Source organism: Mus caroli, unplaced genomic scaffold (assembly GCF_978045245.1).
Source record: "Mus caroli unplaced genomic scaffold, Mus_caroli_1 scaffold_2, whole genome shotgun sequence".
NCBI classification, from domain to species: domain Eukaryota; kingdom Metazoa; phylum Chordata; class Mammalia; order Rodentia; family Muridae; genus Mus; species Mus caroli.
The window spans coordinates 12,278,300-12,546,085 of NW_028227257.1; the positions used below are offsets into that span (position 1 = coordinate 12,278,300).

Genomic DNA, 267,786 nt, shown 5'->3' on the forward strand with positions numbered 1-267,786 from the left:
AATCAGCTCTCTCCCTCCATCATGTGGGTCCCAACATGGAACGCAGGCCAGCCTGCTGGCCCCACACACATAGCTCGGCCTTCATGTATGTGGGCTCTTCAATATACCACAGTAGCATGTATCACCACGACTGGACATTTCTCCTCCAGGTTCCTGAGGATATGACTAGACACAGGCTCCAGAAGCAGGGCGGGCCACTGTAGCCAGCCTGTGTCAGTCTGAGTCAGGTGCCTGGGGCATCCCCCTTAAAAGCTGGTCAGCACTTTGGCTTTAGGTCAGCCTTGGCTTAGGTCCACAGCTGCATCCCTGGCAGGCACTGAGGTCTAATCACCCTGCTGAGAAGTTCCAGCCCAGTAAGAGCCTTAGCCACTCAGGCTTCACCAATCCTCCTCACATACCTTATCTCTACCCAGCCTCCAGCTGGGAAGTGTTATGACTCACTTCTGTAGTGATGCTCTGAGCCGGCACCGCACCCTCACCAGGCCCTCCCCCTTCCAGAAAGAGGAGGGAAGGTCCCCATCAGCATCTCTTCCTGGAGGAGACAGAAACAGGCCCAAAGAGGAATAGAACTTACTCTAGAGGCTCTGAGTTCCTATTGTGTGCAGGTCCCACAGCAGGAAGTTCCCAGTGTGTGCAAGTCCCACAGCAGGAAGTTCCCAGTGTGTACAGGTCCCACAGCAGGAAGTTCCCAGTGTGTGCAGGTCCCACAGCAGGAAGTTCCCAGTGTGTGCAGGTCCCACAGCAGGAAGTTCCCAGTGTGTGCAGGTCCCACAGCAGGAAGTTCCTACTGTGCGCAGGTCCCACAGCAGTGGGCAAGGGAACAGACAGGACCCAAGAAAGATTTATCCCCAAGAGGTTTCAATCCTCTGGACTCACATCTTGTCAAAGGCAGGGGAGATGACTCTGAGTGAAACACCTACAGGAGCTGGGCAGTGGTGGCGCATGCCTTTAATCCCAGCACTTGGGAGGCAAAGACAGGCAGATTTCTGAGTTTGAGGCCAGCCTGGCCTACAGAGTGAGTTCTGGGTCAGCCAGGACTACATTAAAACAAACAAACAAACAAACAAACAAAAAAACAAAAAAACAAAAAACCCTGTCTCAAAAAAACAAAAACAAAAAACAAAAACAAAACACCCACAAGAAAAGCATGAAGACTGAAGTCCAACTCCAAGCCGAGCGTGATGGTTTTGAGGGTGCCTGAGGCTTGCCAGCCAGCCTTGCCCATTGGCTGAGCTCCAGGCTGAGGAGACACCCTCTTTAAAAATAAGCAAGTAAGTATTTAAATAAATCAATGGTGGACTGCACCGGAGGACCAGTGCCAGAGGTTGCCCTCTGCCCTCTGTCCTCCACACGCATGTGCACATCTGTGCATGTACACTCTTGTATGCACCCCAATAGGTGGCTACTGACAGTGCTGTCACCGATGCTGTCCCCATTCCCCAAGGCCCTTAAGTGATTCTTCATTTGATAGTCACTGTAGCTCTCCAGTGGACAAAGACAAGGCATTTCATGGAGGCCCAGGCTAGGAGCGGTAACAAACGCTCACCTCCGTTCCATCCACTAAAGCCATTTTATGGCCTACCTCAGTGGCAGCACACGTGAAAATAAACTGAAAATGAGGTCACAGACGTAGGGAAAACCGCGCCGAGGCCGGCCATCTCGGGACGAGTCAGTCTGCAGGGAGCAACGGAGGTGAAAGTAGACAATGTCTTTGGAGCCTTGGAGCCCAGTGTTCCTGAAACCAAGATTCGGCCCACAAGCTTTCTGGCATGAGCTGACAATGAGCTGCCATTTTGTTGGCCAGTGAGGTCATTTCCGAGTGACATGTGTCAGGGGAGAGGAGTGTAGACACCTCTGTGTCTTGTGTCACCACCAGCAATGGAAGCACAGGGAAAGAGAGCTTTGTAGTCAGTCCCCTGAGCTACGGCTGCCTTAGGCATGGCTGTCAGCTTCCGGGGCTCCCTGAGGCTGGCTCAGTGGCCCCTCCTCACCTTCATCTTCCTCCAGAGGGCTCCATTTCCCTGTCACTAAGGTGGCGCCAGGCAGACACCATCTGGGAGTCTGGGAGAGGAAGGAGACCCACCCACAGTGGTTTGACTCCCAGCACCCCAAGAAGCTGATCGTGGCTGAGCAAGCATAGCCAGTCTCTGATTCTTTGCAGCTGAGGGTTCATGGCCATGGGCCAGCTAGATAGAGCTCCAACAATGCCTTTTGAGAAATTTCCTCTGGACTAAGCTGCTGTCTGACTATCTGTACCTCACTACCTCCAGGCCCAGAGAGGTTAGGTCACTGACCCGGGGCCTCACAGTTAGTGTCAGAGCTGAGATTTGAATTCAGATCCTTGGGCTCCAACCAATTCCTGTGTTAGTTTCTGCGGGGATCTTTGGGGGCAGAACTGAACTTGGGGACTCTGCTACCCAAGCCCCCCCCCCTCCAGCAAAACTGTGTAAATAGGGCCTTCATTTCTGTGCTCAGAAGGGAACATTCCAGGGCTTATGAAGCTTGGGAAGCCTCCAGCTCCAGGCAGATTTAGTTTGGTTAGCGCTGTGTGTGTGTGTTGAAAAAAAAAATGCAATTTGGAAAACAGGCATCGCCCCTGGCCACAGTTTCTTTTTAAAACTACAGGGCTGAGCTGAGGGTTTGAAGGGAGCCAGTTCACCGCTGGTCATGGTAACAGGAGAGGCCCCAGCCTGGGTGAGGCCAGTCTGAGGCAGTTTCCTGTGCCCTGTCCTGAGGCCTCTTCTGGGCAGACCCAGCCACTGGATCCTACAGGGAGGATGAGGTGTTCCGCCAGCCATTGTCTAGAAAGGGAAGGGTGACCGGGCTCCTGCTAACACCACAGACCCCATATGACAGCTCTGTAGCCACCTCACCTGGGCCTCCCTGGGCTCCACTTTCCTCATCTATGAAATGGGCAAGCACTCTCCAGACCCTCTTCCTTGTTTGCTGTCCATTCAAGTTAATGGGCAGGGTGTGTGTGTGTGTGTGTGTGTGTGAGAGAGAGAGGGGGGGGGGGGAGAGGAAGAGGGAGAGAGAGAGAGAGAGAGAGAGAGAGAGAGAGAGAGAAAGGATCGACCAAACTCTCTCCAGATGAGCCTATAACAAGTGTTTGTGGGGGCAGGCGTGGTAGTTGGGGGTTGGGGTGTCTTGCTCTGTTCCTCCCTGGGCTGGAGTGACTGGTCCTGTCTCTTCTAAGTCCTCTGTCAGCTTTTCCTTCCAAGGAGACAATGCTAGTTTTTGCCCAAGTGTTTTCCTGACACCAGGGTGACCTCCACTTTAAAGCTGGTGTCAGTCCAATAGCCTGGGTGGTGTAGACCGTGCTGAGGTCAGGGTCACCCAGCACTGGGCAGAGATGGCAAAACTTAGACCAGAAGCAGAGCTGCCTTACCGTGAGAACTTGATTCCTGTTTCTGGGCCTCAGTTTACCCCAGCTAGAAGGTGGAGTGACTACCGGGATCAGGACTAGTAAGGAGGCTGTGGGGCTCTTTCCAAGATTATGAAGAAGTCCCACCCCATCCCCCACTCCCCCAGTCCACCCCTTCCCAGCCCACCACCCTTCTGTCAGGATTGCAGCTGTTGTGTTATTGTTTTGGTTTTTGTGAAACATGGTCTGGCATTGTCCTGCCTGGCCTCAAACTTGCTATTTGGCTGAAGCTGACCTTGAACTCCAGAGCCTCCTGCCTCTGCCTCCTGAGTCTGGGGTAACAGGGGTAACTACACATGTGTTGCAGTAACTCTCCAACCCAAATAAGCCCAGGCAATGAAAACACAATTCAGTTAATATGCTGTGCACCTAGATTGGGCAGATCTACTACTACACTACCATCTTCCCCATATAAGAGACCCCTTAGAACTTGCGGTTTCTCTGTCACCCCCTCTCTTTCTCTCCTAGAACCTTCAACTCCACCTTCCCCTCCTTCTCTGCCCAATCACCAGCTCTAGCCTTTATTTATAAATGAAGGTGGGAAGCAGGTTTACAGGAAATCACCTGCGTGCTGACTCAGTCCTTGTTGGCAACCCCTCTCACGAGAACAGAATTAACATCAAATATAATTAGCCCCAGGGCTATCCACAACATTTCCCCCTTTCTGTCCAATTAAAAGACTATTTCAGATATAATTGAACACAACTATTACTATTTTACAATTTATAAAGTACAAGAGCCCTAATACCGAATCTATCATCTTTGTTAATTACATAAAACCTCTCATCTACCCTATTTTTTTTTTTTTTTTGAGACAGGTTTCTCTGTGTAGCCCTGGCTGTCCTGAAACTCACTCTGTAGACCAGGCTGGCCTCGAACTCAGAAATCTGCCTGCCTCTGCCTCCCGAGTGCTGGGATTAAAGGCGTGCGCCACCACGCCCAGCTAAATATTTATCTATTTATTTATTATATGTAAGTACACTGTAGCTGTCTTCAGACACTCCAGAAGAGGGCGCCAGATCTCATTACAGATGGGTGTGAGCCACCATGTGGTTGCTGGGATTTGAACTCAGGACCTTCAGAAGAACGGTCAGTGCTCTTAACCTCTGAGCTGTCTCTCCAGCCCATCTATCCTATCTTTAAAGACTTATAATTGGGGCTGGTGAGATGGCTCAGTGGGTAAGAGCACCCAACTGCTCTTCTGAAGGTCCAGAGTTCAAATCCCAGCAACCACATGGTGGCTCACAACCACCCGAAATGAGATCTGACACCCTCTTCTGGTGTGTCTGAAGACAGCTACAGTGTACTTACATATAATAAATAAATAAATCTTAAAAAAAAAAAAAGACTTATAATTATACACCTTACTCACATCCTGACTTCAGATTATAAATCATCCGAAAACCATCCTTTCAGATCTTTATTTTCTTTCTCAATGCTAAGCAGCTTGGTTAGCTATGAGACTACCAGTCTTCAACCCCATCAGGAATCCAAAAATGACTAATATTATCTAAAAATATGAGAAGCACAAAGTATAGCTTCCAAAACTTAGTCAGTTTATAGAGACTACTGACATCCGCCTGGACAGTCCCTTACACTTAGAAAGGTTGGAGCATCCGCCTGGACAGTCCCTTACACTTAGAAAGGTTGGAGCATCCGCCTGGACAGTCCCTTACACTTAGAAAAGTTGGAGCATCCGCCTGGACAGTCCCTTACACTTAGAAAGGTTGGAGCATCCGCCTGGACAGTCCCTTACACTTAGAAAGGTTGGAGCATCCGCCTGGACGGTCCCTTACACTTAGAAAGGTTGGAGCATCCGCCTGGACAGTCCCTTACACTTAGAAAGGTTGGAGCATCCGCCTGGACAGTCCCTTACACTTAGAAAAGTTGGAGCATCCGCCTGGACAGTCCCTTACACTTAGAAAGGTTGGAGCATCCGCCTGGACAGTCCCTTGTACTTAGAAAGGTTGGAGCATCCGCCTGGACGGTCCCTTACACTTAGAAAGGTTGGAGCATCCGCCTGGACAGTCCCTTACACTTAGAAAGGTTGGAGCATCCGCCTGGACAGTCCCTTACACTTAGAAAAGTTGGAGCATCCGCCTGGACAGTCCCTTACACTTAGAAAGGTTGGAGCATCCACCTGGACGGTCCCTTGTACTTAGAAAGGTTGGAGCATCCACCTGGACAGTCCCTTACACTTAGAAAGGTTGGAGCATCCACCTGGACAGTCCCTTACACTTAGAAAAGTTGGAGCATCCGCCTGGACAGTCCCTTACACTTAGAAAGGTTGGAGCATCCGCCTGGACAGTCCCTTACACTTAGAAAGGTTGGAGCATCCGCCTGGACAGTCCCTTACACTTAGAAAGGTTGGAGCATCCGCCTGGACAGTCCCTTACACTTAGAAAGGTTGGAGCATCCGCCTGGACAGTCCCTTGTACTTAGAAAGGTTGGAGCATCCACCTGGACAGTCCCTTACACTTAGAAAGGTTGGAGCATCCGCCTGGACAGTCCCTTACACTTAGAAAGGTTGGAGCATCCGCCTGGACAGTCCCTTACACTTAGAAAGGTTGGAGCATCCGCCTGGACAGTCCCTTACACTTAGAAAGGTTGGAGCATCCGCCTGGACAGTCCCTTACACTTAGAAAGGTTGGAGCATCCACCTGGACGGTCCCTTACACTTAGAAAGGTTGGAGCATCAGTCTTCAGCCCTCCGGCCGGAGCTCATCTGGCAGAAGTTTGTAATGCAGAATTTTGAAGGGCTGATTACCCTGTCTTGGCAGAGATTATCAGCCAATCAGAGATTTTGCACACATGGCTACAGGAAGGATCTTATTATTATTTGTTGTTGTTGTTGTTTATTGTTTTGTTTCTTTGAGACAGATTCTCACTGTGTAGCCCTGGCTGTCCTAGAACTCTATGTAGACCAGGCTGGCCTCCAACTCAAAGATCCATCCACCTGACTCTACCTCTTGAGTGCTGGGATTAAAGGTCCACCATGTCCAATTCTTTTCTTTTTATCCTGGCATTAATCTATTCTAATATAATTGTCTTGGGGTTTCTGTTGCTGCGATGAAACACCATGGCCCATGGCAAGCTGGGGAGGAAAGGGTTTCTTCTGCTTACACCTCCACAGCACTGTTTCTCAGTAAAGGAAGACAGGACAGGAACTTAAAACAGGGCAGGAACCCGGAGGACACAGGAGCTGATGCAGAGGCCATGGAGGGGTGCTGCTTACTGGCTTGCTTCCCATGGCTTGCTCAACCTGCTTCTTTATAGAACCCAGGACCACCAGCCCAGGGATGGCCCCACCCACAGTGGGCTGGACCCTCTCCTATCAATTATTAGCTGAGAAAAGCCCTTACAGCTGGCTCTCCTGGAGGTATTCCCTCAACTGAGGCTCCTTCCTCTCTGATTACTCTAGCTTTGTCAAATTGACATGTAAAACCAGCCATCACAATAATCTAATTTAATCCAATTTAATTTATTTATTGAGATAAGGTCTTGCTATGTAGCCCACTCTGGCCTGAAGTAAGCAGTAACCTACCTGCCTCAGCCTCATAAATGCTGTGATCACAGGCATGGCCGCCAGCTCTGGCTGCTCTATTTTCCATCCAGCTAGTCCCCCACACCAAGGGTCAATTGTAGCTAAGTCTCCCCACCTTGTAAGAAGTTTGCTTACATAGAGGCCCTGCTGTGTTCCCAGATCAGCCAACATTCCCCCTTTGCCGCTTTTTCCTTTGTTTAGATTATATTATACCAACTCTAAAGGAATGTGAGGTCCAACCCCAGCCAACAGGAAAAGGCATAGTTGCCACCCATGTTAAAATAAAAACCAAGTGAACGTCCTGCTCCAGCCTGCCTGCTAGCCTGGTTTGGCTCATGGAACAGTATCCTTTCTGAAAAAAAAAGAAAGAAAGAAAGAAAGAAAGAAAGAGAGAGAGAGAGAGAGAGAGAGAGAGAGAGAGAGAGAGAGAGAGAGAGAGAGAGAGAGAGAGAGAGAGAAAGAAAGAAAGAAAGAAAGAAAGAAAGAAAGAAAGAAAGAAAGAAAGAAAAAGAAATTGCCTTGCCAGGTATCTTAGTTAGGATTTTATTGCTGTGAAGAGATACCGTGACCACAACTCTTATGAAGAAGAACATTTAAGTGGCACTGGCTTATGCTTTAATGGTTTAGTACATTATCTTCATGGCAGGAAGCATGGCGGCAGGCAGGCAGATATGGTTCTGGAGAAGCTGAGAGTTCTACATCTGGATGGGCAGGCAGAAGAAGACAGGGGCAGCCAGGTGGTGGTGGCCCATGCCTTTAATCCCAGCACTTGGGAGGCAGAGGCAGGTGGATTTCTGAGTTCGAGGCCAGCCTGGTCTACAAAAGTGAGTTCCAGGACAGCCAGGGCTATACAGAGAAACCCTGTCTCGAAAAGCCAAAAGAAGAAGAAGAAGAAGGAGGAGGAGGAGGAGGAGGAGGAGGAGGAGGAGGAGGAGGAGAAGAAGACAGGGGCAACATCTGAGACCTCAAAGCCCACCCCTGGTGACACAGTGATACACTTCCTTCAACAAGGCCACACCCACTCCAAGGCCACAGCTCCTCATAGTGCCACTTCCCGTGAGCCTAGGGGTGCTATATCAATTCAAATGACTGACTACTCAGTTTTGGTCCTGCATTGTTGTGCCCACCTTGGCCAGCAAGGAAGACACAACACAGTCGGATTCTTCTCAACAGCCTTTGTTGCAGGAACGCCTCGATGCTGCTACGAGGACACGGGCACCCAGGGAGGTCTGCTTATATGCACCCCAGCACAGGGAAAGGCTTCGTGTCCTCCTGGGATAGGTTGAACCGCCCGTCACCTAATTAGCATGTACCTGCTCGAGAGAGGTTGGCGCCAGACTCGGGCTTACGCCTGTGCAGTGGTGTTGTTTATGACGACAGCACACCGGAAACCGGCGCCATCTTAGAGTTGGCTTCCTACACTGCATATCTTTGTGGATCTCAGAGACAGTGTTTCTAACAGAAGTGTGAAGCATGCATCTTGAATTAATTACTTTAGAGAATTTCTCAGCTTGCCCCAGTACCACTCACAGAGTAACACATCTTCTCCCCAGTGGTTTCCAGCTGAGCTCACCTGCACCTACCTGCCCCACCCTCCATATGCATGTCATTAAAAATAAACTTTTAATAAGAGCAAATACAATCGGCCACACTTTTACTGTATATTAATTTCTGAATGGATTTGCATTTATTCACAGGTTATTTTCCTCCATTAATCTATTGATACATCAGTGCAAAAAAGAAAAAAAAAAAAAGCTGAAATGATCAACAGTAATACCTGAGGGAGCCGGGCGTGGTGGCGCACGCCTTTAATCCCAGCACTTGGGAGGCAGAGGCAGGCGGATTTCTGAGTTCGAGGCCAGCCTGGTCTACAGAGTGAGTTCCAGGACAGCCAGGGCTACACAGAGAAACCCTGTCACGAAAAACCAAAAAAAAAAAAAAAAAAAAAAAAAGTAATACCTGAGGGACCCCTAACATCCTAGAGAATTTTTTGGGTGTTTTTGCTCATGTAGTTTTTCATTATTACTTTTAAAATGAGAGTTAAAGGCTGTTGGTACTTTGTGAGCATTGACCTTCTGGGTGATTCTGGGGGTGAGAGGTGGGAGGGAATGGGGGTGGGACAGACATTTTGTACCCATAAGCCTTCCTGTCCTTGAAGCTCAAACAGCTCTACAGAGAGAATCTCTTCCAGGGCTTGGTCCTCAGCTTGGGGGTGGGGCTGAAGAGAATCAGGTAAGTCTCAGAGGCAGCAAGCTTTAAGGAGCCTCCCTCCATGACAGAAAATTTCAGTTCATCTCAGCTACACACCTCCCTGCCTTGTGGAGAGTTGATGTCCACGTCAGACACCTTTCAATTTATTCTTTCTTTCCTTCCTTCCTCTCTCCCTTCCTCCCTGTCTCACTCTCCTTCCCTCCCTCTCTCTCTCTATCCCTCCTTTCCCTCTCTTCCTCCCACCTCTTTCTTTTTAAGACAGGGTCTCACTTGTAGCCCAGCTGGCCTCAAATTCACTGCCCCTGCCTCCTGAGTGCTGGGATTAAAGGCGTGTGCCACCACACCTGCCTTCTTAATTTCCCTCCACTTATAGAAACTGAATCTTTCACCGAGTTAGGCTGCTCACTGAGCCCCTGGGATCCATCTGTTTCTGCCTCTGGTAGGGAAGTTACTGGGATATACCACCTGCCACAGCTGGCTTTTTTCAGGGGAGCCAGGAATTGAACTCAGATCCTCCTGTTTGTACAGCACACCCTTTATGCATTAGTTCAATATGCTGCAGCTGGACACATTTGTTCCTTGTATCTTCTCCTGTTTATTTAAATATACAAGGCTAAGCACATTAGCTTTCTACCAGGCCACTTCCCTCAGCTGTGCAGTGCAGAGCATCTATGTACATCGTTATGTGCACTGTTATGTGCACCTTGCTGCTCAGGCTACCTTCTCCTGCTCAGCTTTTATGCCTCTATTTAAAAAAAAAATGTTTCATTTACGTTCATGCGTGTGTGTGTGTGTGTGTGTGTGTGTGTGTGCATATGTGCATGCAGGCGCACTTACAATGTACATTCATGGTATGCATGTATGTGTATGTGCGCTTGAATATGTGGAGTATGTGCACATGTGTGTATAGTATGTGTATATGTGTGGGTGTAGTGTGTACTTGCATGTGTGTATGTCTCTGTGTGCATACATGCCTGTGTGGTGTGCATTTGTATATGGTGTGTGTGTGAGTGTGGAGGCCTGGAGTTCGCTTTATCAAGTTTTCTACCTATTTTCACTGAGGCAGGGTCTCTCAATCAAACCCAGAGCTGAGGTGCTGATCCTGTTGGCGTAGGATAACCGCCCACCAGCACTTCCTTTAGCTCTAATTACTTCACGAAGGCCTTGTAACCAAATTCAGTCACACTGGAGTTTACAGTTCCACTGTGACTCTGGACCCAGAGAAGTCCATAACAATAGTATGGCTTTGTTTTCTGGTTTCTTTTATTATTATTATTTTTTTTTTTTATGTATGTAAGTAAGTACACTGTAGCTGTCTTCAGAAACACTAGAAGAAGACATCAGATGCCTTTACAGATGGTTGTGAGCCACCATGTGGTTGCTGGGAGTTGAATTTGGGAACTGAGCCTGGGTCCTCTGCAAATGCTCTTAGCCACCGAGTCATCTCTCCAGCCCAGAGGCATCTTTGTGCATTTACTTATTTAGAGCGTGGCGGGTGCTGATGTTCCTGTGTCAGCCCTGTTTGTCTCCCGGAGCCCAAGCTGGCCTCCACCTCCCACGTGCTATGATATGGGGATGGGGTTTGTCTCCATGCCTGATTCTCTTCTCATTTGCTTTTTTTAGAGACGGAGTCTCACTGTGTAGCTCAGGCTAGCCTTTCGGGTGCAGCCCCCTGAGTGTTGGGTCTGCAGCTGTGCTCACTGTATGTCTCTGCATATTCACTCTTTTCCGTGGTTGCAAGTGTCTTTGAGGACTCCAGCTAAGTCTCATTACCTCATCTCCCAGGCTCTTACTTACCGTTTTTTTCCAGGCTTGCTCTCTCACTTCTCAGTTCTTCTCCCCCTGCCCTCCCCCCCTCCCCACCTCTCCCCCTCCCCTAACCCCCTGCTCCTGGGACTATTTCCATCACTGTATTTTCTGCAAGGCCAATTTACTCTTCTTCCAAGTATGCTTTTTGTTTGTTTGTCTGAGCCAAGGTCTCGCTCTGTAGCCCAGGCTACCCTAGAACATACTATGTATCTCAGGCTATCCTCAAGCTCACAGCAATCCTCCTGCATCAACCTCCTCAGCTCTGGCTTTGGAGCATGAGCCACCACACAAGGCTCCAGTCTGCTGCTTTAGCTCCTCTCCTGTCCTCCCACCCCGCTCTTTCCTGTGTGTGATTGTAACCAGGGCCCTCACTGTGTGTCACTGCAGTGGCCGAGGAGCAAGGCAGGAACTGAGTCCTTGAGCTGGGCTTTATCCAAAGAGCCTGAAGTCTGAGAAGGCAGCAGGTTACCGCCCTAAAGGCCGCCTGTCTCATCTCCAGCCAGCTGGCTTTATGAGGGAAGGAAGGAAGGACAGAGGCGGTCAGTCATTCTGGCGCTCAGGCTTGCCTCTCTGGTCACGTGGCCAGCCACGTGGCTGAGACTTGTGACATCTGTGCCCCTCTCCTGATCATCCCTTGCACTCTGCCCCCCTCTCTGGGTGTCTGGGCTCAAACACTTTTTTTTTCTCTTAAAGATATAATTAATTAATTACAGGCAGTAGTAGTGAGCCACCCTATGTGGATGCTGGGAAGGGAAACTGCGTCTTCTGCAGGAGCAGCTCTTAACCTCTGAGCCATCTCCCCAGCGAGTCAGGCACTTTGTTGTTGGTTTTTTGAGACAGGGTTTCTCTGTGTAGCCCTGGTTGTCCTAGAACTCACTCTGTAGACTAGGCTGACCTCAAACTCATAGAGATCCACCTGCCTCTGCCTCCCAAGTGCTGGGATTTAAGATGTGCGCCATTACTGCCTGGCTCCCTAGGCACTTCCTAAACCCTGAGTCTAGTCATTTCCTGCCACATCAGCCCCTCCAGGGAAATCAGGACACTGAGCACATGCTGAGCATCTGATGGCACACATGCTCTGCCTCCTTTTCTCAGTATCTCTAAGAAGCAGAATACACACACACCCTACCTACCCCTCGGGACCCGACAGCCTCCTGCTCTTTTGACCTTTTGATTATCACGTTCCTCCTGAGTTCCTAAACTTCTGCTTTGTTGAGTTCCTTCAAGGACACGATTGTCATTTGTTTTTAAAGGTTTACAGCTGGGCATGATGGTCCCAGCACTGGGGAGGCTGAGGCAGGAGGATTCTCCCCACTTCTCTAAGTTTGAGGCCAACTTAGAATACATATCCTGTCTCAAAACAACAACAACAACACACATTTCACCCCAATGTCATTTGGAATCCGATCTGGTTTGTTTGTTTGAGACAGGGTCTTGCTGTGTAACACAGGCTGGCCTTAAACTCACAATCCTCCTGCCTCAGCCTCCCCAGGTCTGGGACGATAGGCACCGACCACCATTCCCACCCACCCCCACTACAACCCCCCTCCCTTTGAAGTAGTGGGAAATGCAACTTCCTGGCAAGCGTTTTGTTTTGAGGCAGGTCTTATTATATATACAGACCAGGCTGGCCTAAGATTCACAGAGGATCAAGCTGCCTCTGCCTCCCAAGTGCAGGGATTTAAGGTGTGTTGTCTGCCCCTCCCCCCTCTCCCCCCCAAACATTTTGCTGAAGCTTCCCTGGATATCACCATTGATGCTCCCCCACCCTTCACTCCCCACCCCATGCCCCCGCTCCCCACCCCGACGCCCCGCCCCCAACCCATGTGACTTCCCCTGTCTCACTCAGCTGCTTTGGGGGACCATCACCCACACTCTAAAGTCCATGAAGTCCCCTCTGCCTGCTTTGCTTACATCCCCAATCTTTGTGCTGCTTTGGTAAAAAGGAAGGGAGAGGGTTGCTAGGCAACCCTATTCCTATCCCCCCACCCCCACCCCTCAACCATCTTATTGGGTCCCTCCAGCAACACTGGACACAGGCAGAATGCCATGATGGTACTCATACTCATTCCCACAGAGGAAGGCAGGTTCCCAGGCTGGGAAGCCGGAGGCTTGCACAGAGGCAGGAGAACAAGCCAGGCCTGGGATGTGTGGGACAAAGTGATGGGGTTGTGGGGCCTCTTTTCTCTGTCCACCCAGCCAGGCTCGCTCTTGGGCAGGAACACAGGACTTAAGGAGGTTGAGGGCTACATCAATTTTTCCACTGTGGACAGCCAAAGTGACGGCCCAGGAGCCATGTGGATGCCCGTGCCCCAGTCCAGTCCTGGGGCACTCAGAGGTGGAAGAGAGAGAGAGAGAGAGAGAGAGAGAGAGAGAGAGAGAGAGAGAGAGAGAGAGAGAGAGAGAGAGAGAGATTGGTGAATGCTGTCTCCCAGCCTCAGCTGAGGCCAAGGTGGGCTTAGACTAGCAGGCTGTGTTTGTCTGGACTGCCCTCTCCTTTGCCCCGTCCGCCCCGCAATCTGTTCTGAGTACATTCTTTACCTAATCCTGGCTCTCTCTGGGGAGACTGCAGCAGCTGAGAACTTTCAGACCTAGGTTTGGGGGGAAAGTCATTTCTTGCTTCCTTTGGCTTTTAGACCTAGACCCACTTCATCTGCTGCACAAACTTAAGGGGAGGAGACACTTCCTTCCTCCTCTGAAATTCCCAACTGAGAGGCTGGAGGGTGCTGGAGACTAAGTCCCTGGTCCCAACAGAGAGGCTGGAGGGTGCTGGAGACTAAGTCCCTGGTCCCAACAGAGAGGCTGGCAGGTGCTGAAGACAAAGTCCCTGGTGAGGATATTTATGAATGATTATATTTTGGCCTTTCTATTTTATTTGTTGTTGTTGTTGTGCGTGTGTGTGTTGTACGAGTGCCCCACATGACCATATAGAGGACAGAAGACAAAGTTGTCAGGTGTGTGCAACACCTGCTTTGACCCACGGAGCCAGCTCCCAGGCAAACACCAGCTTGACTAAATTGTGGGTGTCAATGTCACCCGAGTCCTGACCTCTGTGCCTGACCTGGATGCTTCTTACAATTGTAAGGAAAAGCCCGAGAGGTTGGGGCTCTCGAAATACCAGGAATACACCCACCCCACCATCTCAGTGTCAGACAAACCATCACTGTGCAGTAAGGATGGAGTCATCTTTGTCCCCACCGTTTCTGTGCAAGCCACTTGGTCTTGCTGTCACTAAGTATCCATAACTGAGGTCCTGTGGGTCACACTCGGCCACTGTGGATCTATCTGCCACTCTCTTTGGTCTCGCAGTACCTTGAGGTCGGTTCTTTTACAGACAACTACAGATTGTTCCAGAACACAAGCCCTTACTTGGCACAGCAAGACTCTGCAGATCAAACGAAGAGACAGATATATGTTGTTGGCTGTCCTGTGTTTTGAAATAATGTGAGCCGCTATTTCTGGCTTCTCTGAAGTCAGGAGACCTGGGCGTAAAGGCCTGTCTCTCTACTCAGCTGTAGGCTAGAACCGAGGGGCTGGGTTGTTTGGGATGGGACACCACCATCCAGTTTTCCCTGGTCCCCACCCTGCCACTACTTCCCCTGGCATGCAGACTTTCACCAGTCACTAGCAGAGACTCTGCAGTGGATGGGGATGGGGGGGTGGGGCATGCCCCTATTGTCACCTCATTCTTTAGCACCTGAGAGTGGAGGCTGTCTCCTTTACACTGAGGAGATGAGAAGGACATCTGTGCAGCTCTCAAGGGCTTCTTGGGGCTCCCTCGTTGGGGCCTAAAGTGCAGACCATGGCTCCCCTGTGCACTGGGTGTTAGTCCTGGTGTCCTGGTGCTCTGCGGGGGAGGCAGAGTCCTCTGGCTTCTTAGAACTTCTTGCAGCTGGCCCCCCTCCTCCTTCTCCCTTTCTGCCTCCCCCTCCCCCACAGCTTCCCTCTCTCCCTCTCTCCACTTTCCCTTTCTCCCAGCCTCCTTTGGCTTCCTCTCAAGTGCATTCTGTTCTAGTTTGGAGGTGAAATGTACCCTGTCTTATGCATTGAAGGTGTGGTCCCCATGTGGTATTAAGAGGTGGGCTTTGGGAAGATGGCTGAATCAAGGCACGGGGTGGGGGGTGCGGGGGGGGGGCGGCTGTTGTCTGATCTCGGCAATAGATTCATCACCCTTGGGTAAGTAAGTCAGTGGATGGACCTCTCAGAAGTGATGGGAACTAGAAGGTGGGGGTGGGGCACCGTGACCCCTAGCCTCCCACCCCTCTGCTTCTTGGGTGCTATGAGCAGACCCCCCTTCAGTCACCAGCTCCCACCACATCACAGACCCATTGTTACCAGAGCTGATGCCTCTGCAGCCATAAGCCCGCAAGCATCCTCCGTCTCTGGGTTAGCATCTCAGGAGTTTCCACTGCAGTAACAGAAAACTACAAGTCTTAGTGCATGGCACACCTCTTCCCATTCTGACCGAGTGGGGAGCTGATCAAGCACCTGTTGCCATAGCTGACGTTTTTACCCACAGAGAGTGGAAGAGGAGGCATCCAGGCTGCAGACAGCACAAGCCAAGGACGGAGCCCCAAGGCCTGTGTTCAAAGCAGAGCCAAGTGAGCAAGGACAGGGAGGACATCACAATCCCATCTGCCAGCCTCCAGGACAGGCTGTGGCCTTGGGCAAGTTACTGGCCTTCTCTGAGTTTTGAGTTCGCCATAGGAAAACTGGGGATAATAACAGCACCCACTCTCCAGGGTTAAAGGTGAAAGGTTAAATGGACTTTGAGAAAGGTCCAGATGTCCGAAGCTACCAGTTGAAGCCAGGGTAACTCCGATGGGCCAGTTTTCGGCTTTGAAGAGAGCAATGTGTGCTGTGTTCCCTTCTGGACAGTCTTTAGGCCACAGACATGAAGCAGACAGAATCCTGGGAGGAGAAAGCAAGACACGATGGGGAGCAAGGGGCTGTGTGTTCCCAGGCAGAGCCCCGTTGGTTGAGGGGTTGTGTCCTGACACTTCCTTGTGACCGAGCAGCCCCAGGAAGAAGAGACTCACCCAGCTGTTGGCCTGCTGTGGACAGGGAACATCTGGACGCACAGACTTTTCCAGGGAAGTGCTGGGGCTTGTTACCAACTGAGAGCCTGCAGGACATAGGGCTTCAGACACCACAAGGAGGCTTCCACGCTGGAGTTGGCAGGTTTATTTGTGAAATTATTATATTTTAATTATTTATCGTGTGCATGTATTTTTGTGTGTGTGCGCATGCCCTGGTACAAGGTGGAGTCCCACCAGGGAACATGGGATCTGGTCTCTCCTTCCATGAGTTCTATCCACTGAACTTGAGGCTTCAGACTTGGTAGCAAGTGCCTCTTACCACTGAGAAGCCCTACCTGCCCTGCCCCATGCCAAGGTTAGAACTTCACTGGCATCTCCCTCTGCCCCCAGTCCCAGCTATGCACCGTTAGGCATTTGAGGCTCAGGGAAGGTGAGGGACTAGCCTGGGGTCATTGATCTTTTATTCCACCCTGGCCACTTTGACCAACCTGGTTGCCCTGGTCACCCTGGACACCCTGGTTACCCTGGATGCCCTAACCACCCTGACCATCCTGGTCACCCTTGTCACCCTGGTCATCCTTGTCACTCTGGTCACCCTGGCACCATAGGCCTGAGGTCATCTTCTGAAGAGGCCTCACCTTCCTGTTTGAAGCAACAGCAGCCATCATCCCCTCAGCAGATTCCTTAAAACCCTCAGGGGGCGGGGTAAGAGGTGTCAGGGTGAGGGATATGAAGAGTGTGGAGAGTGGAGGGTGGAGAGGAAGCGGGAGGGGTGTGCGGGAGGGGTGGGGATTTTGAGAGGCAGAGAGAGTTTGGTTTTTGTTTTTTTTTCGAGACAGGGTTTCTCTGTATAGCCCTGGCTGTCCTGGAACTCACTTTGTAGACCAGGCTGGCCTTGAACTCAGAAATCCGCCTGCCTCTGCCTCCGGAGTGCTGGGACTAAAGGCGTGCGCCACCACTGCCCAGCTTTTCTGAGTGTTTTAAGACTTTATTTTATTTTACTATGTGTGTGAGAGTGTTTTACCTGCATACATGTATGCGCACCAAGTGCGTACGTGGTGCCCATGGAGGCTAAAAGAGGGTCTTGGGTCCCTGGAACTAGAGTTACAGATCTTTAGTTATGGATGGTGGCAGCCATGGGTGTCAGGAATGGAACCCAAGTCAGCTGCAAAATCAACAAAGGCTTTTGTTTGTTTGTTTTTTGGTTTTTCGAGACAGGGTTTCTCTGTGTAGCCCTGGCTGTCCTGGAACTCACTCTGTAGACAAGGCTGGCCTCAAACTCAGAAATCTGCCTGCCTCTGCCTCCAGAGTGCTGGAATTAAAGGTGTGCACCACCACACCCAGCCACAACAAAGGCTTTTAATTAGTCATGTCTCAGCTCTGAAACAGAATCTTAAGTAGTCCAGGCTAGCTCCAAACCCACCATGTAGCTGAGGATGACCCCAGAATCCTGTCCTCTGAAGTGCTGGCCTTACAGGCATGTGCCACCATGCACACCTACCTGTAAGCTCTTCCAAGCTCCCTCAACTGGAGCCTGGTATCCCTTAGCCTGTGATGGATCACTGTCCTGCTGTGGTTAAATAATAATAATAAATAATAATAATAAAAACTGAGGCAACAGGCAGCCAGTCTGTGACCCTGAGCTTTCGGGAGTGAGCATTCTGGGAGGAGCACCCCCAAAGCCCATTCACAGCCTCGTGGGGACTGTTGGCTTCAGCAGCCGACAAACAGCATGCATAAACAGGGGCGTCTGGAAGCATCTTTGTCTCTTGCTGCTCTGAGTCTTTTGCGTTCACTCGAGATCCATGTAGCTGTCTTGAAGGACAACGTGAGGTGGGCAAGCAGGCAAGCGAGTCCCTCAAGTTTAAGTGACAGCAGGGTTTGGAAAACGGAGAGATGGGGGGAAGGGGAGGTGTAGGGGAGAGGGGGCCCCAAAGAAGCAGCCACAGGGAAAGGCACAAGGAAGTATTCAGTGATAGTGTCAGACTGACATCAGGCTGATGGTGGCTTTCATATGTCAGTTGGATGCAATCAAGACGCAATCTAGAATCATCAGGAAAGAGTCTCAATGAGAGGAAGTCTAGACCAGATTAGCCTGTGGGCACACCTTGGGCACTTACCTTGATGGCCTTTACTGGTGGGACAAGAGCCACCTTGAAATTCGGAGGAGCCATTGCCTGAGGATGGGGTGGGGCTTGCACTGTAAGAGTAGCAGAAGCTGAAAGGTGAGCAGGCCTGTGTTCATCTCCCTCTGCTCTTTTCTGTGTGGGTCTAGTGTGAAGAGCAGCTTCTAGCTCCTGCCTTGGCTTCCCTGCTGTGAAGGAGCTGAGAGCTGACAGAGACCATCCTACCCCCACCCATCTACTGACTTGGTCAGGGTGATTTTTTTTTTCCTTTTGTTTTGTTTTGAGACAGGGTCTCCCTGTGTAGACCAGTTGTCCTGGAACTTACTATAGATACCAGGCTAGACTCAAACTCACAGAGATCTGTGTGAGCCACCACTCCTGGCTTCCCATGTTGTTTGTCTCTTTTTTGATCACAGCAACAGGAATAAGCTAGGACAGTCAGGTGCTTCTCTGAGGAGGGAACAGCCGTGCAGAGACTTGGAGATACAACATAGGAGTGAGCTGTGCAAAGCTCTCAAGGGAGAAGGTTCTGAAGCCAGGGAGTGGCAAGCAAAGGCCCTGGGGTCAGTGTGAGATTACCACAGTGCAACTTGCCTCCATGACAAGACACAGCAGGTTCTCCATGCTGCCATTGGACTCAACACAGAAAAGCCAGCTGAAGTTCCACACCCACCAAGGACCAACCTGAGAGTCTCATGGCTAAATCTACTCATCTTCTGGCTCTTGTCTTGTGGGTTTCTTTAGATAATAAGGTTGCCATGGGTACATGGAGAGGAATTGAGTTCTTAAATCATTCATGGTTCCTGATTTCTTCAGAAACACAGAGAAACTGAGGCAGCAGGTTGTGGACCTCAGTGTCTGGTAATGTTTAGCTTCATTTTCACTGGAAGAAAGTGACTGAGTGCTAGAGTCTAGCTGTAAGGGGCTAAGCTGTTAGCTCACATCTGAGGGTGTCTCTCTGAGGCCATGGGGGTACTGCATAGGTAATGAGACCTTAGACTCCATCCGGTCTTATTTTGGAAGCGTGCTAGCCCGTGTTATGGTCTGGAATGTCCCTGGTGAATGCCGGGGTCAGGACCTGGTTTTGTTTTGTCTTGGCATGGGTTTATAAAGATGTTTTGAAAGAAGCCAGGGGCCTTGGAGACGCCTGTCACTAAGGCCTGGGCTGAGGAGTTGCTTGGCTATGTGACAAGGGAGCTCAGGACAGGTTTTGCTTGCAAGAGGTCTCGCTTGGCCTGCGGGAACATCTGTGAGCTGGCACTGCTGAGCCTGCCTTGGGCCTTGTTGAGCTGGACCCTGGGTCCATCTGAGTTTGCTCTTCCACACCGCCCTATGTGGCATCTGTCCAGATTGTGAGTTATTTAGTTAGTTTAATTTTTTTTTTTTTAAAGTTTTTTGAGACAGGGTTTCTCTGTTATAGCCCTGGCTGTCCTGGAACTCACTTTGTAGACCAGGCTGGCCTCGAATTCAGAAATCCACCTGCCTCTGCCTCCCAAGTGCTGGGATTAAAGGCATGCGCCACCACTGCCTGGCTAGTTAGTTTAATTTTAATTTTTGTTTTGCTTCATTTGTTTTTCAAGACAGAATTTCTGTTTGTTTGTTTTTTATTTTATTTATTTATTTATTTATTTATTATTTATTTGGCAGGGGGAGACAGAGTCTCACTATGTATGTAATCTTGGCTGTCCTAGAGTTCTCTATGTGGACCAGGCTGGCCTGAAACTCAGAGATTTCTCTGCCTTTTTCTCTAGAGTGGTGGGATTAAAGGTGTGCACTGTCACACCCGTTGGATTCTGTCTGAATCTTTATTTCCACATTTGAGGAGAAGAAATGGTTTAGATGTTTAGACCCTTACCACCTTAACTACATCAGATGTCTGAGGCATGGGTGGTGGTGATATTGCTTAGATCTGGGGTACCGCTGTTGTTGGATAAAGAGCCAGAAAGCCAAAATTCCCAGCAAAGCTATTTATCTATTTGCATTTAAATTTGAACACCATTTAAAAACCATTTACTCGAATTGGGGGGGGGGGAGCACTCAGATGCCGCTGTGCACATGAAAAGATCAGGGAACAACCTGTGGGAGTCTGTTCTCTGCTCCCACCATGTGGGTTCCAGGGATTGAACCATGGATGCTAGACTTGGCAGCAAGCACCTTTACCAACTGAGCCATGCCACCACACCACAGGAGAAAAGTTTTAAGAATGTTTGTATTAGTATAAGGATATTGATAACAAAATTTTTCTAAACTAGATTCTAAAAAAGAAATTAAATTTACATTTACTTTCTTACTGAGTAGACAAAGGACACACATGCACAAAAGAGTCTATAAAAGTATTTTATGCTAATTAAAATACATTATTTGAAATACAGAAGGGGGATCCGAATGTAACTAACTGCCTTATGACATGTTCTTGATATATGGAGGCTGCTACACATGAGCTTCCTCAGATGTATAAATAGCTTGATGCATAATTGTGGAGCTGAGATCAAATCCATCTAAATGATGTTCATCAACATTGTTATTATGTTATTACTGCAGGCTTATTTTTCAGGCTTGTAATTGTTAAATAGATTTTAAGAAGGAAGGACAACATATAAGCTCACTGATGCTCAGGCTGGCAAAATGGCTCAAAAGATTAAGGCACTGGTCCTCAAACATGAGGACCTGAGTTCAATTCCAGGGACCCACATGGTTGAATGAGAGAACCAACTTTTACAAGTTGTCCTCTGAACTCCAAATGCATGCTGTATTTTAAAATAAAAGAACACTGGGCAGAAGATATAGTTGCTTTTGCAGATGGCCCACGTAGGGCTCCTAATACCCACATGGGACCCCTCACAAATGCCCTGTAACTCTAGCTGTAGAGTATCTGGCGCCCTCTTCTGGCCTCTGTGGGCACTGCACTCACATGCACAGACACAAATTCATGAATTAAATGTCGATGCTTGTTAAAGATTCTTTTTATTAAATATTTTCAGTGTATATGTGTGTATATACACTTGTGTGTAAGTGTAAGCCAAGAGAGAGCTTAGTGTTTGAGAGTGTGTGCTGCTTTTGCCGAGAGGTTGGGTTCCAGAACCTACCTCAGGTGGCTTACACCTCCCCCCAGGAGATCTAGCACTCCCCTCTAGCCATCTTGGGTACTGAACTTGGGAAAATCCACACACTTTCTCACACATATATACTCATATGACATGTGGAGGCCAGCTTCAACTTTAGCCTCTAATGTGTGTCTAAACACATACGCAGACACACAGAAATACACATACATACAGACACACACATGCACACATACTCACACACAAAAAAAGATTCAGAGACAAAATAGAAAACCAAAACCAAATAAACCCGTAGACTTTTCCTGAGTCAGATTGTCTGGAGTAAGACATGATTTCACACACGTGTTAATTAGACAAGTAACATCTTTGAAGCTGCCAAGAGCCACTTACAAGTTTAGCTATGAAGTGAAATTTAAAAGAGTTTTGTAATTGTTGTTGATACATAACACTAGAAGTCACTTTTAAAAAAAAAATGTATTTTATTGCTTGTCAGCGTATGTGGGAGGTGTGCCTGCTGTTGCACATGATCCACAGCTGTCATGTGGAGCTCAGAGAACAACTGTAGCTGTTGCTTCTGTCCTTCACAACAAGAAGGTTCTGGGGATTGCATTCAAGTCATCAGACTCAGCCACAAGTGCCTTTAACAGCTGAGCCAACTTAACCGCTCCAAATAACAGAAAAGCCCTAATTCTGCTGGGCGTGGTGGCACATGCTTTTAATCCCAGCACTCAGGAGGCAGAGGCTGGTGAATCATGGAGTTCAAGGCCAGTCTGGTCTACAGAGTGAGTTCCAGGACAGCCAGGGCTACATGGAGAAACCTTGTCTCCAAACAATAAGTTTTCTTATTCCAGCCAAATTTTTGAAAGAGAGAAAAAAAAAGTGGTTTAAAGAGAAATATTTCACAAATATGGTGAAATGGTTAAGGCTGACTGCCAACCAGAGTGTAGAATCACCTGGGAGATGAGTCTAAGGCAGTTGTCTTAATAGCATTAGCTGAGAAGACACGTCCACTGTGGGTGGCACCACTCCCTAGGTGGGATCCTGACTCTACATGGATATGAATGGTGAGGAGAACTGAGTGGCTCATGTGCTCATCACTTTTAATCTCTGGATTGAAGATGAGACATGGTGAGCTTCAAGCTCTGTCTTAATCACCATGATAGGCTGCACTCTTGATCTATAAGTCAGAACGAACCCTCCCACCCTCAACCTGCCTTTGTTGGGACATTTTCATCATAGCAACAGAAAAAAAAAAAAAAAAACCTACAACATCCAGGCCTTCAGATTTTCAGGATAACATCCTCTTCTAGCAATGTAAAGATTATGTTGTCCAGCTTTCAGAGACTTTTTTTTTTTTTTTTTTTTTTTTTTTTGAGACAGGGTTTCTCTGTATAGCCCTGGCTGTCCTGGAACTCACTTTGTAGACCAGGCTAGCCTCGAACTCAGAAATTCACCTGCCTCTGCCTCCCAAGTGCTGGGATTAAAGGCATGTGCCACCACCGCCCGGCTTTCAGAGACTTTTTAAAGGTTTATATCAGTGGTCCTCAACCTTCCTAACGCTGAAGCCCTTTAGTGCAGCTCCTCATTTGCGGTGACACCCCCCCCACACACACATAAAATTATTTTCATTGCTACTACATAACTGTAGTTTTGCTACTGTTATACATCGTAATGTTAGTATGTAATCTGCAAGATATCTGATATGCACTCTGTGAAAGGGTCCTTTGACACCCAAAGGAGTCGCAACCCCCAAGTTGAGAACCACTGGTTTACATGGCTGCAAAAACTTAAATGTGTGATGGTACACATGTGCCATGCTCTCCTCGCCTCCCCCCTCCCCCCCCCTTCCCCTCCTCTCTCTCTCTCTCTCTCTCTCTCTCTCTCTCTCTCCTTCTCTTGTGTGAAAGTCAGAGAACAACTTGCTGGGTGGCCTCTATACACCCTTGGGTGGCCTCTATACACCCTTGGGTGGCCTCTATACACCCTTGGGTGGCCTCTATACACCCTTGGGTGGCCTGGAACTTGCTCTGTAGAGCAGGCTGGCTTCCAGCTCGCTCGGAGGGATCCACTTGCTTCTGCCTCTCTACTGCTGAGATTAGGGCGTGCATCACCATGCACAGTCATCATCATTTTTGAGCACTGAAAAATTAGATGTGCCTAAGCCCTTGTGTTACTAGCACATTCTAATAGTTTAGAGGGTTAGGCACTGGTTCCCCAAAGGGCTGCAGATGCAGCTCTAAACTCTTCAGGCTTCTTTGGTTGTCTTGGAACGCGTTTTTGAAACGTTGTATCTGCTTTGGTTACAATCCTAAAACACTAATCTCGGTGGACTACTGTGTGTGATGGTTATTGTGCCAACTTGATACAACCTGGGAAGAAAGCATGAGGGGGCTTCTATATTGGTATAATCTGTGGCTGTGTCCATGAGAGACTGCCTAAATTACCTGATATGGAAAGACCAGGCAACATTCCCAGGCAGGGAAATTCTGAGCTTGGATCCTGGTTTGGATGAAAACGGCCCCCATAGGCTTACACGGAGTTACATTATTAGCTTCCCATATGCTTCATTTTGGTCAAGAAAGTAGACGTCAGGCACTGCTCCGTGTCTGTTGCTCTCTCCTCGTAGTATCAGATCAGACCAAGTGACAAGGCCATGTAACGAGGGACCACTAAGCAGCAATGTGCTCTAAGTAGAAAGGGCACTGAGACACGGGAGGAAAGTAAAAATCAAAAGATGCAGGGCAGCCGGGCGTGGTGGTGCACGCCTTTGATCCCAGCGCTTGGAAGGCAGAGACAGGCGGATTTCTGAGTTCGAGGCCAGCCTGGTCTACAAAGTGAGTTCCAGGACAGCCAGGACTGCACAGACATACCAGCACAGAGCAGGCTGGTTTGTACCAGCTCCTCCCAGCATCGCTGCGGCTGGGAGCTCAGGCAGAAGCAAGTGTTCTTCCCACTCAGGCTTTCCTCTCAGCTCCTGACAGGGGTACAGCTCAGAAATGTCCATGTGGGTCCAATAGGTGGCATGACATCTCATATTCATCCAGACGGAGGAATAGACAAAGTGTTGGTGGTGTCTGTCAGCTTAACTTGTGAACATACAACAGCCCCTCATGCTGACAGCCCAGGTAACCGGTCAACCTGGGGCGCCAGTCACCTTCCTGGAAAATAGAGAAGGACTGGCAAAACTCCCTCAGCTGAATCTACCCATCTGCTTACCCTCTGGCCTTTGTCTCATGGGTGTCTATAAATGTTAAGACCTGCCACAGACATGGAGAGAGAGAATAGGTCTTAGCCTGCTTTGGCCGATAAACAAGTCCACTCTCCTTTGTCAGCCTTCCCCCCTGATTTCTTCAGAAATACAGAGAAACCAACGTAGTGGGCTTTCGACCTGAGTATCAGTTAATTGGCTTGCTCTTTCGGGTAGTGTGACCAGAGCAGAGGACAAGGCTTACTGGTAAGGGTGGCCTCAGCAAATGTATTTGTTCTGGAGGGACCATGTAGGAATGTAGCTGTGTTCTGAGTGGCAAGGAGCTGTGGTAGGATGGTAGGCTCTGGGCAGGTATAGGGAAGGTTCTGGTAGGGCATGTGTGTGTGTGTGTATGTGTGTGTATGTGTGTGTATGTGTGTGTGTGTGAGTGTGTGTGAGAGAGAGAAAGAGAGAGAGAGAGAGAGAGAGAGAGAGAGAGAGAGAGAGAGAGAGAGAGAGAGAAGACTGGGTATATGGAGCTCAGATTGGTTTCCAACTCACTGTGTAGTCAAAGCTGGCCTTGAACGCTTGAACGCTCCCTCATCCTCCTGCCTCCACCTTCCAAGGTACTGGGGATTACAGGCTCAGCTCTGGTACTGTGTGGAAGTGTGACTGCAGAAAATGAACCCAGAAGCCAGAGGGTCAACTGGGGTAACAACTTGGGGGATGGGAGGAGCAGATGGGGACATACAAGAGGAATACTGTCAGGACTAGGGTGGGGGATCCAGCTTCACCTTTCCCTAACACCTGGGAGAAAGTCCACAATCGCCTTTTCTTGGCAGACACATTGGCTGCTCTCAGATAAGTATAGCCCTGACCTTCTTCGAAAGAAACACTCCTCTAGGCTAAGTTCATCCAGAATGTTAAGTGGTGTGTGTGTGTGTGTGTGTGTGTGTGTAAAGCAGGGATGGGGTTTGACTCCCTAATGTAATATGACCACAGCTTGCGATCAATCGCCACCACAGTCAGGTCTGTGGGCTTGGGGCAGTCTTGAGTAGCTTTAGTTTCTGGTGAGGGGGACAGGGCTGGAGTGGGGGATGGGTTGGGAACCGTGGTTGCAAGAATGTGGCCAGAAGGCTCCCAGGTCCGCTCTGGTCCAGTCTCCTCCTCTCTGCCCCCTTCCACCACCACCAGGGGCCCGCCTCCCCAACCCCCTCTCCTCCCCTCGGCGGCGGCAGCCCGGCCATCCCTCCCTTCCCGCTCCTTCCTCTCCATCCACGTTTTCCAGTCGGACCCCTAGAGTCGGGGCCTTTGGGGCTGGCTGGGCTGAGAATCCTGTGGTCCGGTGTTGGTGGCGGTGACCTGTTACCACCCTGCAGCCGCACACCCTTGAGCCATGTCCTGGGCTGCTCTGCTCGGCCTCCTGGCCGTGCTATTGCTGTTGTTGCTGCTGCTGAGCCGCCGGCGCGCGCGGTGAGTATTTCCCCGTGACCCGCCAGGGTGCGGAAAGGACGCCAGGTGAAACTCAGGGTCGCGGCGTGGGACCCGGACAGTGTTGGTATTACCCACTCTGTAGCCTGCACAGTGTTCCACGCCCTGGACTCCTAGACTTTCTGTGGCTCCATCCCGGGTGGGAACGCTGAGGCTGGGGACTGGCCGTGATGCCTGGCCAGGGTCACACTGATCGAGGAATTCCCACTCATGAATGAGGGTCTAATATGGGATCCAGGACATACCTGCCAGTGGAAAAACTTGGGTGGAGTCGAAACAGATCCTTGGTCCTTTAAAAGTGTAGTGCTTTGTGGCAACTCTGCCATTTAGGAGAAAAACCAAAAACTTCTCTTCATCCCGGGGAGTCCGTCTGGCAGTAGTTCTTTGTGTAAGGCATTTTAAAATGAGTTTGACTAGCACAGATTCAGAGTACATTTGATTTAAACCAAGCAAGTACCTTCCCACCCTGTCTCTCCTTCTCCCTTCCCCGGGCCTTTCCTGTTGCTCTATTTGGGTGGAACTTTACAGATTTAACAAACAAACGAACAAACAAACAAAACAAACAAAACTAGTCTTCCCCCTACCTCCAGACACACACACTACTGCAGACTAGTTTGAGAGTTTCAGAGAAGTGGCAAATGTTATCACCTTCCCTCCTGCTGCCCCTCCCTCCGGAGGCTTGCATCCTATATTCTTGTAGGATGTTTGTCCCATTTAGAAGCCAGCCCTGGTCCCTGCCTAGTAGCTGAATTTCAGACTCTGGAATGTCCATCAGTCTCCGCAGTCAGCTTCCAGGGCCTGGGCTTGTCCAACCCCACATCCCCAGATGTTTCAAGAGTCGTTCTCCTCCTCGGACTCCAGCTCGGGTGATGGGGGCAGCTCTGCTGCGTGTTTACATTAGAGCGCCTGAAAAGTCCAGAAACCCCCGAAACTTGAGTTTTTAAACAATGTGTGAGCTGAGCTCACCCCAGGCTCGCTTCCAGGTGAAAGTTAAAACCGTATATTCGCTTATCGGCCCCAAAAGGAGGGAACGAAAATTCAAGAGCCGTTCCTGTTAGGAATAGCTGGGTGTCGTCTTTAGCTGTGGGCTCTCTCCACACCAGATCTGTGTTTTCGAAATCCAGAATTTCCTTTTTCACGCCAGATGTTAGAGGTGACATCTGTTTCCGCTTCTGGGCAGGTGCTCATGGGCTTTATCTTTATCCTTTCTGCCCGTGTTTTCGCCCGTGGGCTTTCTGGTTGTTGTGAGAGCATTCTTTTTAAAATGCATTCTATGTATTTGTTTTTGTGTGTGTATGGATGTGTGTGCACCGTGGTACCCATGTGCAGGTCAGAGGATGACTTACAGGTGTCAGTTCTCACCATGTAGGTCCTGAGGATCCAATTCAGGCCATCAGGTTGGTGGCAGACACCTTTACCGGCGGAGCCATCTTGCCGGCCCTACTTGAACAGTTTTTTGTGTTCCACACATGGTGCTTTTTGTTGTCTGCTGGGGTCTGTGGCCTGTGCACCCTGGGGCAGGTACAGCAGCAAGCAAGAGGATGGACCCTGTGAGGCAGGACATCTGACCTCTGGCTGTTCTCTCAGCAGGGAAGGTCCCTGCCTGTGGGGCAAGTTAGTGTCCTCTGTCCCAGTTCTCAGTGTCTAAAGAGATGAGATGATGGTGATGACACTGGTGATGATGGTGGTGGTGGTGAAGGGTGAACACCTCCCAGCATAGAGGTTTGGGCTGATTCTTGTTGGCTGACAATCTGAGAGTTCTTTTATCTTGGGATGAAACTGTTTTTTATACCTCTGGGTGTTAGAAAAGAAGAGCCTAATGTTGCACAAAGAAACACAGAGACAAAGCAGGAAAAAAAAACCAAAAACCAAAAACCTAGCCGGGTAATTTCTTTTCGGAAAAGGCTGCACGGTAACCTGAGCCTGGCTGGCAGTAGCTTGATTAGCACCTGACCATCCGTCTTGTCTCTAATCTTCTGTACTTTTTCAAGACACAGCCCTGGCCTGCTGTAAATTCACATGAACCTCTCAGGTCTGGCCACGTCAATCATTCCCCAGTGATGTTTGGCTAATTCTCGGAGCATGGCTGGGAAATCTCTAAGTCCCCTCTAAAAACCAGTAAAAACATCATATAAAACAATATGTCAGACTTTCAAAAACTCCTCCGAGGCGGACTATGGTTATTCCTTAGTTTGATATGAAAGTGCGTTGACTTCCCTGGCAACAGAGTCCGTGTGTTGGCATCTCCTCTGGAACTCCCATTTCCATGACCGAATTAGGTGAAGAACCAAAACCAGTCAGGGGTTTGGACCTGGGACTGAATGCCTGTGGTGTAGAACTTCTAGGGGTGCAGTGATCCTCTGAGGTCTCCGTGGTACCAGGAAGTTTTAGGGGCACTGCCGTCTTAGTTATGCCATGTGGTTGGTCCATAGCCCTCATCATCTTGATGATGCCACTCGTCAAGATGGTGACCAAGTCACACTCTTGCCTCCATCCTGATAGGTCACTGGGCAAGATGGCAACAAACCTCCTGGTTACGTTTTAACTGCTCTGAGCTCAGTTCTGTGATGAAATGGGCCCATCCCCATCAGGACAGACATCGAGGGATCCATGCTTTCCACTGTCAGGCTCAGGGCGGACTGGACTGCCAGGCTCAGGGTGGACTGTCAGGCTCAGGGTGGACTGTCAGTCAGGCTCAGGGTGGACTGTCAGTCAGGCTCAGGGTGGACTGTCAGTCAGGCTCAGGGTGGACTGTCAGTCAGGCTCAGGGTGGACTATCAGGCTCAGGGTGGACTGTCAAGCTCAGGTCTAGACTACCAAACTGAAGAAACAAGAAATTCCTTGGTCCCAACCCAAGGCAGGGAGTCCCTGTGTCTTACCATAGACTCTAAGTGAGAGTCAAACAATGCCACCGGGATGTCGTTTTGAAGTCCCCCTGGGCTCCTATACACAGTCTGTTTCTGGGCTGGGGGGTCCAGTGAAGGAAATGGAAATAACTGGGAGGTGCGCCCAGTGCCTTTAGGGGGCGCTATTTCTCTGGAAGCACACGGAGAAACTGGGTGGGGAAGTGTGAGCTTGGTGTTACCTGGGCGTGGCGTGGCCTGAGACTGCTCTGTGACCCTCTTCCGACCGGCGGGGATTGTTTCCCCCCTTCATGAACATTTGTATACCGTATGTGTGCCTGCCACCTTAGACAACAGAAGAAAGCATCAGCATTACAGGTGGTTATCATATGGCTGTTAGGAACTGAACCTGAGTCCTTTTAACCACCAAGCCATTTCTCTAGCAGGTACTGGCAGGAATTTAAGCCCCTGAGAAACCAGCTTGTTAAAATAGTTAATCCTGATTTAAAACATTAGTAGCTTCTACGGTGGTAGTTTTTCTCAGTCACAGAAGCAGCTGCTTGGGACCATGTGGTTTAAGACGATATTGGGCCTAACCAAGTCTCTTCTTCCTTCCTCCAAGCCAGATCCAAAGGTTCTCTGAGCGAACGGGTTGGAAAGGGCCAGCAGGAAGAATCCCACACCCAGAGAAGGGTGATTGGACGTTAGATTTTGGAGGTCTCTCGAATTGTTCAGGAGGGGCATTTTGAACAGGACGGAAAATCTGGGGGAAAAAAAATCTATGTCCCTTTTCTCTTTTTTTGGCCTGATTATTTTACATTCCAAACCTTAAAGCTCACGGCCCCATTCTAAGGAGGGTTCTGTGTCTAAATACAGAGTCCACTCACTGTAATGTTTTCCTGGGCCCTTCACTGAATTGCTGAGAAAATTTCCATTCTGGGATCCTTACAGATTTGAGAGAGTCTCGTCTGCCCAAGACCCCGTGGGCCGCAGCAATAGGCCATGGGAGATGTCTCCACTAAGGGAAAGGCTCCAAACACTCTCCCAGGTAGCTTTGAAATGTGGGATAAACCTCAAAGTTGTCAGATGAAAATCATCTTGATGTCGCACAAACACACCAACAACATGAAAGTAAGTAGGCAAGGGTTTGGTTTGCGTAAAAAGTATGCACCCGGACCCAAACCAGGCTGGCAAGTGCAAAGGATATGAAGGACATGTGCAATGCCGTCAGCTGTGGGTCGGATGGGGGTCAGCCATGGGTGTCAGCTGTGGGTCATCAAGTCCTGGGAATGATGCAGCCTCACCAGTGGGGGATGAAAGATTTTCATAAAAGTTTTACAGGGTGGGGGGGATTTATGAAATATTGGGCCTTGGTGGGCTAGCCACCTTTTTTTTTTCTCCCTTCCTAAGACAAGGTTTCTCTGTGTAGCCCTAGCTGTCCTTTAGACAAGATTGCCCTCGAACTTACAGAGATCCGCCCGCCTCTGCCTCCCCAAGTGCTGGGATTAAAGGCGTGTGCCTCCACCGCCACCGCCTGTGCACTAGCTAACGTTTTTTTTTTTTTTTTTTTTTTTTTTTTGGTTTTTTTCGAGACAGGGTTTCTCTGTGTAGCTCTGGCTGTCCTGGAACTCACTTTGTAGACCAGGCTGGCCTCGAACTCAGAAATCCGCCTGCCTCTGCCTTCCGAGTGCTGGGATTAAAGGCGTGCGCCACCACGCCCGGCGTTGAGACAGGGTTTCTTTGTATAGTCCTGGCTGTCCTGGAACTTACTTTGTAGACCTGGCTGGCCTCGAACTCAGAAATCCACCTGCCTCTGCCTCCCGAGTGTTGGGATTAAAGGCGTGCGCCACCACGCCCAGCCTAGCTAACGTTTTTATAGAAACCAAAACCAAAAACGTTTCTCAAACGGGCACCTGGGAAGGTGGATGAGAAGGCTGGGGCACTCTGGTTATTCCCATTTAATTAAAAAAAAAATGTATGTATGCGGTTTTTGCCTAAATGTATGTCTGTAAACCATATGTGTTCAGGGCCCGGGAAATGACCTCTGGAGTTGCAGATGACCGTGAGCCAATCAGTGTGTGTGGGTAATGCAACTTGGCTTCTCTGGAAGAGCAGCGGTGCTCTTCCCTGCTGAGCTCTTCCTGGCCTTGCTTGCCCTTTTGCACAGAGGATGGAGGCTCAGGGAGGCCATGTAACTTGTTCAAGTTTCAGCCCTGGTTAAAACTCTGGGCTCCAGGCAGTTCCCTGTCCCTGGAGTGACCAGTTCTTCCTTTGCCGTATGTTGCTTCACTGATCTGACCACTCAAAAATCCCAGACGATAAGAGCCACAGCTCTGAACCAAACAGTTCCAAGGAAGGAAAAGATAGGCGAGCGTTGGAAGACATGTGTGTAGGCGGGACCCAAAGTTTGGGTGGAAATACGTAAGGCTGTAGTTCCTCCCGGCCCCATTCCTTTCTCCTGACCAAACCTGGGGGTGACTTCTACACCCCCCCCATCAGACAGCGGAGGCTTGAAGGGCTACACAGAAAGCATAATCCATAGCCGTCCTTTAATTCCCCAGGTTCTGCTTGTCCTAGCAAAGACTAGAGCCAGTGAGCTAGTCACTCGCCAGTGGGTTGGCGGTGTGTGTGTCTTCCCTCCAGAGTTAAAAAAAAAAGGAAAAAAGAAAACAGAAAAAAAAAACTTTTAATTTTTTCATTTTAGTAAGAACTTTGTTTTAAAAAAGAAAGAAAAGAGGCTCACCACCCAGCATTAAGGAGCAGGCCATCATTACAGTCATTTAGCAGGGTGTGCTTGTCCTGTAACACTGCCCTCAATCTGGGAGTCTGCGTTAGTGAGGAAGACAAAGACTATGAAAACCACCTCTCCCCTGTGACTCTTATGTCCTCACCCACTTTAGTATAAACAAGCAAAGCTCCATCATAGGAAATACTGCAAAAATGCCCTGGGGTTCTCTATTGCTCCACGTGCGTCTCCTCATCTCCACGCCGAGCTAAACACTGCAAACTCTGTGCAAACAGAGGATTCAAATATGCCTATGGGGTAATCTAAGAACCCCTTACTCCCCGTATTTTGTTTAAAATATTGCAGATGTTATGGTGTTTTTACTCCTAAATGTTCCAGAACATTATCAAAAACAGAGAGTCTCAACTCCCTGATCCTGTCCAAGTAGAAAAACAATTCTCACCAACGCACACCCCCATCCAGACTCGGATTTCTGTAACGCTGACAAGAATTTTAAAGCCTGATTTAACATCTGTGCCTTTTCTCTGGGGATGCCGTGGAGTTAGGTGGAGTTAGGGATCTCCGGTGTGGGCCCACTTGCAAGTGGTTACCAGCAGCATTCTTTTTTTGTTTCTCGGGCCTCAGTTTCCCCATTGGTACTTTGAGATAGCTTGCAGAGGTGTGTGTTCAGTCTCTAGCCACTTAGCTGAGTGTGTCTTTTCTTTGAACTGGGCTGGCTGTTGCAGAGAACGTTGAGAGAAGTTTCATGGGTGGAATCTGTGGCTGAGGGATTAGGGGGTATCCTTGGTGCCTCTGAGGAAGGCATGGCCTGGGCTAGGCAGGAGGTGTGGCCTGGGCTGGGCAGGAGGCAGGATTTCTAGGTAGAAATGGGTGTCTGTTGTTTTTTTTTTTTTTTTTTTTTTTTTTTTTTTTTTTTTTTTTTTGGTTTTTCGAGACAGGGTTTCTCTGTATAGCCCTGGCTGTCCTGGAACTCACTTTGTAGACCAGGCTGGCCTCGAACTCAGAAATCCACCTGCCTCTGCCTCCCGAGTGCTGGGATTAAAGGGGGTGTCTGTTGTTTTAACAAGCATAAGACAGAGGTTGGGCCGGAGAGAGTGGGGCAGAAGGTAGCGGGGCTTGAGGGGGAAGGAAAAGAAAAAAGACAGGTCACCAAATGGTCCAGCATCAGTGTTAGCATCCGTGTTAGCATTCCCTGTACCTAGGGAGGAGACATGGATGGGAGTGGGATGGGGTGGCTGGAGGGCTTCATATATACAAAATCCAGTCTTCAGTTTCTCGTGAAAATGAGAAACCACAGCATACTTGGTGGTCTGTCCCTCTCTAAAGCTCACCACAGCCCCTTCCTCCTCCAGTGGCCACTCGAGCGTGCAGCTGGTCTGTCCACGACAGGTTCCTCTGCAGTGCTGGCTCAGGCCAATAAGTAATTTGACTCCCTGTCTACTTCAAAAGCAAAATCCAAACTAAGAACGTGCAGCGGGAAGGCTGGGCACCACTCCGGCTGCTTTTCTCTAAGGATTTGTTTACATTTATTTATTTACGTTTGTGTGCACACACGCGCATGTGTGGGTGTGTGTGCTGCGGCACATCTGCGGCGGTCAGAGGGCAACGACGTGTGTGCTCCTGTGTCATGGAGGAGGCCAGAGGTAGATACAGGGTTTCGTTCGTCCTCAATTGCTTCTTTTTTGAGACAGTCTTTCAGTGAGTCTGGAGCTCAAAAAGCAGATATGTCTGGGTTTTTTTTTTTTTTTTTTTTTTGGTGGATGTTGATGATATTAACACCCCCTTTTTCTTTTTCTTTTGTTCTCGTTTCTTCCTTTTTTGAGACAGAGTCTCAAGTATCCCAGGCTAGCCTCGAGTATGACCTGCCTCACCTCCTGTGTGATGGGGTACCGAGGGGGTTTATCAGCCACACCCAGTTTGTTCATTCTGAGGATGAACCTAGGGCTTTTTTTTTTTTTTTTAAAGATTTATTTATTATATGTAAGTACACTGTAGCTGTCTTCAGACAGCACCAGAAGAGGGCATCAGATCTCATTATGGATGGTTGTGAGCCACCATGTGGTTGCCGGGATTTGAACTCAGGACCTTCAGAAGAGCAGTCGGTGCTCTTAACCGCTGAGCCATCTCTCCAGCCCGAACCTAGGGCTTTATGAATGCTTGGCAAGCCTTCTCACACTGAGCCAGGCCCACTCAGCTGCCTGCCATATGCTTTTTCTAATAGGCAGTGAAGGGGGTGGAGCGGGGCAGGGCGGGGCGGAGCAACACCGTGGAATAGCTTTAGAAGAGCCTGTGTTAGTGGCAGAGAGGAATCCCCAGAGGCCTGTGGGTGCACGCTGGAGGAAGACTGGGCTAAGTAAGTTTAAAAGGGAGATTCAGCTCTCTAACCAGCCGAGAAGAACAGAGCCCTGTTCCATCTCCCAGCAAATTCTCCCAGGGCCCTTTCTTGCTGTGCTCTGAATTGAACTTTGCACAGAAAGGTTGGGCAGCCTACCAATGTTGCACAGCCGATCAAGCCAGCCTCTGAGTCGGTCATTCCAGAACTCTGGACTGCTGGGTCTTCACTCTTGACTCAGCAACTCTGGGAGGCAGGCTTTTTCACAGAGTCTGACTACGTGCACAGTTTATTCCTGCGATGTGTATTCTTTAAGCACCTACTACGCTCCAGACACAGTTTTCAGTCTGAGTGAACACTAGGTCTCCTGCTCTCTTGGAATAGAGCCACTCAATGAGGACACCACTGTCAAGCCAGGGTTGCCTTAGAGGGTTTAACAGCCCTTACCGACTCCCTCCCCTGGTTCACAAAGGCTGTGGCAGAGCTGGCCCTGGGGTCTGTGAGTGAGAACCCCTGCCTGGTGGGAGACACTAGGAGAGAGAGCAGAGGGACATTTTGGTCTGTGAAAAACAGGATGAAGGCCTAAGTCTCAGTGCCTTCCTCCCCCAACTCCTGGTCTGGCAGGGCCTCAAAAAAGTGAGAGTGTCAATTAGCCTTGGGAGACCGCAGGCTCTGAAATAGAGCCTCCCTAGGCCCTGCTGTCCGCAGGCTGAATCATCCTGGAATGTGGCCTGCACCGCCCGCCCGCTGGGATTGGCTTGTGGTCCAGTGCAGGCAGGGGAGCTGCCTGCCAGCCAGCAAGGCAGTCCCCCCCCCCTCAGCGCCCCGGCTCCAGCTTCCTGTCTTTGTCTGCACCTCCTTGGGCTTCTCTGTAGGAGAGGGGCATGGCCAGAAATAACACCTGATTCATGCCTCCATCACCGCTGTAGGATCAAGCCTGAAGGAGGAAGCGCCTGTGTTCCCAAAGATGGCCCAGGGACAGATCCTGCACATTGGCAGGCTGCTGTCATCTCTCTGTGACTCTATTTCCACATCTGTAAAGTTGGGGGGACAGATGCTCAGGAGGGGTGATCATATGGGCTCTGGATGGAAACTTAGCATGCCCGCAGGGAACCTCTGGGCAAGGGCTTCAGTCTCTCCATGCCTCAGTTTTCTCCTCTATAAAATGGATCTTGTGGGAAGAGCTGTTCCTTGAGGGGAGGAGCCACTGAGCTCTGACCTCTGTACATCAGCTGCTACCACCCAGCAAGGCAACAATGGCCTATGGTGGTAATTCAAGTGCAGCCGCGGCTCAGGAAATGGCACTTAGGAGACTTCTGGGTCCTTCTCCCAGGTGCTCCTGTCCTGGCTGCTAGGTGCTCTCAGGTCTCCTGTTCACCCTCCTTAGAATGACAGAGTTCCTCGTGAGCTCTTCCCATTTCACAGACCAGCACACTGAAGCAGACAACAGTTAAGTCACAAGCTAGCAAGAAGTACAACTGGAATTTGAAGCCAGGAAGTGTGGCATCCAAGTTTGGGTGGCAACCCCTGGCCTTCCGGCCTCCCTTGCACAACCCATTGCTCTGGGCTGGTAAGGTCAGATGCACACCAGCTACTGGGCTGTTCCTTTGGATGTCAGAAGAGCCTTCCAGCCCAGGGCTTCAAAGGAAGGAAGCCGCTTCTGCCAATTCTCAGAAGCCACCAGCACTGGAGCTATGCTGGCTTTGTGTATCCTCTCTGGGCCTGGGGAGGCTAGGCTCGGCTCCAGAAGCAGTCTGGTCAGGGAGTGTTAGGGGTCTGGAGGTCGAGGCACTTCCTGTGCCCCCCACATCATCTTCATCAGCCTTGGTCATCATGTCCCATACACCCCTGGCACAGTCTCTAGTGAAGCTACGGACAGCCAGACGGAGGAGCAGAGGGGAAAGGGTGGGGGCATCCTGAGCTCCCCTGAATTTCTAGATGTGACCAAAGCCCCTCATTCTGGAAGTGGGGGAGCTGATGGCAAGCCTTTCCCCTTGGACAGTCACTGTTCCTGAACCCAGACATCTTGCCTCTCTGTATTGCTCTCCTATGTAAAAAACAGTCCGGGCACTGAGAGACTCCTGCTTCAACCCTTCCACGGGGTCTTCACTGTATCTGTCGGAGAAGCCAGACTCTCCTGGACCTTCAGGCTCTCACAGTCTTCAAGGTCATCTCTGCCATCCTCACTTAAGTGTCATCTATGCATTCTCCGCCTGGGCCACACCAGTTGCGGTATTCTTGGGGACCCCATCAGCACGCTGCCACCTGGGACACTTGCACTTGTAGCTCCCTCTTGCCTGCAGGTTCCTTTCCCTCCCTCCAGAGTCTTCTCGCCCTTCAGACCCCGCCCCTTCCGGCCCCGCCCCCGGACGGCTCCTTTATCCTGTGTGCTTCTGTCCTACTCCCTGGTCTGTTCTTTGTCTTTAGTGAGACTCACTCCACGTCACCCTTTAAAGCTGCAACTCAGGGGTTTTAGTCCAGTCTCGAGGTTGAGCAGCCGTCACCCCTAATTCCAGAACGTTTTCTCCTGAACAGAAATCTGTTGGCAGCTACTCTCTCCTTGTTCCCCAGGCAACCACTAAGCTCAGCCTAGCTCTGTGTATCTCCTGGCTCTCTGGTCTGGGTTCTCCTTAGCACCGTGTCTTAAGGTCCAACACTACTTCTTTCTTCAAGGCTGAGTACTAGTGTGCAGCATAGCTATACCACAGTTAGTCTGTCTCACCGTCAGTCAGTGGACGGACGCAGGGCTGTTTCTGTTCCATGTAACAGTGTGAGAAACAGTGTGTCTGCTTATGCAGGAACGTGATTCTATTTCTAGGGGTCAACCACGTCCTCCTGCAGTATGTGTCACCATTAGGGAACTGCCAGGCTGGCGTCTAAGGCAGCTGCATCTGTGTGTATCTGTGTGGTCCAGTTCCTTCACATCCTTGCAAACTCTTTATTTTTCCTTTAACTTAAAGCAAAACAAAAACAAAACAAGATAGTACTGCAGCTATTAGAATGGCTACAAAATAGTAGCCATTGTTTTCCCTGAGTGTGTTTCCCTGGTAACCAGGAAAATGCCCACTGGTCATTATGGCATCCTCTTTGGGGAACATCCCGTTCAAATCCTCTGACCATTTAATAATTAATTGCCTGTTATTTTTTTTTTTTTTTGAAACAGTCTTCATCAAAGCTGGTCTCAAACTCATGGTTCTCCTGCCTCAGCCTCCCAAGTACTGAGATTCTAGGCCTGGCCAGCATATATGTGTATATAAATGTATCTTCAGGGTTGGGGATCAAGTCTACAGCTTCATGAATGGTAGGCAGGCACTGTACCACTGAGCACATCCCAGCTCTTGTTCATTTGAGACTGTTTTATTCGGTAGCACAGGCTAGCTTCAGACCCATGCTCAGTCCTCCTCAGCCTCCCAGGGCGGGGCTCACAGGTGTGCAGGGCCACACCCACCTCATGCATTTTTAAATTGGGAATGTTTGTTCTCTGTGGCCAACTTGTGTCTCTTTCATTCACTTCCTGATGGATTTGGGAGTCACTTTCTGGTGGATTTGGGGGCCATCTGTCCAGTTCTCTCCTCTGTCTCCAGTATCCAAGGCCCCAGTGTCTGCCTTGTAGTAATGTGTGGTGAGTGAGTGAATGAACTACAGTGAGAGGAAAGATATGACCATTCATTCATTCACTCCCTCACTAAATCACTGTCAGTTATTCATTCATACATTGATCATTCACTCCTCATTCATTCATTCCTTCACTGTCATTTTCAGTTATTCATTCATACATTGGTCACCCATTCACTTACTCATAAATGCATGCATTCACTCATTCTTTACGTAGTAGACAGGTGTCTGGGGCTTTCTGCATTCCTGTGGTTCTGATGACTCTCAGACTGAGACAGGGTCTCTTAGGGGCTTAGGGACCTCCCAGGGGCTTCCTTAGCTCACAGTCCCTCCTGAGGAGGAGGCAGATGAGATGTAACTTCCCACAGAATCCAAGCACAAGGCTCTATGGGTCTGTGTGGTAGTTAGTGCAGTAGTTTAAGCCATTAGCTGGTCCTGAGCCCACAGAGGTTGGGGTCAGGGTAGGCAGAGTCCACGTGGAAGACAAAGTGTCCCTGTCTGCAGTGGCTGTCCCTTCTATTGTCATAGCCAGCCACAGAGACTGGCCCTTATATCCCTTTCCTGATTGACTCTCGCCCAGAGAAGCCCCATCTCCCGTAAGGACTAGCTCACTGAGCAGAAAGTTTATTTTAAAGGCTGCCCTCCGGGGCTGGAGAGGTGGCTCACCTGTTACGGTGCTTGTTGCTCTTATGGAGAATCTGGTTTGGTTCCTAGAACCCGTATTGGGCTGCTCACAACTGTCTGTAACTCCAGTTCCAGGGACTCAGATACACGCTTCAGACTCTCCAGGCCTTGCACATGTACACACACACACACACACACACACACAAGGAAGGATCAAACCTACCATGGGCTGTGGTTGGACGTGCCTTTCTTAGGGACCTGCATGTACCTTAGAGTATTGCTTCCTCGAGGACAGTACAGACACTAACCTTCATTGCAAGCTGAGGCAGCCTGCTTTCCTGCCCTAGGGCATGGCCTGGCTCTGGCCTCAGAGGGCTCCCAGGTTTGGCTCCATGGAGCAGAGAGACTGTGATGAAGCCTATGTCCTGCCACCCCATCCCTGACACTGCTCTCTTCCTGTGGGCAGGAGGGGGAGCATGAGATGAGCCAAGCTCAGACTGGCTCAGAGAATTCTGGGCTCTTCTGTTGGGTGCTGTGCTGGAAGCTCCCTCCCACAGGGAGTCATCTATGCAGTAGACCCTGCCTGGCCCCCAGCCTCTGCCTCCACCCTCACCCTGGATCCATACAGAGGCTAACAAATCTGTACACCTTCCCCAACACCAGTCATTCTCCTCACAGACTTCCCAGGACCCCCACCTCACTCAGAGATAAAGCCACTGTCCTCCTGCCTCCACAACCATAGTGTCTCACCCACAACCTGGCTCTGGCTACACACACTTGTCCTTATTCTGTTGGCCCACGCCCACTCACTTCTATACTGTCCTTTGAGCCCATAACACCAACCCCAGGGCCTTTGCTCTTGCTGTTCCCTCTTGCTGGAAAGCTCTTCCTTCAGAAGCCATCCATCCCCTTCCACCTCCAGCTGTCAGCCTCCTCTGACTTCCCCATGGCTTCTGCTCTCCGTTCCCTCCCTTGCTTTATCACATGATGCTAAGTGCTGTGGCTTCTGCAGGCGACCCGGTGAGCCTCCGTTGGACCTGGGCAGCATCCCTTGGCTGGGCCATGCCTTGGAGTTTGGGAGAGATGCCGCCAGCTTCCTTACCAGGATGAAGGAGAAGCACGGTGACATATTTACTGTGAGTATCTCTAGGAGGGACAGGGCTGACTGCTCATCACTGGGGCCAGCCACTCCTCCAACATCTACCCACATCCTGACCCATCCACCTATACCTATCCAGGGATGGCTGACTGTCCCTTTGTCTGTCCAACTATGCATACCATGGACCAGTGATCAGCAGAGCTCTGTGCTCTAAGGGTGTGCCCTGGCAAGCACACCCAGGGATGGACGTCAGTATTTAAGATGTAATCAGCTTGTCAATTAAGATTAAGTATGCTTTCACTCACCCATTTATCCATCTGTCTTTCTGTATATTCACCCAATATGTCTGTCTTTCTATCATCTATCTAGTCTCTTTAAAAAAGATTTTTTTATCTATCTTTTTTGTTTGTTTGTTTGTTTTGGTTTTTCGAGACAGGGTTTCTCTGTATAGCCCTAGCTGTCCTGGAACTCACTTTGTAGACCAGGCTGGCCTCGAACTCAGAAATTCGCCTGCCTCTGCCTCCCGAGTGCTGGGATCAAAGGCGTGCGCCACTACGCCCGGTTTTATCTTTTTTAAGATTAAATTTTATTCATGTATACATGTGTGTATCTGAGTGCACGTGTGTGTTTATGACATCTGTGCAGGTACTCACAGAGGCTGGATGAAAGTGACAGACCCCTTTAAGCTGGCGTTATTGATGGTTGTGAGACACCATGGAGTGCTGGAAGCTGAACTCAGTTCCTTTGAAAGAGTAGCCAGTGTTCTTTTGAACTGCACTCCAGCCTCTATCTACCTATCAAAGCTCACCCAGCATTCTCCACTCATTTGCCCAGCGCCCTCCAGCTTCCATCTCTAGATTCCAATTCCTCTGACATCCCTCCATTCATCTTCCACATTTATCTCCATCTACCACAGCCCAGAAGATGCTCACCTTCTCTCCACTCAGTACTGGTCTGCTCTCTGCACATCTACTTCTGTATTTATCCACCTACCCACCCAGTCATCCACTCATCTACCCACCCATTCACCCACCTCCCAACCAACCAATCATCTACCCTCTCACCCACCCATCCACCCACTTACCCAACCAATCATGTACCCACCCAATCATCCACTCACTACTAACCCATCACCCATCCATCTATTTATCCACTCACCCACCTACCTACCCATCCACCCACCCATCTACCTTCCTACCCACCCACCCATCTACCCATTCACCCACCTACCCACCCATCCACCTACCTATCCATCCATCCATTCACCTACCCACCCATACATGCACCCACCCACCAACCCATAGACACACCTACCCATGCAGCCACCCATACATCTCCCTACTCACCTGCCCTCTCATCCATCACCCATCTATGTCTTCAGGACTGTTCAATCACACCTTGTTCTTGAGTGCTTCCAGCTCCTGGGCCTCTAGTGTTCATGCTTCAGGCTGTTGTTTGGTCTACTTAGCATCTTGTCACTCATGTCCCCAACGTTTTAACTTGCAGCCACGCATCTAACAGATCTGTCAATATGTCCTTCTGTTCCCCACCTGACACTCTCCACCTAACACCTCCCTTCCCTTCCTTCCTTCCTTCCTTCCTTCCTTCCTTCCTTCCTTCCTTCCTTCCTTCCTTCCTCTTGCCTTCCTATTTTCCACCCAGCTACCCAGCCATCTTTCCTTCAGTTAATGTCTTCTTCCTCCATCTTTATCCATGCATCCAACTCATTTACGGTCAGCGCTGGCATTTACCTGTCCACCTACTCACCCATCCTTCATCTACTCCAGCTGCACTCTCACCTACAGTCTACTGGCATTTACCCAGCAATGTCTGTCCATCTGCTCATCCTTTTCCTTGTTGTGGTACCGGGGATCGAACTCAGGATATCATGCATGCTAGGCAAGGACCACATCATTTTTCACTTTCGTACCCCAGCCCCCTTCTCCCTTCTTATCTGGAGACAGGATCTTACTATTATTACCTGGCTTGGCCTTGAACTCTCTGTAATTCAGTCACCCCTCAAACCCGGCATCCTTCTGCCTCAGTCTCTCTGTGATTATAGGCCTGGCTACAACCTTTACTTTTTTTTTTTTTTAAAGATTTATTTATTATTATAACTAGTTACACTGTTGCTGTCTTCAGATGCACCAGAAGAGGGCATCAGATCTCATTCCGGGTGGTTGTGAGCCACCATGTGGTTGCTGGGATTTGAACTCAGGACCTTCGGAAGAACATTCAGTGCTTTTATCCGCTGAGCCATCTCACCAACCCCAACCTTTACTTTTAGAAGGTTTTGACCAGTCTTAGCTCTGATATGTTTCAGCATGGAGTTTTGGGGCATGTTGTCCGTGTCCCAGCCTAAATTTTGCAGTGGTAGATGGGTGAGTGGCAGATCCTAGCTCAAAGGATGGGAGGGGTGAGCCAGTCTGCAGCTGGCCAGTGCCGGTTGTACCCTTGCTTCCTGACAGAATCCTGAATGCAGAGGGCTGCCATTCACCCACTCCTCCAACAGGTGCTGGTGGGGGGCAGGTATGTCACTGTTCTCCTGGACCCACACTCTTATGACACAGTGGTGTGGGAGCTGCGTACACGGCTGGACTTCCATCCCTACGCCATCTTCCTCATGGAGAGGATTTTTGATCTGCAGCTTCCAAATTTCAACCCCAGTGAGGAGAAGGCCAGGATGAAGCCGTGAGTGCTGAGATGGGCCTGTGGGTGGGCCTGGGTAGGGGCTTCAACCCCACATCCTGTTGTCCTTGGCCCCTGTCGTAGTCATGGTTACTATTGCCATGATAAAATACCATGACCAAAAGCACGTTGCGAAGGGAAGTGTTTGTTTGGCCATATACTTCCATATTGCTCTTCGTCACTGAAGGAAGTCAGGACATGACCTCAAACAGGGCAGAACCCTGGAGGCAGGAGCTGATGCAGAGGCCGTGGAGGGATGCTGCTTTCTGGCTTGCTTCCCCTGGCTTGCTCAGCCTCCTTTTTCATAGAACCCAGAACCATCAGCCCAGGGTAGCACCACCCACAATGCGCTGTGTCCTCCCCAATCAATCACTAATTAAGAAAAATGCCCTACAGGCTTACTTACAGCTGGATCTTACGGAGACATTTTCTTAGTCACGGTTCCCTCCTCTCCGATGACTTAGCCTGGGTCAAGTTGCTGTATAACTCTCCAGCCCAGCCCTGAGGCCACTGTCTAGGAGAGACAATTAAGAAACCTTTGCAACTAGACTCACTGCCTGGCTCACACCTGCCGATTTGTGTTGCCACACTAGGTTCCACGGGCACTTAGACACTCCAGTAACTCACTGTTGTTGGTAGCTTCGATGGAGCCTTACATGTCGACAGACTACCTCTGACCCTTGGCCTCTGAGCAGCTCGCCAGGCTTAGGTCAGCCCGACGGCGGTCCAGGACCCCCCTCACCTTGGCCCCATGCATCTCAGGTCCACATGGGGAGACTGGGTCAGCAGCCCAGTCTTTGTCCTATGCCCGTCCATCTGGAATTGTATTACCAGCCCTCTGCTGGATTTCACAGAGGAGGCGCTGACTTCATAGTTGTCTAGAAGCCTGTGGGTCCCCTGTCCAAGTCTGAGCACCAGGCAAGGACAGACTGTCCTGGCCAGGAGCTCATGATGTAGGGTGAGGCCATCCGGTATTGGAGCCTAATCTGTGTCCTTCCCTGCCTATGTTGCCTTGTCCTGATACTGTGCTCTTTGTGCGCGAGTTTCTCCACTATAAAACTGTCCCCATGGTAACTGTTATTCGTTCGGCATGCATGCAATCTTTTTTGAGTCTATTAAGTGGCAAATACATATCTTCTGTGGCTGGTCGCAGGACGCTCATGCACAGAGACCTGCAGGCGCTCACGGAAGCCATGTATACCAACCTTCGCACGGTCCTGCTGGGTGACTCCACAGAAGCAGGCAGTGGCTGGCAGGAGACAGGTCTCCTTGAGTTCTCCTACAACGCCCTGCTCAGGTGAGCCCACAATCTTGTCATGGCTGAGGGAACTGGGGGATACCCTGTGGGTGGGGACACCGTGGGAGATGCTCAAAGGAGGGAGGTGGTCCAGGTGGGACTCCAAATTTACTTAATTCCACTTGAGCTGTAAACCAGATGTTAACTGTCAAAGGGTGTCGAGCGTCTGAGTGTCCTCCAAAGCACAAGTCCTTGTCTTAGTCAGGGTTTCTTTTCCTGCACAAAGCATCATGACCAAGAAGCAAGTTGGGGAGGAAAACGTTTATTCAGCTTACACTTCCACATTGCTGTTCATCACCAGAGAAAGTCGGGACTGGAACTCAAGCAGGTCAGGAAGCAGGAGCTGATGCAGAGGCCACGGAGGGATGTTACTTACTGGCTTGCTTCCCCTGGCTTGCTCAGCCTCCTTTCTTATAGAACCCAAGACTACCAGCTCATGGATGGCACCACCCACAATGGGCCGGGCCCTCCCACCCTTGATCACTAATTGAGAAAATGCCTTACAGCTGGATCTCATGGAGGCATTTCATCAAGGGAGGCTCCTTTCTCTGTGATAACTCCAGCTGTGTCAAGTTGACACACAGAACCAGCCAGCACAGTCCTCTAGCTGAGCATCACAGCATCTGTGCTGTGGCTTAGACTCTGGCCCTCATAGGCTAGCAGTGCTGCTTGGGAGACTCACCAGGGAGCTCGACCTGAGGTTGGACCTCATAACTCTAGTAAAAACAGTGCAGCAAAGTGCAGCTTCTTCAGCTGCGCAGCGTCCTCAATGGTTCCACAGGAAACAGCAGGGGCCACAGCAGGTGCGTTCCTGATGCCTGAGAAGGCAGAGACCCAGAGATAGGGCATCTGGGGGCTTTCAGCCACAGGGCTGCAGGGCGCCGGCTGTGCCAAGACTTTAGTGAGGAAACATCACGGGCAAGGCCCTGGTGTGGGAAGAAGCCAGGGTGGCGAGAGCAAAGCTGGGAAGTGGCAGAGGAGAGAGCAGGTAGAGATATTTGCAGAAGCCGCCCTCACAGCCCAGAGGAAGGCTTTGGAATGTAGGCTCAGCTGGATGGTGACTTTAGGGACTTACAAAGGGGCCCCAATGCAATCTAGTTTATGTTTCTATGTAGAGGACGTCTGTAGGTGAGAACCAGGCAGGGACACCCACTATCTGTGAGTCGTAGTGATAGCCTGGACCCTAAGAGGGCAAGAATACATGGTTGGCAGGACCTACTGAAGGCTTTTATCAGGTGAGGATGTATAGGGTCTCCAGAAGGGAGGTAGGGGGCCTTAGGAAAGGGCTGGTTGTCACCAGCATAGGCGTCCCATGGGGCCTGGGCCTGGCCTGAGTTCCTGCCTCCACCTTAGTGCTGGGACACTGCAGTTACCTGAACTAGGAAAGCATGTAACATTCAGAAAGGCAGATTCGAGGTGACAGTCCATATGGCCCACCCAACATATCCTGTGGTGGCTTTCCCTCAAAGTGGCATCCTAATCTCCACTCTGGCCTCCTTGGCTCCCTGGCAACTCACTTCACCCTGAACAGAGGGTTCCTTTCCAGGGCCCAGGTGGTTGGGTTTCCTCCCGGGAAAGTTTGCTACATAGTCTCTAGGCCACTAACTCCACCTCCTGGGAGCTGTGGGTTTTCTGTCAGCTCCATTTTGGTTTATGGCACAGAGCGCCACCTACTGGCCGCCTGGATCCATGTATGCTGGCAGGGGAGGTGACTACTCTAAGTGCGTCCCCCATGTCTGCCCAGAGTTAGGAGAGGGGAAGAAAGGAACCTTTCAGGCTGAGGATGAGGTACGGGGAAGGAAGGCTGAGCTTGGCCTCTGAGCCCTAACTGTTCCTAGGGGAAGCCGGTTTCTTGTTAGCCCAGAGGAGAGAGCAGGGGTGAGTCTCCTACCTTGAGGGTTCGTTTCCAGGGGCACAGACACTGGGCTGGGCTGGAGAGGGAAGTGGGGTGCAGGTGGGTTGTGATGGTGGCCTGGATGGCTCTTGGTAGACAGGCTTGTGATGGCCTGTCACCAGAGTCCTCAGGAGTGTGTTCTATTTGTATATCCACCTTTCCAGTCACCCTACCACCCACACACCCCACCCACACCCACCCACTCTCGTCCATTCATCTACCTATCCATCTACCCATCGATCTAACCCCACCCCCTCCCTTCACATCTCTGCATCCACCCATGTATCCACCCACTCAGCCACTTACTACTGCTCCACTGACTTACCTACCCACCACCAGTGACCTAACATTCATTGCGGGCCTACTGTTGCGTGCACTGCGTGGGTGTGGCGCCAGGTAGGGACTGTGCATGCTTCTCTCAGTCTCTCCCCCCTCCATCCTGTTTCTCCCTCTCCCTGCTTAGAAAACCCCGGGAGACCTGTGACTGGGGGAGCTTAGGAAGGTAGAGTGTTCTGCTCCATTCTGTTGCTATGATAAAACACTCTGACTAAAGACAACTTGGGAAACAAAGGGTTAATTCATCTTACATTTTCAGGTCAGAGTCCATCCCCGAAGTAAATAGGCAGGGTAAGAACAAAAGAGGCAGGGTAGGAACTGAAGAAGAGAACGTGAGGCGGGTAGGAACAAAAGAAAGATAGGACCTGACCTGTTGCTGTCCCCCCCCAGCGCCGGCTACCTGACCCTGTATGGAGTGGAGGCCTCACCACGCACCCACGAGAGTCAGGCCCAAGACCGTGTCCACTCAGCGGATGTTTTCCACACCTTCCGCCAGCTGGATCTGCTGCTCCCCAAACTGGCTCGAGGCTCCTTGTCAGCGGGTAAGCACCATGACGTTACTGCAGAAATGGGTGCTTGTTAGTGGCATTTTAATAACTGTGTTCCAGTTTTCCTCTTACCTGGCTAGCTCCCAAATAATTGAGATTGGACCGTTATATTTATTTAACACGCTTTAAAGGCACAACAACTGAGCAGTTACCACTCTGTTTTAGTCTTTTATGCTAATCTGGCTACCTCCCTACCCAAGTCCCCAAGATACTGGCCTGTTACGGCTTTCTATCTCTTTCCTGGGCTGCATCCCCCTCCCCTGGTTGGCAGGAAGTCCCGCCCTATTCTCTCCCCTGCTCAGTCATTGGCTATTAAGCTGTCTTTATTGACATATCAGGGTACAATTGGGGAGCTGGTGTTGACATAAGATTGAGACAGGAGATTCTCTGAATAAGGATTGCAACCAGATACAAGGGAGACAGAAATGAGCGTTTGAATCTTCATACAGTGCACAAGAATATTTTGCCTAAAGGTGTTGGGTCCTGTGCACAGAAGACTGGATGGTCTTTCCTGTAAGAAGCAACAACAGCCAGGCGTGGTAGTGCATGCCTTTAGTGCCATCACTTGGAAGGCAGAGGCAGGTAGATCTCTGTGAATTTGAGTCCAGCTTGATCTACATAACCAACTCCAGGGCAGCTAAGACTACATAGTGAGACTCTATGTCAAACAACTAAAAATTAACTAATTAATTAGCTAATAGAAAAGAAGGAGTGAAAACTGTGATAAACCATCCAAGGAAAACACTCAAGATGGAAGGATGTGTTTTGGCTCCTGGTTTCAGAGGTTTTCATCCACAGCCCCCTGGTTCCATTGCTGTGGGCCCGTGCTGTGCCTGAACACAGTGGGGGTGGGAGCACTCAGTAGGAGCACTCAGTAGGAGCACTCAGCAGAGGAGGCTGCCTACCTACCTCACAGCAGCCGAGAAGTGGAGAAAGCTGGAAGAAGGGTCTCCCAATCCCCGCCCCGCCCCCACCCCCACCCCAGCCCTTTCCAGCTGTACACCCATCTGGCCATTAGCCTATCTATGAGGCTAGTTTCCTCACAACCCAGCTGTCTCCCCATAATGCCACCAGCTGGGAACCAAGCCTTCAGTATGTGAGCCCATTGGGGACGCATTTCACAACCAGACCATCACAGTCCATTTGGATTCAGAGCTCTTGAGGAGACTGAACCCTAGGGCTGTGACCCGTCGTCCTATTGGTTTGCCAGCCTGCTGGGCAGAGGCTGTAGCTTCCTTCCTCTTGTCACATCATCGTCAGAGGCAGGCATCAACCCGGAGGGCAGGAATGGACATTAGGCATCCCGCTCACCTCTCCACCTAGCATGCTGAGTTCTCCTTTGGCTTCTCCAGCCTCCGTAGGCCCTCTCTGGGCTGTTACTCTCTAATGCAGTGACAGGGATCCCACGGGTGAAATCACTTGTCACAGGAGCAGCAGGCAGCTGGTAGAATAGTCTGTGTGCACACTTTGTCTGATTGGGAAACCCAGTGTGCTAAAAAAAAAAAAAAAAAAAAAAAAAAAAAAAAAAAAAAGTATGTCCCATCCCAGCACCAGTTGCTTCTCCAGAAAATGTTTCCTCACTCTCCTTCCTTCCATGGGATGCACAGGATGGATCCATGAAAGGCTGTTTCCCAGTGTGAGCAGCAGGTGGCAGTGTTGGACAGTTGCTCTCAGGCAGACTCAAGCAGTTCCCAGACCTGGTGGGTGCGGTATGCCCGGGAGACCAACTGGCGAAACCCTACCAAGATATCAAATGTACATCGTTTTCTCCCATGGTTCCTCTTCCAGGAAGTGATCCCACAGACACACTCATATACAGTGATAGATAAAGATACTCATGGCCACACTGTGATCACAGAGCTAAAACTGACCCGTGCCAGAATAGGGGCTGATTAAATAGCTGACGTACTGTGTGAGAGCATTGTATGAGAAGAGCCCCCCCCCCCAAACCTGTGGAAGAGAAGGGGATGAAATCCATGATGATCAAGGTGGGGAGCATTGGCCAGAGCCTTCACCTCAATCCAGATGTGGTAGCGATGTGCTTGGATTTTTGCCTTTAAGAATTGAGATGAAGCAAAGAGAAACTGAATTCTTACAGCGCACCAAGTGTGAAGGCTTTGGTTACTGCTTCTGCCTCTTCCTCCTCTTCTTCCTCATCCTCGTCCTCGTCCTTCTCCTCCTGTTCTCTTCCTCCCTTTCATTGTCTGTCTGTATGTATGTATGTATGTGGTTTACTCATATGTGTTATATGCACTTTCTTTTTTAAAAAAAAATTATTTATTATTATATCTAAGTACACTGTAGCCGTCTTCAGACACACCACAAGAGGGCGTCAGATCCCATTACAGATGGTTGTGAGCCACCATGTGGTTGCTGGGATTTGAACTCAGTATCTTTGGAAGAGCAGTCGGTGCTCTTAACCACTGAGCCATCTCTCCAGCCCTTATATGCACTTTCAGTCCTCCTGCCTCCACTATTGCTAAGATCACAGTTGTACAGCCACACTCGGCTTTCTTTCTCTTAGTGTTTCCTGTGTACATGTGAAATTCTCCATCTTTTCAAGTATATTTCAAATATAAAAATGTATCCGTGTTGCCCAAAACATACACTTGAAAAGAAAGTTGGCCCTCTAAGGCCTGGAGAGTTCTGAGAATTTGTATGTTTTATTTGAATACTTTGGGGGGGGGTTAAGAGATAATCTTGCGGGGGCTGGTGAGATGGCTCAGTGGGTAAGAGCACCCGACTGTTCTTCCGAAGGTCCAGAGTTCAAATCCCAGCAACCACGTGGTAGCTCACAACCACCTGAAATGAGATCTGACGCCCTTGTCTGAAGACAGCTACAGTGTACTTACATATAATAAATAAATAAATCTTAAAAAAAAAAAAAAGAATTTAAGAGATAATCTTGCTGTGTAGGCCAGGATAGCTGGGAACTCACTATATAGCCCAGGCTGGCCTCAAACTGGCGATTCTCTTATCTCTGCCTGCTGAGCACTGGGATTACAGTTGTGTGCTTCAGTTTACCCACCCAACAGGACACATTTGCAGGAAGAGTCACAGTGTGACCAAGATTCTAATGGCCCCAAGGTAACACACAGGACATTCACAGGTCGTCTGTACCAGGCTACCTCTGAGCTCAGAGGGGCATTCAGGACGAGATTTGAGTGTACAGGGGTGAAGGCCCCGCTCCGTGGATAAGGAAGTGACTTCGAGTCAGACCCACGCAGCATGGGCTTCTGCGACCTCTGTGTCTGGGTCACTCCCTCTGTCTTCTGGACACAGGGTTGGGTCAGACCGCCCTGCGGTGCTTTTTAGTTGTTAGGAAAAATCGTGAGCTGGAAAAGGGCTCATGAGTAAAGTGCAGGATGTCGGGCACGAGGGACTGTCATGAGGGACTGTTTGGACCCTAGCCCCTAGGGGAGAGTTGAGTATGGTGCCTGTAACCCCAGCGCTGGGGAGTGGGGTGGGTCCTTTGAGGTTCACTGTGGGTCAGTGTGGCTAAAAAGGCAAGTTGTAGGTTCAGTGAGAGACCCTGGCTCGAAAAACAAGGTGGGAAGCAATAGAGCAGCGGTTCTTACCCTGTGAGCGCGAGTCACATGACCCTTTCACAGGGGTCACCTAAGAATCAGAAAACACAGATACTTACATTACGAGTCATAACAGTAGCAAATTTACAGCTATGAAGTAGCAACGAAATGCTTTTATGATTGGGGGTCACAACATGAGGAACTGTACTATAGGGTACTGAAGCGTCGCAGCGTTAGGGAGGGTGAGAACCTCTGCAATAGAGAATACATGCATACATGCGCACAGGCACACAGGCACACATGCACATATGCACACATGCGCACAGGTACAAATGTGCACATGCACATATGCACACATGCACACAGGTGCACATGCACAGAGGCACACATGCATACAGGTGCACATGCACAGAGGCACACATGCACACAGGCACACATACACACATGCACATAGGTACACAGGCACACAAGCACACAGGCACACATGCACACAGGTACACAGGCACACAAGCACACATGCACACTGGCACACAGGCACACATGTGCACAGGCACACAGGTACAAATGCACACATGCACATATGCACACATGGACACATGCACACAGGCACACATGCACACAGGCACACATGTACACATGCACAAATGCACACATGCTTATATGCATACATGTGCACAGGCACACAGGCACACATTGATGAATGCACCAACATACACATGTGCCCACATACACACGGTACACAACACACAACATACTCATGCAGTCACAATGACTGCATGATGAGAGATTGCAATTGTAAGGTTGGGCTTCAGGGACAGCCAGATATTTCTGTGGCTGTGTTGAGACCTTTGCCTCTGGTCAGGGGACACTGGGGACATCTGAACCATTGCTGGGATGATGTTGTCACCTCCTCCCTGTGTCCCTTTTTTTTTTTTTTTTTTTTTAACTCCAGATGTTGATCTCGAATGGGGACTCTCATAGCCTGGGTGGGACCTGGACTCTCAGGACTCAGGGAGCTCTCAAGAACCTGACACAGCCAGGCGGTGGTGGCGCACGCCTTAAATCCCAGCTCTTAGGAGGCAGAGGCAGGTGTATTTCTGAGTTCAAGGCCAGCCTGGTTTACAAAGTGAATTCCAGGACATCCAGGGCTATACAGAAAAACCCTGTCTGGAAAAACAAACAAACAAACAAATGACACAGTGGGAGTCCTGGGAAAGTTTTGTCTCAGATGAGCCCATGAGCTCAATACTTATAAATCTAGACTGCCACATGACCGGAAGTGGTATGGAAAAGTTGAACACATTGTCTCAAAATGTTGCCATCCAACTTCAAAAATAGTAAGTCGAGGCTGGGAGAAGGTTCAGTCGGCAGAGTGCTGGCCACACAGCTAGGAGGACCTGAGTTTCGATCTCAGGCCTGTAACACGTAAGAGCTGTGTGTGTGGTGATACACCTACAGTCCCAGCCCTGGGCTTTCTGTTTTTACGTTGGTTGGCAGCATTTGCAGACCACTGCAAGCAGCATTGTTCTTCAGGGATCCCCAGGGCCTGGCTTTGTCCCATAGGCAAAGATCCTCTCCGACCCCTGCTCAGGTCTAGGCTGGTGTCTTTGAGGCAAAGCTTACCCCTCAGAGACCCTGAGATGCCTTTGTGGCCTGTGTGGGCTCCAATGTCAAAGTCACAAACATAAGAGGAGGCTAGAGTGGAAGGGCCTGATTTCCATCCCCAGTCCCAGGAACTATAGACAGATGGACGGACTGATAGACAGATAGATACAGGAGCACCTGGATTATTGGCTTTTATTTTCTCCCCCATTTGGTTTTTCAAGACAGGGTTTCTCTGAACAGTTCTGGCTGTTTTGGAACTCACTCTGTAGACCAGGCTGGCCTCGAACTCAGAAATCCACCTGCCTCTGCCTCCCAAGTGTTGGGATTAAAGGCATGCGCCACCACACCTGGCCCAGATTATCAGTTTCCTTAGAAAAGGTAGTGTGTGCCTGGGTGGAGCCACTTGCTCCACTATGTCTGAGGGTAGGTTGGAGCAGCCTGGAGGTCTCCCCTCTCTTCAGATCTATTCCTCTGTGGGATCTTCCTCTGCTGACCTTACCTGTCCGCTCTAGAGGAGTTTGAGTGGAGACCCCAGATCTGTGTCCCCCACCAATGGCCAATGCAGCTCTTTCAGGGATGCTGAGCCCCCTTGCCTTTTGTGCAGGGTCTGGCCTTGCTTTGGTCTAGGTCTCAAGGGGGAGAGGCTGGTGCCTCGAGTGTGGTCCTCCTAAATGGTTTCATAAAGCCTTACACACTCATCAAATCCCTATTGGGTTCTTGCTACGGAGACGCTCTCTCTTGCAGAACAGGCCCTTATGCCTTTCTGCTAAGGGATGTGGGTCCTAGACAACTCTTACAGGGCGTCACCCCAGGCTGTCCCATCAATGACTCCTAGAAAACTTGTGAAAGGCTGAGGCTGGGTGGTCCTGGCCTAGAGGCGACTATAACCTTCCTCTTCTGTGCTCCGTCCCTGCAGGGGATAAAGACCACGCATGCAGTGTCAAAAACCGCCTGTGGAAGTTGCTGTCCCCAGCCAGGCTGGCCTCCAGGGCTGACCGGAGCAGCTGGCTGGAGAGTTATCTGAGACATCTTGAGGAGATGGGGGTGTCAGAGGAGATGCAGGCCCGGGCTCTGGCGTTGCAGCTCTGGGCCACACAGGTAAGCATGGCTGTGTAGGTGCAGAATTCACAGGCGTGTACTGGTGTGAGCAGATGAGGGTGTGAGCACGTGGCCTGCTGGTCGACCCCACCCTGCACTGTTTCTCTGGTCCAGTGGCTTTGGAAACATGTGGTCCAAATGATAGGCTTTGCTTGTTTAACATAAGGAAAAATGGCAGACTGATAGAAAAATGGGACTCATGTAGCCCAGGCTGGCCTCAAACATGCCAAGGACAATATTGAACATGTGATCCTCCTTCCTCCATCTGTTGAATGCCAGGGCATGCTGGGAAGGCTGTGCCTCTAGCTTGTAGCTTAATTTCTCCAACTTCTCTGCCTTTTTTCCTCAATCCTGCTGTGGTTTCCTCCCATTTGTGGCCAAGTTGCAAATAACCCAACTTATGTTACAATGTCTCCAGGGAGGGAGATTGTCCTCCTACAGCCTGTTGCCCAACTAGGAGGTTTAGCCCAGACTCATGACCCCGGTCTAGCCTGTGTCTTGTAGTCTCGTAGTCATTCCAGTTGTGCCTCTGTCTAGGCCCTTCCCTGTTTTCGTGATGAAATACTCCAACCAAAGCAACTTAAGGAAGGATGGATGTGTTTCAATTCACAGTTCGAGGTTAGAGTCCATCACTGTGGAAAAGTCACGGCGGTGTGGGCTCTAGACAGCTAATCACAGTGAATATAGTACTCAGCTCCTCTGTGCCCTGACACCGTGCAGGACCCAGCCTGGGAGTGGAGCCACCCAGAATATTATTCCCACCTTGGAAGAGGCAAGATTATCCTCACACGCATGCTGAGAGGCTAGTCTTCCAGGCGATTCTAGAACTCAAGCTGAGAACTGAGAAGAACCTTTCTAACCACTTAAGGCTCATCTTGCCGGGGCCTCTGCGTCAGCCTCTGTGCCAGCACCCGAGTACTGCCGAGCCACTGCAGAACGGGCACTGGTGTCTGTTCTGTTCTTCTCACTGTTTACCACGACCTTGGCATTTTCATTTTTGTTTTTGTAGAGTGTAGGCCCGTGATTCTGAGAATCACTGAAAAGCTCCTTCGAGTACCTGCGGTCCTTCTGGGAATGCTTGCATTTCAGACAGGCTGGGGCAGGAAGCTGAGGTCCAGGAAACAGGCTCAGTGGCTGGGATGGGGAACAGGGCTGGGGTTGGAGCCATCCTGGGAGCCACGGCTAGAGGCTTGGAGAGGCCTCTCCAGAAGAGTGGTTTGTGCTGTCTCTGTATGTCGAGAAAGCTAGCCTCAGAGATCTGGGAATTTGGAAATATTCCGGGCAGGGGGACAGCAGGAGCAAAGGTCTTGGGGTTGGAGCCTGCCAAGGGCTGTGGCTACCACAGGAGTTGAGGATGGAGAGCGGACCAAAGGAAGAACAAGTAATGATTCCTGGGGGTGGGGCTGGAAGAGTTTTGAGATCATTTTCTTTTAGAAACTATTTATTATGAAGGGGTGTGTGTGTGTGTGTGTGTGTAGCATATGTGCGCCACCTGGTGCCTAGGCTAGTAGAGGGCGCCAGAGTGCCTGGAACTGGAGCTAACAGATAACTGTGAGCAGGTTGCTCACGTGTAGGTGTTGGGAATTGAACCCAGGACCTCTGAAGGAGCTGCGAGTGTTCTTAACCTCTGTGCCATCTCTCCAGCATTAGTCTCTGAGATCTTAAGGTTCCCTTCTGGACAGGAACAAATCACCAGCGTGGAAGCAATGGTGGCCATTGAGATTGGAGAATCAGATATACATGGGGAACTAGATGGCCACCAGTGACTTTGGTCATGGATCCAGTGGTGACCTGTGGAATGGAGCAGCTGCTTTGGACACAGTGACTCTGAGGCCTGGTCACTGCTGTCCCCTGCCCAGCCCCTTGCTTTCTCTTGGCCCCACTTGGCAGTGACTGCTGCACAGCCTGGCGTCTCTGGGTGATTCCTCTCCATCGACTGGCAACTTATTTTTAGTTGTCCTCAGAGCTATTAACTGTCCTGCAGGCCAGGGCTGGCAGGGGCTGGGCAGGTCTTAATCAGCAGTTGGCCCTATGCATTCCTGATAACATATTTATGGGCTAAGAGGACAGGGTGCTCCAAAGTGTCCTCAGAGCCCCTTGTACAAATGACCTCTGCGCGCAGAACAGGAAGGTGGCCAGGCACTCGAGAAGCAGATCCTGGGAGTGGCTTTGGGCAGGGCTAAGTGGGGACAGGTCTTTCCAGCAGAGGGGTCAGGAGGACCCTGGGTTATGAACAGAGCAAGAGGCTGTATTGTCCAGCAGCTCTGGACACAAGCTGTAGGCCTGGGTGTGAAGTGGCTGTCACTTACTAGCAAGTCAGTCATCGCACACTGCTCTACCTCAGTTTACCCACCTATACAATAGGTATGCAGCTTCTTCCTCAGGGTATGGTGGGGCAGTGAAAGGAGGTTTGAACCCACACCCAGCGGGTAACAAGGGCTCACCTGGTGTTTCAAGAGAGATCTGTAGAACCAGCCCTATTGTGTGTCTGTGCCATTCCAGCACTTGAGAGGCAGAGGCAGGAGGATCGAAAGTTCAAAGTCGCCTGTTCCTCCCTAGTGAGTTTGAGGCTAGCCTGGGATACGTTAGACTTTGTCTCCAAAACCTAATCAAATGAAACATGGGCAACAGACGTGCATTCAGGTCCCACCTGTGCATGACCTTATTCTAGAAACGGGGTACAGAGCAGTGGCTGGGGGTGGGCAGATCTAAGTTCTCATCTACAGAGCACAGTCAATGCACAGTGGGTTTGTGAAGTCACTAGAGAGAGTTGGTACAGAGGCTTCAGTGGGCGGTGACGTCTGAGCAGAAACTTGGAGTGAAGGGTGAGCCGCCACAGGGGTCTCTGGAATGAGAGTTCTGGGTAGAGAGAGTGAATGCAAAGGCCATGAGGTGGGCATGACAGTGATGCACAGAGAGGTAGCAAGTGTCCCAGAAGCCCCCGGGACCTGGTGGGCAGGAGGGGGCTTCATTCCAAGTGAGGTGAGTGCCATTTAAGACTCTGTGCGGCACCATAGTGTGGCCTGTTGTGCTTCAGAGGGGAAGTGGAGGCAGGGGAATTGCAGTCTCTAGGTCAGAGAAGGTGGGGTGGAGGGCAAGGGAGAGTTGTTGGGTTTTGGGAGTCTCTCATGGTATTTATGTGCATGGCTAGGAGCCAGGATCAGCTTCCGGTCTGGACCTGGGAAGGTGAACGGGCTGTTAATGTCTGGGGAAGATGTTGGGAGGAGAAATCAGGGTAGAAGGTCGGGGTTTGGTCACATGAGATGCAGGTGTTCTAGAGTAGGTCAGAGAAAGACCTGTGGGACCCGATGGGGGACAGAGCACAGTTCGTGACATTATTTTGGGAAGGAGGGAGGAGGAAGCAGGGTCCCAACCCAAGGACTGTCCAGGTAGAAGGGCAAGAAAGTCGGGGAGCCAGCCACGTGGGGAGACCAGAACAAAAAGTGTTTGGGAGGCAGGGTGAGGAGCAGGCAGAGGCTGCGAGTTGAGGACCCGTGGCTGTGATGGCTACCGCAGATCAGAGGCCATGAGTCACGAGTAAGAACTGCAGACTGAGCTGCTCAGTGGGTCAAGCATCCCACTGAGAACTCTGCAAACATCATCTGGACCCTCTCAAAGCTGGACGAAACCGGAACCTCAGGGCCAGGAGCAGACTGGTGGGGAAGAAACACAGACCCCCAAATCTATCCTAAAACCTGGGAGGAGGCCCCTCCTGCAGACTGGGATCTAAGGTCCAGGCAGGAGGTGGGGATGGGAGATAGATCTCAAGGCTGGGGTGTATCATGGGCAGAGGGAGAGGTCCCTGCGGAGCTGGGACAGGCTGGCTCTCAGCCTCAGGGAACCCCGCCTGCCCTGGGGACCCTGGTGATAGGGAGGTGATTGGCTCCACCCCTTTAGCCCAGCTACCTTTCAAAGTCGGTCTCCTGATTCGCTGCTGCCTCTGTCTTCAGCCTGACTCTGAGACAAGTTATAAAGTCCTCCATAAGCTACCTGCAGCTAGTCCTCACGGGATCCAGGGTGCATATGTGGATGTGCACTCCTGGGCTGTGCAGTTGGCAGAAAAGTGCTAAGGCCGTGTACCTCTTTCTGCCCAGCTTTCTACTTGATTTCATAGAGCTTGAACAATCCATGGTTGCCCACCCTGAAAACCAACCATGCAGCACACTCCAGCACAGCAGGAAAGCCAACCAGGACCAATACAGTGGCATGCACCTTTAATGCCAGCACTTTGGGGATAGAGACAGGTAGATCTATATGGGTTCAAGGCCAGCCTGGTCTTCATATCAAGTTCTAAGCCAGCTAGGGCTATATAGAGAGAACTTGTTTTGAAAAACAAAAGAAAATGGGAGGGGAGAAAAAAGCCATGGATTTGAGTGAGAGAAGAGGGTGTATAGGAAGGTTTTCAGGGGGGAAAGAGGAGGAGGAAAATTATGTTATTTATAAGCTCAAAAACTGAAAAAAAAATTTAAAAAACTAAAGGTTAAAAGAAATTCAAGGAGGTTACAAGGTACATGAGTGCAAAGAGGGCACATGGCTGGGGAAGTGACTCGGGGATGCCACCGTTTGTCAAGTGCTTGCCCTGCACGAGGACCTAAGTAAGAGCCCCAGAACCCTCGTTACAAAGAGAAAGCACAGCCAGGCGTGAAGGCACGCATTTGTGATCACAGCATCGGTGTGACAAGGCAGCCAGGTCCCTGGGGCTCACTGGCCAGCAGCCTAGCCTTCCTGCCAAGTGCCAGGCCAGTGAGAGATGCTTGCAGTCTTACAGAACAAGGTGGGCAGCATCTAAGCAACGGCAGCAGAGGTTGCCCAGGGGTTGCCCGTGGCTTCTACCCCACCCCTAACACACACACACACACACACACACACACACAGAGTCAGTCTGCCACCTCAACCTCCCAGCCTCCAGCCACCTCAGGACCAATTCCTGTGTCCTGTGTTTCTTCAAGGTAATCTCATCCCCTTACATGACCGCTCTTTAAACACACACACAGTGGCAGCCGACAAGCCTCATGCCACACCTCGCAGCCTGCCTGCTCCTGTGTATCTTTTGGACCCAAAGGAACAGGCTGGTTTGTTTGTTTTTTTCTTTCAGCAGCTTCCCACATCCAGTCTCACTGCTAGGACATCACCTCCTCACTGCTTTCTGTCGACAGACACAGCTTGTTTCTGATTTTGGGGTGCTGTATGGGGGCTGCAATTCATGTCCTCTGCCTGGTGCAGTTATGTCTGCAAAGACCTATCAGGAAAGATGTTTAACTGTTTGAGTGTATGACTACGGTATAATTTAGGATAGACCAAACCTCCCTGCAGGTTGAGGTTGCTTGGGGTCCCGGCCATGTCTGCATCATTGGAAGATGCTAAGGAGTCAGGTGAAGGTGCTTAGCCAGGTCTGACCGGGTCTTGGAGCGCCCGGTGCCATTGATTTTCCTAGCTTATCTTTTGGGAAGTTTCAAATAATTTTTTTTTCTCAAAAATTAACAGCCTGTAACTGCTCATCTGTTTATTCTTCAGGAGAATCCACTGTAGCGCAAGAAGCATGTAAGGAAATTCTGTTTGCCAAACTATGAATAGCTATTGTTATCAGCCAGTTAAACCCAGCAGCCAGTGTTGATAAACATTCTTTGGACTCACAAGTCTGTGGAGCTGGCTGCTCTAACCAGGCCCAGCTGTGACAATTTAGCTGTACCCTGTGTATCTCTCATCCTGGACCCAAAGGCCCAGTCAAAGGTGGGGGACACACAAGGTCTCCGAAGGCCAAGGTTTAGATCTACTATTTATTAATTCTACTTCATGCTATTTGCTAGTCATAGCAAGTCCATGACTGAGCTTAAAAACTCAAGAGCGGGGCTGGAGATATGGCTCAGAGGTTAAGAGCACTGACTGCTCTTCCAAAGGTCCTGAGTTCAAATCCCAGCAACCACATGGTGGCTCACAATCATCCATAATGAGATCTGATGCCCTCTTCGGGAGTGTCTGAAGACAGCTACAGTGTACTTACATGTAATAAATAAATAAATCTTAAAAAACAACAACAACAACAACAACTCAAGGGCAGGGATGTCCTCTGCCTCTTCTGTGGAAACTTTAGAGGAACATGAAGAGGCCTGTGGCCCTAGAAGTCACCCCAGACACTCTCAGCGTTCTTGCCTTGTGGTCTCGTTCCTCTTATCCACTTGCTCTGATGGGCTATGGTGGCTACTCGGATGACCTCAGACGAGGGGCTTCACTCGAGGTCAGGATGCCATGAGAGGTCTTCAAGTAGGTACCAGGCTCAACCAAAGCCCCAAGCAGCTTTTGGTCTCAGGCTGGGGGCTGAAGATACCAGTGATACCTGGGTGTTTGGTCAGCATGGGAACCAGGCACACTGCACTGCACCAAGCCTCAGCCTGCATCCGTTCTCAGAGGAGCCCACTTGGTCATCTTGGTGGAGTAACAGGCGTCTCGTTGTTGCAGGGGAATATGGGTCCCACGGCCTTCTGGCTCCTTCTCTTCCTCCTCAAGAATCCAGAGGCCCTGGCTGCTGTCCATGCAGAGCTGAAACACACGGTCTGGCAAGCAGAGCAGCCCGTTTCACAGAAGACCACACTCCCACAGAAGATTCTAGACAGCATGCCCGTGCTAGGTAGGAAGGTCAAACCTGCTAACCTGGGTAGTTTGAGCACCTCCTAAGTCCTCCAAGGTCCCTTCTGCTTCATGCCCAGTGTCAGCTACCCCACAGATCCTGGTCTCACAAGATTTTTGGTGTTAAGTGAAAGAGAACCTGAAGTAGGTACAGTGGGAAAGAGGCTCAATTCGAGTCGTACGCCTGAAAGTCCTGACAGCTCTAGCTTCAGGCTTAGGTGGGTCCAGGAGCTTGAACAGTGCCACATAGGGCTTAGTGTCTCTCCATCCTTCAGCCCCATTTTCTCCTGGGGATGCCCCTGGTCTCTGGAGGCAGGAGGGCTCCCAGCAGCTGGAGGCTGGGCCTCTCAACTTAGCATTCCTATCTGAAGTCCCAGGAATGTGTTCATTGGCTTTTGGGGTTATAAGCCCACCCAGAACCAATCACAGGGCTCAGAGAGGTAGGCAGATTGGCCAATGAAAGCTCATACCCACCAGCTCAGAGTAGATCAACAGCGCAGCTTGGGGAAACAAGTGCGGAATGGCCCCTTGGAGGAAGGTCGGGGGTCCATTCCCAGAAAGGAATGCACAGTGCAGGTAAAGCATTAGACTCTCCTTGGCCGTCTGATACCTTCATGGATCCCACGTTTTCCCACGTACCCTCACCCCCAAGGGTTTCTCAGGGACCACAGAGTGCACTTTGTCATCTGGCTTTTCCCACCTTGCTGTGTGACTGTGTACAAGGTACACACCCTCTGGTCCTTGCTCTGTTAAACAAGAAGGGGAAGTGTCATCCAGGAGAAAGGGCAGCCTGCTGATCCTCCCTGCCCTTGCCCTTGCAGACAGTGTGCTCAGTGAGACACTCCGGCTCACGGCTGCCCCCTTCATTACCCGTGAGGTCATGGCAGACCTGGCCTTGCCCATGGCAGACGGGAGGGAATTCTCTCTTCGACGTGGTGACCGCCTTCTCCTCTTTCCCTTCCTGAGTCCCCAGAAGGACCCAGAAATCTACACAGAGCCTGAGGTCAGTAGCAGGGCCAGGGCTGACTATCCCAGGAGCTGCGGGGTGTGGGGAAAACGAAGAATGGAGTCTTTAGCCAGCCCTGAGTGGTAACCCCCTGAGTGGTAACCCCCTGAGTGGTAACCGGGTGTGCTCTTTGTTCCCTCTGCAGCCTGGGATTTGTCATCTCCATAGTCCTTTAACCAGTCCAGTCACTTCCCATTGTGCTCAGTAATGACAAGTCTGGAATCAGATCCCCAGTTCTTTGTCCTGGCACGGGCTTGTGTGGGGTGACATTACACATCAACTTCTTGTTTCAGGTGTTTAAATACAACCGATTCTTGAACCCAGATGGATCTGAAAAGAAAGATTTTTACAAAGATGGGAAACGGCTGAAGAATTACAACATGCCATGGGGTGCAGGGCACAACCAGTGCCTGGGGAAGAGTTATGCCATCAACAGCATCAAACAGTGAGCGAGGGGCAGGGCCAGGGCGGTAGGGCACGGGGGCAGTGGGGCTGGTGGGACATGGAGACAGTGTGGCATGGGGGCAACGGAGCACGGGCGTGGGAGGCATGGGGGTGGCGGGGCACAGGGTCAGTGGGGCACAGGGTTAGCGGAGAATGGGGTAAGAGGGGCACCGAGGCAATGTGGCACGGGGCTGGCGGGGCACGGGGGAGGTAGGACACAGGGCCGGCAGGATATGGGGGCAGCAAGGCACCTGGGCAGCAGGGTGTGGAGGCCAGCAGGGGCATGGCCCAGTAGGGAAGGGGCCCATTAGTGAGTTATGACTGAAGCAGGATTTGGATGTGGCCCAGGATGTGGCCAAGGTGCAGTGACACCTGATGCCTCTACTGTTTCTTTGACTGAAGGCCTCAGCTAATGGTTTAGGGATTAGATTCCAAGCTGGCAGAGAGTCAGCTCCTGCCCGCAAATCCGTTTATTTGTGTTTTTAAAACTCAGAAGGGCCCTTGTTTAAAAAGGAAGCCACATTTCAGATTTCTCACATAATGATCAGATCTGGCATTGAGGTGCTCCCTCTGAACGTGGCATGGGAATTCCAAACTCTAGCCACTGAGTTAAGCTGGCCGTGGCTGGCTGTGGCTGCTGCAGTGGATTCAGACCCTTGGGGCACGAGTTGGCTGAATTCTAGGGTGCCCCTTGGCTGTTATAACTCCTGAGAGGGCTGAGCAGCGCCTACATTCTCTTCCTGGGGCGCCCAGAGCCTCAGTCTCAGGATCGCAGACTGCCTGGATCTGAGCCTACAACCTCTGCCCTTTGTTTTCCTGGCTCCTATAACATTCTGAGCCTGCCTCCTCAGCTATGAAATTTGGGAGCGACCGATTAGAGCTCCAGAAGGCATCAGAAGGATCTTCCTAAGTGTCCACGCCCCCGCCTGACTCAACACAGGCTTTGAGAAATGTTAGGCAGTATCTACATCACAGCATTGACATGCAGCTCCCATCCATGCCCAGGGACAGCAAATCACCTTACCTTTTAACCTCACTTTTTCTCGACAGTGAGGTAGAAACCAGGAAGGAGTCAGCTCTGTCCTAACGCTAACAGCCTTTCCTAAAAACCACCGAGGCTGTGGGGGGAGGCCGAGGCAGGAGGTTGGTGAGTTCAAAGCCAGCTTTGGCCACTTAGTGAGCTCTTATCTCAGAATTTAGAATAACAAGGTGATCAGGTGATCGATCGAGGCTGGCCCTCCATGTAGGGCACTTGCTGAGCACACACGAGGCACAAGAGTCAATCCTCAGCATCACAAAACAAACCATACCTCAAAAATAAAATAGGAGCCGGGCGTGGTGGCTCACACCTTTAATCCCAGCACTTGTAAGGCAGAGGCAGGCTGGATTTCTGAGTTCGAGGCCAGCCTGGTCTACAGAGTGAGTTCCAGGATGACCAGGGCTACACAGAGAAACCCTGCCTCGAAAAAAAGACAAAAATTAAAAATTAAATAAAATCATAGGATATAGGCAAGGGGAGCCTGAAGCTCAATATTGTCATCAGTGACCTATAGAGATTAAAACCAGTGGAAGGTGGTCATGCTGTGAACAGACACTATGACCAAGGCAACTCTTGTAAGGACAACATTTAATTGGGGCTGGCTTATAGGTTCAGTCCATTATCATCAAGGCAGGAGCATGGCAGCATCCAAGCAGGCACGGCAGAGGCAGAGCTGAGAGTTCTACATCTCATCTGAAGGCTGCTACCAGGATATTGACTTCCAGGCAGCTAGGATGATGAAGGTCTTAAAACCAACACCCACAGTGACACAGCCACTCCAACAATGCCACGCCCAGTCCAACAAGGCCACACCTCCTAATAGTGCCACTCCCTGGGCCAAGCATATACAGACCATCACATGCGGTTTTCCACATGCTTAAGGTACACACAGGGCAGGGAGCTGGCTCAGCGAGGAAGAGCAAGCACTGCCAAGTCTGGTGGCCAGGGCACAGTTGATGTTCAGGTGCACATCAGGTGTGTGCTCCCCTGGTGCAGGCTCTGTGTTCACCCCTGTGGCTGGAGGATGAACCAGCACTCGAGCAAATGTGCGGTTTGCAGTCTGCTCATATCTGCGCCCTTGCACACAGACCGTATCAGGACAGACTCTCTCGCTCGAGTCAGGAATTATGACAGAATTTTACTAGCAGTTCTTGCTTCTATCCATTTAGGGACAGACAAAACAGATGCTGGGTTTTATGTGGTTAGCGTGGTACTAGGTAGGTTGCTCATACCCTCTCAACAAATGAGTGGATTTGCTGTTACCCCAGACCCTGTGATCTCCCTGCTAGGAAGATCCAATGGCGGCATCGATAGTTCTAACCATTGGGTGCTCAGGTAGTAAGACTCCTGTCTCAGGTAACCCCACCCCTCCAGAGCTGGCAGAGACACAGCCTATCTTTACTCCTTTGACCCCATAGGAGAACCAAGCCCCCAAGTGGAAACAGACCCTGGCGAGAGTCACTTCCCCTTAAGTCCTGTGGTCTGGCTTATCCACTCGCCTGCTCCTCTCTCAGTGAAAGGAGAAAGTCCTTGCTGTGTGCTCAGTGTGGCATTGGGCCCCTGAATTGAGGTGAGGGACAGTGGTGAGGCCCAGGACAATCAGAATCACCATTGACTTATAGGGTAGACCTGTCGTGTCACTGAGATGCTGAGAGCATCCTAGATATGGCAGCTTTATGTGTCTCCAGAAGGTGGTGGTAGAGAGTGCTGCCTGACAAAGGTGGCCCTTGGTGACATTTCTGTCCCATGGTGATGGTAAGAAGTCTTGAGGAAGGGGTGCAGGCTTTAATCTTACAGACACTCCTGGTAAGCACAGCCCAGCCAGGGACGACTTAGTTCTTAGCTTAGGGAAAGAGCTGCAGGCTTATGGAGAGGCAGGAGAATCTTGTCACCATGCACACTGTATCACCATGCACACTGATGCATCTGGGACTCAGGACTACCCAAGTGTGTGTGTATGTGGTTAGAGACACATGGTTGGGGCCCCTCCCTCGCTCTGGCTGCTCCAGCATCTGCAGATGATGCTGTAGGCGGGAGAGCTGGAGACTCACACTCTGACTCTTAGGGGTTACGACATAGAAATGGTTGCCACGGACACAGCCACTGAACTTGAGCTAGCCTCCCCTTCCCCCGGCCTGCCAAGGTCAGCAGAGCAGCACAGCCTGCAGTGCCCCAGACTGAGCAGCACAGCCCACAGCGCCCCCTCTCTCTGCAGATTTGTCGTCCTACTGCTGACTCATTTCGACCTGGAGCTGGGCAGCGCGGACACAGAGGTTCCTGAGTTTGACCTCAGCAGATATGGCTTCGGTCTGATGCAGCCAGAGGAAGACGTGCCCATCCGGTACCGTGCCAGGCTGTGACCTATGGAGCAGATTCACCTGGGGCCTTCTGACTTCCTGTTGTTCCTCTAGAATGCTATGTCCAGCGGAGGGGACACTGAGGACAGTGAGAGCAGGAAAAGCTAATAAAAGCTCTGTATCTCACCGTGAAGACTTGCTTCCAAATCGGGCTGTCTGTGTTCTAGGTTCACTTGTGCTTCCAGTCCTGGGGTATACCCATGGTTCACATCTCCTCGCCCCTGACTCTCAGAGCAAGCACTGTCCCCTCCTTTGGTAGCTGGTGTAGTCCAGGCCTTGGCCAACATGGCAGATATGGGTCCTTAGAGGACCCATGTGGATTTGTCAGTGTGTCTATTACTCTAAGTCTTATCCCCAGATCTTTAAAGAGACACGGCCCCTTTTCATGTGGATGCCCAGGAAGATGCATCGTTCTTTATTGATTCACAGTAGGTAGCAGGGTTTTCCTTGTGCTAAGACTAGGATAGGGGCATGACAGCAAGATTTGGCCCTGTGAGATGTCTGGAGAGCCAGTCTAGAGAGTCTGTCCCCTGTATCCCAGCATTCAAGCCTTGCTACAGTGTATACCAGTCTGCAAGATGGCTTTGTTCAGCCTGCACGTTAAAAATCAACATAGGGAAGCCAGTGAGATGGCTCAGTGGGTAAGAGCACTGACTGCACTTTCAGAGGTCCTGTGGCTTGCAAGCCTCCCTTGCGACACTGGCTGCCCTGGAACTCACTCTGTAGACCAGGCTGGCCTTGAACTCAGAGATCCACCTGCCTCAGTGCCACCACGCCCAGCATCCTGAGTACCTTGAAATGCTGAGATGGGCACAGCAGATACATATTTTCGTTCCTCGCAGCATCTTAGAGAAGATGGAGTGTTATGCCAGCTTTCCAGATGAGAATGCCAGCTCAGAGAGGTCAAGTGACTTGCCTGGGGTCACACAGCTCTTGCCAGTAGAGCTCAGCCTACACACCTCTCCTAGAAGCAGATGTTGGGTGGGCAGTTTGTTCTTCATTCCGAGGGCTTTAGGGATGGCAGTGGGACACTTCTGTTTGGCACTGGAGAGCTGACAGCCAGAGACACCCAAGCGTGGTGCAGACACATCTGTGATGAGGTCCTTTTATCTTTAGCTGGAAAGACAGAGGATAGCCTGAGCCTGGGTGTTCCAAGGGCTCATCTCTTGGAGCAGGGCTGGGGCTCGGAGGATTCCCTGGCCCTGGGTCTCCAGGCACCCTCAGGATTCCCAGATAGACAGTATGATTGGCAGGAGTCTGGGTATCCCCAGGGAAACCCATCTTCATGCTTGGGTGACCCCCCACTGCTGCCTTCTTCTTATCTTCACAGGAAATCAGAGCTGGCAAGCCTCCTGTGGGAGGATGAGCCTGTTTCCATGGCAACCCCCAGTTGCCTCCTCACGGCTGGAAGGGGAGGAAGAAAGTGGCAGAAATAGCTGCTGAAGGTCTCACAGGCTTCGGTCCTGGTGTGCTAGGGGAAGCCCTTCAGAGCCCCATCCTAATTGAATCAGCCTGGGCTGTCCCCACGATGCTCACCTGTGCTGCGTGAAGAGCTGGTTCCCCTTAAAGGTGACAGCTCCCAGCTCCTCCGTGGTTAAGGGCAGGCAGCTCCGGTGGAGACCTGAGATGCTGAGGCAGCGCTTGGGGGACGATGTTCATGCATGCCCTCATTTTAATTCCCTCCATATTCCGTTTCTTTCTTTTATAACAGGCTGGGATTTTAGCTCGGTTGGTAGAGTGATTGGCTAGCACGCACAAAATCCTGAGTTCATCTCCAATTCCTCCTAAATTGGGTGATGGTGGTGCACGCCTGTAATCCCCAGCAAGGTGGAGGCAGGAGGATTAGGGATTCAAAAGTCATACTTGGCTGCACAGTGAGTTGAAGTCAGCCTGGGATACACAGTCCTGTCTGAAGGAAGAGGAAGGGCAGGGAGAGTTGGTAGCTTAGAAAAGAGGAGATGAGTTAGCTACCTGCACAGGCAGGATCTCAGCTCTCCAAGCCTGGCTGGAGTCAGTGCTATCAGATGAGTGGCACCGTCTTCAGTTTGCTCTGATGGTGTGTTCCCTGGCCCGTCTCCCCATGTTTCTGCTGGCAGGAGTGGGTTTCTCTCTCCCACTCCCCACATTGAACTGTGAAGTATAAACCAGGCCCTGGACAGTGGAGGTCAAGACTCGGGGTGCCGGAGCCTGTGTTCTCAGGTTAAATGAACCAGGCTGAAGGCCTCAGCCATGTCTCCCCTCAGTTTTCTCATTGGTGAACTCAAAGTGGGTGGGGGGGGCCAAAAGAGGGGTCTGGTAGCCCAGCGTCCAGATAGAGCAGCCAACCATGAGCATCGATCACAGACACTGGTTTCGAAGCTTTTTTTTTTTTTTTTTTTTGGTTTTTCGAGATAGGGTTTCTCTGTATAGCCCTGGCTGTCCTGGAACTTACTTTGTAGACCAGGCTGGCCTTGAACTCAGAAATCTGCCTGCCTCTGCCTCCCGAGTGCTGGGATTAAAGGCGTGTGCCGCCACACCGGCCTCGCTTTTGCCATTTTTTAATAAACACAGTCATGGTGTGTTTCGTGAGCAGCCTGGTTGTTACACTTTGCTGTTTCAACACAGCCCCTAAGCTTCCTGTCATGCTGTCAGATGGACGTGCACCCATTAAAGCGGCCTTGCTTATGAACGGCCTCTGTGTGATTCTAGAGAGGGAACTTCTGGGTCTGGGGGTGAGGTCATCTGCTGGGAGGTGAACTGGAAGTGCTAGCCCATCTGGTCTCATCCTGGGAGCTTGTGAACAGCAAGGGCTATAGAATGGGAAACTTGGGGGGGGTGCTAAGAAGAGAGATGGGAGGGGAAGTGCACAAGAGGGAGCACTGGCCAAGGACTGCAGAGGGGAGAAGAGGCAGGAGAGACACCAGGTCACAGGGCAGGGGAGCCGAGGAGCTCTCACTAAAATGAATTAGGAATATCACTAGGTCTCTGCAGCCTCCCGTTTCTTTTGCTGACTGCTTTTCTGTGTCTTGGAGTTCCCTGGCTCCTTTAGAGAGAAGGGAGATCAGCTTACCTTTAATGGCTCTGTTGGAAGCCTGCCCCTTGTTTGTTCCTGTGTTCTATCATCTTTTGGCCCTACACCCTGGAAGTCAACGTCCTGGCCACAAGAGGCTTCCTCTGTGGAGACATTCCCGAGGCACCCATACTTCTCTCCAGGGAGAGAGAACTCAGGAGACCACACTGGGGTCTCACAACGCACAGTGTGCACAAAGCATTAGAATGTGCAAAGCCCACCATGCCATTGATGGTGGTGGGTGGGAATGTTCAAGGATGGTTGAGGGGTGTGCGAATGGGTAGACAGATCGGAAGGTGGGTGAGAGTGGGCCGGGACATCAAGAGTTGGAGTGGGTGAGGGGTTGCAGGAGCGGAGAAGTGGGTAGATAAATACACTGTGTGGTGGAAGGGTAGATGGATGGATGGTGGCTGAGTGGATAGATGGATGGATAGGCAAACAGGTGGGTGGATGATAGATGGGCGTGTTTAAGGATAAGTGGAGTGTTGGTAGGACGACATGGGCAATAGGATGGGTGGACAGGAGGGAAGATGGGTATGTTTAGGATCTGTGAATGGATGGAGAGACAGAGGAGAGAGTGGGTAGATGCTGGGTGGGGCTTAGTGACTGAGACCACGGAGGAGTGATGCTCAGGTCTGTGGGTAGGTGACAGATGAAGAAGGATCAGATACCCTTTGGGTTGTTCAAAAATCAGGGACTTGGGCCAGGAAACCCAGGGTTTGATGAAGACAAGCCGACTCAGAAAGAAAAGAGCAGGCATTGGAGCTGAGTCCGGTGGTGCAAGTCCAGAATCCCAGCTACTCATGCAACTGAGGCAGGAGGATGGCAAGTTTGGGGCCAGTCAGGGCTATGTGGAGGGGCTAGACTCAGAGAGTGGGTTGCCTAACAGTGTAATGGCTTCATTGATTCTTCCTCAGTGGCTGGTGCAAGGGGAGAGAAAGATCCTTCGATGGGGTCAGACAGAGACCCTCATATGGTGTCTGATATATCGTATGTACTGAACTTATCCTGTCACTGTGGATCACGCACTGCGCACTATCCCGTTCTTCCCCCAGCAGCCCTGCCAGGTGGAACCTGCTCTGTTCACTGTCATGTTGATTATGTAGTAGGACAAAGGGACAACAGAGAGAGGACAAGTCTAGCAGATGGGACCATCCACAGGGCTGCAGGGGTCCCATGTAGCATGGAATCTGATATGGAATGATGTCCCCATGTCCCCTGAGTCTCTGAGGACTCCTCTGTTCATCCTCATTCTCTATGAAGGAGTTCATGCATGAGCTGTGTGTGTGTGTGTGCATGCGTGTGAGTGTGTGTGTGTCTGCGTGACTGTGTGTGAGAGTGTGTGTGTGTATGTGTGTGTGTGTGTGTGTGTGTGTGTGTGTGTGTGTGTGTGCAGGGGCAGGGGGTATTGTATTCATTAGCCTTGCTCTACCCAGAATCCTTCAGAAACCTGAGCAGGCCGCTCCGTGGACATAAATGATGGATGCTATCATGGAATCTGGAGATCAGACTTCAAACAGCTGAGCCTCTTGCCAGCACTGGTCAGAGGGAGTAGCATGGATGGATCTCGGCTGCTCCCAGCAAGATACCGGGTGGGCAAGGCCCCAGCAGACAGTTTAAGAGGGCAGTGGCCAGGAGTCAGATGGTCTGGTGTTGGACCCTGGCTGCATGGAGATGCTGTCCCCTTCGGGAATGTCGTGGTTCTGCTTGGCTTTAAATCAGAGGGCTGTGCCATGTCTGCATCCCGTCTTTATAAACATTCCAAGTTATAGTTCATTTTCCCTCCCTCCCCCTCTTCATCCCTCCTCCTCCTCCCTCCCTCCCTCTCTGCTTCATCCCTCCTCCTCCTCCCTCCCTCCCTCCCTCTCTGCTTCATCCCTCCTCCTCCCTCCCTCCCTCCCTCCCCCTTCTTCCCCCATTCATCCCTCCTCCTCCCTCTCTTCCTCCTCCCTCCCCCCCCATTACTCCTCCCTCCCTCTCTCTTTTTCTGTTTCTTTGGCATGTTTGAGACAGACTCTCATATAGCCCAGGATGGTCTTGAACTCAGTATTTAAGCAAAAATGACTTTGAATTTTATCATGATGTTAATTAATTAATTAATTAATGTGTGTGGGTGATTTGCCTGCATATATGTCTGTGCACTACATGTATGCTTGGTGTCCACAGGGTCAGAAGAGGGCACCAGATCTGGAAATGGAATTACAGTGGACTGTGACTTTGAACTTCTGATCCTCCTGCCTCTGCCTCCTGAGTGCTGGGAATACAGGTTTCTCCCAGCTTCTCTCTCTCTCTCTCTTTCTTAAAGATTTATTGTGTTTAATTATGTATGCGTGAGGGTGTGCACATGAGCGCAGGTACCCAAGGGGGGGATGGAGGTGTCAGATCCCCTTGAGCTGGCGCTAACAGGCAGTTGTACGCTGTTCGACGAGGCTGCTGAGAATCAAACTCGGGTCCCCTGTGAGAGTGGCGACTGCTCTCAACCACTGAGCCACCTCTCCAGCCCCCCTTGCCTGATTCCTGAACATCTAAATTCTTTTCAAGCTAAGAAAATTTCTGGTCTGTGGAGAGAGGACTGTCACTGCTTAAGGCTTTTTTTTTTTTTTTTTTTTTTTTTTTTGGATGTAGGTGGCAGACGGACAGCTGGCAGGACCAGAGGAGTTACTTCATAGCTCACAGAACTTGAAAGCCAGTGGCTCTGGCTCCAGGCATGGCTGGATTCAGGAGTCCCAATGATAAGATTCCATTCCACTCTACCTTACCCTGAGATGATGGTATTTCCAGGCAGCCTCGGGAAGGATAAGAGCTTTGCTGGTTGGTTTGTTGGTTTGTCTGTCTTAACTACCCTGGTCACCTTACTTTCAACATGTGTTCATGAAGACAGCCGTCTGGTGTGGCAGTGTCCCTTCTGAAAAACTGGAGCACCTTATGCCCGGGGACAAAGAGCCTCCATGCTGAGAATCGGTGAGAGGAGCCCTCCCAATTCCACTCCCCGGCCCGAATTTCTACATGGATTAGTCAAGCCTTCTCAGAACCTTTCTTTACTTATTCTGTTATTTATTTGTGTGTGGTATGTTTTGGGCATGTTAACACATGTTGCCATGTATGTGCATGCGGATGTCAGAGATCAATACCAGGTGCCTTCCTCAACCACGCTGTCCTCGGGGGTCAAAGAGTACTTCTCACTGAACCTGGAGCTTGCTGATTCTGCTGGGCCAGCTGGCCAGTGAACTTCAGGAATTGCCAGCTCCTGCCTAGCACTGGGATTACAGATGACAACGGAAAGTCCCAGCTCTTCTTTGTGTGTCCTGGGGACCTGAACTCAGGCCCTCATGCTGGAGCACGAACACTTGGATGACAGTCATCCGTCTCCTCACTCACCAGCTAAGCATTCTGGTTACTTGGGTTGAGCTAGACACACAAGCCCCTCCCTTAGTTACCCCCAGCTGCCTTAGTGACCTGCAGTTGACCAGACAAAGCCATTGGTGGTAAAAGGCTTTTAAAACTCCTCATGGACGGGAGAGATAGCTCCGTGGTTAAGAGCACTGGTTGATCTTCCAGAAGACCTGGGTTCTATTCCCAGCACCCACGTGGTGGCTCACAACCATCTGTAAGTCCAGTTCCAGGGATCCAATGCTCTCTTCTGACCTGCACATGGCACACAGTCATATGTGCAGGCAAGCCACCCACACACATAACATTTAATTAAAAAAATTCTCAGCCGGGCAGTGGTGGCGCATGCCTTTAATCCCAGCACTCGGGAGGCTGAGGCAGGCAGATTTCTGAGTTCGAGGCCAGCCTGGTCTACAAAGTGAGTTCCAGGACAGCCAGGGCTATACAGAGAAACCCTATCTTGAAAATCCATAAAAAAAAAAAATATTCTCAGGCGCCCAGCATCAAACTCTGTCCTCCACACACATTCTTAGTTATACACAAATATACACAAAAGAGAATTTTTAAAAATTCCCCTCATAACCTAATAAAGCAGATACTGTTTCCATGGTTACTAATTTTAAGGATGGGAGCAGTACAGCTCAGAGAGGTGAGATCACTTGTCCAAAGTCATTCTATGCCAGCTGCTCTGTCCCGAACCCCCTCTCTTTGCCACAAGGTCACACTGCCACCCTAATGAACCTTCCACGGACTCCTTGCTGAGTAAACGCACAGACACAGGGCTGGATGGGGCCAGATGGGGTCCGATGGAGCAGGTACCTCTGCCTGCACTTTCAGGAACAAGGGCACCCAGGCACTTCTCCCCCGAGTTTGCACCTAAACTTTGTGGCTGCTGCAGGGTGACCCAATCACACAGGGTCTTTGGCATTGGCCTTGGGCTTGCAGAAGCATCTCTGCAGATTCATCACCACCTGTGGCTGGTGAAATGCCCACCACCTGATCCAGGGCTCATTATGTCAGTATGGATCATCGTAGGGACCTTCTTATGGGTCTCCTGGGACCACCTTGCATTGCTCAGCTCCCCTGGGGCCCTTTCTGATGGAGGGTCACTTAAGGGATCATTCTGTGTCTGGTACAATGTTTAGTGACATCTTGCCTTTACCAACCAGACAGCAGGAAGACTTCCCCCTCCCCCAGAGTTGTGATAACGAAATCCCTGTGCGGATGTTGTCACATGTCCTCTGGGACAAACAATGAAACATCTGCCTCCTTTGCAGGATGGTGAAGGGGAGTGTGCTTTCAAGCCAGGTTTCTTTCCAGAGACTGCAGTTTTCAAGGGTTCCCTGGGCAGACAGGAGCTCTCACCCAGAGCTTGGGAATAAGAGATGGCAGTCAGGGTTGTATGAATGTCTCTTCAGGACTCACTAAAAGAGGAGAGTTGATAAGCTCACCTTAAGGCAGAAGAGAAGAGAGAGCAGGCCTCATGAACTCGACATGTAGAACCCCGTGCTACTTAGACCAGAAGGGCAGGCAGTGAGCTTGGGGGTGCTGCAGAAGGCAAAGGCAGCCCTTCAGACCAGTGTGGGAAAGTGGCTTGCCCCAAGAATGGTTTTCAGAAACCCACCTATAACCAGGCCTGGCAGTTGAGGCCTGTCATCCAGCTAATCAGAAGGCTGAGGCAGGAGAATGGTTGTCAGAATTGAGGTCAAGCATCGCAGTGAGCCATCTCACAGGCCCCTCAAATAATGTTCTGAAAACAAAAGATATCACAAGCAAAAAATTAATACTCACGTGGCAAAACAGAAGGTGTCTACAATGTCCAGGGTCAGCAGGGTACTTAGCATCTAGATTACATAAGCAATCCCATAAACCAACAACTACAACAACAAGCATGACAATAGATACAACCACCATAACCTTAATAGTAACCATGGCAACGACCACCAACCATAACAACCGTAGCCATAGCAACCTCAGCAACAAACACCGACTAGAAGAACAACTACAACCACGACAACAGCCACATCAACAACAACCACAGTCATCATAGCAACCACAGCAACAACCACCAACCATAGCAATAAGCACAGCAACAGCCATCAAACCACCATAACAACAACATCAACCACCATCATAGCAACTAAATCCTAACAGCCACCACAGCAACAACCGCCAACCGGAACAACCATAATCAAAACAACAAGCAACCACAGCGACAAACGCCAACCATAAATAACAACCACGACCATAACAGCAACCACAGCGACAACCACTCGTGACAGTAGCAACCACAATCAGAACAACCATAGTCATAACAATCAGTCAACCATAACAACTACACCCACAACCATAACAGTCATCACCAACACAACCAGACTCATAACAACCACCGCAGCAACAACCACCAACCATAAGAGCTACAACCACAATTATAATAATAGTCACCAGCACAACAGCAAAAACGCTCTTAACAACTACAGTCAACAACTGAAAGCATCGCCACCACCATGACCACAACTATAACAACAGCCACTACTACAACAACTGTGAAGATACCCACAACAGTCAGCACCGTAAAAACAACCATAACAGCAACAACTCCCATAACAGCCACTGAAATCACCACAACAGCTCTCTCTTTCTCACACACACACACACACACACACACACACACACACACACACACACGAACTTCAACGCCTATGGAGCAAACCTGAGATTCATTAATAGTCAATGAGAGGGATATTTCAATACACTGAGCTGTTTTCTGGCACACACTGGAGAGCCAACGCTCCACTCTCTGGATAAAAGCTAATGGAGGCTAAGACTGGGGCTGGAGGACTCCCAGCACTTAGAGGAGATGCCACCAGAGGCAGTGGAGTCCCTGTGCACTTAGTTAAGAGTGTACACACCCTGGGACACATTGTTCCAAAGCCACAGGAAGCATGCTTACAAAGTCATCGCATCAGGGCTGGGGACACAGTTCAGTTGATAGAGCACTTACTTGCCTTGCATGCACTAAGAGCTGGGTTCAATCTAGGGCTGTGTAGACCAGGTGTGGTGGTCACGCCTGTAATCTCAGCACTGGGGAGGTGAAGGCAGGAGGATCAGAAATCCGAAACCATCTTTGGCTCTGTGGCCGAAGTTCAAGGCCAGCCTGGGCTATGAGACCTTGCCTAGGGAAAAAAAAAATCTCTATGCTGGTCTGTGAGTTGATGTGAGAGGCTGCTCTCAGGTGCCTTCACTGAGTGACATGTGAGGAAGGGACACATTGTGAGGGCCAGTTGCCTGCTGAACCCACATCACCATGAGTAGACCTCCTGAAGATAAGAAACAATGTGGGGGCTAAAGAGGTGGGTCACCAGTGAAGAGCACTGACTGTTCTTCCAAAGGACCTGGGTTCAAGTCCCAGCACTGACAAGGTGGCTTATACCTGTGTGAAACTCCAGTCCCAGGGCTTCCAACGCCCTCACACAGACACACACGAAGGCAAAATACCAATGAACATAAAACAAAATGAAAAGAGAAAAAAGTCAGAGTCACGGAACAGAGCACAGGGGTACAGGCAGGTAATGCAGGTTTGTAGCCCCACATCACTCAGAAGGATATGACTCACAGCATGGCGAGTTCAAATCCAGCCTGGGCTATACACTGAAATATTTTCTGGAGGAAATAAAAGGCAAAACAAATAACAACAACAGCAAAAAGCTATGAATTGTTTTTCAAAATCACATAGGAAAAAAAAACCCAAGAATATAATATCCACTCAGTAGATAACAGCTGCTGCCTATGAGGTAGGGTGTATGCTCTGGGGAGATGTGGAGGGACAAGGAATTCAGAATAAGTGGGCCTAGGGACAGGGCTGTCGGCAAAGCACTTGCCTCACAAGCACAAGCACCGGAGTTCAATCCCCAGAATACACGTCAAAACAAAACAAAACAACCAAACAACAACAAAACAGGCAGGGCAGTGAATGTTTTTATTCCCAGGGCGGGGCGGCAGAGGCAGGTGGATCTCTGGGGCTCACTAGCCAGCCAGCCTAGCCTGCTTGGAGAGTCAATCAGAGAGGCTAGCTCAAAATAAAATAAAATAAAATAAAATAAAATAAAATAACTAGATAGATGGATGCCATCCAAGGAACAAGCCCATGGCTGACCTCTGACCTCCACAGGACATACACATACACACACACACACACACACACACACACACACACACACACACGTGTGCACACGTGTCCTCTGTAAGCTGAGATTTTCTGGAGGAACAGAATTGATGGAATTCCACATTTTCTATATTAAATATGAAACATCTTATATACCAAATATATTAGAGTATGCATGTCATCAGCTTACTCTGAAATAGTCTCAACACCGAGGCTGGGAATCCGGGAGCTGACTGGTCCTGGAGGTGCCTCAGTAGTCAACAATCCTGCACCCCAAATCTGCAAGTTCCTGGAGACTTGAAGGTCCTTGGTCCAGGATGGAAACCTGAAATGGCTGCTGCTTCTATTTTCAGTGGGGGAATCGTTGTCGTCGTCATCATCATTGTCGTCTTCGTCATCGTCATCTTCATCGTCATCATCATCTTCCAACGCTTCAAGCAAGAGGCCAGGCCAGGCCAACAAGGGCAAGTGGTCTTCCTTCTTCCACACTGTTTAATCTGGTCCCCCCCACTAGCAGATGCTACCCACATTCTGGTAGGTCCTCCTACATCAATTAAAGCAATTAAGACAATTCTTCAGGTGAGGCCGCTTGCTCGGGTGACTTTAATTTGTGGTGGGTTGACACCAACCCTAACCCTCTCTCGCACACACACATAGGGAGGGACGCAGGGAAGGAAAACAAATCTTACATTGTATTTGTTTGTTGTTGTTTTCGAGACAGGGTTTCTCTGTGTAGCCCTGGTTGTCCTAGAATGGGCTCTGTGAACCAGGCTGGCCTCGAACTCACAGAGACCTGCCTGCCTCTGCTTCCTGAGTGCTTAGTCTTGTATTTTTCTATGCTGTTCCTGTGGTGGCCAGGGAGGCGTACGGCTGTCCCTCGTTTGCCCTTGGCCTCTAGCCTAGACGCAACTCCATGTGGAACTCCTCGTACCTCCCCACATCTATCACTCCCGTCTTACTGTGGTGGTGGAGTCTGGCCTCACTTCTGAGAGGCCCTGCTGAGCTCCTGGGTTACTGCTCTCAGCATGGCCTCCCCTGCCCCCATGACTCCCCAGTAGTACTCATGATTGGCTGAAGCTTTCTCCTTTAAAACAAACAAACAAAAAAAATGCTTGTCTTTCTTCAGTGTTGGGCAAGCTGAGAAGAGGAGGGAGGGGCTGAGCCAGAACTATCAGGCCAGAGCAAGGGAAAACCCGCGAAGGCTTTACTCCACCGACAACCGCATTCAGTTTGGGCAATGGAACATTCATTCTGACAGCCTTGGCACTGTAGATAGAGGAGGGATGGGGGAGCTGAGAGCAGAGGTCACAGGGAGAGAAGCTGGGAAGGGAACTGACCAGAGTGGATGGTTCTTATAAACAGTTCTGCGTGATGCAGTGCAAAGGAACCCAGGTGGAGAGGGGAAAGCCTTACCTTGGGGCACCATGTCCAACTAAGTTCCCCCCCCCCGCCCCCTTCCAGGACAGGACAAGGTTCTCTGCTGCATCTCTAACTCCTTAACACCGCACAACAGATACGTGTGTCAGAGAACAAACCAGCAGGGCCCAAGTGTGGCTGACAGAGGGATGCCTGACCCCCTTCTGCATGCAACCCTGCCTACAGTCACTCCTGAACCTGCCAGCCCCACCGCACAGGGTGAGGCAGGGCCAGTGGATCTCTCGGTTGAGCCCCGACCCTCGGCAGTCTAGAAGCAGCTGTCCTAGTTAGCACCCATGGGTGAGTGACTAACAAGGCCAGGCAAACTCTGAGTCTTCCCAGACCCTTCACCTGGCCTTATGTTTCTCCTCAACAGCTACCACCCGGCTGCCCACCTCTTTTGCCTGTTGGTTTGTTAATTGGTGTAATATCCACCTTCCTCCAGAATCTAGAATTTGATTTTGTAGAATCTGGAATGGAATCAAAGCAAGGGCTATTTAAAATTGCCACCTGCCTTCTCCAGCTTTCCCATCCTCCCAGCTTCTAGCCTGTCTGACATAGTCTTCCAATTCTGTTTACAGTCGCTCTCCAGGGAGCCCGGCGACCCAGAGGCTAGTTGGCTTCGCAACTGTATCTCCCACGCCCGTCCTACGTGCAGCGCATGCATGCAGTAGGCGCTCAGCCTCGTGGTGGCCAGGACGCAGTCAAGCAGCCCGGGTGGGCCCCGCGGCCTGAGCCAGGGCCGGGCCGGGCACGGAGGGGTTAAGCCGCGCGCGTTTCCGACCCGCAGGTGGCGCCGTCCCGCCTCGGTGCCACTCGCCGCGCTCCGAAGTGCGGGACAGAATCGCGGCGAGCGCGGAGCCGAAGCTCAGCCCGACTTGTTGATCTCGCGCAGGCAGCCGCGGCCGCCGCCGAGCCGAGCCGGAGCCCGAGGTGGAGGCGGAGGCGCCGCCGATCGCCCGGGCCGCGCCGTCCCTGCGCCCCGCAGAGCGCCCCGCCCGCGCCCCGCAGCCCCGGCGCCGCCCTCCCGCCCGCCCGGCCGGCCGGGGTAGGCCTAGCCCGGCCCCGGGACCGCCGCCGCCGCTGCCGCGGGCGGGGGCGCGGGCGGCCGGCGAGATGCGCGCGGCGCGGCCCCGGGAGGCGGCCACCCTGGGGGTGAGTGTGGCGGGGTAGGGGGGGTGGCGCGGGCCCACCCGGGGCTGGGGGCGGGGCGTGCGCCCCGCGGGCTGTAGGGCCCGGGAACCCCCCGAAATCACCGGTGCGTGGCGGGAGGAGGGCACGCTCCGAAAGGCCAGAAGATTCCGCTGGTTTCCCCGCCTCCCACCTCCCCCACCCCTTCTCTTCCGAGCCCGGGCAAAGGCGCAGAACCCGGAGTTATAAAAAGCCATCGCCGGGAGGAGCGAGGAGGAGGAGCGGGAGGAGGGGGAGGAGGAGAAAGAGAGGAGGAGGGGCAGGAGGGGAGCACCGAGCAGGCGGATCCCGAGGACTCCGCGCCCCTCCTGCGCTAGGGTGGGGAGGGGGCGCACAAGGAGGTGCAGACCCCGCTGGCTTGGCTCCTTCGACCCTCACCTGGACTCCGGAGCGGCCTCAGGTCCTGGTGTTGTGAGGAGTGGGGTCGCCCCAGGACAGGGCAGCCTGGTGGCCTCCGACAGGTGGGCATCTGGTAGCCTCCACAATCCTCACTCGGCCCAAAATCTTCTAAGATTTAGAAAAAGCAAGCCCAATGCCATCGTTATGCTCCCACCCAAAATCTTGACTATCTTGGGGTGGGAGGAGATGAGAACTCACTAAAGAGAGAAAGAAAGTTCTCCCTGCCTCTCCCTTGCCTCCCAATTGCGGGGGCCAGGTTGGGCTCTCCAGCCCGAGACCCGTAGAGCAGGGAGTTTCAGCACTCGACGGGACGGACAGCGCCCCGGGCGGCGGGATTGCGCCAGGGCGGGGGTGGGGCTTCCTGGGAGCCTCCTGGGGGCCTCTCCGGCCTGGAGGGCCACCCCTCCCTTCGTCCTGGGGTGGGGCTGACTTCAGCACCGGCGGGAGGAACAGCGGCCACCCGTCCTCCCTCCCTCCCACCCCCCCAACTCCCCTGAGCCGCTTAAGCCTTGGGAAGGTCAAGGCCGGTGGGGGACCCTGGGGGAGGAGCCTCCCAGTACAGTTCGCTGACCCGTGTCCGCTTTCGCTTTCTGCCTCGCAGCCGTCGGGATGGAGGTGAGACGGTAGCCGCGACGCCCGCCCTCGCGCACCCCTGCACCACAGCGGCCTGCAGAGCTCCCCGCCCCCCGCCCCCGCGGCAGCGGGCCTTGCCGTCGAGTGACAGCGGCCTGGGGGGGCAGGGGGGGCGGGGGCGGCCAGACCAGCGATGCCGGCGGGCATGACGAAGCATGGCTCGCGCTCCACCAGCTCGCTGCCGCCCGAGCCCATGGAGATCGTGCGCAGCAAGGCGTGCTCGCGCCGGGTGCGCCTCAACGTCGGGGGCCTGGCGCACGAGGTGCTGTGGCGCACTCTGGACCGCCTGCCCCGCACGCGGCTGGGCAAGCTCCGGGACTGCAACACGCACGACTCTCTGCTCCAGGTGTGCGACGACTACAGCCTCGAGGACAACGAGTACTTCTTCGACCGCCACCCTGGCGCCTTCACCTCCATTCTCAATTTCTACCGCACCGGCCGACTGCACATGATGGAGGAGATGTGCGCGCTGAGCTTCAGCCAGGAGCTGGACTACTGGGGCATCGATGAGATCTACCTGGAGTCCTGCTGCCAGGCCCGCTACCACCAAAAGAAGGAGCAGATGAACGAGGAGCTGAAGCGGGAGGCCGAGACGCTGCGGGAGCGGGAGGGCGAGGAGTTCGACAACACGTGCTGTGCTGAGAAGAGGAAGAAACTTTGGGACCTGCTGGAGAAGCCCAACTCGTCGGTGGCCGCCAAGGTGAGTCTGGAGTCTGTTTCCCCCCATGGAGGCCTACACGGAGGCTCCTGGCTCCTCACGACGAGTATACCGGCTAAAAGGCAGGGACTCCAAGCGAGTTCTCCAAGGACTATTACTCTTAAGAGGCGCCCTTCCCATGTGATTCGGTGCGGTGTACCCCTACTTTGTTGGGGGAAATGGTTTATAAAACTCTAAAATGCTACGGCCTTGGTGAGAACCTAGTCGAGCTTTGCTGGATAGTCTTGGTGCCCCGTCCTCCAGGCCTGGATCCATACTGGAATAGCTAGCCCTGCAGATGTAGCATCTAGCCCTGTATTCTAACCCCACTCTGCTCATAAGAAAGGGTATAAACACAGCCTACCAACACGCCTGGCAGAGGCTGGGGCACCCACAGGTATTTTAAGAGATGACAAAAGATAGGGAAGGCTAGTGGTAAGGACAGGTCTGCCCCAAGGCTCGGGACAGCGGGTGAGAGGACCAGGCTGGCTCCTTGTTTATGTACTTGCTGTCTGGTGCACTTTGCACTTGGCTGTTGGAGGAAGATGTAAATTTCCAAATCAGAGCAGAAAATAGGCCTGGGGAAAGAGGCAGGGTGAACTTGTTCACACAGGGTGGGCTGCTGGGCACAGGCGGCAGCCAGCCTTGGGGACCAGCAGAGGCTTGGGGTGAGGACCGGGACAGGTGCAATTCCTCTGAGTCAGGCTGGCACCTCAGCGTGTCTGGAGGGTGAGGCCTGCCTCACGTGGCATGAGTCCTGGGTGCCAGGAGTAAATGACAGCGCAGCGTGCTCAGGGCTGCATGGGAGGCTGGGAAGGGGGCCCAGAAAAGAGATGTGTGGGAATCCAGAGAGATCAAGTTTGGGAAGAGACAAGATTGTCTCTGAGAGCTGAGTCCAGGAACCAGAACCAGAGGCAAGTGACCAAGATTGCCTGTACGGCCAGCCATCGTTTAGAAGCATGGCCTGGATTTTGGCTAGCTTGAACTCTCAGTGTGGAGTCTTTGGTGGCTCAGCTGGCCCCTCACTGGTCCCTTCTCTCAGGGGACTCTGTAGAGTTATTTGCAGAGAGTTGACTTGCTCAAAAAGGCTGCAGTCGACACAGGAAGGGTGTCTAGTAGGACAGCAGATAGAGCCCACAGTCATTTTTTCTCTTGCCTCTGGGCTTGGTCTCCTCCTGGAAGGCTGAGACCATAATCCTTCCCCAGTTTCCGTGTCCAGAAAGCCTCCCTCTAAGACGAAAGGTACTCGTCCTTAGCTGGCTTAGGATCAACAGACTTATTTTGCTATTTCTAGGCCTGACACAGGTTCCCCCACAGCTCAGCCCATTGAGGCCCAGGTAGGCCCCTCCTTCCTCACCTGCCCTGTCCTTAAGACACTGGATCCAGGGACAGGAAGTGGGGATTTACCCTCCCAGGGAAGAAACAGACGAAGGGCTGGGTTTGTGTTGGCACCTGGCTGTGGGGCAAAAATGGGTCGACTTGCAAGAGGCAGCGTGTGGGAATAAACAGTCTTTCCTCCTCTCACTCAGCTTAATCGGCTCCCCCCCCCCGCGCCACCCCCACCACCACCCCCCACCACCCGCAGCAGCAGCAGCATCATGACCTCGCTGTGATCCCAGGCTGGGCTGTCAGCTCACATTCTTGCAGTTTCTGCAGCCAGAGCTGAAATAGGAAGGCGGTCGAGCCCACTGGTTCTCAGCATAGAAACGTTCACAGGCACTGAGCAAATGCCCAAACGCGTACAAGGCTCAGAGTGGCGAAGTAGCTTGCCTAAGGTCACAAAGCACGCAACTAGGGGTAGCCAGAAATGTACCTCCCCGCAAGCGAGCTTTCGAACACCCTGTTCTTTCTGTTGGTGATCAAGGGCCACACACACCTCCCTCCCTAGCACCTTCTCCTGCTTTGCTTCCCACAGTCCCTCTCCCAGAAGCGCAAGGTGCAAGTCAGATTGCATTATTCATCTGTTTGAAACCCACGGAGGTTTTCATCACATTCAGCATGGAATCCACATGCCACTGTGCATCTGAGGTCTAGATTCTGGTCCTCAGAGCTCTTCCGGCTCATCTCTCCTGGCTCATCTCTTCTGGCTCGTGTGGTCCCAGTCCCGCTGGCTTCTTTACTGTTCCCAAACACGCCAGGGTCTGTCCCACCCCAGGACCTCTGCGCTTATTTCCCTGCTGCTTCCAGTTGCCTTCCCCAGAATGTTCTGTGGACGCCTTCTCTTCATGTCCCCATTTGCTACAGTTCCTACTAAACTGTTTCCTCCTGGACTCCTGTCCCCTCCCTGTTGCACCCTGTCACCTCATGCAGTATTTTTCCTGCATGATCTTTAAACGCTACTAGAGATCATCTCTGGTCTACGTGTTTCTGATTTACACCCACAAGGATGTATCACACACATTGCTGTGTTCCCAGTATGCATTGTGGTGTCTGGTTCAGAGGGCTCCAAATAACCCTGTGTAGGGTGGATGGGTGAGTGGATTGCTGGGTGGATGGAGGGATGGAGGTGGATGTATGTTTGGATGGATGGATGGATGGATGGATGGATGGATGGATGAGTGGGTGGATTGGTGGTAGATGGATGGATAGATGGGTGTGTGAGTGGATGGATGGATGGGTAGATGGGTAGATGGGTGGGTGGGTGGATGAGTGGGTAGATGGGCGGATGGGCGGATGATCATTTGATGGACAGGAGGGTGGGTGGATGGGTGGGTGGATGGATGCATATGTCCATGGATTGGTAGATGTATGGGTAAGTGAGTGAGTGAGTGGGTGGGTGGATAGATGGATATATTGGTGAATGATGGATGGATGGATGGAGGCATGGGTGGGTGGCTGGATGGGTAGATATATCAAGGAAGCAATCAGGTACTGACTTCCTCAGGGTTCAGGATCCTGTCAGCCATTCTTCCTCACAGCCTCCTGTGACTCAGTTCCCTGGACCTCTGCTTTCTCTGTCACCTGCACCTGGCCCACCCCATCCCACAATCTCCAGAGCAAAGCCTGTCAGCCCAGTGAGACTTGCGAGTTCCTCAGAAACCACACAGGCCAAGTGCTAAGTATCGCTTCCAGGTGCCTGTGAGGATCAGAAATGGCCGCATCTTACATGTCCTGGAGAAAGGACAGACCAGGGCTGTGGAATCAGCCAACTCTTCACTACTCTCTGGCCAGAGGCCGTTTCTTCACCTCCCCCTTCCCTGCCTTGAATACTGGGGCCCACTTTGCAGTGAGGTTGTGTTTGTGGAAGCTTAGCAACTTAGTGCTCAGCACTACAGGGAGGGTACTGTTCTTATCAGTGCTAAGTTACTGTGCCCTTTCTCTGGGTGAGCTGGGGTCCTTTCTCTGGGGCAGCGATCACTTCCCTTCTGACAGCACCCTGGGGAGACTGTGCTGGTGTTGTGAATAATTGATGGCTGCTCTGCCAAGTGAGGAACGAACCAAAGCCCCGGCCCTGGATTCTCCATCAGAGGAGTAGAAATCAAAACCCATTAGGTTGTTTGGGAGGTGGGGTTAGCCCTGGCAGGGAGGCAGTGCAGGCATGCCAGGGCCTCCTCTGAGATTCTGCTCTCTGGGAACTCTCTCTCAGGCCTCTCTCAGTGTGGTGTGGGGAGAGCTGATGTGTGAACCCGGAGTCTCTGGGTTAAATCTCTCTGAAACCGCTTCCAAATCGCCAGAGTGTTTACTGTGCTGGGCACAGATCAGTGGTCTCTGGGGTTGGTGTCATCTAGACATTTCTTCTTCAGCCCTCCTGGGCAGTGGGGTGCCCATTAGTGCTTTTGTGGGTCATAAACGACAAAGCAGGAACATCAGCTTCAATGGGGAGGAAGACAAGTTACTGCGTGTCTCCCGACATGGCAGGGTAGCCGGCCGAGTGGATGGCTTACTGATCTCATCAGAATTCTGTATCTTTTAAATTTTTTTTTAAAGTACCCTTATTTGTTGCTTTGTATGTATGTGAGAGTATGTATGGAGGTCAGAGGTCAGAGGTCAGAGAACAACTCGGGGGAGTCAATTCTGATCTTCAACCATTCGGATCAGTCTTGGTGGAAAGGCTCCTTAACCTGCTGAGCTATCTTGCTGGCCCCAAGGGGTGGTGTTTTAAACTGTATGTATCCTGTTACATTTGTCTATTATTTACTTATTTTGTGTGTGTGTGTCTGTGTGTGCTTGTGTGTATGCATGAAATAACACAGTAGTGGAAGTCAGAGGACAACTTGTGTTTTCACTTCTGCCGAGTGGGTCCCAGGAACTGAACTCAGGTCGTCAGGCTTGCTGGCAGTCAGTCCTCCAACTGCGCCATCTCACCAGCCCAGATTGGAGATTCTTTTCATCTTTCTGCTTCTCTAGACCTTAAAAACGACTTGGCACCTGTGCTTGATGCCTGGCGTCAAGAGATACAACTACCAGATTCAGCCTCAAATGTAGATACAACGATGTCAAAGAGTGGCATTTCCTCCTGTGGTCCATTGCGTTCTCCTCCAAGAGAACCCCTTCCCCCCACCCAGGAGCACCCTCTCAGGTGTTCTTAATGTTGTTGGCCGTTGATAACGTACTCGTACTTTAGTGGCAAGGGAATCTGGGAAAGCAAGTGGCTGGTGTTTACAGATGGTCGAAGGCATGTGCTTGATGACATCAGAAGAAACGGGCTCTGGGAGGTGACACGACTTCACCTAACGCTAAAAGGATAAGTCACCGCGCGTGAAGCAGTGGAAATGTCGGAGTTGAGCATCTTAATTATTGTTCTGTGGCTGTGACAAAACACTGTGACCACATCTAATTTTAAAAGAAAGCATTTAATTTGGGGCTTGCTTACAGTTTCAGAGGGTTAGTCCATGACCGTCATGACAGGAGGCATGGTGGCAGGCAGGCAGACCAGCGTAGCACTGGAGCGGTAGCTAAGATCCACTGGGCAAACTGGGGCTGGTGTGGGCTTTTGAAACCTCAGAATCCATCCCCAGTGGCACACCTTCTCCAAGAGACACGGCCTCCTAGTCCTTCCCAAACATGTCCTCCAACTGGAGACCAAATATTCGAACTTGAGTCTCATTCAAACTACATCAAGGTTTGGATCCAGATTTCTCCCAAGCTTGGATGAGTCAGTTATACCATCTGAGTGAGTATGTCTGTCCAGTGGGGACAGTGGCCACACCCACCTTTGGGAATATTCTAATGAGCCAAGGGATTTCTGATGTGAGTGTAGCTTAAGAAAAGAAATTATAAGGGTAAACCCAGGAGTGGTGGCGTACACCTTTAATTGCACAACTCAGGAGGCAGAGCCAGGCAGATTTATGAGTGTGAGGCCAGCCTGGTCTATAGAGCAAGTTCTAGGACAACCTGGGCTACATGGAGAAACCCTGTCATAAAAAACAAGAGAAAGGAAGAAAGGAAGAATGGAAGAATGGAAGGAAGGAAGGAAGGAAGGAAGGAAGGAAGGAAGGAAGGAAGGAAGGAAGAAGGAAGGAAGGAAGGAAGGAAGGAAGGAAGGAAGGAAGGAAGGAAGGAAGGAAGGAAGAAAAATAGAAAGGAAAATAAGTTGTAAGGGTAAAATTTAGGGGCCCGGAGATGAACCGATTGGTAAATGCTTGCCTTGCAGCCGTGTGAGCCTGAGTTCAGATCCTAGCACCACGTGAAAAAGCCAGGCATGGTGGCCTGTCGCTCTAATTCCAGTACTGGGAAAGTAGAGACATGTCCTCACCCCAACCCCCACCCCCACTCTCCTACACATTTACACACAGAACATAAGAAGGCTAAAATTTATTATTATATTATATCAAAAGTGGACGTGGCCTTTAGCTGGAGACAGTGACTAGAATTTTGCTACCACTGGCTGTGGGGCACAGTGCGTGCGGCTTCTTTCTCATTGTGTCTGAGGACCGGGATTCAGTCTCCTGTGTAAGAAATGGGAGTTAGTGGGGAAGCTACCATGCAAGCTCAGGATGTGCCCAAGTGAAGAGTCCAGCCAGTTCCTGGCATGCGAGACACTTGGCGAGTGGCCACACCAGTTCCTGGCAGTCCTTCAGAGTCCCCCTTTCTAGCTACATGTCCTGTTGTGCTGCTGGATGTGGTTTCATGGGGTTGTAGCTTTCCCCACCTGAGCTAGGGGGTATCTGTGTTTTACCATCAGTTGTGAGGGGTCACCAGAAGCCTGGAGCCCCTGTGTTCTGTGCTGCCTAGCTGAGTGAGGCAGAGCGTCTCCCGATGCCTATTTAATTTAGAGGGACCGCTTGCCAGAGACTGGGATCCCAGCTGGAGGGCAGTTCCAGAGCTGGATACAAGTCCTCCCTTCTCGTGGGTGTGACCTCTGGACCCTTCCCAGCCTTGCTTCCCACTCTGTAGGTGTGATCCTTTAAACCTGCCTCTTGGGGCCGTAGGAGGGTGAAGTATGATCACGCGTGGGAAGTACTGAAGTCACGCTTGATGGATCCAAGCTCTTACTGGGTAAAGGGGAGCCCGGGGTCTGGGCTGGGCTGCTTCTTTGACTTGCCTAGTCACCCCAAGATTGGTGCATTCTCGGGTCTTTGCTGCCTCATCTGTGGTCTGGGATCTCTCTGGTCCCCATCCCAGAAGAAGAGTGACGGGGTTGAAAATTGGCAGAGGAGACCTTAGGAAGGCAGTGTGCTTAGGGGTCGGGGAGAACTCTCATGCCTCAGGCAGCAACTCCAAACCCAGCCCTGCAACCTCCCGCATCCCATCCTTGGTATCACTGTGGTCTAGATGGGAGCCCCTTGGCAGAGCTGGGCTGCCTAGGCTCAGCCGGGCTCCTTATCCTCTGTGTGATTTGTGGTGAAGTATTGTGGTTCCTTCAGGTGACAGCCATCTGGAATCCACAGCACTGCCTGCCTCATTGAGTTACCCCCAGAGGTCAGTTGTCACCCACATAAGGGGCAGTGACTAAAGGGCTTACGGTCTGACTGTCTTTCCTAATCCATCTGTGGAATAAACCCCTTCCGAAAATCGTTCTGAGAAGATGCCATGCTGGCTGCAAGCCTGCAGGCTTTTTCTCTGGCCACATGAGCCCAGGAAAGTCAGGGACCCAGGGACTCAGCGCCCCAGCCACGCTGCCCTCGGCTGCTGTTGGAGGAGCAGAGGTGTGACATAATACAGCCATCTTGTTCCGGGCTGGCTCTCAGACCCTCTACAGGATGGAGCTGAGGCCCTAAGTCTGGGGGGGGGGAGGGGGTGGTGGTATTTGTTTGCTCTCTGCTTTCTTGGGGTGGGAGGTCACTCCCCACGTCTCAGCACATGTATTTAAGATTCAACTCTGGAAGAATTAAGGGAAGACTGATCGGTGGGCGTCTTACTTGGTGTGTCCTGATTGTGTTATGAGCTAGGAGGGCACCTTGCAACAGACCCCCTAGCTGGGGTGGTGTCAACAGCACAGATCCCAGGCTGGCTGCGCACACTCAGCTTTGCTGTCATCTCTTGGATTAAAACAAAAACAACAGCAGAAGTAGTGACAGTCACTGTAGGTACGACCTAGAGCAAGGAGGGTGGGGAGCTGGGGCAGAGGAGACATCTCAGTGGTGAGGTGTAAGCCTGAAGAGCAGAGTTCAAATCATCAGGGCCTATACAAAGCCAGGCACAGTCCCCACACAACTGTAACCACATTGCTTCAAAGGCAATATGGGGAGGCAGGACGGTTACTAGATGGCTGCTAGGTGGCTAGGCGGCTAGCCTGGCATAGGTAGTGGTAAATAACAAAGAGATCTGACATCAAACTAGATGGAATGACACCCAAGGTTGTCCTTTGACTACCACACACCCTCACACATGGGTTCCCTGGACAAACACACACAAAGGGGACCCCATAGTCCCATTGATCTGTTCTCCTCTTACAGCTGTGGAGACTGAGGCCCAGAGAAGTGGAGGGCCACACAACCAAGGGGAGGCTGGGACAGAGTCCACCCCGGGTGCTCTGACCGTGAAATCTATCTTGGGCAGTGGTAATGATCTTCAGAATTACGATGCATCTTAGGGATGCAGCCCCAGAAACACTTTCTCACAGGGAGTGTTAGGTGATAAGAGTCCAGTGTCTGCTGCCTGAGTTGGGAGTGGTCTTGGTTCTCACCCCAAAGGACACTTGATGGACCAGATGGTCCTAGAGACACAAGAGTGACATTAACTATTATCTGGAAGGTAATCTATACAGAGGAGTCTCTGCCTTCTCCCTAGGTGGGCATTTCTCAATTTGGGTGTCTCTGGTAGCCTTAGGCGTCATGAGGTAAGGCTTGTGAGAGGAAGGCCAGTTCTGGGTAGGGAGATGGGCAGGAGCCAGAATTGACAGGTGAATGTCCAGGGTGCCAACCCTCATGTTTTTCCTATGATGACATAAAGTTGTCATGTGACTCTCCTCGAGGCTGGGGTGTATCTTGCCCTCTGCACTCCCAAGTTGCACGTGCTTCAGAAGTATCTCCCTGGGGTCACCTAAATTCCTGTGACCGGGGCTGGTGACCAGGGTTCATGGTGGAAACATGCCCCGGGTGAATTTTAAAATTTGGTAAAATCCACCAGGTATAGGGCTTTCCTTCGTCACCGTTTTAAGTGAGAAGACGTTGGTCGTGTTATGCACCAGTCTCCGAAATGGTTCAGTACCAAAAGTGAGCCTCTGTCCCTGTTGGACAGCACCCTCCCCAACTGACCCCCAACCCCTGGGGGTTACACGTGGACCTCCCATCTCTGGATTTGACTCTTGTAGGAAGCTGCACACAGGAATCACACATCACGGCCCTTAGTGCCTGACTCCTTTTGTGTCGTCGCATAATGTCCTTGGGGTTTGTTTATCTATACTCTGGCCCGAGGTAGCTTCTTTCCTTTCAAGACTGAGTGCTGTTCCTTTGTGTAGGTTTGCTGCATTTCCTTTCTAGCTCCATCCGTTGATAGACACTTGGGCGCTTCACCTCTCTGGGCTGCTGGGAATGTGGGGGTACAAACAACTGAATCTTACTCTCATTTTTTTTTCCAGTCTCTGTCATGCAGAAATCTCTGTCTATCTGTCTCTCTGTCTCAGTCTGAGTGTGTGTGTGTTGTGTGTATGGATGGACATGTTAGTGTATGTGAGTTTGGGTAGTGCACATGACTGCACACATGTTGGGGGCCAGAGGACAGCCTTAGTGGTCCTCTTCTCTGTCTCAGGCTAGCCAGCCTATGAGCTTCGGGGAACCTCCCATCTCTGCCCCGCAGTCACTGGGATTATGAATGTGCCCCAGTGGCCAGCTTTTATATGGGCTCTAGGGATTGTTTGTGTAGCTTTCCCCATGGCAACCTCTCCCGAGGTTCATGAAGTTTTTAAGAAACTGTTTCTGTAGGAGCTACGTCATTCTGTGTTCTCACCAGCAAAGCGAAAGTGTTCTAACTTTCTAATCTGTTTCTAAGGCTTCTAACCTGTGCCAGCTTCCCACTTTGGGGGCTGGGGGGGGGAGCTTTTTGAGACAGTGTCTCTCTGTGTAGTCCTAGAACTGGAACTCATATGTAGACCAAGCTGGCCTCCAACTCAGAGATCCGAGCGGCCTCTGCCTCCCGAGTGTCAGCATTAAAGGTATACACCACCACAACGGTCTCATTTAAAACAAAAGCTGGTCTCAAACTAGTCATTCTCCTGCCTCGGTGGTGCAGGGACTCCAGGTACGCACCGCTGTACCGTCTGTGTGCCGGCTCTTTTTGTTCAGAGTAGCCACCCAGACGAGCCCACTTCCCTCTGTGGCTTTGCACCTAACATGGGGAGGCTGAGTATCACTAAAAGCCTTTGCTCAGATAAAATGGTTTCATCGTTTTATTCACTAAACTTTATGGGGGAGAGGCGGTGGTGAAATGGCCCTCGTGTTGCCACCAAAGGACGACTTTCCTGGGTGGGAGCTTTCTTCTACCACATGGGTTCCTGGGATCTAACTCGGGCTGGCAGGCTTGGTAGCAAGAGCCTTCGCTCTCTGAGCCGACTCCCCAGGCCCCCTTGTTCAATTTTACAGTCGAATTATTTGACTCTTGTGGTTGAATTGTCCCTTAGTGCATGTGTGGAGGTTGGAGGTCGACCTTAAGTGATGCTCCTCAGGAGTCATCCTCTCTCGCTGCGAGCTGTGGCCTGTGGCGTTAGGCTAGACTGGCCAGCCAGAGAGCCCAGGGGATCCCTGTCCCCACCTCCCAAGCACCGCCACACCCTCTTTTTTCTGGTGATTGGACTCAGGTCCTCGTGCTTGTGTGGTGAGCACGGAGCCATCTCCCAGCATTTAGAGCCCTTTATATATATTCAGGACATCCATTTTTTATCAGATGTGTCGTTTGCGACTGTCTTCCCCCGTCCCGTGGGTGTGTTCTCTCTGCTGGCGCTGACGTTGGCAGATAGCTCCTTTTAATGTTGATGAGGTCCAGTTTGGCTGCTTTTCAGGCAAGATTTTGTGTAGCCCAGGGTTGGTCTTGAACTCACCCTGCAGCTCAGGACGACCCTGAATTGCTGAATTGCTGCCTCCACCTCCCAAAGACAAACCCAGGGCTTTGAGCATGCAAGACAAGCAAGCCTTCTGCCAACCGAGCCACATCGGCAGCCTGCCTTTATTTTCTTCTTTTGTTCCCATGCTTGGGTGTGGTCGCTAAGACTCCATTGCCAGGCCCTGTCTTCTCAGTCCTGTGGCTCGAGTCTCACATTTGGCGGTTTGCTGTGGTGTGAATTTAGGAGTGGGTGACACTCCTGTGGATATGCTGTTCCCAACCATGTGTGCTGCCCTAGGTGACTCTGAATGACAGGAAGTGCCACGCAGGGGCAGAAGATGGCTTGGGAGGAAAGTGCTTATTTCACGGGGCCCCTTACTCTAAAAGCTCTAGAAGTGCCCAGTGTGGCCATCTGGGGCAGGGGCAGGCATCAAGGCTGTGGGATGATGGGCATTTTCAGACCCATCTCAGGTGGCCCCCTTCTCACCCACAGAAGCTCCACAGAACGGTTTGGTTTGCCCTGCATTTGAAGGGGATATAGCCATGATGGTGAGGAAGCCTTGACAGCAGGGGTGGGGACCCTTGTCCCGGAATGCAGTCACCATCCACTGCTGTCCCTGTCCCCCTCTTACCCAGAGTTCCTCACTGCTGTTTGCCCTACCCCTGCCCACAACCTGCCTTCCACTCTTTTGTGCAAAAGCCTCCAGGGGACTGAGGACACAGCAGTCACTGGAGAGCCAGCCCAGCGTGCAGGAAGCTCTGGGTTCGTCACCAAGGCTGCACAGAGCAAGCATGGTAGTGCACACTGATAACCTCAGAAGCTGGGGGCGGAAGGGTTAGAAGTTTAAGGTCATCCTCCACTAGCCAGTGAGGCCAAGGCCAGCCTGGGCTATGTGAGACTCTGGTTCAAAACAATAAGTCCGATGCCGGGCGTGGTGGCGCACGCCTTTAATCCCAGCACTCGGGAGGCAGAGGCAGGAGGATTGAGTTCGAGGCCAGCCTGGTCTACAAAGTGAGTTCCAGGACAGCCAGGGCTATACAGAGAAACCCTGTCTCGAAAAACCAAAAAAAAAAAAAAAGAAAAAAAAACCAATAAGTCCGGCAGGGCCCAGGACACAGCTCTGCTCTCTCTACACCCTGCACCCACTTTCCCCACCAGCCCACCACCACCATCACCACTCAGTTTCCCTCAAACCTCTTTTTCTCACACCTACCAGGTGCCTTCCCCTCTCAGGGCCTTTGCACTAGCTCTTGACTTCACTGGGGTCAATCCTAGAGACAGCCACAGGATCACCACACACTCTGTTGGTGCTGATCTCTGCTCAAATGCCAGTGATTCAGGCAGTCTGGGAACTGTCCCCAGTTCTGTCCATGCCCTTCCTTGGTAGCTTCTTACACACACACACACACACACACACACACACACACACACACACTATTCCTGAACTCTGGGTTCCTCCCCCTTCCCACCCCTTGGATGTGTTTTTAAAGGACAGAGCTTTTAGTTAGCTTAGGGCTGCCTGCTCAGTGCCTGAAGCAGTGGCTGCCACAGAATAAAATCTCAAGAGCTGTGTGGTGAATGAGTGAATGAGTGAATGAATGAATGAATGAATGATGCGGTCACAAGGCTAGCTGAGAATTTTTTCTAATTGGAAAAAAGGGAATTAAGTGTCCACGTATGGGGGCCTGTCACCGTCATTACTGACACATGGCTAGGAGTATGGCTTCAGCCACATCTGCCACCCTTCACTGAAGAGCCCCTCCAGCGTCTCACACACCCCAGCTCCTCGCCTTCAGCCTCGCTTCTGCTTGGGAACAGACCTGGGCCGTGTATCTGACCTGTGTGTCCATGGTGCATCTCAGTGTGCCGAGTGCCCTGGAGAGAGCAGGACACTCGGCAAGACAAGGGTAGATCCTGCCCACTGGAGGTGGCAATGGGTTGTAAGAGGGTAGAAGCCAAGCACTGGGTGAGCGGTGGCCGGATCTGGATCTGGAGCGTGAGAGATTATGAGGCAGAGGCAGCTCCATTGCCTTGTGGGCAGATATCCAGTATGTCTGTGGGAGTCTTGGTCAGTGTTAGCTTGGGGTGGGGTGCTTCCCTTTCCTCTACTGTACAATGGAGCTAACTGCAGACCTGGCTTGTACGGAGGCCGGAAGTGAGGAGATGATGGTGTGATCCAGAACCATAAACGGACAGCACGCTGCTGCTGCTGCTGCTGCTGCTGCCACCGCCACCACTGCCACAGCCGCCCCTGCCACTGCTGCTGTTGCTGCTGCGGGGCCTGGCCATGCCCATTCAGCCAGGACTCAAGGCGCTCTTGCTGTATCTGTAGCTCTGTGCTGGGCAATTAGGGGCCTTGCAGAGAGCAAAACAAAGACACTGGCCTCATAGCCCTGGCCTTCCAGAAGGAAGGAGAGGGACACGAATACAGACATTGACGGGACCGTGGCATCCACACAGGGGAACCGTGAGACACAGGCCACTAGGGAGTGGCCACCGTCCTCTAGTGAGGAACGTCACTGTGAGGTCCCAGTGCCTTTATCCTACACAGGAAATATTCCCGGGTGGAATACTTCTCCCCTTTCTAATTTTGTGAGACAAAGTTACCCAGGCTAGCATCAGACTAACGATATAACTGAAGATGACTTTAAACTCCTGATCTTCTAGCCTCCACCTCCCAAGTGCTGTGTGCCAGGCATGGTCATGTGTGTTCCATCATGTCAGGCATGGTCACAGGTGTGCCCACTGTGCCTGGCTTTCACATCGGTCTTGAACGTTGGGGCGTGGTGCAGTAAGGGCAAAGAGAAGTGGCCCTCATTTACAGAGACGAGACAACTTTGGACACCTGAGGTGTCTTCACATCCCCACTGTCCCACTCTTACCTGGCAATGGGACTGGTCTCCCCCATAATTGGGCACTGTAGCCTGGTGGGTAGGAGCAGGCTTTGAGGGCATGGGGTTACTGACAGCTCCATGCCGCCTCTTACACCTAGCAGAGGTAAATGAATCACTAAGCTTCTAAAAGAAAACCACCATGCTCAAGAACAGCCTCCGGGGCCCAGCCCCGACTCTTTCCCTTGGCCAGGCGGGCCCTGCCCCTCAGAGCCTATGTAGACCTACTAGTGCACAGAGGGGGCTTTGACTGACAGCGGCACCTAAGAAGAAAGTCCACAGCAGCAGGGAGAGTGTCAGGCCTGCCACCACCAAAGCACATGCCCCCTACATCCTCATGAACTCTCTGGCCTGTGCTCACAGTAAACGCGCCTTAGGGAGGGGAAGGTCTTTAAAATGGTGGCCGCAGTTTGACTCAGTCACCCTTCCCAGCCTGAAAACAGTCTCTTCAGCTCCAGAGTTGCCAGTCCTTGGGTTAGGTGGGTGTGCATGTGCCCAGATGCCACCTGTTTGTACAACAACCAATTAGTGTATGTCACCATATGCTGGGCACCATACTGGGTGCTGAGGAAGCAAGTGTTAGGACCCTTTGGTTGCAGGGACAGAAATGCAGCTCAGAGCATCACAAACAAAGCTGTGTCTGGAAAGTGCTGAGTTAGGTGAGGCTTCAGGAACGGCTGGATCTAGGAGCTTACACACGTCATTGGGACTTGGTTTCCTCCATCTCTACATTCTGCTCTTACCTTGGCTTCTCAGTGGGGAACACCAACGTGGCCTCTGGCACTTCAGGCTTCCTTCCTGTGCACCAACTGTGTCAGAAAAATCTCAGAGCTGATTTTCATTGGTCCATGTCAGAGCCAATCATGTCAGAGCCAATCAACCGCTTAGCTGTGCCTGGGTTGCCAGTGGCTGGTTTCCTTCTGGACTGAGAATGGGAAAGAGGAGTTCTCCAAACACTCTGGCCAAGAGGAGGGGACCCATGTGAGCTGGCAGGAGGACTCCTCCCACCATGGTGCTCATGGGAAGTCAAGCATGAATGGAGTGAAAAGTCAAAGAAAGGTAATCACACTACGCATAGTAGGCATGCTGTGAAGAAAGGACACACAGTAGGCATACTTCAAAGAAAGGAAGGACTCAAGGTGCTTTAATGGGAATCTGGGGTGCAGACAAAGGCCTTCTCCACAGACCCTTGGGCAGACTGCAGTAGTATCTTTTATTCTCCTGATGTAATTGTTGTCTCCTAGGCTTACTGCCTCCTCTCTCTGCTAACCCAGGCCTCTTCCTGGAAGCTGCTGGCGTCTGTACAATCTAATCTAGGCCTAGAATGTTTTCAGTCCCTGAGACTTGCTGCTGAATAAATCCACTCCTTCCTAGTTCTTTCTGAGCTCTGGATGGCTAGTCAGCCCAGCTGTTCTGACTCAAATTCCTCTCCAGGCTGACTGATTCAATCTGGTCCAATGCTCACAAGAGACTTGGCTGGCCTCTGGACAAGTCACTCTCAGCCTCTGATTGAATTGCTCTGCTTGACCTCATACTAACTCTCGCAATCTGTTCTGATCTTCTGGCTTCTTCTCATCCTCTGGGCTTGTTCTGTCTTTACCTGTGTCTAGCTTGTTCGCTCTTCAACCTGTCTCTGTAAAACTCTCCTGGTAAACTGAATCCTCTCTTCTCTCTATCTCTGTTCTGCTACCTTAAGTAGCTTCCTTTCCTCTCTTCTCATGAGAGCTGGGTGTGTCCTATCTCTGCCACGTTCTGTCAAATCTTTCTCTGATTCGTCACTTTGTCTGCCACTCAATTAGACATCACTTACACACACCGGTGCTTCCTTCCATGAACTAACTTTAGCTTCATTGTTTGGAATTAAAGGTAACTACTTAAGGATATGTCTGTATTCCAGCCAGGGATTAAAGGTATGGGCTAAGGCTGAGCCACAACAGAAGTAGAAACAAACTTTTCCAGTATGTGATCTTTGGAGTTTACAATGTGATCAAATATCCTGCAACAATGTATAACCTTTGTTTCATTCAAGAACTGCAGAGTCTAGCTCTCTCCTTGTGCCATACAATGGCAGTGGGGTCCCTCTTGCTTTTTATTTTATTCTGCATTTAAAAAAAATTTTTATTAGATATTTTCTTTATTTACATTTCAAATGCTATCCTGAAAGTTCCCTATACCCCCCCGCCCTGATCCCCTACCCACTCACTCCCACTTCTTGGCCCTGGCATTCCCCTGGACTGGGGCATATAAAGTTTGCAAGACCTAGGGGCCTCTCTTCCGGATGATGGCTGACTAGGCCATCTTCTGCTACATATGCAGCTAGAGACACGAGCTCTGGGGGGTACTGGTTAGTTCATATTGTTGTTCCACCTATAGGGTTGCAGACCCCTTCAGCTTCTTGGGTACTTTCCCTAGCTCCTCCATTGGGGGCCCTGTGTTCCATCCAATAGATGACTGTGAGCATCCACTTCTGTATTTGCCAGGCACTGGCATAGCCTCACATGAGACAGCTATATCAGGGGCCTTTCAGCAAAATCTTGCTGGCATTTGGTTTGGTAGCTGGGTTTGGTAGCTGATTATGGGATGGATCCCCAGGTGGGGTAGTCTCTGGATGGTCCATCCTTTCGTCTTAGCTCCAAACTTCGTCTCTGTAACTCCTTCCATGGGTATTTTGTTCCCTTTTCTAAGGAGGAATGAAGTATCCACACATTGGTCTTCCTTCTTGATTTTCTTGTGTTTTGCAAATTGTATCTTGGGTATTCTAAGTTTCTGGGCTAATACCCACGTATCAGTGAGTGCATATCAAGTTATTCTGCATTTTTTTACCTCTCACTGAATGAAACAGGATCCTCTCCCTGTCATGTCTTCCTCTCCTCATGTTCTAAAGTGGAGTGGATGGGCTGCCTGGTTTGTAAGTAAAATTTGATGGGAACACAGTCAAACCTATTCATTGACCTGTTAGGTACAACTGCTTTCAGATGTATGGCCACAAAGCCTAGATTGATGTTGGTGGCAGTGGTGATAATGATGATGGTGGTGGTGATAATGATGATGGTGGTGGTGATAATGATGATGAGGGTGATGATGAAGCCTAAGATAGAAAAAGCTTGCTGACCTGTGTTCTGAGGCTGCTGTAGAGCCTGGTACAGAGGATGGAGAAGGTAAACCAGCTGTGTAATCTTGTACAAATTGCTTGCCATCGCTGGGCCTCTGGCCCTGTGTCTGGCTGATGTGTCTGTCCATCCTGATACTCCATATTTTGGCTCATATATCAGCTCTTCAGAGAGCCAGTCTCAGACCTCGGATGACTAGTTTGGGTGTAGTGGTGTTAAGGCCTTTCCAAGATAACGTGTTTCTGGTATGTAGTAGGGTTAGACCACTGTGCCTCCCTCCCCCATCTGGAATCCAGCCCCTCCTCTCACACACAGCCAGACTAGAGGGAGAGTGGAGATGGAGAGTTCTTAATCCCCATGTGTGGTATGTGAAGTGTCTGAGCCGTGCTCACCTTTGCCTTTCTCAGCCTGTTTCCCTAGCTGGGAAATGGGCACAGTGACCCTCAGTGCAGGGAGTCATTGTCACATTCATGGTGCTGCTCTGTGCCCAGCAGGGTGCAGAAGCAGCAAGGGGTTCACCTAACACCACCGTGATCTCGTGACCTGGTGGTCTGCCTGACTGCCACACAGTGACCATTCAATGATTGGCAGGAGTGGGAAGGGGGAGGGAACCACAGTTGCCCTCATCCTTGATGGGTACAGATGGTGTCTCTGGCTTCAATATCTCTGAAAGCACATGTCATGGAAGGTTCCCTGTCCCACCTTCAGCAGGCTGCATTGGTAGCATCCTTAAAGTGTGAGCCTCTGAGCTCCTGTTTGCATCTGAGCCGAGAGCATGCTCATTACCCTCTGGTGTGCCAGAGGAGTGTCCGGGCCTGGGGACAGAGCAGGTGGGGGTTGGGAGGCCCTAACTCCTAGGGCACCCATTGGCAAGGCCAGTTATACATTTATTAGCTGCAGTTAAGATGAAAATGGGGTACCCTTCTTCAAAACACCATCAAGTGAGGACAGAGAACTCTAAACACACCAGATGTGGTAGCTCACACCTTTAACCTCAGCATTACTGAGGTGGAAGCAGGAGAATCTCTGTAAGTTTGAGTTCAGCCTCATCACAGGAGTGAGTTCCAGGATAGCGAAGACTACACAAAGAAACCCTGCTCAAAATCCCAAAAAAACAAAGAAAGGAAGGAAGGAAGAAAGGAAGCAAAGGAGGAAGGAAGCAAGGAAGGATGGAGGAAGAAAGGAGGGAGTGAGGGAGGAAGGAAGAAGGAAGAAAGGAAGAAAGGAAGAAAGAAAGAAAGAAAGAAAGAAAGAAAGAAAGAAAGAAAGAAAGAAAGAAAGAAAGAAAAAGAAAAGAAAGGGACTCTAAATGCAGAGTAGAGCCTTTGTGGGGTGGGGTTGGTCTTTTGAGGCAGGGTATCTCTGTGTAGCCCTGGCTGTCCTGGAACTCACGCTGTAGATCAGGCTGGCCTTGAACTCAGTGATTCCCTGGCCTCTGACTCCTGAGTGCTGGGATTAAAGGTGAGCGCCACCACAGCATGGCCAACATTTGTTTTAAGACAAGGGACTTTGTTTGTCTTTATTTTGTATGTGTTTGTGTGATATGGTCACATATGGTGTATGTAGAGGCTCACACCAGAACCCTGGCTTTAGGTGGGCACTAGGGGTTGAACCTGGGTCCTCGGGTTTAGCTTTGGAAACACTGGGCCCTGCATGACTGGACAGTTCCTAAGGTGCCTCTAAAGCTGGTGCCACCCACCATGGAGAATGACATAAGGTTGTCTCAGCTGTCCTCTCAAGCTCATTGTCTGGGGATGGGAGGACTACCAGGGAGTGTGGCACCAACAGGAAGCGGCCAGAAGGAAGGACTGCAAGAGCGGGTCCCAGTGTCAGCACAGTTTCACCAGAGGTGGGTGGCAGGAACAAGTGTGGGCCACAACGGATCCAAGTGCAGGCTATGGCTCTTGAGAGACGGGCTAGGCTCTGGCCAGCAGAGAGTGACATGAGCTGTACCAAGTTCAACATGAAAAGGAAGCTATAGTAAAGAGACCGTGGGCATACCGCACCAGCGTCCGAGTGCCATAGGGTCTCATGTAGCCCAGGCTAGCCTCTAACTCTCTATGTAGCTGAGGATAACCTTGAACTCCAGATCCTCTCATCTCTTCCCCACCGCAAGCGCTGGGATCGCAGGCATGTGCCATGGTGTACTGGCTTCTGTAGTGCTGGGATGGAACTCATGGCCTCAAACATGCTCGACTAGACATCCCTCTCTGAGTTGCAGTATTAGAGCCTTCCTGGCTTCTTGTTATGCCTAAGACCTTAGCAGTTAGGAAGAGGTTCGGGGAGTCCCCAGCTCAGATGCCGACCTCTCCAATCTCAACCTAAAACAGGCTGGTAGACACACCCAGAATGCTTCCTCTGGCTACCCTGTGGTACAGCTGCCTGGTGTATGCTGTGTTAACCATCTTTCTTTTCTTGTGATGCTGGGGGTGGAACCCAGGGCCTTGGACATGCTAAGCCTGCCTTTGAGCCACGCCCCAGTCCTTCTCTGGGGGGTTGTTAAGGACAATACTCTATACATTACCCCCTGAGTTATGGTGCAGCCTCTTATTGATAGATTCTAGGCCAGTTCTCACTGCTGACCAAACCTCCAATCCTTTCTGGGGTTTAGGCAAGTGCTGTTCTGTACTGGTGAGCCAGGGTCCTAACCTTTCCCTGGTGTATTCCAGGCAGGTACTGTTCGGCTCAGCCATAGCCACAGTCCTCTGCTCTAACTATATATAGCCTTAGTATCAACACAGGCCAGGATGGTAAGGACTTAGGAAATGGACAACTTCCACCCAGAAGGGTCTCTCAGCTTCCCAGACCAAGTCAGCTCCCACAGGTAGAAGCAAACACCAGTCAGGGTGATTCATGGGTAGATCTTAAACCCATTAGGTGGTAGATGACTTCTGAGTCCCTCACCCCACCTCTGATCGGATGTGGAAGAGAAGGACGCAGCAGAAGCCAAAGCAGGCTGACCATGGATGCTGAGGCCGTCAACTGAGCCGGCTCCAAGCTCAGGACCTTCCTCTGTAACGTGGGGGTAATAAAGTCGTCCTCGGGCTGTCAAGAGGCCAGAAGGAGATGAAGCACAGGGCAGTATGGCACGCAGCAGTGTAAGCCGCTGCTTCCCCCATCGTCTCCAGCCTTCGATGGATCTCCAGCAGCCAGACTTCAGCTGTAGCAGCGAATGACCTTGAACTCCTGATCCTCTTGTTTCCATTTCTCAAGTGCTGGGATTACAGGTGTGAGCCACCACACCTGATTTATGAGGTGCTAAAAGATATGTGTGCAGGGCAAGATTCAATCTACTGAGCCACATCCCAGCCCCTTGAAGGAGTCAGTCAACCATTCAGTGTTCCATCCGTATGGAGAAACACTAGCTCCTTTTCAGGCAGAGGGGTCTGGGCGTCCAGAGAGTCCTCAGGCAGATGAAGGTGCTGCGGTTTGACATTCAGGGTTGGAATCCTGGCTCTCAGGCTCAAAGCTGTGTGTCCTGTATCGGAATGCGACCATTCAGATTCAAGGTCACCGTCACCCTTGGTCAGAACCGTCAGATCCATAATTGGACCCAAGGAGTATGGCCAGAGCATCGTTCTCTGTGATAGAAGCTAACAGACAAGGTCAGACAGCTGATGTTCCAGGCTGGAACTCATGTCCAGAGTAGGAATTCTGAGGCTCAAGGTCGGAACTCGGCTCTGCAGACACGTGTGGAAAGAGCTACAGCTCTCCACTTACCCCAGTGTGTGCCTGTTCCCCCTCTGCATGCCATTAAGGCTCCATCATCTCCTGGCAGCAGTCCTGAGGAAATGGAAGCCACAGACGACTCCCCAGTCTCCACTTAGCCAGCTGCTTCCTACCAGCCCCACATGGTGGAAGCCTGCTTCTCCTGCCCAACCTTGCACTCGAGTCCCTGGAGTCTGTTGTCTTATCCATGTGCAGTACTAGGCACAAAGGCTGGGGTCCTCTCAGAAGACTTCACCATGCCATCATCCAGAGAAGGGAAGATGGTGTCAGGCAGGGGTGACAGGCTTGTGGCTGCCCAGTGGGGGGAGGTATAACTATCAGGGGCAGGTGGAGAAGTGGAGTAGTTTGCTGGTTGCCGAGGTCACTGTGCATGCCCTGTGATGCCAGTTGAGAGAGCTGCCTCGACATGGAGAGAGGGTCACTGAATGATCATCTCTAAAGCCTATTGACAGTGTAGAGCTGACAGGTGCTGTACTGGAAGGGGCTGGTGGGAACTGCTGGCTGGCATTCTCCAGGCCTGTCCTTTAAGCTCACCATACCACACCCTCTGTGCTGCATGCCCAGCCCTTCCTCTGGGATTCTCCTGGTTCTTCTCACAAGCTGATCTTTGAGGTTTCTCTGGCTCCAGTCTGGCCCATCCTTCTATATCAGCATGTCCTCTACAGACAGCCTTGGCAGAGGACTCAGTTTCCCCGAAACTGCCCAAACTTTGTCCCGTATGAAATATGTATTGTCAATGAATGAATGAATGAATGAATGAGTGAATGACTCTTGCTCCTTCAGAGACGGTCTGAGTTTTCAGATCCCCTGATCATTTCACATAGAGCTTACCTCTGTACCTGTCATTTATACATACAAGCGTTTAAGATAATGGCCGGGCCCTAATTCCAGGGCCACTGCCAGAACCTACAACCCACAGGCAGGTTCTCCTCTGACACAGTGTCCCAGCATGGAGGCTAGCAGAGAGTTTCATTTCCTGGCTTTCTCAGCAAAAGCTGAGGACTGGTTCTGGTCGGACACATTGGTGACAGAGCCTGCTGAGAACAAAGGAGGGATGTGGGCCGGAGGATCACATGGCCAGAGGATCACCTTGGGTCTCAGGCCGTTATAAAATCAGGAGGGGTCCAACATGGGGTTTGCTTCTGTTTCTTTTCTTTCTTTCTTTCTCATTTATTTTAATGAAATCAAATGGATGAATAAGGAATTTGACTTCATAAGTGACTTGCCAGAGGCCACACAGCCGTCATGGCTGGAGTGGACAGTGAATAGGTACCACTGCCGGTCCAGGTAATTTTGGAATGGGAGTTGGGTCCAGACGGTTGGGGAAGGTAGAGGTGAGAGTTAAATTTCATCCTGTAACTGAACCTTTTCCTGGGATTAGGAGACTGACATGGGTCCTCCCAAGACTTGGGTGCAAAGAACACCCTAGGGATTGAGGGTGCTATCTGTAACAGCATCCAATCAGCCCAGGGCAATACCTTCCTGCAGCCTCAGCGATTTGCCACACCCTGTGTCAGCATGGCAGGCGCGCACACACACACACACACACACACACACACACACACACACACCACACCACACCACACCACACCTGCAGTGGACTCCTCAGTGCTGACCCTCATCAGCCTTGCTGTCTTATAAGGTTATCTTAGGACCTGTATAGGAGTGGCTAGGTCCCCTTCCCACCTCTGAGCTTCAGATCAAATGGGTCTGACAAGGATTCTCAGAAGTCTTCCTTGTGGTCCATACCACGTTAGCTGCCCAAAGCAAACACCAGTCAGTTGATCCCCAGGGAAGGGATCCCCCTCTCTCATTCTCATCAAACTTTCTGCCTTCCTGCAGGAAATAAGCCCCAGAGGGAGGCAAGTGGGGTTTGGATGCCTCTCCAACACACAGATGGCCCCTTTCTCCCAAAGAGAAGAGGCAGCAGGCTCCTCTCTGAGGAACCTGGCAGGAATGCCGAAGTATGGTTGATGGTATATTCATATCCATATTCACATTCATATTCAGAAAGGTCAAGAATCTGGTAGCTGCTCCATTGTTCAGTCCATGAGATGGGATGTCTCATCCGCCACAATCTGGTGCTGGATCCCAGAGGATTCCTAAGGAGCACTGGTCTTCTGTTAGAATCTGGAATAGGTAGATTCTAATATCACTGAAGGAGCAGAGCGCCTAAGCAGCAGGATAGATGAACTCGCCAGCAAGAGCAAGGGCAAGCAGGCAAAATGCAGATGCTTCCCTCTTCCACGTCCTTTTATGTGGCTGCCACCAGAAGGCGTGGCCCAGATTTTTTAGAGTGGGACTTCCCATCTCAAATGGTCCAATCAGGAAAATCCCTCAGGTGTGCAAAGCTGCTGGAGTTCTAGTTAATCCCAGGTATAGTCAACTTGACAACTAAGATTAACGTCACAGTGAGAGACATATTGCAGGCATAAGAGACCTTCAGGTCATCTTTACTCTGGGGACTTTGAAACTCTTTGATCAGGCAAAACCTACAGGCCTCTTAACAAGACTTCTGTCCCTAGACAAGGGCGGGTCCCAAGCCCCAGACAACTGGAGTCTCTCAAGATCACAGTGTCTCCAGGTCTACCTTTCCCGTGTAGTTCTCTGGACACTTAAAGCACACTTCCAATGCCTTAGGCTCCTTATAAAAGCCCCTATGCAGAGGTCTGCAGCCTTCCTTGCAAGTCTTTTCCAGGGGACACTTGAGGCCCAGAGAACCCTCATGCTTTGCCCAGGATCTGCAAGACGTCCAGGGCTAAGCTGGGGTCTGATGAACCGTCTACCTCTGAAGTTGGGCCTTTCCCCATCTTTGTACAAGACAGGCCTGGTCTATAACATGCCCTAAGAGACCCTCCCTACCTCTCCACTTCAACCCCTGCTGGGGATCTCCCCATTTTAGCATCTAATTCAGGTACAGGGGTTGAAAGCTGAGAACCGTGCCTTCCGCTCCTGTTGCGTCAGACTCCACACAGGCGCCAGAGCCCAGCTCCCTGGCTGTCTGCACTCTGACCCCTTCTCAACACCCCGTTAACAGCTCTGACCAGGAGCTGCCAGCACCTCCTTAAGGGGCCTCACAGTAAACAGTCAGGTCTGTGGGCCAAGAGGCAAAGTCAGGGCTGTTATAAAATCGCTTAAAATGGAACGAACCGAACCGTTTGAATCCTGGAGTGCTGTCTTTTACCTTTCTTTTCCTGTATTTGCCTCGGTTCGGATCTTGAGACGGACTCTTGTAATTTAGCTCAGGCTGAAACTGGAGATTCTCCTGCCTCAGCCTCCCAAATGTCGAGATTCCAGGTGCATGGAGTGACACTCAGCATTGAGATCATTTTGTGGAAAGTTGGCAGCTGGCTGCCTTTCCTTGAACAGCTATAGTTAGCTGACCTTTGACTCCGGAAGTCATTTGCCCATGTTTGGACACTGTATAAGGTGAATGCTCACAGCATTTCCCGAGTAGACAGACACCAGGACACCACTAAGCATCCACAGCAGGGAAGCTCACAGACATTAAGTACCACAGGCTCCTCTGTTATGTTCTAGTCCTGGATGCTGCAGACCCAGTTCCGTCCCCTCCTCGCTGACCACCTGCTTCCCTGAGTCTGTTCATCCCACAGCATTCTGAGAGAGCACAAGTCTAGACATGAGGCCTGCCACTCAAAGCCTCCTGTGACTCCAGTCACTCCGTGTAAAAGCCAGTTAGTTGCTCACAGTACCCAAAGGCCTTACAGGATCATTCCTTCATACATCCCTTCTGACTTTGTCCTCCACCTCCATTGTGGACCTACCCCAGGGCCTTGTCACAGGCTGTTCATGCTATTATTGACCCGACTGGCTACCTCCCTTCCAGGTGTATCGTCAAAGATGTCCCTTGTAGACCCTGACGATCTGAGATGACACAATGGCGTCTACCTCACCCCTTTCCCTGCCTGTGTATTTTCACTAGAGCAGTTGTAGCTTCCCCCCAACCCACACCCGACATACCAGAATTTAGAAGGTATGTGTAAGGGATTCTTGGCTGTTTACAACGGTGTCCCAGGAATCCATAATTGTCACACAGTGTTTGGTTAATGTCTGTTTGTGTGTGTTCTTAGTGTGGTTCTTGAGGCCCCTGTGTCCCTGGAGGGCAGAATCCTGACCTCAATTCAGTGGCTTCAAAGTGCTGAGCTGGAGAGCTGGGAGTGTGGGTGCTCACTGTAAAGTGCTGTGCCCAAGCTGGGGTTATAGCGTGGTCTGGTATCAGGAGATTGCGGCTGTGAGTGCTAGTCAGCTGGGGTGGAGGCTACAGGCCAGGTGCTTGGGTACCAGAGGTCCTTTATCTGTGTCTGTCCTCCGGTGTCTCACCGCCGCCTCACGGTATCCCATCACTCCATCCTCTGTGATCTGGGTCCCCCTTGGCCTAGTGCAGTTTCCCTGTCTTATCCTGTGACTTCATCTGTCTGCTCTTTGGCTGATTCTCAGTGGTCACGTGGCCTCAGGTCCTGAACCCCTCCGTGCCTCATCGACTCTAGATGGAGTACCATATGGTATAGATGGTGTGCCGACTACCCGAGTGTGTGAACAACGCTCTCTGGGGTCTCCGGTGCCATTTAGTGGCCTGTGCTGGAGGATGGGTGGCCACCAGCCAGTTCGGTCCATGGCTGCTTTAGAGTCCCATGGCGTCTAAGGAACTTGTACGAGAGTGGGCAGCTGGGATGGAGCATCCAGGATGGTTCCCCGACATCCTTGAGCAGATGGTATGGCCACACCTGACCGCCCAGGGTATGCACGATTGCTCTTGGCTAGTTGGGGGTTGTCATATCCCAGCTGTTCCCAAGCACGTATTCTTGGTCACTTAGGGGGTTACCACGTGCCCCAGCTCGCCTGTCCCTAGCAGCCCTGAGCCGGGTATAGAAGAAGTCTGTGCTCTTGTTTCCAGACGGCACGGAGCCTCCAGAGTGCCAACAGCTCTCACGGGGTCATGTCAAGGTCAAACCAGGTTTCAATTGAGGCCTGGTCCCAGCAGAACCCCTACCTTGCTCTGACCTTTCAGTGAATCATGGACAACCCCTGTTCCTGGCTGGCTCTGCCTCAGGCTCCCTGGCACAGCCCTTTGGAAGAAGAGCATTTCCTTGCCCAAGTGCCAAGATGGCGTCCCCTTCCCAGCACCCCCCTGCTTCGTCTTCAGGGTGGGTTCACTGTCTCCACTGGCCTGAGAGGTTTGGCCTTTTCTGCTGAGTTGCTGGAGACTCTGGCCAGAGGGACGGCAGGCCAAGTGCTTGTTTGTGAAGGGCTTTGAAAGACTGGCCTGGTCTCCTTCCCACCTAGTCTGCCAGGAACACAGCCTCCCCCGTCTTCAGCAAATGCTCTGGCCAGTTGGGCCATGTTTCCTTCAGTGGTGGCGTTCCTGAGGTTTGGCTTGGCGGCTTTCCAAGCCGACCCTGGACGACTTAATGAAGCCAAAGCCGGGAGGGGCCCTGTGCCAGCTCCACATTAGCTCAGATTTTAGAGTCCCTCAGGGTTCCTGAACCTTCCTGCCTGTTCAGGCTGGGAGGCAGAGAAGATAAGCCATGCAGGAAAACAAGAAGTCAGTGATGACTATGGGACCACACTCCTTGGGGTCCCCTGGCTATGAATGGAGGTCCAAGAGCTGAAGACACCCCCCCCCAGCTCCTTGCAGTTTCCAGTCATTTCAAAAGCATCTGTTGACCAGCGTGTGTTAGGGTTTACTGCTGTGAACAGACACCATGACCAAGGCAAGTCTTATAAAGGACAGCATTTAATTGGGGCTGGCTTACAGGTTCAGAGGTTCAGTCAATTATCATCAAGGTGGGAGCATTGGCAGCATCCAGGCAGGCATGGTGCAGGAGGAGCTGAGAGTTCTACATCTTCATCTGAAGGCTGCAAGCAGAATACTGGCTGCCAGGCAGCTAGGATGAGGGTCTTAAAGCCCACACCCACAGTGCCACTCCTACTCCAAAAAGGACACACCTACTCAAACAGGGCCACACCTTCTAGTAGTGCCACTCCCTGGGCTGAGCATATACAAACAAACCATCCCATGGGATAATGGGGAAAGGGTGGTTTTTTTTTTTTAGAATCAGAAGGCCTAAGGTTTTAAACTAACTTTACCTTTTAGACTTACATATTTTTTTTAAAAAGTGTGTATGTATGTATGCGTGGCTCTGTGTGTGGGTGCATGTATGTGCATACATGTGGGTGTCATTCTTCAGGAGCCTTCTGCTTCTTTTGAGACAGGATCTCTTGCTGGCCTGGAGCTCACCAATCAAGCTAGGTTGTCTGACAGGCCGGCTCCCCTTGTCTCCAGCTCCTCAGCCCTGAGATTTTATAAAGTAGCCTTTTACAATGTAGAGTCTGGTACCAAACTCCGGTCCTCGGGTTTACTAGGGAAGCACTTTACCAGCGGAGCCATCTTCTCGGGCCATGTGCTAAATCTATTTTTAAAACGGTATTCACTTAACAGCCACATGCAGTTATGGGGGTAGAGTGTGGAATGTTGATCGAATCCAGAGATCAGCACGCGGCACCACCTCAAACATCTCCTTGTAGTGAGAGCATTCTGAATCCTCTGTCTTCGTTTCCTTTCTGCTGCTGTGACAGAACAGTCTGACAAAAATCAGCTTAAAGGAGAAAGATTTATTCTAGCTTAGAGATGAAGGGTGTGGGTCTGTCACAGCAGGGAAATCAGGATGCAGGAGTTTGAGGTAGCTGGTTACATCATACCCACAGTAAGAAAGCAGAGTGGTGAATACTTGCTACCCAGCTCCTTTCTCTACTTATCCATCACAGGATCAGGATCCGAGCCAGGGAATGGTACCGCCCACAGTGGGCAAGTCTTCCCAGTTAACACACTCAGCATAATCCCCCACAGGCATGCCCGGAGGCCCAACTCCCAGGTGATTTTAAATTCTGTCTAGTTGGTAATTAGTATTAACTGCCACCTCCTCCCTTCTAGCAGTTCTGAAAGACAGGAGTGTCATCAACTCTAGTGGCCCCCACTGCACGGAACACCAAGGCTTATTCCTCCTGACTGTAACACCATGGCAGACATCCAACCCCAGCAGTGCCAGGTCCCGCTCTTCTATTCTCTACTTCTGTGAGAATGACTGTTTCGGATTCTACATCTGAGTGGACTGTGGAGTGTTCGTCCTCCTGTGCCTGGCTTAATTCACTTAGCGTGATGTCTTCCTGGTTCCTCTGTGGCCCTGCAAATGGCAAGATTTCACCTTTTCTGTGGCTGAATACTCCTTCACTGTGCATCTACACCACATTTTTTTTTAAATCCATTCGATCATTGATGGACATTTGGCCTGACTTTATAGCTCTGCTCTTGTAAATGGGGCTGTACTTAAACATTGCAGGTACAGGTATTGTTTGTCCCAACTGAGCCCATTCCCTTTGAAAATGTGTGAAGAAGTGGGGTTGCTGCATTGTTCATCCCTTCTTATATTTAAACCAAGAGACCTCAGTACTGTTCTCTGGGGTCATTGTGCTAGTTGGCGTTTCCAGTAACAGTATGCACGTGGTCCTGTCTCCGGATACCCTCACCAGCACATCTCAGCCTGTCTCTTTGCTCACGCCCAGTCAGTGGCGTCATTTTGCTGAACTTCCTCTCCTCTTCCTCCATAAATGGAGTTATCGTGAAGCACCCATGGGGTGGTGGCCATAAATGGTTTTGGGAGTAGCTACTTCTGACCCTAATTAAGCACCTACTGTGTTCCCCAGCACACACTTTGTCAAACAGCCCTCATAGTCTGTCCATGAGGAGAATATTGAACTGTACTGGGATCAAATCTCAGCCACTCCTAACTGTGTGTAACCTTGGACAAGCCAATGAATGGACTTCTCTGTCCCTCCGGTTCCTTATCTGTCAGAACTGTTAACAGCTTTGCTTGTCTGTGGGGTCTCTAAGGACATAGAGGACATTAGGGCTTATACAACACCCAGAACAGGCCCTGCTTCCTCATGAGGCTCCGTGAGACACAAGCAAAGGGATCCAGAGTGCAGGGGTATCTCGTCCCAAGCTTGTTTGACTGTCACACATGTATGTGCAAGCATGTGGCCCCATATGTTTGCACATACCTGAGCATGCCCCAGCATTGTGAAGGGCGTACCACCTGATTCTATGCACATGAAGCTCAAGGAGGCAAAGTTAGGAGCTTGGAACAGAGGGACCTAAAATGGAAGCCTTCTGCTCCCTAACTACGGGCAAGGGAGACACAAGCATACCTATTTGTTAAAACTGTCCAGGACTGGGGAGATGCTCAGTCATAAAGTGCTGGCTGGTCATGTGTAGGGACTTAAGTCCCCAGTATTCAAGTAAAAAGCCAGGTTTGAGAGCACAACTATCATCTCAGTGTTAGGGAGGCAGAGGCAGGAGAGGCCTGGGGCTTGCTGGCCAGCCAATATAGTCAAATAAGGGAATTCCAGGTTCCGTGAGAAACCCTGTGTCAAAAAAATAAGGTGGGGAGCTATTGGTAAAAATAGCAGACCTCTGGATTCCGTATACAGGTGTACACATGTGAATGAGTGTACACACACACACACACATACACACACTGGCAAAGAACCCATAAACATGTGTGTTTTATTATGCATGTACCAAACCTCATTCAAACAGTAAGAGTGCATCTGCTAAAGAAAGGCTCCCCCGTGCGTGCCCGGCCAGTGTGCACGACAAGATCCTCTATGTGAGAGCTGGAGGCTGTCTTTAAGTGGATATGTGAATGGTTTACACGTACACCCTCAGGGGCCTGGGCGGGCTTGCTGATGAGACTGTGTGTGGCCACAGACACTGCCTAGATGTCTGCTGGCACCTGGCACTCTGCTAGTGAGGGTTAATGGCTGCACCCTGTGTGGCCCTGGCCAGCAGAGAGGCTCCAACAGCGATAGGCAGGGCCTCTGGTCTCTGTAGACAACTCAAATACTGGTATCAGAAGATAATGGCAGGGGATCGACAGCCAACCGCCTGTGCCAGGAAGGTTGAGGAGGCCTGGGCACCAGGCAATTAGCATCTCTAAAGGGTGTCTCTGCTGAATGGTGGCTAATGGGCAGACAGGGCCCCACGGGGTGCACGCAGCAGTTGGAGGGTACAGAATGACAGCCTTCCCCAGTGAAAATCAACCCTGCTGTTGGCTCTGGGTTTGTCCCACAGGTTACACGTTGATATTTTTTTTTAATTATTTTATGTATATGAGTGTTTACCTACATGTGTGTATACATACCAGATGCATGTCTGGTACCCATGAATACCAGAAGAGGGCATTGGATTCCGTGGGATTGAAGTTACAGATGGTTGTGAGCCTCCGTGTGGATATTGGAACTGAACCTTGAGCCTCGGGAAGAGCAGCCAGCTTGTGTAATGCCTGAGTCAACTCTCCAGCCTGAGCTTACAGTTTAAAGAGCTAGTCTGTTAAGGGTATGAGCAGATTCCTCCAGCTCCTGACTTATTCGATTGGCCTTATGAACCAGCGAGGAGGTGGAGGCTCAGGAAGGGCCATCAGGTCCAGGATCCAAATATCCAGTGCTAGCCACAGACCCAGGCACAAGGCACAGATTTCCAGACATTGTGTGTCTCCCGGTGATACCCATCACTCCAGTGCAACTTTGGTGATTCAGGAATAATTTTCTCTCACCAAGGGTGCAGGTGTTAGCTGCACCCTTTCCGTGTGTGTGTGTGTGTGTGTGTGTGTGTGTGTTGTATGTGTGTGGACACACGTGAGAGTTCATGGGAGCCCCGATTGGAATGCGGGAGCCATCATTCAATACTCTATCACCGTATTCACTGAGGCAGGGTCTTTCCCTCAAGCCCAGAGCCCATGGCTGTGGATAGTCCTGCTAGTCAGCTTGCTCAGGAGACCCCCCATCCAGACCTCCACTTTTGGAGGCTGGGATTACAAGCCAGGTGTATGTCCACCCAGCATTTCTGTGGACACAGGAACTCAGGCTTGCAGGACAGGTACTTTAACTACTGAGCCATCCCCTGATCCCAACTCGCTTTTTAAATTTGCATGTTGATTTAAGAAAGAACCTTCTAATTACTAATGCCAGGACCAGACCTGATTATTCATACATTGAACCAGGGCGACCAACCATCCCTGTCCCAAATACCAGGGACTACAGCAGTTCTTGGCTATGACCTTTGAATTTAAAATCTGAGTGATCCTGTCAAATCAGGCATTGCTGGCCACCCCAGACAGGTCTTAAACGAAGCCCAAGAAAACCAAGGACGTTCCTGAACTCCATCTGGCCTCTGAGCCTAGTTATGCCCTCATCTGGAAATCAGTCTAAATTCCTGATCACATGCCCAAATTGAGCCAATCTCTATTGGAGCTCTCTCTCTCTAAATGTAGAGTTCTGCTTGGCCAAGCATTGAGAGGGGACGGAGTTAGCCCTTACCTATGTCTACTGACCAGATCCCAGTAAGACTGGAAGACATGGCTATCAAGAAGTGGTGCACGCTTTTAATCCCAGCACTTGGGAGGCAGAGGCAGGTGGATTTCTGAGTTCAAGGCCAGCCTGGTCTACAGAGTGAGTTCCAGGACAGCCAGGGCTACACAGAGAAAACCCTGTCTTGAAAAACCAAAAAAAAGAAGAAGAAGAAGGAGAAGAAGGAGAAGGAGAAGAAGGAGGGGAAGGAGGGGAAGGAGGAGAAGAGGGAGGAGAAGTAGAAGGAGAAGAAGGAGGAGAAGTAGAAGGAGAAGGAGGAGAAGGAGGAGAAGAAGAAGAAGAAGGAGAAGGAGAAGAAGAAGGAAGAAGAAGAAGAAGAAGAAGAAGAAGAAGAAGAAGAAGAAGAAGAAGAAGAAGAAGAAGAAGAAGAAGAAGAAGAAGAAGAAGAAGAGGAGGAGAAGAAGAGGAGGAGGAGGAGGAGGAGGAGAAGAAGAAGAAGGAAGAAGAAGAAGAAGAAGAAGAAGAAGAAGAAGAAGAAGAAGAAGAAGAAGAAGAAGAAGAAGAAGAAGAAGAAGAAGAAGAAGAAGAAGAAGAAGAAGAAGAAGAAGAAAAGTGTGGGAAGATGCCGGGCGTGGTGGCGCACGCCTTTAGTCCCAGCACTCGGGAGGCAGAGGCAGGCGGATTTCTGAGTTCGAGGCCAGCCTGGTCTACAAAGTGAGTTCCAGGACAGCCAGGGCTACACAGAGAAACTCTGTCTCGAAAAACCAAAAAAAAAAAAAAAAAAAAAAAAAAAAAGAAAAGTGTGGGAAGGAGTATCTCCCGAACTGAGCCTCCAGACAGGCTCAGAGCCACCCCACAGCAGAGGAGTGTGCTGCGCTGCCCAAGGCCCAGCTCCTCCTGGGCTTCTCCTCCACCATCATCCCTGAGTATTTCAGCCGCCCCCAGGCTGGTTATTGCTGGGGTTTGGTGGGTCTCTCTTTACTTTTCTCTCACACTTGAGCAGAAATGGAGAGGATGACGTCACACCATTAGAAGCGTGTAGGACATTACCAAGTTCAAATCCCAGTGTGGATTCTTCCGGGCTCTGTGATTTTGGGACAGGCTGTCTCCCGTGGCTGAACCCCAGTCTCCTTATTCATAAAAAAGAAAACAACAGCATCTCTGTGAGGGTGGGGACTCAAGCTGATGCTAAGAGGTCTTGCGTTTTGGAAGCAAGAAGTCACATGCCACTTGTGACCCCTAAGATGTCTGTCCTCATCCCCCCACCCCCCCAGGAGGGGCAGTGTTGGTTGGGGTGGGGACAGGTCTCCAGCTATCACTGTTTTGTGCTGTTCTGGTCAGTCAGTTTTGCTCTAAGGCCCAGTGGCTTCAACCCTTCTTGCATCACACAAGTGGGAAAGAGGACTTAACTCCCAGCATCCCTAGCTGGCCTCTGAGGACATGAACTCTGAGCAGATTCTCTTGGGCTGGGGCAGGCTGGATGCTTATTCCCTGCAGTCCTGCAGAGCCCCTGCAGAGGAGGGAAGAGCTGGGAATGAGACCAGTGCCCAGGAGCCAACAGTCAACACCACTGTTGGGGCGGGGGAGGGGGTGTCTTCTGAGGTTGGTATTCTCAGAGTGCTCCTGTTTCAGAAGCTGAAGCTCAAAGAGGAGGCATACGGGCGTCCAGAGAATGGGGACCGGACTCCCTTTGAGGTGGTTAGGGTATCTGGGAGGACTACCGGTATTTTGAGAAAGAAGGATGGGCTAGAATGTTTTGCACACCTCTTGTTTAACCATTTAGTTCTGTGACCACCCCCAAAGGGGAGTTGATGAGTCTATTCCATGGACTTGTCAGATGCAAATGTGTGGTCCAGTGCTGAGGTGACTGCCCCAGGAGGTTCTGGGGTACATTCTCTAGAGGGACCTGAGGACCCCTCTGGGCTATCGGGCATGGCCTAGTCTAAATGTCTTAGGCAGATTCCTCTCTTGCTCTCTGTACTCTGCCTCTGCCCCACCTCTCCCCACCTCAAGCCCTTTCTAGCCTGGCATCTTCCTCGCCTGGGATGAGGAGGGACATCACACATGCCAGGCCTCTGTCTATCAGGGCCTCAGGGCACAGTCCCATCCCGCTACCCCTCTTGGGTTCCCCAGCGCTGGTCTTGTGCCAGCCAGTGTTTGAGCTGCTGCAGCCCTGGCCAGGCTCGAAAAAGGAATTATTTCTGTCTCATGCATAGTTCTTAGCCTGATTCCCAAAACGGGAAGTGGCGGGAGGGCTCCCCACCCCCACAGCACACAGCAGGGAGGGAGGGCTCCCCACCCCCCACATCATGCGGCAAGGAGGGAGGGCTGTCCACCCCCATACCATGCAGCAGGAAGAGAGGGCTGCTTACCCGGACACCACATAGCTGGGAGGGAGGGCTGCCCATCCCTGAGCCGTGCAGCAGAGAGGGAGGACAGTACACCTCCACACCTGCAGTTAGAAGGGAGGGCTCTCCACCCCCATAGCAAGAAGCAGGAAGGGGGCTTAGCCAAGCTGGGGATAAGATGGGCTGAGCAGGGACTCTACCCACCACCTCCCATTTCATTTAGACAAGGGCACACACATTCACAGGCACCCATGTCCTCAGAGCTCTCTGCCCCTCCTCTTTCCTGTGGCCTGTGGAAGGAGGCTGGATGCAGCCAAGGAAGAGGGGGTGCCTGCTGTGAGGGGAGACCTGGTGATGACACAGAAGTCAGGTCAGGCGTGTGAACACCATTCCCGAGCTAATAGAAACCAGAGTTATAGAAAGCAACTGACCAACCCGAAAGCCTGTTCCTCCTTCGCCTCCTCTTCCTCTTCACCCTCTTCTTCCTCCTCCTCTTCTTCCTCTTCCTCCTCCTCTTCCTCCTCCTCTTCTTCCTCCTCCTCTTTCTCCTCCTCCTCTCCCTCCTCCTCCTCCCTCTCTTCTTCCTCTTCCTCCTCCTCTTCCCCCTCTTCTTCCTCCTCCTCTTCTTCCTCTTCCTCTTCTCCCTCCTCCTCTTCCTCTTCTCTTTCCTCCCTTTTCTTCCTCCTCTTCCTCCTCCTCTTCCCCCTCGTCTTCCTCTTCCTCTTCTTCTTCCTCCTCTTCCTCTTCTCCTTCCTCCCTTTTCTTCCTCCTCTTCCTCCTCCTCTTCCCCCTCTTCTTCCTCTTCCTCTTCTTCTTTCTCCTCTTCCTCTTCTTCTTCCTCCCTTTTCTTCCTCTTCTTCCTCCTCCTCTTCCCCCTCGTCTTCCTCTTCCTCTTCTTCCTCCTCCTCTTCCTCTTCTCTTTCCTCCCTTTTCTTCCTCTTCCTCCTCCTCCTCCTCTTCCCTCTCTTCTTCCTCTTCCTCTTCTTCCTCCTCCTCTTCCTCTTCTTCCTCCCTTTTCTTCCTCTTCTTCCTCCCCCTCTTCCCCCTCGTCTTCCTCTTCCTCTTCTTCCTCCTCCCCTTCCTCATCTTCCTCCCTTTTCTTCCTCCTCCTCTTCCTCCCCCTACTCCTCTTCTCTTCCCTGCCCCCTTCCCTTTCTTTTCCCCTTTCCTCCTCTTCTTTTAGGAAGGTCCTCTGAGGGCTTAAGGGCTGCCATAATTTTTGAGGGGTGCTGAGACCTCCCCAGGTATTCTGCGAGTGCTGGACCATGTGTCCTGATTCCTTGCATCCTCCAGGGTCTGGTTACTGACTCTGTCCAGTCTGTCCCAATGACCAGCTTTGTCACAAGCCAGGCAGCAGTGAGGTTGAACTGAAAAAAAAAAAAAACCAGATAGGTGACTGGGTTTGTCTGCCTGGCGTTTACATGAGACAGTAAGGCAACTACCCCATGGCTGTCTGTCTTTCTGGCTGAGAGACCGTTGGTCTGTCTCCAGGGTATCTGGGGAGTTGTAAGTAAGTCATCACATCTGACTGCTCCTGTCAGGGATCTGCAGTGGCCAGGGCTAAGGACTTGTGTGCAGCTGGGATCAGGACTCAGTGTGATAAGGTAAGGGATCACGGCTCAGTTTGTGACTGTGACTGTGTGACCAAGATCAGGACCTTGGATCAAGATCCTGGGGATCATTGTGATCAGGGTAGAGGCTTGGCTTGTACCTCTTTCCGGGCAGAAGGTTGATTCCATGAGGACATCTGAGTTCTGAGAGAAATCCGAGGATGCTTCCCTGTAGGACCACAGACAGAAAACCAGGGTGTGCACTTGCCTGGCTCCCGTGCTCACCTTGCACCTCCACCTCCTGGACTCCAGAGCAAAGCCAGACATCTCCTGAGTCCAGGGACCAGGAAGATATGCCAAGGGTAAAGGGGACATTTATTCGGAAGGCATAGATTTTAATTTGGGATCTGCCACTTTCTAGCTGTGTGACACTGGGCAGGTTACCCAAACTCACTGTGTTTCAACTTCCTCATTGACAAGTGATATGCTAAGAATCACATCTATAAAGTCATAGGAAGCATTAATTAAAGTTCATATGTGTAAAGTGCTGGCAGTGTGGCTGGCTGGTTGTAAGAACTCAATGAATATCAACTGTTCCTACTTTGTCAAGGGGCCATACCTTGTGAATGGGCAGAACTCATATGGGGAGACCAAGATCTGACCTCTGGTCAGTCCCTAGAGCTGCAGGCCTCCTCTCCAGCATATTCCGGTCATCATAACAATGTGGCGATTGCTCTAACATCTCTGCCACCCCACAGCTGTCTCCCATGCTCAGCACGGTATCCCCAGCACCAGTGCAAGGTAGGTGCTCAGAAAACGATGAACAGACAGGTAATGGTCATGCCAGCAGCTCTCCTCCTGAGCTGTGGCTCTCTGCCTTCCCTTGGGATTTCTGAGTCTTTTAGAGTCTGACACTTCCAAAGAACAACCCCCCAGCTATGGTAAACAGTACCTCAGGGCCTTGCGGTGAAGGATACACCCCTCTATCCGACTCCACGGCCCAGCATCCCCCACCATCTCTTTGCCCATCTTTATAGAGAATCTTCCTGGATCTGTTCATGGTTACGTCCCACCAGCCTGTGGTAATATTGACTGTAACTTGTTTTATCTGGCACTGGCCCCTGGCTTGCTTACAATAGCATCTGGCTCATAGTAGGTCCTAAGTAAGAAGATGTTGAAGGTTCATACTGCTCTGCTCGTTAACTTAACTACTCCCAAACTGATCCACCTCCGAGATCCAGCATCAACCAAAAGCCACATTCTATTTCCCTGCAGAGAAGATACCATGCTTCAACTGACTTCACTCGACCAGGGCTGTTCCCAGGTGGACTTTCTTTCATCCATGAATGTAACCTCTCTGATAACCATCTCATTTCCGATTCTGTAAGGAGTGTTCTCTTTGTGGCTGAGACCACCACATCTCAGAGGGATTGAGACATTTGCCTGAGGTCACACAGCCAACTTTTCCATGTCCTCAGCAAGCTGCCTGCCAGGGCTCCTTGCTGAAGTTCCTCCAGAGCCAACTTCACACAAGGTCCGTTATATTGCTGTCATGACCTTGGTTAATGTTACCTCAGAGCGGAGCTCAGGAGAATCATGGTCCCCAGATGGATGGAGAATCATGCTCTCTGAAGCTGTGCTAAGGCAGTAGTTCTCAGGGGGACAAGGTGGGGTGATTTTTGACTACAAATTATGATTAAGGTCTGAGATGTTTTCAGTTATCTTACCTGAGAGGCCACAGATATCTCCCAGTGCCCCATATCACCTGGGACAGCCCCCAGAATGTCCTTGTGACAAAAGCGGGGGATGTTGGGGGAGGGTGCAGACCCTGGTCATAAACTTCCTGGCGTCAGCTTGTAATCTCTTGATGCCTGTTTTCTTATCTTGTGAAGTATGTGCAGGTGAGCTGTGGGACTCGCAGGGCTGTGATTAGAACCTGTGTTGGGGAGAGAAGGAAGTAGACAGAGGTTGCCCCCACCTCCATCCACAGCCCAGCCTCCCCCAGTGAGTATGACCTCAGCATGGAGGTGGAACTAGAACCCGAGACGCCACCAGCCTCGCTCTGAAGGCAGTGGAGGAAATTTCCCTCCAAAGACTGTTTCCATTTTAGGGTCTAAAAAGCTGTTCTCAGGGGACTCTGAGACATGGGTTGTGAAGATGCTGAGCAGCTCCAAGCTCTGTATTTGACAAAAGAAGCTGAGCTCCTCCCCAAACATACACACACCAAATGGAACAGGACCTCTTTCCATCCACCCTGAACAAACCCAGCCCTCAGAGGCTATCCTGTCCACTTCTCTCAGGCCAAACCTCTCTGGTCACCCATCCCTTTCCCAGAGAGTCCCAGACCCTAGCCTGCTGGGCAGCTGAGGCTGCGAAGGCCCAGCCTGGATATCACCTGAACCCCAGGTCAAAGCCCATGCCATGCTCCCTGCTCAGTGGCTTGAGCAGCCCACATCCAAGTTCCTGGGCCTCAGCAGAGTGACTACTTCTGTGTTTGCTATTGATGGGGTAGAGACGCTGTGGTGATACCTACACATAGCCAACCCAATGCAAACAGGCCACGTGTCTGCAGAGGCAGGGAAAGCACCTTAGACCCTTTAAGGGCGCCTGCCCTTTAACACAGCTATTCTTCTGAGCATGTGCACTCTTGGGCAGTCAGGAGATTATGCTTGGCTAGTCCTTATGGGAGTGTTTGAAATGGCATCAAGTTGGAAACAACTTCCCAGGAGGGACCACCTGAAGGCTCGATGAAGCATCAGCTCAGGCTGGTGACACACACAGTCATTAAACTTAGGACTAGCAAAGTCTGGTGTGGTAACATGCAGCTGTAGTCCAGCACTGGGGAGTAGGAGACAGAAAGATCCCTGGGGCTCTCTGGCTAGTTGTCCTAGCTAAATCTGAGCTCCAGGCTCAAGGAGACACCCTGCCTTAAAGAATGAAGTAGAGAGTGAGTGAGGAGGCCATCTTCCACTGACCTTTGACCTCCACATGCACATTCACCTGCAAGTACACATGCACACACATGTGCACACTTGCACACACATACACAGACATGTATGTATACCACACACACACAGGCAAAGCTGGGGTATCAGTATGTGCTGATGTGTGACAACATGCCATTAAGTGACAATGTAAGATCCTGACAGGTGAGCGAGGGGTATCCTGCAGTGTCTGTGGGGAAGACACAAATTGGCCAGAGTATCTCTCAGGACTATGGGCACCTGCAAGGGTCATCAAACCCAGCACCAGGCCTTCCTGCTGCTCTGTGTGACCTCCAGCCATCAAGACCACACTCCAGAAGGAAAGGAAGAGAAGGTGGGGTTGGAAATACAGGCAAAACGGAATCACAAATACCCCTTTTCCTACGCACTTTGACTTTGGGGGTAGTGGGAATGAATGCTCTCCATGGGAGACGTCTATCTTTAATCCATCAGACAGAACTGAGTCATGTGACTGATCTAGCTGCAAGGTAGTCTGGGAGCATGACCGCTTTCTATCCGGGCTCTTTGCCATCTGAATAAAAGTGGGATTCGGTAAGAAAGAATTTGCCATTCATAGCCCTGTGCTTCAAAGTTCTGCTGGCTGGGAACAGCGGCTGTTTCTGGCTTGGGTTGGGGAACAGGAAGGAACCCCCACTTTCTCACTCTGTACCTTTTTATATTTGTTTCAAGCTTATCCATGTTTTCCCTTTTGAAGCATAGCAAGGGCCAGAGTGATGGCTCGCTGGGTTAAGAGCACTGACTGTTCTTGTGAAGGACGTGGGTTCAGTTCCCAGCACCTACATGTTGACTCACAACCATTGGTAATGGCAGTTCCAAGGAATCCAATGCCTTCTTCTGACCTCTGTAGGTGCTAAGTGCACACAGTGCATTTACAGATATGCAGGCCAACAGTCATACACATAAGCAATCAATACATTTCATTAAGAGAGCATCCAAAAAAAATTTTTAAAAGCCAGCACAATTTATGTTAAAATGTAGCCTTTGTAGAGAGGGTGCAGAACGCAGTAGGTTCCCATTGACACCGACTCTTCTTAAGCCGGCATGGAGCCTCTTGCCCTGATATACACAGAACGCTCCTGGCCACACCTGCGTCTCATGACCTGGGCTGAATCTTTATATTTTCCACGGTTTCTGCATCCTGGCGAGTGGATGGAATAGGAGCAGATCCTCTTCCCAGCTGCAGAGTCCTCCCTGGCCCCCGTGTTGTTAGGAAGATGGTTTCTCTGTGGTTCATAAAAATGAGAATGTCTGTGGGATGAGGGTGGGCGAGCTGGTGCTTTTCAGAAAGAGAGTGGCCTCCCACGTACCCCTGGGCACCAAGCATGGCTGTGCTGTGCTAAGATCTGGGATGTCTCTGCCTCAGTTCTTTCTTTAATCCTGACGGTGCTTTCTCGAGTGGTCCCCTGTGTAACTTCCATCCAGAGGAGGAAAACACCAGGATGTCGCCATGGGTAGGTAGAGACTGAGACACTGCTCAGACGCAGAGTCAGAAGTAGCAGGGATCTGGAATGTGCAGCTCCGTGGACGCCTTTAGGGCTCCGTGGAGGGAGAGGCTATGGATTCAGGATCGACCTGTGGATTGAGGTGGTCCGCAGACCATCTGCTGTCCAAGGAGCCTCAGCTGATATCTGGTTCTAGTCCAGTGAGAAGAAAATTCCCATCATCCTCCGAGCTGAAGGAGTCTGGGTGAGAATGGAAGCAAATGACAGCACCTCATACTGTGATGCCCCGTCTACCCTGAGCCCATGTTTTCCCCGGTCTACTTCAGGAGACTTCTCAGTGATCTCTGGCTTCCTCTGCCCAACTCCACCTCTAAGCCATAGCAAGTCAGAGCTAAAACCCTCCTGTGACTCCTACTTCACTCAGAATAAAGCCACTGCTCTAAGCAGGGTCTGCCAACCCAGTTATTCCCCTGCCTCAACTCCTGTCTATCCCATCTGCTCATCACTGCCACCTTAGGGCCTTTGTGCCTCCCCCTGCCCCTGTCCACCCTGTACTCCTGGGCAGCTGTAGCTCTCTCTTTTCATTCAGATGTCCCTTTCCAAGTGTCACCTCTTCAAAGTGACCTCCTGAGACCCAGGACCTCTGCCCACCCTCTAAAGCAGCCATCCCCCTGTTTCCTGACTTTGTCTGCCTCAGCTGTCACCCTCTGTCCTGGTTTGCCTCTCTGTTCATTTGGCGGCTGTGTTAGCATGTCCGTGGACATTACTCATGTTCATGTTCATGTTTAGAGAGCTGTGTTCATGAGACTTAGGAGTACCTCTTTTCTGACATTTCTGGGAGAGACAATCTCACAGCAAACTTCCTGTTCCTCTTACAATCCTCCCGCCCCCTCGTCTGCTATGATCCCTGCGCCTTGGATGTGGGAGCTGTGGTGGAAGTCTCCGTGGGGACTGAGAACCATCCAGCCTCTGTTCCCTTCATTCTGATTGGTTGTGGTGTTCTCTGTCCGTTGCAAAGAGAAGGGTTTTTTGTTTGGTCTGTTTTTTTTGTCTTGTTTTGTTTTTCTGATGAAATGAGTGTGCACTTACCTCTTTGCACGAGGGCAAATGTTTAGAATGTAGTTAGTGATTACGCTGGTTTAGTAAAGTGGCAGTCGTAGGTTCTCATCCAAGGTCCATGACATCACTAGTCCTGAGGCGCTGGCTCGGATTCTAGTACCAGGTATGGTTTCCTTCCTATGGTTTCCTTCCTAATGGTCGTTAGTTTAATTAGAGAACTGTTGGTTGCTACCAAGGTGTATGTGCCACTATTGCCCCTTAGGGTTATAGACCACGCTGGTCATTGTTGTGGTTCGTAGATGTTACAGCTTGATCATTTGTCTCCATTGGAAGCTTGTTCTCTGCGGCTGTTTGTTTGTTTTGAGACAGGGTTTCACTGTGTAGTTCTGGTTGTCCCAGAACTCACTCTGTAGATCAGGCCAGCCTCAAACTCAACAGAGAGCCACCTGCCTCTGTCTCCCAAGTGCTGGGATTAAAGGTGTGCACCACTGTGTCCAGCACTGGTCCCGGTGGGTTTCATTTGCATATGTCCCTGCTGGCTAATTGTGACTATGTGCTTGCTGCAAGAGTGGGGTGAACTCTGTGCTGACTGGAAGGCCCACACAGGCCCAGTGTAGCTGAGGCCTCTGCAGCTGGTGAGTGTCCTGGACGAGGCCCTCTCTGCTCACTGACAATCGGTGTGAAAGGCACTAGAAGCCTCTACACCTCAGCCTCTACACCCAGCCTCTATACCACAGCCTCTATACCACAGCACCCTCAGCCAAGCCCCGTGGTTCACCCACAGCTGCTGCTGCTGGCTTTGTGGCTCAGGTTTTAGAAGCCTGACATCTGGCCCTCCCTCCCAACTTAGCAGAGGTTTGCTCTGTGCCCCTCTTCCAACTGCCCTTCAGCTTTGCAGGGGTGCCAGTACCCCCTTTATACACATGAGAAAAGGGGAAGAAGAGGTGTCAGAGTTGCTGGCTGGCCCCAGTCACCTGTCAGCAGCATCTCCTTGTAGAGACCTGGTGTTCACCCTGCTGCCCCGATCTGAGCCACAAAGTAACTAGGCAGAGTCCTGTTCTGTCAGCAACCTCTGCAGTGTTGACAGTGGCCACAGCCCAAGGCTTCCAAAAGTCTCGGGAAAGAGGAGGAGTTTGGAGTCACAGCTGTGGGTGTGAATCTGTACTGTTGTTGTGACATACTGTTCTTGAGCCTGGTGGACATTGGTAGGCAGGATTGTATGAGGCCTCCCACAGGGAAGGCAGACCACACCCCTGCCTGTATATCTTGCTCTTTGAATTTAAAGCAAAATAATAAAAATAAAAACATGGCAGGATGACAAGAAGGCCCAGCAGGTAAAGGCTCCTGTAACCCCAGCAGCCCGAGGTAGATCACAGAGCCCACATGGTGGACAGCACAAACTGACCCTTGCAAGGTGTCCTCTGACCTCCACACATGCAAAGGCACACAGTGCCCCCTGCCCCAATAAATAAATATAATAGAAAAGTTTAAACTTCCCATTTGAGTAGAAGCAAAAGCAAATGCGGTGGGAATGCCCAGGGAGGGGGTTCAAAGTCCTGGGGTGGGAATAGCCAGGGTGAGGGTCAAAGGCCCTGGGGTGAGAATGCCCAGGGTGGGGGGGGTCAAAGGTCCTGGGGTGAGAATCCTCAGGGTGGGGATCAAAGTCCTGGGGTGGGAAAGCCCAGGGTCAAGTCATATTCTCTTTATGCTCTGATCACCCTGTCCTGCCTCAGGAAACACAGGTCCTGCCTGGAAACTGGAGTTATCCAGGTGGTTTGACACACCCACATCTTTCCCTATTCTGGCCCCACTGCAGCCCCACAGAGTCCCAGCACTGCCCACCCCTCATCGTTGGTCAGGGGCAAATGATGTTGCTCCCTTCTCAGTTTCCCCATCTTCCCCATGAAGATAATGTCCTCAGAAGGTGGCAGTGAGCATCAGAGGACTAAAACACACACACACACACACACACACACACACACACACATTCAGTGCTGACGTCAGCACCCCACGAGTGCCTGCTAAATTTATTGTCTTGTTTATTTTATTTTTACCTTTGGTCTGCTTTTTGAAATTGGGGGTGCGGTGTTATGCCCGGCATAAATTGGAGGTAGGAGTCATTCTTTTCGGCTGAAATTGGAGGGAGAGAGGGAGGGAAGGAGAGAGAGACGGGGGAGGGGAGGGGTTCCCTCACTCTCACCTTGAGCTGACACAGGACCCACTCTGGGGAAAGCCCCACATTTTGTTTGAGTCTTTGCTTTGCACATTTTGTTTGCTTCTTATGTTCGGTCAGCTCTGCCAATCATGTCTGCCCTGGCTAACAAGGAGCAGGTGGTCCCATCAGTCAGTCCTCATATCCGGTCCCTTTCAGAGGGAATTCAGAAACACTATCTTGATCTGTCTGATTTAATCAAGCCAGTTCTAGAGCGCCATGAAGAGTGGAAATCCTTTTGAAGCACAGGAGAGCCAGGGCAAAGGAGTCTGGGGCTAGGCAGTTCATTTAAATGGGATGCAAGGCCACCATCTGCCCATAGCCCAGGGTCCTGGAGCCTCCTGGAAAGGGAGAATGTGAGCTCCCTGCTTTGGGTCCTCAGCATGTGTCCCCCTGGTCAGCACATGTTACAGATGAAACTCCTTCGTTGTGAATGGTAGGCAAAGCCAATTGCTTAGGCTCTCTCGTGGGTAAAGAGGGAAGGGAAAGATGGAAGAAGGGATTGGCCAAAGGGCAGTAGGTGACTATGTAAGCTCTCTGAACTCTTGTCTTCTTTCATAAAAAATGATCAGCCCTGCTGCCTGAGGCTGCTTAGCTGTCAGGATCAAACCACGTGGGAGATGACACCATTTTAAAACTAGGAAGTGGGGGGCTGGAGAGATGGCTCAGTGGTTAAGAGCACTGACCCGGGTCCAGTTTCCGGTGTCTGTGTGGCAGCTCACAACTGTCTGTAACTTCCGTATCTGACACCCTCACACAGACATACAAGCAGGCAAAACACCAATGCACATAAAATAAAAATAAATAAATTCACGGGAAGTCATGCGAGCCCTAGGGCTCTGTATGCACTGGGCTGAAGTCCACCTTGGAGGAGGCTGGAGAAAAGGAAGGAAGGAGGGAGAGGCAAGTCCCATTGAGACAATGGGCAGAGCCAGGCATGGTGGTGCCTGCCAACACTTCGGAGGCTGAGGCAGGGGGATAGAGATCTGAGGCCATCCTGGACTACATAGTGAGAGACCTTATCTCAGATAAACAAGCAAATGAGGAAACAAACCTGGGACTGGGGAGATGGCGCAGTGGGTGGAGCTGGGGAGATGGCGCAGTGGGTAGAGCACTTGTGCAAACTTGAGGTCTTGAGTTTATATGTGCAGAACTACCTTAAAGCCAGACTGAATGACAGAATGGTCCCAGCATTCCAGTGTGGAGGCAGAGACAGGAGAATCTCCGGAAACTCAAAGGTTGGACACTGAGGACACACACACACACAGAAAAGATAAAATGATGATGATAGGCATGGTGGCACACACGTGAACTCAGTGCTCTTGGGAGGCTGAGGCAGGAGGATTGCCACAAGTTCACTGCCAGCCTGGGCTATAGAATAAGTAAGCTTAAGGTTAGCTTTGACTGCAGAATGAGACCCTGTCCCAAAGCAGGACCCCACGGGTTGAGCCTCAGCGCCCGAGGTCTCGCTGCTGCCCCCAACTCTGTCTCTGCTGTGGCCTCTCCTCCCACAGAAACGTTCACGTTCCTTTCCCCGAACTCCTCAAATGTTATGACATCCATTCCGACAATACCCACACACCCCACACTCCCCTCTCCTGCATCCATCAGCTATGCCTCACCTTGGACCTTCCCTGGCCACGATTCTTGCCTTCTATCCTGGGAAGGCTCCACCCGCGGGAGCTGTCACCTGCTGTCACCTTTTCCTGCCACTAATGTGACTATTTACTCCCAAGAAAATGCCCTTAATTTACAAGGCATTAGTTCTAATGCTGGATGATTAGGGTCATTAATATTCATGGATGGCCCTCCAGGGGGCACCTGGGTGTTAATTAGCATTCTTATGCCTCCGTTCTCAATGAGGCTGCTGGTGGCTGCTGCCTCTGCTTCAGCCTCTTCCGCTTCAAAGGGAAGCCTTGCCCCGGCCTTTCCTCTTTCACTCAGATCTCCATTCTGACAGCTGTCTGAAAGCCGCCCCCACTCCCTGAGCTGAAGGGGTCCAAGGTGTCAGGGAGGCTGGAAACCTGCAACTACTGGGGTGCTCTAGGGTCTGTCTGGAGCAGAGGAGGGAAGGGAGGCGGCAGGAATGTGTATGTGCCCCAAAAACAGAGCTTCATCTCAGACACCCACGCCTTCCTCCATCTCTAGTCAAAAATGTTCTAGTGTTTTTATGTAAGGTGGAATCTAAGCCAGCCATCCCAACACCCCAGCCCTGGGTCTGCTCAACAAACAGAGCTGTGCGAGGTGTCTGCTTTTGGGGACCCGGATTGGAGAATACATATCTCATTCCTCCTTCATACCCTCTGGGCTTAGGGTGCCAGAAAAACCCATTGCCTGTCTGAGGAATGGGCTTCAAGTAGAAGATGCTGTATAAACAGTATCATGTTGCCACAGCAACTGAAGTGTTCCCTTCCTCCCTAGAGACCTGCATGGGGTCCTGGAGTGGCCTCACCCACCTATGCCATTCAACCATGGAGCAAGACTGTAACTTAACAATGCCTCCTGGGACTAGACAGAGCTGGATGTGAGAGAGGTAGCAGGAGTGACCAGGTACCTGTGTCTGGTCCAGCCAGTTACTGACATGCGGAAAAATGGATTCAGAGCTGCCAACCTCTAACTGCCTCAGAGAGATGGACAGTGTGGTTATGGATACAGCACTGCTGGCAAAGAACCCAGACGAGAATTGTTCAATAAGGGCCAGAGTGTGGCTGTAGGTTGGCACTTGGAGCTGGCCAGTCCAGTCACTCTTCTGTAATCTAATCAGGGTATGTCACTCTCTGTTAGGATGTTCACCCCACTGCATCCCAGCCTTGCAGTGAATGGTGAGAAGATGGCTTTGTGAGGGGTGGGGAGGTAGCAGGTAACCCCATTCCCAAAAGACTCTGGGTCAGGCCTGGATCTGTCCCATTGCATCCTGGGTATCTGTGATCACTCAGGATTTGATATCCGAACAGGCATGGTGGCACACGTCTGGAACATCAACCTACAGGCTAAAACTAGAAGATGGTACTTACAGCTGACCTGGGCTCCTGAATAAGCCTGGGCTACAGAAGAAGACACTGTCTGAAGGGAAAACAAGACAAAACAAGAAGAGCTTGCCTTGCAAGGACAAGGATCTGAACTTGATCCTCAGAACTAGGCAAAAAGCTCTGTTTGTGAGCCATCTGTAATTTCAACACCAGGGAGGCAGAGACAGGAGGATCCTTGGGGGCTTGCTGGACAGCCACAAAAAAACAAACAAAACAAAACAAGCAAAAAAAAACCCAGAGATTGCTCAGTGGTTAAGAGCACTGACTGCTCTTCCAAAAGATCCTGAGTTCAATTTCCAGCTCTCTGAAAACAGCTACAGTGCACTCATCCACATTAAATAAATAGGTAAATAGATGATAAAAACAAAAGAACCCAAGATGGATCGCACCTGGCACCTGAGAAATGACACCTAAGGTTGTCCTCTGGCTTCTGGGTACATATACACCCATATATACCACACGCACGCACACGCACGCACACAGCAGCAGATCCTGGTCACAGGTAGGAGAGGGCCACTTGGATCAAATGTACCTGCCTCTCCTTGTTGAGTGATACTAAACTGGGCTCTTCTCTGTGCCTCAACTTCCCCATCTGTATGTTGGAATATTTCTCATAATTGTCATAGTCTCTCTCTCTCTCTCTCTCTCTCTCTCTCTCTCTCTCTCTCTCTCTCTCTCTCTCTCTCTCTCTCTCTCTCTCATTTGTTTTTCAAGACATGGTTTCTCCATGCATCCCTGACTGTCCTGGAACTTGCTTTGTAAGCCAGGCTGGCCTCAAACTACCTCTGCCCCCAAGTGCTGGGATTAAAGGTGTGAGCCAACACGCACAGTGACTATCACTTTTTTTTGTTTGTTTGTTTTGTTTTTCGAAACAGGGTTTCTCTGTGTAGACCTGGCTGTCCTGGAACTCACTCTGTAGACCAGGCTGGCCTCGAACTCAGAAATCCACCTGTGCTGGGATTAAAGGCGTGCGCCACCACGCCCAGCTGACTATCACTTTTTAAGTCCATCCGAGCACTTCTGTCCCCAGCGTTTTCTGTGTCATTTGTTGGAGATTTGGAGTTGGCATCTCATTATCAAGAGTGGGTCCCCACTTGGTCTTTTTGACAACAATGTGACCTTGGTGATTGCCCCTGGATGGAAGTGGGGAGAGAAGAATATCTGGGAAGGTCCCTGCCTCTGTGTTGCCTATTGCCCTAGAAGAGACAGGAAAGGTGGTGAGCTTGTCCACATCTGCTTAGTCACCAGTCATGCCTCATGTCCTGGAGGGATGGCACTAGGACTGCCTCCCAGGCTGGTACCGCACGCCCAGGATTTAACTAGGACTGGTGTGAAGCATTTCAACCTTGCTGCCATCGGTGGCTGGACATTCTCTGCGAAGAATAGCTCTGTGTGTTCAAGGATGTGTTACCGCAGCCTGAATCCTCTCACCACATGCCAACACCACACACACACACACACACACACACACACACACACACACACACGGCGTGTGTGGGGGATTAAAACAATCCCTTCAAATGTGCCAGAAGGACACATTCACCCTGACTAAGAACTGCTGGAGGATTTGTGGTAGCCAGAGGTGATCTATGTATGACTCTATGGTACCACAGTCAGGGCTGCCAGGAGATTCTGGGGAGGGCGAAGGAGGAGGCTCTTTGTTTCCTTCCCTTGAACAAGACATATCTTCCCATGATGGCACCAGCAGCCATGCTGGGTCCATGAGATGAGCAGTCTGGGTCAGAGCTGGAGCAGAGAAGTCTGAGATAGGACTCTGTTGTGTGGGATAATAAATCCCTTGTAGAGTTTTACTCACTGTCTTCTGTTTCATAAGTCAAACCCTCTCATAACTGATAGATCATAAATCACACTTCCCATCTCATCTTAACGCCACCTTCCTCAGAGAGCCCTCCCCACACTCACAACAGACACTCGGTCCTGATGTTAGTCTAGATTTTCTTCGTTGGTGTCTGTCTCAGTTTACAGATACACTTCTATTTATTAAGGCCTGTTTCTCACTAGACTGTCAGTGCATGGTAACAAGGGTCTTCTTTGTCCTTTCTTCCCAGTGGCAATAAACTCTGACGCAGAGCAGGCTTTCAGTAAGGGTTGTTGTTCAGTACGTGGATCAAATAAACAAGAGATGCATGAATGAGTGGATGGAAGAGTGAATATATGATTGATATATGATTGGATGGTGGCGAATAGGCAGTAGATGGGTAGATGGGTGCATGATAGGTAGATAGATGGGTGATGGATGAATCAACAGATGGTTGGTAGATGAGTGGGTGGAGTGACTGGTGGATGGATGTGTGTAGGGGTGGGTCAATAGTTGAGATGAATGTGTAGGTGGATAGATGAATAGATGGGTGCATGAGTGGGTGGATGGATGGATGGATGGATGGATGGATGGATGGATGGATGGATAGATGGGTGGATGGATGGGTAGATGGGTGGATGGATGGGTAGATGGGTAAATAGATGGGTGGATGGATAGGTGGTTGGATGGATGATAAATAAGTAGGTGGGTGGGTAGATGGATGTTTGTGAATAGATTAGTGGTTGAGTGGAGAAGTAGATGAATGGGGAGGTGAATGGATGGATGGATGGATGGATGAATGAATGGGTGCATGGAGAGAAAGGTAGGTGGGTAGATAGATTGTGGATAGATGGTGGGTGTGTGACGAGACTGGTGGGTGGATGGATGGATCTACTGATCCACTGACACATCTCTCAGTGTCTCCATTCTCCTACGAATAGACTTAGGAGTGGATCACTGGGCTGTATGGAAATATTTTATATTTGATATTTTGCATACCTGGTGGTTTTGTTCTCCTCAGCCCTCAGTATAATTCACTTCTGAGTGATTCTTGTGAGTCGAGTCTCTGGCCTCCCAGATAAGCATTCCTAGGGTCTCTTCTGCTATATTAAGGTTCTAAGAATCGCCCCAAACTTTCAGCACAGAGTCAAATCCCACTTCTGTCTTCTCCTCCGGACAGTGTGTTCTCAAGCAGGCAACTAAACTTCTCCAAATCTATATTTCCATGAAGACAAAAATCCAAACACAGCAGTAGAGATGCCATTCGTCTCTCTCATATGTGCTTACCACAGCTGTGGTCATTTGCCAGGACATGCATGACATTAAGGTGGCCAATGCAGACAAAGAAATATCTATGAGGTTTGACTTCTGTTCTGGTCTTTTCAGGCCGTAGCTGTGGCCACTGTTCTGCCATCTTGGGTAAACTGGCTTTTTCTTGCTGCCTCAGCTGTGCCACCTGTAAATCTGGGCTGCACCCACAGAGAATCAGGAGAATCCTTTCTTTCTTTCTTCTTTCAGCCTACTGCCTGAAGGGGCACAGGGGTCAAACATGGTGCAAGCCACCCCCTTCCTTCCGTGTGGCACCCTGGGCTGTGGGGGTGGTGCTTCCGGAGCAGATGGATCAGGCAGCTGTGGGGATGGGTGGGCATGTGACCTGGGATAAGATACGTGCTTAGTCAGTCACCACCACCTGTTCTGGCGCCTTCTGATCACCTCCTTACCCCCACGGGGCTCGTGGCAGTCATCTGCTAGTCAGTCAGTCTCTACAAAGAAGCCAGGCCTGGTGCTCCTCACCTGGGTCGGGCCACCACTGAGCAAGGGCACCCTGGGAGCGTGCTCACAGAGAACAAAGACGTGGGCAGAGCCCAAAAATAGTTCAGGAAACCCACAGCTTTCTGTTTTCTCCCTGGGAGGGTAGCTGAGTGATTCTCGGCAGGGGACCTTGGACGTGTCTACTGCAAACACTGTAATTATGAACCAGCTAGGGTGGCGCTCTGGGAGCTGAGAGTGCTGGTGGGAGACACTACCCACCCCCACTACCATATGCACCCCAGCCTCAGGGAGGGTGACCCTGAGAGAACCCTGCGCCAGACTTCACACAACTTCCAATTCTGGTTACATTCCCTTCTTTCCTCCAGAGCCTTCTGTACACTACCTGTGGGGAAAGTTGTATGACTCGGTAAAGCCACTCAAGCCCTGCATGTCCTAGTGTCTTGTGACACAGCCAACACCTTTCCATTGTAGCTACTCAGTAGCAATCCCAGAATGTGTCCCGTGTGCTTGTGCCTCTGGGTCACTGTCACCCAACTCCGCCATCAAGAAAGCCCAGCTTTGCCTATTAAACCACTCTAACTGACTGAAGGAAAGGGGGATGGGGCCAGGACAGTGAATGGCTGGCGGGCTTGGAGAACTAAAAGCCTCCAGCTAATGGTGCAAGCATGGCTGAATCCAGGCTTTTGAATTACACGGCAGTATTTCCATTTTCCCCGACCTTTGGCCCTTGTCTCTTTTGCACTGGTTTTTACTGTCAAAGGCCAGTCAGGATGGCTCTCTGCAGCCCCAGGCTGGCACCTAACCATCATGACAGACCCAGTGGATGCCCGTGGCTCTGTCACAATCCTGCCTGACCACACATGAACCTGGAGGTATCATAAATCCCCGAAATGATTTCATGAAGGTTCTGCCCAGGCAGGTGTGGTCCACACCCTCATCTGGAGCCGTTTCCTGGAGACCAGGAAGGGGAGGCTCCAACCTCAGAGGGTGCAGAGGGTGAAGAAGCTGGAAGCAGCAGGTGTCCGCACAGTCCCTGTGGCTGGAGCTGCACTGAGCTGATGCCTACTTAAAGCAGGCATCTTGGAGTGGAGGTCTTGGGGAAGGGTGGAGGTGCTCCCTTGGGTGGAGCCTATCGTCAGGGCCAGTCGTCTCTCCTAAGATTCGAAGCTTGGCCTGGAGTCTTTCATGCCTCAGCTCAGAGCCCTCCCTTCCTCCCTGGTGAGCCAAGCCTAGTGACTACGTGCACTGTCCCCAGAGGCCAGAAAACTCACCGGCCTTCTTTCTTAGCTTGTGACTGCTGTGTCCTGCCCAGGCTCCTACAGCTTGCTTTACCATTCAAATGACTGCTCGGGTTGTAGTCTTTGGGATCAGAAGCCACAGGAAGAAACAGGCTGTACAGGTGAGGTGGGCAAGGTCTTACCCACATCCCTCAGCCCTGAGCCACCATATTCTCCATCCTCTGTAGCCATGGCCCTCCATCCCCCTCAGACCTGAGACCAGGGTTACAAACAGTCTCCTGGAGAATGGACATAGCCCCATGAATAAAGGGGGAAGATCATTTGGGGCCTTTGGCACACCAGCAGGAAGTCTACACGTGGCTCATGCTTTCAAAATTTTAAATAGAAAAATTAGGGATTTAAAATGCAATCTCTTTAAAAATGTGAATGTTAACAGCTAGTACAAGGTTTTTTTGTTTTGTTTTGCTTTTTGTTTGTTTGTTTGTTTTGAAACACAGTTTAGAAGAAGCAAAGCATACATGTGGGAATAGACTCAAATTCCAGGCCACCATTTTCAACTTCTCTCTCTCCTTGAAAAACGAAGGCACACATATGCATTGCTTATATATACAGTTTATATATAAATATATAAACCATACCTACATACATGTATGCATACATACATACTGGTTATATCCCTTAGGCTAGATTGACAACTGCTTGCTATGGTGGTCTTGGTTGCGCCTCTCTAGAAGGTAGCATCGGAATGCGGACATAAAGAGAGTGAGGGAGTCAGGTCGTGGCTATCTGAGGGTAGAGACTTCCAGATAGATGAGGCCATGCAAGGGCTCTAAGGCAGACCTGTCTGTCAGCAATTAGGCTGTCAGGCTTTAGTGCAGGGTGGAAGCAGATGAGAGCAGAGGAGTGGAGAGTCCATTTCTGGCCAGGGCCTGTGGGACCTGATTCAGATTTAGTAAGGATTAATGAATGGATGGACAGATGGATAATGGATGGATGGTGAGTGGGTGGGTGGATGGATGGATGGATGGATGGATGGATTGATGGACTGACAGACAGGTGGATGGATGGATGTGGATGGATGATGGGTGGATGGGAGGGTGGGTGGATGGATGGATTGATGGACAAACATACAGGTGGATGATGGATGGATGGATGGATGAATGGACGGATGGATTGATGGATGGTGGAAAGATAGTTGGGTGGGTGGATGGATGGATGGACAGACAGATGAATGAACAAACTCCAAACTTTTCTGCTTTCACAGGAACATTCATATGTGATGGGGCGTGTGGGTGTGCCTGATGCGTCCTAGGTTCTGAAGCCTTCTAGAAGGTGACTATGCGGGAGGCTGTCAGTCGATTTGGGTTGTTTACTGCTCCCTGCACGGGGAGAGGGGACCTCTGTGAGAGTCAGGAGGTAGTGAGAGTGCACTCTGGGTGCCAAAGGCAGAAGTGATGGCTTTCATTCACGACTGCTTACAGCAATGTGTCTATCCCGGCAAGCTAAGGGATCCAAGCCACCATCAAAGACCCTGGTCTGGGCATGGAGTCCCAACCCCACCATTCACAGTCAGCCCCTGTGACCCCAGAGGACGCTGCAGCGGGTGCTCCCATCCTTGGCCGCACTCAGCCTCTGAGACTATTTCTGCCTTCGTTGGGTACTGGCATCCCAGCTGCTGGCAAGCAACTCGGGTGGGGTTGCCATGGCGACCCTCGGGCACGGATTCCCAGAGATGCTCCTGCATCCTCCCCAGCCACTGCTGATTGCCGGGGGAGAGCGTGACTCACTGTTAAATATATCACGGTCATCCCAAATTGGCTGCTCAAACCCAGCAGCCGGATGTGGGGACAGGCGGCCTATGGAGGGGGCAGGAGTGGGGATGCTGAGGTACGACCTTCTGGGTACCACTGGGGCCTTTAGATCCCGTTGTTCTTAGCTGCTCCCATCCCTGCTTGGAGTTCATGCCTCTCCCAGCCTGCCTGGGGCTTGGCCCCAGACCTGCCACTGTTTTCCTGTGATTGTGTGTGCACATGCATGCACACATGTGCCTGTGCGTGTGTATGTGCTTGTGTGCGCACACACAGGTGGGCAAGCACAAGTGTCTTTCTCAGTCACTCCCCACCTTATTTTTAACAGATGTTTTTATTTCGTATTTCATATTTATTTATTTATTGTGAGGGGGCACACATGTCACAGTGTGAGTGTGGAGGTCAAAGACTAACTCGCCAGTCTCCATCAGGCATACCTGATGGTTGAACTCAAGTCACCAGGCCTGGCCGCAAGTATCTTTACCCAATTAACCATCTTGCCAGCTCCTTCACCTTACATTTTGACACAGTAAACCTGGAGCTCATAAATTGGAGTGACCTAGCTGGTGAGAGAGCCCTAACGGCCCGCCTGTCTCTCCTTCCCTGGTGCTGGATATATCATCATATGCCACCACCCTCAGCTTTCCACATGGGTTCTGGGGATCTGAGCTCAGCTAACCCTTTCCCAACTGAATTTTCCCCCAGCTGTGTGACCTTGCATAAGAAACTTGAAGTCTCTGGGCCTCTGAGCATTCATCTCTAAGTTGGGCCTGAGGTGTGTACTGACAAAGACCTTGAGAGCGCAGCTTGCCCCCAGCTGCTGAGCTGACCCATGGGAGGCCTCAGCCAACTGACGGGAGACTGGAGCCTTCTGGGTGAGAGAGGAAGGAGTCACTGCCCATAGGCCAGGAAGCCCAGCATCTTCACATTGCTTCTCTGTCCCCGAATTCCACACAAAGCAGTCCACATGGACACAGCACACACAGCTGCGGATCCCCAAGCCTAGGAAACACCCTCATTGTGTGTCCAGCAAGCATGGCCAGCCTTTGCCCTGGTACATGTTACCTTGGTGCTGCTTGGAGAAACGATTCCGTATCTATGGTCCCAGAGGACATGCTGGCTCTGTCTGCTTCATAGATAACCAGACATCCCAGAGGAGGTTCAGGACACACGCAGACTTTGGGAAATCCACAGGAGCTGTGTACCAACACTTCCCCACACAGCTTTAGACAAACACATGCCACCTTGGATAGGAGCTACTTTTGCCAGTGGTTGCTGTCCTTAGTCCTCCCTCCTGTAGGCCTTGCATGTCACAGCTTTAATTTTTTCCAGCCAGCACACACCCGTCAATCTAACATGTCCTAATGAGGTACTTACAGCCCCAGCCCCCAGCCTGCATCTCCTCTTCCATCCCCTGGTCCTTTGCAGGTAAAGGGTTCTACTGGATGTTAAACTCAGGATTTCGTGTGTGCTGGGCTGATGCTCCCCTAATGAGCTGTATCCCATCTCTCTGCTTACCTTTTATTTGAGACAGGGTCTCATTAAAGCCTTGAACTCATTCTCGCCCAGGTGGGCCTTGAACTTGCAGTCATCCAGGCCAAGCAGCTGAGACTACAGGTGTGCATCACCCCACCCACCTGAAGGTATAATTCATATGCACACAATTGTTCCACTTTGACCCCGTGCATCAATGAACTTTAGTAAGTTTACCAAATTGGGCAGCCCCCGAGATCCAACTTAGGAACATCCCGAAAGGAACCTCGTGTCCATATGCCTCTAGCCTGTCCCCCTGCCCTTGGACAGGCGACCACTGATCTATCCTGTACCTTTACGGTGCTATTCTTAAGACAGTTCGTGTTAGTAGTGTCCCATAGTCGTCACATGTGTAAGTCTCAGTTTCTGAGCTGGGATCAAAAGTAAGAGAGATTGTCACCGCAGAGACCGTGGTGGGGGTGACATCATGAGGCTCTTGTGACGACACGCTCATGTCAAGGAAGGAATCAGGTGTGGAAAGACAGCACTGCCCAGGACTGACAGATCACAAGGCTGTCCAAGAACAGGACATGGCTCAGCACTTCACAGTGGCCAAAGATGGCTAGAGCCAACTCCATCTTGCCTGGTGGGAATGTACCCCAAGGTTGTCTGCCCTTGCCTGCCGCTCACTGTCCTTGCTGTGTCCCCCAGGGGGCTGAGCATGTAGAATCCAAGAGCTTACCAGCCTCAGCCGTGTCTACTCAGAGAGGACCACTGAACGTGGATGCCACAGGGCTCCAGCTTTAACCAAATCAAGAGGATGAAGATGTTTCCAAGCTAATGTCTCTCTTCAAGTCTGTGGGACGTCAGGAAAGGCATCTCACCTCTCTGAGCCTCAGATTCCTTTTCTGGCAAGCAATATTTGGAGATATTGGAGGTTTATGTAAGAAAGCACTCAGTATCCTCCACTCAGGGACGTGCCTATCATAGCCACACTGACCTCCACCGTTATCGTCACAGATAGTCACTTTCTGTGTGATAAAATGCTGAGTCTTTCTTGGAAGGAGAAGCCAGCCTGAGGGAAAGCCTCACTTGCAGTTTACAGAGACAGAGCCTTTGCCCTCTTCCTGCTTCCCGAAAGCCTCGTGTGCCAGTGAAAGCCACTCTACACGTCTCTCCTGGAGTTGCCTCAGCTCTTTGACTGACAGCCTTGAGGAAATGGAGGATTTTATCTCTGGCCATGGAAGTCCTTAACTAAATGACATCATTCCTGCAGTCACCTGGATACATGGACAGCAGATACATGGAGCCCACCCAGAGACGGAGGAAGAGAAAGAGAGGAGAGGAGGGAGAGAAAGGGGGGAGGGAAATAGAGCAAGCTAGTGTACAGAACTATGAGACATTGAGCCCAGAGTCTGTATGTGCATACGGGTGTGTGTGTGTGTGTGTGTGTGTGTGTGTGTGTATACATGCATGGGTGTGTTATTTAGGGTTTTACTGCTGCGAACAGACATCATGACCAAGGCAAGTCTTATAAAGGACAACATTTAATTGGATTTGACTTACAGATTCAGAGGTTCAGTCCATTATCATCAAGGTAGAAGCACGGCAGCATCCAGGCAGGCATGGTGCAGGAGGAGCTGAGAGTTCTACATCTTCTTCTGAAGGCCACTAGGAGAACGTTGGCTTCTAGGCAACTAGGATGAGGGTCTTAAAGCCCACACCCACACTGACACACCCACTTCAGCAGGGCCACACCTCCAAATAGTGCCACCCCCTGGGCTGAGCATACACAAACCATTGCAATGGGCGCGTGTGTGGATGCTGGAGGTCAATTCTATGTAACCACTGCAGTAACTCCTACACTCTTGAGACAGTCTCTCACTGAAACCAGAACTCAGCTGTGCAGCTAGGCTGCTGGATGAGGAGGCCCTGGGGGAGCTACTGTTTCTCCCTGCTTGGTGCTGGGAGTCCAGGCCTAAGCCTCCATCCATGCCCAGCCATCATACCGGTTCCCAGGCTTGAACTCAGGCCCTTACACTTACTCGGCGAGCGCTTGACCATGCAAGCGCTCTCCCAGCTTCTCCAGGAAACCTCTCCATACCCGCTCTTCACTACCATTGACTCACTGGACCGCTGCAGGGCTTTAGAGGGCATAGCATTGACAAACAAGGGAGGGCTCCAGGCTCTTGGGGGTCCAGTCTAAAGGGGAAAGAAAACCTGGGGACACGCCATAAGATCCAGTTTGAGATATAAAACCTGCCTGTAGATGTGACACATTGGGGGTAAGGGATAGTACAGTGGACAAAAGAGAGAAATCGGGAAAAGCCGTCCTGGGAGTGTGACACTTCAGCAGATCGAGAGCTGAAAATGAAGGGAGGACCATGTCTGGAGGCAGAGGGTTATAAGAGCCCAACGAGTGGGAAGGCACCAAGGCTTCAGTGCTCCCTAAGGCTCTAGTGCTCCCTGAGGCTCCAGTGCTCCCCTCATGTCTCAGGAGCCAGAGGAGGTCAGAATAGCAGCAGCAAGGGGAGCTATGGGTGGACATCTGACCAAGAGGAGCCAGACACATAGCGTTTGGGAGGTGTGTAAGGTTCTGGCTTTTTTTGTCCAGAGGATGGTTGAGAGATGGAAGTTGTTTTGAGCAGAGAACAGAGGTCTGCTGTGGGTCCCAGCAGGTCCCTCTGGATGACTGAGGTGGAAGAACATCTGCCCTGGGGACCAGAGTGGGAGCAACTGCAATGCAAGGGGCTGTAACCACTCGGGCTTCTCAGAGAGTGTTAGGAGGTAGACACCTTTCGGATGCTTCCAGAAGCCAGGCTGGCAGCTCGCTGCTATGCTGGACGTCCCGAGTCTCTGGACTGGTGTCTCAGGAGAATTCTCCCGTCACCAGTGTCATCGGGGCTGTGGTAGCCAGTGACTTGCTTCTGCTCCCATGCCCTGTGTTGGCCATGCCTCAGCTCAGGGCGGCAAGACGTCCATTAGCAACGTGTCATTCTGACATCTCTGCCTTCGCTCTGGCTAGCAGGAAATTTTCAGCTCGGTTCAGGTCAGCCCTCAGCCACAGTCAGGTCCATCTCTCTCACTTTGACATGGAGGGTAAAATACCTAGGCTTTGGACTAGGGACCAGGCTGGAGCCCCTGGCTGAGTGCTGGGATGAGGCAGCACCAGGCGGCATCTCCCCCCTCCTCCCTACTCCCCTGCTCAGTCAGAACCACGTTCCCAGGGGCAGACCCTACAGTCCTGTGCCCTAGGCAAATTTATCACTGTCCCCCAGGGGAGGCTAAATGTGGGCTTGTGACGGCTCTGCCCTCTGAGAACTTGGCCTCTCTCCTCCCTGAGGAAAGCAGGGGCAGGGCCCCTCAGGACAGAGGACGCCAGGAACGTTCTATTTTCTGCAGCTCCTGGAATATTGATCAATGTAGAAAGAAACAAGAAAACACCTCTCGGGTTGGCGTGTCTGAAATGCCAGTGTACACAAATGTCAGGCCAAGGGAGAGGAGGTCACAAGACAGACTGGATAGAGTCTGTGTATGAAGGTGTCTGCATCCTCTGGTCTATGCCGGTCTCTGGGAATGACTTGGTGATGGATACAGGAACCTTCTTACAAGCCGTCAGCCTGCTGTGTTTGTGTACGCAACCATGGCCCATTTAGAGATACGGTCGAAATTCTAAAAATACTGCAGCCTTGGGTTTTGAATGGCGAATATCATTCCCCTGTTGGAAAGCCAGGGTGTTCAGAGGGCACATGAGGGGAAATGCTCGTTTACCCCAGTTCTGGGCAGCCACTCCTTCTTGGAGGCAGACACTGGCACCAGTGTATAAACTCTTACAGAAATACTACAGTCATGTGCTAACAAACCCAGATACATACATATATTTCTTTTGTTTTTGTTAAAGTCAGAGCCTGTGTTTGTGTTTCCTAGCTGTACAGCTGCGAGCATGATCCCTGTTTAGGGTCATCACAACACACCCTTCCTTTTTCACAGCTGCATACTATCCCACTGTGAGTTTTAACTTACATAATGAATACAGACTACAGACTCTGACCAAATACATAATCCTGAAGTGAATAATCTTACTCCTGTCAGGAAAACTCTCTTTTAAGATCTTTCTGGACCCTGCTCTAGCTGGGAAGTGTGGTGCGCGCTTTGGTATGCCCCAGCTACTTTCTGGCTACTGAGGCTTGCCTGATACCATCACAGAATGAAGGGGGATAATTTTCAGAAGAAGAAACTGCAGTACAAAGGCCCTGGAGTAGCAGTGAGCTTGGTGTAGTACAAGAGCAGCCAGAAGTCCACCAAGGTTGCCATGGAACAGGGTGGAGGGGTAGCCCCCGAGGAGAGAGGCAAGACAGGGCCTCTGGAGACAAGTGAGCCGGAAGAAGCCACATCTGTGTTTCATGAAACGTGATTTCAAGAAGAACACATGGCCCTTGCCGCACTTCTTGTTGCTAGGAAGACTGGAGGCTTTCTCCTTTGCATCTTCCAGATCTTTCTTCAGTGTCGGCCCTGTACTGACTGCTACAGAACTCAGATGCACCGGGCTCTTCTCCCCCAGCCCAGCCTCTGCAGGCCCTCCATGGGTTTGGCTCTGGTCTCTCCCACGACTCTGTTAATCTGAACCAAGAAGAATGGGGACTCGTTGGGCCCAGAATTCCCCAGTGCTTCGGCTTCCTTCCCTTCTCTGAGTTCTTCCATACGAAGGATGGCTGCCTCTTTCTACCTTCTGTTTTACCTGGATGCTGAAGGATCACTGCAGATTGCCAGCTATCAAGTTGTCTCCTCCTCTGCCATCTACCCTCAACTCTATCCCCATCTCTTAGTGGTTTCTAGCCTGAGCCTAAGGGCAGCAGGCTGTTCCTTAGAAGCTCAGAGCCAGCTCCTGGTGCCTCCCAGCCCTGAAGGCTCTAGACCACACAGTGCTGAGGACTCCAGAAACTCAAGGCCACTTGAGTTTGCTGGTTGTCACCTGAGACAGTCTTGGTCCCCCCACCTTTTCCTCCCAGCCTCTGAGCTATAAGCACCAGAAAGGGGTCTTACGAAGTCAGCTTCAGTCCTGCTCTACACACACACACACACACACACACACACACACACACACACACTTCCCCCCTGCACTCTTGAGGTATTTAATTGGATTCTGAAAGCAGGCAGGGGTGGGGTTCACTCAGCAGGAGGAGCTGGCCACAGCCAGAGAAGAGATGGAGCGGCTGTGAAAGAGAGGTTAGGAATCAGATCCTCCAAGGCCCTCAGTCACAGTAAGGAGAGGCGTTTGTCCTGAAGGCACTGAGGAGCCTAGGAACGGCAAGATTAGATGCTGGAGAAAGATCTGTTGGCTCTCTGGAAGGAGAGGTCAGCGGAGGCCAAGATGAGGCCAAATGGAAACAGTATTGACTCTCAGTCTCTCCCCTCTTCCTTCCCTTTGTACCTCTCCCCCTCTCCCTTTTCTCCTTACTCTCTCTCCTTCCCCATCCTCCTCCTTCTCCCTCTCCACCCCTTCCTGTCTTTTCCTCCTCCCCATCTCCCCTCCCCTCCATTCTCCTTCTCTTTCTGGCTTTGCCTTTCTCTCTTGCCTTCCCTCTCCTCCCACAGCTACAGCCGCCGGCCCACCCTGCTGTCTTCCCCCAACCCCATAACTCATCCTCCCGAAGCCCTGGCGCCGGCGCCCTCGCTCTGACACAGCTCATTATTTTCATTAAAGGCTGGAATCTGTTTCCCTAACCTGACATCTTGCTTAGAGAAACCAAAAGAGGAGTTGCCAGGGCCTAGACAGGGAAGCAGCCAAAGATTACAGAGAGAGAAAACATCCTAAAGACCCAAGAACCCTTCCCCCGCCCCCCACAGGTGCCACCGCCTCCTCTCAAGGGTGGCTGGCCTTTGGCCTCCATCCACCTGCTTGGTCCTCTGCTGTTCCGTGGTCCTGGGGAGGGCTTTCTGCGGTAGGGTTTGCAGAGATGAACTGACTGTGTTTTGCAACTGAGGAACGTGAATCGGTTCTTCGGGTGAGAGCCGGTGCTGCCGGACAGGAAGTATATTTCACACCCCGCCCCCTCTGGTGCAGAAAGCACGAAAGCACTTTGGGAAATGCGTACAGTGGGTGCTTAAGCAGTGACTGCAGACAGCGGGAAGCAGCAAGATGAGGTTTCCTGTTTGCTTTCTGGTGGTGCCATGGCTCCCGTCCCATTTTAAATGTGGAGCCAGCCTCAGAGAGAGCTTGCCCCTTGCGACTCACCCAGTGTGTGTGTGTGTGGGGGGGGGGGGGTGATGCAGAGAGGGAAAACTGGGGCAGAGGGACCTCCAGATTGGGTCACCCCATCCTGGGACAATGGGAGACTCAGCTCTTGCCACACCCCTGAAGCCCAGAGGGGAAGGTGAGGGACTTCCTCCTCCTCCTTCAGTGAGGCAGGGGAGACTGAGCCGGCCAGGGCTCTGAGGGCGACTGAGCAGTGCCATTTCCGAGGAAGGAAAGGGTCTGTAGGAAAGGAGGGAGGCTGGGGACTGCTATGGCCGAGCCACTGTGGCGTGGCTTTGGCTGTGTGGCTGGGCTACATGCCTGCATCCCTTCCCTTTCTGGGTCTCAGTTTCACATCTGTGCAATGGGTGTGGCCCTCAGAGAATTCTTATCAACCGCTCCATTGTCAAGTCCTGAAAATACCCCAGAGGTCGAGTCTGGTGTTCCACCTTTGCCACTGGGGCAAGTCTTGTGTGCTCGTTCACCCAGTGAGTGTTTGCTGAGCATGTGCCAGAGCCGCTTGGTCGGTTTATAAAACAGACCCTCTCCTCAGGAACCCCTCATGCAAGCATGAGAAGCAGTCAGTTTGCCATGAAAGAGTCGGCCACAGGCTTTGAAACCCGTAGAGCCTCTCAGTACAGTGAGGGTTAAGTGGTTTTATTCCTTTATTTAATTTCTTGAGACAGGGTCTCATAGCCCAGGCTGTCTTCGGATTCTCCATGTAGCCAAGGTTGACCCAGGACAACCTGATGATGCTCTTGTCTCCGTCTTCTGAGTGCTGAGAAGATGCATGTGTGCTGTACACATATGATCAAGCTTACGCAGCGCTGGGGCTGAGACCTGGGACTTCCTAAATGCTGGGCAGCACTCTACCTACGGGGCTACATCCCCATCACCTAGAATGTAGCCAGGGACCCTCTATCGGGGTAGCATTGGGTGGAAACCTGAGGCTGGGAAGGAAAGATACTTCTGAGATGGAACTGAGACTTCCTGAAAGAGAATCCAATGTAAAGGCCCTGGGGCTGCAGCCAGGTGGAGCATGGGAGGCCAGGGAAGAGTTCATGTGGGTAAGAGTGTGAGCGTGAGTCTCTCAGTGTCAAAGGTCTTGAAGGCCACGGGAGGCCACAGGGGCTTCTGTTCCAGCAAAGGAGTGGGAGGCACTTCGGAGGACTTGTGGACAGGTCGGGATCTGTTTTACAAAGCTGGTTCTGAGGAGCGTCTGGACTGAGGATATGAAAGCGATTCAGGGAGAGAAATGAGGGACACAATTGTCTCTATGGGACGGGTAGGTGGCTTGGGCCAGGGCAGTGGGCACGAGAAAGAAGTCAGAATGTGTGTTCTTTAAAGGAGTTTGCCTCAAAGACCAAAGGATAGAAGTCCACAGGAACAGACAGTGTGGCACACAGGGGACAGGCCTTAGAGAGTTCCCAAGACTCTGGGCACCTGCAGCAGATATTAACTCCCATGGTCCAGTTCTGCCTGCTGGTAGCTGTCTAAGGCACCCTGGGCAAGTTCACTAAGCATATTCTCCATCCCCAGTCTTTTCCAGTGGGACACTGGGGAAGAGACAGCGGACCCTTCCCGCTGCCCCACGGGCAGCTGTGTCTGTGTGTGCACCCTCCCATGTTCTCCCTGCCTTCTGCATAGACTTCTCTTCTCAATTCCTCACACACACACACACACACACACACACACACACACACACACACACCTCAGCTCCCATATAAGGCCTGGGAGTCTCCATGCATGTCCTCCTGGAATCCACTGAGAATAGCTGCAAGTGGCTTGTGAGCTCCAGCTGGCCCCATACGTCCCAAAGGTGGTTTTTTTCTTCTTGAATTTTGGGAGTGGCAATTGCTGTCTTTGCTTTACTATGAGAAAGTTAAAGTTCAGGGACACAACGTTACTGCCTCAAGGCAGTAACAGTTTCAGACTCTTGTTACTTTATCAACAAATAAAGTAACATCAGCCCACAAGAAGAAGCACCAAGGAAAGCCAGTGTTGGAGGAAGGCAGCAAGCAGGGCAGAGCAGGGCCCTGACTCATCCACTCCTTCCATCAACATTTAGGGAGACAAAGATTTCCAGAGTAAGCCTGTTTCCAGCCTCCCTTGCAGCTAGAAACTGAAGCAACAGTTTCAGACTCTATATGCTGTGTCCTGTAAAGAGCTACTTGAGTCCCCTCCTTCCTAAGGAACTCCAGGCTCCTTGAAGCATAGGTAGAGTTTTTTCAATTGTGCGTCCTCAGCACAGGCTCTGTACCTGCTCGCCCAGTGGACAGATAAAAGGATTAATCAAGAAAATAGAGATAAGAAAGAGACTGAGGAAAAAGACTCAGTTGATAACATGCATGAAGCCCAGGACACCATTGCTTCTCATGGGCTGTTGTTACCTTATCTGTTGATAGTCTCTGAGGAAGAAATGTGGGCGGCTGTGTCCACGGCTGTCCACCCAGCAGTGCAAGTGAATGAAAATGAACAAGGGAACACAGGCAGTTTGAGCGCAGCTTCCTTTCTCAATGATTTTTGGGGGGGGGGGTGTATCTCTGAGTGACAGATATTGGCTGTCATCGTACATCTGAAATGCTGGGAAGGTGACATGTCTCTAGCACAGAAAAACATGGTTTAGCTGAATGTGTGTTTCCGGAATGTTCTGTCAAAATGATGCGGTGAAATCTCAACCATGAGCAAGACATCTCTCTCTCTCTCTCTCTCTCTCCCTCTCTCTCTCTCTCTCCCCTCTCTGTTTCTCTGTGTGTGTGTGTCTCTCTCTCTGTTTCTCTTTCTCTCTCTGTTTTTCTCTCTGTGTTTCTGTGTGTTTCTCTGTCTCTCTCTCTGTCTCTGTCTGTCTGTCTGTCTCTCTCTGTCTCTGTCTGTCTCTCTCTCTGTCTCTCTCTCTCTGCCTGTGTGTGTGTGTGTGTGTGTGTGTATGTGAGTGTGGTGATCTTACTAGGTTACAGGTTGAAAGAGAGGCACCAAGACCTGAAGCAGGACCAGCTTATGGAGTCCCTCATACACAGTGAAAGGCCAAAGCAGACACTAAAAATCCAGACATGCTGACATCTAAAAGCTTTGGAGGGATCAGGGTTACAGAGGTCCTGTGGCTCCCCACACCCAGCCCCAGGTCCCTCCATCGTGGAGTCTTCCTGAATTCATCCTCTCAGGGGTCATCAGATTATGAATCAGTATATAATAGAGCTACTATACCTTTAGTTCTAGCACTTGGGAGACAGAGGAAAGAGGATCATGGACTTGAGGCCAGCCTGGCTTGCATAAAGAGACTCTGTCTCGAAAACAAAAACAAATTTCTGCTCATTTGTGTGAGCATTGTGTTCATTTGCATATGCAAATGCATGCTCACAACAATGGGACCAGAAAAGGCCACTGAGCTACCAGGTGCTATGGAGAACGTGACACAGACATAAACAGACAGGCTGTTGGCTGTACCACGGTCCCAGCATGTGAGATCTGAATTGAACCAAAGGCAATTCTGATCCCTTCCCTTCTTCAAGAAATACATTTTCTGGGATGGTCAGCATAGATTAAAACCACAGCAGAGCTGGGTATGTACCTCAGGGGGGTAGAGCACATCTGACGCACCGGAAGCCACACCCAGCACACCTGCAATCCCAACACTAGGGAGGCAAGAGGCTCAGAAATGTAAGGCTAGCCTTAGCTACAGATGGAGTTCAAGTACAGCCTGGGCTACCTACATGAGACACAGTCTCAAAAAGACAAGGACAAAAGAAAAACCTTGGAATCCAGGCATAAGAAGTATAAGACAAATTGTCACCAGCTGGAAAGCCTGTCACCATCAATACAAGGGAAGATGATTGCTCTGAGGATCAAGTCTATCTGGTGCCTCCCAAGTCACCTGGAATCCCAGCTTCTGCTCGCTCCTGCCTGTGGCATCCTCTGCTATCATGGAACATCCTTATGGATTCTCAGAACATTTAGTTGGAATCTTGAACCCAACCCCAAGTGACAGGCCTGGGAGGATGACTTGGTTGCAGGCTGGTGGCTGGTGGCTGATTGATGGGTTGTTCACAGGGCCTCTGTCAGGGTCCCTTCCTCATGCTCACACATCCTTGGCTAATTAGTCCTGGGTGTTCAACAGACCTCGAAAGCACCAGGCAAAGAGGCCAGGGAAGCAGCAGCCCTGACGCTACCCACTGTGGATGTCTCGGCAGCTCTGTGTGCACTAGCCAGCTTGGGGACAATGCTGCTCCCAGGTGTGTGTGATGACCGCAGCTGAGAGGACAGAGACCCTTAGAAATGGTCTACAGAAGTTGCAGGTGACAAGGGCCTTTCTCGGGGGCACTATGTCAGAGCGCAGGGAGCTTCTAAAAACTCATTTTCTCCGTTGAGAAGAAGTCACTAAGATCCTTTCCCCTCCTCCCTCCCTCTGCCTGATACCCTCTGCCCTGTGTGAACTGCTTGCTCTCCTGCCCTGGCAAGGGAGACCGCATGGACAGGACAAGGAAGCTAGTTATTGCTGACCTTGAAGTGGGACGTGGTGGTGGTGTGCACCTGGGATGCCAGCACCTGGGCAGCTTAAGGGGAAGGATGGGAAGTTCAGGGATAGCCTGGGTTACATAATGAGTTCAGGGATAGCCTGGGCTAAGCGGCAAGACACTGTCTCAAGAAGAAGGAAAAATGAAAGGTAAATGAAATTGTTGGCTTTTGACAATGTCTAGGTCCTGTGTCCTGTGGGTCTTACTTTCAAAACGTAGGGACAGATTCCTTGTGGGGACTGGAGAGATGGCTCAGTGGTTAAGAGCACTGACTGCTCTTCCCGAGGATCTGGGTTTGGTGCCCAACACTCAGATCAGTCAGATGACAACCACCTGTGACCCCAGGTCCTAGGGATCTGCCAAAGTCTTTTTCTGGCCTCACAGGTCACGGGCACTCATACACCCACAGGCACACACAGAGAGAGAAGGAGAGGGAGAGGGAGAGGGAGAGGGAGAGGGAGAGGGAGAGGGAGAGGGAGAGGGAGAGAGATGTACTGTTTATTTATGGTGGCAAACCAATGGCAAAGTAGCCTACGTATGGTTTCTAATCTTCTCTGCCAGGGATAGATGGAAGCAGGCTCAGAAAGGGTCCTGACTTACCCAAGGCCACACAGCAGTGAGGGGCGGGGCTGGGACTTGGCACCCTGCCACAAACTCATTTTTTTCTGCCTTGGGGCAGAAATAGCTGTCTGTGCCACTTTCTGCGAAGCCCGTTTCCAAAAGAGGCCTCTGGGAAGCAGTCGACGCCAGCGGCGCGTTGGGAACTCCAGAGCTTATTTGAAGCTGGGGTGTGGAGCTTAGCAACCGCCAGCCGCCCAGCTGCCCAGCACTGATGACAGGCCTGTCTGCCTCCTGCGTTACAGACCAGTCAGTGCTGGCGGGAGCCGGTATTTAACCATGCTTTCCAAGATCCACAGTGGAATCAGGAGACTGCTCTCCGTGTCTCACCAGGCTGGGGGTTACAGAAGAGGGTCCTGCTGCTCTCAGTGAGACTGGGGGACTCATCCTGGGCACAAGATCACTGTTCATTTACCACTTTTCTCAGATTCTGTTTTTTAATTAGAGTATTTTATTCATTACAGATTCTTTTAATGGCATGTCCGTGCGTGCATCTGTAATGTGTGTGTATAGATCGAAAGGCCTCTCACGACCTCGGTGAGCCTTGTACTACAGATCCAAACATCTTGTATTTTGTATTAAGTCTTGCGGAGACAGGATCTCACGTAACACAGACTACCCTGGAGTCTGCTATGTATCCAAGGCTGGTCTTCTTGCCACCACCTTCCAAGTGCCGGGATGGCAGGCATAGGCTGCCATGCCAGTATATGTGATGCTTCAAATTGAGGGCAGGCCTCCCTGCATGCTAGTCCAGCACTCTAGCAACTGGGAAATTTACCTAGAACCTTTAAAAACTATATACCAAGAAGCACCATGGAACATGCCTGAAATTCCAACACCCGGTAGACTAAACCAGGAGATTTGAAAGATTTAGTTCAACCTGAGCTACCAAGACCTTATCTACAAAACAAAGAAATTCCCCTTTGAAATATTTTCTGCATGCCCCGTCTGGGAATGGTTTGATGTAAGACATTTTGAATTTGCATGATGGTTGATGGTGGGTGACCATGCCCGCTTTGGTGGATACTCTACTGAGAACTTTGAATCTTGGAGGGTTGGTTGGTTGGTTGGTTGGTTGGTTGTTTTTTTCTTGAAGCTTCTGAGGTGTGTTGTGGCCTGACAGTCCAGTGATTCAGGCTGGATTGCCTTGGAGGTCGAAGCCTGTGATCCCAGCTGTTCAGAAGCTGGAGACAGGAGGATAACGGTTAAAGGCCAGCCTGAGTAATTTAGTGAGAACATTTTTTAAAAACCCTTGTTTTAGGGATCAGAGATAAATGTCAGTTGTGGAGGGCTTGTCTGGTGTGTGAAAGGCTCTGGGGTTGTTGAACACAAGGAGGGGTGAGGGCTGAGCAAAAAGAAGAGAAAGCCCTGGCAGGATGCCCAAGATCACCACAGTGTGTTGGGAAGCCACTGGACTCCACTGGCAAGTTTGATAGTTGTATGGAGGGGGGATTTATTTGGTTGGGTTTTGCTTCTGTTTGTTGTTTGGTTTTCAAGACAGGGTTTCTCTGTGTAGCCCTGGCTGTCTTGGAATTCACTCCATAGACCAGGCTGTCTTTGAACTCAGAGATCCTCCTGCCTCTGCTCCCCCACCCCCGGGTGCCAAGATTAAAGGCTTGTGCCACCGTTGCCGCCAGCCCTTTGTCAATGGGGTTTTGACGGCCAATGTTCCAGCCTCTCAGAGCATAGCCCTGTCATAACCTGAGGTTCTGGACGTCCCTTCAAAGCACATGCTCTTAAGTTCTCACTCCACCTATGTACAGCCTACCATTATCCAGTCTGTCACCACCCCTCCTCTCTTTGATCTGCGGCATCCCTGGTGATGCCCACTTCTCAGGGATTCAGCGGGCACTCCTGCACTCCGTTATAGAAGAGAGATCTTAAGCACTGTTGACATAGGAGTGAGGATGTGACTTCATGACTCGGGGCTACTTGTGTACTTGGCCTTATTCATTGTTTGCATCACTGAAAGCCACTCTGATCGCCCTCTCCCGAAATGTCAGTCGCATGGCAATCAGAAACACCTTCCCTCCCCCATGTTTCCAGAATTCCTCCCAAAGGGCAGGGCTGCCATCACTAGGCTAGATCATAGTCTTTTTAGTCACACAGCCTGGGCACAAAGCCAGTTTGTCACTTAGCTGTGTGACCTTGGGCAAGTTGATTGACCTCTCTGAGCCCTGTGTTTTCCTCCTACCACCTACAGAGGTGACTTTAGTATCTTCTGCCATCCCGGGGCACCCTCGCCTCCCTGCCTCCCTCTGTGGGGGCTGCTGCTGTCATTATTGTTGTATGCTCAGAAGCAATGAGCTCCCGAGGGAACTGAGCTTGCTTGTAATAATTTAGGGGAGGGAGGGGTATCCAGCTAGCAACTGAAATGTGTTCTGAGGGGAGGAGAAAGTTGTCACCCGTAAATGTGTGGACTTCAGCTAAACTCCAGTCGCTCAAACCGACCTCCAACTTATAATCTTCCTGCCTCGGCCTCCTCGGGGCTGGGGTCAGTGGTGTGCTCCATCAGAGCTGGCTTCATTCATTCACATAATTTATCAGAGGGCTTGCGTGCACACCACCACCACCACCACATGTGTGTGTGTTTCCTTATATACATTTATACTTATATTTATATTTATAATAGTCCTCTTCGTTGACATCTACTGAGAAGCAGGGAAATCAGCCACCCTGTGGACTTCTCCAGGCCCTCGTGGAGCTGGTAAGGGTGCCCGCCCTGCCCAGTGTTTCACACCCAGCCTGGCCCAGCCCTGTGCTCTTCCTTCTTGGCCCCAGTTGAGCCAAGAGGTCAGGCCCTCTGGCGGAAGCGGTGGGGGGGACAGTCCCACTCCTTGCCCTCTGAAAAGGAAGCTCCCTGGGCGTGGCCTGTCCAGGAAAATGAGGGAGCACCCTGCCCCTAGCCACACAAGCCCCACTGGCTCGGTTCTGGGGGCACCTCGTTAATCAGTGAGAGCCAGGATGTACCTGTGTGCCTCTGAAGGAGGCGTCAGGAAGCCCAGTTCCCAGCTGAGTAGAGAGCCAGGGGCTAGCCTAACCCTCTGTTGTCTACAAACATCAGAGCAGGACAGGACGTGCGTCCTCAGACCCCAGCTCCACACAGGGATGCACTCCACACAGTGCTTACTACACAGGGATGGGACCCTGGGTTCCAACCCTAGCCTGACCTCCCCTGCCAGGGTGGGGGCCCCAGAGTCTTCAAGTCCTTTTGTCCTGGACAGGCCATGCCCAGGGAGCTTCCTTTTCAGGAAGGACCCTGTGGTCCTTCCCCTCGGCCGACTGACTTCCAGCATCAGCCTGCGGAAGCACTGAAGAAAGTATAAACCAAGAGGGAGCCTTGCACACCGAAATCTAAGGTTGTTCTAAGGATGGGATGTGTGCCTTCTCTGTAGCCTGGACAGCCCAGCACTGTCCTCTGAAGACAGAGGCTGGGGGACAGCTAAGGAATGACGTTGCTCATGAGAGTCCTGCTGAAGCCAACACTGAATCTTGTGTGCCCAGATGAGATTGGGGGTCCTTGAGGCTGGGGACAGGAAATGGGAACCAATCCACTGATACAGATCTGCTCTGTCCCAAAGGAACTGGGGCTCATTTTTATCCATAGAAACTGAGATGGGCCCTCAGAGCCTGAAGGACCAGTAGAAATTGCTAGAAAGAAAGACCAGTGAGGCAGGGAGGGCAGGAGAAGGTGCCCTGAAATTGGAGCCGCTGAGCCACCTTCCCAGCAGCCAGAACGTGACGTAGTTTGTTGTGTGTGAGATGCTTGCTCGAAACAGAGCATGGCCCACAGTGAGTGGGTGCTCAGTAAACATTATTATTTCTCCTGGCTACAGAATTCGAGTCACAGCACTGACTCGTGTGACTGGGGACTGGTGATACAAACCCTTCCTCTGCCTGGACCTTCCTCTCCTGGGCTTTGAGCTTCATTCAGACAGCTGTTACGCCATTAGCCAGCTTTTCATGACTGTAACAGAATCCCTGGGGCAAGGGGCTTTATTTAGCTCGCTGTGTCACAGGTTGAAAGTCGGAACAGCATAGAGCGGGCTCTGGTGAGGGCCTCTTGGCTGCAAGGCTTCCTGGCAGGTGGTATTACAGAGACTGGTGTCTGGCAGGAGAGATCACATGGCCAACGGAGGGTTAGAAGTTGGGGATCCAGAGGCTGGGGAAGAAGGAAGGTTTTGAGGCTGGGGAAGAGGGTCCAGAGGGCCAGCCTCAGATATACAGTCTTTTCAACAGGGTTAGTTTAAGACTCCCAAGACCTAAGACTCCATCACATTCCCTCCCTTTTAAAGATAGCATCGCCTCAACACTGCCACATTGTGAGCCACATCTCCAACATGAGAACTCTCAGCATCGGACAGCACCCAGTCCACCCCAACTCTTCAGAGAAGCCCCTGGTCATCAGCGACCAGCTCCAGCACCCGGTCACCCCTGCCACCCATGTTCTTGTCCTTGTAGTTCTGAAATGATGTGTGAGAGGCCTGCTCCTGTGAGGCATGTCTGCTTCTCCTGCCCCAAATGTCACACAAAAACAAGACTCACACACACATGTGCACACACATACACACACATGCATGCACACACACATGGGCACAGGCACACATGTGGGCACAAGCACACACACAGATGCACACACACATATGGGCACGTGCATACTCATGTACACATATACACCCACGAAGACAGGGTCTGATATGGGTTCCATAATTATTTGCTGAATGAATAAATGGCCTGACACCGTCCCTGAAGCTGTGTGTGGCTTGACACTCAGCAGGAAAGAACCCTGGGGATTAATGCAGACACCACGACCAAGAGGGACCAGAGCATGTGTAACAGACCACCTTCCACCTCCAGGCTCTTCCTTTTCTGGGTAGCCTCAACACCCTCAAGACACTATACCCTGGGATATAAGCATGGCTCTGTCTCCTTTGTCTGCATTTATTAGACACTCACCGTGTACCGGACATGGTACCACATCTCTCGCAATTCTTCACCCTGTGGTGGATCCTTCTCTTCCTTATTTCGAAATTTGGGGTCGTCAATAGTTACTAAGCACCTACTGTGTGCAGGGTGTGTGAGGACAAATATGTGACAAAGGGGCACCCACCTTTCATGAAGGTTGTAGATGAGAAGGAAGGAATGCGTCTTAAATGGCCTCTGTGAGTGAAGCAGCTGAGGAGAAGGGAGGCCCCTGGGAGCAGCCCAGGCCCCTATGCTCACCCTGGTGAGGTGTGTGTCCTGTGACTTGGAGGGAGCTTAGCTGTCTGTGAGGGAGATGGGCTACATTCCCCATAAGCGTTTGCCATGTGACTGAGTAACTTCCCTTTTCCTCAGAATCCTCCACAATTCCTTGTTGGCTTCAGGGTCTCGGCCAGTGTCCACAGCCAATGCCACCACTCCCCTGGTGGCACAGGACAAAACCTGGGGTGCCAGTGATTGGTTCTTCCCTCCCCACTATTTGCCCCATCAGCAGTACGCACGGCCCAGCACAAGCCTTGAATTCAGCTCCTGAGTTCCCAGCAGCCACCACCTCCTCTCTGAACCCCGCCATGGCCTCCTTGCTCTCTTGCTTGGATTGCTGCTTCTGCCCCAGCTTTTCCACACGTTGTCTTTAAATGTGGGAAATAGGAGGAGGTGTCGGGATCCCCCGTGGGTCCCAAACCATTGGTTCTGTGAGGCCTGCCTCATTCCTCTCATCTCTGACTGAAGGTCTTACCTCCCACCCTAGCTCCAGGCCCAGTGCGGTCCTCAGGCTTTCTCTTGTATCCCACCTCAGGACCTTGGCACTTGCTACTATCTTTTCCTGGAAACTTTCTGTCTCCCCCTGCCTTCTCACAGAGCACCTCCTCAGGGTGGCCACGCAGGCTGTGTGAGCCCAACCTCCCCCCACTCCCCTGCTGTTAGGTTTATTAATTGTTATCTGTGTGTGCAAGCTTGACATGTGGCAGGGCAGACAGATGGTTGATATGATCAGAGGAGGTGACACCGTGGATAGGGAGTTCAGGGGGTGTCCAAGAGGCCAGCCAGGCCAGTGCAGGCAGGGCCACGTGAGCCTCTGAGAATTGACAATGTATCTGAGAGCAACAGGAAGCGGCCACAGGACTCTAAGGAGTGACCCTACTTTGCACTTGTAAGGACCATGCTGGTGGGCTGATTCCATCTGGAAAAAAGCACTTTAGACTTTCCTGAGGAGATGATCTTCCCTCCTGTCCTGAGTGTGAACCGCAAGGAAAACAACGCCCGGATACTCCAGGGCGGCCAACAAGGTGGTGCTGGAACCACAACAGGAAAATGTGAAGCCGGTCGGTCCGGTTGGTCAGGGTCAGATGACAGAGAAGGTGCTGCCCCATGCTGTGGATAGAGGGGAGCTCAAAGCATTTAGCTTCGAGTTCTTTCTTTGCCTGAGATCTCTGAGCAACTGGGTGCCTACTGCCTCAGTGGGACCGCCCATCAGATTGGGGCACAGTCCTATGTCCATTTACTGGATGGAGGGTTGCTGGGCTAACCATCGCTGTGTTGGTTCTTCCAAGAGACATCTAGACTCCAGATGTTTCTTCTCTAGAGTCTAGAGAGAAGTGTATATTCCTCAAATTCACCTGGGTGTAAACAGTCAAGGGCTGGTGTGGTGGCCTTATAAGCTCATCGCAGCCCCAGCTCATCTTTTCTTATCCTTGCCTAGAGAGTACAGCTCTGTCAGCATGATGGCGCTTTATGGCTGCGATAGCTCCAACCGTCACATCACCATCCCTGGTGGCAGGATGAAGAAAAATCTAGAAAGAGGAAGCACTCTTCTCTGGTTTTAAGGGATTTCCAGGATCCCATGCAACACTTCCACTGGCCAAACATATGCGTACCCATCTAGAAGCAAGGAAAGCTGGGAAATGTAGTCTTTAAGCTGAGTATCTGCGTTAGGCAGTTGAAAATCGGGGTTCTGTTGGTGTGAAGGAACAGCGCATGGGTGCATGCTGTCTACAGCACGTGACTTTCCTCGAGTGGCCCTGGGCCTACTGAGAACACACAGTGAACGAGGGAACAGAGGAGGTAGGAAGAGGGTTCTGGAAGCAGAAGCCTAAGCTCAGAGTGCTGCAGCCAGGGCTCCCTGCAACTGTTTTCCTTTCCCTGAAACAGTAACACAGCCCCTGCAGGGTTGTGACTAAGCCTCCCATCAGTGTCTCATGGGCACAGCTGAACACTGCCAGCATCTCTCAGAGGATAAAAACGGTGGTGCTTTCTGGGGTGCCTCGTTGTATTGCTCTGCTGCTGTGAGTGGCCATTGCAGCCTTGGTATAGCTGCACTTGGTATAGAAGGACCTCTCGCGTCTGCGCCTTCCCTTTTCCTCCCTTCCCCCATCTCCCTAACTCAAACATGCTTGCCCAGCAGCTTCCACCCCAGGGCCTTTGCACCTGCTATCCTTCCTGCGGATACTTCCCTAGGGCCAGCTTCTCCTTCTCCTTTAGGCCTGAGCCCAGACATCACTTTTGCCCAGAAGCCCAGCCCCGCCAGCCAAAAGGAATCACCTAATAGCCACCTCCTTCTCACAGGTCCCCGTCACCCTCCATAGTCATCATCATGCCAAACCAGCCTGTTTTGCTTCTGGTCAGTATAACCGTTTCTCTGCAAGACCGTCGGGTTCTCACACACACACACTCAGGTTTCTGCCTAAACTGTTTACTGTTGGGTCTCTAGGATGAGACCTGGCGTGTCAGTGAGTGAGCGAACAAATGGGAGAATGAATGAATGAGTGAATGAATGAATGAATGAATGAGAAAGTAAGTGAGTGAAAGGCTGACTGGGTCATAAACACCCGAACCCCTATTTGAGGTAACAGTCATGCACACCAGGCAAGCACTACCAACTGAGCCACACTGCAGCCCAAGTACAGGGTCTATTTTTTAAATAAAGATTTATTTATTTATTTATTTTATGTATATGGGGTACACTGTCGCTCTCTTCAGACACACCAGAAGAGGGCATTGGATCCCATTACAGATGGTTGTGAGCCACCGTATCGTTGCTGGGAATTGAACTCAGAACCTCTGGGAGAGCAGAGGTTCTCTTAACCACTGAGCCATCTCTCCAGCCCCAAGTACAGGATCTTAACCAACACACTCGCTGCTGGCCTCCTGCAGGACAGAGGTCATCATTCATTTTCAGACGTCACTGAGTCTATGCACAAGGCCCTGCATTCGATCCCCAGCAATTCTGAAATGGTTTTCACTAATTCTACCTCCTTGCTTTAAATTCCTGAAGGAAGACAGGGATCAGGCTGGGCCCAGGCCTGTCCTTTCAGCCAGAAGCTGAGGCAGGAGGATCATAAGTGCAAGGCCAGCCTGGACAACGCACTCTGCTGTCACTTGTTGCATAGATAGAGGCCATGCCCTGGGGTGAGAGAGTCACTGGATCTCTGAGTCACTGCCGAAGGGGACAGTGCCGGAGCCCACCCGACTCTCAGTGGCTGTTGTGTGAGTGAGGCCAGAGACATGAAGGTGCTTGCCTGGGGATGCCCATTTGGAGTTAGAAGGCAGCTCTTCCGACTCCTGTGAGACCAGACAGGAAGGTGAGGAAATGTCTCACCAGCGAACGCATCCTCCTTGTTTGAGGGGCAGTGGACCGTGCCACCAGACAGAAGACCTGGTAGGGTTGGAGCAAGTTTAGAATCCCTGGCAAACCTCAAAATTGAGAACGGCAGGAGTAGGAATGAACCTCTGACCACGTTCCTGTCCTGGAACACGTGACCACAACACTCCACATGACAACAGGTCACATAGCGTGAAAACCTGGAGTTCTCTGTGCTAGTGAGTTATCGAGATAGGTCCTGAGTGTTTACCCAATGGGCTTCCCTTCCTGCAGAAGGTATTCAATCTCTGGTTTATCCTCAGCCACCATGAGTAAAACAGTTTGGACAAGCAAGTCCTGGCTCTTTCATCAAGGACTGTTGCGGAGGGAGGCCTTGGTCATACAAGGCAGTGCCTAACATGGCTGTGAAGACGGCCTTCCTGAAGGCCTTGTTGTAGCTTTAGCCATTGGCTGTGCGGTCCCCCACCCAGCATCTCTCCTGACCCACGGGGAGTGCTTTCAGCTGTGAGCTACCACGGTTGGATTCTCAGGGACCATTTCCACATCCACATCCCACCATACCAAGGGACAGAGGCTCCCATTAGAGGCTTAGAACCTGTAGACGCCATCTCATATCCTCAGCAGGTCTAGGGGACCCAGTGGTCACCCAGCCAGAAGGGCATCATTGTCCTGGACTTTCCCTTGCAGAAGGGAACCTTAGGGACATCTCCCTAGTCTCCCCCATGTGGACCAGGGCTGACCCCTGCTTTCCCCTTCACAAGGTTGCTCAGGAGACAGGAGGGAGACAGTCCCCAGCCTCTGACCTCCACAAGGAAAGTGCCTGTCACAACATGTGTGTGTGTGTGTGTGTGTGTGTGTGCGCGCGCCAAGTATCCATGTGCACATGCCAGGGCACAGTAAGCACACAGGTGTGCTCGCCACAGTGTGCAGGGGGAGATCAGAGGACAGCTTGTGGGACTCTTCTCCTTCCACCACGTGGGCACCAGGATCGAACTCAGATCGACAGGCTTTGCAGCCAGCACCTTGCCTCAGTGCTGCTGGCCCAGCGCTAGGCTTTTGTTTGTTCGATTGCTATGAGGCCCTGGGAATTGAACTGAGGAATTCAAATAGGCTAGGCAGGCATTCCACCACCGAGCTGTATTTCCAGGCCTCTCCTATATTCTGTGAAATGGGGGTCTCATGTAGCCCAGGCTGGCCGCAAACTCCCTCCCTCTGCAGTTAAGGATGACTTTGAACTTCTGATCTGCCTTCCTCAGTACTCCCCAAGTACTGGGGTGACAAGTGCCCCGCCATATCTGGTTCATGCTTGGGTGGAGCCCAGAGCTCCGTGTGTGCTAGACAAGTGTTCATTCAACCCACTGAGACACATACAGGCCATTCATTCATTCATTCATTCATTCATTCATTCAATCATTGAGACAGGCTCTTGTGTAGCTCAGGCTGCCCTGGAACTATCAGTTCTGGAACTATGTTAGACTGAATGTCGGGGTAACTGGCATGTGCCACTGTACCCATCTTTCTGTGCAGCTTAGCTGAGGTCTCCCACCATCCCCGAGGACTCAGGTTTGAGACTGAACCCATGCCCACAAACTGGAAAGTATCTACAGAAAACATTGCTGCTGAAAATACCCTATGGACATTTCAGAGAGAAGGGAAGGAAGCCTGTGCCTCTGGGGACAGTTGGGGTGGCTTCCCTGAGGAGGTGACTACAGTGACTACAGATGAGAAGCAGTCAGCTAGCAGAGGGGAGCGAGAAACATTGCAGGCATGAGGGACAGTGTGGGCAGAGGCACAAGGCAGGAAGGACCATAGAGACCAGGAGGGGGATAGAAAGGCCTGCGATGAGAGAGCAGAGGGGCTGAGACCCAATGCTCTGGGCCTGCACACTAAGCTCCTGTGGCTGGAGATGCAAACCACACAGACCAAGAGCTGCCAGGCCTCTCTGTACAAGGTCAGCCTAGTGCTGGGGTTAACCCCTTCATATCCAGAATAGTTTTTCTCCCCATCGGTCTCCCAGGCAGCGGGCCGGAGAAGGAGAGGGGGCCCACACCAATTCCAAGTGCCTTTTGCTGCCCAGACCTGATCACAGGACCTCATCTACACAGCAAGGGGAGCTGGGAAATGCAGTCTCTATCCTAGATGGTCCACGCCCAGCTAGAAGGAGGGAATAAGCACTAAGGGATGTGGTCTGTAGAGTGACTTTGAGGAGGCAGGAGAGACATCTGTTTGCAGTGGTACCAGTGAGATCTGATGATGTTTGGGACAGGGTGGTGGCTGTAGGGTGGACAGGAAAGGACATATCTGGTGATGTTTGTAAAGAGGAATTGGCCGGATGTGGATATGGGGCAAATTAAGGCAGATTGGTAGGACTGCTCCCAACCCTTCTGTTCCTGCCTCTGTAATTCCATGAAGATCTCTAGAACATTTTTTGTTTGGTTTTTCGAGACAGGATTTCTCTGTGTGGCCCTGGCTGTCCTAGAACTCACTCTGTAGACCAGGCTGGCCTTGAACTCAGAAATCCACCTGCCTCTGCCTCCCAAGTGCTAGGATTAAAGGCATGCACCACCACTGCCCGGCCGAACATTCTTTACACATAGTAGCAGGTCTGTTAATAGCTAGTCTCATTGTCATAGTACCAGGCAGGCCCAGAACTGCAGGAGCATGTAGCTATGGTGAGGTGCAAAGGTCCTGAGGCTCTGGGCATCCACCTGGGAAGCGGTCGTTGCTCCTCAGCACCATCTAGTGGCCATGACTGGAAGTACAGGTTGGTGGAGTGCCTCTAGTTTGTGGAGGGAATCCAAACATCTGGCTTTTTATGTGAAATCTCCCCATTTTAACCAGATGTGGCGGTGCATACCTGTAATCCCAACATTAGGGGGAATTTCAAGTTCAAGGTCTAACCCTGATCTATGTAATGAGTTCCAGGCCAGACAAGACAATGAGATCCTGTCTCAAACAAACCAACCAATGAACAAAAACTCCCAATTTGAAACATAGGCAACTAAGGAAAATGAATACCGGAGGGATCTTGCTGGATGGGTGTCCCTGGGCTGTGCCCTGCACCCCTGTCCTCTTGTGATGGCTTCTCTTGCCCAGGCCCAGGTGCCTGCCAGCATCCGCTGCCACTCCAGCATCCCCCACCCCCACCCCAGCCCTTGCCGCAGGCAGGGAGGGGTCAGCTCCTCGAACTGCTCCCAATCCTTTAATCGGATCCACTCCAGTGACCCTTCCAATTAAAACTCCCTGATATAATCCCCCTGGACCCCCCCCTTAAAACCCAGGAAGCGGAAGGACCATAAAAGGAGCCCCTTCTTGTGTCCTTGAGCCCTTCTTGGGGAGCCCCAGGGCCTGAGACCACATCCCAGCTCCACCAAGAGAGTGTACGTCAAATGTTAACAAATAATAATTTAAAAAGCATTATGGTGTTGCAAAGCAAATGCCGATAAAAATAGGATAAGGAGTCATTTTCTGCCAAGGACACCCCATTGCTTTTAGTCCCCGTGACCTGAAGAGTGTCACAGGAGGGAAGCAGGCCCTTTGGTTGGTTTTCTCAGACAGGGTCACTGTTATCCCCAGCTCCTGAGTCGGTGCCAGGCAGAGTGGGTGCCCAAAGCTGAGAGCCATGAGGCTCCGGTTCATTCCCTCGGAGTCCAAGCAAGGGACGCCATGAAGGAGATGGGTCCCACACTCCTTGGCTGAATCCGGTGTCTTTGCCTCAACCTCCCTTTCCCACCAATGCTACATTACTTATTGTTCAGCGATGTCAGGCAGAGGTAGAGGGTCCAGAACTCTATGTGCAAGTGGCAACCCCTTAGCTAGCAGCTGGGTTCATAGCCACCTGTGACCCCCCCCCACTCCCAGGAGGCCAAGGCAGGAGGATCCTGAGTTTGTGTTCCATAATGAGACCCTGTCTGTAACACTCCTGAGATCACAGGGATGTCTTTGGCAGAAAATGGCTCCTTGTCTTTTTTGACACTTATTTCATATGTCATAATTTACCCACTTCTCCTATGCAATTCAGATTGTTTTTAATATTTTTAACCATTTTATGTTAACATTTCCACATCTCTTCGCTTTAAATACTGACCTCTCTCATCTCCCACCTCTCTCTCATCCCCCGCCCACTCCACAAATCTCTCTCGCAATCAATAGTTCATAACTGTTTTGTTTTGTGACCCACTGAGATTAAACAAGGCTGTCTGTGTGACTGCATGCAGCCTTGGAGCTGTTCCTTGGAGCTTGCTGGGCCCAGCATCAGACACACAACTGAAGACCATGGTCCCCCCTCTCCCAGGACCTATCAGTAACCAATAGTTCAGAGGTACAGGTGGGGCCTTGTGAGTCCCACCCACTTGCTGACCGGTTGTCAGGGCTGGTCTTGTGTGGGCCCAGTGCAGGTAACTGCCAGTGATGTGAGTCGTGGTTATCATGCTTGTATTGAGTCATAACGAATGGTGGTGGTGGTACATGCCTTTAATCCCAGCATCCAGGAGGCAGAGGCAGCCTCGGATCTCTGTGAGTTCAAGGCCAGCCTGGTCTACAGAGTGAGTTCTAGGACAACAAGGGCTACACAGTGAAACTGGTCTCAAAAAGAAAAGTAGGTAGGAAAGAAAGAAGGAAGGAAGGGAGGGAGGGAGGGAAAGAATGGGGTTTCTCTCTGTCATCTCTTACCTCTTTCACGGCATTTCCTGAGCCATTTGAGGGAGCAGCACAAAGAGCTTGCTCGGGCTATTCTGATCCCTGAATTCTGATACCATCTTTGCTTTGTCCGATCATGGCTTGGTGGAATTCTGGTTGCTTCTCTGCAGCCTTTAGGAACAACAGTTATTGGAAACACGTAGAAGAAGCGACTGGTGAGCCCCAAAGGCCCTAAGTAATTCACCAAGGATCCTGTGTTTCTGCTGACCATGGTGGGCCGAGTGACCGTGGGTGCACCCTGTCCTTTCTCTGCCGAGGCCTATGTTATTTAGACACTTGTGCCTTTTCCTCCATATCGGAAGAACAGAGAAGGGCCAGGGAGGTGGCACCAACTATGGGGACTGTCCCTGGGCCAGAGCAGTTGAAGACCTGATCCAGGCAACCCTGCAACCCTCTCCTGTCTGGCATACTGAGGACTCTCCTGGGACCTCCTCATAGGAAGAGAATGTGGGCTCGGGTCCCCTCAGGCTGGCTCCCACCTGAGTCTGAGCCTGAGCCTGGAGCCCTGCTCTCAATCCAGTGAGGCTCTAATGCCAGGAGAGCAGGGAGTTTTCTGGGCCTGACTCAGGACCAGGAGGACCTTGTGTGGTGACTTAGCCATCCATGCCAGGACCTGTCCACATGGCCTGAGGTTCATATGAGGCTCGCAGGGGTTAGCAGTAGATTACCTAGATAAGGACCTAATGACAGATGGACTTAGCAGCCATCATGAGCAACTGCTCGGTTACTTCCACCCCATTCAACAGATAGAGCATTGGAGGCTCAAAGAGGGAAAATGGCTTGCTTGTCCAAGGCCACACAGCCAAAGAATAAAATCATCAAGAATTGAATCCAAGTCCCCAACCAGCTTATAAACAAACAAGCTGAGGAGAAATGGAAGCAGTGAGTTGGGGTGGCTGTGCCACACTGACGAGGGCCTTCAGTGGATTCTACCTCAGTCTTGGAGTGACGGCCAGCCTACCAAGGCAAGAAGCTGAGGCACAAACAGCTTAAGCAACATTTGGAAATTCCCCAGGCAGGAAGAGTGGCCCTGACTCTGAGGGCTTTGGTGATCTAGAGGAAACAAACTTGTTGGTAAGATTAGGAGAGTTCCTGAGCTGCCTGGACACACAAGCTACTGGACATACAGTGAGGGACTGATACCTTGGGCTCTCCCCTCTCACCATGGCAACAGACCCACACACACACAAGCTGGGACTCGGGGGGCCTTTCTCTGGATTCTCAGAGATACAGCCTTGTGACTACAAGCTATGTATGGGGTTGCCAATAGCCAGGTCTGTAAGTCACTACTGTCATAAACCATTCACTCTGCGGTTTGCCATAGCCGGGCCTATAACTCACTTCTTGTCACAGATGATTCACTATGTGGGTCTGCCCAGAGGTGTTCTGGGGTTAGGAAAGGAGGAGGTGCCAGCTGCACCCTGCCAGCCTCTGAGGAAACAGAACCTCCCAGCTCTTAAAGAGACAGACTTCCCACCCAAGATCCATTCCTGTATGGATCAGAGATGTGAGCAGGTAACAATAGGATTCAGCCTGTGCCTGTACCACCCATGCTCTGTGTGCTCAGCCTGTGTTGAAGGTAACACAGATTCCTGCTCTAGAACTTATAAGGGGCCAGCCCCAGACTTTCACAACCGTAGCCAGGATAATGCTGTTTCTATGGGTCACTTTGTACGTTGCAGGATGCTGGATAGTATGCCTGTCCTCTGCCTTTCTAATGCTGGTTGTACTCTTTCTGTGGGCTACAGCAATCAAATACTTCCAAGAAATTGCTAAGATCCACCCTAGGAAGTAGCCTCGTACAGACAAGGACACTGAGTCAGGGAAGAGGCCAGCACTCAAGGCCGAGGGTGGCAGAGCCTCAGGGAGAGTGACAGGTCAGTTTACCTTGGTATTAATGCATCTGTCACTAGGCAGGCAAAACGGGTGGGTTTGCATGTCATTTTGTAGACTGTGGCTGAAATAAAGTTAAGTGTGAAATTTTTTTTTGCAGAATAGTGTAGGTAACAGGAACAGGCATGGTTTGCTGTCAGGCTGACAGAAACAGGCTTTGTTTGGGAGTGCTCATGTTCTGTGCAGACAGCTGCAGAAAAGCCAGCTGATGGGAGGAGGCTGGCACACCTGTCTGCAGGCCTGTCGTTCAAGTTCACAGCACAGCAAGTGGAAGGCAAGAATGAGCTCTTACTCCTGGCGTGGCCTGCCGCAGACATTCAGCTTGCTGAATTTGATGATGCTCCCCGAGCCAGAGCAGGGTACACAGAAAGGCTAAGGGTCAGTCAGCCCTCTTGGATGGCATTTATAGATTCTGGGCAGCAATGGGCATATCAGCACATGTGCGTGCACACACACACACATGTGCATTCACTCACACACATACATGCACTCACACACACATGCACACACACACACAGGCACACACATGTGCATTCATTCATACACAACAGCAGAACATGAAGTGGCCCTTGTATCTAGGGAAAGCAAGGATGATGTCAGAAACCACACAGGTTTTGCTTTGAGGAGAGTGAGGGTCTGGTTGGCGGAATGGTACTTCACTTGGTACTTACCAACTTACTTATTGTGAGCAGGGTCTCCTATAACACAGGCTGGCTCTTATGCACAATGTGGCCAGGGGTGACCTTGAACTCCTGACCTTCCTGCCCCAACTTCCAGGGTGCTGGGGTCACAGGTGTTTACCACCACCTCTGGTTCACCTGGTGCTGGGACCCACAGCCACACTCATGCTAGGCCAGCTCTGATGCCAACTGAGTCCCTCCCTGGCCCCCTCTCTGAACTTTTATGGCCTCTCATCTCCTACATCTCAGGGTAGTGCAGACGGTGCTGACAGTGTAGACAGTGCAGACAGGTTGACACGTGCACACTTAATTCTCACCCTCCCACAAGCCATTTGCTCCCTGGACCCCTGAGCACAACAGGTTCTCTGGGATGAGTTGACTGAGCCTGAATCTCCTGCCCACCTCAAATCCAGTCAGCAACAGGCAAGAACATAAACCTATTAGCTTCCCCAGCCCCGGGGCTGTGGCAGAAAGAAAGGCGGTGGCCAAGGAGACGATGCGGGCATCTTGGCACACAAGCTGAGAGTTTCAGTTTTATCTTGAGAATTCTGGAAATTGAGCAGAAACGGGTGACCCTGGATTTATTTTTATATTTTATTTCTTTATTTTTGTACAGGGTTTCTCTGTGTAGCCCTGGCTGTCCTGGAACTCACTCTGTAGACCAGGCTGGCCTTGGTCTCACAGAGATCTGCCTGCCTCTGCCTCCCAAGTGTTGGGATTAAAGGCGTGCGCTGCCACCACTGCCCAGCTAGATTTATATTTTTACAGAAAGACCCCTGAAACCGTTCATCATATCTATGGATTCATTCATCTCAGCAAATATCCATCTTGGCCAATCCTCTTCCATAATCATAATCTGTGAGTGTGTGCGCGCACTCATACATATGTGCCACAGTGTGGAGTTCAGAGGACAACTTGTAGAGTCAGTTCTCCCCGCCTTTATGTGGGCGTCAGGGAGCAAAGCTCAGGCCTCTAGGCTTGTGTGACATCACCTTTCCCCCACTGAGCCCTCTCACCAGCCCGCAAGCTCTTTTCCTGACCCACGGGACTAGCTGATAAAGCTGGCAACACCGACACCCTTGAGCCCAAACTTCTGTATTTCCCTCCAGCTGCTGAGACACATGCAGGACAGCTGTGCCCGAGGGAAGGGGAGCCACAAGATTCTTAGACAGGGATTCTTGTTGTTAGCCAATGACCTTTGGCGTTCATCTGACATAGTTAATACATAGATACACACACACATACACATATTTTAGTTATGTGTGGGTGTTGAATGTGAGTGTATGCATGTTGTCAGATCCCCTGGAACGAGAGTAACAGATGGTTAGGGTGCTGGGAATTGAACTCAGGTCTTCTGGAAAAACACCAAGTGGTCTTAACCACTGAGCTGGCTCTCTAGCAACCCCACCCACCACGTGACTTTTAACACACTCAAGAGCTCATGCTGAGGGCTCAGGTGATCCTGGGTCCAAATCGTGGCCCTGCCATGTCTTTTTATTATTATTATCATCATTATTATTATTATTCATTTATTTTATGTGGTTGCTTTGCCTGCATGTATGTCTGTGCACCCCATGTGTGCAGTTCCAGCAGAGGCCAGAAGAGGGCTCCGGTCCCCTGAAAAAAGGAGTTACAGACGGTCGTGTGTGCTGGGACTCAAACCAGGTGCTCTTAACCACTGAGCCATCTCTCCAGCCCTCAGTGCTGAGTTTCTCTCTGTTCAGTTGAGCTATTGACACTTCCTCTCATGTGGAGGTGGGGAGGCTGCCTTGAATGCGTGACAGGAATAACACTCAAGAGAGATGATCTAAGGGTGAGATACAAGTTGTGTGTGGTGTGACCCATAATCCCAGGACTTGAGAGGCAGAAAGAGGCAGGAGAGTTAGGATGGAGAGGCCAGCCTACGTGACAAGATGAGACCCTGTTGGCAAAAACAAAGGACAATGAGACACACCATAAGACAAAAGTTGCTCAGCTCAGCCCTGGGCGTCAGCACTGCACCCCAGAACTCAGCCCCAGACATCAGCACTGCACCCCAGAACTCAACCCCGAGCATCAGCACTGCACCCCAGAACTCAGCCCTGGGCGTCAGCACTGCACCCCAGAACTCAGCCCTGGGCATCAGCACTGCACTCCAGAACTATGCCCACAGCCACATTTGACCCCCCAACGTTTTTATAAATATCATTCTATTGAGAGGCAGCCACAGCCATTCCTTGTCATTTCGCCCAGGTTCGGCCACTGCAGAGCTTCACGGCTGTAACAGAGCACACCAGGCAACCCTCTTACTCCCTGTGCTTCTGTGGAGGAGGCCTGCTTGCTTGACAAGCTTGAGATTGTTTTCATTTTCTAGCTTCAGGTTTTCACATCTAAGTCATAAACAGGTTTACAGACGTTCCCTTCTGTAACTCGGTCAGCTGTGAAGTCTCTGGTGAGACCGTGTGTGAAGGCCACACTCTGCTGGGTGCTGACCAAGCCCTCTCTGTGTGAGAGCCATGCTGTGATGTGCTGGGTGCTGACCGAGCTCTCTCTTCTCCCCGCAGATTCTGGCCATCATCTCCATCATGTTCATCGTCCTCTCCACCATCGCCCTGTCACTCAACACGCTGCCTGAGCTGCAGAGCCTGGACGAATTCGGCCAGAGCACGGACAACCCGCAGCTGGCACACGTGGAGGCCGTGTGCATCGCGTGGTTCACTATGGAGTACTTGCTGAGGTTCCTGTCCTCCCCCAAGAAATGGAAGTTCTTTAAGGGACCCCTCAATGCCATTGACTTACTGGCCATCCTGCCCTACTACGTCACCATCTTCCTCACAGAATCCAACAAGAGCGTGCTGCAGTTCCAGAATGTGCGCCGCGTGGTCCAGATCTTTCGCATCATGCGCATCCTGCGCATCCTGAAGTTGGCCCGCCACTCCACCGGCCTACAGTCCTTGGGCTTCACGCTGCGCAGGAGCTACAACGAGCTGGGCTTGCTCATCCTCTTCCTCGCCATGGGCATCATGATCTTCTCCAGCCTGGTCTTCTTTGCCGAGAAGGATGAGGATGACACCAAGTTCAAAAGCATCCCCGCCTCTTTCTGGTGGGCTACCATCACCATGACGACCGTTGGTTATGGAGACATCTACCCTAAGACTCTCCTGGGGAAAATTGTGGGGGGCCTCTGTTGCATTGCCGGTGTCCTGGTGATTGCCCTCCCCATTCCAATTATTGTCAATAACTTCTCCGAGTTCTACAAGGAGCAGAAGCGCCAGGAGAAAGCCATCAAGCGGAGAGAGGCTCTGGAGAGAGCCAAGAGGAACGGCAGCATCGTGTCCATGAACATGAAGGATGCCTTCGCCCGGAGCATCGAGATGATGGACATCGTGGTGGAGAAAAATGGAGAGGGTGTGGCTAAGAAGGACAAGGTGCAGGATAACCACCTGTCTCCCAACAAGTGGAAATGGACCAAGAGGGCGCTCTCCGAGACCAGCTCGAGCAAGTCCTTTGAAACCAAGGAGCAGGGATCTCCTGAGAAGGCCAGGTCCTCGTCTAGTCCGCAGCACTTGAACGTCCAGCAGCTGCAAGACATGTACAGCAAGATGGCCAAGACCCAGTCTCAACCCATCCTCAACACCAAGGAGATGGCGCCGCAGAGCCAGCCACAGGAAGAACTGGAGATGGGCAGCATGCCCAGCCCCGTGGCCCCTCTGCCCACGCGCACAGAGGGCGTCATTGACATGCGCAGCATGTCTAGCATCGACAGCTTCATCAGCTGCGCCACGGACTTCCCTGAAGCCACCAGATTCTCCCACAGTCCTCTGGCATCCCTCTCCAGCAAGGCTGGAGGCAGCACAGCTCCGGAGGTGGGCTGGCGGGGGGCTCTGGGTGCCAGCGGCGGGAGACTCATGGAGACCAACCCCATCCCCGAGGCCAGCCGTTCTGGTTTCTTCGTGGAAAGCCCCCGGAGTTCCATGAAGACCCACAACCCCATGAAGCTGCGAGCGCTCAAGGTTAACTTCCTGGAGGGCGATCCCACCCCGCTGCTACCGGCTCTGGGCTTGTATCATGATCCTCTTAGGAACAGAGGAGGCGCAGCGGCTGCAGTCGCCGGACTGGAGTGTGCCTCCCTCTTAGACAAGCCCGTGCTGAGCCCGGAGTCCTCCATCTATACCACAGCAAGTGCCAGGACGCCCCCTCGCTCCCCAGAGAAACACACAGCAATAGCGTTCAACTTCGAGGCAGGGGTCCACCAGTACATAGACACTGACACAGATGATGAGGGTCAGCTGCTCTACAGCGTGGACTCCAGTCCTCCCAAGAGTCTCCACGGGAGTACCAGCCCCAAGTTCAGCCTTGGAGCTAGAACAGAAAAGAACCACTTCGAGAGCTCCCCGTTGCCCACCTCCCCTAAGTTCTTAAGGCCGAACTGTGTCTACGCCTCAGAAGGGTTACCTGGGAAAGGCCCCGGGGCCCAAGAGAAATGCAAGCTGGAGAACCACACCTCCCCCGATGTACACATGCTGCCTGGGGGAGGAGCACACGGGAGCACTCGGGATCAGAGTATCTGAGCTCCCTACCACAGAAGGCATTTGCAGGAGACATCGAGGAGGAGGGATGCTTGGCTTGCCTGCCGCTGAGTTCTGCATGAACTCGGAGACCCAAGGACTCCCCCACCCCCACTTTCCCCCACCCCCGCAGAGCCCCAGCGACAGGAGAGACCCTGAGAGCCACGACAAGTCTGTGGACACCAACTAGGATGGGGACCCACCTAACAGCTTCTTCCTGAGATGGCAGGAGCAGAGCTGACAGCCACACACTCCTAGTCTCCTTTAGAGGCTCTGTCTGCCTCTGAGTGCATCATCGCCATCTCTCATGGCGGGTGTTGGAGCAAGGGGTTGCTAGTGAGAGCGTGGGCTGGCCAAGCAGTATTGGGTGTCCCCCCTCTTGTTAGAAGGGTACAGAGGACACTTGATCATGAGGAAGTCTCCATTTCATCAGCCACACTCCTAGGGCATAATGCTTAAACAAGCAGCGGCTCAAATGATTCAGTATTCTGTGGTACCTGGGGCTTTAGTCTGAGAAGCTGTCAGGAGGAGCTGACAATTTAAACTCAATTCTTTCTGCCCACCTGGCAATCTAGAAAGGGTTCCGACAGTTGGCACGCAACCAAGGGAATTTAAGCCAGGGCTGTCACAGGAATGCGGGTCCCAAACAGCACTAGCCTGGACTGGAAAGATACGTAACGCGTCAAATATGCAAACGAGACAGATTATTCAAAAAGACTGTGTGTGACTGAAAAACAACATTAAAAAAAATAATAAATTTCATTTTCTACATGAAAAAAAAAGAAAAAAGAAAAGAAAAGAAAAATCCTTCACTGAACTGCCCTGTGAAGAGTTGTGACTACTTTCTGCTGTGGTATGGTAGGGAACACACCTACTATGAGAGGAAGTTCTCTCTCTTTTTTTTTCTTTCTTTCTTTCTTTTTTTGTTTCCTGTAGTATTCAAGCTAAAAAAAATAATAATAATAAGTTAATAAAAAAAAAGCACTTTATGTTTTTCTAATCTAGGTTCTACCAGGGACAGTGTCAAGATCTCGCACTTTAAAACAAGCACTATTTCCCCTGGGCCGTAAGCTGGCCCTGCACTTGGGGTATTACTTGTGCCCATTTCTGGCCACAGTGGGTCTACCGTTACCACATCAGAGTCCGGGGCTTTTCCCTGACCCCTCAGGATCACCCCTCATCCCTCATGGGACAGGAGAGGTCCTCAGGTTTCGGGGACAGGGATCTCTTAAAGCCTGCGTACAAGAGACACACGTCTCAGAAGGGCGCAGCAAGAGTTGGGTGTCGGGTGTTGTAACGCTCTTTCTTGTCAACCGGCCATTGTGTGTTCTATGTTACTGTCTGTCCCAAAAGCCCGACGCTCCTCCCTGAGGCCATCTAGGCAGACGGCACAGCCAAAAGCAATAAGTACCCAAGTGTATCCCTCAAGGTTCCTGTGTACTTCCTGGTGTCAGTCTTCCTGTCCAAGCGTTGACCTGGCGTCGTCCTGCCTGCTTGTGGCCCAGTGGCACAGTATTGTTGGCCCTTCCTCAGTGACACCAGTCTGCGCAATGCTCTAGTTACGGCGATGTTGTTGGTCAGCCTGTCTCTGGTACAATAGGGCAATGTGGTTTTCTTACTATAGTGTGAGTGGGTAATGTCCCAAATGCTGTAGTGTCCTCCTCCTTGTCCTCAGAACAGTGACGGGCATGTCTTCCTGATGAAGCAAAGACAATAATGGTCACCTGTCCTCAGTATCATGTGTGGCTGGTCGGCCCAGCAGTGCGATGGCATGATCCACCCGTCAGCACACGTAGCACATCACGATCTTCTGCCTTCTCTTGTTTCCATGGCTGCGGTCAGGCCACCTGTCCCAGGTAGGATGCTAAAGGCTCATCCCACCACCCTTAAACAAAGTGTTTTCTACAGTTCATGACGCTTCTCAGCATCTCCAAAGACCTGGGTCCCCCCCTCCCTCCAGAGGGCACAGCTTGGTATTTTGCTGTTTTCATGAAGAAAATAAGAAGTTGATTCTGCCTCACCATCCGTCCTCAGAGCTTTCTCAAAACAGGAGCAAAGGGGCTGAGACAGTGCCGGGTCATGTGCACCAGCGGCACCATGGAGGCAGGAAGCAGGGGGGCGGGGCTCCACGGCCCCCTGCTGAGCTCTGCCTGGCGCTGGGGCCTGTGTGTGACCAGTGATCGGTGATCGTGGGACCTTTCTGCTGACCATCTTCCATGTCTGTCTTTTGTGTTGCTCATCAGTCACCCATCAGCACAAATGTGAAAATTCAGGGAAACAAACAAATGCTTTTTGATAAAAAGTAAATAGTTGTGATTTCCGATCCAGATATTTTTAGAGCTATCTGTAAAAAAACCTCCTACTGATGATATAGTCTATTTTACATATCAGGAAGTAAACTCGTCTTAACATAGCCATAAATAGCCAGAAGGAAGTTACCGCCCCCCTTCTTTAAACCAAGGCATTTCATTGGTTGGTTAAGCCGACGGCGGGTGTACAGTGTAGAAATGATTGCTTTCTTTTTTAAGAACCACTTGGTGCGACTTTTCTTGTAACCAAAGGCCCTTTCTGCCTTGTGTAGGACCTGGCTGTCCCTCCCTCTTGTGTTTTGTCTGACCTTAAAGTAGCATTATACAGAGAAAATGATGAATTCAGAATACCCTTCCTTGCTGCACAGGCAGAGTCTGACAGAACTCCTATAGAGACAACCATCAAAACAGTATAAATGAAGCATAAGAAGGGTTTTCCGTTTTGGTTTTTGTTGGCTTTTTTTTTTTCCTTTCGCTTATATTTGTGTGTACTGTGGGAATATAGCTTCCCCCACACAAGTGTAACTCAAGTTAGAATATTATAAATTTTTCTACCAACCCTCCACGGGCTAAAAAGGAACACAGAGTCTCAGGCCGCATGTACCTGACCCAGGTACCTGTGTTTACACGCACTGGGAAATCTTGGGTTGCCAAGATGAAGATGAATCTGACAGATGGGTCTCAGCAGTGAAGACAAGAGCCAGGGGATGGGGGCAGAGGCCACTTGAACATGGTGGTCCACCTGGCCTGACCCAACCAGAGCAAAAGGAAGTGAGATACCCAAATAACACCAGGGACTGGAGGCGGAGATCTCCTGGGCCAGTTATGAAATCAACAGGACTATCAAGAAGCCAGCTGAACTGGAGTCCCAGCATCTACCACGTCATCAGAAAAGGCCAGGCGTCGGACTGCTGTGCGCACCTGTCGCGCCAGGAAAGCCTTACTGTGGACAAGGTGAGGACAAGCCAGTTCTTTTGCCTTTTCATTTTTGGATGTCTCCAAAGCAGCAGGTCTGGGGCGACAGATCTCTCTCTGGGATTCCACATTAAGCACATTTAGATGAGAGAGAGAGAGAAAAAAAAGGAGGAGAGAATATTTGTCATCGAGGAGAGAGGAAACGCCAAAGTAATGAGGAAGCCACCCTTAACCCGCTCCACTCACCCTGACAGTTGCTGGGAATTGGAGCTTTTTTTCCTCCCAAGTCTCACCTTCTCTCCATCTCCTCTGTGTTCTGTAGCTGCAGCCTTGTCTCTGTCCCTTCTCCCGAGAAGATCCACATCTCTAAGGAGGAAACAAGACACAACAGCATCCTCTTCTATACAACTGTAATGTATTGTCAATATTTATAATTATGTATTTGTCTGACTCTGGTCGTGGCTGGAATGTCTAGTCCTTGAACAAGGAAATATTTAAAGTTCATCACAGACAAGGGTCCCTAAAGCCAGGTCTCTCTATATAGATAGATAGGTATAGATATATAAATAGATCTCTTTTCCTTATTTCTCTGCCAACTTTGTCTCGAGTAAAATAACCACAGCCTGCACTGAATCAAAGGGGGATGGGTACACAGAAAAGCTTCTAGAATGTTGCTCGTTTGGAGACAGACTTTGTGTATGTGTATCTGACAGGTTGGCAGGAGGAAGATGGGGGCTCCGAGGCCCCCAGCAGGACAACAGAACACTCTAGCCTTGGGCGTTTCCTAACCTATTGTTTATATGATAACCCCCAAATCCTTTCATGTCACTAGGCCAGGGCCACCCAAAGCAGCCCAGGCCACACCTGGAAAGAAGACTTACCTCCGCATTTCCTGTTGCCATTTTTCTGGCTCTAGAAGCATCTATATCCTAGGACGTCCACACATCTCAGAGTAGTCTATTTTTTTGTTCAGATAAAATATATACATATATGTATTTTTAGTATATTTATAATAGGGCAATTGAGTCTAATTTCTTTTGTAACAGAGTGATATCTTGGGGGTTTTATTGTTGCTCATTTGCATAGCTGGTCTTTTCTGCTGTCATTCCTTCCCACTGTCCCTTGGGCTGATTTGTTTTGTTTTGTTGGATTCCAGTTGTCTGGAAATGGGGTTTAATATCCTGGAAGATGGAGTTTCTGGCAATGGGTGGGTGATGGGGGTCTGGGAGAGCAACCCTGTGTCTTTCCTCATCAGGTCTATGTCCCCTGGCTGTCACTCTTAAGAATCCAGGTATGCAGGAGCAAGCCAGGTGAAGACAGGTGCAATTGGGACCTGGGCTGCCGGGAGCTCAGGCAGAGCTCGGACGCTTGCTTCCCTTCCCAAATCTTAAAGGACTGTGCTTTCTGGTTCCCAGAAATATTAGAATCAAGACCCTCCTGCAAGCAAACTTGTCTCTGAGCTCAGGAACATTCCTGAGTCCCTCCTGGCCAGATTATCCCCAAGTCCGGCTATCCTGCTTCCCAGGGCTACCAACTGGATCCAAGGACCAGGGTGTGTGCAGGCTCCAGCAAATCTTAGAAGAATGTGCTGTGTGTCTCCATTCCATTTCTCACAGTCTTACCAAAAATCAGTGGCCAGACAGCCTTGTAGCCAAACGCTGAGGAGTAACAGACAGCCCAAAGCTGTGATCTCCCCACCCAGCCCCTCGTAGTGGCGTCAAGGTGAGACTTGAGGCAAGGGTGACAGTATTTTTCCAGCTTCTGCTTTTCCGAGTCTCCAGTCCTTGGTCAGTCCTGAACATCCATTGGAAACAATTTTGAGCCTAGGCTCAGGTGGTGGACAGACTCCACATGGAGTGAAGGGGTCTGCCAACCATCAGCTTCCATGGGACAAGAAAAGCCAATCAAATCGTCTCCCACGCCCAACCAGTCACCTACCTGCCTCAGCTCTGGACTCTGAGCTCTGCCAGCACCAGAAATTTGAGTCAAGCCAGATCAGCCCTATCAGACAGTGATGGTGTTCCCACTGAAAGAACCCCAAGAGGATGCTGCCCAAATGCAAATTTAATATTCTGGTGGTTGGATTGTCTTTCCTCCCCCTTGGGTTTGTTCTGTTGTGTGGTGTTGGGGACCTAACTAGGGCCTTGGCTGTGTCAGACAAGTGCTCCACCCTGCGTTACATCTCCAGCCCCTGGATGTATTAATTTGGAATGTGATTCTAATCAGTTTCTCCCATCCCTAAAATTCCTGATAATCTGGTTTGTTCCAGAGCCAAATAAAACAGACAAGATTTTGTGTGTGTGTGTGTGTGTATGTGGTATGCATGCACATGCAAACGTGCACATGCATGCATGTTCACGTGTGTTTGTGTGCATATGTGTGTGTGCAACTTTTGCGTAAGAACAAAATTTAAAATTGCTGTCATTTTGGGCTGTCTTCCCAAAAAAGAGAGGGTACCCTCTGACCTTTTCTCCTTGTCATAGAATTTCTCTCAAAATTTCCCAATGGTGACTTGAACCTAATTTGGAAGGGGCTGTTCGTCATTTGGGCCGTCCTCTCCACGTCTAGCCCTACCTCTGTCCGTCTCAGCCAAGGTCCTGAAGAAATCTAAAAGCCAGCAGGAGAGCATGGGCAGGAAGTTGACCCAAAGAAGTAGCCTCTCAACATGAATTGTCCATTTCAGCTCAAAGTAGCAAAGCCCTTTCTCAGCAGGGTGGATGAGTTATGTGCTCATAGAACACAGTGCATGATGGGTAAGAAGATCCAGACTACGCAGTGTGTCACAGGTATTCCCAGGGAGGCTGAGTAATGCCCAAATAGGCCTTGGCATTACCACAAAACGGGACTGGAAACTCAAAGCAGTTCTTTCTTGGTGTGTTTGTATGTGTGTGTGTGTGTGTGTGTGTGTGTTCATGGCTTTCATGCACATGTGGGTGTCTGCACAGGTGTCTTGAACATTCTGGGTCCAGGTTCAAGCCTCATAGAGAAGGATTCAGAGCAGAGCTACTGGAACCTTAGGTTATAGGATCGGTCCATCCCAGGAGACACCAACACAGGAGGGCTGCAGCAGAGGACTCAGCATCCTAAGCCTGCTCTTGCTATTTTTCTGACCCTGCCAACCATTTATCCAACACATTTCCAATGGCCTAACAAGGACCATTTAGGGAAGAGATGTACGCTGCCCTTTCCCCAGCCAGTAAAGGGCCAACCTGCAGGCTCACCTGTGGTTGGCCACTGCATTGGTGCTTCAGCCCCTTCCCCTATACTCTGTGCCCTCAGAGAGACTCAGTGATCACCCCACAAGCCAGCCACCCACTGCCCAACCAATTCCAAATGGCACCATTCCAAAAGGGCTTTTTTTTCTTGTTAAATAAAAGTAAAACCTAGTCAAGGTGTTCAAAGGTCTCTGCCCAAGAAATAAATCTAGAAAACTAAAAACAGCAAAGGTAATTATAATCCAACTTTATGGGGGAAACGAGGCTCCAGCTGCTTCCAAGATGAAAGCCTGCTCTCCCACATCCATACCCAAAGGGAATGCTGTCTGTCTCCACTCAGCACAGAGCTGGAGAGCTCTCCCTCACTGGATATAGGGCGTGGGGAAGAGGTAGTGTGTGAACTTCAGAGTGAGCCCAAACCTAGGTAGTTTTGAAAGGCAAGGTAGACCAGTAAGCCAGAGTTACCTGAACCAACTATCTTCTAAAACTAAATTAAATAGGAACTGGTTTACAAAATCTCAGCCCACAGAAGTGTTTCCCATGACAATGCGGTTACAGAGCAGCTGTGGGAAATGTGGGGTTGCCCAATTCTATCCCACTTAGATGTGCGAAACTTGGTTTGGAACAGAAGAGAACACCCTCCCCACCCCCCTGGGGTCTAACTCAACAGCCCAGCTCCCAGCCTCGGGGTTTCCCCAAGGTTTGAAACGCCTGAGGCCATCGGGCATCCAAGAGCCAGATGTGGATACAGGAAGTGCAGGACAGCTGTCCTCTTTCTCTCTGGGCCCATTTGGCTTGAGTCGAAGCTAAAGGGCAAGGGGTCCCCCTTTTCTACACTGGCAGGAACTCATGGCCTTCTGCCTGCGTGCTGATGGCACAGAGCAGTCATCCAGCCTGTGTTCTGGGGTGTGTGCATGTGAGGATGGTAAGTTCCGGAGGATGAGTGAAGAAGGCAGTGCTGGATTCTCACCTGGCTGGGGGTGTGGCTCGCTGGGAAGGAAAGCGTGGAAGTCCCTGTTTCTCTGAACTGTCCCCACAAATGTCATCTCGCCCATGACCATATTTGGAGTCACAGTGATGCCCACATTTGATGTTGGCAGCCTCAAGCTGAGAGGGGTCATGATCTACTCAAAGCCCCCGCACCCTGAGGCTGGTCAGCACCGGCTGTCTTCCTTCTTGTTCCTACTTCAGTTCACAGGGAGTCACATGGAGACTACATTGGCTATCCAGTAGTCCAAGCCAAGGGTCCGAGGTGGGGGTGGGGTATATGGGACTTGACTAGAGCAGGAACATGGGAGCCAGTGTCTACCACTGGATCTCATTACCTGAGCTGTAAGAACCAATGGTCCCTCTTTTTATCTGAGCCTGGAAGGCCCCCCTTACAATAATGACAAGCACCCCAATCCCATCAGCTCAGACTCTCTGTCCCCTCCCCTCCAGGACCCCAGAGTATAAGGCCCGGGTTCTTCTGCCAGCAAAGCCATTCGGATTGCTCCATCTTTCAAGGAGGCCAAGCCAACCATATTAGCCATACTCCACCAGGGTCTTCACCACTCTTCTTTGGGTTGTGTTCATGGGTCCTGTTCAACTTTCATCAGTAGAAGTCTCTAGCCCTTCCTGTCCATGTGACAGTGCACATCAGCGTGCATGTCTTATATGTGCACATGAGTGCACACACAAGGAAACCCACAAAACTCCAGTGTCGTCTTCTGCATGTGGTGAGAGGGACTTGTGACCCTTGTGTGACCTCCGGCTGCTGTCCTGTCTTGTATTAAAAAAATTCACATGTTTAAGAATTTTCAAGCAAATGGTCCCTTAATGAAGTCTGCAGCGTTCAAATAAAAGATCCGGAGAAAACAAGTTGGCTGGTGTTTGGCTTATTTCCGGGAGAGCGGGGAGGCTTGGGTGGGCTGGGGCGTCTGTAAGAAAGGCCGAATCTGAGTGTCTGGGGACCTGGAAGGTCCATCAAGAGTGGGTGGGTGCATGAAAATGGGGGCTTTTCAACCCCAGTACATAAGCCTCTGTCCATGAATCACAACCCAGTGCCGGCCATGTGGTTCTCAATGGCCACTCTACCTGGGCACCCATTTCCCATAAGAATGTTTCACTATGCAACCAGGTGCCTCCCAACACTCCCTGGAGGGGAGGCAGAAGCAGCAGCTCCAGGCAACTGGGATCCAGGAGATTCCAGCCTCCCAAAGCTCCAAACAAAGTAACAGTCTTTTCAACCTAGGAAGTCGATTAAATACAGATGGGGGAGGGAGGAGGGTGATGGACTTGCAAAGCAACCTGGATTCCAGGAATAAAGAAAGGGGTGGGGGTGGACAGCTGGAAGACACCATCCACAGCTGGTTCCTATCTCCTAGGGACTAGGATAGCAATGTTTTATCTTATAAGGACAAGAAATCGGGAGCTGGCAAAATGGCTCAGCAAATAAAGGCACTTGCTGCCAAGCCTGGTGTCCTGAGTTTGAGCACTAGGCCCCACATGGTAGAAGGATAGAAACAACTCCTCAGATTGTTCTCTGACCTCTACAGGCATACATACTGTGTGCTCGCTCTCTCTCTCTCTCTCTCTCTCTCTCTCTCTCTCTCTCACACACACACACACACACACACAGAGGCACACAGACAACACAGATAAGTGTAAATAATACATTGAAAAAGAATCAGAAATCTATATTTTACAAGAGATCTACCAGCTTCTAAGTCCGTAATGGCCTCTAGTTTCTTTACATGTAATGGCCAAAGGAGGTGCCTGTGCAGGCCAGCCACAGTCACAGCCACCGACAGCTACAGGCTAGCCACAGCCACCAGCCAGTCATATCTATAGGCTGACCACAGCCACAGGTCACCCACATCTACAGGCTGACCACAGCCACAGACCAGTTACAACCACAGGCTGACCAAAGCCACGGGCCATCCACAGCTATGGACTGACCAGAACTACGGACCAGAAATAGCCACCAGCATTGGGCTCTCTGCCCTGAGTACCAAGTACTGTGAACCAGAGGACCTGAGCGCCTAGCCACTTGAAGCGCCTGCTCTCCTGTGGCTTTGATGATACTGAAGGCCAGGAACAGCTTTACCTGGGTGACTCTGATGTCACAATACATCAACTGCAGTCATCTGCTGCACTGGGACTCAGCCACACGCTGTTCAGACGCCTCTACTCCTAGCCGATAGTGTGGCTTCCGTGCTTGCCTAGCATGTAGGTTCTATCCCCAGCACTGCATGCATGATGACACACACTGTATTCCCAGCATTCAGAGGGGGAGCCCGGAAGGTCAAGGGTTAAGGTCATCCAAGCCCCACCCCCCAACCATGGGCTGAATTTCACAGGACAGGCCATTTTTCATTTGGTTTTAAAAAGTTGATGGGGAGCCGGGCGTGGTGGCGCACGCCTTTAATCCCAGCACTCGGGAGGCAGAGGCAAGCGGATTTCTGAGTTCGAGGCCAGCCTGGTCTACAAAGTGAGTTCCAGGACAGCCAGAGCTATACAGAGAAACCCTGTCTCGAAAAACCAAAAAAAAAAAAAAAAAAAGTTGATGGGGGCGGGGGGGGGGGGGAGATGCTGGCACACGCCTTTAATCCCAGCATTTGGGAGGCAGAAGCAAGCAGATCTGTGAGAGTTTGAGGCCAGCCTGGTCTACAGAGCAAGATCCAGGACAGTCAGGACTACACAGAGAAAGCCTGTCTCAAAACAACAAAAGAAGGAAGGAAGGAAGAAGGAAGGGAGGGAGGGAGGGAGGGGGACAGAGAGAGAGAGAGTATAAGCCTGGCTAGTGGCATATTTCCAAATGCCAGATGTGGAAGAAGTAAATACCTGCACCATGGCCTACAGGACAAAGGATGGTTCTTTTTTTTTTTTTTTCTCTTCTTTTCTTTCTTTTTTTAAAATACATGACCTTTATTTCTTCCAGATCAAAGATTTGGGGTGTAATCATATAGAGATGAAGAATCAAGTTTTGCAACCTAAAAATATTTACTTCTTAAAACTATATTAATATGTTAGTAAAAGATAAGGAGCCAAACATGCACATTTATAGAGCTGCATATCAGTCAGGGCAGATCCTGCAGAGGGAATTCCCAGCATGACCTCATTCATCTGTGAGGACCCAGAGCAATCCTTGTTTGGACAGACACCATCTTCTCCTGCACGAGCCGCTCTTCACCTCTCGATGGCTTCCTTACATGCGTGCGCGTGTCTAGTTGTCTGCTTCTCAGGGCAGACGCTCACCTTCCTCGTCCACCAGCCACTGGAGGAGGGCTGGGCCGTGGAGGACTCAGTCCATCCGTTCTTCATGGAGGGTTTCCCGGTGGTAAAAAGAAACCCACAACTTCTGCGATTCCTCGGACGAGATCTATTATAAAATCTCCAGGGACACTGATTCTGACTGTCCAACACTTGACCATTCGAGACGTAAACCATCTTCCCTCCGGTTACCCGCTTCCTACTGACTAAGGAGCTAAAGAATGTTTCAAACTCTCAACACAGAGGCCATCTTTAGAAATAGACTTGACTGAATTCATGCAGACCCTGTCTTGCAGCCTCAGTCTTCCTCTTGGCTAGAGCCATTCTGACAGCTGTGGGGTGCTTAGCAACCCCAACCCTGGATACCAGCAACACCCTGGTGTAGTTACATCCCCAGCTGTCCCTATGGATTCAATGAGATTGGGGTGAAGGGTGGGGTGAGGGGCAAAATTATCACCAGTTGAGGTTCACTAGAACGGGATCAAACATTAAAGTCAAAAACATCCCCCTCCCACCTCTGGGTCCTAATTCATTTCTAGAGGCAATCCTGGCCCACAGCTCACACACACACACACACACACACACACACACACACTTGTGCACACACCAATGTGCAGAGTGTTTTGTTTTGCCCTCTTGTGTTTCATCTCAGAGTTGCCTATGCTCAGCCCACACTGCCTCACACCCTCACTGGGTGCATCCTGGACCACATCCCACTAGGAAATGTATGAGGTCCTCACTAAGTCTTCCTTGTAGCGTCCTGTCTCTGACAAAGGCTAGTCTCCTATGGCTGGGGATTCTAGTTATGTCCAAGACTGAAGTAAATGGCCTTTAGGCACTCCCTCTGGGCTCCACAGAGCTGAGATCTGCCTCCCCACTCTAATGCAATCTCCCGAGCCACCAGTGCCCATCCTGTGATGACTGCAGGCCCCAGCCAGGCTCTTCAGTCCTGCCCTTCATCTCTTCCAGGCTCCTCTTAACACTTAAATGTCATGTCTTAAATTCACTGTTAACCACAAAGCCATCTCTTCAGTCCCTGCCTGGTCCTTTTAAAGACTAATGTCCAGTAGAATAGAAAGACTAGAAGATCAGAATAGAGAATAGAGTCAGAGTGAACATGCCTTACTCAGAACTGGGAAGGGAGACTCATGAAATTCTCACTTATGTGCCCACACATGGTATAAATTACATTTGTGGTAGAAACTATCCCTCTTCCTGACACTCAAGGTTAAAAATATGTGAAGGGCTAGAGATGGCTCAGCAGTTAGGAACACTGACTACTCTTCCAAAGGTCCCGGGTTCAAATCCCAGCAACCACGTGGTGGCTCACAACCATCTATAATGAGATCTGACACCCTCTTCTGCAGTGTCTGAAAACAGCTACAGTGTACTCACATATAATAAATAAATAAATAAATAAATAAATAAATAAATCTAAAAAATAACCTGTGAAAACATAGCCCCCCCCTAATGGTGGCACACACCTTTAGCCTCAGCACTTGTGAGGCAGAGGCAGATATATCTCTGAGTTGGAGCCCTGACTAGTCATAAGGACAACCAGGGCTACTCGAAGAAACCCTGTCTACAAAACAAAAACTAAGGAACAGCAGCGACAGCATAGGGACAAATGCCCACCTCAGCCCTGGCCAGACCACAGACATCTGGAAGTGCCTTTGTCCCTCACCAGGCTTGGTCTGACCCCTCGCCCCTCTCCTGCTGTGGCCAAGCACACACTTAAGACCCACTCAAAAAAAGGCTATATTGCTGTGATTACCTGTCCCCACTGCTTCGCACATAAGTGGGTGTGTCTATGCCCATGGCCTGAGCTTAGAGCCTGTTTGGAGAGCTAGCTCTCTTGCCAGCCACAAGGGCTCCAGCAGCTGCCTGGAGAGATGTTTGTGCAGAGCAGGCTTGCTGGAGTTGCCTGGGACTGATTAAAAGCCCCCAATGAATCACAGGGAGCCAGGTTTGGGTAGAATGCATATGCTCTCTCTGTGTGCGCCTGCACTCTCTGTGTGTGCACCTGCACTCTCTGTGTGTGCACCTGCACTCTGTGTGTGCACCTGCACTCTCTGTGTGTGCACCTGCACTCTCTCTGTGTGTACCTGCACTCTCTCTGTGTGTACCTGCACTCTCTCTGTGTGTGCACCTGCACTCTCTCTCTCTGTGTGCACATGCACTCTCTCTCTCTCTCTCTCTCTCTCTCTCTCTCTCTCTGTGTGTGTGTGTGTGTGTGTGTGTGTGTGTGTGTGTGTGTGCACGCACCTGCACTCTGTGTGCACCTGCACTCTCTCTATATGCACCTCCACTCTCTCTGTGTGCACCTGCTCTCTCTCTCTCTCTCTCTCTCTCTCTCTCTCTCTGTGCACCTGCACTCTCTCTGTATGCACCTGCACTCTCTCTGTGTGCACCTGCACTCTCTCTCTGTGTGCACCTGCTCTCTCTCTCTCTCTCTCTCTCTCTCTCTCTGTGTGTGCACCTGCACTCTCTCTCTCTGTGTGCACCTGCACTCTCTCTCTCTCTGTGCACCTGCACTCTCTCTGTGTGCACCTGCACTCTCTCTGTGTGCACCTGCACTCTCTCTCTCTCTCTCTCTCTCTCTCTCTCTCTGTGCACCTGCACTCTCTCTCTCTCTGTGTGCACCTGCACTCTCTCTGTGTGCACCTGCACTCTCTGTGTGTGCACCTGCACTCTCTCTGTGTGCACCTGCACTCTCTGTGTGTGCACCTGCACTCTCTCTGTGTGCACCTGCACTCTCTCTGTGTGCACCTGCATACCATTCTCTCATTCTAGATCTGGCTGTTCACCAGCTGGGAGAGGATCCTCAGGATGGCAAAAGGGAGGCTCCCAAGACTGCCCCCCTTGCTCAATGTGAAAGACTTTGGCTGTATAAATGGGAGCAAAAGAACAAATGATCCTGTTGTTAGACAGTTGGGCAATGAGCCCTGTGCCAGGCAGCAAGGAGCTACTGAATGGGAGCAGTGGGTTTGGGGATATTCCCAGCTTCAGTTCAGCACTTTGGTTTAAGATAGCTGGGGAGTTAAAGCAGCTGAGCTCAAGTTCTATCTATACGGAATCTTTGCTGTATGACCCAGAGCTGTAATTTTGCTTGTCTGAACCTCTTTGGATTCCTAATTTAAAATGAGGGAATGACAGTTGGTATGTGGAGTGCTGCCAGGAGCTTCAGTTAAGGCTTTAGTGTTTATCCCAAGAACAGGGATATAGTAGATGCTCAATTATGGCAGGCCTCATTGCATTATCTTTGGATATTTTTGTTTTCTATTGCTGTTGCTGTTGTTGTTGGTGGTGGTGGTATGTGTAGTGCCCACAAGAGAACAGAAGAGGGCATTGGATTAGGATCCCCTGGAGCTGGAGTTACAGATGGTTGTGAGCCCCTTCCTGTGGGTGTTGAATGCCAAATTTCAGTTTTTTTGGAAGACCAGGCAACAAACTTAACTCCTGAACCATCTCTCCAGCCTCTACCATTTACGTCATCTTCTTGGTTTTGCTTGTTGATTTTGTTTGCTTTTGCGACATGGTCTCTATGTAGCCCTGGCTGTCCTAGAATTCACTATGTAGACCAGGGTGGCCTCAAACTCAGAAATCCTCCTGCCTCTGCTTCTGAGCACTGAGACTAACGTGTGAGCCACTATGCCTGGCTTGTTTTGTTTCTTTGTTTGGTTTGGTTTGGTTTGATTTGGTTTTTAGTTTTTCAAGACAGGATTTCTCTGTGTAGCCCTGACTGTCCTGGAACTCACTCTGTAGACCAGACTGGCCTTAAACTTAGAAATCTGCCTGCCTCTTCATCCCAAGTGCTGGGATTAAAGGCGAGAACCACTACTGCCCAGCTTATTTTGTTGTTTGAGACAGGGTTTCACCATGTTGCTCTGGCTAGCTTCAAACTCAAAATATTGCCTCAGCCTCAAAAATCTAGCTGGGCACTAGCAGCTAATCCCAGCACTCAGGGGAAAGGCAGACAGGGCCAGCCTGGTCTATAAAGCAAATTCCAGAACAGCCAGGGCTACACAGAGAAACCCCCTCTTGAGAAACAAAACAGAACCCTAGCACTGCAGGTGTGAGCTACCACATCCTCCCTGCTGGTGGCTCTCATCAGTCATCGGTTACCCTCACTACAGCCTGGGGTGTAGAATTGTTTCTTAGTGAGACTCTATGACCCAGGCCAAGCGCTCCACAGTGTCATCCATCCCGGAAAACACAAAACTGTTCTAGTGAGCATTTATATATATATATATATTTTTTAATTTATTTTTTTTTTTGAGACAGGGTTTCTCTGTATAGCCTTGGCTCTCCTGGAACTCACTCTGTAGACCAGGCTGGCCTCGAACTCAGAAATCCACCTGCCTCTGCCTCCCAAGTGCTGAGATTAAAGGCGTGCACCACCACTGCCTGGCTTCTAGTGAGCATTTATTAAGCACCTCATTGCATGCTAGGCACTTCTCCAAGTGGGGTGTGCACATGCACTAACTCATTCACAGAGACAACCCGTGAGCTATCACAGAGAGATTTGCCATAATGACCAATGCGTGATAACTAAATCCTCATCTTTCCTTCACCTCTGTCTGTCACTGTAAAATAAGTTACTCTGTCCCTCCTTGGATCGAACAGTCGTAAACATTTACTATCTCATTGTTTCTGGAGCTCGGCGATCTGGGAATGTCTTCACCAGTGGATTTGCAAAGGGTCTTATGTGCAGCTGATGTGTAGCCAGGGGGTGACCAGGCCTGGAGTCACCGCAGGGTGGGAGGGTAGAAATGTTCCTAAGATGATCCATCCTCCATCCTACAAGGGATGGCTGTCTGTGAGCATCTGGGGACCAGAGACCTCAGAACTTCATCTAATTCTCAGTCGAAAGCGTGTCCCTGTAACTGATGTTCCCCAGAGTGAATGAACCAAGGAAGAAGCCTGGGCTCTTTCTCGGACTCTTTTGTTTTGAAGAAATACATGTCGCATCCATAACTACCTCCTCCTCCTCTCCCTCCATCAATCAAAGCCTGTCTTCCTCTGGCCTCCTGCAGCCTCTGACACGTCTCCAATTACAGCCCAGAGTCCCCCAGGTTCTAACCTCCATCTCTTACCTAGGCTGGCTACCCCAAGGAGGTGGTAGGGGCCCGATAACTTAGGACTCCAATCCTGGCTGCCTTATTTTCTAGCTGTGTGACCTCGAACGAGCAACTTCACTTCTCTGTGCTTCACGAAATTACAGCTGGATCCAGGGATTGAACTTCAGTTTAAATGTGTGGTATTTTATAAAAATCTTTGTCACACTCAGCTGACATCAGTTGCCACAGTTTGTCTCTGGCTCCCTCCATGCGGGAACTCACCTTGTCTTAGTCTAGCTTGTGCTCCAAGTGCCCAACACAAGACCTCACCTAGGACTAGGCTGAGCTTCATGAATATTTATGAGATGTCCTTTCTGAGCCAAGCCCAAGGGAGACAAAGGATGCTCCCCTGGGCTCAATATTCTCATGGAGCAAGACAGTCGATATATAAATACACAGACAAGAGAATGGGTTGTCACTAGGCACAATGAAGACCATGAAATAGGTGGGAACTGGAGACTGTGGCCCTAGAGACACCATCAGGAAAAGCTTCTTTGAGATTGTAATAGTATAACTGAGCTGCCAAGAGAGAGTTTGCCGCTCTTCCTGTAAGCGGCCAGAGGTCACCTGCCAAGATGGTTCGCTACTCTCTTGACCCAGAAAACCCCACAAAATCATGCAAATCAAGAGGGTCAAACCTTCATGTTCACTTTAAGAACACCCAGGAAACTGCCCAGGCCATCAAGGGTCTGCATATCTGAAAAGCCACCAAGTATCTGAAGGATGTCACTTTAAAGAAGCAATGTGTGCCATTCTGGAGGTATAATGGTGGAGTCGGTAGGTGCGCCCAGGCCAAACAGTGGGGCCGGACACAGGGTCGGTGGCCAAAAAAGAGTGCTGAATTTTTACTGCACATGTTTAAAAATGCAGAGAGTAACGCTGAACTTAGGGTTTAGACGTAGATTCTCTGGTCATTGAACACATCCAGGCGAACAAGGCACCTAAGATGCGCCGACGAACCTACAGAGCTCATGGCCGGATTAACCCATACATGAGCTCCCCTGCCACAGTGAGATGATCCTCACTGAGAAGGAACAGATCGTTCCAAAGCCAGAAGAGGAGGCTGCACAGAGGAAAAAGATATCCCAGAAGAAACTGAAGAAACAAAAACTCATGGCCCTGGAATAAATGCAGCATAAAATAAATGCAGATAACATTAGAGAGAGAGAGAGAGAGAGAGAGAGAGAGAGAGAGAGAGAGAGAGAGAGAGAGAGAGTGTTTGCCACTGGATTGGCATGGAGAACAGTCTAGGGCAGAGTCCAGCAAGTGCAAAGATCCTGAGGCAGGAATGCTCTGTGAAGCAAGCCAGTGTGGCTGCAGGGATGGATGAGGGAAAGGGTAGGGGGAGAAGTCAGAGAGGCCGGGGAGCCCATCAAGCTGCCTCCGACAAGGTAAACTGCCTCCAGCTCTCTCCAAACCATGGGCTGTGATGGCTGGAATCTAGGCCATGGGAGGAATCCCTCATTTTGAGTCTCAGCCTCAAGTCAGTGGCAGCTGCCCCGTTGGCAGCACACGAGGATCGCCTGCATGGCTCGGAGGGCAATTGCTGCCATCCATCCTTGTCTGGACTCCTCGAGTTAGACTCTAGGCCCGATTAATATAAATGAGGCCCTTTGCTGACTCAATTTCCGAAGGAGTGCAGACAGTCAAGATCCCAATTCCAGGAAACATGGAATTTACATAATGAAAATTAAAAGAGAAACTTGGGAGCGACTCCTTAAGTGCTGCCTGGACAGGAGCGCCAGGGCCTGGCGTCTGGCAGAAGATGGATGAAGGTGCTGCCAAGGGCTGCCGGGAGCTGCAGACCCCTCCTTCCCTCAAAAGCAGAGCCATGATAACACCTCACTTTCATCAGTTCTCGCCATCCCCGCTCTGAAACCTACCTCATCAACATCCTATCCCTCGTTTCACCCTTGTGGGCAAGCAGCGCCATGTCTGTCATTTATTGGTGGGGAAACTGAGGCTTGAACACTTGTTGAGGTCACACAGCAAGACCCTGGACGCGCTTGATTGAATAAGCAGAGGTCTCCTCCCCATCAAGTGGTCATAAGAAAAACCGTGAACTATAAAAAAGGCAAACAGAGTCCTGACACGTGATCAGCCTGGACTCTTGTCTCTTTCTTTATTGCCTAGGCGGTAGGGATGGAACCCCAGGCTTCACACATGTTAGCAAGTGCTCTACTCCCCCCCCCCAAAAAAAAAAACACCTCCACCCCCAGCCACATCCCAGTTCCTGATGTTTGAGTTTGGGTTCCTGTCTCTTGTTCCGTTTTGAGGCAGGGTACCTTGTAGCCCATTCAGATCTCACACTTACTGAGAAGCTGGACATAAAATTTTGATCCTCCTGCCTCAGCTTCCAAGTGCAGTAATATCAAGTAGGAACAACTACACCCTGCCCAAAGTCTTGTCTTTTTTTTTTTCTTCTTCTTCTTCTTCCAGTTTTCGTTCTTTCCAAGACAAAGTTTCTCTGTGGCACTCAGACTGTACTGGAACTAGTTCTGTAGACCAGGCTAGCCTCTAACGCAGAACTCCCGTCTGTCTCTGCTAGGGTAAAGGTGTGCACTGACATGGCCAGGCTGTCTCCTCTCAAAGGAACAAAATGTGCTCTGCTGTGTTTGGATTCTGGTCATGTGCTTCTAGCTAAGGTGCTGGAAGCAGGCCCGTCTCCCTCCTGGGACTCAGCCAGTGTGACAAGAGTGATGTGTCTGTCTCAGATTCATCAACAAATGCACAGAAGACCCAGGGAACTCCAGATCACTAACATCGATGTCAATGGTACTTTCAGAGTCATCAGTGCCAGCCTCCGGAGAACCAAATACCAGCATCAGAGGACAGGGTGATGATTTTAAGGAGGAAAGCGTGAAGCTCTGGGCTCAGTCCCCCCCATGCCTGGAATCCCGGCACCAGGAGGACAGAAACAGGGAGATCAGAAGTTCAGGACCGCCAGGCGTTGGTGGCACACGCCTGTAATCCCAGCACTCTGGAAGCAGAGGCAGGCAGATTTCTGAGTTCGAGGCCAGCCTGGTCTACAGAGTGAGTTCCAGGACAGCCAGGGCTACACAGAGAAACCCTGTCTCGAAAAACCAAAAAGAAAAAAAAAAAGAAGAAGTTCAGGACCATTCTCTGCTACATAGTAAGTTCAAGGCCAGCCTGGGCTATGTAAGATCTTGTCTTTAGCAGCTAGAGAGATAGATCAGCAGTTAAGAGCACTGGCTGCTGTTCCAGAGGACCAGGGTTCGATTCCCAGCACCCACATCAAGTGGCTCACACCCACTTGTAACTCCAGTTCCAGGGCATCAGATGTCCTCTGGCTTTTGAGGGTACCTGGACACATGTGGATCACAGAAGCTCACAGAAGCACACACCTATACATATAAATAAAAATGAGTAAATCTTTAATTGTTTGTTAATAATTGTATGTACTTTTATGCATATGGACAATTTGCCTGAATGTTTTTTTGTTTGTTTGGTTGGTTGGTTTTTGGTTTTTCGAGACAGGGTTTCTCTGTGTAGCCCTGGCTGTCCTGGAACTCACTCTGTAGACCAGGCTGGCCTCAAACTCAGAAATCTGCCTGCCTCTGCCTCCCAAATGCTGGGATTAAAGGCATGTGCCACCGTGACCAGCTAATTTGCCTAAATGTTATTCTGTGCATCACACACAGTCATGTCTGTGGAGGTCAGAAGAAGGCATCAGATCCCTTGGAACTGGAGTTACAGATGGTTGTGAGCCACCTTGTGAGTGCTGGGAACTGAACCTGGGTCTTCTGGAAGAGCAGCCAGTGCTCTAAATTGTTCCAGCTCCATTGTTTCTGTGTATCTGTTGGTTTGTGACTTAGTTTCAAGTTGCCTAGGCTGGCTTCAAACTCAATAGGTAGTTAAGAATGACCCTGAACTCCTAATCCTGCTGCCTCTACCATCCAAGTACCAATACTAGATATGACCCACCATGCCCAACAGTTTAAAGATATCCATATATGTTTTTGCATATCAGTCACAACCAAAAGATCCCGAATACACATAGGTGTGTGGTAAATAGGCATGTCTGACTGTGCTTGCTCACAGATACATAAAGGCCACTGAGTTGTCTAGATCCATTACCACCCATAAGCATCACTGTCTCCCCACCCCACCCCGCCCCTGCCTGCTTTCTTCCCTGGCAGTCCCTGCAGTCTGAAATGATCTAATAGCACACTGCACGCTTCCTTCAATCACTTTTAATGTCACCCTACCTTGGTTTCTGTCTCACTGCTGTGCTGGCCTCTGGAACCCTGCCTGACACACAGTAGGTGTTCAATAGATGTTTGCCAAAAGGATGAGAGAAGCCAGAGAGTAAGGCTCCTTGAAATGAGGAGTACCCTACTGCCCCCAGCCTCAAGCCAAATGGAAGTCCATCTAGAAAAGTGAAGAGCAAGGCTGGGGGCAGATGACTTGTCTGGGAAGCACCTGCTGACAAGCATGAGGACCTGAGTTCAAATCCCCAGCACCTACATAAGAAAGTCAGATCAAAGTTAAGGGCTGGGGAAGCAGACTAGAGGACCCCAAGGGAGCTCAAACGCCAACCAATCAGAGAGCCCAGTCAGAGGATCTGTCTTGAAAATTAAGGTGGAGGATTAGAGACATGGTTCAGTGGCTTAGAGCATTGGCTGTTCTCACAGAGACCTGGGTTCAACTCCAAACATCCACTTGTAGGGGGAAACACTCATACATACAAGATAAGTAAACCTAATTTTACATGCACACACACACATATGCATACACACACATATGCATACACACACACACCACATAAGGAACAACTAAGGAAGCAAGGAAGACACACTCTGACCCCCACATGCACACATATGCACACATATGCATGGCCACCCTCACACAAAGAACTAAAGAGAGCCAAGCTTGGTGGCACACACCTGTGACATCAACTCTCCAGAGCTTGAGCCAGAAGGACGGAGAGTTCGAGGACAGCCTGAGTTGCTTAGTAAAATTCAGTCTTCAAAAACAAAACTAAAATGGACACAGGGGACACAATGTAAGCTACGGTCCAGTGCCATGGTGTCTCCACAGGAGCCTTAGGGTGCCATTACTGGCCATCCTTGCTTTATGTGGAGGGAAATAGGCACAGAGAGGTTAAGTCATTTGCTCAAGACGCCAGAGCACAGGAGTAGCCAAGCTGACACCCAGACACCCTGGCTACAGAGAGACACAAACACATACACACACACACAGACACACACAGACCCACATGCACACACAGAAACACACACACACACAGACATACAAACACACTCACACAGGCACACAGACACACATAGATACACACAGAAATACACTCACACAAGCACATAGACATACAAACACACTCATACAGGCACATATACACCACACACACACACACACACACACACACACACTCTAGAGCACTCTAAGGAATGAGAACATCTTGCCCCACAATGTGTGTCTGTGGCCCATCCCTGTCAGCTACTGCCCTCACTTCCCAGTCTGCAGCAAACTTGCGTCCTTGGTGATGCAGGAAGCCACTGTAGGCTGCCCAGTTGTCATGGTGATGGCCAGCAGCCCCTGTAAACAGTCTCCCTTACTGCCTGCCTGGCTGGCTCATGTTGTGACCCTCTGAAGTTGACCCTATCTGGGTGGCCTGTGGGCTGGTGGCCTGCTTGTCTGTTCTGTTGCCACCTGTGCTGGTACTGGGGCACGGGAGGTGTAGAAACAGAAAGCCCGGGTCCCTCCCTTCCTTCCTTCCTGTCCCCTTCTTGGCTGGTGACCTTCCCTTCCCCAGATGTCTATCACAGTGTGGCCACGGGAGTAAAAACGTTCCCTTCTTCCATCCTTTCTCCCTCCCTCTCTCCCTCTCTCCCTCCTTCCTTTTCTTCTGCCCTCTCCTTCAGCATGTGCCACATAATGGTCCGGATACTGGGGACACAACCGTGGCCAGGGGAGACCAGCCTCTAGAATAAGACAACAGCGTCAGAGAAGAAAGGGTATGCAGGTCAGGGCTGCTCTTCCTGGGCTAGGGCTGGAGGGCCTCCCTCAGCCAGTCAAGCTGAATGAAAAGGCAGAGACGCATGAAGAGAACCAGCATCTAGGGAACAAGAGTGACTGACATGCAAAGGCCCTGAGGCAGCCATAATTTGGCCCAGACAGAAGGGCTTTCCTTCAGAATGACACCTCTAACTCTCAGCCGCCACAGGTGAAGAAAACATGAACAGAGGCATGTGGGGCACTGCTAAGGACCACAGGAGATAACCACAGCCACACCTGCTGCAGGTACAGCTTCCTGCCTGTGGCATGGCCACCCTCAGCCCTGACGTCTTATCTGCTTTCACTTAAGAGACAGTGAGGGCTGGTGAGATGGCTCAGTGGGTAAGAGCACCCGACTGCTCTTCTGAAGGTCCAGAGTTCAAATCCCAGCAACCACATGGTGGCTCACAACCATCCACAACGAGATCTGGCGCCCTCTTCTGGAGTGTCTGAAGACAGCTACAGTGTACTTATATATAATAAATAAATCTTTAAAAAAAAAAAAAAAAAAGAGAGAGACAGTGAAAGAAGCCGGGCGTGGTGGCGCACGCCTTTAATCCCAGCACTTGGGAGGCAGAGGCAGGCGGATTTCTGAGTTCGAGGCCAGCCTGGTCTACAAAGTGAGTGCCAGGACAGCCAGGGCTACACAGAGAAACCCTGTCTCGAAAAACCAAAATTAAAAAAAAAGAGAGAGACAGTGAAAGAACAAACAGAACAAGTGCCAGAGCTTCAGTGTGACCTCTCGCCCCTACGAGAGAAGGCAGAGACAGAAAGATCCATATTTAAGGACCAACAAGATGGCTTAGGAGTTAAAGGGGCTTGCTGCCAATCCTCAAGTCTGAGTTGGGTCCCCAGGACTCACATGGGACTCACATAACCTCTGTGTGTTAGCCTCTGACCATCACGCCTGAACTGTGACAAATGCATGTGTTAGCTCTCCCTCTCTCAATGTAATTTCAAAAACTTTAAAGGAAGAACGGCCCCTGTCTGAGGTCATATGACTTTTGCCTGGCCAACCCATGGCCCCAACTCTCAGCTGACGTGCTTCAGTGACAGAGTAACTTGGCCCAGAGCCCCCAGGAATGGGGACAGTGTTGGGTCAGACCCCTCCTTGTGGGCTTTATGAAAATGCAAACTGGCCGGGCGTGGTGGCGCACGCCTTTAATCCCAGCACTCGGGAGGCAGAGGCAGGCGGATTTCTGAGTTCGAGGCCAGCCTGGTCTACAAAGTGAGTTCCAGGACAGCCAGGGCTACACAGAGAAACCCTGTCTCGAAAAACCACCAAAAAAAAAAAAAAGAGGGCTGGTGAGATGGCTCAGTGGGTAAGAGCACCCGACTGCTCTTCCGAAGGTCCAGAGTTCAAATCCCAGCAACCACATGGTGGCTCACAACCATCCATAACGAGATCTGATTCCCTCTTCTGGAGTATCTGAAGACAGCTACAGTGTACTTACATATATTAAAAATAAAAATATTTAAAAAAAAAAATGCAAACTGGCCACCGCAAGGTGTTTAGATTTTTCAAACCAAGCCATACCTTTTCCATGAACGGATTTTTAACATATTGACTCAGCTGGGTGTGATCCCAGTACCCAGGAGGCTTAGGCAGGTGAGTTACCATGAGAGAACAGCTAGCCTGTGTTAAAAGTGAGTTCTGGGGGCTGGTGAGATGGCTCAGCAGGTAAGAGCACCCGACTGCTCTTCCAAAGGTCCTTAGTTCAAATCCCAGCAGCCACATGGTGGCTCACAACCATCCGTAACAAGATCTGACTCCCTCTTCTGGTGTGTCTGAAGACAGCTACAGTGTACTTACATATAATAAATAAATAAATCTTAAAAAAAAAAAAAAAGTGAGTTCTGGGCCAGCCTGGGCTACTGAGCAAGACTCTGCCTCAAATACAAAAACAAAAAAGTCAATCAATTATTTAGTTAAAATAAAATGTTGATTCGAGGGTCATTTTGCTCCGTGGCAGTCAGATGAGGGGCATTAGATGTTCTGAGCAGAGACCTGTGCACACAGCCAGCTCTGACCCTGCAGGTCCACCTCCTCAGCACTTCTACTAGAGGGGAGAGGAAAATGATCGCAAGCCTGGTACCCACTTTGTATCAGAAAGGCTTTATATAAAGCAGCTGTCTCTTGTCACTGTTCACCACAGGCCCTGGAGCCTGAACCTCACCCGTCACCCTTGGGCCATGCTCTGGACAGGAATCCGGGACTTCATTTTCTTTTGCTCATTTACAGGGCATGTAGGCCGGTGACCCGGTCATGGAAATCGGTACTGGTGGAGCAAGGTCAGTTGGATATTGCTAATACGGGAGAGCAAGCAGGGATGTAACAGGAGAAACAGGGAGAGAGGGGAAGGCGGGGCAAGGGCTCTGGGCCTGCTTCCCAGACCCAGGCTGCACGCAGGTGTCTGCCAACACTGCCTGGAATCTAGGGAGGGCACACCCAGGAGAGAAGCCTGTGGCATCTTTGAATCGCAGTGCCAAATGCCTGGGCCTGGTTCCTCTCCCGGCGATCCAATTACTAAATGCAGTAGCATTCTTGAAAAAAATGTCTTTCCTCTTATGTAATGCGGCCGTGACAAACGTGGAGCAGATGGTGCGGCGACAGGCTTCCCGCAACCCTATCCTTCCAAATTAATGTATGGGCATTTAAATGAGCCCAGGAATACAAGAGGGACAGGCCACTTAAGGGACTGACTAGGCTTCCACCTCAATGTTTGAGGGATGTTAATGACCCGCGTTGCATTGGGGCTGAGTTCACTGTAAATCATTGGTTAGAACATACCTGTTTGGACCCCCTGGGGAGACATCATGAAGCCTCCCCAAAGCTGGAAAAGGAGGCGCCTCCTCTATTCTTTATGTCATTCTCCACCAAACTCTTACATTATCTTTGAGAATGTGGACATCTCTCCCTGCCTCCCATGGGGAAATGGTTTAGTCACAAACTGTGTCAACTGCTGGCAGTCAGCTCGTCCACCCCCCACCCCCACCCCCCAGCCTTCCTTCCTCAGGGATGAGATCATACTGTTTGGAGGCGGTTTTAGCTGAAGAACGCTAGGGATGTGCAAAGCCGTCCTCAGAAACCTCCTTCCTCATCACAGGCTGTACCCTGTGGGATGGGTGGAGACCGGAGGCCAGGTGCAGGTCCCAGGCTCATCTCATCCCAGGGTCAAGTTCCCGGCCCCCAGCTCCGACCTGACATACTGGGAGGCTGGACTGCTGGGTTGCACAACCAGCTGGCCTTAGGAGTTCAGACCTGGGAGAGCTCTGAAATGTCTCTGTTCTGATAGGGAAACTGAGGCTCAGAGAAGGAAAGCGGTCTGCTCAGGCTCAGATGGACAGGTATGACAGAGGTTTCAGCTCACCCTGAAGCTGCCATTGCCTGAAACCTGTCCACCCACCATCCCCCCTGCTTCTAGTCTCAGGACCCTGAATCTCTACTGGGAATCAAACCTTCTCCACCCACGGGACAGGTGGTTCAAGTAAAACAACCGGCTTCCTGCTCATCCAAGGGCACCCACCTGGCTCAGTCCTAACCAATCAGAACAGTTCATTGCTCCCTCTTACCCAACTGGTTCAGGTTGGTAGGCAATGACCCCGTGGGCGGGGCAGCAGGTATTCACTTCCGGTTTAACTGGGGTCGTTAAAATAAGGCAGTTCTTCCTGTGTTCTCAGCTGGAGGGAACAACACCACCCAGGGGGCAGCCGCCTCTGCCACTATCAGAAGGTGACTGACTACCCAAGAATGGAAGGCACATAGGAAGCTCATGGCCAAGGGAAAGTGATACAGCAGGCTTTGACTGGAAAAATCCCGAGATTGCTCGACTCCACGGACTAGCACATTCTCCCTTGTGCTGAAGTCGGTTGAGTTCTGTCACTCGCCCGCAAAAGGGGGTTCAGCTACGGAACAAGGCTCCAAATCAGGGTGCTGAGGGACCCTCTCTCCATACCCAGAATGTCCCCCAACTCCTTGTCACACAGCACCAACATACCTTACAGGCAGTACTCATGAGGGGAGTTCCCAACTGATGGCCCATGGCCATTTTGTGTGCCCCTGCAGCCTGCTTCCTCCTTGGCCTTGGTCAGGAGCGCAGGCAGATCATTTTCAAACTCAGCTTTGTCCAGCATCCCCTGCCCTGAGGCTGTACCCAACATATCCTATCACTTTCCTGGGCCTGACTTGCTTGCTTGCTTCTCTTTTTCTTTCCTTTTCTTTCTTTCTCACACTCTCTTTATTTATACATTGATTTATTGATGTGGTTTTCTTCTCCTTTGTCACATAGCCTCATGTAGCCAAGGCTAGCCTTCAGCTTCTAACCTTCCGGCAGTGAGATTTTACAGGCAAGCTGACTGGCTTCATGTCTCTGTAACCACATTGTGGGGTGGGGGAAAGCAACTGTCCTGCCAGCTGATTAAAGGAATTGAAACAGGGGCCTCCACTGCTAGATATGACAATAGTGTCACTTAGCAGGTGTTCCAGCCTGAGCCATAGAGTGGACTCTTCTTAGAGTCCACTTGAGAAAAGATACCCTTTACAGGAAAACAAAAACCAATGGAGACAGGGAGTCTGCCCTGGGTTGCGTGGGACCTCCCCTGCTGGCCCTGGCCGTTGCAGGTGCTTGCTCAGTTCCTTTGCCCAGCCCCTGATCCCAGACTGGCACACAGGTGTGAAGAGATGCCCATCCAGTGACTCACACTGCCCGAGTGGGGACAGCATGAGTCCTGGCTTAAGCACGAGGATCAAGTAACGGCAACTCAAGCCAGTTCCAGACCAGGCCAGGGACAGCTGGATGGATGTGCCTCTCTCATTGGCATCTCAGGCTACCCTGAGATCAAACCCCGAACTGCCGCCCAGTCTCCATCTCCCCCCACCCTCCCCTCACCCACGCCCACCAGAGCCCCTGATAGGGAGCTGTGAGTTGAGGTATTCAGCAGGTGATACCTCTGGGTACCTAGGGATCTGGCAAGAACTGGGGGTCATCGGGCAAAAATACAAGTCAGAAAGGCCAGGAACAAAAGAGCCAATGTCACATGGTGCCATTCATACAACTGGTAAATGCACCATTTAGGGCTGGTTAGGTCAGAGGACCGAGGGAGGGGTGAGTCTAACAAGGACAGAGTTTCTTTTGGATGGGAGCAATGCTGTTCCAAAAGGACATTCCCGTGGTTTGAATGAGAATGGCCCACACAGGCTCCTGTAGTTGAATGTTTGGTTCCCAGTTGGCTGAAGTGCTTAGGAAGGATGAAGAGGTGTGGCCTTGTTGGGGAAGGCGTGTCACTGGGGGTGGGCTTTGAAATTTCAAAAGCCCATGCTAGGCCCTGTCTCTTTCTCTCTGTCTTTCTGTCTCTCCCCCTTTCTCCTCTCTGCTACCTGCAGATAAGATGTAAGCTCTCAGTTACTGCTCCTGTGCAGCCCTGGTTCCTGCCATGACAGCCATAGACTCCCCCTTCGACACTGTAAACAAGACCCCGTTACACGGGTTACACGGTTTCTTTTTTTTTTTTTTTTTTGGTTATTCGAGACAGGGTTTCTCTGTGTAGCCCTGGCTGTCCTGGAACTCACTTTGTAGACCAGGCTGGCCTCGAACTCAGAAATCCGCCTGCCTCTGCCTCCCAAGTGCTGGGATTAAAGGCGTGCGCCACCACGCCTGGCTACAGTTTCTTTTATAAGCTGCCTTGGTCATGGTATCTCTTTACAGCAACAGACAGTGGCTAAAGCAAGCCCAGTGATGCTTACAGAGTTGGTTGGCATGCAGGATGGACCTAGCAGTGCTCTGGTATGCAGAACCAAATGGCAGTTGTTCATGGGTAAGCAGCGTGGTACGTGCCTGAGTGGGATATCATTGAGGGTGACATGGCACAGCTGACTCCCAGGGACAGAGACTTCTCTTGCTGCCTGAAGCCTCTCTTGGCTTTTCTTTTTTCTTTTTTTTTTTTTAATTTTTTAAGATTTATTTGTTTATTTTCTGTAGCTGTCGTCAGACACATCAGAAAAGGGCATCAGATCTCATTACAGATGGTCGTGAGCCACCATGTGGTTGCTGGGATTTGAACTCAGGACCTTCAGAAGAGTAGTCAGTGCTCTTACACGCTGAGCCATCTCTCTAGCTCCTCTCCTGGCTTTTCAGTCATCTAGGGGCGAGCCTTACCAGGGTTTGGTGGATCCTGGTCGCCTAACAGTCACTAGCTTCCTGCTAGATGAAGAAGAGAATTCATACTCATCTTTTTAAAAAAGATTTTTTCACATATATGAGTTCACTGTAGCTGTCTTCAGACACACCAAAAGAGGATATAGGATCCCATTATAGATGGCTATAATTCCCATGTGGTTGCTGGGAATTGAACTCAGGGCCTACTGGAAGAGCAATCAGTGCTCTTAATCACTGAGCCATCTCTCTGGCCACCATGCTCAGCATCTTGAGAAGCCAAGATGTCTGGCTGTATTTGTATGGTTTCCTTGTTTTATTTTGTTTTGAGGCAGGGTCTCTGGGAGGCTAAACTGGGCTCAGATCCACTGACGATGATCTCTGTGACGTTCCAGTTGTTAACTTCAGGAAGTCACCGGGAGATAGGCCCCTGGGCATGCCTGTAACAAGTAATCTTGGTTAGGTTACTTGAGGTAGGATGACCTACCTGCTATGGATAGCACTGAGTTGGGACACTGGACTGTATGAAAAAAAAAAAAAAAGAGAAACATTCATTCATTCATTCATTGCTGTCTGCTTCCTGGATGTGAATGAGATGTGACCAGCTGCCACTGGTTCCTGCAATAGGAAAAGTGAAACAACCTGGAAACTCTGATTCTAATCCCCAGAGCCTGAGTGCCAGAGTCACAGCTGTGGGGCAGGACCTGAGTGCTAGTGTCACAGGTGTGGGGCAGGGCCTGAGTGCTAGAGTCACAGGTGTGGGGCAGGGCCTGAGTGCTAGAGTCACAGCTGTGGGGCAGGACCTGAGTGCTAGTGTCACAGGTGTGGGGCAGGGCCTGAGTGCTAGAGTCACAGGTGTGGGGCAGGGCCTGAGTGCTAGAGTCACAGGTGTGGGGCAGGGCCTGAGTGCTAGAGTCACAGGTGTGGGGCGGGGCCTGAGTGCTAGAGTCACAGGTGTGGGGAGGAGCCTGAGTGCTAGAGTCACAGGTGTGGGGCAGGGCCTGAGTGCTAGAGTCACAGGTGTGGGGTGGGGCCTGAGTGCTAGAGTCACAGGTGTGGGGAGGAGCCTGAGTGCTAGAGTCACAGGTGTGGGGAGGAGCCTGAGTGCTAGAGTCACAGGTGTGGGGCAGGGCCTGAGTGCTAGAGTCACAGGTGTAGGGTGGGGCCTGAGTGCTAGTGTCACAGGTGTGGGGAGGAGCCTGAGTGCTAGAGTCACAGGTGTGGGGCAGGGCCTGAGTGCTAGAGTCACAGGTGTAGGGTGGGGCCTGAGTGCTAGTGTCACAGGTGTGGGGAGGAGCCTGAGTGCTAGAGTCACAGGTGTGGGGCAGGGCCTGAGTGCTAGAGTCACAGGTTTGGGGTGGGGCCTGAGTGCTAGAGTCACAGGTGTGGGGAGGAGCCTGAGTGCTAGAGTCACAGGTGTGGGGTGGGGCCTGAGTGCTAGAGTCACAGGTGTGGGGAGGAGCCTGAGTGCTAGAGTCACAGGTGTGGGGCAGGGCCTGAGTGCTAGAGTCACAGGTGTGGGGCAGGACCTGAGTGCTTGTGTCACAGGTGTGGGGTGGGACCTGAGTGCTAGTGTCACAGGTGTGGGGCGGGGCCTGAGTGCTAGTGTCACAGGTGTGGGGAGGAGCCTGAGTGCTAGAGTCACAGGTGTGGGGCAGGGCCTGAGTGCTAGAGTCACAGGTGTGGGGCAGGGCCTGAGTGCTAGAGTCACATGTGTGGGGAGGAGCCTGAGTGCTAGAGTCACAGGTGTGGGGCAGGGCCTGAGTGCTAGAGTCACAGGTGTGGGGAGGAGCCTGAGTGCTAGAGTCACAGGTGTGGGGTGGGGCCTGAGTGCTAGAGTCACAGGTGTGGGGAGGAGCCTGAGTGCTAGAGTCACAGGTGTGGGGCAGGGCCTGAGTGCTAGAGTCACAGGTGTGGGGCAGGACCTGAGTGCTTGTGTCACAGGTGTGGGGTGGGACCTGAGTGCTAGTGTCACAGGTGTGGGGAGGAGCCTGAGTGCTAGTGTCACAGGTGTGGGGCGGGGCCTGAGTGCTAGTGTCACAGGTGTGGGGCGGGGCCTGAGTGCTAGAGTCACAGGTGTGGGGCAGGGCCTGAGTGCTAGAGTCACAGGAGTGGGGTAGGGCCTGAGTGCTAGAGTCACAGGTGTGGGGCGGGGCCTGAGTGCTACAGTCACAGGTGTGGGGCGGGGCCTGAGTGCTACAGTCACAGGTGTGGGGCGGGGCCTGAGTGCTACAGTCACAGGTGTGGGGCGGGGCCTGAGTGCTAGAGTCACAGGTGTGGGGCGGGGCCTGAGTGCTAGAGTCACAGGTGTGGGGAGGAGCCTGAGTGCTAGAGTCACAGGTGTGGGGTGGGGCCTGAGTGCTAGAGTCACAGGTGTGGGGAGAAGCCTGAGTGCTAGAGTCACAGGAGTGGGGTAGGGCCTGAGTGCTAGAGTCACAGGTGTGGGGCGGGGCCTGAGTGCTACAGTCACAGGTGTGGGGCGGGGCCTGAGTGCTACAGTCACAGGTGTGGGGCGGGGCCTGAGTGCTAGAGTCACAGGTGTGGGGCGGGGCCTGAGTGCTAGAGTCACAGGTGTGGGGCGGGGCCTGAGTGCTAGAGTCACAGGTGTGGGGAGGAGCCTGAGTGCTAGTGTCACAGGTGTGGGGCAGGGCCTGAGTGCTAGAGTCACAGGTGTGGTGCAGGGCCTGAGTGCTAGAGTCACAGGTGTGGGGAGGAGCCTGAGTGCTAGTGTCACAGGTGTGGGGCAGGGCCTGAGTGCTAGAGTCACAGGTGTGGGGCAGGGCCTGAGTGCTAGAGTCACAGGTGTGGGGCGGGGCCTGAGTGCTAGAGTCACAGGTGTGGGGCAGGGCCTGAGTGCCAGAGTCACAGGTGTGGGGCGGGGCCTGAGTGCCAGAGTCACAGGTGTGGGGAGGAGCCTGAGTGCTAGAGTCACAGCTGTGGGGAGGAGCCTGAGTGCTAGAGTCACAGGTGTGGGGTGGGGCCTGAGTGCTAGTGTCACAGGTGTGGGGAAGAGCCTGAGTGCTACAGTCACAGGTGTGGGGTGGGGCCTGAGTGCTAGTGTCACAGGTGTGGGGCGGGGCCTGAGTGCTAGTGTCACAGCTGTGGGGAGGAGCCTGAGTGCTACAGTCACAGGTGTGGGGTGGGGCCTGAGTGCTAGAGTCACAGGTGTGGGGTGGGGCCTGAGTGCTAGTGTCACAGCTGTGGGGAGGAGCCTGAGTGCTAGAGTCACAGGTGTGGGGTGGGGCCTGAGTGCTAGTGTCACAGCTGTGGGGAGGAGCCTGAGTGCTAGAATCACAGGTGTGGGGCGGGGCCTAAGTGCTAGAATCACAGGTGTGGGGCAGGGCCTGAGTGCCAGAGTCACAGGTGTGGGGCGGGGCCTGAGTGCTACAGTCACAGTTGTGGGGAGGAGCCTGAGTGCTAGAGTCACAGGTGTGGGGTGGGGCCTGAGTCCTAGTGTCACAGGTGTGGGGTGGGGCCTCAGTGCTAGTGTCACAGCTGTGGGGAGGAGCCTGAGTGCTAAGGTCACAAATGTGGGGAGGAGCCTGAGTGCTAGAGTCACAGGTGTCGGAGGAGCCTGAGTGCTAGAGTCACAGGTGTGGGGTGGGGCCTGAGTGCTAGAGTCACAGGTGTGGGGTGGGGCCTCAGTGCTAGTGTCACAGCTGTGGGGAGGAGCCTGAGTGCTAAGGTCACAAATGTGGGGCAGGGCCTGAGTGCTAGAGTCACAGGTGTGGGGCAGGGCCTGAGTGCTAGAGTCACAGGTGTGGGGCAGGGCCTGAGTTCTAGAGTCACAGGTGTGGGGCAGGGCCTGAGTGCTAGAGTCACAGGTTTGGGGTGGGGCCTGAGTGCTAGAGTCACAGGTGTGGGGCAGGGCCTGAGTGCTAGAGTCACAGGTGTGGGGTGGGGCCTGAGTGCTAGAGTCACAGGTGTGGGGCAGGGCCTGAGTGCTAGAGTCACAGGTGTGGGGCGGGGCCTAAGTGCTAGAGTCACAGGTGTGGGGAGGAGCCTGAGTGCTAGAGTCACAGGTGTGGGGTGGGGCCTGAGTGCTAGTGTCACAGGTGTGGGGAGGAGCCTGAGTGCTAGAGTCACAGGTGTGGGGAGGAGCCTGAGTGCTAGAGTCACAGGTGTGGGGAGGAGCCTGAGTGCTAGAGTCACAGGTGTGGGGAGGAGCCTGAGTGCTAGAGTCACAGGTGTGGGGCGGGGCCTGAGTGCTAGAGTCACAGGTGTGGGGAGGAGCCTGAGTGCTAGAGTCACAGGTGTGGGGTGGGGCCTGAGTGCTAGAGTCACAGGTGTGGGGAGGAGCCTGAGTGCTAGAGTCACAGGTGTGGGGCAGGGCCTGAGTGCTAGAGTCACAGGTGTGGGGAGGAGCCTGAGTGCTAGAGTCACAGGTGTGGGGAGGAGCCTGAGTGCTAGAGTCACAGGTGTGGGGTGGGGCCTGAGTGCTAGTGTCACAGGTGTGGGGAAGAGCCTGAGTGCTACAGTCACAGGTGTGGGGTGGGGCCTGAGTGCTAGTGTCACAGGTGTGGGGCGGGGCCTGAGTGCTAGTGTCACAGCTGTGGGGAGGAGCCTGAGTGCTACAGTCACAGGTGTGGGGTGGGGCCTGAGTGCTAGAGTCACAGGTGTGGGGTGGGGCCTGAGTGCTAGTGTCACAGCTGTGGGGAGGAGCCTGAGTGCTAGAGTCACAGGTGTGGGGAGGAGCCTGAGTGCTAGAATCACAGGTGTGGGGCGGGGCCTAAGTGCTAGAATCACAGGTGTGGGGCAGGGCCTGAGTGCCAGAGTCACAGGTGTGGGGCGGGGCCTGAGTGCTACAGTCACAGTTGTGGGGAGGAGCCTGAGTGCTAGAGTCACAGGTGTGGGGTGGGGCCTGAGTCCTAGTGTCACAGGTGTGGGGTGGGGCCTCAGTGCTAGTGTCACAGCTGTGGGGAGGAGCCTGAGTGCTAAGGTCACAAATGTGGGTAGGAGCCTGAGTGCTAGAGTCACAGGTGTCGGAGGAGCCTGAGTGCTAGAGTCACAGGTGTGGGGTGGGGCCTGAGTGCTAGAGTCACAGGTGTGGGGTGGGGCCTCAGTGCTAGTGTCACAGCTGTGGGGAGGAGCCTGAGTGCTAAGGTCACAAATGTGGGGCAGGGCCTGAGTGCTAGAGTCACAGGTGTGGGGCAGGGCCTGAGTGCTAGAGTCACAGGTGTGGGGCAGGGCCTGAGTTCTAGAGTCACAGGTGTGGGGCAGGGCCTGAGTGCTAGAGTCACAGGTTTGGGGTGGGGCCTGAGTGCTAGAGTCACAGGTGTGGGGCAGGGCCTGAGTGCTAGAGTCACAGGTGTGGGGTGGGGCCTGAGTGCTAGAGTCACAGGTGTGGGGCAGGGCCTGAGTGCTAGAGTCACAGGTGTGGGGCGGGGCCTAAGTGCTAGAGTCACAGGTGTGGGGAGGAGCCTGAGTGCTAGAGTCACAGGTGTGGGGTGGGGCCTGAGTGCTAGTGTCACAGGTGTGGGGAGGAGCCTGAGTGCTAGAGTCACAGGTGTGGGGAGGAGCCTGAGTGCTAGAGTCACAGGTGTGGGGAGGAGCCTGAGTGCTAGAGTCACAGGTGTGGGGAGGAGCCTGAGTGCTAGAGTCACAGGTGTGGGGCGGGGCCTGAGTGCTAGAGTCACAGGTGTGGGGAGGAGCCTGAGTGCTAGAGTCACAGGTGTGGGGTGGGGCCTGAGTGCTAGAGTCACAGGTGTGGGGAGGAGCCTGAGTGCTAGAGTCACAGGTGTGGGGAGGAGCCTGAGTGCTAGAGTCACAGGTGTGGGGAGGAGCCTGAGTGCTAGAGTCACAGGTGTGGGGTGGGGCCTGAGTGCTAGTGTCACAGGTGTGGGGTGGGGCCTGAGTGCTAGAGTCACAGGTGTGGGGCAGGGCCTGAGTGCTAGTGTCACAGGTGTGGGGAGAAGCCTGAGTGCTAGTGTCACAGGTGTGGGGCAGGGCCTGAGTGCTAGAATCACAGGTGTGGGGCAGGGCCTGAGTGCTAGAGTCACAGGTGTGGGGTGGGGCCTGAGTGCTAGAGTCACAGGAGTGGGGCGGGGCCTGAGTGCTAGAGTCACAGGTGTGGGGCAGGGCCTGAGTGCTAGTGGCACAGGTGTGGGGAGGAGCCTGAATGCTAGTGTCACAGGTGTGGGGCGGGGCCTGAGTGCTAGAGTCACAGGTGTAGGGAGGAGCCTGAGTGCTAGAGTCACAGGTGTGGGGAGGAGCCTGAGTGCTAGAGTCACAGGTGTGGGGAGGAGCCTGAGTGCTAGAGTCACAGGTGTGGGGCAGGGCCTGAGTGCTAGAGTCACAGGTGTGGGGCAGGGCCTGAGTGCTAGAGTCACAAATGTGGGGCAGGGCCTGAGTGCTAGTGTCACAGGAGTGGGGTGGGGCCTGAGTGCAAGAGTCACAAGTGTGGAGCCAACTGCTGGCTACTCCATCTTTTATTTACCCTTTGTTATTGAGGCAGGCGGGGCCTCAGTTTGCTCTATAGCTAAGGATGACCTTGAATTTCTGATCCTCCTGAGCACACCTGGTTTGTCTGCTATTGGAATGGAACCCACACTTCCTGCTCTCCAGGCAAGTTCTCCCTCATCTGAGCCACATCCTGAACTCCATTTTCGTCATTTATAACTGTAATAAACATTTCCTGTAAAGTTCAGGGTTGTTTCTGCTTTTCACCATGTAGATTATTAGTATCGCCGGTCAAACCCTTGTGAAGAAGACTTCGAATATTTAGGTCAGGGTCTTACCCTTGTACAAATCAGGGACAAGTTCCTAGAACATTTCATGGTTCTAGGTCAGTATGGCTGTTAACTTCTGATCCCTGTCAACTCAGCACAAAGAGTTGGAAGACATTATCCAAAGTTGACAATCACAGTCAGCTCCAAAAATGTGTACTATACCTATACAGGCATATATATTTCCATTTATATGAAAAAGTCAATAATAGGGGCTGGAGAGATGGCTCAGTCAGTTAAGAGCACTGACTCCTCTTCCAGAGGTCCTGAGTTCAATTCTCAGCAACCACATGATGACTCACAACCAAGTGTAATCTGATCCAATGCCCTCATCTGGTGTGTGTGGAGAGAGCAACAGTGCACTCACATACTTAAAATCTTTTTAAAAAAAATTTAGGGCTGGTGAGATGGCTCAGTGGGTAAGAGCACCTGACTGCTCTTCCGAAGGTCCAAGGTTCAAATCCCAGCAACCACATGGTGGCTCACAACCATCCGTAACGAGATCTGGCGCCCCCTTCTGGAGTGTCTGAAGACAGCTGCAGTGTACTTACATATAATAAAAATAAATAAATCTTAAAAAAAATTAAAAAAAAATAAATAAAAATTTAAATGTCAATAATCATGGTGTGTTGGGCAGTGACCATAACAACAGCCTTTCTAGATTGTGCAGTCATCTGGACAAAGTATACAGTTTATCCTGCAATCTAAGTTTCTGTTTAAAATAAATGTATTTGGGGCTGACAAGATGGCCCACCAAGTCAAGGACTTGTAGCTCAAGTCTGGAAATCTGGGTTTAATCCCGGAACCCAAGGAGGGCAGGAGCAAAATGACTCCTAAAAGTCGTCTTCTGACCTCTTGGTGTGCACGCCAGTGCGTGTCCATGCGCACTGTGAATAGAAGAACAGGCACAAGTGTATACATGAATGCTATGTACACATGCACAGAAACACACACACATGGCCAACTTTATGTAAGCAAACGGAACAGTGTGCCCAAGGGCACATTTCACTTTATCTCAGTTACATCACGAAACAAAATCCCTGCTTATGAACTGGTGGAAGGAGCCTGAGCCATAGGCAGGCTGTGTGGTCTCCTCCATGCAGAGGGAGGACATAGCAGGCCACCTGGGGCTGGCCAGACTCTGATCTTGATAGGAGACCTCTGACTATAGGTGCCCCCCCCCAAACACTTGTTCCTTACTTAACCAATATTCTGTAAACATCACCCAAGTATCAAGTATTCAAAGGTAACATGGACCTGTATCCCAGCACTGGGAAGATGGTGTCAGAGCATTGAGAATACAAGACCAGCCTGTCTGGGCATTGTGGCATATACCTTTAATCCCTGCACTTGGTAAGCAGATGTAGGAGAATCTCTGAGTTTAAGGCTAGCCTGGTGTACATATCCAGTTCTAGGCCAACCCAGGCTACATAAAATCCTGTTACAAAACGGGGGGCGGGGTATTGGGGACTTGAGAGATTGCTCAGTGATTAAGAGCATTGGCTGTTCTTGCAGGTTCAGTTCCTAGCACCCACATGGCAGTTCACAACTGTCTATAACTCTGGGTCCAGGAGATCTGACACCCTCTTCCAGTCTCCAAGGTCACCAGGCACAGACATGCAAATATGACACCCATTCAAATGAAAATGAAAATTAAAAAAACTTTAAATATGAGCATGGTGGCAACATATTTATAATTTCAAGACTCAGGAGACGGAGACTGGAGAATCTGGTCAAAAGTTCAAGGTCACACTCAGCTACATAACCAATTGGAGACCAACCTGGTTTACATAAAACTTTATCTCAAATAAATAATAACAGAATGAATAGCCCTGGTCTCAAAATGTCTGAATGGGAAGACCTGTAACATGCCTACTAGGCGCCACCACACACTATGAATGGCTTGGGCAGTGTCCTCTTTTACTTGTCCCAAACTCAAGTGCCCATGCTTACACAGCAAGCACTTGACCAACACAGTCATTCCCCAGCCTCTGTTTTTTAGCTTCTGTGTTCAACCCCCAGACAGAACCCAATTCCATAAAATCTGCTGAACAAATCATCTCATCGGACAGGGTGGGGAAAGCCCGCAAGGCAGGTGTTACCATGGTCTACAGGAAACCAAAGAGCCAATAAAGGTGGGGCCAGCTGGAAAAGGGCGGTTGAAGACTTGTGCGCGACAATATGTTTTGCAAAGGATCCTAATTTACAAAATAAAAGAAGTACCATGAGAACCCTTAAGGGCGAATCTCCCAGGTGCAGCCTGGCGTGCTGGAGGATCCTAACGCCAATGCCAGAATTGCCTTGCTAGTGGGCTCAAAGTATCTCTGCTAGGGTGAGACCATGTCTCATTCAGAGCCTTACAGGAAGCTCATTCCAAGGTATCCAAAATAAGAGAATAAGACGATGACCAGTGCCCCCTGCTGGAAAGTGCCTCATGCTTGCGGAGACCCTGATGACTACGAGGGACTGCTGCCCCCTGGTGGCCTTCCTGCTAGGCGTAGATAGGCTTTTTCAGGGATGGCTCAAAACTGCCTGGCCCCTCCTACCCTGCCCCTCTGTGCCCACCAGCACTCCGTGGCCCTGGAAGAGTTATCTTCCGGGGGGCTCTGCCTATTAGAGTTAACTGGGAAGTGACTCCTGGTGCTTGCCTGAAGACCCAAAAGCCGACCCCAAAAAGTGCCTGGTCCAGGAACCACGCCTACCTCCAGACCAGACCAATCAGAGCTTCCTATCTTCCGGGCCTTGGTGATTGGCTCAGGAATGAACCTGCACTCCAAGCAGAGCCAATTAGGGTCTCTTTGGAAATGATTCTCGGGGACTAGAGAAAGGGGTTTGTAGGGTGTGTATATCCCTAAGGCGTCCCCGTTTTGGCCATTCTGGCTTCTGCAGGGACAGCTACTTAAGATAAGGCCAGAAAAGAAACACAAGAGAGCAGGGTGGGCATCTCCCAACGGCCTGGTAGGGGTCTTATTTCCAACCGTCCATTACGACAGTTTATTAGTTTCACGTATCTTTGCTGCGACGAAATACTTGAGAAAAATATTGAAGGGTTATTGTGGATTATAGTGGAGGGTGCAGCCCGCCATGGCCAGAGAAGTAACGAGCGGGATGAAGCTGATCTCACCGCATCTGTAGTCAGGAAGCGCAGAGCAATGAAAGGATGCGCTCAGCGCCCTTTGTCCTTTTGACTGGAGGAAGCGGGGCGGACCATAGAATGGGTCTTCCTACCTACTCAATTTAGATAAACCCTCACAGGCAGGCTCTGGGAGAATCTAGATCCTGTCAACTTGACAATATTAACCATCCGAACCAATAACACCCTTCAATGGTGTAACCACTTGCAAGGTGCCCCTGTTCCTTTCAGACTAATGAAATTCATTGGGTCACACCTAAAAGACAAAAAACAAAAGTAGAAAATGGGCTTATTTAGACGAGGAATGGGCATTGATGGGAGAGGGAGAAGAGCGGGTGACAGGCAGGAGGAGTGTCTGTCGTCTAAATACATTATATGGGGAGGGTTAGCTTGTCTGCAATAACCATATGGGGAGGGTTAGCTTGTCCGCAATAACCATTTCCCCCATTATTTACTTGCATTATTTATTCATTTATTGGAGGTGATGTCACTGTACCCATGTGGGGATTGATGTTTTCTTCACCACCTGGGTCCTGAAGATTGAACTCAGATCATCGGGCTTGGCTGAACACAGCCCTTAACCACTAAACCATCCTACCAACCTACGGGTACATTTTACTCATGTTTGTACAATTTCTGACCCCCAGCTTCAGTCCAACACTTAGAAGACTTGTCACCTATCAGCAACCTGACCAGGTCATTCCAACAAACAGAATCCCTTCCTGGATGATGGGGTTCCTGGAGTCAGGGGTCTCAAGGTGTGGCTTTTCATCTAGAGATAATGGCAAGTGTGCTTGCTCAAAGGCTTCCTGACACCTTGTGTCTGTGCTCCAGGCTAGCCTGGATGCTTGCCAAGAAGGGAATAGAGCTGTTGATCTCTGCCCGGGCAGGGCTCTCTCTCTCTCCTGTCAGCTTCCATCTGGGTAATTAACCTGCTGGCAGCCAAGGGTTTGCCTCTATCATGTCTGTGGGCAGAGGAGTAGACATCTCTGGATGCATGCCTGGCTGCTCAGAGAGATGGCTCCTTGGTGACTTCGGGACAAGCTAACTGAAGTCCTGCTCTGACCGGGAGGGGGCCAAGGCTCAGGGAAACAGTTCCCTCGGTGTCAAGGAGCTGGGAACAGATGGAGCTCCTGTTGGTGTGCTGGCCACCTGTACTCTTTTTTTGGTTTTTCGAGACAGGGTTTCTCTGTATAGCCCTGGCTGTCCTGGAACTCACTTTGTAGACCAGGCTGGCCTCGAACTCAGAAATCCGCCTGCCTCTGCCTCCTGAGTGCTGGGATTAAAGGCGTGCGCCACCACGCCCGGCCCACCTGTACTCTTGTTCTTCCCAACCTTGTCCCAAATCTTACTGCTCTGAATGCCGAGGGAGTCACCTATGCAGCCAATCCCCTGCGACCTTCTCTCCATTCTAATGGCACCAAACCCACCAAGGGCAATGAATTACCTCTCGCAAGCCCCGCACTCACCTCAAGGGTAACCTGGCTTAGCCCTTAGTCGTGCAGACAGCATCACACCCAGACCACCCCACCGGAGGGTGTTAGAGAGGTGACATCAAAGTGAGGGATGAGACTCAGTCAGTGGAGTACTTGCCTAGCGTACACGAAGCCCTAGGTTCTCCAGCAGCCCAAAAGCCAGCTAGACCGACAGTCCCAACACTTAGGAGGTAGAAACAGAAGAATCAAAAGTTCAAGGCCATCCTTGGCTACATAGGGAGCTGGAGGTCAGTCTGGGCTACAGGTGACCCTGTCTCCAAGAACCTTTTGTCTAACTCAGAGAACAGTCAAGTGTCCCCAGGACTTTCTATGCGGTCAGTCATACTTGCAGGAAAAAAAAAAAAAAAAAGATGCTTGCCTGATAGAAGGGGCATTTCCTTAGCCGTGTGGGGTCACTACCCAACTCAAAATGTATAGGTGCCCTCGGACACACACGCCCTGCCTACCTCATGCTTGGCTGGTTCCATGAGTGGATGTAAGTTCAGGGTGAAGCCTGGTGTGATGCTCAGCATCCCTCTCCAGCAGAGGCGGAGGAGGAAACTGGGGAGAGTCAGAACTCAGTCAGTTAGACAGGACGGGGCTGGAGAGATGGCTCAGTGGTTAAGAGCACTGACTGCTCTTCCAGAGGTCCTGAGTTCAAATCCCCAGCAACCACATGGTGGCTCACGACCATCTGTAATGGGATCTGATGCCCTCTTCTGGTGTGTCTGAAGACAGCTACAGTGTACTCATATAAATAAGATAAATAAAATAAATAAATAAATCTTTATTTTTTTAAAAAGTTAGAGATGAGAAAAAGTTCTCCAGCAAACAAAACACGTTGAATATTTGTTTAAAATATCTTGGACCTGGTGTCACCTACATGCTTTTAATCCTGATACCCAGGAAGCAGAGGCAAGCAGATCTCTGTGAGTCTGAGGCCAGTCTCATCTCAGAGAATTTCTGGCAGTCCAGGACTACATAGTGAAACCTACCCCCACCCCAAAAGCAAGATACCGCTCCAAATTAGAGATTCTCTAGAGGTGTATAAGTCCATCAAATGTTCCTGAGATGTGAGCAGACAAATGGCAAGACTTTTTATTTTATTTTATTTTATTTTATTTTTGGTTTTTCGAGGCTGAGTTTCTCTGTGTAGCCGTGGCTGTCCTGAAATGGCAAGACTTGAATGAAGGTGGCTGGAGAGATGGCTCAGCAGTTAAGAGAACTGTCTGGTCTTGAGAGGTCCCAAGTTGGTTCCCAGCATCTGCATGGCAGTTCACAACTGACTGTAATTCTAGTCCACCAAGGTACAAATGTGGGCCATCTTCATATGTACAGTCACTCAAACAGATGTAAAAATAAAAATAAATACATCTAAGAACAAGAACAAAGCTGGGCATAGTGGCACAAGCCTTTAATTCCATCACCCATGAGACAGGGTGCAGAGGCAGGCAGATCTTTTTGAGTTGGAGGGCGAGCCTCGTGTACAAAGTGAATTCCAGGAGTCGGGGCTACACAGTGAGACCCTGTCTCAAGAAATAAAAACAAAAGGGAGAGGGGAATGAGTTGAGACACCCCCCCCAAAATAACAATTTGGTTGGTCATTTGGTTTTTGAATACAAGGTTTCTTTGTACCAGGCTGTCCTCAAACTCAGAAAAATCTAACAGCCTTTGCCTCCTGAGTGCTGGGATCAAAGGTATATACCACCACACCCAGCTTGGAAGAAACATTTGAATAAAGTCCTCAGTGTCAGACTATGGTTTTGTGTGTGTGTGTGTGTGTGTGTGTGTGTGAGAGAGAGAGAGAGAGAGAGAGAGAGAGAGAGAGAGAGAGAGAGAGAGAGAGAGCAGGGATGGGTTTGTAAGAGGTTACCTAGTGGGAGTTGGTTCTCTCCTCCTACCCTGGGATCCAAGGATGAACTCAGGCAGGCTCACTCAGGAAGCCATCTTTTAATCCACTGAGCCCCATTTCACTGGCCCCATCTTATTTGGGAGAAGACCTGCTCTCACTGGACATGGAGCTCACAGATTTCGTTACACAGACTAACCTGTAAACCCCAGCGATCCTCTCTCCCCACCCCTCTTCCTGAACTCACAGGTGCACTGCACACTGTGCTCGGTGATGGAATCTAGACACAAGTCCTCACACTGCACAGCAAAAAAACCTTACCGAGTGAGCTATCTTCCCAACAGCCATTTCCACCCATTAGAAAACTTAAGCAAAAAGGAGAAGCAAGCCCACGGTCTACTCACCCCAGGGGAGAGCACCCAGAATGCAATGCCACTTAGGCAATGAGTGAATCTGGAGGGACATGGGCTTCGGCATCTCCTTTGGGTCAGGTGCCCGTCACCTCAGAGATATTTCGTATGTATGAAGAAGGCTTTATTTATTTTTTTTTAAAGATTTATTTTATTTATTATATGTAAGTACACTGTAGCTGTCTTCAGACACTCCAGAAGAGGGCGCCAGATCTCGTTGTGGATGGTTGTGAGCCACCATGTGGTTGCTGGGATTTGAACTCTGGACCTTTGGAAGAGCAGTCCGGTGCTCTTACCCACTGAGCCATCTCACCAGCCCTGAAGAAGGCTTTAAAAGGCTAGAGAGGGGCTGGAGAGATGGCTCAGCAGTTAAGAGCACTGACTGCTCTTCCAGAGGTCCTCAGTTCAATTCCCAGCAACCACACGGTGGCTCACAACCATCTGTAATGGGATCTGATGCCCTCTTTTGGTGTGTCTGTAAACATCTACAGTGTACACAAATAAATAAAATATATCTTAAAAGGCTAGAAGCATGGACCAGTGGTTAAGATTACTGGCTGCCCTTTCTGAAGGCCCAGGTTGGAGTTCTAGCACCCATATGATGGCTTATTAGTCATGGTAACTTCACCTCCAGGGAACATGATGCCCTTCTCATGCCTGTGGGCACTGCATACATGTGGTGCAGACATACAAACAAAACACCCATACACATAAATTTTTTAAGAGTACACTGCAACTGTCTTCAGACACGCCAGAAAAAGGCATCAGATCTCATTACGGATGGTTATAAGACACCATGTGGTTACTGGTATTTGAACTCAGGACCTTCGGAAGAGCAGTCAGTCTGTGCTCTTAACCACTGAGCCATCTCTCCAGGCCCACATAGTTTTGAAAGGGCTTTAGAGACACACCCTGGGGAAACTGATATAAGATACTGTGTCTTGCTTAAAAGTATCAGTTGAACTGACCTCTGAAGTCCAAGCAGCCAGCCCTCCCAGCAACTTGAGCATGGTGCGTGCATGTGCTGTTAAACCGGGCAGGGAGATTTCAAGTGGATCCAAAAGAGAAGACAACAGATCTTTTCCCAAACGGAAAGGGTTGTTAAATGTAGAGGGCCCACTGTCCCTTCTGGCACCTCTGACTCTGCTGAATGCTTTGCTCACAGGCTCTGTGGCTCTGATTACCCATTTGAGACCTAGTGTGTGTGTGTGTGTGTGTGTGTGTCGGGGGTGATGACAAGAGGCTGGGTAACACCAGAAGGACTGTTTTAAATGCTTATGGCCTGGCAAGCATGGAAATACATTTGTCAACACTCCCTGCCTTGTGGGAAATGATGCGATCTGGAGGGATGGAATCAAGGTCCAGCAGGATGAAGACGGGGCTAGGAGAAAGCAGCTAGTAAGCTGCCTGGTCGCCAGCAGAGGCAGTTCTAGTCTGTTTCCACCCCAGCCTTACTGCTACGTAAGAGTGGCTCCTGCAGAAGATATTTCCAAAACTATTCAAGGGTCAGTCCAAAGCTTGGGGTTGGAAACTGTAAAAGACCCGTGTTTGCAGGGGCCACACAGGGAGCAATGCCCAGAAGCCCAAGAGAATCAGGTGTAGGGGTCAACAATCACGGGCACTCAGTAATACCTACATACAGGCAGTCTTAACTTGAGCCTGTCAGTGCTGCACACCTTTAATCCCAGCACTTGAGGAGGCAGAGAGACCTGAGTCCAAGACCAGCCTGAGATATAGGCTGTCTCAATATATGGGAGGGAGAATGTTCTATGGAAATTGTAACATCCATGATCTTGTCTGCCCAGGACACTGCAGAGCCATTTGTAACTTCTATGTTCCATCTGTAAAGCTGGGGTGGGGGGATGACCTCTGTACTATAGGAAGGTGGTTAAGTCATACAATTTGCTAAGCACTGATTGGCATGGAGCCTGGCAGGTTAACAGTGTGCTAAAAGCACACTGGCTGGTCTTCCAGAGGTCCTGAGTTCAAGTCCCAGCAACCACACGGTGGCTCATAACCATCTATAATGGAATCCGATGCCCCCTTCTGCTGTCTGTCTGAAGACAGCCAGTGTACTCATTACACAATCTTTTTAAAAAGTGTGGTAGGGGCTGGTGAGATGGCTCAGTGAGTCCAGAGTTCAAATCCCAGCAACCACATGGTGGCTCACAACCATCAGTAACGAGACCTGGCGCCCTCTTCTGGAGTGTCTGAAGACAGCTACAGTGTACTTACATGTAATAAATCTTTAAAAAAGTGTGGTAAACAGAGGGATTGAGCTCAGAAGAGGCTGTTGAGAAGCAGCCAGGCAAACCATGCATCACCCACCATAGGGCCACTGGACCTAAAAGAACTCAGGCCCACTTACCTGAGCCAAAGTCACCTCCAAGTCCAGATATCCTTGGTTGCCACTTCTCACCTGCAGAGTGGCAAGTACTTGTCTACACAAAACAGGTCTAAATCATACTAATCAGTCAATGGGCTGGGCATGATGGCAGCTGCTTCTCGTCCCAGTACTCAGGACAAAGGCAGGACCAATCAGGCTTGAGGTCAACCCAAGTGGCGCACACACACATGAAAGCAAGCCTGTGATCCCTGGGCCCCACCCACAAAGCTGGAGATGCTCTGCAAGCCAGGCTGACCTGTAACTTATAAGCTAGCACCAGGGTGATAACTACTCACAGCTGTCCCACTTAGGCAGTGGGAAATGTTCACAGGAAGCAGCTGTAGGCCCACCCAACCCAAGAAACAAGGCACAGTCAGATTTTTATTTCTACGGACAGTCAATATTTTTTATTATTTCCAGCAGTTGTGCACATGATACCACTACTCCCCAGCCCAAAGTAACTCTTCTTTGCATTCTGCATGGCCTCATGGGGCTGGGCAGCAGGAACACAGCTGGGGTTCTGTATTCCAAAAGTACCTAAAGAGAAAAGTAAAAATGTTGATAGGCTTTTCCGGCTGAACACATCCCCCCCCCCCCCCCCCCCCGCCAACCTCACTTAGCAAGTGACATGGTGAACTTGAATCCCACCGGGAACCTCAACAGCAGCAAAAGCCAAGAATCAAACACACCCGTCACTCTCCACACTTGTCATAACATCCCTAGAAACAGGTTAAAACAGTAAAAGAACCTCACCTGAAAGATCAGACCAACACCGGCATCCTTGGCTCCCTCAGGCCTATAGAAAATAAATCGATGAAACCATTATCAAGTGAAATAGGTTAAAGCCAACAACGAATTATTCCAACAACGAATTATTCCTGGGGCTGATGCATCAGACAAAACTGGCAATTAGTATTTGAGATCAACAGGGTCGATCTGACGGGGAAAGAAATGATATCATCAGTTCACCAGCCAAGTTTATGTCAGAAACAAAGTCTATACTAGAAGATGGGCGCGTGGAAACCACTCACCAGTGCTCGCCTCAGGAGTTCATGCTCCATTCAAAGCCTGGTTTTGTCTGTCAGCAAACCTGAGATAAAATGCAGAAATAACCTGTCAATTACCTGAACACCAAGGGCACTGCAGCAGTGGGTACTGTCAGGCAGGCATGTCAGACATACTGGCTTAAAAGAATGTGATCAACATGGTCGATCTGATGGGGAAAAAAGTTGTGTCATCACACATGCCTGTCTGTGGGAGGCTGCTGAGCTTGACACCAAGGACTAGATAGACAGCTAGTTAGGACTGCATCTCCTTTATAGGAGACAGCTGTAATACCAGTGTCTCAAATTACTAGCTAAAGGAATGGGACTTGCTGAGATATTCACAATCGCCTTGGAAGGTTTCAACATTATGTACCAGGACTCACGTATGACCTGAGATGCCCATCGACTCGAGCAACAAACCCCAAATGCAACTGTCTCACATATACAACTCTGACTGGCACTGTCCACTTGCAAATGATGTCAATTGTTCAGACAACATAGCACCCTTCAGTCTCTAGGCTTGCCTCAACTTAAGTCACCTTGCCTGGGCCTACCTTTTTTTTTTTTTCGAACAGGGTTTCTCTGTGTAGCCCTGGCTATCCTGGCACTCACTTTGTAGACCAGGCTGGCCTCGGAACTCAGAAATCTGCCTGCCTCCCGAGTGCTGGGATTAAAGGCGTGCGCCACCACGCCCGGCTGGGCCTACCTTTTTTAAGGGTAAGATTTATTTATATATTTTATGCATGAGTACACCACCATTGCTCTCTTCAGACACCATAAGAGGGCACCAGACCCCATTACAGATGGTTGTGAGCCACCATGTGGTTGCTGGGCATTTAACTTAGGACCCCTCGAAAGAGGGGTCAGTGCTCTTAACCACTAAGCCAACTCTCCGGCGTACTTGATTTAGGGCATATTCACATTTTTATCTGAGTGGGTCAGCGTGGATGTCAGAATACAGTAATGGAGGACAGCCATTGCCACATCATCTTTTTATTTTTGGTTTTTTTGAGACAGGGTTTCTCTATATAGCCCTGAAACTCACTTTGTAGACCAGGCTGGCCTCGAACTCAGAAATCCGCCTGCCTCCCAAGTGCTGGGATTAAAGGCGTGTGCCACCACGACCCGCAGTCACATCATCTTGAAAAGTACTAGCCTGCAAATACTAGCAGATATGTTTCATTGCCTTTCTAAATACCACGCGTATACAAAGGAAATTTCAACCCGGCTCAGACACTGCACCCAGAAGCTGCTGAACCCTCCCATATCAACTGCCAAGAAAATGTGCTACAGGCTGATCTCAATGGGACTATTTTCTTAATCAGCCCTTTTCTCAGGCAGTTCTACCAGGCCATGTTAAATAGTAACAGGGCACTGCATCTGTATGTACAGATACAGAAGTAAGACCTTAGTATACTTCGATAATACTAAGGCTCAGTCCTCAGCGCTTTTAAAGCAACTAAACTCAGCACTAAGTCTTGCATCAAATTCCCTATCACAGCCCACTTAAAGGCTCTTCAAAGCACGTGTTTGCCACGTTAGGCCACTAGACGAATGCATACCTTGAGACTTTCAGATGGTAGGCGAGTTCTCATCTCCCTCGATGCCCTTCTCTTCCTCCAACCTCCATGCTGTCCTGCTTGATCAGGCCAACCTACAAAACAAAAGCGTCCATCACCACCTATCCTCGACCAGGAACAAAGAGACCACGGTCCTCGAAGGCTGGTGTTTATCAGGACAAACTGGCAAATGTTTTAAAACATCAGCACTGTCGATATGACGGGGAAAAAAGTGAGGTCATCATTTACACCAGCAAAAAGCTTCCCAGGCCAAACCAGAAGACGTCTTTTCCACCTGAACCACCTCTTCGAAGGTCAACCTAGGGATGGCGCTCCATAAGCAACACTTGGAGACTAGGAGCGGTTACAGCGACTAAACTTGGTAAGAGGTTAACAAAAAACTAGGGCTGTGTGGACTCAACTCACCATCTGCAAGTTAATCCCGCAGAGACGAGACATCGAAAACACAGCAAACGCTTTAGGAACCGCGGGAACAAAAGGACGAGAGCGGCGGCGAACCCTCCTTATATAGACCTTGGCGGCGCTTGCGCCTGCGCACTGAGCCCGTGGCGCATCACTTCCGAGCGCGACCGCTTGGCGTCCTGGGAAATGTAGTCCCCGAGCCGCCCGCCCCCAGCTCCGTAATGGTTGTCCAGCCAGTGTCTAGCCCCTCCCCGTGCTCACTAGGCCTCCGGGGCTTCTCGGCTTCCGCGCCATGTCGCGCTTGGCACGCACGAGCCGCCCGCCGCGTCCCCCTGGCTCCGGGGCCAGCCGAGACCTGCGGCCGCCCGGGGCGCAGTCAACCCGTCCCCCGCCGCGCCCTCCCCTCCGCCGCGCCCGTGGGAGCCGCCAGTCCAGCCGCCGCCGCCGCCGCCGCCGCGGGCGCTGAGGCGACGCCGCCCTTCCGCCCGCCCCGAGGGCGGGGGCGCAGGCGAGCCCGGCCTCTCGCTGGCGCCCGCGGCACCGCCTCCTCGTCCTGCGCGGCCTCCTCTTCCTCCGGGCCGCCCACTAGGCTACTCGCCCCGCCCAGGGGCTGCAGGGACTGGAAACCGAAAGTTCGCGGTGCCGGGCGGGGCCGCGACCTGCCGGGGCTGGGGCTGAGCTCTATCCCTCCGGAGGACGCGCCCGAGCGGGTGAGTGGCCTCCGCCCTATCACGCACCTGCTTCTGCGGCGCTGCGACCGCCGGCGCCCCGCTCTGCCTCGGGCCGGGTGTCAGGTTAGCCTTGGAGTCCCTATCTGCCCCACTCAGCGCCCCCACCACCCCCGGAGTCCCTGTCCCCTTCCCTCAGTTCTCCTGTAGTCCCTAGAGTCCATGACCCCTTCCCTTAGTTTTCCTATAGCCTCCAGAGTCCCTGTCCCATTCCCTTAGTTTCCCTATACCCCCGGAGCCCCTGTCCCCTTCCCTCAATTATCCTACAGCCCCCGGAGTCCCTGTCCCCTTCCCTCAATTATCCTGTAGCCTCCGGAGTCCCTGTTCTCTTTCTCTCAGCACCCCCATAGTCCCCGGAGTCCCTGTCTGCTTCTTCAGTTTCCCTATAGCCCCCAGAGTCCCTGCCCCTTTCTCTTAGTTTCCCTATAGCCCCCAGAGTCCCTCAATTCCCCTATCATCTCCGGAGTATCTGGAATCTCCCATCACCCCTAGGATCTTTTTCCACTCCTTACCACCCCCAGAGTCCTGTCCTCCCACCTCCACCGTCACCCTCCATCGTTCCCTGAGTTAAGTCTACCTGGTTATCAGCAGCCCCATTTTCCAGTCCCTGTTTCCTCTCCGCAGCAGCCCCATCACCCCTAAATCCCTGTTCCTTTCCATTAGCCTCACCATCACTCCCCAGAGTTCCTGTCTCCTCTCCTTAGCAGCCCCCATCACCTCCAGAGTCGATGTCTCCTCCCCCAGCACCCAGCGTCTCCTGAGCCGCTAGCACTGCCATTACCTGCTTTGACTCTCTTCAGTTCACCTGTCACCACCCTGATCACACACCACCCCTAGTGCCCCTTCATCTCAGCACCCAGTCATCCCCTGTGCGTAGCTGTCCTGCCTCTGCTCCCGGCCCCTGGAGCCCCACTCTCTCCATTTCTCACCTATTGCTATACCCACTTGTTCCACAACCACCCTGGGCTCCCCATCCCTAGGCCCTGCCCAACCTCTGAGTACCCCCCAGATCTCTCCTGCTTTCTGTAACCTTACAGTGTTTCTCTGAGGGATGTATGGTGTGGCGACTTCTCTCGGGACTTGAAATTTACCTAACTACAACCCAGCTGCCACCTCTTGCTCCATCCTCTTTCATCTTACCCTGTAATTAGAAGTCTCTAAATGTTATCCCTGCAACAGCTTAACCACTGCTGATCTGGTGCCCTCCTGCCTTGCTTGCCCTCCCTGCCTTGCTTCCCCTCCCCGCCTGCTCCTGCCACTCTTCCCTCGCCTTAGTCTCTAGCACTTATTTGCTTCTGTTTTCTTTTACACTGCTGCTGCATTCTATTTTAGTATTTTTTTTTCAAAATGAGGAAGAAGGGATTTTCCTCAGGGAAAAAAAAAATTTTAAAACAAACACTAACCATTGAGCCTGCATCATAAGAACAGGGTTTGGTAAGATGAGGAGAAAAGTCACCACAGAAAATATTCCCAGTGGGAAGAAAAGGGACTCTTTTTTTTTTTTTTTTTCTGATAAGAATAAAAGCCACCTCTTATACAATGCCAAATCTATTCACAGTTTCCAACTATGAATATTTTAAAACTGTGAGGACAGTCTCAAAAATCCTTTAGCTGAGAACTGAGTCACCACCACCCTGCCCCCCTGCATCCACACGCTATGCCTGAGTTATATTGAGAAGTTCCCTGAAGGGCTTCCTCTTCACCCAGCATCAGAAATCCTCAAGACAGAAGCAAGGCAAGAATTGGTAGCTGGTTCAGGGGAAAGAAGGCTAAGAGCTCACTTGCTGTCTAGCAGGAGGGAGCAGGGAACCTGTCCACTGCTGTGTCCTAAGAATGCCTGGTAAGGTCCTGAGCCCTTGGGTGTGTGTTTGTTGAAGCAGGGTCTCATAGAGTCCATGTTGGCCTCAGGCTCAGTGGAAGCTGTCTTTGAATTTCTTCTGATCTTCCTGCTTCTGCTTCCCTGCTCTTAACCTCCCGACCCTCCTGCCTCCAGCTCCCAGGAGCTGAGCTGAGCTGCCAGCATGCACCCTGCAGCTAGCTGGCACATGGTTTTGGATTGACACACTTGTACTCCTTTTGCCCCAGCAATCATTTTGTAAGAAAGGAAATGAAACCTAAGCAGTAGATTGAGTAACCTGGTGGAAGGCAAACCAAACAGTAGTTTGGGAGTTGATGACTCTCTCTTTCTGACCCCAAGCAAGTAAAGGAGTCCGGGAATGGGGGATTGGATCCCTTGGAATCGCCTAAATTGTGAGGTTAAGTTTAGAGTTTGTAGCACGGTTGGGAATCCGCAAGGTTGAGTGCTTGTGCTGTGATTAGAATCTGCATGTTTTACCCTTCCTTAATAAATGATTAACATATAAAGGCAGAAGGGCCGGCTTCGTGGGGTTTGGGTATTCGTGTTTGAAGGGCACTGGTGACTCTCAGCCTGTGCAGTTGCAGGTAACAAAGTCAGGCGAAGGTGGCAGAATTCGTGAGACTCAGATATGGAAGACAGAAGACCTCATCTAGAGGCCAGGCCCAGGAATCCGCCTGCCAACCACAGAGGTAAGCAGGGTTTCTATCAGGTGAAAAGGGGAGGCCTACCAGAAATGGTCTGCGTTTTTCAATTAGTGAGGACCTCCTTGCGTGGTGGTTGTGATGGTGCACACCTTTAATCCCAGCACTGGGGAGGCAGAGGCAGGCAGATCTGAGTTTGAGGCCAGCCTGGTCTCTCTAGGAGTGCTGCAGATGGTTCTGTGGTAGGATGATAGGCCTGTCACTCCAGCAGAGAGAAGAGGGTTGAGAATTTGAGACCAGCTAAACAGTAAGATTAAGGCCACACTGAGCTCCTTACTGAAAGCTTGTCCCAGAAACCAGGGCTGGGGAGTTAGAGCCCTTGCCTCCTGGAAGGCTCGCTTTTGGTTCCCCGCAGGTGGTAGGAGGTGAGAAACAGACTGACTGGTGGTTTGCAGCGTCTAATCACCAATAGCATCGTCTAATCACCAATAGCATCGTTAGGAAATTTAAAAGATAACCAATAGCATTAATTTTTAATGGTGTGTGTGTGTGTGTGTGTGTGTGTGTATGTGTGAAATCAGAAGACTTCCCCTAAGAATTGGGTTTTTTCCTTCTATCATGTGGTCTTGAGGACTGAACTGAGATTGTCAGGGTTGGTTAGCAAGTGCCCTCATCAACTGAGTCTTGAAATTTTTTTTTTCTAATTTAATGGCAACTCAGTAAAATGTAATGCTCTAGTTTCTTAAGTTAATTATATCTAAGATATTAACACTTTATGAGAATTAACACACATGCATAGATGCCTGTGGGTCAAAGCATTCATATACATAAAATGATAATAATGTTAATAATAATAAATATTTTAAGAATTAGAGGCCAAATTGGGTTACAGGATTAGAGCCTATCTCCACCAAAAAAAAAAAAAAAAAAAAAAAAAGACCGGTGGCTTCTTTAATCCCAGCAGCAGCAGGAAGGTAGAAGCAAACAAATTTCTGTGTTTTAAGACAGTGTAGTTAGTGATTTGCAGGCCAACCAGGATTACACACTGAGACCCGGTATCAAACAAAACAAAATAAACAAAAGACCCACTTAAGTGTATTTGCATCTAACAGGGTTTCTCAGCCAGTCATCCCTGCTGTCCAGGAACTCACTCTGTGTATGATGGCCTTGAACTCAGAGATCCTCTTGCTTCTTTCTGCCTCTGTCTCTCAAGTGCTGGAATTAAAGAGCCACCACTGCCTGGCCAGTCTGTCATCTTAAATCTTAAGTGTTAGGGAGGGTGAATGAGAAAGGGGGGTTCCAAAGGGGAGGTCTGGAAAGGGGAAAACATTTGAAATGTAAATAAGGGAAATATCCAAGAAAAAATAATAAATCTTAAAAAAAAATCTGAAGTAGCTTTCCTAAGTTTTATTGTCAAATTGTGAATCACAAATTGCAAATTGCAAATTGCAAATCACAGCATTCTACTAAGGCCAGCTGTAGAATCCCAGTAGAGGGAAGGAAAGTGATGGCTGCCTCCCTGGGTCCCAGGGTCCCTGTGTAAGACAGGCAGTTGTAAGTGGGGGGTGGGGGTGGGGTGGGAATGACTAGTTTCGATTTTAAGTTTCCTGAATCAGAGTTGAGTTTCAGGTTTCAGTTTTCATTTTCCAACAAGGAAACTGGGTGCTGGTGCTTCCTTCTCTCCACAGTCTGTGGATTAGCCACAAAAATAAAAAACCATCTTGGAAGGGGAGGCACTGCCTTCCTCCTTCCCATTCAAGCTGCATTTCCTGTTGCAGGGCAAAGATCAGGTGGTGTTTCCTTCATAGTTTGATTCCACTTGGACTTGTAGCATATGATAGCTGTTTAGCAGAGGAGCTGCAGAAGTCACAAGGTAGTCCTGAGAGTAATTTTTATGTGTTTTAAAATAAATTTCCTCTGATTAAGTCTACATGAAACATTGAGATACACATTGGCAGTGTTTACTTGATTTTTTTGTTGGTTTTTTTTCGAGACAGGGTTTCTCTGTGTAGCCCTGGCTGTCCTAGAACTCACTCTGTAGACCAGGCTGGCCTCGAACTCAGAAATCCCACCTGCCTCTGCCTCCTGAGTGCTGGGATTAAAGGCATGCGCCACCACCTGGCTACCTGATGTTTTATAAACATTTTATCAGTAGCAGCCAAACACTGAGAGACAGAGAAACTGCCCAAGGCTCCACAGTGAGGAAGTGATCATGCCTCGCTGCTGACTCTTGTCTTCTGACTCTTGTGCTGGCCAGAGACTAGAACCTTTTGAAAGTTAGACACCAGCATGGGGCACAAAGTAAGATGAAATACAGTAACCCTCTCCACCATTGCCCCAGTGCTCACCCAGAGCTCACTCGGTTTCTATTTTGTATCTTTCAGGAAACAGTCTCTTCTATACAGCAACAGTGATCATTTTTTCTTGTACTATTGTCATAGAACCCAGGGCCTTATGTATTGAAGGCAAGTGTACTACCACTGTCTAGGTCCCACAGACAACACACACACACACACACACCAGCTTCTTGCCGTGTAGCTCAAGCTAACTTCTAAGAAACTGTGCTATCCAAGTTGGCCTTGAATGATCCTCCTGCCTCAGTCTCTGAGGACAACAGTTAGGAGCCACCACACCTGGCTGGCTCTGTAGCTCTGTATTTTATTTATTATACAATTTTATAAGAAACCTTAAAAAAATAATAATCTGGGTGTGGTGGTGCATACCTTTAATTCCAGCACCAGAGAGGAGGAGACAAGTGGATTTCTGTGAGATCAAGGCCAGCCTGGTCTACAGAGTGAGTTCCAGGACAGCCAGGACTACATACTAAGACTGTTTTGAAAAAACAAAACAAAACAAATAAAACTTACTGGTTTTTTTTAACAACCCTATCTGTGTTATGGGCACATGTGTACATGTGCTTGCAGAGCCAGAGGCATTGAATCCCCATGGAGCTGGAGTTAGAGCAGTTTTGTGCTGTCCAGTGTGGATGCTGGGAACTAATCTCTGAAAGAACAGTGTGTGTTCTTAACTGCTAAGCTATCACCCTCTCAACCCTTGGCGAGAAACTTCAATCTCTACAAGCAAAGTCTGAGCTGCTTGTTTGTTTTGGAAGATGAAAGTGTACTCATTATTGTCTTATTGGGCGTCGTGACTCCTCAACTCTGCTTACCCAGTGTCCCCATTGTGTTTAGGTCCTATGGATGGAGAATTGCCACCAAGAGCTAGAAACCAAACCAATAACCTAGCAGCCACCAACCATGCTGGAAGGCATCCGAGGGCCAGCAACCATCCTGCTCCTTTCCGACAGAGGGAAGAGAGATTTAGGGCTATGGGCAGGAACCCACATCAGGGAAGAAGAAACCAGGAAGGGCATACCAGTGATGAAGCTAGAGACCAGAGACAAAGCCAGAATGACACCAGGAGGAGGAATGACGACCAGGAAGGTAGGAGCCACAGACCACCATGGTCCAGCGACACTTTCCAGCAGTGGCACACCCCACTCCAGAAGCCAGCAGAGCAGCCACAGCAGACCAAGAGACTGGGCTACAAGTTCCTGGAGAGCCTCCTGCAGAAGGAACCCTCTGAGGTGGCCATCACACTTGCCACAAGCCTAGGGCTCAAGGAGCTGCTTTCTCATTCCTCCATGAAGCCCAGCTTCCTTCAGCTGATCTGCCAAGTTCTCCGGAAGGCTTGCAGCTCCAGGATAGACCGTCAGAGCATCCTGCATGTGCTGGGCATCCTGAACAACTCCAAGTTCCTCCGAGTCTGCCTGCCAGCTTACGTGGTGGGGATGATCACGGAGCCCAGCCCCGACATTCGGAACCAGTACCCAGAACACATAAGCAATATCATCTCCCTCCTCCAGGACCTCGTCAGTGTCTTCCCTGCCAGCTCTATGCAGGAAACCTCCATGCTCATCTCTCTCCTGCCGACTTCTCTTAATGCTTTGAGAGCCTCTGGGGTTGACATAGAAGAGGAGACAGAGAAGAACCTGGAAAAGGTACAGGCTATCATTAAGTATTTGCAGGAAAAGAGGCGCCAGGGCAGTCTGAGAGTAGACACCTACACTCTAGTGCAGGCTGAGGCAGAAGGGGAGGTTGAGAGCTACCGGGCCATGCCCATCTACCCCACCTACAATGAGGTGCACTTAGATGAGAAGCCCTTCCTTCGCCCCAACATCATTTCCGGGAAATACGAGAGCACTGCTGTCTACCTCGACACTCACTTCCGCCTCCTGCGAGAGGATTTTGTTAGGCCCCTTCGGGAAGGCATTTTGAAGCTTCTACAAAGCTTTGAGGACCAGTGTCTGAGGAAGAGGAAGTTCGATGACATCCGAATCTACTTCGATGCTAGGATCATCACCCCGATGTGCTCAGCCTCCGGCATCGTGTACAAAGTGCAGTTTGACACCAAGCCACTCAAGCTTGTTCGCTGGCAGAATTCCAAGCGACTGCTGTATGGGTCCTTAGTGTGCATGTCCAAGGACAACTTCGAGACGTTTCTTTTTGCCACCGTTTCAAACCGAGAGCACGAAGATCTCTGCCAAGGGATTGTCCAGCTGTGCTTCAACGAGCAGAGCCAGCAGCTGCTTGCTGACGTTCAGCCCTCTGACTCTTTCCTCATGGTGGAGACAACAGCCTACTTTGAGGCTTACCGGCACGTCCTAGAAGGACTACAAGAGGTCCAGGAGGAAGATGTCCCCTTCCAGAGGAACATTGTGGAGTGTGACTCCTATGTGAGGAACCCGAGGTACTTGCTAATGGGTGGCAGATATGACTTCACCCCCCTCATGGAGAATCCCTCAGCCATGAGGAAGTCTCTGAGAGGTGCTGAGGCTTTGAGACATCCTAGGATTAATGTCTTCGACTTTGGCCAATGGCCCTCCAAAGAAGCCCTGAAGCTGGATGACTCCCAGATGGAAGCCTTACAGTTCGCCCTCACCAGGGAGCTGGCTATCATTCAAGGACCTCCTGGAACAGGTAAGAGGATTCCTCAGAGCCTGTGGCATCACACAGGGAGATTTCGCTCTAGATGTCTAGCATGCCTCATTTAGAAATATTTCCCTGAAATGCAGTGAATATCACTTGTGGCATAGACACTTATAGTTCCTAGTGGGGATCATTCCCAGGGGCAAGCATAGTGATGGAGCAGAATCTTCAGTTCACAAGAGGACTGCTGGGGTAACAGGTGCTCCTTCTCTCCCACAGGTTGGTTGGCTTTATGCTCTCTTAAATTAAGTACCATCAGATATATAATTCCAGTGTGATGTAATTGCCTTGCTTTATATATGTTAGGTCACTGCGTTGCAATGCCCTCCTTGGAAAGGGAGACCATCTGCAGGTGGAAAAACTAAGGGGAAACTTCCTCTCACTTAAGAGCTCTGAGGGGCTTTGAAGCTCACACAGTGAGCAGACCTGGGACGGGAACTTGGGCAGCCTGGGTGGAGCGTCCTGGCTCCTCTCTCTGCTGCACTTGAGGGCTCCCACGTGGGCACAGGACTCCCCACACGCACTCTGACCCGACTCTGAGAGAGCAGTTATGGTTTCCTACAATCTGTCTGCACTGCTTTGCTTTGCTTTGGTTTGGTTTGGTTTTTTGAGACAGGGTTTCTCTGTGTAGCCCTGGCTGTCCTGGAACTCATTCTGTAGACCAGGCTGGCCTCGAACTCAGAAATCCGCCTGCCTCTGCCTCCTGAGTGCTGGGATTAAAGGCATACGCCACCACACCTGTGGTTTTGTGTACATTTCTATTTAACAATAAGCATATAACCATGCTTGTATGTGACTTGCTTTGAGTTTATTATTTATGTTAGCAGATATGTAAAGACTGCTAAATTAACTTCCCAAAGCATATGCAAAAATTAGACAGGGAGGCAGAAGCAAGTCTTCAAAGTATTGATAAGTAAGGGCAATTCATGATTTTTTTTTATTAAATTAGACTAGACATGATGGCTCACACTTTTTTTTAACGACTTATTTATTATTATATTTATTATTATATCTAAGATGCACCAGAAGAGGGCATCAGATCTCATTACAGATGGCTGTGAGCCACCATGTGGTTACTGGGATTTGAACTCAGGACCTCTGGAAGAGCAGTCAGTGCTCTTAACCACTGAGCCATCTCTCCAGCCCTGATGGCTCACACTTTTAATCCTAGTACTCAAGAGGCAGAGAGGAGTGGATCTCTGTGACTTCGATCTCTGTGAAACTGATCTGCATAGTGAGTCCCCTGACAGCTAAGCTACAGAGGGAGAGCTTTAAAAAAACAAAAGGTTTTGCTGGCATGGTATCCCCAGCACTTGGGAAATGTAAACAAGAAGATGAGGATTTTCTGTTGCTACCATGTTCAAGGCCAGCTTGTAGCTACATCTCTGCCCTCCCAAACAAAGACATGGAGCAGAATAGAAAGTTTCTTTGTAATAAGAAGAGCTGCTGTGATAGGAGCGTGTGCAGGGGGGAGGGGGAGGAGCAGCCCATTTAGGATTCTGGGTGAATCAGACTTTTCAGGCCAAGCCAACTGATACAGGGTTTTGTTCCTTTGAGATATGAAGTTTTCTGGCTCAGTAATTTTAGTATTACCTTTTAAGAAATAACTGCTCACATTTCTAAAAGTCACATGGCTCCCTCCTGCTACCCCCCTTCCCAGTCCCTTCCTTAAGCAAATGACATAAATGATTTTCCTGTGTATTCATCCAGGGATTAACACATGAGTCTTCACACACTTAGGCTTGGGTTCATGTGTCCCTGCTGTAACCCTCTCTGCAGTCCCTCTGTTCCTGTCGTCATGGAGATGCTTGCCTGTTAGAGTATGAGGTGTGTTCATGGTGACTCCAGGCAGTTCTCACCATGGGCTCCGCTGTGTCAGCAGACCATGAGCTGCTTGACAGGTTCCCTTACTAGCGATGCGGTTCACACACTGCGTCCAGAAGAGAGGTCAACAGCTGTATCGAGAGTGATACCTATTTGTAATTTTATGTGTTTATTTGTTCTTTTTGAGACAGGAATTCACTATGTTGCTTTGATTGGCCTGGAACTTGCTCTGTAGACCAGGCTGGCCTCAGACTCACAGAGCTCTACCTGCCCTTGGTTTCTGGGTGTTAGAATGAAAAGCATTGCTGCCATGCCTGGCTGAGCTGCTTTCCAGTGTATTTGAGTGTTCTGCCTGCATTTAAATGTACCATACACTTGCAGGAGCCAACAAGGTGTTGGCGCTCCCTTGGAACTGGAGGGACAGATAATTGGGACCTGCAGTGTTGGAGCAGGGACTTGAACCCAGGTCCTCTGCCAGAAGAACACATGCTCACAACAGTTCAGGCACCCCTCTAGCTCCCATTTATTATGTTAACAAGGACAGTATTGTTACATTGTTTTCCAACTGTAGCATCACAGTGATTAATTTATATTCCTTCAGTTAAGAATTAAATTCAGGGCTGGTGAGATGGCTCAGTGGGTAAGAGCACCCGACTGCTCTTCTGAAGGTCCAGAGTTCAAATCCCAGCAACCACATGGTGGCTCACAACCATCTGTAATGAGATCTGACTCCCTCTTCTGGAGTGTCTGAAGACAGCTACAGTGTACTTACATATAATAAATAAATAAATCTTTAAAAAAAAAAAAAAAAAAAAGAATTAAATTCAGCTGGGCGTGGTGGCGCACGCCTTTAATCCCAGCACTTGGGAGGCAGAGGCAGGCGGATTTCTGAGTTTGAGGCCAGCTTGGTCTATGGAGTGAGTTCCAGGACAGCCAAGGCTACACAGAGAAACCCTGTCTCAGGAAAAAAAAAAAAATTAAACTCATAGTGGCTCACAACTGCATATGACTCCAGCTCCAGGGGGTCAGGTGCTGGTTCTCACCTCTGAGGTTGATTGCACGTGTATACAGTACGTGCATACAGACACACACAGAAACGTAATTTTTAAGGGGACTGGAGAGATGGATGGTTCAGCAGTTAAGAGCACTTACTGCTCTTCCAGGGGACCAGGGTTCAATTCCCAGCACCCACATGGCAGCTCACAACTGTCTGTAACTCCAGTATCTGACACCCTCATACAGACACACATGCAGGCAAAATACAATGCACATAAAATAAAAATAAATAATTATTTTTAAAAATAAGTGATTTTTTTAAAAGCACATTTTTTAAACAATGGACACAATTTTTGCCTGGTGGTGGTGGTGCACACCTTTAATCCTAGTGCTTATGAGCAGAGGCAGGCAGATCTTTGGGTCGGAGGACAACCTGGTCTACAGAGCGAATTCCAGGACAGCTAGGACTACACAGAAAAACCATCTTGAAAAACAAAACAAAAGACAAAAATTGAGCCTGTGTCATGGCACATGCCTCTAAATCTGCCATTTGGAAGGTGGAGTAAGGAGGAAAAAGAGACAGCAAGCATCTCAACAACAAATAGACTTTTAGAAAATGTAATATATAAACCAGTGTATACATCCTCTAGTCCAGCTGTGGGGAGACTCTCGCCTGGGCAGCACAGATATATCTCTACAGGAATTAGTAGTCGCTTCATCACCCCTCTTACAAAGTGTGGATTCTGATACCAGCATCCGGCAATGACAGGGAGGCAGAATCTTGGTCTAGCTAAGGTAGAAAGAAGATGGACAGTAGCCACAGTCCCCATCTTGTAAGTGATGTATACAACACACACAAGAGTCTGCCGCTTCTGTAAGGAGAAGGCTGTGGAACAGGGAAGGTACAATCTGGAGACAAACTAAGGGTTCTCAGAGCATGGGCGGCACCAAGTGTTCTGTGTGTGTGTTTAACTGAACTGTGAACTGAAAACTAAATACGTTCTGTCTTTGTTGTCAGAGTTAAGAATGAAGGAAACTCACATCAGAGCTTTTCATCTAGACTAGGGATGTCATTTAGGTTGTCATTTAGACTAGGGATGTCATGTAGGTTGTCATCTAGACTAGGGATGTCATGTAGGTTGTCATCTAGACTAGGGATGTCATGTAGGTTGTCATCTAGACTAGGGATGTCATGTAGGTTGTCATCTAGACTAGGGATGTCATGTAGGTTGTCATCTAGACTAGGGATGTCATGTAGGTTGTCATCTAGACTAGGGGTGTCATGTAGGTTGTCATCTAGACTAGGGGTGTCATGTAGGTTGTCATCTAGACTAGGGATGTCATGTAGGTTGTCATCTAGACTAGGGATGTCATGTAGGTTGTCATCTAGACTAGGGATGTCATGTAGGTTGTCATCTAGACTAGGGATGTCATGTAGGTTGTCATCTAGACTAGGGGTGTCATGTAGGTTGCAAGCATACGGGCATACGTGAAGGCAGCACCAAATAACCAATGTAGTGGTTCGTTCCCATCTGTAATCCTAGCACTTGAAAGGTAGGGACTGAATGGTCAGGAATTCAAGGTTATCTTTAGCTACACGGTGAGTTTCAGGCTATCCTGGGCTACATGAGACCTGGCCAGAAAAAAGTTTTTTGTTTTTTTATTTTCTTTCATCTAGCTTTTATGCATTGTAAAGTCTCTTTTTGTCTTCTATTATGTTCTCATGAAAGAAGGATGAATATTTCTTTGTTTTATAAGACTGTCTCACTATGTAGTCCAAGCTAGCTTGAATTTGCAGCAATCTTCCTGCCTCTGCCTTCAGGTGCTGGGATTGCAGGTTATGTGCCACCACATCTGGCTAATGAGAATGTTTTTAACCAGATAGTGAACTAATATTTGAAATCCTGTACCTGTGTTTTCTCTATGTAGGAAAAATTTCAGATAAATATGCTTATTAAAATTTGAAATATACAGTTGTTTACCTTTTAAGTTACTGAATGAAAATATTAAACTGAAACAAGTGTACATTTTGTAACTTTTCTTTTCCCTATTTTCTAGGCAAGACTTACGTGGGTCTAAAAATTGTTCAGGCTCTTCTGACCAATAAGTCTGTTTGGCAAATTAATACCCAGACATTCCCCATCTTGGTGGTGTGTTATACTAATCATGCTTTGGACCAGTTTCTGGAAGGTAATGAATGTCTTTTGACAAGATTGTTTTCTACTGGGGATGGAGATTAGCTCAGTGGTAGAGCACTTCCTCTGTGTCACAAGGCCCTGTGCACGCGCGCGAACACACACACACACACACACACACACACACACACATATGAATGTCAGCAACCTCAGTGGCTTTCTCCTCTCTGTCCACAGTCCTCACCCCAACAGACAAGGCTGGCTGATCTGCCCTACTTTGCACCTTGAGGGCTCTGTTCCCAAACCCAGGGCACCCTCGCCACCTCCAGTCCTTGAGTTCTTTGCCCTCCCCTCCTCAGCTCAAGTGCATTAGCCCACCTTGTACCAACTTGTCCTTCAAGCCTTACCTCAGATGTCTGAAGTGACTTGTCCCATTGTCCCCAAGTCTGCTCTCTTCATTTTCTTTTCTATGTCTCTTCTTTTTTTATATTATTTAAATTTTTTTGAAGAAAATTTTATTTTTATTTTATGTGTTTGGCCATTTGCCAGCATGTTTGTCTGCATACCACACGCATGCCCAGTGCTGTCAGAGACTAGAAGAGGATGTCTGCTCTGACCCCCTAGAGTCACACCCAGATCCTCTAGAAGAGCAGCAGTGACCTTAACTGCTGAGCTCTCCCTGCAGCCCCGGGATTGATTGATTGATTTTGGTCTGTGCTGGACCATGGACTAGAAATATTAAGGGCTGGAAAACTTCTTACAGAATCTTTACAACATATTAGTCACTCAAAAACAAAAAACAAACAAACAAAACACTAGGGGCTGAAGAAATGGCTGAGTGGTTGAAAGTGCCTGGTACTCCTCCACAAGACCTGAGTTCGCTTCCCAGTACCCATGTTGAACACATTTCAGTCTGCCCGTGACACCGACTCCAGGGGGTCTTCCTACCCCGACTGACACAGTCATATACATATAAAATACAGATAAAATAAATCTCTTTCATACTCGTTGGCCCAGTGAATCAGTATGCACTCCTCCTTTTTTTGTTTTTTGTTTTTTCAGAGCTGAGGACCAAACCCAGGGCTTGCTTGCTTGTGCTTGCTAGGCAAGTGCTCTACACTGCGATAAATCTACAACCACACCCTACCTCACCCCACCCCACCCCCACACTCCTCCTTTTGTTAAAACTTTGCTCTGCTTTTCTCTGCTTAGCCCCTGCCACACGTACAGCAGCAGCTCAGGTCCTTTCTGAGCATGCATTGCAGCAGGTCCTTCAGAATTACAGCTATGGCTGTTGTAGTAAACAGTTAATGAGCCAGGATGTGAGGCAGGAAAGCAAGTCAGAAGCTGTCTCCAGCTTATAAGCAGCCATTCCCTGTGTGGAACAGGTCACATGTTTCCGCTGAGCCATCCTTGGAGCTGCAGAGATGGAATTTGTACTTATCTAGACTGTTACCACACAAGGACATTCCTCCTGCCTCCAGCTCGTCCACAGCAAGCCACCAGTTCAGTGCCTCCCTACCTTGCTAGTGCTGTACAGCATTAAGTGTTAAAGCCTGAGTCCTCTGTCCGTTTGTCCAGGTCCACAGCCTTGCTCTTAAAAACATTACACTTCCGTGCTCAGCAGCCCAAATTTTATCAGTAGCCTGCTCTCACAAGTGGGGTGAATGTCCTGTAAGCACAAGTTTGCTCCCTAAGGCACCAGTTGAGATAAGATCCTACACACACAATTCTCACTTCAGATATTATTGCACTGTTTTACAGGTATCTACGGGTGTCAGAAGACCAGCATTGTGCGAGTGGGCGGAAGGAGCAACAGTGAAATCCTGAAGCAGTTCACCCTGAGGGAGCTGAGGAACAAGCGGGAGTTCCGCCGCACCCTGCCCATGCACCTGCGGAGGGCCTACATGAGCGTGAGTCAGGGTTCCGGAGTAGGCAGGGGTGAGGGGCCCACACAGCAGAGTAGCTGCTTTCCCGCAGGCTCCACAGCCCTCCGCAGGACCCAGCCTCCTCCTGGCATTTCATTCTGCTCACCTTGTGGTGCCCAAGATGAAGGGTGAAGAAAGTTACCAGGCCCTTCAGTCTGTTCCCTCCACACTACCACAGTGTGGAGCCTGCTCGCTGGGAAGTGGCTTGCTTTTTCCAGACAGGTTGTCCTCATATTCACTCTGTAGACCAGGCTATCCTCTAATCAGAAACCCACCTACCTCTTCCTCCTGAGTATGTGTCATCAGGTCTTTTTATCTGAGCAGGGTACACAATTAAAGTCACAACTGGGTACAGTGCCACAGACCTTTATTCTCAGCTAGTAGGGAAACTGAGGCAGGAGAGATTGGTTAAACTAGAAGTTTGGGACCAGCCTGGACAATGTAGCAAGAACCTGTGTCTTAAACAAGTGGAGAGAAAAAAAATATCTCAGATCGTATCATCAAAGAGGAAAAGGCTGTGAGGCTTGGAGTCTGACCAGACAGAGTGCCCGGGCCTGGCCATTGAACGTGAGTCCTTGGGTCTTGGGACCACAGTGTACTTGAGAAACAGGTTTGTTGACTGCTCTAACTGTTTATTCCTCCTTGATTTTCCTTTCTTGACTATTTTCTCTCAGGGCAGAAGCTGGCTTTGGGAGAGAATGTTCCTTCATTGCCTCTTTCTGTTCTTGGCAGATTGTGACAGAGATGAAGGAGTCAGAGCAAAAACTTCAGGAAGGGGCCCAGACCCTGGAATGCACCATGCACGGTGTCCTTCGGGAGCAGCACCTGGAGAAGTACATCTCTCCCCAGCACTGGGAAAGCCTCATGAGTGGACCCGTGCAGGTAGGGCTGCTGGAGGAGGCTCAGCCCATGGAGGCAGCAGCCACAGCCCAGCAGGAGCCACGGCCCAGCAGAGTCTTACTTGTTGTAGACCTGATGCTGTTGTAGTCCAGTTCCACCTGCTAGGTCTGAGCCAGCAGCCTCTGAACTATAAGGTTTAAGGGTTAGATTTTCTATGCTTGGGCTAGAACTCAGGACGTCGTACAAACTAAGCAAGAACCTACTCTTGAGATTTACCCTCGGGAAAGAATTTTATATCATCCTTTTTTTCCCCCTTAAAGATTTATTTATTTACTATGTACATAGTGTTACGTAAATTCCTGCACACCAGAAGAGGGCACCAGATCTCATAGATGGTTGTGAGCCACCATGTGGTTGCTGGGACTTGAACTCAGGATATCTGGAAGAACAGCCAGTGCTGTTAACCTCTGAGCCATCTCTCCAGCCCAGGAAAGAATTTTAAATCCTTTGAAGAGACACTGTCTTCATTCTGGTTGCCACAGAATTCTCATGACTGACAATTCTTCCTTCACAGGATGCTGACTGGGTCTGTGTGCAGCCCTCGAAGCACTCCATGATTCTTGAATGGCTGGGGCTTGGTGTGGGCTCCTTCACTCAGAGTGCATCTCCAGCAGGAGCTGAGAACACAGGTAGGAGGGTCATGTGACCCAAGACACCGTCAGCTGGCGTATAGTAAAAGCCAGAACTACCTGACTCAGAATGCAGGGTCCATACATGACAATCTGCGTCAGATAGCAGAAGACTTAACAGGACAGCAAGGCCCAGACTGATGGACACAATTTAGAGAGTACTGTTGCTGAGTACACACAAGGAAAATGCTTGTTAGAAACTAGAGAGTCACAGCTGAGTGCTTGCCTGGCATATATAAAGCTGTAGATGGTTCCATCCTTAGCACCCTGAAACCAGGCATGCTGGCACATGCCTATAAGCCCAGGATTCAGAGGTGCAGGCAGGCAGATCACAGACTCAAGGTCATCCTTACCTACATCAGAAGTTAAAGTCGGGGTGATGACAGATATATGTTTTGTTTTGTTTTGTTGGAGTTTTTTGGTTTTTGGGTTTTTTTTTTTTTATTTTGTTTTGTTTTTTTGGTTTTTCGAGACAGGGTTTCTCTGTATAGCCCTGGCTGTCCTGGCACTCACTTTGTAGACCAGGCTGGCCTCGAACTCAGAAATCCACCTGCCTCTGCCTCCCAAGTACTGGGATTAAAGGCGTGCGCCACCATGCCCGCAACATATATTTTTAATTCCAGTACTAGGTAGACACAGGCAGAAGGACTTCTGTGTGTTCAGAGCCATCCTGGTCTACATAGTAAGTTCCAGGCTGTTGAGAGACCCAGTCTCAAAAAAAGAAAGGAAAAAGAAAGAAAAGAAAAACTAACCGACTCTATTACAACTTCAAAGCCAGCTTGGGCAGTGAAAGAACTTGTCTCAAAACACACACACACACAAATCTGCACATACACACATACATACTGATAATAATAAAAATAAATTTCAAAGAAACCAGAGATGCCAGGCAGTGGTGGTGCACACCTTGAGTTCCAGTACTCAGGAGGCAGAGGCAGGAGGATCTTTATGAGTTCAAAGCCAACCTGGTCTACAGAGTGAGTTCCAGGACAGCACCGAGAATCCCTGCCTCAAGAAAAAAATTTAAAAAAAGAAAGAAAAGAAAAGGAAACCAGAGGACTTAATATGTGGTTGTGCACAGTTATAATCCCAGCCTCAGGAGTCAGAGGCTAGCCTGAGCCACACGACAAACAAGAACAAAAAAAAAAAAAACAAAAAAAAAAACAAAAAACCAGAAAACCCAGCACAGAGTGGGAGACCACAGAGATGACTTAGCAGTTAAGATCATGGGTTACTCGTGTAGAGGGTTCAGCTCTCAGCACCCACATCGCAGCTCACAACTGTCTAGCTCTGGGGAATCCTATACCAACATCAGGCGTGCCTGTGGTGCATAGACATACATGGAAGCAATACACATTAAAAAATAAAAAACAGGGCTGGAGAGATGGCTCAGCAGTTAAGAGCACTGACTACTCTTCCAGAGGTCCTGAGTTCAACTGCATGGTGGCTCACAACCATCTGTTAATGAGATCCAGTGCCCTCTTCTGGTGTATCTAAGGACAGCTACAGTGTACTAATATACATTAAATAACTAAACATTTTAAATAAATAAAAAGTAAATTTCACACTTACATTGTATTTATAATTACCCTCATTTTTATAATTGATACAGTGAAAACTTTTTTTTTTTTTTTAAAGATGTATTTATTTATTATATGTAAGTACACTGTAGCTGTCTTCAGACACTCCAGAAGAGGGCGCCAGATCTCGTTACAGATGGTTGTGAGCCACCATGTGGTTGCTGGGATTTGAACTCTGGACCTTCTGAAGAGCAGTCGGGTGCTCTTACTCACTGAGCCATCTCACCAGCCCCAGTGAAAACTTTCTTAAAAGGCATTTTTGGATAGCTGGGTGGTAGTGGCCCACACTTTTAGTCCCAGCATTCTTGAGAAGCAGAGGCAGGCAGATTTCTGTGAGTTCAAGGGCCAGCCTAGTCTATAGAATGAATTCTAAGATAGACAAGGCTGTACAGAAAAAACCTGACTCAAAAAAGAAAACAAAATCGAAACTTTTCTGAGTGGGCCTGGCAGTGCACACCTTTACCTTTGAGCATTCAGGACACAGAGGCAGGCAGGTGTCAGACAGGCTGAGACTGGGCTACGTAGTCTACGTAGTACATTCTAGGATTTTGCAGTGACACTCTTTCTCTGCAACCTCCCCCAAAAGAGCCTTCTTCTACATAATTTTTTAAAACTTGATAAAATGTAACAAATGCACTACAGGTAACTTTGGGTCTCTGTCCCTGGTATTCATCCCTTCCCTTCCCTTCCCAGGACTGCTTAGTGCCATGAGCCTGTCCTTGTGAGCTCTCACAAGTATCCCTTTCCTACCTGCTTCCTCTCTTAGCCCAGGCAGAGGGGGAAGAGGAGGAGGAAGGGGAAGAGGAGGGTTCCCTAATCGAGATTGCGGAAGAAGCCGACCTGATCCAAGCAGACAGAGTGATTGAAGAGGAGGAGGTGGTGAGACCTCGGAGAAGAAAGAAGGAAGAGAACGGAACCGACCAGGAGCTGGCTAAAATGCTATTGGCCATGAGACTGGACCAGGAAGTGCCTGGGACTACAGCTGGACCAGAACAGGCTACAGAAGAGTGGGAGGTAAACCAGCTTCCTTGCCTAAAAGCCCCAACAAAATGGAGGAGAGGACTTAGTCTTCCCAGGCAGACTTGGATTGGGCTCTGCTGGAACAGGCCCTGGCGATGTTCAGGCCCAGTTTGGCCAACGCTGTTACTACTGTTACATCATCACTTCATCCTCACAGCTGGCTGACATAACCTGAGGGTAGAAAAGCTATGGTCTACAGAGTGAGTTCCAGGATAGCCAGGTCTACACAGAGAAACCCTGTCACAAAAACAAAACAAAACAAAACAAAAAAGCTATGGTCGGTCAGAGGGGCCCTGGCAGGAGTGGGCAATTTAGATGGTGTCACATCACAGTGTGGTGCTTTGTCATCTCACATACCTTGTCAGCCTTGGGTTCTGTGAGCAGCCAGTGCAGATAACCGAGGACTCATCCTTAGTCACCCTGGAATCCAGCTCTTATCTCAGAGCCGCAGTGGTGTGGCTTAGGTCTCTGATAAGCTCTCCAGTGCTTGGGAAGCACGTACTCTGTGTTAGCATATGGACAGGAGACCTGCTACTCCACATAACCAGTCTGCAACCCTTACTGAGAATGAAGGTCTCTTAAGGACAACATGGCTGCAGTAATTTTCACCTTAAAGTCTGTCTGTGCCTTACTGGCTTAGGTCAGTGGCATTGTGTGGGGCAGAGGAATAAGCCCAGTTCTTAAAACTGTGTTGGGCTTCTCTCTGCTGTGTCACTTGGGATTGGGCCCTTTAGTGTGGTGACATCAGTTCACATGCCAGTCCTCATAAAATCTTGTAGCTTCATTCAGTGACAGATCCAGAAGTGATAAGATATTGTGTGCAAGGACCATTGTAGCCGGCCTATGACAGACCCTGTATCAAATGCCAGCTCCTAGGCAATGGCCCGGAAAGCAAGAGCCCGAGCGGCTCTACTTTGATGATACATACCCACTGTAAACAGAGGAGGAAATGGTTGTCAAAGCGAGTCCAGGCAGGAGTAGCAGGGAAAGGGGAAGCTAGAGACATGGCCCAAACACACTGTCAGAAAATGTCATGATGACATCTGAGACATTGTGGCCAGTGGTCAGCCATTGCTGGCCAGGTGAGGTCCTTCCTGGGGCTCTTCACACTGCCAAGCCTGCAGCCAGCACCCTGGGTCACATCACTCGAGAAGAGTCAGGACAGATTTGGGGCCCAGGCAGTTCTCTGAAACTTTGTGTAACTTCTCGTGATGGAGTAGCTGTTGGGAGAGTGAAACAGAGCTCACTGGGTGGCCATCCCTTTGTCCTGGGCTGAGGCCTCTGCTCATCGTCTTTCTTGGGGGTTACGTCTGCAGACTCAGCGTGGCCAGAAAAAGAAGATGAAGAGGAGAGTGAAGGTGGAGCTTCGCAAACTGAACACCATGACCAAGGCCGAGGCCAATGGGATCCAGGACGTCTGGCAGCTGGACCTGAGCTCCCGCTGGCAGCTCTATAGGTATGGGTGTGGTGACCAAACCTAGCCGGTCCCTGTCATTTCCCATGGAATTCTGTCTGGTCCCTAGGATGGGTCAGATTGGGCAGGACCTCCTACGGCTCAAGTGAGGAGGACATTGGAGGCTTGCACAGCAGAGTGTCTGTTTGCTCTGTCTTTGCTTCCCTCTCTGCACAGCTTTTATAGGGCATTTTCAGCCTTGGTTTCTGTAATCCTGGGCCTCATTCTCCCTGTCTGGCCTGTAAACTCTGGAGCGCTTTAGGGCTCACTTGAGGAACTGGCACATCATTCACTCAAAGAGCCCTTACTAAAGAAAGGCTTCCTTTCCCGGGTTCTTCATTCTCCAGGCTGTGGCTGCAGATGTACCAAGCCGACACTCGCCGGAGGATCCTCAGCTATGAACGCCAGTACCGCACATGGGCAGAAAGAATGGCCGAGCTGAGACTCCAGGAAGACCTTCACATCCTCAAAGATGCCGAGGTTGTGGGCATGACAACCACAGGTAAGAAGGTGGGTGGGATTTACTTGTTGAAGCCAAGTTTATTGAGCGGGTCCCATCCGCTCACTTGGGGCCCCCACCCTCTTATTCAGTGGCTGCTCCAGCCCCCACGTGAGCAGGAGAGCTTAGTTTTCTGCCAGCCCAGGGAAGGTACAAAAGAACTGGCCTTTTATATCTTGTGCTCAAAGGAGCCTCTCATCTTTTCTGATTTGAGGTGCTGCCAAGTACCGCCAGATCCTTCAGCAAGTGGAGCCTCGGATTGTCATTGTAGAAGAGGCTGCTGAGGTCCTTGAGGCCCACACCATCGCCACACTAAGCAAAGCTTGCCAGCATCTTATTCTGATTGGGGACCACCAGCAGGTAAAGCAAGAATTCTTTAAAATGTTCTTTGGGGGACAGGACAAACAGAAGACCCTGACATCTCTCCTTAAGGGTCCTCAAGCTTACTGGTGACTGTGTTCTCTCTCTTCTTGCACCCATGTTTTTTCCCTCTGCAACCTCATGACTAGAGATTGCACTTGGGGCAGTCCACACATGCTGTATGTATGGGTGTTTCGTCTGCATGTCAGTGTAGCTCATACCTGCAATGCCTGGAGAGGCCCAGAGAGAGTAACAGATCCCTTACAAATGGTTACTGAGTTACAAATGGTTGTGAGCTGGATACATGAGTACTGGGAATTCCCCTGCAAGAGCAGCCAGTACTCTCAACCATAGAGCCATCTCTCCATTTCTCACCATGAACAATTGCATAGAAAGTTCCATAAGTCTTTTGCTTTCAGTTTTGCTACTGTTTAGTCTGTCCCCTGAAAAGGAGCCAAAGTGAATTAAAAGGAAAACAAACAAACAAACAAAAACCCTAGTAGTAGTGGTGCACACCTTTAATCCCAGCATTTGGGAAGCAGAGGCAGGCAGTCTCTGAGTTTGAAGTCAGCCTGGTCTACAGAGGTCAGCCAGAGCTACATAGAGAAACTGTGTTTCAAAGAACAAAAAATAACTTAGCCAGTCACAGCTAGCTTGTGACATACTGACACAGCTGCCTCAAATAAACCAAAACTTCAAAATCTCAGTAAATGAGATCAAGTCACTTTTTTTTTTAAAGGAAGATTTACTTATTTATTTTATGTATATTTTTAGACACTCCAGAAGAGGGCCACAATGTGGTTGCTGAGAATTGAACTCAGGACCTCTGGACAAGTAGCCAGTGCTCTAACCACTGAGCCATCTCTCCAGCCCATGCATGTCATCCTTAAAGCCCTCAGTGGCTTCTCACTAATCTTGATGTTAAAAATCAAGCTCCTTTGATTTTTGAGATGATCAGTGTAGCCTAGGCTACCCTTGAACTTGCTTTGTAGCTGAGTGTGGCTTTATACTACTGACCCTTGCCTCCACTTCCCAAGTGTGGGATTACAGGGACATGCACAGCCATGCCTAGCCTAAAAGCTCCTACATAGCAAGATGATCTCAAAAACAGAAGTGGGCTTTGTCCTGTCTCTGGCTCACCTCATTTCTCAGGACCAACATTCCCTGTCCTCCCTGCCCCTTCTCATGGCTGGCTTTGCAAATGAATGCAGGACTGGCAGCCTCCTCTGTCTGTGCTCCTGTCAGCTCAGGCATCACTGCAGAGAGGCCATCCTGTCAGCTCAGGCATCACTGCAGAGAGGCCAGGCCAGGCCTCTGTCTGGGCTTCTGTCAGCTCAGGCATCACTGCAGAGAGGCCAGGCCAGGCCATCCACCTTCAGGGTTGGATTCTTCACGGCCCTTGTCACCTTAACCCTGAACCTGCCAGCCCCTGGGCTAGTGCTGCCTTCCAGCAGGCACTCGAAGCCCACGCTGCTGGGCTGTCAGTGTGTTCCCACAGAGGATTCTCAGGCTTGTTTCTCTCCCCAGCTGCGCCCCAGTGCTAACGTGTATGATCTGGCCAAGAACTTCAACCTTGAGGTGTCCCTGTTTGAACGGCTGGTAAAAGTGAACATCCCCTTTGTCCGTCTGAATTACCAGGTGAGAGACTGGCTTGTGTTGCTACCGACATCCAGGAGAAGGGTCCTGGGTGCTAGCAATTAGAGCTGATTTATTGCTTAAATAGCCAGACAGAAATAGCCAGTCAGAAATACTGTTTGAAACCATTTTGAAGTCCCCTGCTCTTCCAGATGAAGCCTCTTGCATCATGGTTTGTCCCAGTTGCTCTTTGGTGTTATCTCTGTAGGTTTCCTGCTGGTACCTTAGCCTCCAGAAAATGGCCCTTTGTCTTGCACTTGTTCCTAATGGTATCTGTTGTTTCAGCACCGCATGCGTCCTGAAATCGCCCGCCTTTTGACCCCCCACATTTACCAGGATCTGGAGAACCATCCTTCTGTTCTCAAGTATGAGCAGATTAAGGTCAGTCTGTCCTACCTGGTCATCTCTGATGGTATCAGCAAAAATAGTCTCTAAAAGGGAGAAAATGGAATAGAGCCAATAGAGCCAGGTCAGGACTGCTAACCTTAGGAGGAAGAATGAGAAAGAAATGGTGACTCTTGACCTGGCATTAATCTCAGTCTTGCCACTTGGCAGCTGTGTGACCCTGAATGAGTAAGTCAGCAAGAGATGCTGGTGCTGTGGTCTGCAGCGGGGAGAGAACAGCAGCCCCTGCCATGTCCCTGAGCCGTGCACAGGGCTACGTGCAGCAGTCAGCACTGTGCGTGCTGCGGACATCAGCTGCTTCTCATCACCAGCTACTGCTGCCCCCTTGCCCATGACAGGTGATTGAATACTTGGAAAACAAAAATAGGTTAATTAGTTTCCAGCTCAGTGCCACAGCACATGACTGCTTCAGAGGTAAAGATCTGGAGATGGAGAGCACAGAAAGCACAAAGACTCTTCCTGTGGCTCAGTGGTCAGTGTCCAGAGATGACGTGCAGAGAGAGAGCTGGGGTGTAGTGCAGAGGTCCCGCACGTGCACAGCACGGGTGAGGCTCCAGTTCCAGCCCCAGTGCTGATGTGCTGCCTGCCTCCTTATTTTCCAGGGTGTCTCCTCCAACCTTTTCTTTGTGGAGCACAACTTTCCTGAGCAGGAGATCCAAGAAGGCAAAAGTCACCAGAACCAGCATGAGGCACACTTTGTGGTGGAGCTGTGCCAGTACTTCCTGTGCCAGGAGTACCTGCCCTCCCAGATCACCATCCTCACCACCTACACTGGGCAGCTCTTCTGTTTGCGCAAACTCATGCCTGTCAAGACGTTTGCTGGCATCAAGGTCCATGTGGTGGACAAGTACCAAGGGGAAGAGAATGACATCATTCTCCTCTCGCTGGTGCGGAGCAACCAAGAGGGCAAGGCGGGCTTCCTGCAGATCCCCAACCGCATCTGCGTAGCCTTGTCGCGGGCCAAGAAGGGGATGTACTGCATTGGGAACATGCAGATGCTTGCCAAGGTGCCCTTGTGGAGCAGGATCATCCATACCCTTCGAGAGAACAACCAGATAGGCCCGTCCCTCCGCCTCTGTTGCCAGAACCACCCTGAGACCCACACCCTTGTATCCAAAGCTTCTGACTTCCAGAAAGTACCGGAAGGAGGCTGCAGCCGGCCCTGTGAGTTCCGGTTGGCCTGTGGTCATGTGTGCACACGTGCCTGCCACCCATATGACTCCTCCCACAAGGAGTTCCAGTGCATGAAGCCATGCCAGAAAGTCATCTGCCAGGATGGGCACCGGTGCCCAAATGTCTGCTTCCAAGAGTGTCAGCCTTGTCAGGTGAAAGTGCCCAAAATCATTGTGAAGTGTGGTCACAAACAGATGGTCCCTTGTTCAGTGTCAGAGTCAGAGTTCTGTTGCCAGGAGCCTTGCTCCAAGATACTAAGATGTGGTCACAGATGCAGCCGTCTCTGTGGTGAGGATTGTGTGCGGCTGTGCTCAGAAAGGGTCACCGTGGAACTGAAATGTGGGCACAGTCAACTGGTTAAGTGTGGCAATGTGGAAGATATAAAATATGGTCTGCCAGTCAAGTGTACCACCAAGTGTGACACTACTCTAGATTGTGGCCATCCCTGCCCAGGCTCCTGTCACAGCTGTTTTGAAGGGCGCTTCCATGAGCGCTGTCAACAGCCATGTAAGCGCCTGCTCATCTGCTCACACAAGTGCCAGGAGCCCTGCACTGGTGAGTGCCCACCCTGCCAGCGAACATGTCAGAACCGCTGTGTCCACAGCCAGTGCAAGAAGAAGTGTGGGGAGCTGTGCAGCCCCTGCGTGGAGCCCTGTGTCTGGCGCTGCCAGCACTACCAGTGCACCAAACTCTGCTCAGAGCCCTGCAACCGACCCCCATGCTATGTGCCTTGTACCAAGCTACTGGCTTGTGGCCACCCTTGCATCGGTCTGTGTGGGGAGCCATGTCCCAAGAAGTGCCGTGTCTGCCAACCAGATGAAGTCACCCAAATATTTTTTGGCTTTGAGGATGAGCCTGATGCCCGCTTTGTGCAGCTAGAGGACTGTAGCCACATCTTTGAAGTGCAAGCCTTGGACCGCTTCATGAATGAGCAGAAGGATGATGAAGTTGCCATCAAGTTGAAAGTCTGCCCCATCTGTCAGGTACCCATCCGCAAAAACCTGAGGTATGGAACCAGCATCAAGCAGCGGCTGGAAGAGATCGAGATTGTCAAGGAGAAGATCCAGGGCTCTGCAAGGGAGATTTCAACCAGCCAGGAACAACTGAAGGCCCTGCTGAAGAGCAAGACCCTCTTCCATCAGCTGCGTCCTGAAGAATTCCTAATACTTCAAGAGAAGCTGGCCCAGAAAAACCTGTCAGTGAAGGACCTGGGCCTGGTGGAGAAGTCTATCACCTTCTATGACCACTTGGCCAACCTGGAGGGGTCACTGAAGAAGGTGCATTATGGAGAACAGCAGAGCGTGAGGACTCGACTTGAGCAGGTCCACGAGTGGCTGGCCAAGAAGCGCCTGAGCTTCAGCAGCCAGGAACTGAGTGACCTCCAGAGTGAAATCCAGAGGCTCACCTATTTGGTGAACCTCCTGATGCGCTGCAAGACGGCCGAGAAGGTGAAAGACAGCATAGCAGAAGAGGTCTCCAGCATCCGGAACATTCTTGAAAAAACAAGTAAGTTCACCCAGGAAGATGAACAGCTTGTGCAGAAAAAGATGGATGCTCTGAAAACCACCCTCCCCTGCTCTGGCCTGGGCATCTCAGATGAGGAACGAGTGCAGATCGTCACTGCCATGGGTGTTCCTCGTGGGCATTGGTTCAAGTGCCCCAATGGCCACATCTATGTAATTACTGAGTGTGGGGGCGCCATGCAGAGGAGTACCTGTCCCGAGTGTCAGGAGGTGATCGGTGGGGAGAATCACACTCTAGAGAGGAGCAACCACCTGGCCCCTGAGATGGATGGAGCCCAGCACCCTGCCTGGTCGGACACAGCCAACAACTTCATGAACTTTGAGGAGATCCACAGGATGATGTAGAAGATGGCACCCCAAGGCCTTTTGCCCTGCCACCTCAGAGCCAGGGTTGGCTCCTCCGTGGAGGAACCAGTTTATTAGTGTCCTTTAGTCTTCGCACTTGTTTAAGGATCCACTTTTAGGGCTTGCCCACATGTGATTCTATATGTACCCTGCGCTAGAGTAAGCACTTTACCCCCAGCACTGAGCAGAGCCCACAGTTCTCAGCTCCTCGACTGTAGCAAGTAGGACTGACTCCTGGGAGCTTCCGGCCTCCACCCGGGGATATTAGGGTGATTGGGTCCTGGCATGGCCAGCACTTCTGCGCGTGCCCAGGGTGCACTGCTTCTCATGTCCAGGCCCTTACTTGCATACTAACTACCCTTGTAATAACAGCAACCCAGAGAGAGCTTTAGGGACCACTTTACCTTCAAGGAGCACAAGAACCCAGGCACCCTACTCCCTGGGCTCCTGCCCTCCTGGAGATGGAGGCCTGTGACAGGCACTTCAACTCTCCTTGGCCCAGTTATATACTCACTGTCCCCAGTGGGGCGGGGCTTTCACAGCAGACACAAGCTGAGTGACCCCTGCACCCTCATCAAACTTGCACTCAGATAGCAGGGGTGGGTATGTGTCTCTCTGCAGAAGAGGTTCTGTGGTGGTGGTGTCAGCAGGTTCAGTGTCAGCAGCACCTCCTGTGAGTCTTTATCCAGGCACCCTCCCTTGCAGCCTTTGCCTGGGTAGGGTTAGCATGCCAGCAGCTTCTGCAGGCCCCGACTCCAGGCCTACTGCCTGCATCTGCATCTCTTTCCATGTTCCTTAGAACAGATTTAGGCATCTCAGGTCCTTTCTAATGTTGTCTAGGAAAGCCCCTTTCTTATTGTATGCATTTCCTTTTTTTGTCTTTACTATGCACTTTAACCTATAAAGCCAATTAATAAAAACAATGATTGAAAAAAGCCTGTGATCTCTTATGATCAGCTTTGTTGCTGTATTGATAACTGATGCACCTAAGGTTTCAGCTGTGTCCAACAACCATCACCATCCTAGACCCATGGTTTGTCTCTCTTCCTAACTTTGATTAGCAATTGTGGGTAGGGCACAACCTATGGTCAGGCATGTCATTTTTGGTAGTGGAGGTCATTTAGCTGATGAGCCAAATTTTACCCATGGTAACATTCTCTAAGCTATAGCAAATGTCTCCCGAGTCCCGAGACTACACCGTTTGCGTATTCCTAGTACAGTTCTGCACATTACTGTTCAGAGCACATTCACTGTGCTTGAGCATGCGGTGGGCATTGGTGTCAGGACACTAGGGAGGGGCTGCGTTTCTCCTTACATTGTCTGGGTCCCCAAGATGGAGCTCAGGTCAGTCTTGCCTTTGTTGACTAAGACTTCTCACCGGCCCCATCATGGAGATCTTTCCGCCAAAGGCAGAGCCAGGTCTGCCCCACAGCCCAGCAGCAGGTGAGCCTTGACTTAACACAGAGCCCTGAGCTGGCAGCTGTGAGCAGGGAATGCAGCTGGAGAACTGGCCCTTTCCAAACGGAGGTAAGGCAGTCTAAACTCACCAGATAGACTACTTGCATTTAATATGTGTAGGGAAGCTAGTCAGGAAGGGAACCCTGGCACAGCAGTGAATACCTGTAACCCCAACAATCTATACAGTATCACAAATTTGAGGCCTAAACAGCAAGTTCCAAGCTAGCCTGTGCTACACAGTTGAGACACTCAAAATTTTAAAAAGGCATGCGTGCATAAATGACTAACACTAAGAAACAGCTCCTAGATACTAACTCAACAGATCCACAGACAACAGGCTTGTTCAAGAAGGTCTGCTGTTCTTAAAGATTTTATTTATTTTATGTATGTGAGTACACTGTAGCTGTCTTCAGACCCATTAGAAGAGGGCATCGGATCCCATTACAGATGGTTGTGAGCCACCATGTGATCGCTGAGAATTGAACTCAGGACCTCTGGAAGAGCAGTCAGTGCTCTTAAACACCGAGCCATCTTTCCAGCCCCAGGTTTGGGGTTTTATAAATGGAAAAAAACCAGACCAAGACAAGATGACTTCCCACAGGGAAGGGATATAAAATTGTCCCACCAACTTCTTCACACCACTGAGACTACTTCTTTCTCTTGTACCTATTAAGGAAATCAATATTAAAAGCAGAAGGGAGGAGCAGTACTGCCTCCCACCCAGCCTGCCTCTCCACCCATGGGTACTGCCTCTGCCCTCTACAGTGCAACATCACCTGGACTTAGATTTGAAGTTCCCTCTCCTCTGGCGGGCCACACCTGACTGTTTCCTCTCTTCAAAGGAAGGGCTGTAAGACAGATGAAGAATGAGATGGGCAGGCTGTGGGACACGGGAGGGATGTCACAGGCCAGCCCAGGTGGGATGGGTACCCCGAGGGGAGTGCAGTGCCTGGGATTCAGTCTCCTATGGGCTTGTGCAGAACAATGTGCAGTTCTGGAAGCCAGACACCAATTTCACATCAGTGGGCAGAGGCCTTTGTAGTTGTCTGGATGCAGGGAGCTTATGGAAGCACTCTAAGCTCTCCTGCTCCTGCTCATCATTACAACATTGGGAAGCGCTAGGCAAGAGGTGGAGTGAGCGAGCATGGACACGGGTGCTTCCGTGTGAGCGGCACTTCAAACCTACCCAGCCCGATACTGTTTCAGGGCCTTCTTGCTTGTGTTGGTGAGTTCTTCATCAAACACAGACTTCTGCTGCTGCTTCTGCTTTTTAGCTGTACACAGAGAAAAACGGGTCAGAGGCTACTGAGTTCCCTGACACTGAGGGAGAGAATTCCAGAATCCGTGGAGGGCCAGGTTCACGGATACATCCCAGTTCCTCCAAAGCTTGATCACTGCCATCCCTGCCAGCTCTTGCCATGGTGCGAGCCTCAGAATGGACACCCTATCACTTACCAGGGCCTGTAGGCTCGTCTTCAGGCATTGCCCGTGCTCGCTTGGTTCTGCGATTCCTCTTGGCCAGCCGCTCTGCAAACATCTGTGCCTTGAGGATTTCAAACTGGGACCTCTCCTCTGCCTGGGGGCAGAGTGAGGGATGAGCACAGAACACACCAGTGCTTCATGGGCCCCTACTCCACAGGGAGGCCACTCACCGTCATCTCCCCCTTTTTCTTGGCATCCTTCATAAACTTCTTCCTTTTCTTCTTTCCTCTTAAGGCCAAGTCAAACTCCTGTAGAGCCTTAGCAACTAGAGTGAGGACAGAGTGTGGAATTTAGGGGCTATTTGATTATGTCATTAAAGCTTAAAATGAGAAGGAACTAGAGGTGACAGCTCACTGAGTAAAGTGCCCTTCAGGGAAGACTGAGGGCCTGGGCAGGGCTGATCCCTTAATAGTTGCTGGGAGAAGGGGAGTTGAGTTTTTCAGTGGTGCAGCCACTGGCAAGGTGACCCTGTTCAAGAGAATCATCCCACACATGCTCATGTCAGAGACTTCATTAAATGCAGCAGCCTTGAAAAAGAGACTTCAAGTCAGGAAGGAGGAGCTGGAAAGACACTCAGCACCAAAGGAGGGGGTGGGGGGAAGGGACAGGAGCTGTGTGTGAGAGAGAGAGAAAGAGAGAGAGCGCCAAGTATACTAACACAATAAAACTATGATAAAAAGCCGGGCGGTGGTGGCGCACGCCTTTAACCCCAGCACTCGGGAGGCAGAGGCAGGCGGATTTCTGAGTTGGAGGCCAGCCTGGTCTACAGAGTGAGTTCCAGGACAGCCAGGGCTATACAGAGAAACCCTGTCTCGAAAAACAAACAAACAAACAAAAAACAGAAAACTATGATAAAATAAACATACAAAGTTTTAAAAGAGCTGAGGACTTGAATTTGATACCTAGAACCAACTTTTTAAAAACCTGGCTCCTTGACACAGGGTCTGTGTACCCTGGCTTACATGGAACTCACAGAGATCCACCCACCTCCGCCACCATGTATGAAGATAAAGGTGAACACAGGCACCTAGAATGGGGGGGGCAGGGTGTGCAGGAAGAGGAGGAGTAGGAGGAGAAGGGAAGGAAAGAAGGAAGGAAGGAGAGAAGGAAGGAGAGAGAGAGAGGAAGGAAGGAAGGAAGGAAGGAAGGAAGGAAGGAAGGAAGGAAGGAAGGAAGGAAGGAAAAGAAAAGGAAAAGGAAAAGGAAAAGGAAAAGGAAAAGGAAAAGGAAAAGGAAAGGAGAAAGAAGAATGCGAGAGTGTGGTGGTAGTCTGTTTATAACCCAATACTGAGGTGGCAGAGAAAGGCTGGTCCCTAGGGTTGCCTGGCCAGCCAAACTAACCCATTTACTGAGTTCTAGACCAATGAGACCCTGTCTTAAAAAATAAAACAAGGGCTGGAGAGATGGCTCAGCAGTTAAGAACACTGAGTATTCTTCCAGAGGCTGGCAAGATGGCTCAGTGGTTAAGAGCACTGACTGCTCTTCCAGAGGTCCTGAGTTCAATTCCCAGCAACCACATGGTGGCTCACAGCCATCTGTAATGAGATTTGATGCCCTCTTCTGATGTGTCTGAAGACCTCAACAGTGTACTCATATACATAAAATAAATAAATTAAAAAAAAATAAAACAAGATGGATAACATAAGATCCCTGAAGAAAGACAGCGGAGGTTGTCTGTCCCCTCCAGCTCTCCGAGTCCCAGCTGCACGGAAGGTCCTCACTGTCTCAACTCTCACCACAAAGGACCCAGTACTCAACAGCTCCCACCAACATCACTGCCCCGTCAAACAGAGGCAGCGTTTCTCACATTGCTGGCACAGCCTACATGAGAGATCATTTTGAAACTGCCACTAGAGTCAGAAATTTACATCCCTTTTCACCTCCAGAATACCCTACAAAGCACACACACTCATTTAACTAAGGAGCACATGTTCAAAGATTCTCAGGACATCTCCACCCCATCTGCCTAATGGCAAAAGTTGGGTAAACTTTGCTATCTCTCAACATGGAAAAGTTACATTATAAACTACTCATGATAAAGCAGCATAGTGCCATCTTAGGTTTGCCTGGCAAGCAGTTTCCTCACAATGCTCAGCCAGTGAGGAGCCTTCCAGACTTACTCTTCTCCTTCTTCCTCTCTTCTTTGGTCTGGAACCAGCTCCTCTCAGGCTCCTGGTCTGCTGTCTCTTTCCCTTTGGCTAAGAGTCGCTGTGCTGTGTCGATCTGTGGGGATGGTACAAGGACACCCATGGTGGAACTGCAGCTGTCCCTGCCAGGTGAGCGCTGCAGTGTCACTGAGCAGCTGAGTAGGGAGATGGCCACACAGCCTCACCTGGGCTTCCGACTGCTGCATCTCTTTTTCCTCCGCCTCCAGCTGCAGCACTGCATACACATCTTTCTCCAATTTCTCAATCTTGTCCCGGAACTTGAGGATAACATCTTGCAGGAAAGGAATAAGGAATAAAACTGAAGGTGACTACTAAGCAGTTAACGAAAATAACGCGGATGCCTACCTGCTAACACAGAACAGTATGTTCCTTCCTGAACACCTCCCACCAAGAATGAGGCCCTGTGATGTCAGCCTACAAAGGCTGGTTCCCCAGGAGGCTGAGACCTGCTTGATCCAGCCTGAGCACAAGAGAGTCAGAAGTCTTCTCAAAAGTGATCAAACAAGGAGATGCCACACAAGAATAAAGACGCATTCAGGTCTCCAGAACCCTCACAAAGCCGGCACAACAGCACGCATCTGTGATCCAGCTGCTCCTACACCCAGATGGGAGGTAAAGACAGAAAAGCCAGCTTCTCTAACAGGCTCCTCTCCTCCTGTCACTGGGCCACACTGTTAACTCACTGACTGTCACAGCACAAACACCAGCTGTTCTGTTACTGCTCAATCCCTGGCTACTGGGACTGCAGCACTGAAACTGGGCACACAGAAGGACCTACTGCCCAAATGACACCAGAAATAAAAATGGTGTGGGGAAAATACGGGCTGGTAAGAACAATGGCTGTTCTTCCAGGACCTGGGTTGTTCCCAGCACCCACACATAGCTCACTCTCATCCGGAACTCCAGTTCTAGATGATCTGATGCCCTCTTCTGGCCTCCAAGAGCATCACACATATACTAAATGAACATTCATGCAGGCACATACATAAAATAAAAATAAATAGAATCTCAAAACAAAAAGAAACTAGCAACATCTACAAACAGAAGAGACACTGAAGGATGAGCTCTCTGATTAGAGTTCATTTTCATTATCACCAATTCCCACGAGTAGATTCAACTCAGCAGTATTAAAACATGGAAGCCGGGCTGGTGAGATGGCTCAGTGGGTAAGAGCACCCGACTGCTCTTCTGAAGGTCCAGAGTTCAAATCCCAGCAACCACATGGTGGCTCACAACCATCCACAACGAGATCTGGCGCCCTCTTCTGGAGTGTCTGAAGACAGCTACAGTGTACTTATATATAATAAATAAATCTTTAAAAAAAAAAAAAAAAAAACATGGAAGCCAAAGCCAGGCACAGTGGGCATGCCTTTAATCCCAGCACCAGCATGCAGGGGAAGATAGAACGTCGAGATTGAGGCCAATCAGGTTTACATAATAGCATGGCAAGACCCTGTCTCAGAAAAAGAAAGAGAGAGGAGAGAGAGAGAGAGAACACGAACTAGCAAATAAATGAGTCCATCTTGAGCCACAGAACAGGCGACCCTGGACAACTGAATCCACATCTCAAAATTAAACAAGGTCTGGGAATAAGCTCAGGGTAGAGGAGTCGCCCAGCATGCACAAGGCACAAGGCTTCATCTCTAGTCTTGGGTTACAAATAAAAGGAGGAAGGAAGAAAGCGTGGGCACCCATAGGAACAGACCAAAAGGGATGAAAGCCAAGAATAAGTGCTAGCCTCACCTCCTTGTCCACCAAAAGGAAGGGGGAGCTGATGAGAACGGAGACTCTATTAACTCCTAAGAAGTTCTGATAAGCTGGACCCTACCGTCACCATTCTTGGTGGTGCACAGCCTCCTAGGAAAGGGGGGAGGCCTGTCCAGGGGACTCAGGAGGTGGCAGAGTCGAGCTGCCCGACCCCACCATCGTGTGCTGCTCACCCTGGGGAAGGATCCGAGCCTTCACCGGCGCCTTGGCGGCCTTCACGATCTCCTTCAGCATCTTCCGTTCCTCCTCCCCCACCAGGGAGACAGAGCGCCCAGCCCTGCCAGCACGGGCCGTCCGTCCCACCCGATGCACATAGTGTTTGACAGTGTTGGGCATGGTGAAGTTGATCACCTGAAGATCAGAGCGAGGATCAGTGAGGTGCCCCAGGCAGGCACAGGAGACACAGGGACCCCACCAAGAGCAAAATCAACACAAGCCTCACTGTTTTCACTCCTTCAATGTCAAGACCGCGGGCTGCCACATCTGTGGCCACAAGGATGTCAATCTGTTCGTCCTTAAAGCGCCTAGAAAGAGACAAAGAGATGGTTAATAAGCTATCTCGGCCCAACACGGTGAAATGGTAAGGGTTAGGGTAGGACCCAGGGCCTCATGATGGAAGGATCTTAACCCCTGGCACCCACATGCTGGAAGGAGAGAACTAATTCCTATAAGGTGTTCCACACTGGCACCATGCCACACACCCAAGCACACAAAATAAATAAAACAACCTGCACTGAGCATATCAAGTCTGGTGTGTGCTGTTTCAGGCAGCATTTCCCATCACACTCGCATTTGTCTGTCCCGACTATAGCAGAGCAGAGGTCAGAGCCTCAGAGGGTGGACTCGGGTCCTTGCTTTACACACATTTTTCAGGCAGTGAAGAGCAGGGCAGGGGTGAGGGGGCGTTCTGCAGGCCCCTGTCCTGTAGCTCTCCTCTGCTCTTGAGAACTGAATGACAAACCACACAGGAACCATGACGCAAACACAGAGCACACGCGCGTGAAATGGCTGCTGGCCAGGGGTGTGGCCTAATCACCTGACACTGGAGCTGCTCTGGGAAAGCCACACACAGGAGCCCAGTGAGCTCCAAGGTCAGGTGAGTTCTCACTGCGTCACCTCACAACACTCACATTAAACCCAACCGTTTCCTGAGGTGTCAGCGAGTCCCACCTGCTGGAACTACAGGGGTGGTGGCAGACACTGGTGTACAACTGCTTAAAGTGGGGCACTGTATTGTTTGTGTCCCCTGCCTCTGCTCTAACACAACTCTTTTCTCCCAGCATGGTCCCCTGGGCTGACAAGGAAGGAGGGCAGCACCGAGTTACCGGAGGGCCTCCAGGCGCTGGGTCTGTGACAAGTTGCCATGGAGCTCGCCCACCTGCAGCCCCAGCAGCCCCAGGAGGATGTGCATGCGATGGGCCTGCTTCTTGGTCTGGGTGAAGAGCATCACGTGGTCAGTGAAGGTTCTCATCAGCAGAGCTGCAGGGAGAAGAGTGAGCTAACACCGGGCAGACCGACCATGTCCTGTCTGTGGGGCTCCCGGGCCAAGGCAAAGCCAGAGAAGCCAACTCCCAAGCGTAGTCAACAGCACGGGCTGAGGAAACGGGAGGCAGCGGGCTAGCAGCCTCCTGGGAGAGGTGGCGTGGGCTAGGTAACAGGCAGTGCCACCGTGTGAGTTGGGAGAATGGATGGAGGCGGCCTGAGTGCAGACACCCACCCTGCACAGACCAGCCCTGAGTCTTCACCTGCCACAATGGCCTCCCGGTCCCCTTCCCTATTAGGCCGGATCCGTATGAACTCTTGCCGCAGGAAGGGAGCGACATCTGTGTTGCTGTTCACAAATATCCGCACAGGATTCTTTAAGGAGACTGAAGCCAGATCTTTCACCTACCAAGTACAAGGTCATGGCTGATCAGCTGTGACATGGAGAACAAGAAAAGAGGGCTTGCCCAGCTGGGATCCTCTGCACGCAATGAGGCACACCCACCTCATCTGTCATGGTGGCCGAGAAGAGCATGGTTTGGCGGTGGTGGGAACACATTCGGATAATCTCCTTCATCTGCTCCTCGAAATACTCATCCAGCATCCTGGAGGAAGGCACAGACAGTGAGAACGCTCTTCTGTCAAGAGCGAGGGGGAGGGAAGGTGCCACACAGGCCACGGCTGTGCTCAAGACTCAGGCTTACTCTGGGGCTGCTGTTGTCTCACCCTTACTACGTCATGTCTGAGCCACCAGGACTCTGCCCTTCTATTCTGCGAGGCACTGAGATCAAGACAACTTGTCCCCAAATGTCCCAGCCGCACAGACAATAACCTGCTTCTACACAATCACAATGTCAGGCCACCTGCCAGGCAGACACCGGAGTGTTTGGACCAAATCTCCACTGTTCCCCGTGCTACTGTGCTGCAGTGGTGGTCAGGCCTCTTTAGTCTCTGTCTGGAACAGCCCCTCAGCCTTGCTCTCTCTCTCTGTTTGTCTAGTTGTGTCCTGGTGACCGGGATGCTATACCATCCTAGGGAAGAGGCTGCTGGGTAAGGTTTGCAGAAACTTGAAAGTCAAGGAGATGCTGCTGTACTGAGGACAAGCACCATGTGTGTGTAAACAGGGTTTGCAGACAGGTGTACCACAGACGTGACACACAGAGCTGAGCTGGACAGACAGGGCCGCCATTAGCTGAGCTGAGGGGAGGGGAGGGGAAGGGCACACGCACGCTAGGCATGCTCAGTTCTTCCAAGCTCCCCCAAGAGGGTGACCCATCTTCTCAACGGACCTTTGCCATTGGTCCAAGTGGAACATGTATGAGCAAGAGGAGGGCAGTGTGGAAGGGCAGGAAGCAGAGTATGGCGGTGCCGGCAGTCCTGGAGCTGGCCTGTGGAAGCTATACTGCCCTGCCTGCATTACTCTCTAGAGTATCCAGCAGGAGATGGCTACCTTTCTTATTTATTTCCATGTACAACAAGAAAAAGAATTGTTCTGAGGAGCTCAGTGACATTTTCAAATCTCAGAAAATGGTAGAATTCTCATTATTTGAGATTTTGGTTTTCTGGAGGCACAGGCTCATTCTGTACCCAGGCTGGTCTAGAACTTGCTATGTACTATGAGCTAGACTCTCTCTTGGCAATCTTCATGCCTCAGCATCCAGCCTTCCAAGTGTGGGATTACAGGCATGCAGCACTATTCCTGAAGGACCTCTCGGACCTCTTAAGCAGCTCACTATAAAGGTAGAGGAAGAGGAAAAGGAGCAGGGAAGGAGGGAGAGGGGGAAGAAAAGGGGGAAAGGAGAGGCGGAGAAGGGGAGAGGGAGGGAGAGAGCACGCACGCACACACACACACACACACACACACACACACACACACACATCCAGAAAACCCTGACCTCAATCTGGACAAAAACCCAATGTGAACAGCAATGGTGTTACACACGTGTCACCAAGAGCCTTAGAGAGCACGCAGGGGAACAGCACAGCATCCCCAGGCCCCATCTCAGGCACACCTGTCAGCCTCATCCAAGATGAGCACTTCAATGCTGCTCAGGTGGAAGGAGGGGCAGTTATGGAGGTGGTCGATGAGCCGGCCAGGTGTGGCAATGAGGATGTCTGGTGCTGCCCGAAGAGCGGCTTCCTGAGACTTCACATCCAGGCCACCTGCAGAAAAGGCCCCACGGATGGCCTGGTCACTCATTCATCAGTGGGGCCCCCGGCCTGCGGCTCAGGCCAAATGTAGAGCACACAGAGAAACAAGCAAGCCCAAGGCCTTGGCAATGTGATTTCTCAATGAGCATCAGTGGGGAGCCACACCCCACCCCAAATTCTCATTATCAAGGTTAAGTCATCTTTCTTTATTGGTTTGAGACAGGGTCTCACATATGTAGCCCTGGCTGTCAATGAGTCCTACTTCATCCTTGCAAGTGCTAGGATCACAAAAGATTTTATGGGAAATAATACTGTGGATTTTTTTTTTTAATAAGTACACTATAGCTGTCTTCAGACACTCCAGAAGAGGGAGTCAGATCTCGTTACAGATGGTTGTGAGCCACCATGTGGTTGCTGGGATTTGAACTTCGGACCTTCGGAAGAGCAGTCGGGTGCTCTTACCCACTAAGCCATCTCACCAGCCCCGATTTTTTTTTTTAATAAATGATATTTTATTTATATATGAGTACACTGTAGCTGTCTTCAGACACACCAGAAGAGGGCATGAGATCCCATCACAGATGGTTGTGAGCCACCATGTGGTTGCTGGGAATTGAACTCAGGACCTCTGGAAGAACAGTCAGTGCTGTTTTGTTTTGTTTTTTTGAGACAGGGTTTCTCTGTATATCCCTGGCTGTCCTGGAACTCACTCTGTAGACCAGGCTGGCCTCAAACTCAGAAATCCACCTAGCTCTGCCTCCCAAGTGCTGGGATGCAGTCAGTCATTCAGTGCTCTTAACCACTGAGCCATTTCTCCTGTCTAAAATAATACTGTTTTTTTTTTTTTTTTTTTTTGAGATTTATTTATTTAATGTAAGTACACTGTAGCTGTCTTCAGACACTCCAGAAGAGGGCGCCAGATCTTGTTACGGATGGTTGTGAGCCACCATGTGGTTGCTGGGATTTGAACTCTGGACCTTCGGAAGAGCAGTCGGGTGCTCTTACCCACTGAGCCATCTCACCAGCCCCATAATACTGTTTTTGTGTGTTACTAGAAACTGAACCCAGAGACTGGCAGAAGCTACATAATACAAACCTTCTGTCGTGGAGCCACATCCCCATCCCTGAATTCTCTTTTTCAAGGTTAGGTCTTCTTTGAGTTTTTTAACAGAGTCTGACTGTGCATCTTTGCTGATCTAGAATTCATTGTGTCCAGCAGGCTGGCCTCCAACTGACAGATCTGACATCCTCTGCCTTTCAGTGATGGAGTTAAGGGCCTGCATCCCCAAGCAAGCTCTTCTGCAAAGATCAGTTGCATTTTATTATGTGCCCACTGTGTTATGTGCACAGCTGCATGCCTGCTGCTGGTGCCTCACAGGTCAGAAGAGAATGTCAGATCCCCTGGAACTGGAGTTACAGAGAACTGTGGGTCACGTGTGGGTGCTGGGAATTGAAACCCAAGTCCTTTTTTTAGAGTAGTATGTGTTCTGAACCACTGGACTAACTCTCCAGCCCCACGGCTAAGTTTTGTGAGTAGGGATGCAGTTTAGTAATACAGTACTGGGCAAAGATTCAATCCTCAGTACCACAAAGCAAAGAGGTCAAGTCCTGCTAAGAGTTCTAGCTCTCACTCAGTAGCAGGAAGGCAGGAAGACTGCTGTGTTTGAGGTCAACCTGAGCTACACAGTTAAGTTCCAAGCCAACCTGGGCTACAGATTGAAACCTATCTCAAAAACATAAAATAAAACAAAACAAAAAAGAGAGTTAAGTCTTAATGAAACATCTTCCCCTGCCTCCCACCATGTAAACCACCAGTACCCACCTCCAGTACCCACATGAAAACATGTCCACTAATTTTTAGGTGAACCCAATTAACACAAAGGCCCTTCCTGCCATCTGGGGTTCAGTGAAGCACACCCCGTCCTCTGTCATCACAGCCTATCTCACTCACCCACAGCCAGGCAGGTAGTGATGCTACAGAACTGGGCCAGCTGCTTGGTGACAGAGTGCACTTGGATGCCCAGCTCTCTCGTGGGGACCAGCACCAGCACGCGAGTGACTGCAGCCTGGCGGGGCTTGTAGATCAGACGCTCCAAGACAGGCAGTGCAAAGGCTGCAGTTTTGCCTAAAAGAGGACAGGAGAGCAGAACGCAGCTTCAGCACCTTCCGTGCCTGCTCCCACCCGAGTCCAGGAACCTACTTCTCTGCTTACGGGAACACACAACTTCTGCATAAGTGCTTGCCTACTGTTACCCCACGTCCATGTAAACGTGGAAGAAAAGCATGGTGACTGGGCTGGCGAGAAGGGCAGCAGTTACCAGGCAGGCCACTCTCCCAGGACCACTATCATCCAGTCCCTGTCCTAACACTGGTGGATGCCAGACACAAAGCTCTCATTCTCAGAGTCTTAGCTAGCTAGGATTTTTTTTTAATTAGATATTTTCTTTATTTACATTTTAAATGCTATCCGAAAGTTCCCCACACCCTCCTCCCGCCCTACTCCCCACCCACCCACTCCCACTCCTTGGCCTTGGCGTTCACCTGTACTGGGACATATAAAGTTTGCTAGACCAAGGGGCCTCTCTTCCCAATGATGGCCAACTAGGCCATCTTCTGCTACATATGCAGCTAGAGACACGAGCTCTGGGGTACTGGTTAGTTCATGTTGTTGTTTCATCTAGCTAGCTAGGATTTTAACGACTCTTTTTTTTTTTTTTTCCTTTTAAGATTTATTTTGGGGCTGGCGAGATGGCTCAGTGGTTAAGAGCATTGACTGCTCTTCCAAAGGTCCAGAGTTCAAATCCCAGCAACCACATGGTGGCTCACAACCATCCGTAATGAAATCTGATACCCTCTTCTGGAGTATCTGAGGACAGCTACAGTGTACTTACATATAATAAATAAATAAATCTTAAAAAAAAAAAGCAGTAAATTAAAAAAAAAAGATTTATTTTATTTATGTGAGTACACTGTAGCTGTCTTCAGACACCCGAAGAGGGCATCAGGTCCCATTATAGATGGTTGTGAGCCACCATGTGGTTGCTGGGAATTGAACTCAGGACCTCTGGAAGAGCAGTCAATGCTCTTAACGACTGAGCCATCTCTCCAGTCTTAAAGACTCATTTTTTTATTGACATCTCTGTGTATGTCTGGGCATGGATGCCACATATGTGTACCCAGAGACCACATAACGGCAATGGATCCTCTGCAACTGGAGTTAGACACAGTTGTGAACTGCCATTGGGGGCTGGGAATTGAACCTGGGTTCCCTGTTAGAGCAGCCAGTGCCCTTAATCACTAAGCTATCTCTCTAGCCCTGATACTTGTTTATTTTATATTTACATGTATATGAGTATTTACCCTGTATGGATGTATGGCTGGTGCCCATGGAGATCAGTGGAGATCAGATACCTGATCCTCTGGAACCTGCTAAGCTGCCAAGTGGGTGTGGGTGCTGGGAACCAAACTTTGGTCCTCTGAGAAGGTAGCCAGTGCTCTTTACTTCTGAGCCATCTCTCCAGTTTGCAAGTTCAGTGTTCTATAACATGTTGCTTTGATGCCAAATTGGCATCCCCATAGCTTTTAAAGCTGTTAAAATCAACATCTGAGAGGGGCTGGAGAGATGGCTCAGTGGCTAAGGACACCGACTGCTCTTCCAGAGGTTCTGAGTTCAATTCCCAGCAACCACATGGTGGTTCACAACCATCTGTAATGGGATCTGATGCCCTCTTCTGGTGTATCTGAAGGCAGCAAAAGAGTTACTCACATATATAAATAAATCTTAAAAAAACAAAACAAAACAAAATAAAACCTCCACCAACTGAGGGGCTGGAGAGGTGGCAGTAGGCAAAAGTGAGCGCTGCTCCTCTAGAAGATGAACGCAGCTCCCAGCACCCCTGCCAGGCACCAGAGGACCTGTCATCCTCTTCTGGACTCTGAGCACACCTGCACTCACATGTACACATAACCCACATAAGACATATGCATAAACACATAATTAATAAAAACAAAAATCTCAAAATCACCAATTGAATACCGATTTCTACAGACTTTTCTTTTTAAGATACTTTCTGCCGGGCGTGGTGGCGCACGCCTTTAATCCCAGCACTCGGGAGGCAGAGGCAGGCGGATTTCTGAGTTCGAGGCCAGCCTGGTCTACAAAGTGAGTGCCAGGACAGCCAGGGCTACACAGAGAAACCCTGTCTCGAAAAACCAAAAAAAAAAAAAAAAAAAAAAAAGATACTTTCTATACCCCAGACTGAGCAGAAACTTACAATCTCTGACTCAGTTCTGAGATTAGAGGAGAACACCACTACATCTAGCTTTACAAACTCTTTCAATAGTTCAAAAAGCCAGGAGGGGCTACACGAATAGCTCAGTGGTTAAGAGAACGTGCTGCTCCTGCAGAAGACCTGGGTGGGGTTCCCAGCTCTACACAGCAGACGACAGCATCTACACAGCAGACAGCGTATACACAGCAGACAGCATCTACACAGCAGACGACAGTATATACACAGCAGACAGACAGCATCTACACAGCAGACAGCATCTACACAGCAGATACAATCAACTCCAGATACAGTTACTCCATACCTGCACACATATGATATCTGTATATACATGCAAGCAAAGTACTCATCATCTTTATTTTATTTTAGGTTTTTATAAACAGTGTTTCTCTGTATAGCCTTGGAAGCCCTGAAATGCTCAGTGTAGACAAACCTGGCTTCAAACTCAGATCCACGTGCCTCTGCCTCCTGAATGCTAGGATTAAAGGCTTGCACCACCACCACCCGGCTCACTGGTAAATTTTTAAGGAGCCAGGTATGTTTAGCCCTAGTGTGCTTTGGCCACCTCCTCCCCCCTACCTTCTCACCTGTCCCAGTGGCTGCACAGGCGCAGATGTCCTTCCCCAGCAGACCCACAGGGATACACGCCTTCTGGATTGGCGTGGGCTGCTTGAAGCCCATGGCTGTAATGGCCTGAAAAGAAAAGTTACAGTCAGACAGGGCAGGTGGGCAGGGAATGATTCATAGCAAGCAACAAGGTAACCAAGGTTCAGGGCACACAAGTCCTCTGAGTGCCTTTGCTCCAGAGCTTAAGGCACCAGCTGCAGCTGCGCTTTGGACAGCAGGAGACAAAAGGAAAGCTGCGCTCTGGAAACAGCAGAAAGAAACAGACAAAAAGACAAACACCCATTCTACAGAGATAAATGCAGCCACGAAGGAGCTGCAGCCAACCAGGAGGACATTGGAGTCACAACAGGGATGTCAGGGGTGAATCACTGAACCCTGTGGGATGAGAGAGCACCCCAGGAGACTTCTTAGAGATGAAGAGTCTTTCAAACAGAGGAAACAGCAAGTGCAAAAAAGAAAAGCACTACAACATCCTCCAGGAGGACCAGAAGAAAGAGAATCCGGGAGTCAGTGCAAGGACTTTGGCTTCATCCCAAATCAAAGTGGGACGGACTGCTCAAGACGGTTCTCTGGAACTGAGCCCACAACAGTGCTGAGGAGGTCAAAGAGGAATGAATGAAGATGGAGGCCACTTCAAGAATCAACCCTTGTCAGCCGGGCGTGGCGGCGCATGCCTTTAATCCCAGCACTCGGGAGGCAGAGGCAGGCGGATTTCTGAGTTTGAGGCCAGCCTGGTCTACAGAATGAGTTCCAAGACAGCCAGAGCTACACAGAGAAACCCTGTCTTGAAAAACCAAAAAAAAAAAAGAATCAACCCTTGTCATCTGGTTATAGTGATGCACATCTAGATCCCAGCCCTTGTGAGACGAAGGCAGGAGCATCAGGAGTTCAAGGCCTACCTTAGCTACACAGCATGTTCATAGCAAGCCTGGATTACATGAGACCCTGTCTAAAATGAACAGGCCGGAGTGATGGCTCGGCAATGAAGAGCACTTGCTGCTCTTGCAGAAGACCGGAGTCTGGTTCCCAGCACACAGGGCAGCTCACCATCACTTGTTACTTCAGCTGCAGGGGATCCATGCCCTCCCCTGGCTCCCACAGGCACCAGCACACGCACAGGCACACGCACGCACACATGCATGCATATGCATGCTTCATGTGAGCCCATGTGCGCACACAGAAGAAATTCAATCAAAAAAGAATCACCCCAGCCGGGCGTGATGGCGCACGCCTTTAATCCCAGCACTCGGGAGGCAGAGGCAGGCGGATTTCTGAGTTCAAGGCCAGCCTGGTCTACAAAGTGAGCTCCAGGACAGCCAGAGCTATAAAGAGAAACCCTGTCTCAAAAACAAAACAAACAAACAAAAAAAAAAACAAAAAAAAAAAGAATCACCCCTTGTTGCCAAAGCTACTACCTTCAGGAGGGGCCGGGAGAGGTTCATGTCCTGGAAGGACAGGCTTTTGTCATACTCAGATGCATCTTCAAAGAATCCTCCTGCTGCCTGCAACAGATCAGACGACAGGAAAGAACTGAGCAAAACAGCACGCCTGCATGTCCTTTCAGCTATCTCAGACCCAGGCTCACCTGGCCCTTCTTCTTCTTCTTCTTCTCCTTCACTTTGAGTGTGTCTGTGGGAAAAAACACACCAGTGTGCATAGTGCTTCTTACCCAGCACCTGCCTCTGGACCCCATGTCCTTGGTACTGTCCAGGGAGGCTGCTGTCCCACTCCTTTCACAGGTAAGGGCAAACGCAGACAGGACACTAGCCTAGTGAGTACAGTGTAGATAGATGGCAGGCTCTTAACACAACACTGTGACACCTGAGTGAATTCTACCAAAATGCTCACTGAACCCCCAACTGCATAGGCAAACCCAATGCAACGGAGTCGCCCCAAGTAGGCGAGTTGTAGAGAAGCCAACACTCCGTGGAGCCTAGAATGAGGAGAGAAGCAAGTCCCCACAAAGAAGAAGCCCTGATATGGTGGCCAGTAAAGAGACAATTTATCCTAACAAATCCCAGCACCGTGGGGACCAGCAGGCTCCAGCACAGAAGACTATACAACCTCCTACAGAGCCAAGGTGCATCGGCCTACCTGCTTTGGTGAGGATTCCCTCATCCTCAGAGGAGTAGTCAGTCTCAGAGTCTTCATCCTTGGAGCCTGCCTCATCCTCACCCGCATTCTCCTGTCCCTTCAGGTCAGAGTCTGCCTGGTCTTCTTTCTCCTCCACCTTCCCAGACTTGGCTTCCTTGTCCTGAGGAAAAATCAAATCAAATAAAGTAGGTGTGACTACAAACACCAGGAAATTCAGAACCTAAGAGAAGCCATGCTGAACTCCATGACCACCCAGACCGGAACATCTGTTCCCGCCCCTCTCAAAGCCACAGGCCAGAGTGCGCTAGTCTCAGCCTCACCTCTGCCTTCCTTCTCTTCCGGACTTTCTCAATCTTCTCATCTAGTGTAGTGGCTGCCCTCTGGAGAGAGAATCATGACAGGTCAAAGATACACATAACTGAGAAAGGACGCCAAACAGGCATGTCACGGGGTCAGGACTCAAGTGTTAGTATAGAAAAGGACTGAGGCTCATAGCTGTAATCTAGCATCTGAAAGGGTTGAGGCAAAAAGTCACCAAGTCAAAGCCAGCCTTGACTACAGTGAGTTCCAAGCCAACCTGGGCTGTTAACCCTATCTAAGGTTATCTCAAAGGCTATTAGACAACACTGCCTAAGGTTTAACTCATTTTTGGGAATTTTTATCAATCTGCAAACTTTGTTAACCAAGGTTAACAACCAAAAGAGGATTGGATCCAAACATAGTACATGTATATATGAACCTTAAGTTTTTTTTAAAAGGTCTTAGTTTGTCAAAAAATAAAAACTAGATTACTAAAAAGCAATACAAACACTTTTTTTTTTTTTGGTCTTTCCAGACAGGGTTTCTCTGTGTAGCTCTGGCTGTCCTGGAACTCACTTTATAGACCAGGCTGGCCTCCAACTCCGAAATCCACCTGCCTCTGCCTCCCGAGTGCTGGGATTAAAGGCGTGCACCACCATGCCCGGCACAAACACATTTTTTAAAAGACTATTTTAGAAGCTGGAGAAATGGCACAGCCGTTAAGATCATCTGCTGCTCAAATCAGTTTCATTTCCAGGAACCACACTGGGTGGGTGGTCCACAGACATCTTTAACTTCAGTTCCAAAAGATCCAGTTCACTACTCTGGCCTCTGTAGGCACCTGGACATGCCTGGCAGACAGACAGACAGACAGACAGACAGACAGACAGACACACACACACACACACACACACACACACAAATAAAATAAATCTTGATGCTGGAAAGATGGCTCATCAGTTAAGAACACTGGCTGCTCTACTAGAGGAGCCAGGTTCCATTGTAGCTCACAACCTCCTACAATTCCAGTTCTAGGGGACCTGACACCCTATTCTAGACTCTACATACACTGTGCACATGGAGTGCACTTACACACACACTTCTCCTTCTGTTGCGCTAGGATTATAGACATGGGCCAACATGCCCAGATGTGGGCATTTAATAAAGAAGAAATATTCAAGCTGGGCGTGGTGGCGCACGCCTTTAATCCCAGCACTCAGGAGGCAGAGGCAGGCGGATTTATGAGTTCGAGGCCAGCCTGGTCTACAAAGTGAGTTCCAGGACAGCCAGGGCTATACAGAGAAACCCTGTCTCGAAAAACCAAAAAAAGAAAAGAAGAAATATTCATTTATTCAGTTACTGAAGCAGGTCTAAGGAACAGAGCCATGGAGCATGTGAAAGTCAAACAGCAGGACTCCGGTCTCTCCAGCCAGGTGGGCTCTGGGGACTAAATTCAGGTCATCAGGTGACAAATGCCCTTCCCATCTCACCAACTGGAATAAGACTCTTTGATACTTCTAAATATAGACAATATAGTTGTGACTATAGTCTACAATAAGCCCATTTTATAGTGCTTTCTACTGTTGCTAAGTCACGAGGACGATGGGGTACTCGTAACGTCCTCTCCCTACTCCATCAAACCTACACAACTTACTTTCAAAGTCCTCAACTTCCAAAAGCTGCTGACGTAAGATGAAGGTGAAAGGCCATGAGGTAAGTGTTTGTCCTAATACCAATGTACTGCTTATCGGTGCATCCCCCATCACCTGAATCCCATCCCTGTCAGTCTTACCTTCTTCTTGAGCTGACTCATGACATCAGCCAGGACCCAGCTGCCATCGTACATGCCCTCCTTCTCAGTGAAAACAAAGTCAGGGTTGAAGTCAGCACTGCGGTTCTTCTGCAAGGCTTTGTGCTTGCGGCCCAGCACAATGGGTCCCTACAAAGAGTAGAGGTTGGAGTGACAGTGTCCAGCTGAGATGGAGGGAGGGGGCCTGACAGGAGAAACTCACAGCTGGAAGCACGGGTGGACCAGCTGGAAAAGCCTACCAGGGGTCAAATCAACACATAGAATACAAAAGAAACAGAAGAAGCCAGGCAGTGGTGGCTGTAGGGCATGCCTTTAATCTCAGAACTAGGGAGCTTTGCAAAGGCGGGTGCATCTCTGGGAGTACCAGAACAGCCAGGGCTACTTGGGAGAACCTGTCTCAACATAAATAAATAAACCTTAAGCTGGTTGTGGTGGTGCACACCTTTAATTCCAGCACTTGGGAGGTAGAGGTGTCAGGCAGATGTCAGAGTCAGCCAGGGTTGACACAGAACCATGTCTCCACATCTCCAAAATGTCTGAGAAGGCAGAAACTGACATAGCTGCAGAAGCTGACTGGTCAGCTGACCCTACTTGGTGGTAAGTCCTATGTTCCAGTAAGAGAACGGTTTCCAAAAACAAGGTGGACAGCTCCCAAGGAATGACAGACACTTGATATACATTAACCTCTGGCCTACTAACACATGCTTGTACCTACACACATATACTACACTTGCAAGAGTGTAGACACACACATGGGGGTGGGACATGGGGGATGGGGAGTGTAATAATGGCCAGTATAGTCTAGCCAGTGAATTCCATACCTATGTAAGATCCCGTCTCTAAGCAAGGTGGACAATTGGAGTAACAGCCCACAAAGTTGCTCTCTGGCCCCACACACGTGCATGTGAACAAGTACCCGCACAAGAACATGTACACACGCACACATATGAATGTGCATAAACAATGCAAACAGCGACAGGACCGTCAGAAGTTCAAATGTATCCAAGATCCAGTTTCAAAACAAAACACAAAACTGATACAGAATTGGATACCAACAAGCTTCTTACCGAGTGAGGCATCGTTCTAGTTCTGCCTTACAGAGCAGTTAATACATGAGCTAAGTCTCTCCTGGTCACCACGCAGTACATGCCACCTTCCAACCTGGACACCGAGGTGCTGCCTCCCAAACCTGGATCTATTTAAAATGCCTCATGCCAATGGCAGACATCAGAAAACTGTTGTCCTGTACAGTGGTAGCCTGGAGGGACTCAGGACGGGAATTGGAGGCAGCAGGAGGGTTCCAGAATGAACCCTCCTGTTGTGGAGAGAAAAAAAGCCAGAGCAGACTGAGACATCTAGACACATGGTTCTCAACCTTCCCAGCCCAGATGGTGGTGACCCCAAACCAGAAAGTTATTTCCGTTGAGACTTCACAACGATAATTCATTACTGTTATAAATCACAATGTAAATATCTGAAATGAGATCCCAGGGTCCCCAGGGTCTGGAGCCACAGGTGGAGAACTACTGAGGGAAGCCTTCCAGGCAGAGAGCAGAAGTGTGAAGGGAAGCTGGGCACACCTTTAATCCCAGCACTCAGGAAGCAGAGGCAGGCAGATCTCTGAGTTCGAAGTCTACCGAGGTAGGTCCAGGACAGCCAGGGCTACAGAGAGAAAGCCTGGGGGAGTGGGCTGGGTAGAGATGTGAAAGGCTCTGAGCAGAAAAAGAACACAAGTTTCTAAGACATGAAATGGAATGGTATGTCGGTGTTGTCATGACAAGGAAGGCTGCTGAGGGTCAAATGGCAGAAAAGACCCTGACCTGACTCTGAAAGCCACAAAAACGTAGCTGCATGGCTGGAACCACCCAGACCACTGAGACCACTCAGCTACTTGGTAAGGAGACGACCAAGCTGGAAACTGAAGTATGTGAGGGACACAGGTTTGCAGGTGTGCGGGTGGGACTTGGCAGTGGGAGGTGCAAAGACCGGAGTGAGGATGGACAGAGGGATAGAAGCCTTGGACAGACGCCTACGCTGACCAGCAGAGCACCAAACGACCTCCCAGCAACATCCTTAAAGACTGGAGCCGTAGACATCAGCTTTCTCGGAATCGGACTGCAGAGGGCCTGGGCCATCCTTAGTGTCGTGTGAGGCAGGCAGACGCCGGTGTGAGGCACTGAGGGTTTGGGTTTGGGTCTTTTTCTCTCGCCACTCACCCTAGAGCCACTTTCTCAGGACTACATCCCCACTGCCCAGCATCACTAGAACCTCCTAGGAGGTTTGATATGGATAGGTGGGAGCATGTGTCCCCGACTGGGCTGGAAGAAAGACTGACTTCGCCTGCGGAGTTCGACTCCGCACAGCTTGGTGACACGGCCTGCATGGGGACACCTGAGCACGCTGAGGAGGGCTTGGGGCCCGCAGCTCGTTCCCGGCCGCTCCGGCCCACGGCCCCTTCCCCCGCCGGCTCCCACCTCCTCCTCCTCGTCTCCGGAGTCCGACTCGGGCTCAACCGGCACCTCGTCATCCTCGCCGATGGTCCCGATGAAGCCGAGCTCCGCCAGCATGCTGAAGAAGCAGCCACTTCCGGACGTAGGAGTGCGGCGCGCCGACACGACCCGCCTTTTCCGCGACCCGCTCGGCGTCGCGCGCATGTGCTGCACGTCACTTCCGCCCGGGGGCGGCACTTTGAGACTTTGCGGGCCAGCGTGGTTTCCAATAATAAAATCAAATGGGTGGGGCGTTGTTTAGATTAGAAAACTACTTTGTTTTGGGAAAGAAATAGAAGTCTGAGAGTGTGTAAAGGTGAGGGGAAAATTAGAAGTATGTGTACATTTGGGAAATTAACAACAAAATGGTAGTCAGGGCTGCCATCTGGCTCAGCATGGCAAAGGCCACACTACTGAGAGCGATCCCGGTACCTACAAGGGGAAAGAAGAGCTCGGAATCCAGAGTTGTCCTCTGATCTTCACACCCTTTTCACGTGAACACGCCCCTCTGTATACACAATTATAATAATTAACAGGGGGCTGGATTCCTGGAGGGCTGGTTCAGTGGCTAAGAGCACTGGCAGAAGACCCAGGTTTGATTCCTAGCACCCACAAGGTGGCTCAAAGCTGTCTGTAACTCCATATCTGACCTCTGCGGCCACTGGGAACAGCTGGTGCACAGACAGGTATGCAGGCAAGATGCAGGCACATAAAAATTTAAATAATAAATAGATAATATTTTAAGGATGGTCGAATTGTAGGTTTTATTTTCTTAAGTTCTTAGGTTTGGTTTTGTTTTTTTCCACTACAATAAACACTTCAGGTTGTGTGTGGGGGGAGGGGGGACTGTTTTCCATCACATGTTTTTTTTGGAGAGGTGGTGTTGAGACAGTTTGGCTGTGTAGCCCTGGCTATCCTTTAACTTTTGATGCAGATGAGGCTGGCTTTGGACTCAGAGATTCACCTGCATCTGCTGCCTGAGTGACTTATCAATCAAAACCTTAAAAAAATAAATAAAACCCCTTTTTGGTTTTGGTCTTGTTATTTTGAGAGAGAGTCACACTGTGAAGCCTATAGCTTACTATGTAGACTAGGCTACTAGGGAATTCACAGAGATCCTCCTGCCTCTGCCTCAAACTGGATTAAAAGCCTGTATACTACCAAGCACAGCCAGGCCCCATTTATTTTTGATTATTTTGAAACACAGTCTCTCTAGGTAACCTTGGCTATCCTGGGCCAGGCTATTCAAGAACTTAAAAGAAATTCTACCCCTGCCTCCCAGGTGCTGGGATTAAGGACTTGTAGCACCAAGCCTTGCTACCTTACTACATTTAGTTCATTCTTCATAGAACAGAAATGTAATTTTTTGTTTGTTTGCTTGTTTGTTTTGGCTTTTTGAGACAGAGTTTCTCCAAGTAGCCCTGGCTGTTCTGGAACTCCTGTATCTACTCCTGTAGATCAGGTCTGCCTTGAACTCAGAGAACCACCTGCCTTTGCCTCCTCAGTCCTGGGTTAAAAGGCATGCAACACCACTGCCCAGCCAGAAATACCTTTTTAAAAAAAATCTGAATCAAGCCCAGCAGTGGTGGCGCGCATGCCTTTAATCCCAGCACTTGAGAGGTAGAGGCAGGCAGATTTCTGAGTTCAAGGCCAGCCTGGTCTACAGAGTGAGTTCCAGGACAGTCAGGGCTACGCAGAGAAACCCTGCCTTGAAAAAAAATCTGAATCAAGTAGTTAGTACTCTAATCCAAACTCAGAGACAGGAGGATCCACAAGGCTTGATGGCCATCCAGTCTAGCCAAAAGAGCAAGCTTCTGGCTCAAGGAGAAACAGTCTCAAAATAGAAGATGGCGAAAAAACACCTGACAATGATCTCTGTCCTCCAACTATATACATATACATATATATAAATCACACACCAGAGGCCTCGCTGCCCTCAGCTTATAGACTGCTTGTACTGCATGAAGCTCTAGGTTCAACTCCCAGCGCCATTAGTTGTCTTAGTATACACCTGCAATCCCAACATTTGGAAAGTAAGGCAGGAGAATGCAGAGTTCAAGGCTAGCCTCTATAGCATTCAAAGCTAGCCTCTATAGGGTTCAAAGCTAGCCTGGGCTACATGAAACCATACCTAAACAGGAAAAGAACCTGGGTAGGGGAATGGTTCAATAGAAAAAGTACTTGTCTTTTTGCTAATCCCTTGAGAGTGAGGAACAGAATTCATGAAGGAGTTGATCGGACATCGAGGCCACCTGGACTCTAAACAGTTGAGAAATAGAAACAAGGTTCCTGGGTCTCCGCTGGTTGGCTGTATTAGCCAGCATCAGCAGGTCTAGGTTCGGTGTTAGACTCTGCCTCAAAGTATGAGGTGGAAAGCCATTCAGGACAACTCCTAATGTCCTTCACACACATGAACCCTGTGGTGGTTTGAATAGGAATAGGAACGACTCATAGATCTGAATGCTGGAGAGTGGTACCGTATGAGAGGATTCGGAAGTACAGCCTTCCTGGAGGAATTATGTCACTGAAGGTGGGCTTGGAGGCTTCTTTTCTTTCTTTCTTTCTTTCTTTCTTTCTTTCTTTCTTTCTTTTTTTAGATGTATTTACTATTATATGTAAGTACACTGTGGCTGTCTTTAGACACACCAGAAGAGGGCATCAGATCTCATTACAGATGGTTGTGAGCCACCATGTGGTTGCTCAAATTTGAACTCAAGACCTTTGGAAGGGCAGTCAGTGCTCTTAACCTCTGAGCCATCTCACCAGGCCAGCTTTGAGGTTTCAAGGGTCCAAGCCAGGCCCAGAGTCTCTCTTTCTGGATGTAGGACTCTAAGCTCCTTCTTCGGCACCATGTGAAGTGGAAACTTAAGGGTTCTTTGGAAAGTCAGTTATGGTGGGTGGTGTTTTGCTGGGGCAGACACATGAAGGAGTGTTTTCCTGAAGTGGACACAGGTGAAAAGACTTGTGATGAAGGATTCTTTGCTAATGACACGAATGTATTGGTCCACCTTACATTGCATGGTTGAGTTCCACTTGTCAGGACTCCATAGAGGAAAACACACCAAGAAACTTCTGATGGTGTGCTGCAGCTTCTTGCCTCTCCTGAAGATTCAGACAGTTGGCAGAGTGGTGTCAGCTGAGACAAACTCAGGTGCAGTTTTGCTAAGTCGGGCTCACATGTTGAGACAAGATACATGGTGAGGCAAGACCTGTGGAGAACACGTGATGTCTGGCGGGAGTACAAGGACTCAACAGACTGTGAGAGGGTCTTGCTTGTAGAGCTAGCTCTGCAACACTTCTTGGCCTCATGTCTTCTCTGATCTTAGCTTAACTGAGAGAGCTATGTTTGCAGGTGAATCGAGCTGCCGCTGCTGACCTGTGAACTGAACAGCTGATTTCCTGACAACACAGATGGGAGTTGCTCCAAAGAACCATTTCTAAACAGGCGTGCTCCCCCTGTATCCCTTCTTTTCCACTGCCTCTGGTGAGTAGTAGACTGCAAGAGAGGTTAAAGCATTTATGAACCATTATTAAAAGTATGGTTGAGCCGGGCGTGGTGGCACACGCCTTTAATCCCAGCACTCAGGAGGCAGAGGCAGGCGGATTTCTGAGTTCGAGGCCAGCCTGGTCTACAGAGTGAGTTCCAGGACAGCCAGGGCTACGCAGAGAAACCCTGCCTTGAAAAAAAAAAAAAAGTATGGTTACTTGGGAGGCGGAGGCAGGCAGATTTCCGAGTTCAAGACCAGACTGGTATACAACGTGAGTTCCAGGACAGCCAGAGCTATATAGAGAAATCCTGTCTCAGACAAAAAAAAAAAAAAAAAAGCCGGGCGTGGTGGTGCATGCCTTTAATCCCAGCACTCTGGAGGCAGAGGCAGGCAGATTTCTGAGTTCGAGCCAGCCTGGTCTACAAAGTGAGTGCCAGGACAGCCAGGGCTACACAGAGAAACCCTGTCTCAAAAAACCAAAACCAAAACCAAAACCAAAAACAAAACAAACAAAAAAAGAAAGAAAACAAAGAAAAAAAATACGGTCGAGAAAAAAATTAAAGCTACAATTATGTCTGCGTACACACAGCTCTCCACCATGAAGACAATGAACAAAAGCACTGAAACTGTAAGAACAGCCTAATTAAACGCTTTTGTCATGGTGTCCCTTCACAGTAATAAAACAGTGACCAAGGGCTCAGCGGTTAAGAGCACCAACTGCTCTTTCAAAAGTCCTAAATTCAGTTCTGAGCAATCACATGGTGGCTCACAACTATCAGGAATGAGATCTGACGCCCTCTTCTGGTGTGTGTGAAGAGAGCAATGGTGTGCTCATAACACAAAATAAATAAATCTTTAAAAAAAAAAAAAAAAAAAGCTGGGCATTGGTTGCACACGCCTTTAATCCCAGCACTTGGGAGGCAGAGGCAGGTGGATTTCTGAGTTCGAGGCAAGCCTGGTCTATAGAGTGAGTTCCAGGACAGCCAGGGCGATACAGAGAAACCTGTCTCAAAACCAAAAACCAAAAACTAAAAACCAAAAACCAAAACCAAAAAAAAAAAGCACAGGCAAAAAAAACAGTGACCAAAAGAAACAAACCCACACTCATGTGAACATGCAAACACACATGTATGTGTCCCACATGTGCAAACAAATAACCAAATAAAGGAAAGAAAACACTAAATTGTAATGCCATGGCCCCTGCTTAGACACCACCCTACTCTTAGAACAAAATCCCTGTTTAGGCAACAGGGTTTACCTACTCACGCCAACATTCTGTCTCTCATGCTTGCCCCCTGGACTCACACAGATGAATCTCATTCTACCCAAAACCTATACATGGTCTGTTCCCTCTGTTTCAAATGCTGTTTCCTGGGCTGGAGAGATGGCTCAGCAGTTAAGAGCACTGACTGCTCATCTGAATGTCCTGAGTTCAAATCAGGCCACGGCAACCACATGGTGGCTCACAATCACCTGTAATGAGATCGGATGCCCTCTTCCTGTGTGTCTGAAAACAGCTACAATGTGTGCTTACATATAATAAATAAATAAATCTTAAAAAAATAATAAAATGCAGAGGCAGGTGGATTTCTGAGTTCGAGGCCAGCCTGGTCTACAGAGTGAGCGCCAGGACAGCCAGGGCTACATAGAGAAACCCTGTCTCGAAAAACAAAAAAAAAAAAAAAAAAAAAATCACTCTGGCCTTCACACACCCACGTGTGGGTGCACACACAGATATACACATAGAAACACACACATCTCAGAACAAAAATAAATAATATACCTTCCTGTCAGTGATGGTGCATGCTTTAAATCTCAGCTTTCAGGAGGCAGAGGCAGATCTCTGAATTTGAGGCTAGCCTGGTCTATGGAGCTAGTTCCTGGACAGCCAAGACTACACAGAGAAACTGTGGTGGTTTGAATATCCTTGGCCCAGGGAGTGGCACTATTAGGAAGTGTGGCCTTGTTGGAGTGTGTCACTGTGAGGGTGGGCTTTGAAAAACCTTCCTCGTAACTGCCTGGAAGCCAGTCTTCTCCTTTTTTCCTTCAGAACAAAATGTAGAACTCACAGCTCCTCCAGTGCCATGCCCGCCTGGATGTTGCCAGGCTTCTTGCCGTGATAATGGACAGAACCTCAGAATCTATAAGCCAGCCCCAAGTAAATGTTGTTCTTTATAAGCGATGCCTTGGTTATGGTGTCTGTTCTCAGCAATGGAAACCCTAACTAAGACAGAAACTCTCCCTTTAAAAAAAATTAGATAGATAAATAGGTAGATAGACAAGGTTTGACAAGGCTCAGTGGCTGAAAACACTGCTTTTGCAAAGGACTAGGTTTGGTTCTCAGCACCAATAACTGAATTACCATCATCTGTAATTCCAGTTCCAAGGGGTCCAACACCCTCTTTCAAACTCCAAGAGTACAAAACATGTGCATGGTACTTGTTTATTCCTGCATGCAAACATTCACATACACGTTTTTAAATCTAGCTGGGCATGGTGGTACACACCTTTAATCCCAGCATTTAGAAGGCAAAGGCAGGGTAATCTCTGAGTTCCAGGACAGCCTTGGCTACACAAAGAAACCCTGTGGTGTGTGTGTGTGTGTGTAGGGGTAATCTAAAAATAATTACAATGTAGGACCCCTGAAGGGAGACCCTCACTCAAGTCTCAGGGATCTCGAGCCCAGAAAGCCACAACAGTCAAGCTTGCTGCAAACACACGAGGTTTTTTTTTTTTTTTGGTTTTTTTCGAGACAGGGTTTCTCTGTGTAGCCCTGGCTGTCCTGGCACTCACTTTGTAGACCAGGCTGGCCTCGAACTCATAAATCCGCCTGCCTCTGCCTCCCGAGTGCTGGGATTAAAGGCGTGCGCCACCACGCCCGGCTTTCACACGAGGTTTTAATGGCACACAAACCAGCATGCTGAGGTCGAGACCCATACACCACGCAGGGGTAGAGGAGTCTGACCCCAGCCCTATTTTCCAGCAGGCTTATAAAGGCAAAAACCAGAACCAAGGGGGAGGATCGGAGAGGAAATAGGGGAAGTCTAGGGGGGGATATTTACTTCAAGGTACCTGGGACATTGAAACATTTTGTGGTTGTTTTTCCCAAAAGTTCCAGGGAATTAGGCCATCTGGCCGGGGCCGGGGCCCATGTTTTCAGGGCAGTCATTATTTGATTTTTTTATTCTTCATTAAGAAATATTTTTCTTCATGTCTGTACCTTTGACATTTGGGGCTGGTGGGAAGATGTCTGTTGTAAGATGCTTGCTTACAGCATTCTCTACCCACCAGATGTCAGTGGCATCTCCTTCCCCTGCTCTGATGATTAACGGTCCCCAACAGAAAATCTGCTGCTTGGAACAGCATCAGCATCTCCGGGTCCCTGCACTTGGGATTGCCCAGGTGTGACACAGTTATTCTGCCTGCTGGTACTAGAAAGCTTTTGTGTTTAGCCTGGACTAACAACAAAACGATACAAAAACAAAAAACAAACAAAACCAGCCAACAACAGAATAACATGCAGTGTCCTTTGTTTTTTTTTTTTTTTGTTTTTGTTTTTCGAGACAGGGTTTCTCTGTGTAGCCCTGGCTGTCCTGGCACTCACTTTGTAGACCAAGCTGGCCTCGAACTCAGAAATCCGCCTGCCTCTGCCTCCCAAGTGCTGGGATTAAAGGCGTGTGCTACCACGCCCGGCACATGCAGTGTCCTTAACAACAACAAGAAGAAAAATATTTACATGTCACCTGTTTTTTGAGAAAGTTTGTCCATTTCATTCTTGGATTTTTGTAGCCAGACTTATGACAAACACATTGGCCAACTAAGTGTAGCCAATTTGATGAGCAGATGGGCCCATGCGCTGTGGGTAGAAGAGAAGTTTATTCTTAGATACAAAGTTATTCTTTATTCTTGGCAGTTCACTTTGTCTTTGTGAAGTCTTCCTCTTGCCCTTAAAGGGAGTTGGGGACACAAGCCCAGCGCATTTTTAGTCACTACCAGGTATTCTATTACATTCTCTTGATCAGTAGAGTACAATAGTTTCTTTTGAGATTGAAACATTTAATCCTGCAGGGAAGCTTAAACAGAATAATAAAAAAGTCAAAATAGATTCCGGCAGTCCCCAAAACTGAGCAGATCCACTAGGAGGCCTCTCCTTAGCAGAGTAAGCAGTAAAAGTAGCAAAGATTCTCAGACAAGCCCAACCTGCAAAGACTGTGATCAGACCAGGTGCCTGGAAAAAAAGCAGAAACCAGCTAAGCTTCCTGTAAGAGCTTTAGACCAACTGAGTCACCTAGAAGGGACACTCTCCAACCTGTTGACCTGCCTGCAGGCTGTGCAGTGAGCTCAAGGTTCCTAGCTTTGTGAGCTGTCACCTGTGCTGGGTGAGCTATGGTCACACAGCTAGCTGTCTTTGAGTCATTCCTGGTCCTGTTTGAAGTAGAAACTTACGGGCTCTTCGGATAGTCAGTTGTGTTGAGGGGTGTTTTGCTGGGGCAAGAAATAAAGACGTGTTTTCCAGAAGTGGACACGGGTGAATGACTAAGGCAGACTCCTGAAGCAACATTTCATCAAAACAGACACAGGCGAGAGGTTGTTTTGCTAAAACAACACATGAAAAGACACGTGATAAAAGATTCTGGCTATGTGTGGTGGCGCACGCCTTTAATTGCAGCACTTGGGAGGCAGACGCAGGCGAATTTCTGAGTTCGTGGCCAGCCTGGTCTACAGAGTGAGTTCCAGGACAGCCAGGGCTATACAGAGAAACCCTGTCTCAAAAAAAAAAAATCTTTACTAACCAAATACATGTGTTGGTCCACCTTACATTGAGTAGTTAAGCTCCATTTGTTAGGACTCTGAAGACTTGGGCTGATTGGATGCGTGTGCTGAGGCAAGACGGAGCTGAGACGACAAGGACTGTGGAGAACACATGTTTGGAGGGTATAAATAGGA

The 267,786-nt window shown here is 50.5% G+C and overlaps 4 protein-coding genes, 2 long non-coding RNA genes and 3 other non-coding genes across 17 annotated transcripts; 3 read left to right on the top strand and 6 right to left on the bottom strand.

Annotated features, from left to right (window-relative positions):
* Positions 1-25,634: 25,634 nt before the first annotated feature.
* On the top strand, positions 25,635-63,756 carry Ptgis (prostaglandin I2 synthase). Its single transcript, XM_021156096.3, has 10 exons — positions 25,635-25,875; positions 39,066-39,189; positions 41,665-41,843; positions 42,994-43,137; positions 45,758-45,909; positions 51,964-52,145; positions 58,602-58,770; positions 59,591-59,772; positions 60,069-60,220; positions 63,474-63,756. Exons 1-10 carry the CDS (start codon positions 25,799-25,801, stop codon positions 63,616-63,618), a joined length of 1,506 nt encoding a protein of 501 aa, XP_021011755.2. The 5' UTR covers positions 25,635-25,798; the 3' UTR covers positions 63,619-63,756.
* Positions 63,757-63,922: 166 nt separating this feature from the next.
* LOC147005729 (uncharacterized) lies at positions 63,923-77,389 on the bottom strand. Of its 4 annotated transcripts, none has more exons than XR_015045711.1 (5): positions 74,410-76,607; positions 71,679-71,804; positions 71,506-71,602; positions 65,152-65,524; positions 63,923-64,731 (listed from the first exon to the last, which is right to left on the bottom strand). It is a non-coding gene; the product is annotated as an uncharacterized LOC147005729 (long non-coding RNA). The 4 variants fall into 4 exon arrangements; XR_015045713.1 differs by adding an exon at positions 77,205-77,389 and having other exon boundaries at positions 64,000-65,524; positions 74,410-74,763; XR_015045712.1 differs by having other exon boundaries at positions 64,000-65,524; positions 74,410-74,763; positions 74,909-76,607.
* Kcnb1 (potassium voltage-gated channel subfamily B member 1) lies at positions 76,669-171,896 on the top strand. 3 transcript variants are annotated; one of them, XR_015045707.1, is made up of 4 exons: positions 76,669-76,790; positions 77,827-78,558; positions 161,607-166,873; positions 167,157-171,896. XR_015045707.1 is itself a non-coding variant. In XM_021156594.3 (3 exons), exons 2-3 carry the CDS (start codon positions 77,992-77,994, stop codon positions 163,611-163,613), a joined length of 2,574 nt encoding a protein of 857 aa, XP_021012253.1. In that variant the 5' UTR covers positions 76,669-76,790; positions 77,827-77,991; the 3' UTR covers positions 163,614-171,896. The 3 variants fall into 3 exon arrangements, 2 of the variants coding, with proteins under 2 accessions (XP_021012253.1, XP_029324541.1); XM_021156594.3 differs by having other exon boundaries at positions 161,607-171,896; XM_029468681.2 differs by lacking the exon at positions 76,669-76,790 and adding an exon at positions 77,212-77,287 and having other exon boundaries at positions 161,607-171,896.
* A 36,068-nt stretch (positions 171,897-207,964) lies between these two features.
* LOC110310221 (uncharacterized) lies at positions 207,965-210,860 on the bottom strand. Its single transcript, XR_002379824.3, has 5 exons — positions 210,618-210,860; positions 210,195-210,286; positions 208,618-208,676; positions 208,340-208,382; positions 207,965-208,123 (listed from the first exon to the last, which is right to left on the bottom strand). It is a non-coding gene; the product is annotated as an uncharacterized LOC110310221 (long non-coding RNA).
* Positions 208,470-208,559, bottom strand: LOC115030534 (small nucleolar SNORD12/SNORD106). The gene has a single exon (XR_003836117.1). It is a non-coding gene; the product is annotated as a small nucleolar SNORD12/SNORD106 (small nucleolar RNA).
* Positions 208,749-208,837, bottom strand: LOC115030535 (small nucleolar SNORD12/SNORD106). The gene has a single exon (XR_003836118.1). It is a non-coding gene; the product is annotated as a small nucleolar SNORD12/SNORD106 (small nucleolar RNA).
* On the bottom strand, positions 210,354-210,446 carry LOC115030536 (small nucleolar SNORD12/SNORD106). The gene has a single exon (XR_003836119.1). It is a non-coding gene; the product is annotated as a small nucleolar SNORD12/SNORD106 (small nucleolar RNA).
* A 336-nt stretch (positions 210,861-211,196) lies between the features above and the next one.
* Positions 211,197-238,188, top strand: Znfx1 (zinc finger NFX1-type containing 1). 3 transcript variants are annotated; one of them, XM_021182949.3, is made up of 14 exons: positions 211,197-211,408; positions 213,779-213,889; positions 217,033-218,820; positions 223,708-223,839; positions 225,549-225,697; positions 226,445-226,594; positions 227,127-227,241; positions 229,588-229,835; positions 231,158-231,297; positions 231,642-231,796; positions 232,008-232,153; positions 233,681-233,791; positions 234,074-234,169; positions 234,796-238,188. In XM_021182949.3, the coding sequence occupies exons 2-14, from the start codon at positions 213,829-213,831 to the stop codon at positions 237,232-237,234; spliced, it is 5,730 nt and encodes a 1,909-aa protein (XP_021038608.1). In that variant the 5' UTR covers positions 211,197-211,408; positions 213,779-213,828; the 3' UTR covers positions 237,235-238,188. The 3 variants fall into 3 exon arrangements, with proteins under 3 accessions (XP_021038608.1, XP_021038618.1, XP_021038626.1); XM_021182959.3 differs by having other exon boundaries at positions 211,197-211,324; XM_021182967.3 differs by lacking the exon at positions 211,197-211,408 and adding an exon at positions 213,489-213,592.
* An 858-nt stretch (positions 238,189-239,046) lies between these two features.
* Ddx27 (DEAD-box helicase 27) lies at positions 239,047-259,478 on the bottom strand. 2 transcript variants are annotated; one of them, XM_021185995.2, is made up of 21 exons: positions 259,337-259,478; positions 256,845-256,991; positions 255,073-255,132; positions 254,753-254,912; positions 254,244-254,287; positions 254,074-254,160; positions 252,619-252,724; positions 249,694-249,867; positions 247,604-247,754; positions 246,097-246,196; positions 245,855-245,996; positions 245,435-245,588; positions 244,552-244,633; positions 244,283-244,460; positions 242,507-242,613; positions 242,295-242,397; positions 240,345-240,439; positions 240,148-240,268; positions 239,879-239,966; positions 239,469-239,540; positions 239,047-239,358 (listed from the first exon to the last, which is right to left on the bottom strand). In XM_021185995.2, the coding sequence occupies exons 1-21, from the start codon at positions 259,427-259,429 to the stop codon at positions 239,340-239,342; spliced, it is 2,283 nt and encodes a 760-aa protein (XP_021041654.1). In that variant the 5' UTR covers positions 259,430-259,478; the 3' UTR covers positions 239,047-239,339. The 2 variants fall into 2 exon arrangements, with proteins under 2 accessions (XP_021041654.1, XP_029330383.1); XM_029474523.2 differs by lacking the exon at positions 259,337-259,478 and adding an exon at positions 257,305-259,321.
* Positions 259,479-267,786: the final 8,308 nt, after the last annotated feature.

Excerpts from the sequence above, each read along its gene's own strand:
- Ptgis (XM_021156096.3), top strand. The coding sequence starts at position 25,799 with ATGTCCTGGGCTGCTCTGCTCGGCCTCCTGGCCGTGCTATTGCTGTTG. Across the intron at positions 25,876-39,065 it reads CTGAGCCGCCGGCGCGCGCG|GCGACCCGGTGAGCCTCCGT; the intron begins GTGAGTATTTCC and ends TGGCTTCTGCAG. Across the intron at positions 39,190-41,664 it reads AGCACGGTGACATATTTACT|GTGCTGGTGGGGGGCAGGTA; the intron begins GTGAGTATCTCT and ends CTCCTCCAACAG.
- Kcnb1 (XM_021156594.3), top strand. The coding sequence starts at position 77,992 with ATGCCGGCGGGCATGACGAAGCATGGCTCGCGCTCCACCAGCTCGCTG. Across the intron at positions 78,559-161,606 it reads ACTCGTCGGTGGCCGCCAAG|ATTCTGGCCATCATCTCCAT; the intron begins GTGAGTCTGGAG and ends TTCTCCCCGCAG.
- Ddx27 (XM_021185995.2), bottom strand. The coding sequence starts at position 259,429 with ATGCTGGCGGAGCTCGGCTTCATCGGGACCATCGGCGAGGATGACGAG. Across the intron at positions 249,868-252,618 it reads CTGTGCAGCCACTGGGACAG|GCAAAACTGCAGCCTTTGCA; the intron begins GTGAGAAGGTAG and ends GTCCTCTTTTAG. Across the intron at positions 242,614-244,282 it reads GGCTCGGATCCTTCCCCAGG|ATGTTATCCTCAAGTTCCGG; the intron begins GTGAGCAGCACA and ends CTTTCCTGCAAG.
- Znfx1 (XM_021182949.3), top strand. The coding sequence starts at position 213,829 with ATGGAAGACAGAAGACCTCATCTAGAGGCCAGGCCCAGGAATCCGCCT. Across the intron at positions 218,821-223,707 it reads TCAAGGACCTCCTGGAACAG|GCAAGACTTACGTGGGTCTA; the intron begins GTAAGAGGATTC and ends CCTATTTTCTAG. Across the intron at positions 231,298-231,641 it reads TCCCGCTGGCAGCTCTATAG|GCTGTGGCTGCAGATGTACC; the intron begins GTATGGGTGTGG and ends TTCATTCTCCAG.